Below are 288,358 nucleotides of genomic sequence, written 5' to 3'. Positions count from 1 at the left end.
TGTCGTGACCCAGTACTGGGTTGCAGCATGTCAGGCACTGGGTCGCTCTGGTCAGCACTGCCGACCAGGACATTAAAAGTCCTCTCGATGGTGCTTCCCAGCTTAGGCAGGCTAGTCCCTACCTGTTCTAACACTGGGCTGCGCCCCAGAAGTGGCCTGGCTTCTAGGAAGGGGGGCCACGGGGCTTCATGTGCTGCCCCCACCCCAGAGCACCTGCTCTGCACTCCCATTGGCCGGAAATCAGCCAATGGGAGCTGAGGGAGTGGTGCCTGTGGTTGAGAGCCAGGTGGAGCCACTTGTGCGCCTCTGCTTAGGAGCTGGACCTGCTACTGGTGTCTTCAGGTGCAGTGTGGTCTGTGGTGCCAGGATAGGCAGGAAGCCTGTCTCTGCCCCCGGGCTGTGCCACTCACCGGGAACCGCCAGAGGCAATCCCCTGCCCCAAACTCAGAACCCCTTTCTGCACCCCAACCCCCTCATCCTTGGCCCCACCCCAGAGCCCTGACCCTCCTGTATCCCAACCCCCTACCCCAGCCCAGAGCCCCCCCACACCCTGAACCCCTCATTCCTGGCCCCACCCCGCAGCCCTCGCTCTCACCCCCACCCTCTACCCCAGCCCTGAGACCCTCACACTCCCCAAACCCCACATCCCCAGCTCCATTGGGTCATGCGCATCAACAATCTTCTTCAACTGGGTCTCCAAAAAAAAAAGTTTGAAAACGACTGGTGTCGAGCAAGTCATAACTGTATGCCTTCTAAAGGCCCTAGGTGAGGAACAACTACAGTGTAACATTGTTACCTTATGGGAAGTCTGCAAAAGACTAGGCTACAGAGAAACATTATCTGAGGGATGCAAATGTACTTATGAATATTATAATTCATGCTCTTTGTGTTTGATTGCTGGGAACAGATTAAAATACAGCTTTTGCCCAGCTGAACACAAAGTGGCACTCTTCCACGCTGCTGTGTATGAGACCGGGCATGCATCCCTGGTCTCTTTCTCTCTATGTCTGAGGCACTGCACGTTCATCCTGGTGGTGAAGGGGAAAGGAGTCCCTCACACTGCTCAAATACAACCCCCCTAGCTAACTAAGAAATGGTGCTACCTGAATTTAAAGGTAGTCCCAATCCCACCCACTCCTCTTTAAGGTAGAAGAACAATAGCCACACTGCAAGGACTCACTGCAAACATTCAACAAAGCAGCTGGAAAATATTTAGTACTTCTTTCACTTGGAAACTGAGACAACTGGAGAGTAAAATCCCACACTGAAAGATTCAGTATAGAAACACAGTGATTAAAAATGGAGGCTTTCCTCATCAGTCTGACAATGTTCTTACCTGACCTACTTTAGGAATAGTGTTTACAAGGATGATTAATGCTTGCTGTGGAAAAAAAGTTGGCAGTTAGGTGTTAGTATTTGTGATGCTTCCAGCTCAGCAATTAATACAGTGAGTCATTTTACCTACAGTATACAGTGCTGGGGCTGGTGTTGAATTGCAATCAACCACGGCATTCGGGCAAAATCTGACATCTTCACAAGAACTCTGTGGGCCTAATTTTCATCTCAGCTGTGCCACTGCCCTTCCCAGAAAGTGGATCATCTTTCAATGAGTCATTTCTACACTGACTAGGAGCTGAGTTAGCAGCGTTCACTAGCTCACCCTCCAGAGGAAAAACTCCTCTTTTTCTTTAGTTTGGTTCTGATAAGACTGAGAGAAGCTGCTGGTATTTGTTATAGGCCTAATGACCAAGTCAGGCGTGGCAAATGAAAGAGGAAGAGTCTTGTATTTGGGGTTTTATTAATTCATAGTTAAAGCTCTATAAAATTGAAAGTGCTCCAGAATGATTTCTATCCACTATAGCTTGCTTACTGGTACATGGGAAATTGATAGTCCTCTGAAATGACTCTTTTCAGCCTGAGTACAGCTAGAAATATTTTTCATTCATTGCTAATCTTTATTATGACTACAGTGCCAATGGTGTGCTAGGTGTTTCATAGACAAGGTTGCAGCCTCTTCAAGGTAGGGATCTAAGGATCAGAATTGGGTCTTGGTGACTGTAAGGTTCCTTGAGTCTCTTCTGGGGCATCCCCTTTGGCAGTCCAGAAATTGGTGCTCATGCTGAGTGGAGAGATCAGTCGTCCTGGTTTGCAGCTGAGCTGCAGGGCAAGTGGCAGCTCAGGCCCTCCTGGATCTGGGCTAGACCAGTAAGGAGTCTGTAGCTCGGGGTCCTGCCTGTGGGCTAAACTATAAACAGTCAAGGGCTCAGGCCCCTCAGGTGTGGGCTGAGCTAACAAATAGGCAATAGCTGAGGCCCCTCAGCCAAGGGGTTAGTGTTCGTCCAGCCCCTTGGGGAACTCAGGTACACCCTGATCAATGGGGTCCCAGCCCAGGGTCCTTGAAGCGATGGGTGGTCCCATCGCTGGGCTGGCAGGGAAATATGAGGTTGCTGCCTCACCTCTAGGGAATGCCACAGGACCAATGTCTTGTTTCTCTGGGCTGCTTCTTACTGGCATCTTATTGGGTTGTTCCTTGGCTGCTGTGGCCTGGTTCTCCATCTCCACACTGAATCGCTCCCTTGGCACTTCCTCTATCTCCTGGGGCTGTGACTGGCGGTTTCTCCAGGCTGGCTTTGGAGCATCATCACCCCCTCTATGCTGGAATGAGGCTACTCCACCACATTACAGTACCCTTAAGCACAGTGGAGGTGAGTCCCAGGAAGAGTTTTTGTTGAGTCAGTGAGAATTCCAACTTAGGGCTTTCTGGGAGTGGGTGCTGGAACTGGAATTTCACCGACCTTGGAGAGAGTGCACTTGCTGCCCACCCTATGCCAGCCTAATTCTATGGGTTAGGGAGTGGATGGGTAGAGCCCGGGTTCTGCCCTGAACCCATTCCCTCCTGCTCCCTTCTGCGGTCAGATAGTACTAATGGTTTTGCTAGGAGGGACCAGTGACAGTGCTTTCCAAGAAGATTCTGGCCAGTCCCTGCACAGGGACACAAGAGGGGGAAACTTCTTTCTCCTTGTGAACCATCTCAGGAGCATGTCAGACTCTGTCCCTATACAGACAACGTACACACAAGGAAAAGCACTGTTTGAGCCCATGTCCCTCTAGTTCCATGATCTGTGCATCAGTTTGAGAACAACTCATCATTTTCAGTGAGTTAGGTGGGGCAGGGGTATGGGTGAGCATGAGAGGGCTAACCCTTTTGGCCCTCTTTAAAGAAGCGTGTTTTCAAGAGGAGCTTGAAGGAGAAGGTGGAGGTGCATCAGACTGAGTCAGAAAGGGGAAGGAGAGTGTTCCTACTGCATAGAACAGTACAGAAGAAACTCTGGAGATGGGAGTGGAAGAGAAAAAAAAATCACAAAGGATGTGGTTAGTCATCCTTTGGGGATGAGGCCAAGGAGATCACCAGAAAGAGCTGAGAGGCCGCAACAAAGAGTTAAAGTAAAAGTTTAAGGCCAAAAGGGACCACCAGATCTTCAAGTCTGACCTCCAGTATATCACAGACCACCAACGCCACTCAGCACCTGCACACTAAACCCAACAACCACAATTAGACCAAAGTATAACAGCCCACAAGAGGCAGAGCACAGGAGGAACCAAGGTGCACCAGTGCCTGAGGGTCCCACAAAGGCAGGGAAATGGTAAGTGAGATATACCCAGATAATCCTGGCAAGCAACCCACACCCATATGATTCAAAGGAAGGGGAAAAAACCCCCAAGGTCACCGCCAATCTGACCGGGGGAGAATTCCTTCCCAGCTCCATCTGTGGTGCTCACTTAGACCCTGAGCATGTGAGCCAGAACCTGCCAGCCAAGCAGTTGATGGAGAGAATGTGCACAACTATCTCAGAGCCCTGGCACTTCCCATCCAATACCCCATCTCCAGCAGTGGCCATCCCTGATGCTTCAGAAGAAGGAGATTAAAAGAAAGCTTCCCAGAATACATGGTGGGTGGAGGAAGATCCCTTCCTGACCCCTGGAGATGGCCAGCTGAAACCCAGAAAGCATGAGCTTTTACTAAGACAAAGACAAACTGGAAGTGAGCCCCAGAGCTGTTGAGCCCTGCCTTCCACCATCACAAGCAACCCAGTCATGCAATTGGTTTCTGCTACTGGTATCCTTTTAAGTTAACCTTTTCCCACCATGCCCTTGTGCACACTTAGCGCTTCATTTACAGCATTTCCCTTGACTTTAAGGGAATACTGTACAGCAGTGGCTCTCAACCTTTCCAGACTACTGTGCCTCTTTCAGGAGTCCGATTTGTCTGGCATACCCCCAAGTTTCACCTCAATTAAAAACCACTTGCTTACAAAATCAGACATAAAAATACAAGAGTGTCACAGCCCACTGTTACTGAAAAATTGCTGACTTTCTTATTTTTACCATAAAATTATAAAATAAATCAATTGGCATATAAATATTGTACTTACATTTCACTTCATTGCACCGTGACCCCCATCTGACCCCTCTTCTGAACACCTGCAGTTGTTTTCAATTAATGCCTTTTGGCCAAATTTATATTTGTGCAATGCCAGTGACTGTACTGGAATTGCATAGGCAGATATGAAAGGGCCAAACCCTGGCCTCAGTTATAAATGTGCATAACTAAGATTTTTCAGGTTTCAGAGTAACAGCCGTGTTAGTCTGTATTCGCAAAAAGAAAAGGAGTACTTGTGGCACCTTAGAGACTAACCAATTTATTTGAGCATGAGCTTTCGTGAGCTACAGCTCACTTCATCGGATGCATACCGTGGAAACTGCAGCAGACTTTATATACACACAGAGAATATGAAACAATACCTCCTCCCACCCCACTGTCCTGCTGGTAATAGCTTATCTAAAGTGATCATCAGGTTGGGCCATTTCCAGCACAAATCCAGGTTTTCTCACCCTCCACCCCCCCCCCCCCCCACAAATTCACTCTCCTGCTGGTGATAGCCCATCCAAAGTGACAACTCTTTCCACAATGTGCATGATAATCAAGTTGGGCCATTTCCTGCACAAATCCAGGTTCTCTCACCCCCTCACCCCCCCTCCCAAAAACCACACACACAAACTCACTATCCTGCTGGTAATAGCTCATCCAAAGTGACCACTCTCCCTACAATGTGCATGATAATAAAGGTGGGCCATTTCCAGCACAAATCCAGGTTTTCTCACACCCCCCCCACCCCCATACACACGCAAACTCACTCTCCTGCTGGTAATAGCTCATCCAAACTGACCACTCTCCAAGTTTAAATCCAAGTTAAACCAGAACATCTGGGGGGGGGGGTATGAAAAAACAAGGGGAAATAGGCTACCTTGCATAATGACCCTCCTCAGGCCCTACGCTACCAGCACTCCCAGCTACCTTCGAGACACCACTGACTTCCTTAGGAAACTTCAATCCATCGGTGATCTTCCTGATAACACCATCCTGGCCACTATGGATGTAGAAGCCCTCTACACCAACATTCCACACGAAGATGGACTACAAGCCGTCAGGAACACTATCCCCGATAATGTCACGGCTAACCTGGTGGCTGAACTTTGTGACTTTGTCCTTACCCATAACTATTTCACATTTGGGGACAATGTATACCTTCAGATCAGCGGCACTGCTATGGGTACCCGCATGGCCCCACAGTATGCCAACATTTTTATGGCTGATTTAGAACAACGCTTCCTCAGCTCTCGTCCCCTAAAGCCCCTACTCTACTTGCGCTATATTGATGACATCTTCATCATCTGGACCCATGGAAAAGAAGCCCTTGAGGAATTCCACCATGATTTCAACAATTTCCATCCCACCACCAACCTCAGCCTGGTCCAGTCCACACAAGAGATCCACTTCCTGGACACTACAGTGCTAATAAACAATGGTCACATAAACACCACCCTATACCGGAAACCTACTGACCGCTATTCCTACCTGCATGCCTCCAGCTTTCACCCTGACCACACCACACGATCCATCATCTACAGCCAAGCTCTGTGATACAACCGCATTTGCTCCAACCCCTCAGACAGAGACAAACACCTACAAGATCTCTGTCAAGCTTTCTTACAACTACAATACCCACCTGCGGAAGTAAAGAAACAGATTGATAGAGCCAGAAGAGTTCCCAGAAGTTACCTACTACAGGACAGGCCTAACAAAGAAAATAACAGAACGCCACTAGCCGTCACCTTCAGCCCCCAACTAAAACCCCTCCAACGCATTATTAAGGATCTACAACCTATCCTAAAGGATGACCCAACACTCTCACAAATCTTGGGAGACAGGCCAGTCCTTGCCTACAGACAGCCCCGCAACCTGAAGCAAATACTCACCAACAACCACATACCACACAACAGAACCACTAACCCAAGAACTTATCCTTGCAACAAAGCCCGTTGCCAATTGTGCCCACATATCTATTCGGGGACACCATCACAGGGCCTAATAACATCAGCCACACTATCAGAGGCTTGTTCACCTGCACATCCACCAATGTGATATATGCCATCATGTGCCAGCAATGCCCCTCTGCCATGTACATTGGTCAAACTGGACAGTCTCTACGTAAAAGAATAAATGGACACAAATCAGATGTCAAGAATTATAACATTCATAAACCAGTCGGAGAACACTTCAATCTCTCTGGTCACGCAATCACAGACATGAAGGTCGCTATCTTAAAACAAAAAAACTTCAAATCCAGACTCCAGCGAGAAACTGCTGAATTGGAATTCATTTTCAAATTGGATACTATTAATTTAGGCTTAAATAGAGACTGGGAGTGGCTAAGTCATTATGCAAGGTAGCCTATTTCCCCTTGTTTTTTCGTACCCCCCCCCCCCCCCAGATGTTCTGGTTTAACTTGGATTTAAACTTGGAGAGTGGTCAGTTTGGATGAGCTATTACCAGCAGGAGAGTGAGTTTGTGTGTGTATGGGGGTGGGGGGTGTGTGAGAAAACCTGGATTTGTGCTGGAAATGGCCCACCTTTATTATCATGCACATTGTAGGGAGAGTGGTCACTTTGGATGAGCTATTACCAGCAGGATAGTGAGTTTGTGTGTGTGGTTTTTGGGAGGGGGGTGAGGGGGTGAGAGAACCTGGATTTGTGCAGGAAATGGCCCAACTTGATTATCATGCACATTGTGTAAAGAGTTGTCACTTTGGATGGGCTATCACCAGCAGGAGAGTGAATTTGTGTGGGGGGGTGGAGAGTGAGAAAACCTGGATTTGTGCTGGAAATGGCCCAACCTGATGATCACTTTAGATAAGCTATTACCAGCAGGACAGTGGGGTGGGAGGAGGTATTGTTTCATATTCTCTGTGTGTATATAAAGTCTGCTGCAGTTTCCACGGTATGCATCCGATGAAGTGAGCTGTAGCTCACGAAAGCTCATGCTCAAATAAATTGGTTAGTCTCTAAGGTGCCACAAGTACTCCTTTTCTTTTTAAGATTTTTCAATAGACCAGAAACTTAGATACACACTTCATTGGTTTGAAGTCAGTCATGGAATCAAATCGTTTAAGAAATTCTATGATGGAATGCTCAGTGGTGCAACAGATTAGCACCAAGCTATAAAACAATTACCGTTAATTTGCCCTGGACCACCGGGCTAGTTAAAATCCAGCCTAGGTTGGCAGAAACTAAGAGTAATCACCAGGTGATAGGTGTTTAGTGGCCCATAGCAGGACTTACCCAGTCTAGGGTTGGGCCCTGCCACTGCCTCAGTTTTTCTTCCATCTCATATCAAACAAACCCCCACATCTAATGTTTTCACACTAGTGCCCCCCTTCTGGGTGTGGTTTATTAGCACAGACTAACATTAAAGGCCTTCCAGCCCTCTTCCCCAGGCTCAGTCTGTCTTTCAGTTTATAATTGGCTTCAGTATGCATACAGCTGTCCCTCTAGGTTCCCAAGGCCAGATTTTTAAAGGTATTTAGGCACCTAAGGAAGCAGAAAGGCACCCAAGTCCACCATTTAGGCATGTTGGTATTTTTAGAACTGCTACTCCAACTGCCATCTAACCCCCAGTTCCTCATGGCACCTGCTTTCCCACCAATTGGTGCACAAGTGCAAACATCCTAAGCATTGCCATTACCCTATGGCAAACGGCTGTAGCCTTGAGAACTGGGCTCACACCTAGGAACAGTCACAGACTCACCGAGCAGTACATCTGCTCAGCTGCACCTGCCACTCCCCAGTCCCCTGGCTGACATGGAGTTCCCTGAGTGCTTAAGTGGGTGTTTTTAACTAAGCAGAGGCATGCCTGTCTTGCTCCCAGGGGTTGATCACCGAGGTGCACTTGAATCAAGCTTAACAATGGGGGCAGCATTGCAATTGCTCAAAAGGCAGCAGTGGAAAGGGAAATGCAGAATGAGTGTGAGATAGCTATTTAGCGTAAGCTAGAGAGAGAGCGGGACAGACATATGTTGTGTGACAGTTTTCAGTTAGAGATTGCTGGTCAGGGACTGGGATTGGGTTAGTTAGTGGGGCACTTTGAGGGGACAAGAGAAGCACACAGGGACAGTTTGGTTAGTTAGATTGGGTAGGGAATCGTGGTAGGTCAGGCTGCGAGGGTTTCCTCAGGGAGGGAGAGCTGAGTCAGAGCTAGGGAGTGGGGAGGGTCACCTTGGGGTGGGGTGAGGGGAGGACACTGTGCTGCTGCATAGGGACCAGGATGCTGGAGAATAGAGCATCAAGTGGAACAGCTGCAAGGCCCTGTACCTGATAGAGAGGGAGGAGACAGCAAAGGGAAGAGCCCCAGCCTGGGGCTGATCCTTAGCCCAGGTCTGATTCTGAGGGAGAGGGGTGAAGCTCATATTCACACCCTTGTACCTACTTGCCTTGCCTAGAAAGCTGTTGCTACCTAAGCAGGTCTGCATACAGACATACAGGTAAACCCAGGCCTTCATGTAAACCTCCACAAACTGCTCAATAACGACCTCAAGTCTGTCACACAATGGTGCCATGTACTTACTGTCTCTCTGGGTGACCTGCATATCTTGGCTATGGGATTGTTCCAGAGATTCATAGGCCCCCCTAGGAATATCCCAGTCCCCTGTCTCCTACATACTGCTCCAATTCATGAGGGCCCTGCTGTGACATCCTTTCAACTACATCCATTTCCCAGTGGATAGACACAAGCAGAAAAGGTACATGCAGAAGTTTTATAGGGTAGCACATTTCCCATCTAGGGGAACTAGATGGCAATAGGGGCAGCGGAAGGAATTTATGTCGACCTACAGAAGCAAAGAATCGATGTGAATGCTCACCTTAACAGACGCAGGACAGATGCTACGAACATTATGGCCATCTGCAATGGATATACCCCCCCAGCCTTAAAACCACAGACCATGCACAGCTACTGCACATGCCCTGCTTCTTCCTCCCTGCTGGGCGATTAGCTGCCACAGCCATCCAATCTCACTGTCAGTCCCCACAGTGCAAAACATGCACACTGTAATGTGTCAATTCCCCTTGCTTCACGTGCGCCCCCACACAGGAGATAGAATACCCACTCAGGCCATGGCTCATGATGCCCAGCGTCAACCCCCAAATAGCAGCTGAAACATGGCATAATGGTGCCCACAGAGCCAGTTGGTCAGTAATAGAGAAAACCTTCAGCATCCTAAGGATGTGGTGGAGGTGTCTCCAGCCCTCTGGTGGCATGCTGCAGTATAGCCCCAGCTAGGTCAATAGGCTATTCCTGGCATGCTGCATATTACACACTATTACAGTGCAACTTGTATTACTCTTCCTGTGGGGGGAGACATGCCTCTCCCCAGGCAACCAACACCAGGAGGTGGTCCTTCTGGAAATCTCCCTGGAGCTGTGCAGGGCTGCAGGGTACAGGACAGGCTGATGCAGGAGGCTTTCTAGGAAACAAAGGTTAATGAGCAAATCATGAAAACACTAAAAAAACTCAAGGTGGAATTATGCTCAAAGTAGTGTACTGTAACAGAATGAATAAATGGTACTCCAGGTACAGAAAATGATTCGGGCCCTCAATACAAAAAGTGGAGTGTGTATGAAATGTGTGTGTGTGTGGAGGGGTTAAGTGCACACCACCACCACTCATTTTTATCTGTTTTTGACTGGTTGCTCTGAGCCCTGTGATGGCTGTCCCAGCTCGTTCCAGGCTCTGCATCATGTTGTGCAGCCTGCTGGTGGAGATGTGCTGGTATTGGGGGTCATCCATCACTGCTTTGCCTTTTCTTTTACGTGTGTGGACATTGTGGAGGGGGGATGTGAAACAGCGGACACAGATGAAGATCCAGGTATGTTATTGTTGTCAGATAAATTCTCTCCAGCAGTTGCATCCTTAACCTCTTTGAAATTATGATGTTCCAAGCACATTGTCATGGTATGAAATAGTTCTAGCTGCTGAAACAGAAACTGATGGTCCAGGAAGTGATGGCAGGGGCAGGGGCGCACGCACGCGAGCGTGTGTATGTGTGAGAGAGTGAGTGAGTGAGACAGAGGGGAAGGAATGGCCTAGCAGGATGAGGTGAAAGGACAGAGGGGATCAGTTGACCCAGGGTTGTGAGTTCAATCCATTTAGGGATCTGGGGCAAAAAAATTGGGGATTGTGCCTGCTTTGAGCAGAGGGTTGGACTAGATGATCTCCTGAGGTCCCTTCCAACTCTGATAGTCTATGAGTTGCCAGAGAAGGGACTGACACACATAGGGGGGAAGGATTAAGGGATTTTGGGGAGGCTGAGTGGGTAGTGGTGGAGGGATGTACAAATTGTTAGCTGTTGTCTGAATCATTTCAGTGACTACAGTGGGACAATGATAGGGAGGATGGACAAAAGAAGGCTCATGTGCTTGGGGTTGTGGCCACATGGGATGGATGGTGCCCCTTTGGGAAGAATACTAGATGACTGGCTCCAGATGACTATTAGCATGATCTTCTCTGTTATTGTATTCACAGCTAAAGGCCAGCTGTCCTGTTTGTCATGCATTGCAGAAGCCTCCTTTACCCCACACAGCTTGTCACAACTCATGAAATTTACATTGTAGGATTTATCCTCATGATGTCCCAGCACACCCAGGCCCTTGTGCATGCACCCACATTAGTCTCCACATTTCCTGCACCACTGCATCATTCTGGTTGACCATGACTCCCATAAATTCTCTTGCTCTTGATGTGTGTGTGTGTGTGTGTTTGTATGTGTGCAGGGGGATTAGGTACACCTTCCTCAGGCAGTGGTGTCTCTCACTGGGTCTCTCTGGTGTATAGTGTGGGACACATGTGCTAGTGGGTCTATTTATGGGGATCAACAGGGGGCCAGATCTTTGGTGGGAAGATGCTAGAATGAAAATAGTGATCTCTTGGTCCCCATCTGTGGCCACAGGAAATACAGGATTATGGCAGCTGCTTTCGAAGGGGGTATCCTGACAGTTGAGGTGGTGCTGGACCCAGGTCACACGGTGCCATTACTGGTAGTGGTTTGTGCTGCCTTACTCTGCTCTAAAAGGGGTGCCCCTGAGGTGGTGGTCTTTGCAGGGATTCAGGCTTACTGTCTTAGGGCCCTCCACAGGCTGAAGAGAGTTGCTGCCTTCTGAGCATGTCCCTGATGGTATTTCAGTCTCCTCCCCATCCATCAGCTCCTCCTCTGGGTAGTAGGTCTGATCTGAGGTCTCCTCGCTCGTCAGAAGGGTATGGGGACTGGGAGGTTCTGCGCTAGATGTGGAGAAGGAATACACTAATGTATCTGTGCATTCTCCATTGCAGTGCTACTGAACCTGCCCTATCACACCCAGGGTGCTGAAACCACTGACCCCAGTCTGACTGACAGGGCGAACAGCAGGGGCTAATTCCAAACTGCTCTCCTGGGATGAGGAAAAGCGTGGTTGGGACATCTGTGGGATTTTGGGGAAGTACAGCCTACAACCTGACACCTTACCAATAAATGTGGTGAATGGAAACAGATTACAAAAGCACATCAGAGTAAAATGCCTATTAGAGGAACTTACACAGCGGGTTCCTCTGCAGATTTGAGTGGTCCAGACCCCCTGCTCCCATCCACAGCTGCCTCTGGAATTGGTGCTATAACTACCCACAGGTTCTGCAGGCTATCCAGGCTTAGTCCCCCCTCTTTGGCAGTGATCTTCTAGAAAGCCCTCTTAGCCTTCTCATGCAGCAGCTGCCACTTCTCGTTGATGTCCTCAAGTCCTCTGCTGTGGGCGGCCATTGTGTTTACTGAGCCCCTTAGCTTTTTCCAGTTGCTTGTTCTAGGAAGCCAAGAGGTTGCTATCTTTCAGGCACCCATCAGGGTTGGGGCATGCACAGCCGTGAATTTGTTTATCGCCTCTATCTACTCCTCTGAAAAATGTGTCTCCAATTTCCAAACCTGCCACTCTCTGACTCAGATGTTACCATCATGCTGGGATTCGAGGGGTGTGTATCTGGCATGATGGGCTTATAATAAAACTTTGCACCATATGCTAATGAACTTATCAGCCAATCCCTGCCTGATGTTAGGCCTGCAGGTACCCAATTCACTCCATAAAAACTGGTTTGAAAATCTCGCTATGTGGGTGGCACCTAACTTACACAATCCACAGCATGTGTGAGCACCACCTTGCTGACAGAGTCAGGTGCCTGTACTCCTCTCCCTCCTCACCATAAGGCACGATTTATCACTTCTTTTAAAGGATAAACAAACTTGGCAGTATGCCCAGATTTGTAGCTGGTCTCTCTAAAACATAGGAAAAAAAGCAGCTTGAACATTGGAGATGGAGACTGTTTTATTTGTACCATTGGACAATGCAAGAACGCAGGCATAGGGGCTGGGGAGAGAGAAGGAAAAGCTTCTTTTCAGCCTATGTGTCCCTCAGTGATCAGCAAACTGGGACACCAGGGAAGCGTATGGCTCTTGAATGTGCAGCTCTGTCTAGTGACCCAGTAACTGCAGTCTGGAGCAGGGGCGGGAGTTGATGGCAGTTCATGTCACATGGCTTTCCACTGTGGAGCTAGCCACGTGCTGGGGGTGAGGCATGGAGGAGGTTCTGCTAAGATCACTAGCATGGATGGGGTGAGGGCACCAGGAACCCTCTGGGTCACTTTAGGAACTTCTGGTGGCTTTAAAGGATTCTCCTGTATTTTTCTCCATCAGCATGTCTTCTAATGGTAAGACTAGCCCAGAGGTGGGCAAACTACGGCCCATGGGACCCTCCTGCCCGGCCGGCTAGCCCCCAGCCCCTCCCCTGCTGTTCCCCCTCCCCTGCAGCCTCAGCTCACTGTATCACCAGCACAATGCTGTGGGCAGGGAGCTGCGAGCTCCTGGGGCAGTGCAGCTGCAGAGCCTGGCCTGATTGCCACCATCACTCCAGGCAGCGCGGTAAGGGGGCAGGCAGCGGGGGGGGGGAAAGGGTTAGATAGAGGGCAGGGGAGTGCGGGGGGGTGGTCAGGGGCAGGGATAGGGGTCAGGGCAGTCAGAGGGCAGGGAACAGGGGTTTGAATGGGGGCAGGGGTCCCGGGAGGGCAGTCAGGAAGGGGGGGGTTGGATGGGGCAGCAGGGGACAGTCAGGGACAGGAGTCCCAGGGGGGCAGTCAGGAAGGAGGAGGGGGTTGGATGGGGCAGCAGGGGGCAGTCAGGGGCGGGAGTTCCAGGGGTGTGTGTGTGGATAGGATAGGGGTCCTGGGGGGGCTGTCAGGAAGGAGGGGGGCTGTCAGGGGTGGGAGTTCTGGGGCTGGTCAGGGGTGGGCGGGTGTGTGGATAGGGTAGGGGTCCCGGGTGGGGGCTGTTAGGGAGCAGAGGGGGTTGGATGGGGCAGGAATCCCAGGGGGGGCTGTCAGGGGGCAAGAAGTGGGGCTGGGCAGATGCGGGGGACAGGCTATGCTCCCCCTCCCCTAACCGGCCCTCCATACAATTTCCGAAACCTGCTATGGTTTTCAGTCCAAAAAGTTTGCCTGCCCCTGAACTATCCTGAGGGGGGAGACCTCATCTGTTTTTTCCACTCTCGCAGGAGATCACTCCTTCCATTTCTGTAGCAACCCAGGCGCCACTAAGTACTCAGGTATATCCAGAGCATAAATCCAGGGTTCCCACCCCCCAGCCTAGTTGGTGTAAGCTATCCTTTATGCGCTTGGGATGTTGTTAAGACTGACTTCCTCCAGACGTGCCTTTGCAGGATTTTGGGAAGCCTTTGAGTCTTGGGATGGCGGGGCTGGGATTAGTGTGTGCCTGCTCTCCATGGAGGCACGCTTCTCCCCACTTGTGCTCCTGCCTCAGCCCTTCCAGAGCAATGACCTGTGCAAGTATCACAGCACGGTGGGAGATTTGACTCATGCTTCTCTGTCCAGTACCTATTCTATGGCGGTGTCCAGGAGCAGGGTAGCAAAGTGCATCCCGTAGAACAGCCCAGGGTCTCCTGAATACTGAGGGAGAGGGGAAACTGCAGACAGGAGAGCACAACTTTCTCTTATCTAGCATTGCACTAGATAGTGGAAACGTCCTTGTAAAAATGTAAGGGCTACTACAATTGAAGACAGCAATGAAATATACAGTGATTGTTTCAGGGAGACAGCCCAGTGTAGAAGCTAGTTACTCTTTCTTCATTTTTCAAGGGGACCTGGTTTGGGTAAAATCTCTAGTCAAGCAAGGCAGACCTCATCCCAGTTTTCTAAGACTCCCCTCTACAGGCACTCACATAATCCCCACAGGGTAATTGGGGAGGTAAATGCCTACTAGCCCCTGCCTCTGTTCTGAAAATCCTACTAGGCTGTAGGCCACTCAGGGAGTTCAGCTATACAGCACTCAGCAGGACAGCACCTTTAAAAATCAGACCCATACTCCTTTACAGCCACTGAACTAGAGCTTCTTACTCAGTAGGCTCTTGTTCCCTGTATGTCCCTCAGCTAAGACTCACCCCGCAACAGGCTCCTGCTTCTTACAGGAGCATCTCCCAGGCCTTCCAGCTAGGAACTCTGAAAAGCTATCACCTGCTCTTTTCCAGCTAGCACCACCTCCCTGCTAGCTTATCAAACCCTCTGCCTGAGAGCTAAGGAAAATTTCTCTCTGACTGAACTCAAGTTGCCCTTATATTTCCCAGCAAGCCTGGTTCTAAGTCACATGCTCCCATCACGTGACTACTAGTCTTAGTCCCTTCACCTGGGGAGGTGAGCTACACCTGGCACAGGTGATGCTGAGCCCCAATCCCCTTAAAGAGCTAGCTCACATTGTGACATGGTCTACGTGAAATGTATTTTATGGTCTCAGTCCCAGTTTTCCACATCGTCGAATCACAACCAGAACTGGCACCTTTAAAAAACAAAAAACAGTTTCACCAGTAAGCGGCTAAGGCATGAATGGGCTATTTTGAAGAAACTTCCAGGGTTACGAGACTGCATAAAAAGGCCTACACCACTGCTGTCTGTGCTCTTACTACTCTGACCGAGCTAGGAGGTTTTAATTCAGATCTCTCCCAAAGTTCATGTGTGTGTTCAGACACTGGGATCCATTTCAGGCCTATTAAGAAATGGTCAGAAGCTGTGAGGTTTGGATCTGACTTTTAGGTTCTCTGGCTTTCAATACAGAAACTTTCGTTAGAGCTAAATTCACACGAAAAATAGGTTTTACAAGTCTATGTTCTATGACTACTGCTTCTTTGGGTGCAGAGTGAACAGACACTCAAAAAAGGCAGTTTAGTATGACGACTTCAATCAGCCTCAGACCAGCTTTGAAAGCGCTCCAGAAATTGCTGTAATTTCTCTCGTGTGAATGTGACAGAAATGGAGTGTGTGTGACAACCAAACACCAGGTAACCAGGATCCACTGAAAGAACAGTGAGATTGGGGTATTCTCGGAATGGAAGATATAGGCTTAATAAAATCATAAACATCAGAAACACAAATATCTCTTACATCCCCAAATGTTTATTTAATAAATTGACAGGGCACACATTTTAAAAGGGGCACCAATTCAGCCTTCATATTGTGATGGTTCAGATAATTACAGGCCCAGATGGTAGCATTTAAATACTTACTGTTACCTATCTGAAATGCTAAGTGTCCAAAGGCTCTAGCCATTGTTATCATGAAATTGGAAGCTGGATTTACAAATCAAGCCCTAGAACAGACAGAGAAATCTGAACCTAAAACTTTAGCACCTTTAAAATTGTATACACACACATTTGTAAAGCAGACAAGAGAGGCCAACCAATCTGATCAATTGGCTAGGATACTCAGCACGGTATGTATTTTTATTATAACTGCACAGGTCGGAAGTGATTAGCAATATTACCCTCCTTCAAAACAATATATCCATAAAAAGGGAGGAAACAGCAGAAAAGCAAAAGTTTAAAAATGTGCTGTTCTAAATGGCAAGTTTTCAAAGCATGGCGTGAAGTTTTGGGAACAGGATCATCATCAGTATTATTGATGGTCAGAGATTATTTTTGGGCAGTATCCAAGCATTGGTAAATCAGATCCAGGCACTCTTGGATGTGACAGTCTTTAGATTAACAAGTGTTTCCTTGGAAGAAAGCTGTTGAGAAGATGTAGCTGTCTTTGGTTTCAGTGACTTGAGGCTGAAGGTGTATTTTGTAGCAAAGGCAGTTTATTACTATGATGATAATAATATCTTTAATTACATGATCACATGCTATTTGTTCTACAGGAGCCCTGCCTCACTCAGTGCACAGCAAGAACAGTGAGCGAGGCAGAGGGCTGCAGAAAGAGAAAGGACACTCTTGCATTGAAGGCACTGGGCTGGGAGCCAGGAGAGCCAGGTTCTAACTTCTGAGGGCTTGACTTTGCAACCTTAACTATCTTGGTTTTTTTTAATATGTAATTTTATCTGTATGATGCAGCAGGGCATAGAGGCCTCAAGCAGGATTAGGCCCTATTGCCAGATGCACTGTATAAACACAAACAAAGACGTGATCCCTGCCTCCAGGAGTGACATACAAAAAGCAGATGAAAGAGCAAAACCATCTAAAATGTGTATTTTTAGTTACATTTTGTATCATAGATAAAATGTCAGCTCTCTTCAACTCCCCCTTAATATTAATTATTACGTAGTTTATGTCTCTGTGTTTTACTGTAGAGAGCTCCCTAGCAACCTGGGTCATACCATTAGGTCTTACAGGCACTAGTGTGGGTCATTCAGTATGTGGCACTCTTTCCTCATTGAGTCAGTACTGAATCCAATACACCAACATGGCAGTAGGTGGGATTGTGCTACTGGAGGTGCTGCCTTTTGTAAGTGATGTAAAATGGCTGTTCAAGGTACCTGAAGATTCCATGGCACTTGTCACAAGAGAGACAGGTCAGCCCTCGGTAAGTTCCAGTTGCATATGTACATTCCTATAATGTTAGGGGTCTTCCTGGAAATCTCCTTGTTACAGTAATGGGGAATAAAATCTCTGTTACAATACACTTGTGGGCTATATACATTGCATCACAGACAATTACCTTTAAACAGTTTGTTGGGAAGTTTTACAGTTCTTACATGGTCCCTATTTAGGGTGGCCAGGCAGCAAGTGTGAAAAATCTGGACAGGGGGTGGTGGTAATAATAGGACCCTATATAAGAAAGACCCAAAAAATCAGGACTGTCCCTATAAAATCGGGACATCTAGTCACCCTATCCCTCTTACCCGTAGATCTGAGGGCCTCACACTGGTTAATATTAAGACCCAGGACAGGCAGGACCTTCCTATCACCCATGTTTTACAGATGGGGAACTAAAGGACAGAAAGACTATAAATATGTCTACACTGCAAAAAGGCATTAGGTGACTCAGGTTAAAGTAGCAACTCTGCTTTTAACTTGGGTTAATAGCTTAAGCTCAGGCTCCCCTGGAGGCTTTAACTCCAGCTGCTAACGTGAGTTAAGAGCCAAGATGCTGCATCTTCATTGCTGTGTTTCAACCTGAATTAGCCAATGTGGGTTAGCTAACCTGCATTAAGAACACACCTTTTCTTGCAGTGTAGTCATAGCTTAAGTGACTTGCCAAGGTCACAAAGGAAGTCTGTGGCACAGTAGAGAATTCAGGGCTCCTGTGTCCCAGGCAAGCACCTTGACTTCTGTACCATCCTTCCTGTCAGTACTGATCCACCCTGAGCTAGCAAAGCGTCTAATCCTTGTTAGTTGAATTTAAGATACTGGCTTTAATAATATGACTAATAGTGAACTGCATTGCTCACAGCTAGAATAATCTTGTTTTGCTTTGCAAACTGAGCAAATTTGACATGCAAATTAATGCAGGAGAATGAATATGGGACATCAAGATGTTGTTTTTACAGAATCACTTTTCTGGTTCTAATGGTACTTAGACCTTAAGTAACATTGATGATCATTATAGCTAAATAATTAAATTAGGTGTTTTCAGGGTGCCCATGGAGTTTTCTAAAACATATTTATGAACATGTCATTTCGTAGACTTCCCCCCCCCCATGGAATGAGAGCAAAATGAGGCTTTATCATTTCCATCACACTGTACATATTTTGAGTTTTATGGACATATCTGTGGACATATTAGTTTAGCATATATAACCTAGAAGGTGCAGAAAGTAGGTTTCTGCACAAATTTGAAGCCAGAAGAGAACACATCCCTTTTGGTGACTAGCATATCAAATCAAGTGCTGCCTTCATGTGCTGCAGTGAAGAATTTACAGCACTGCTGCCTGAATAATCACCATCAGACCCTGACCTAGCATTGAGAATAATAGGTCTGGCAGGGAAGATGGAGGGGGTTCCCTTCTTGTGACATAAAAATGGAAGCTTCACTGCTGCTCTGTGGGTGTTTAAATCCGGAATGTGTACCTGATGCAATTATTGCTAATGTGCCAAACTCCAGAGAAGCTGCTGAATCAGGTTCTTTCCCATTAGGTAGTTACCTTACTTCCTTTCTAAGATTTGAAACAAAACTCTTTCTTCTTGAATGTGAGGATGTGTACCCACCTATAATGAGATCCCAACTCTGAGGGGGCAGCTATACACTGCAAACTGGTACTGTACTTATAGATGGCTGATAAAACCTAAAGCTAGCCATAAAAATCTCTTGGTTTGTTCTTTTGTCAGGAAAACTCAGAGGGATATTGAGAGGTCAGGAGAACTAATTGGGATAAGATCCAGGGTTGAGACTGGGAGCTGCAATTTTTCCTCTCCCTTGATCTATAATCCTGTGGCGTAGTCTCAGTTATTCTGCTGGTCAGTATCCTGAAGCCACCAACAATCTTCCCTTCAGAAAGTAAGAGCTTGATTCTCTCTCTCACATCTGTTGGTGTAATGATTAGTAATTCTATTGAGTTACACTAGTGGAAAACAAGTGTGAATTGGAGCACAATAACCTAAGGGTGCAAAACAAAACTGAAAGGGCTGCATTTATTTTTAAAGTAAATAAATGGATAAAAAACACAGTCACCCAGCAGCAGTCAAGAAGTTCCTTCCACAAGCCCTACAACTGAGCTGGTAATTAAACCTTGAGGATTAATTTTATTTATCTATCTCCAAACAAAATTTCTCCATCATGCTGTGCACTAGCCTTGCTGAGGTCCTACATAATCTCATGTTGTCCCTGTCCAGCTTCCCTTGCCCCTTGCTACTGCTTTGTTACTTCCCTCATTGTCATGCCGGAAATTAGTTTAATTGCCTTAGGGCAGGGATCTGGCCTTTTAGCTGTTTTGGGAGGTTACTCGTACACTTTTTGGTGCTTTGAAAGTTAAAAATAAGTTATTGTGGCATATTTTAAATCAACTGCAAAAATAAAAACATTAAGAATAGTATGAAGATGAAGGGTTGAGACAGACCATAGCAGGTCAAATTCTGTCCTGAGTTCCACCAGTGACAAAGAGTTTTCACAGATGTAAAGTAGGAGAGGACTTGGCTCAATGTGAGGAAAGTTAGGTGACCCAATATTATTAATGGTAGCTGGGAAGCTACTGTAATTCACAGAATCAGTAATTAGAGACAGAGTTAGAGCACCAAAGCACATGCTGTTGCATGGACAGGATCTAGTCCCACAACAAGTAGGGCCCTACCAAATTCATGGTCATGAAAAACACATCACAGACTGTGAAATCTGGTGTATGTGTGCGCGCTTTTACCCTATACTATACACATTTCACAGGGAGATCAGTATTTCTCAAATTGGGGGGTCCTGACCCAAAAGGGAATTGTGGGGGGGGGGGCCACAAGGTTATTTTAGGGAGTTTGCAGTATTGCCACCTTTACTTCTGTGCTGACTTTAGAGCTGGGTGGCTGGAGAGCAGTGGCTGTCAGCTGGGCACCCAGCTCTGAAGGCAGTGCCCTGCCAGCAGCAGTAAGGGTGGCAATACCATACCATGCCACCCTTACTTCTACGCTGCTGCCTTCAGAACTGGGTGGCCAGAGAGCGGTGGCTGCTGACTGAGGGCCCAGCTCTGCAAGCAGCAGTGCAGAAGTAAGGGTGGCAAACCATACCATGCCATCCTTATTTCTGGGCTGCTGCTGGCAGCAGCTCTGCCTTCAGAGCTGGGCTCCCAGACAGCAGCTGCTGCTCTATAGATGGCCAGCTCTGAAGGCAACACCGCTGCCTGCAACAGTGCAGAACTAAGGATATCGGTACCACAACCCCTCCCCCCACAATAGCCTTGCAACACCCCCGCACCCCCCCCCCCACTCCTTTTTGGATCAGAACCCTAACAATTACAACACCATGAAATTTCACATTTAAATCCTGAAATTTAGGATTTTAATTATTCTGTGCTTGTGAAATTGACCAAAATGAGCCGTGAATTTGGTAGGGCCCTAATAATAAGGGGTTGTAAACTGACTGGTGGACTGAGCAGAAAAAGGAAAAAAATAAAAATAAATCTTTCCCTGCCTGGCGATCAAACCTCAGAGCCAAGGGAGGAAGGTTTGGCTTTTCCCAGGAATTCTCCTTCTAGCTTTCCAAGAACCATCCATGAACACCTGTGCAAGAAGAAGGAAATCTGGAATTGATCCCTTATGCAGTAGAGACCATGCAGTGATTCTGAATCCTGTTGCAGAGCTGTATTAGATATTAATAAAAGAGAAAGTACTTACCTTAGAGTGACCATGTGAAATTTTAGTTTGCGAATGAAGTGATTGAGATGGTGGAGATAGTGGATGGGTCTCCAATCATCCTTCTTTTTAGGTACTAGGAAGTACGTTGAGTAAAAACCCCTTCCTTGGTGGTTGAAGTTGCCGATGGTTGCCCTTTGTTGGTGCCATTGGATCCCGGTGTTTAGGCTTAATTAGTACCAGAGCATGGTCTGGTACCAAGGGAGCCCAGGATTTGTGGGCTCTCTTGTCATGACCTTGAGACTTACATGTTTTGAGTCCTCTTGGGCTGAGTGGGCTCCACTTAGGCAGGGTTTTTTGAAGTGGATGTAGAGGAGAATTTGTTCTTGTGTTTGTGAGAATGCTCCCTGACTTTCCTACAAGACCCTGATGCGGAGGAATCTGTGGGAGAAGATTCCCTCACCATTAAGTCAGACCTTGTGGCAGGAGGCACACTGCTTGCTGAGTCAGGCCAATGTGTGCGGGGGGAGGGGTTTGCTGGCCTGGGTCCAACTGCAGCCTCATGGCTTTTTCTCTTAAGTGGTTCTAAAGAAGAAGTTGTCACCCCTTATGGGTATAGCTGCAGGAAGAGCAGCAGATTCCACCCCTTGTTGGGAGGAAAAGGCATATAGACAAGAAACACAGATTTTGAAGCCTGGAGCCCTGGGCATAGTCTAGTACCTGTAACAGGGGACAGGGACAGGGGCAAGGGCAGGAAATTCTCCATGACATGGAATCTAACTTAGCTTAAGCTATCGTGTAAATTTAAAAAAAAAACTGATTACACACACAATATATGTATTAACAGATCAAAGAATGAGAGGAGGACACAGCTTTGGAAGCTGGGAGTTCTGACCCAAGGCCATGTGGCGGTAAGAGTGAACTGGAGAGGCAGTTGTACTGCTCCACCTTCCGTCTTCTTGGCTGTAGACATGAGGACAGCAGGGGCACATGTATGGATCAACGGACTCGGTTTTCAAAATTTTCTGACTCCAGGTAGGGGCTGGTCTGCTGTTGCAGTAATTGACATGCAGAGGATATGGATTCTGATTCTGTGTTCATAGGGTGATCATATTTTCCCAAAATAAAAAACGGGACACCCCCAGCTGCTCACCTGAGGGGATCCCCTCCCCATGCAGTTGCCATTTGCTGGAACCCTGGCCCCACCATTCCCCATGCCAGACTGCCTGGTTGCTGGAACCATGGGGGGGCCCTGAATGCTGGACCTCTGTCTCTCCCCCAGCCCTTCCTCTCCCTGTGGGGGGCAGACATCTCCGCTCACCCCCTCTGCGCCACACTTTAACAAAAAGTGGGCATTTGTCCCATTTGCTCTTGCCAACTGATCAAGTCAGCAAGAGCAAACAGGACAACTGCCTCCTTTTGGGAAAAAAAGTTGGGACAAGGCTTAAAAAAGGGACGGTCCCAGCCAGAAAGTACATATGGTCACCCTATATGTTCAGTCCTTTGCTTCATGAGGGGACTAGGTCTGGGAGCACTGAGATGCTCTGAGGAGTGCCTCTGGTTTGTTTGTTTTTCTTTAATTAATCTCCCTCCTCCCATTTTAAGTGAAGAATTTAGTACTTAAAAGGTGGCAGAATCATTTTCCTGAAAACTGAAGTTGTCTGTCTTACCCACAGAATATATGCAGCAGAAGTAGTGAAAATAGAAGTGCCCCTGACTATATGTCTCTATCCCAATCTGGAAGGGCCACCACCAGCAGTGAGAGAACAGCTCCTTCTCTATGTCCCAGGCATAGGTGCCAACTCTGTGGGTGCGCCTGGGCTCAAGCACCCATGGGGCGGAGGGGGAGAAGGGAGGTGCTCAGCACCCATGGACTGTGGCCCCGCCTGCGCTCTGCCCTAAGGCCTTGCCCCCGCTCGGCCTCTTTCCATCCCTGCTCCGCCTCTTCCCCTGAGGCCCCTGCTGCTCACTCCTCTCCACCCCCTCTTAAGGCAGGAGGGGGCAGAGAGGAGCAAGCGGCAGATGAGTGGATGGGTCTTAGGGGAGGGAGTGGCAAGGAGCGAGTGGCAGGTGGGGAGGCAGTGGAGAGAGGTTGCGGGGGAGGGTGGTGGGCAGGGGTGACTAGCGGGGGAAGAGATGGAATGGGGGCGGAGCATTGGCACCCCACCAGCAAAAAAAAAAATTAAAAAAAAAAATCAGCACCTATGGTCCCATGTGTCCTTGGTTTGTCTGCTGAGACTAACAAGGATTCCAGTTATGGTGGTAACTTTAAAATGATGTAACCTGGTATCACCATTCCCACGGCTAGTGTGATCTGGACAGAGTTGTGTCCCACCTTCTTCAGAATGGGGGGAAGAGCCTCACTGCAGCACACTGCAATGAAGAGGTAGAAATAGGGGGATCCTAGAGGAATTCTAAACTAAAAATCTAATGAAGGGGCCCAATCCAAAGCCCACTGAAACCAATGGGAGTCTTTCCATTGACATCAATAGACTTTGGATCAGCCTTTAAGAAAACTAAACACCTTACAGAATGTTACCTATTTTGAATTGAGAAATGCTTCTCAACACATTAAAAGCCTGTTTTTAGTAGAACCCAAATGAAGTGAGTACTTCCTGCCACCTTCTGATTACGTTTAAATATACAATAAGCAATTTCAATCAAGAGCAATACACCACTGGAAATAAAAGTCACTTCCATTTACTTTCCATCTTGGGAAGCCAGGCTACAATCTCTCTTTTAAACAGGAGTGGGGAAAAAAAGGAAGCTGGAGTCTCTCAGGTAATCAGGATATAAAATAAATTCCTATTTCTGAGTTGATTTAGCCTCAGATATTTTGTTTTTAAACAAAAGCTTCAAACTGAAAATCAGAAATTTAGTGTATCAGATCAAGCAATACTGAACCAGTTTAAAAGCATGTTAGTTTGATCAACTGGAAATAAAACCAGAAGCTTCCTATAAGAATATGACAGGTTTCAGAGTAGCAGCCGTGTTAGTCTGTATTCGCAAAAAGAAAAGAAAAGGAGTACTTGTGGCACCTTAGAGACTAACCAATTTATTTGAGCATAAGCTTTCATGAGCTACAGCTCACTTCATTGGATGCATTCGAATGCATCCAATGAAGTGAGCTATAGCTCACAAAAGCTTATGCTCAAATAAATTGGTTAGTCTCTAAGGTGCCACAAGTACTCCTTTTCTATAAGAATATGTCTGTTTCTCATAACGATATCACGCCTTTAAAAACCAACCAGGAGGCCTGTCAGTTGGTGGCAATCTAGATGAAGAAATGTAAAGAGGAGAAAAAGCAGGTGAAGGGGGGCAAGGGCAGAGTGTTGCAATCCACCATGGTCAGGCCTCATCCATTAGCAACTAGATTGAACGGTTGTTAAGGTTGTGATCCAAGCCAGTGAAAGGAAGGAAATGTGTAACACTATTTTTTCCCCACAACTGAGCACAGAAGGCTCTTTAAGACAGAGTGGAATCCTATTAAAGATTAGATGGCTTTGAGAATCCAAGACCAGTGAAAGTCATGGGAGTTAGAAACGGGAAGGGCTGATGTTAGGTTATCTAGACCTTCCCCTGCTGCCAGAGCAGGATTATTCCCTCTGGTCTGTTCTCTAGTGCTTTGTTCTATCTAATTCTGATTATTTGAAGTGATGGATTTCCACCATTCCCAGGAGAGACTACTGCACACTTTAAGGCAGGGGTGAGTAAACTACAGCTTGTGGGCTGTGTCTGGCCCGCCAGCCATTTTAATCTGGCCTTTGAGCTCTTGCTGGGGAGTGGGGTCTGGGGCTTGCCCTGCTCTGTGCTCCAGCTGGGGAGTGGAGTCTGGGGCTGTGCCGTGCGGCTCCTGGAAGCAGCGGTATGTCCCCCCTCTGGCTCCTACATGTAGGGGCAGCCAGAAGGCAGGCTAAATGCTGACCCTGCCCCAAGCACTGCCCCCACAGCTCCCATTGGCTGGGAACCATGGCCAATGGGAGCTGTAGGGGTGGCACCTGCAGACCACCTGGCTGTGCCTCTGTGTAGGAGCTGGAGAGGAGGCATGCCGCTGCTTCTGGGGGCTGCTTGAGGTAAGTGCTGCCTGGAGCCTGCACCCCTCCCCACCCTTCTGTGCCCAGTCCCCTTGCTCCAGCCCAATCCCCCTTCCACCGTCCGAACCCCTTGGTCCCAGCCTGGAGCACCCTCCTGCACCCCCAAGCCCCTTATACCCAGCCCTGGCCCTCTGGCCAAAGAGTTTGCCCACCCCTGTTCTAAGGGCTTGTTTACACTAGAAAGTTTTGCTGCTTTAACTATAGCGGTATAGTTAAAGCAACAAAAAATCCTAGTGTGGATGCAGTTATAGCATATAAAAGTGCTTATTTTAGTATAGATTATGGATTGGGAAATAAAATAAGATACACTGGTATAAAGCAACTTTATACCAGTAACCACACACACACACACGTACCGGTTTAACTATGTTGAGAAAAAAAAATTCCTATTCCTAACCAACATAGTTATATTGGAAAAAGTTAATACAATTTCACCATTAAGGAGCTTTTTCTGTTATTCAGAATAACTTTTCCTTTCCCCAGTATTTCCAGTTATAACTAAACAATGCTTTTTTCCTTGGTGTGCTATACTTTTGAGGTGGGATTTTCCAAAGCATTCTGCCTTGGCTTATCCTTCTCTACCAAGGTCCATGACAAAAGCATTCACTGATGGCTCATTTCTTCTACTGAAATAGAGAGCATTCCCATTTACTTTAATGGGAGCAGAGATCAAGACAATGCTGAGTCCTTTAGAAAGCCCTTCCCTTTATTTTTGTAATTTGATTTAGGATCCAAGACTACATGGACATTTATACTTACCTGCAGTGCCAGGGTAGGAGCAGTGAGAGAGTTTGTTGGAAGTTCACATCTGAACACAACCTGTCTCCGGTTATTTCCGGGGTTCTGATTTAACCAGCAGGACACAAACTTGGCAAAAAGGCACCAGCTACATTCCTTTCATGCCAGTAAACACTCACCTTTCCCCCCTCATTTCTCTCTCCTCTCCCGCAAACCAAGTCCCCTGCAAATATACAAGTTAAACAGGGTAACATTTCTCTTTCACCAGGTGGTTCCAAAAGACTGTATACCCCATCACAATGTCATTGGTTCTGATGTACGGAAAGTGTAATTAGCATCTGAATGTTTTTTTTAAATCAAGGATCCAATCCCTTCACACATAACCATATGCTTAACTTTACTCACATGGAAGAGTCTCACTGGAATCAATGGACTACTCACATGAGTAAAGTTATGCACATGCTTCAGTGTTTACAAGATCAGGGCCTCAATGTGTTGTTAAGGAAATTATAGATAGGTGGGATTTGTGATAAAGGAAGGGAAATTTTGACCATTTACTTTTTGAGACTGCATGTTATCTAAGTTATCGCCAAATGATTTTGGATTTTATTTAACTGACACTTTCAATGGATTTTTACCTGCAGGGTGGAACTTCTGATAATGACTGAGATGCTGCAGGACAAAGCCTGGTAAGAAACTGTGAATTGGGTTCTATCCTGCTTAACCTCAGGAGGGAAACTATGCGGTGTAAATATTAAGTATGTTTAAATATTAAAAAAAAAAAAAAAATCGGTTTCTCTTCAACATACAACCACATATGAAAGCTCCCTGGAAAGTGGTTTACCCTCCCTTGTTTTGGGCTCCAGCACTTCTGGACATGTGTGACAAGTGACTGGAGCAGCAGTTAAGTCAAACACCAATTTTAAAATTTAAATATTGTTTTGAAATATATTGACTAGTTTATAATTGAGAGACTGGTTTTTCCAACTTAGAGTAGCTGTTCTGAGCTAACCAGGCACAGATTTTTCTTAATTTCTTTGGGTATGCGCTGCGTAGAATGGGGGAAAATGAAGACGGAGCTATGATATTTTCCACACATGTCAAACATCCCAGTTTAGCGAAACTCAGTCTAGACCTAGTAGCTTCATGGAAAGTTGTGCTTAGGCAGAGTGCCTAGGCCTCAGCGGTGGACACGTACAGCAGGGGGTGGTTTGGTTTTTCAAAAAGTCTCTGGCAAAACTCCTGCAGCTTTGATGGGACCAGGCGTTGGCTCTAAGCATTGTTATTTTCCTTCACTGTGGCCTATATTAGCATGACCTAGGACTTCATCTTGCAAGGTGCTCTTCACATTAGCCTTAGTCTGACAAAGCACCTGAGCATATGCTTAACCTTAAAATGCGTGTCATCTCCGTAATGCCAATGGGACAAACGTAAAGCATGTGCTCAAGTGCCTTTGCTGATTGGAGCCAGAGTGCTCAGACTGATTCATTCTTCTAGGTGTTATGAAATGTGCAAATAAATCTACAATTTGTTTAAAGTGCCTTACTGCTATAAAAAATTTTAAACCCAAGTTAGCATTTAACTAGGCATATTAAGAATAATGTCCTCTTCCTCAGCAGCTGTCATTTATCACTTTGTCATTTGTCACTACTTCCCTAATATTTCATCATGCGTCATACCATGTGACACGTTTCATGTTCATGTAATTCCATGCTGATCATTAGAAATAAAGTCCTATTGTAATGAAGAAATTGTTCACACATCATTTTCAGTTTCCTCAACTCATTTCTGGAGGGCATTTTGTCCCCTTTGTCAATTACGCTAAATTTGGTCTCTCATAATTGGCTGCTGGTTTACATCCTCTGGCTTCCAAACATTGGCAAGGAAATATAAATCTGTGCTTTTGACATTGATTTTTCAAACTGATTTCCTCCCCCCCACCCCGATTTCTTAGAAATAGGGGGAAAGAAAAATATTAAAAATGACTGGATAAATGTAAGAGACACTTATTGTTAATTAAATGCTGAGTGAGGTTCTTTCTTCCTGTGACCTGATTTAAGTATCATCAGTTATCTTGGGGAAATTACTAGTTTTTTAGTCTAACCGCTTTGCTTTGATACAGTAGCAATTTTTTGTGCTGTTATCAGTGGCCTAGAAATGTTTTATAACAGCCATAAGCCCTTTGAAGTTTGCCATCATAGTTGTTAATGTGTTATTAGCACTTGGATTCTTTTCCTCAGGCCATTAGATAGCAATCTTGTCAGTACCTAAGGAAAGTCTGACTAGTCTCATTTATGACTAGTACCAATTTAGAAAAGAACTAAGTCAAGCATGTAGCTGGGAAATGGTTACAAACATCTGTGATCTGTCTGGTCACATAGACATCAACCTCCACCTCTCTCAGTAGCAACTCATACTATCTTGTTCTTTACATTGTTTTTATGACATATGTCCCCTGCTCCCTTAATTGAGCAGTTCGGATTTCAGGCCTCTCTCATGCTCCATCCCAATACAATATCACAAGAAGTCCTCCAGCAAAAAGAGGTAAGTCAGGAACTGATATTTCTAACATAGCAAAACAAGCAGAAGTAAAAATATTTTTGGGGAAAAATATCTGATCGGGTGTTTTTTTGTATGTTATAATACTACAGGTCACAAACTTTTATTTTGCTTTTCAGTACCTCTTTAAAGTGTAAGCATTTTTTCACCCATTTGAAGAGACAGTAAACATGCCATTATTAAAGAAAAAACTGTAACCCATCTGAAGTGAAAGGCAAGCTACACAACTGGGGTTTTTTTAACCTGTGCCCTGTCAGTTTGGTATAGTGTATTAACATACTTCTGACATTGCTCATATACATACATAGTACATCCCACAGAATGCTGCTCCCTTCATTTAGGAATGCAGCTACTTGGCAATACTAAAAATGACTTGACAGAGGATCCAGCACCACTACTGCATCATGACTAGCATTTCGAAAACTGTCACACAGCAAAGAAAACACTGGAAAATCCTTTGCAGAAGCATTTTTCAGATTATAGTTTTGTCTTTGGTTTTTCAGCACAAACAAATGAGATTTAGGTAAAGTTAATATCTTCCTAAATGGAACTCTGTGTAAACAAAAGTTGGAGAATATTGAGCAGGCATTATTGGTGAGTTGTTTGGCAACCAACACACTTAAATCTAGCTCCACATTTTGGGGCTGGCTATTAGCTAAACACAAACCATGGGTCAGATCTGGCCACCTTGCTCACACTGAACTCTGCAAGCAGTCTCATTGATTTTCAGTGAGTAGGGTCATAGAATTTGGCTCCATATAAATTTCAGAGGTGAGACCCTGGAAGCCCTTCCTACAAGCAGAGCTGGATTGCAATACCTGATCTGCAGTGCATCCAGAAAGAGTTCAGACTGAGCAGCTCAACGGGAACACACTCAGATTTCAAAAATAAGAATTACTAAATGAGCAAAATTCATCTGTGTGTGGAGGCATTTAGCAGGACTTTAGTGATGCATGGATGCTAGCCCTTTGCTAGCATGTTCACCCCATGTCTGTAAAATATAGAATTAGGCCCTAAATAATTACATCTGCAGTATTAGGGTAAAAAAATGGAAGTAATCTGGTTGAAAACTCTTTATAGAAGCAGCTAATCCCCCTCCCCCCAAACCAAAACAACTCCCCTGCAATAATTTAAACTAAGACTAATCAGCACAGATCTAAGATTACTTTTTTTGGTTGGCATTTATGTAGGCCAGATCTATTCATAGAATATCAGGGTTGGAAGGGACCTCAGGAGGTCATCTAGTCCAACCCCCTGCTCAAAGCAGGACCAATCCCCAATTTTTGCTCCAGATCCCAGGTGGCCCCCTCAAGGATTGAGCTCACAACCCTTGGTTTAGCAGGCCAATGCTCAAACCACTGAGCTATCCCTCCCCCCTATAGGATAGAACTCAAAATGAGCAAAGAACAGGAAAAATGCTTAAAATAGAAAGTCACAATTAGTAGTTTCCAAACATACATTGGAACATTAATGTAATTTTGAATGGGCTGGAGCAAGACTAACACAAATTAAAATCTCCCAGGTAATAAGCATTAGAAAGTAAAAGAAATGAATGGCACCATGGACACAACTGGTGGATACAATATTAGTGACATTTGGAGGACTGTTTGAAGGAGATAATGATTTTGCTACACTGCGCACTATATTTCAAAACCAGTAGCTGATGAAACAGGTGCTTTGCTTGCAACTTTTTCCTACATTTTCAGGTGGAATCTATTGAATCAGTGGCATAGAGATAATTATGTAAGTGCAAAAGCTCTGGAGTTAGTTAAGTGGACACCCAGTAGAAGGGGTGGGTGTTTGAAGTCCCTTAAGGGAAAATCCATCTAAGTGCTCATTACTACATGGGACAGGAGGACCCTGTGAATTTAAAGAGTTCAACTAGAAAAATCCTGTTGGGGCACTTGCTCTGCAGGCAGATTTGCTTTGCTGATCTGCACCATTAAAGTACATTTGCTTTCCTTTAGAGAGAACAGTATGTTCCAGTTAGTTATTAGTAAAGGCTCCAATTTGAGCACAGGGCCCCATCATATTAAAGAATCATTATCAAGTGTGAATTTCCAGCAAGGTCTGCAGAGATTGGTTCTTGGCTCTATGCTATTTAACATGTTTAATCAGTGACCTAGAAGAAAATAAAATCACTGATGAAGTTTGCAGATGATACAAGAACTGGGGGAGGAGTGGTAAATAATGAGAAGGAGAGGTCACTGATTAAGAGCAATCTAGCTTGCTTGGTACACTGGGTGCAAACAAACAATATACACTTTAATATGGCTAAATGGAAATGTGTACATCTAGGAAGAACATAGACCATACTTAGAGGATGGGGGACTCTATCCTGGGAAGCAGTGACTCTGAAAAAGATTTGGGGGTCATGGTGGATAGTCAGCTGACAATGAGCTCCCAATGGAGCCAATGTAGCCAAAAGAGCCACGGTGATCTAGAGATGTGTAAAGAGGAGATTCTTGAGTAGGAGTAGAGAGGTTATAATACTTCTGTAGTTGGCACTGATGTGACAGCTGCTGGAATACTGTGTCCAGTTCTGGTGCCCACAATTGAGGAAGGATGTTGATAAATTGGAGAGTATTTAGAGAAGAGCCACGAGAATGGTTAAAGGATTAGAAAACATGCCTTAGAGTGATAGACTCAAGGAGCTCAATCTATTGAGCTTAAAGAAAAGATTAAGGGGTGACTTGATTACAGTCCACAAATATCTACAGGGGTATAACTATTTAAGTGTAGCAGAGAAAGTTATAACATGATCTAATGGCTGGAAGTTGAAGCTAGACAAATTGAAACTGGAAACAAGATGTAAATTTGACAGAGAGGGTAGTTAACCATTGGAACAATTTACCAAGGGTCATGGTGGAGACTCCACCACTGACCATTTTTAAATCAAGAGTGGATGTTCTTCTAAAAGATCTGCTCTAGGAATTGTTTTGGGAGAAGTTCTATGGCCTGTGCTATATGGGAAGTCAGACCAGATGACCGAAATGGTCCCTTCTGGTCTTGGAATCTATGAAGATTCTGCACAAACATATAGTAAGAGGCAGCCCCTGCCCTGAAATAATTTACAAGCTAGTGATCCTAGTTTGGGACTAAGAGCCAAGAACTGTTACATTCTAATCCTAGCATTGATACCCCCTTCCTGTGTAGTTTTGAGCGATTAACCACTTTACCTCAGTTTTACCATCTGTAGAATGCAGATAGTATTACAGGACTTGCAAAACTCCAAATGACTTCAGGAGCAAGTCCAGAATACACAAATCTCAAATTTGTACTGTGATGATGTAGTTATTGTTTGTATAGTGCTGTGAAGATTAGAAGTGATAAATGTATTTATTCTGCTGGTATCCCACAAGTAGTTAGACACATTGGCACTCTAGATTTCCTTTCCTTATTAGTGTAAATTTTTCACTCCCATTATCCCAAATGAGTTGGGGACAGAGCCAAGACTGGAACCGATCTTTGTTGAAGAGTCCCAGGCTAGCACCTCAGCCACAAGATATATCTTTCAATCTCTCTTCCCAAAGGGCCAGAGTAGATAGGGAGTGACTCCATCGAGGACATGACTGGATTACTCCCAATTTACACTGGTGTAAGAAAGAGCCAAATAGTCAGTTTTGAGCCAGCAATATGGGCTCATTCATGATATGCAGAAAAGAATGCACATGAGATATCCTGCAGTTGCCCTGGTAACATTTACATAGCATTTCTCTCAGTTCGATTATATTAAATCAAATGCAAATGATTCCCATAAAAGGATATTCTTTAAAAAAATAAATTACATATATATTCAATTTAGTTTTTGAAAACAAAAAACCTGAAGGAAACAAAGTTGTACAGGCTATCTTCCAAGTACATGGAGCAATCAGAGAGCTAACTGACCAAGGATATGCAATTTGCATGGGTTTAGCGTTCAAGTTCCATGCCAAAAACTCTTATTGACTTGAGCAAACTTTGACATTTTCCTCCCTGGAAAACAAGCAGAAGTTATTTAACCAAGGGGGAGGGGGGTTTAAAAAGTATAATCTGCTATATCTTGCACTGTGGGAGTTGTCAAATGACCTACAGGTTAGAAGCTCTTTTTCCCCCCCTCCACCTACAGTCGTTCTCACCAGCTCTTTGCTGTCACTGCTTTAGAACAAGACAGAAGCCTTCCTTCTTCATGCCTATGGTCCTGTATGTAGGCAGTGGCAGATTGGGGGACCCCTGGAAAATGGGTACCCCTACACCCCACTCAGCGCTCCTGCCAGAGTTGGGGCATGGGGGCTTGCCCTGCTCCGCCCACGCAGTCCTCCTGCCGGGCAGCAGGGGAAGCCCCGTGCCCTGACCCTGCTCCCTGGCAGGAGCACGGGGGGTACTGCAGGCTGAAGGGTGGGGAGGGGTCCCCACTTGCTCTGGCCCAGGTCCCCACAACCTCCTAATCCACCTCTGTATGTAGGCAGAGCCACCTTCACACTCCCCTCACTTCCAATGCTCAGTTTTTTCCTTAGTGCTTCCACCAGACATTGTGCCAGATAAATTAGGTTCAGTTTAATGTCAACACAGTGGGTCAATTTCAGAGGAAATGTATAAAATGGTGTAAGTTACAAGTTAGTGGGTCTCAGTTGATGCGACACAGAGGGACTAAAAGAAGGCATACAGAAGTTATCATAGTGGTGAGCCACACTTTCTTACACCCTCTTATTAGCTGCTTTCCCTGCTCCTCCACTCTTCTGGCCCATTGGCATGTAAATTACACCATTTTCACCTCTTCCATTCCACCCCTTTCCAGAAGCATAACTCACTGTACCATAGGCATCACCCAATTTGGTTCAGTGTGTGGAAATAACTTGAGATATAGTACAACTATGAAGGAATTAAGTGAATAGTGAAAGCTACTAACAAGAAATCATATGATTTTCTAAATACAATACTTTGTGCTTCTAAAACGCCTTCTATGCAAGGATCTCAAAATGCTATCTCCATCTATAAAAAGATGGGCTATTAAAGCACAGAAGTTACATGATTTGCCATAGATCTCAACACATTAGCGGCAAGCGGGAACAGAACCCAAGTCACTGGTCTCCCAGTAATCACTTTTTCAAGTACACTGGAAAGCAATTCCAGGTTACATTTAAGCTAAATAAAACTAGGGTTTTATTTGGAGTACAATAGTGGGATTTACCGGAGGAGATTTTTGTCTTTGGGTAAAGATTTATTTTTGCCTTTTACACTGAGAGTGAAAAATGGACACAGCATGAAAATGAAGTGGATAACTCACGATGTGAGTGTAATGCCATAGAGACCCTGGATCAGACCAAGTCTTGTGTCACTGATATATTTGGCTTTCTCCTATGACAGAGAATGCTGTCTGAAAATATCCTGCCAATGCGAAACCAAAAAACTTTTTAGGGCAAGAAACCTTCCCCCACCCCACCCTGCCCCCCAACCTTTCATTCTCTGGTACTTCCAAGTGAAACCTGAAGATATCCATACTTTAGGGGCAAGAGATAGAGAAAAACATACCCTTGTGATCACATAATATTTCCCTGTAAATATGAAGTTAAGTTTTAAGAACATAACTATATCTTTGTAATATATGGACCAACAAGTGGTAATTATTACAGATGAGTCAAACTAGGGGCAACCGGAACTCTCACTTTTCATATGTTTTCACTCATGCTGAAATAGATCAATTTATGGAGTCTAGGCAGGGGATAATTTGAATAATAAATTCCAGACTTTTGAGATTTCAGCATAGATAGATTAATTTAGTGATTTCATATTTTAAAACCCCAAATGCACTCCAGATTTGTAAGATATGCATAAGACTGGTTTAATTATGATTGATAATTATACAGCATATTTACTTACAGCAGAATTTCAAAGTTATGAATACCTCGGGAATGGAGGCTGTTTGTAAACTTGTGAAAGAACAATTTTGTTCAGAGTTACAAACATTTCAGAGTTACAACTGAACATTGACTTACTACAGCTTTGAAACTTTACTATGTAGAAGAAAACTGCTGCTTTTAACCATCTTAATTTAAACTAAACAAGTTCAGAAAGGTTCCTTACCTTGTCAAGTTTTTTTTAAACTTTCCCTTATTTCTTAGTAGTTTACATTTAACACAATACAGTACTGCATTTGCTTTTTTGTCTCTGCTGCTGCCTAATTGCATACTTCCAGTTCCTAATGAGGATGTGTTTGTAACTCTTAGGTTCTACTGTATTTTTAATAAAAAAAACTTAAGTTGGTGGAGATAATTTTTGTGATATATTTGTTCCACTGTTCCCTGTTATGGAGCTGCAACATGAGAGTTTGCACAGAAAGGCTGCTCAATTCTCTACATCGTGATGGTTAATTAAAATGGGCAATTTGCTTTTCTCTCCTTGATTTTCTCCACATATATTTCTTATGAAGGCTTTCCCAGAGACTAAATTTGGCTGGTAGCCAAAAAAAAGTAACAAGACTCACCAGATGGTGCTTTTACAGATATTGTTACAAGTTCTGTTTTAAACTACAGTATAGTCAGTTCCATTTTGGAGAAATGCTTATTGTTGACAGGGCTGTGGTTCTTTTTGGCAGCTCCAAACATCAGCAGTAAAGTTTGTTTACTACTATAAGCCCAAATCCAGGAAAAATCTTGTGACAGATTCCCCACGGGGTGCCACTTGGAACTGGGATACCACTGAGCCTGCTGTCCCACCAGCCTGGGTTCCCCTTACTGTGTGTTGCTGTGATAGGCTCTCAAGCCCCCTTCCAGCACACACACACACAGCTGCAGCTATATTCACACAGATGCTGAGATCAGCTCTGCATGGGATAGGTCAGCTAAGGAATTGATTGCCCAGCACACAAGTGCACCCCTCCTCTGGGGTGGAAACCCAAAATTGTAGTCTTGCACTGCACAGAGAATTATATAGCATAAGCTCATAAAATCTCCCCTCTCTCTCAATGTGGAGAGAGATCTGCAACAGCTTTCTGCCCCAAGTATGAGTTCCACACTAGTTTTAGAGACAAATTTATTTACTGCAAAAGATAGATTAAGTGATTATTAGTGATAGCAAACAAATCAGAGCAGATTACCTTAGTAAATAAACAAAACCTGCAAACTGATCTTAACACACTAGATAGGTAGGATATAAATTAGCAAGTCTCACCCTGATAAACAAGTTGCCGTAGCTTTCCCAGGTTTTCATACACAGGCTAAAAACTCTTCTAGTCTGGGACCACCACTTCCCACAGTTCAGTCTTTGTTTCTTTGGTGTTTTGAGGTGTCTTGTTGTGGGGAGCGTGAGGTCCCCCCACATGATGTAATTTTCCCTCTTTATATCTTCTCCACAGTTGCTGGAAAGTTCTTTTGCTGTGACCTGGGTCAAACAGTTCTCATTGTTTAGCGTGATCTCTGAGAGATTTTTATTGTACATAGTTCCTGGGGTAATCCTTGTGCTTGTGTGCATTTCCTCAATAAGCCATTAACATGGTTTGGCCTTTTTACTGTAATACCTGAAACACTGTGTGGGTTTTTTCAACCTCACAACATGTTTCAGTAACACATACATAGCAAACTTCATATATGACAATAGCACATACAGTCCAATGAGCTATTACGGTCTAGCGGATCAAGACTTTTAGAATGACACCTCACAAGGCATACTTTGTATAAGACATATCCTAATTATATGACAGTGGTGACTATTGGGGTGTCAGGGTTTCACAAATCCCTATTCAGAACAGCACTTAAACACTCAAGTACTTAAACGCTGAAGTGCTGTTAGGAATAGGGATGACTTCAGCAGGTCCTTAAGTACTTTCAGTCTGAGGGAGACATAGGCCCCGATTCAGGAATCTTTTTTTTTTTCTTTGTAAGATGCAGAGCCATATATGCTACAGGATATATTCATGCAAACAATTTACAGGATGTCAAAACATTACAAAGTAACTGTTCGAGAGGATTCTGAAGTTAAATTCTGTGTTCCCCCAACTCCGGCTATGTACCAATATCGGCACACAATTTGCAGAATGCATATATAAAAGCTAAAGAGATTCCCTAGATATGCATGTTTTTCCTGTATATTCCAATAAGTATTTTTTTTAAAAAGTTATTAATCCTAGTTAAATATGTTTGTCGCATATGAGGTTTTTGGTCAAATCCTTCAGACTTTACTCAGATAAGACCGACTGGCCTAGACAAGAAAATTAAATCAATCATTTATCATCCAGGACTTCAGGATTTATCTCTAATATTCAACAGCTGTTTTAGCTTCACTAGCACAGAGATTGAATATTAATTATATTGAAGTCCAGCACCCACAGAAAACATTTCCTTTCATTGCTGTTACAGAGGCAGTGCTATCCCATTGCGGGCCCTAAGCAGGAATATTTTTGTCATTTCCCTTCCCCCCTACCCCGCCAACACCACACAGTGAAAAGCAAATAGGGGGCCCCCCTTGAGCTGCTCAGGGCCCTGGAATTGCTTCATCTGCTTATGTCTCATGCCAGCTCTGCTTTAGCTATCAATTAATATGCTACTATCAAATAGGGTGTTTCTCTGCCAGTTGCTATTTTATTAAATCTAAAGGAAATGTATATTTGATACAATCTTCTGTTTTTCTGATTCCTTCAACAGAAGAATTGTACAGCCACTCCCACTTTATCTACTGATGGATGCAGTGATAAGTGTTAGGGATCTGAAGGAATACCAGTGTACAGAACTGAGACACTGTAGAAAAATAGAAGTAAGAGAAAGTGGGAATGCTTTTTAGTGTGTTCCTTACACTTTATATACTGCTTCAAAAGCTCCGTACTCTTAGTTATGGTGAAGAGAAATGGTATGTATTTATCAAGGGCACAGTGACCTTGGCACAGACTGAAAGTATTCACCAAAGACAGGAGATGTTTTAAAACAAGTTTACATGGCTTTTTGCCAGCTGGCAAGAAATAGCTTCTGGAGGAGTTAATTCATCTGGATTAATACAGAATCTTAAAGACTGCTTACTTGACTACAGCAGGTCAGTATTTAATCCCTTTGATTAAAGAGCAGTAATAAGGGTGGGATAACATAAATGAGGAAGTCTCCACCCTATTTTGCTGATTCCCACAGCAAGTACCCACCAACACAGGGAAAATGGTTTCTGTTGCTTGATTTGGACCAATTCTTGTGGAATTACTTGCATGGGTGTGGGACTCTCTTTACTTCTGCATTGTGTCTCAGTTCCACTAAGCAGATTGATAAAAACATTTTTAAAAAATGGATGGCTCAGTCCTGCAAACCCTTATTCCCACAGGTAGTCCTGATTTATGTGAGTATTCACACCACAGGGATATTTGGACAAGGGCCCTGCTAAGGCTGCTTTATGATTGTCTGATGGAAGAATACAGACTTAAAACAACATTTTAACCAGTTACCTGGGGGATTTTCTTGCGGGGGGGGGAGGGAGGAAGGCTCTCCAGATGGTGTAGAACTGGTATAGGCAGCCCAATAGCATCTTCCTCCTAGCCCCAGGAACCTATTCAGGGAAGGGATATGTCCAGAATGCTGCTGCCCTGGCAGCCACTGTAGCAGCGTGCAATTTACAGCAGCTCTGACCCTGCCCTAAACTATACCAGGGCCCAGCTGGTCCCAATAATCTCACAGACTGAAGGAATTTAAAACAATTCAGTGGAGTGCTGGTGCAGCCAAGTATCTGGCCCCATCTGCGTGAGGAAGGGGATTTTAGGAGTGAGTCTTTATTTAGATAATTTAATCTGTTGCGGTTACATAGAAGTGTCATATGTACTCTGTAAAGTGATTGCTAGAGCTGGAAAGAGCCAAAATTATTAAGGTTTATATTGTGGTGTAAGTCCAAAGATCAGAAGACAGTTAACTCTTTGCAGATAAAGACATCTGTTCAGCACTAGAAAACTTGCTCGAAGACTGAGACAGTTAAATCACTCCTAGCTCACATGAAGGCCCTTAAAAAATTGATTTTTGAGGAGTTCTTACATGCATCAGAGCTGCTTAAACCCTTTCCATTCCAGAAATGCACAGAGGAAAAAGAAGAAAAATATAAATTATATAGGAAAATATAAATTATAAAATGTCTTGGACCTGTGACTGGGTCTTTTCTTCTTTGGACAACCTATCAGCAGACTAGGTGAAGCTTCCAGCAACTATTTATGACCTGGGTCACTATATTTCAATGAATAGGATTTAAAAAAAAAAAAGCCTCAGGGGAAAAAAAAATTAAAGATATTGCTTCAGGGAAACTTGTGATGTGGAGTAAAAAATAAAATGTGACAGTGAGGCTTTTATGCTGTCCGGTTGTAGCCGTGTTGGTCCCAGGATATTAAAGACAAGGTGGGTGAGGGAATATTTTATTGGACCAATTTCTGTGGGTGAAAGAGAGACCAGCTTTCAAGTCACACAGTGCTCTTCTTCAGAAAGCTTGTCTTTTTCACCAACAGAAGTTCTCCAGTAAAAGATATTTCCTCATACACCTTGTCTCTCTAGCTGGGCTTTCAGGCTCTCTTACTATTATTTTTAATTGGGTGCTTTGCACAAATGTCTGGTAATTTTGTCCAGGACTGTATTGCACAGTCTAAACTCAGAGTTATAGTGGATATTATCTAGGCTACACCTACATGCAGGATGCCATTTCATCTCTATATTTTTGGACTTTTTTTTTCTTGTCAGCTACAAACTCTGCTCTTTCTACAGCTCCCATCCCCTAAACAAAAAAAGTTTAAATGGCAGATTCCAGTTCCTCACTTCCCCATGACAAAACCCAACAACCTTCTTTTAAAAGAAATCTTCTAGCTGCCTTTCATTCTCTTGCTCTGTCTAATCTACCTATCTTGTGCCTGATCATAAACCAAACAGAGTGCCAGGTGAAGTGCTCACACTGTCCCACAGGTATAAAATGTCACTAATGCTAACATGTCACTGTAAGAAAGTGGCATTAATCGGTCTCTGCTTCACAACACCGTTGTATGCCTCAGAAGCATGGCAGATGGTGGAAATATGCAACAGGAAGCGGATTGCCTTTCACCAGTGTTGTTTAAGAAGAATCTTGCCAACTCGTTGGTGAGATCATGTGACCGGTGTGGAAGTGTTGCACAGGTCAGCAGGCTATGGACTCTAATGACGTGAAGGGGACTTAGTGAGACAAGCCGTGCATAGGCCAAGACAATGTATTGTGCACACCATTTCTTTTGTTTTAATCTGATTTCTTCTTTCTATTCTTAAATTAATCTTGTTTTGCTACTGCCCTGTGGTTTAAGGCTTTTTTTGGGTGGGGAAGTGGAATTACACTCCAACTAAAACAACCTCAATTTTCAAGAGAAGAGGAGGAGAAGGAATCTTGTCTGGAGCCTACTATAAATTGCATACTTGGATAGAAGAGCACATACTAAAGCATGAAATCTTTTCCCTTAAAGTATGTCACTTGAAGGGATATGGTGCTCCAGATGCATGGAAAATGCCAAATAAGCAAGAAATCTCCATTCGTCTGTCTAGTTACTTATACTAGATAGATGGGCTGTCAGTGGATTGTCAACAAGGCACTACACTCTGAGCACACTGTGGACTGGTTGTAATAGCATTTCTGTTTGTACACCATGTCCTTCATGGAAATCTGTGCAACACACATCCATCAATTATGATACAATAAGCTTCTGATTAGAATCAGTTTGTGGGCCTATTTTTTCAATTCAGAAACATTTCACACATCACTGATCTGTCTAAGCTAAAAAGACAACAGAATGAACAGGATCATTTATAAGTTCATGCAGGAGCATAAAATATACAGCATTAAAAAACCCCACTATTACTAGAACTGTGAACAAGACCATGTTATATCTGCCAACACTTGAATACTATAAATAGGGACATAAGGAGAAAAATATCTTTGGACTCCAGGTAGAAACACTGGACTAGGAGAGCTTTTGGAGCCAGAGTGGAAAACCATAAATATGTTGCTATAAAGGAACACCCCCTATGCAGGAGGAGCTGGATGGCGTAGAGCTTTACAGCACCCAGCACTTCTGTCCTCTTTTGGGCTGCCGGAGCAGTGCAAAGATGATGGTACTATGGGCTAGGATCTGGCCCAGTGTGCTGACACTCCCCATTCAGTACACTAACTCTTAAGTGTATTATGGAGTGCTTGTAGTTAAAGCTGCAGGTGTAAGCCTGATCTTCCTACCGACAATAGTACTACTGTTTTGATTTGGTAGCTCTTCACACCCATTTGGCATATACATGAAGACACAAGGTGCTTGGCAAGGGAGAATAGGCCCCCCGAGTTTCCTTTTCAAGCCTGATTTTTGTCCCCTGCTTTAAAAAAATCTACAAGCAAAACAAATGTAAGCCTCAACTTTAGTAGGTCAGGTCTTGTCACGGCCACCAAACGCTATGTGGACTGGACAAGACAAAAGACATAACATCTAAGGCAAAACCTTCAAAAGTAGAATAACCATACCAGACCTATGTAGATGGTAGTGAGATCAAGCAAGTGCCAATTGAATCCAGAAGAATTGGCGTTTGAACACATTCAGTCTCCTTCAGTGAGTGCCTTCGCCAGCCACAGTCATGAAGGAACTGACTGGAACTTTCCAAGGGCAGCATTTACATTTGACAGGGTGTGGTCTGCAACAGCCCACAGTGGGCCTGGCTTGCTTGCTACTCATTACAGCTGTGTGCATCCAAAAAACAGTAAGACGTGAGATAGTTGCCAGTCTCACATGAAGGAACTAAAACCCTGCAAGATATTTACAATATTTTCAGGGAAGCAGATTTGATTGCAGGTAAGTAATTACTCTATTTTTCCTGCTGAACTGCCAGTTTAGATTTCCAAGTGCCTTAAAAAAAAAAACATCAGGAGACGATGCTCGGAGGAAAGTGAAAATGCTCCTGAGCATGAGAACCCCCAACTAGCTAGGGGCATGATTTAACAACAAGTTCATGAATATAGCAGGTTTTTCTCTAAGAATGTTTCAAAGGGTATGCAGGAACACTAAAAGCAGAGCAGTCAGCTTCTTGCTTTTTGGTGATATATAAACTTGGGACTTCCAAATAACAAATAGCAACAGTATAAAAGGCTTCAGTGGACTGTAAACCTCACAAACTAATCAAATTCTTCATCTGCCTGAAAAATCAGAGTCAACTATTGTCAACTGACTGCAAGGCTAAATAGTTCAGTCACTTGCTTTATACCACTTAAAATGCAGTACAAATCTACAGCTGACCTCTATGATCTTTGCTTCAGGTTATAGATTTATTGTAAAGCAGTTCCTTACGCATTTCTTCTGTGCATCACCAATATGTGTTAGGATACATTTCATTTCCATTATATTGCTTTTACACTTTTATTGTTTGACATTGACTTTAGAGGCAACAAAATGTTCCGTTGAGTTATTATGGAAGTCCCCCCTCTCCTCCACATACACATGGATTAAAAACGTATGTTGGAGCTGAAGCATTGTTTGGGCAAACTGGCCACAATGGAGCATGAAATGGGAGAGTGAAAAAAAAACCCCAACCCAATCAATTATATAAATCTGGTGATGGAGCTAAGACAAAACTACTACCCCTCTGTAGTTCTCCAGGCAGCACAATGCCGTGCATTTCCAGGGGGTTTTATCTGCACTGAGCCAACTGAGGAAATAAATGCTTCTGTGTTAAATACAAGATTGTAAAAGTAGTTTAGGATTATGCATGAATGGTGACCCTTCCCCTTCCTGACATCTCCCCTTTCTGCCACAACTCAGTCCTGTGGGGTTGATCCCTTCTTTTATACCTCAGCCCTCTGACAGGGTCCTGTGTTCCAGTCCACCCTTCTCAGGTGGATAAAGAGGGAAGTCCAATAACAGATGAGTCTTTTGGCGACCACAAGGGTTTCCCCCTTAGCTTTGGGATTTAGAGTCTGGGCTCTGGACACTTGTGTGTCCAGGGCCTTCCCCCTCTAGATTCTCCACCGAGGGGTAGGCGCCTATTGTTGGCCCATGTTTTGGAGTTGGTAGGTGAGCCTGGGCTCACCCCTTCCCCCGGTTCCAATCCGGGGCCAAATGGTGGGCAGCTAAATCCTGCACCTGGGGGGTGCTAAATAGATATCTGCCTGGGTCACTTTCTACCTCAGTTCCCCCTTTCTCCACACATGGGGAATTTAAAGAACTGAACAGAAAATAAAGTTTCTAACCTTCCCAAACAGGTTACGTCAGGACTCTGTGCTGCCAGGTCTCAGGCAACCAGGGCTTCTGGGCTACAGCTTCCACAGAGCTCAAAGCAAAGGCCTGCTTCATTCTATTGCTTGCTCCCTGCTAAGCAGCTCTGCCTCCCCTTTTAAGCTCTGCCTCCAGCTTGTGCAGACTTTGCAGGTGTGTCTGGGTGGGGCTGTCTGGGCCCAGAGCTGCTCCTTACTCTTTTGCTCTCCAGGGTGGAGTTGGTATACCCTGTCACATGTCATCAATAGCCTCAATAAAAGGTGTCGGAGCTCCTCCCCTCACTGATGAGCTCGGGGCCTGTTTCACCCACTCCTTTTGTGTAGCTTCACACAATTGGCCTCTTTCTCCCAACTCCCCTACAACTTCCACGTGAAGCCACTAGAACAGCAGGGACAAAACATCAGCAACAGCCACAGCTCTACCTTGCCCTTCCCATCAGACTGGAGCAGGACCCTCTCACAGCTATTCAAAGGCCTGGTCAAGGTCAGCTGCAGAATGACAAACAGCTAATAGTGATGCCAGGAAAAACTGAGGAAGTTGGTGGAGAGAGGGAAGAACTTCGTTAAAGTTGCTACTTCCATAACATCACGCTCCATATTAGAGAATAAGGAAGGCGATAAACAAAAATAATCAGAAGCTTAAACTAAACCTTGATCTCTTCTTAAGTTTGACCTATTGCTCATCTTTTTCATCTCTTTGCTTTTGAGAGGGGTATATTTATTTTCTTGTATCTCTTGGTTCATTTTCTCCCCACAGTGTCTTTTTTCTCTCTCATTGGATTTTATTAGTTCAAACATTTTCATTTTATTTCTTGACCTATTTATTTTTTTCATTCTTCTTATGCTGCTTCTCTGCTAGCCCAGTTCCTGCATGCTCACTCTCTGCATCACACTGAAGAAAGTGGGGCCAATTCTTCACTGCCTTGCACCTTGTCTAGTTTTTTTATACCCATGCAAAATAAAGTGCAAATGGGATGTAAAACACAGCCAAATCACAACAGCTGTGTGCGTTATACTCACTTCAAAACAGAAGAAAACAACTCTGTGAGGTGCAAAGCAGTGGGAAACAGGCCCAAAGAGTTCCCAACCGAATCCCTTAAAACTGGTTCAGATAAATTGGATTTAAGAGCTCAGGGTGCACAGGGCATGGAATAGGCAGAAGAGTTGCAAACTCCATATAGAAAAGCTTTCTATACACCTGTTCCATAGAGCCTGTGCTTGTACATCTATCCAATCTAAGTTTAGAAACTTCACCCATCACCTAAATACCTTCAAATTTATTAAAATGAACACAAGAAAATCTGTCCCCTCATTTCCTTACTCCATTCGGTAAGGGTGTTTTGTTACTGTTTTTTTTTTTTTAAACAACCAAGGTCAGTGTTTTTTTTCCCCTTAGCACGGACAATGAAAACCAGTGATGGCCAAGTCCAAATTCAATAGGACGGGTGCAGTAGAAAAAGGATGTATTTTGCAGATATGGCCATTTGGACATTCAGATGAGTCCTGAGGTTTTACACAGTCTGTATGATCTGAGGACAGACAACCCGAATGGCGAGTGATATTATGGAAATAGCAAGTTTAATGTTCTTCCCTTTCTCTGCCAACTTCACCTCAGTTTTTCCTGGATTCACCTTCCCCAGCTGTTTGTCATCCCGCTGCTACATTTGGCCAGGCCTTTGGCTAGCTGGGAGAGGGTGCTATTTGAGTCTGATGGAAAGGCAAGGTAGAGCTGGGTGTCATTGGTGTATGGTACTGACATTTTAGTGCTTGCTGTTTCACAAACTCCTTTAGTGGGTTCACATGGATGTTGTGGAGGAGGTGGGGTGGGAGCAGCGGCTGGATTCCTTGTGTTAATCCACAGGTGAGGGCTCAGGAGGGTCAGAAGCAGGTATCCCTCAGAAATTCTTGGGTGTGGTCTAAGAGGGATGACTAATGCTATCTCAACAACATCTGGCTAATTTTTGCTACATCTCTGATGTGGGATAGAAGCATGCCCTGGTAGACTTACCAAATGCTTCTGAGAGTTCTAGCAATGCAATTATGGACAGCAGAGCTGACCTTTGTCCATAGTCAAGAGACGATTATCCGTCAGTGTCAAAAGAGCTTTCTCTGTCCCATATCCCAACCTGAAGCCTGACTCAGAGAGAGTTGCAAAGCGTGGGCAGTGTCTAGGTAGAACTAGAGGTGACTTGGTGAGTTCGCAATTTGCTTGCTTACGCATGGGAAGTTAGATACTAGGGGGCAGTTGGCGAGATCAGTGTGTTGAAGAAATGATTTCTTAAGTATTGGCTTTACTACCTTGTGTTTCGCATAGGTGGTAGATTGTCAGCACCTTCTTTTGAGGAAGAAAATCTCAATCAATAGAGTTCCCGGACACGTTTGATTATATGGGCTTGGAAAATTTTTGCCTAGTCCGTGCCCCACCCACACTGAGCTCTTAAAGCGGGTTTAGTCAACAACAGTTTTAAGGAGTTCTGTTAAAACTCTGTCTCCAGTGTGAGTGCAGTGGTTGTCCTCCTTGCTCCTTACCCCTTCTGCTCTGCCCCAAGAGCTCTCTCTCTCTTCCCTCCCCAATTCTTCTCCACCTCCACCGTCAGCATGCCCCCCACAACTATGCACCTGAGATTTAGCTCCTTTTAGATTTCCCCAACCTTGCCCCCTCCTCCAGATTCCACATACACAAGTTTAGTCCCCTCCAGATCGTCCCAAGTCAGTTCCTATTAAAAAGAAAAGAACGTTTTGCTTTAAAGAGACCTGACCTGCTTTTGCATCCTGTAATGTCATAAGCTGCATCGGCACTAGATGGTGCTATAGCATCCTAAACATTAATGCTGGGCGTCCGTGACCATTTGATTTAAAAATCTTACTGGAAGGGCCTACATGGTATCTTAAGCGTTCAGTTGTAGGTATGGCGATACCAGTGCCTTTTGCTGACAGTTTATGTTTCAGTTTATACCACCTGCATTTTAACCTTGCCCAGATGAGTCTGTGCAGCTTTTACAGATGGATGTTTCGTGCTTGAAATGTATATATTTCCTATTATTGGGACCCATAATTCCATGAAGCAAGCCCTATATTCTGTACAAACAGGGAATGACAGTTTATAATATACATTCTCATCTCCCTCGTAAAACCTGTGATGATACAGTTTGGCCTGGACAAAGTTTTCCATGCCTTAAAGGGAACATTGTAGCATAAAGCTTCCTCTAGCGTTTAGGGAAGTGTGCAAAGGGACTGAGCTACCAATTGCAATGGGAACTATATTTTCAAATTTCCTTCCATATGTTTATGACCTGAGCTATAATATTAAATGTAGATTTTGTGCTTAATACACAGTAGGAGAGCTATATATATGCAAACCTGCCCATTTGGCTGAGATGGTCCTGGGATTTGAACATGCATCTTAAACAGCTGGCGTCTTGGCCAATGCTTTCCCCCCTCAAAATACCTCCCCCTCCAGGAAAAAAAGGCCAGTGACTCAGGCCCAGCAGAAGAACCACTAGCTCTTCTCCCCAAAGGGAAGGCAAGTGAAGGAGCCGAGTTCTTGTCAGAGAGACCAAGTCAGGCAGTGAAAGAGATGGGGTCAAGGAAAGGTGGCTCTGCTTCTCCTTCCTCTAGAGTGGAACAGCTAGAGACTCACTGGACCACACAGCTGTCAGCTGTTTTACTGGAGGGAGGAGCCGCTGGGTGTGCACAGGATTGTTATGAGTGGGAGTAGAGTAAGGTGTCAGAGTAAGGGGTGGGGGGGGGGGTGGCAGTTTTGTGGCTGAGTGGGAGGGAGGGCATTTTAAAACATAAGGATGTAGGCAAGACATTTGGGTAAGTGTAGGGTGACCAGATGTCCCGATTTTATAGGGACAGTCCCGATTTTGGGGGCTTTTTCTTATATAGGCACCTATTACCCCGCATCCCCATACCGAATTTTTACACTTGCTATCTGGTCACCCTAGGTAAGTGTGACTGTGAATGGGTGTGTTTCTGAGTGCACATATGTGAGTGAAGGAGGCTGGGATACTGGCAACGGGTAGTGTGCATGTGGGTAACATCGGTGCACTTAGTCAGGTGGGCAGCTGTACCCCTGCTCTCAGCTTCTCAGCAGCCACATGCTGGTTGCCCCATCTGTGTCTTTCAGACAGACAGCTCTTCACCCCACCACATGCAGCTGGCTCATGTGGAGGTTGAGAAGCAGTCAGCATTGGGGGCGTGGTTCGGGAGCATGCAGTTATTACAGACAAAGAGAAAAAGGTCACGAATAGGGGAGCATTTTTCTAAGGGGCATGTTTACATAGAAGCCTGGATTTGGGGGCTGGAGTTCAGTGAACTTGATGTTATTTTCTTGTATCTTTCCCTCTCACCCATCTGAGAATTCACAGCCTAAAATTCACCAAAATGGGAGGTGCAAAGGTGGGATAAAGCCACCTTTGTCTTTCCCTTCAGTCTAGTGCCTAGGAACAGAGCAACAAAGAATCAGGGTCACAATCTCTGGTAATATTAATTCAGTCCACAGGCCCCCTGCAACATGCTTTTACTTCAGAAATTACAGGATATACATAATGACCATTCCTCTCACTCTGAGCTGAAGGTAAAACCAGTCTTCCATGACCAGGGTCAAGCATCAGTTGCCTTCAGTCAGAGTTGTCTTTTTGCAATTTAAAGTTTATTGAATTGTAAGTACAGAAGAAAAGAAAAATTATGCCCAGACAATGCAAAGTAATGCATAGACACAGAGAAATAGCAGCAGGCAGAAACCAATTAAAGAACAAAGCAAACCAAACAGCCAGCCATGTAATCAGCACACAATACTAGAATGTAACTGTAATTATGAGATTATGACCATACAATGAGTATTTACAGGCAGGTAAAGTAGACGCTCTGGTCTACACTACAGATTTATGTCGGTATACCTACATTGCTCAGTGGTGTGGAAAATCCGCACCCTCCTAAGTGACGTAGTTACTGTATATCCATCTAACCGCTGGTGTAAAGAGTGCTGTGTTGATGGGAGGGTCTTCTCCCATTGCCATAGCTGCTGCCTAGCGGGGAGGGGGAGTACCTACATGGATGGGAGAAGCTCTCCCATTGGCATAGGTAGTGTCTTCACTGAGCGCGCCACTGCAGCACTGTCAGTGTAGATACTTACAAAGAAGGAGAGCAGGCCAGGAGTGAGAGCAAATTTCTGCATCGCATCCACAGCGAGGCACCTCATACTGTATGACACAATGCATGGGTGAGGGGCAGAGGGAGGGAGCCCAGTAGTAAAGAGGGATGGGAACAACCGAAAACGACTGATCAGAATGACAGGTGGGATGGCCCTCTTCAGGCTCTACGGTGTTGGGGAGTGAGAGAATAGGTTCTAGGTTGAACTGCTTGCTCGTGACGTGCCAGCACCGGCCCACTATGGATGGGAGCTGCCATTTCACCCGTGTGAAAATGGGAGAGAAAAGCCTCATAGCATTTGCTTTCAGAACATTACCAAAAGCAGAGTGAAAGCACTGCCACATGGAGAAAGCGACAGTCAACATTTTTTGAAGGAAATTTCATAGGTACGTGTCTGAAAGACTGTTCACCCTGATAACAAATCACAAAACCCTGGTCCCGATGCTTGGTCCAAGGCAGGTATTGCCTTGTTGTCAGCACAATTTTGTGTTCTGTTTTCCCAACAGAGAACATGCACTTTCCAACCTGAATGTCTTTATGGAAGCCAACAAAAAGAACAAACGCATGTAAAGGCTCTGTAAGAGAGCACGGCATGGGGCTCGCTCGGCAACCACCGCGATCTTGAACTGAAACGGCTTTCCAAAATGGAGGGCTTGATAGTAGACTCTATAGAAACAAAGGTACAGTACACAGCACACAGTAAGGACTGTTACATAGCTACATATGCCATACAGCAGGGACCAGAAACAGGCATGGAAAGAAGTGGCTAATACTCTTTTGGAAGGAACAATAAATAATAAACAAGACTGTTGCTAGATATCAAATGACTTAGATCGTTCAGTAGCTAATAGAGAACAGTGACAGTTCCCTGCAAATAAATATAGAAGAAAGGCAACCATGACAAACCTTTTTCATAAGCGTATGTGTTTTTCATAAAAAATAAGACAAAAAAGTAAAAACTCAAAAAACATGGTCACCTCTGTGTGACCATGCAAGAGGAAAATCTGAAAGTGGCAGTTGTCCCAGTGAAAAATCTATGTGCATCACAAAATGGGTCTGTAAGGAATAAGAGTGACAGAGCTAAAGCATAAATCTGATATAAAAAGCATACATCTGTTACGAGGAATACGAGGAAGCATCCCTGGCATAATCCTGCTTGAATCACTGAAGATATGTTAGGGATGGATTTGGCCAAAAGTGTTTATTAGGATGCATAGATTAATGTTATTTTCTTTCTCTTTACATTAATGTGATACTAGATTGTGAGCACTAACTCACAGGTCACTCAATAATCAGTAGCAATAAACAGCAGGAAAGAGAGGTGGGAAATATATTCATTGACTCAGTGTAAGGGTCCCACATTTGGAGCCCTCTCACGTCACCAGCCACCACATGCAGTATGGTGGCACAAATTACCAAAATATAAAATGCAACTAAAGAGATTCCTTTAGGAAAACCTTAAATAATTGCAGAAGTAATTCCATGACTTCTTAAGATAGAGAAAGAAAGAGAGCTAGCTTGTCAGGTAGAATGTAGCCCCCACCTGGAGCACCGCAGTCCCTAAGTGTGCTAGAATCCACTTGCTCCCTTTTCCTCCTAAAAGAGTCTGTGTCCTAACTTCAGACCAATTCACCGTGGGTTCCCTGTGCTCCTTGGGCTGATGGCAGGTATCACCCCTTAACTTGCTGGAAATAAACAGGATTCTAAGTGCATGGTGCCTCCCCTTAGTTGCTAGATGAATAAATTAATCTGCAGTCCGTATGACTTCCATGCCATGAAGAATTAAAAGCAATCAAGGACCAATCACGTTTAAAAAGGAACAAATATTTTATTAGGGGAAAGGACAGGGTTAACTTAAAAAGGGGTAAGGATAGAAACTGACTAAAGGGAAAAGGCAGTAGAACCAAGAGATAGATAAATGAAGACGTTAAGCCGCACAACAATAATCAGACCTTCCCCCAAATAAAAATTATTAATATAGTCTAAAGGATTTTGACTATAAAAGCAGGTGGGTGCAACCCCATTCTGCCCATAGGTCAGCCAGGTAGTCTGGGTGCACACTGGTCTTTGTGTTGGAGCTCTACGGAGCGTACTGAATATAGGTATGTTTCTAAAATAAAATAATCAGGCCCGATTGTTGCTAGTGTGTGGTGCCACATACCCCTTTAACTCAAAGGGAGTTTTCACCTTGTTGTATTCTCACCAACCAGGACTTTCCTCACCCCAGACCCCTTTCCTATCTAGCTTAGTGATGTATTCCCAGTATACACTATTAAAGCTGCAAGACAGATCCCTCACTGGATGGAGCAGGTCCCAGATGACTCAAACTCTGGCTTTCCCTTGCTTCCAGAACAAGGGAGGCCTAATAGGTGAGAGTGGCACATTGTTCTCTTCCACAGGATATGGAGGCTCCATCTTTCCCCTGGATCCAGTTTGTGGTTGGCGATCATTTGCGTGGAGGGACTGGTTTCTCTTTTCAATAGCCAAACTGTTTCAGAAACAGTTAGCTGAGGAGGACACCCCCTAGGAAGCCAAGTGATTCTGATCAGCAGGGCCCTTCTGGCTGAGAGGCAAAATATGGTTCTTTTCCCTACTGCACACAGAGCAGCTCTGCCTCATTTTGCTGCTGGACGTTGACACCTGGAAACTGATGCCCTTTCCCCAAATAGTATCTGTCCATGCTCAGCGCACGTGTCTGGGTGGTCTAAGACATGTGCAATACATCAAGGCCTGATGTTGGTTGGCCCGGCATAGCAGTCAGGCCTGTGGCCTGCTAACTCCCCCTCTGTCCCAGCCCCCACTGCTGGTTGGGATGTCAAGCACAGGCAATTGCAGCCTCTGCACTGCTACCTGTGAGAGCTGCTGGGAGCTGAGTCCCCCGCCCCCCGCCAATATGGCATAGCTGTAACATTGAAATGAATGACGCTATGCTGATTTACACTGGCTGAGGATCTACTATCACAAAATACTGTGTCTATCTTCATAACCTGTCCCTTGTGACTGATATATATTACAAGCGTGAGGGAGAATACAAAATCCAGCTTGTATACAATATGTTGATGGAAATGTGAAACTGTGGGCCATACACACCACTGGTGTGACTTCTATTTAGGTATGTACTTAGCTCCCATCATCGTCATGCTAGAGCACCTGTCAAACATTTGTGTATTTATCCTCCCAACACCCCAGTGAGGAAGAGAAGTGCTGTTATCTTCATTTTACAAACATGGAATTTAGGAACAGAGGTTGAGTGACTAGCTCAAAGTCCCACATGTCTCCCAAGTTCCAGTCTAGTGCCTTAACCTCACGCTCATCCTCTCCCCCAGATTTAGATGACTTCAATAGAGGAACATCCGGGTTGAATTTGGTTCCATCTCCTTAGTCTATTCAGGCACTTAGCCACCTGTGTTACTACGTTTTGGCCAAAAGCCAGAACAAACTAAATATATTATCTTCACTCACTGGGGAGCAAGCTGAGAGAAATGGATATACAGACCTCAGGGACAGGTATGCTGTTGTAAAGAGAATGAAGAAAAACAAATAAAGACTCTTCCCAAAGGTTATTGATTGATGAAAATGATGGGCAAGAGGAGACTGTTGGAACAACATCAAATTCCACATATTCTTCAGCAGGGAGATGGATCACCTACAGCCACATATCTTGAAGCAATATGTGAGTGGGTAACTCTGTCACAGTACAAGGAAGCAGTAGGGGTGTCTGAGAACCTCATCATGTGCCTTCCTGTACTAACAACACACTGTAGAAGCTTTTGGACTTTGGTGATTCTTGGCATGTGATACAAAGATTTAGAAATCCTGCTGTCTCATAATCTGCTGTTTTACAGTATTCTCCCTCTGCACCCACTAGATCTATTGGTGGAGATGAACATTTCTTTCTGTTAATAATTTTATCTTAACATTGGATGCTGGAGTAGGATAAGAGCAGGAGGAAGAGGGAGATGAAGATGACATAACTGTGGTTGTAAAAAGATACCGTCAGAGCTATGTAAGTACCTATAAGCATATGGTACTATCAGATACCAAATTAGAAAGTAGTTGTGACCACCACACAAGTTTGAAACTCCCTAACATCTGTCAGCAATACCAGGGAAAGAACCTGGTATAGTTGCTGAATTTTCTAGGGCTTATCTCTCAGGAGTCAAAGGCCTCAACGGTGAGGTTACGGGTAAGCAAAAATAATTCATTAATCAGAAAAAAATCTCTGAGACAGCCAGTCACTCAGGAATGTAAGGTCATACTTGCACGTAGTGTGAGTCCATATACATTTCAAAAACACGTAAGAAGGAAAGAAATTTCTCAAGAATAGGCTGTGAGCCAGGGACTAAGAAAATGTGGTTGGTTGGTTGCTCTCTTTTTTTAAAAAAAGACTAGCTAGAGCCCTCTTTCCCACTCCAGTGATTGACCACCCAGTTGATATGGACATGCTTCATTAAAACATGCCCCCCCCATCCCACAGGTCAGTCCCCAAGCTTTCTGGCAATAAAAATCAATGAAGAAAAGAAAACTCTGCACTTCACCACCCAAGAGGACTCAGATGACAGATTTAACTTCGGGCATGTGGCTAAGGTCCATTGACTTCCATGGGATTAAAGTATATGCTTACCTGTTTTGCTGAATAGGGATGAATTTAAGTATTCTTTACTGAACTGGACACCTAAAAAAATAAATACAATGCTGTTTTAAGTTAAGATCCTCAGATATTGAGATCTGACTGTCAATATGGTTTAATAAAGTAGATTGTTTTAAAAATATTTGTGGTTTTAAAACAGAGAGGTACATGCCTATCACATAGTTAGTTGTCAGTGTGAATTTAATGCTTGTGAGAGGTATCAGATTGATTGAAGCCCTCTGTTCAGAAGGCAGGAACAGCATGGCCACTGGCGTCTCCATGCCTGATTTTGACCAAATTTCCTAAAAATGTTCAGAAAAAAAATTCAATTTTTAATTTTTCTTCACCGGTTTTTATATTATTTCATGATCTTAGTAGTAGCCAGTAATATATGTCATGTCATGTCAGCAATAGTAGTTCATGACATGACAAGTCATAGCAGGACACAACATGTCATAATATAATAAAACAGTTGAAATATTCTGTTTTCCCTTTATATTTTTAAATTCATTAAGGCAGCTGCTACTTAGTACAGATTGAAACATTTTATCTTATTTTCTAGCTCAGTGTCTCCTGTTTGTGTTGTACTGGAACTGTGACGTTTTATTTAGACACTTTTATTAATACATTAAGAGATTATTTTCTAGAACAAAGGAGCAGCGGTTTTCAATATCCTAGAAAAATGATTCCAGGCTAACACAAGGATGTTGAGAACAGCTGATTGAATCGCCCAATTTTTGTTTCAGGGGAAAATTTGAAATGTTGAAGTTTTCCTGCAAAACGGAAATTCCAAGTTTTGACCATCTCTAATTAGGACTACAATTAATGATCTGGAAGAGGAAGCGAATAGCGAGGAAGCTAATTCTGCACATGAAACAGTATCATTAGTTTAATTGTGTATAGAGACGTTTCTGAGGAAGTTCAGAATAGCCTAGAAGTCACTTTTACCAAAACGGCACAAAATTTAATGTAGGCAAGTGTTATAGAAATAACCAGTTAAATAAAAAATGGTAGGTAATGAACAGTGAAAGTAGCAAGTACTCAAATGCATTGATGGGTTCTAAATTAATTGCAACAAAAGGAAAAAGATGGAGAAGTCATTATAGTCATTTCAGTGCAAACATCTGGTCAGATTACAGCTGTGGTCATCAAAATAACAGTATTCTGTTTCCATGCTTATTCAAGTCCTTGGCTTCACTACCTCAGACTTCCAACGAATTGCCAGTTGTGGTGGTGGTTTCTCCAAAATGGTACCTTGTCCCTTGGGAATTAGAGGGAGACCATCAATTTAATTTCATGTTGGCCACTGAACTACTATCAGATGGCAACAAATTTTGCTCTGGAGCTAAGTAGGAGCATGTGATCTAATGGTAACATCTCTTAACTATTACTGGCCTCCTGAGCCAGTCTTCCCATAAACATGTTGAATAGTTACGTAGATTTATCATGCAATAACTGTTCTTATGAATACTCCCAAAAACTCAGATTAGAGTTGAAAATGGTAAATACATCTTGAAGAACAAAAGTGTAGTTTGAAAAAAAAGTGCAGTGTTTGAAATGTAGAGTTAAGATTGCACAAGTGAGCTCTGCCTCTGAAGGCCCACCACACTGAGCCATCCAGATAACAGATATGGGACGATAACTATTTTAACCCTTCAAATGAAAAAATAATACCTTGTACGTACATCTCAACTCATCCCTGTGGTGATGAGACAACATCATAGCGTCTTTCAAAAGAACAAAGTATTCCAGTTCTGTACTCCTGAGCCAGTCTAAACACAAAGCTTCCTACTGCCCTGAGTGGACTGTATTTGGTGATCTCTTGGTTTTATGCTACATGTACAACTGGATCAATTTCTTCACCACACAAAATCATGAACAGGTAGCTTGGTAGTGCCTACTTCTGGTCATGGAATTGGATTATTAAAATTTCTCCAAGGTTCTATATCACTGGCCAGGATACAGAAATAGGCTTTATTAGTATGTAGCGTACAATAAGTAGCAATCAATATTTCTATGTCTCATCTCAGTTTAACTGTGCAGACCATTTCAGGATAGAGGTTCTCCTAAATCCCAGCATAGAATTTAAGGCCATACAGATTTATTCTGAATATTTTAAAATAAAGAGGGATTATTTTAAACATGTGGCTGTCCTGTAAACACATAGCAAAAGTTGCTGTATTTCCTACTGCCAATAATAGTATGCCTAGGCCCTGTACAGCAAAAGCATAGAGAGCTCAGATCTGAGAAGCAATCTCAACTTCCAGAAAGTAAATGCTAGTTTAAGACAGTTAATTAGTCAAAAATTACTTGGTGAGTATCACGATCATTTAAAACCCGAAAGAACAAAAAGCCTTGACAGGGATCGGAGTCCTTGCTTACAGGAACAGTTATGAAGAGCAAGTTCTAGTGTCTTCAAATAAGCATGCCCTTCCATGGATCTCAGAAAGCTGAATTCTGGGCACTAGTAACCAAGATCCCCCCACGGTACCTCAACTGTGACAAGCTGCAAAGAGGCAATTTTCCTAAATATCTGGTTCCCAGACCACACAGGGTTTTAAAGATTGTCTAGTGACATGTTGAATAATATTCAGAATGCAGCTGGTAAGTGAGCATGGTGTATGGAGCATACATGTTAGGGCTAGAAAAGGGCTACTGTGTTCTGCCCCAGATAAAGCTTCCAGCGGCTCCTAAAAAGTCTGGTGATATTTAATCATGATCATAACCATGATGATATTTACATCTGAGAGGAATGATTGCCATCTCCAGGCTCGCTGCAGATGGAAAAAGCACTACTAGCCACCACTGCCTTCTCCATGTCTGAAAACAGTGAAGAATCTAACAAGATTCCTAGTCTGTAAACCACAGCAAAAACACACCCCAACAGTATTCCATTGAAGGTACTGGCAAATCTCCTAATCTCTTGATATGTCAGGGAATGCATCAAGAACAGTTCCATCTTATTTAGATTCAGTCTCAGTTCATTCACTTCCAGCTCCAGATCTCATCTGACCACTGAGAAAACAGTCTGTGTTCAATGTAAAGGAGACACAGAATGTAAAGGAACTCACCTTCCTATTGTCTATACTGCAGCCCAAAATGCTACACATGCTCCCCAGCTCACTGCATACAAACCCTTTAACCCTCTAACAGTCTCCATTTCATAGCCTTCTGGCTGAAGCAGTGCTTATTACATCCTCTGGAATCTCAGCCAATAAAGAGCAGAACCCTTGAAGGACTGTCCCATCCACTCCAGCAATGCGCGTCAAGCAAGCCAGCAACATTGCCAAAGCAACACAGGCTTTGTATGCAGTATGTGGTGTGACAAAGTTCCTCCTCTACCTTAGTGGATCTTGCACTTATTGGCAGATTTGCTCACCTTGGAGATTCACATCAGCCCTCAGTTTGGCTGTTTTCGTGAACCCACAGTCCAGGTCAATTTCTCTTGTGTCTGACCAGGAGTTGGGAGGTTTTGGGGGAACCCGGGCCCGCCCTCTACTCCGGGTTCCAGCCCAGAGCCCTGTGGAATGCCGCTGTCTAGAGTGCCTCCTGGAACAGCTGTGCAACAGCTACAACTCCCTGGGCTACTTCCCCATGGCCTCCTCCCAACACCTTCTTTATCCTCACCATAGGACCTTCCTCCTGGTGTCTGATAATGCTTGTACACCTCAGTCCTCCAACAGTCCACGTTCTCACTCTCGGCTTCTAGTGCCTCTTGCTCCCAGCTCCTCACATGCACACCACAAACTGAAGTGAGCTCCTTTTTAAAACCCAGGTGCCCTGATTATCCTGCCTTAATTGATTCTAGCAGCTTCTTGATTGGCTGAAGGTGCTTTAATCAGCCTGTCTGTCTTAATTGTTTCCAGAAGGTTCCTGATTGTTCTGGAACCTTCCCTGTTACCTTACCCAGGGAAAAGGGACCTACTTAACCTGGGGCTAATATATCTGCCTTCTATCACTCTCCTGTAGCCATCTGGCCCAACCCTGTCACAGTGGTCTGCGATTCAGTGTGAATACACACCATGGGTAACACAAACAAGAGGGAGCTTTTGTTATGTGGTGTGATATAAAGGAACCTGTTAAGTACAGTTAGTTCAGGTATTATGTTCTCTTGTCCCTTTCTGTGTCAAAGCTACTGATAAGGGGACTACTGGGTTGTATTTGTCTTGAGGGGAGTAGAGAGACGCCGTTATTGCACCTTTGAGACTGCTTGCTGTTTGTAAATCTCCAGATAAACTATGTTTACACTTTCTGGAACTCAATCTTGATAATCTGTCATACAGTCAGAGTTTGAGGCCAGAAGGGACTACTAAATAATCTAATCTGACCTTCTGTGTAGCACAACCAGCCCCCGCTCACTAATCCAACAACTGAAATGACACCAAAAATATTACAACCCACAGGAGACGAGACTACTATGTGCCACAGGCAAAACAGTTGCAGATCGGGCAATGGAGTGGTGCAGATGTGCCTACAGTCCTGCAGAGAGTGGGTCCACTAGTCCTGAGCGTTATGCGGGTAGATGAGCAGTGGGCTACACCTGCTACCCCTTCTTGTGTGGTCTCTGTTTTCAGGAGTGGATCCTTTGCAGAACTCACTGTCAATCCTTTATCCAAGAAAGTGGCACTGAGTGATTGGGCATGTGAAAATACCTTGGCCCTGCATCCGAGGCTCTTTTTAGGTGATGCTTTATGTCTGAGTTCTTAAATGTTATCTTCATCATGGTACCCCAATAATGCCACCCACAAAACAATAAAAGTCAGTGTGGCTGGAAAGACAATGCCAAATTATTCACCATGTATGTCCAATTTTGGTTAAAGTGACCATCTTTCATCTAAGCATACTCTCATTATTTACCACTGAGAAAGGTCATCCGATACATCTATTCCAACTCCAATATTTTAAAAACTCCTTTCATGTTTAAAGAACAGGAACTCACTAGTTTCTTTTGCAGTACTTATGGAATGTTACATTATATGATGGACTGTGTTCTGGTTTGTATCAATTTTATACCTCTGTAAGCCCCAGTAAAGGCCACATGCCAAATAGCTGGGAATTCATTCTTTAAAGTAAAAGAGACCCAGTAAAATGAAAGAAAAAATAATTATGCCAATAGTAGTTTCACAGAAAAAAATAGGGGTGCAATCCAAGGAGTTCTTAATCTATAATACTGGTTTACTGTGTTTGAGTGACTTTCTTTTGGGAAGAGCAGAAAATTGTTTCTACTTGCCCAATATGACGGCAGTTCTTCAGTGCTGTCCTTTGTTAAATTTCATACCCAGTGTACAGACTTCTCTTTGCTTGTTAGGGTGTGCTTGCATTTGTTCTTGCCAGGAAAATTCCCTCTTGCAAGACAATCATATAACAGATAAAGAAGGGAAACAATTTTATTTTATGTGTTTAAGCATTAGATAAGGCATTATTGGTACTAGTCTTATTCATGTCAGTAATGCCTTATCTAATGGTAAAAGGCAAGAATTTTCAGAGCTTCAACTTATGAAGTTAAAAAACAGACAAATCATATTACCCTTAAGTGTCCTGTTCTTTTACTTATTCTATGTTACTGTAAGCCACTAACTCAAGTAGTTTCAGCTTCACAAGACAAAGTTGTACTTGTGGCACCTTAGAGACTAACAAATTTATTTGAGCATAAGCTTTCGTGAGCTACAGCTCACATCATCGGATGCAACCGATGAAGTGAGCTGTAGCTCATGAAAGCTTATGCTCAGATAAATTTGTTAGTCTCTAAGGTGCCACAAGACCTCCTTTTCTTTTTGCGAATACAGACTAACACAGCTGCTACTCTGAAACAAGACAAAGTTATGATTTATAATGAAGTAGCATCCAAAGGCCAACTCAGGATCAGGGCACCAGTGTACTAGGAGCTATACTAACATATAGGAAGGCATGGTCCCTGCTCCAAAGAGGTTACGATGTAATTTAAAATAAGAGGCAACATGTGAATATAACCAAAAATAGGATGGGAGAGTGGGAGGGGTAACAGGAATAAGAATATGTTTTTACATAGGCTAGCCTGTTTGCAATCACTTTGATGGTACCAAATCATTTAAAAGTTAAAAAATCCCAACCATTACTCACAATCCCCACTGGCTCTCCACTTAAAAGTTATGAATTGGGCACTTTCATCTAGTCATCACATGAGATGGATCCTGGAAAGGACTCGGAAAACCCTAGCTGTACAGATTAATTCAGGGATAGTGTTCCAGGTGCAAGGGACAGTGTGGAAGACAAGAGAAATGTTACGAGGAGAAGTTGACAAGTGAATGGTCAAGACTAGCAGTGGTGGCATGAAGGAAGCCAGAAGAGTGACTCAGTAAAATACAAATGCGTTTAAGTTGGGAAGAGCAGAATTGTGAGGCCTTAATGGTGACATCAAGAAGCTTGACTTTGATGCAGTGGAGCCTGTGGAGAGGTTGGGGTGGGGGAATGAAATGGGCAAAACAACAGGCATGGAAGGTGTTAGCAGCTGAGTTTTGAATGGACTGGAGGCGGCAGGTGTCAGAGAGGAAGAGACAGCCAACAGTCAAGATGGGAGCTGAAACTCTCATCCAGGCTCACACTAGCTGCATAGGCTCCAAAGATGTTCTGAGAAAGAAGTAGTAAGATCTGGATAATGCCTGAATGTCTGGGCCAAGAGACAGGGTGGAATTAAAGATGTCTCTTAGGTTGTGAGTCTGGCTAGCTGGGAGAGTGGTGGTGCTGTTAAGAACAACAGGTTACCAGGTAATTAAAAACACCATATATGGTTGGGCTGCTATACATTTTAAAGTGTGTGTATGTGGTGATTACTTGTGGGTAAGGAGCCATGTTCCTGCAAGTTACCACACTGCATGCCTTCATAAACTCAAACACAGAGAAACATCAGTTGAAAACTGGCAGTAAAATACTAAATGAGGAGGAGGGAGTTTGAAAGGACACTTCATGTGTTGGAACCAGGCAGGCTACACCAAGCAGGCTAAGCCTTTTATAAAGATGCTTTTGTTCACCATGTCCCAAGCTTTTTATGTAAACTCACCATAAATACAAAACATTTTGGTGGTAGGTGGTTGATAGAGTCAGCTATGATAACTAAAACATTATGTCAATTTCTTTTGAAAAGTAGAAAATAGTGTGGGAGTTGCATCAATCTGATAAACCTACCAGGAAATTGTCATTGTGCAATGGTAATCAGCTCAAAATGGGTTCTACCATATACATTCACTGTAAGTGTACTGTATCTCTTCAGGATTTAGCTGACTCTGTTGTACTAATCAGAGCTTGTTGACACACAACTCCATTGAAGTCAGTGGCGTTGGATGGGTGAAACTGAAGACAGAATTTGGCCCTATGTGTTTGAGATTCCTGAACTGGCCGCAGACTTTCTCCACCAGTGCTTTAGTCCAGAATAGGTTTCCTCCAGCCTTCTCTCAGAGGCCCCAGCAATCCTCTTCCTCGGGGGCGCTCGGTGTTCAGATTAGAATTTAGGAGCTCATTTAAACCATTCAGAAAGAGTTCTCTTCAGTTCTGTTGGCATTAGGGACCCTGTGTTTTGTGATCCCTTGGGATCTCACGAAGACTCGACAGTTAAAAATCTTCTTGCAGCCATCTGTACCCCAGCAGTCCTGTCAATTCTCCTGAAGTCGGCTGGCTCCTGGTATACCTGCTACGCATATGGCAAATGATCCCCTTTCATTACTGCCAGCACATCAGGAAACACTCACATATAAGAGCTGGGCCTTATGAATACATCCCTTCTTTTTCATGCCCCCCCACAGAGGAGGATTACAGTTTGTGTACACTGACATTTTACAGAAAGAGAACCATATTTCAGCTTCCAGAAGCCTATATTTTAAAATCCTCAACCTGTTCTTTGTGAATATACAGTGTTTTCCTTAATGATTTCTTTATAAGCAAAGCAATACACAGTAGGTGTTATTATAGCATTTATTTCCATGGTGTTTACCAGTCTAACGAAATGACATATCTCAGAAAAAGTTGCTTAGGAACAATTTACGTAATTTAAGGCCTGATTCTGCAAGCCATTACTCACACGTAGTCCTTCTTACGCAGATATCATTGATACCTATTGGACTGCTCACACAAGTGAGGGATAGCAGGACTGGGTCCTTAATCTTTAGATGACTGCTTAATGTACCAAAGGCCAGCTGACTGAATAAACTAATGGTGAGCGCCACATACTTATAAGGAGAAGGGAGACAAACCTTTTCCAGCTTACAATGTGATTCTGTATAATTCAGCAGAAGATCTTCAGTTTAGAGAGAACAAAGCACATCTTATTTTCCAAGTCTAGGATCTGTTGTAAAGGGAAATGTTTGTAATAAGCATCTGTACTGTACCAAGAACTACTCTTCTAAATACAAGGGAATGTATGACAGGGGATGTATGAGACTGGATCTTCAAAAGTGAATATTTATACTCTGCCATGGAACAGTACAGAAATGCTTTCTGCTGCAACGCATTTCATCAGAAGACTTGAAGTAAGAATTTCTGATGCACACCTTTTGGGCCCTGAATGAGATACTATAGATATGATTATAAAATGAGCTTTGGGAAGCTAAGGTACAAGAGAAAAGTTTGAGGTGGATGCTTAATTCATGTTAGTTTTTGATGTATTATTCATCTTTCCACATTACATGGTTAGACATGAGCAGGTTCTTCCTGAATGATGCTGGTAATATACAAATAAAAGAACAGAAGATATTTTGCGAAGGAGAATGCATCACTCGCACAAGGGACTGAGACATCGCTAGGTAGAATGTCAGGGAATTTGTAAGTTTTTTATATACATCATCTAGTATTTTAACAGTGTGTTTATTTATATACCACTAAAGATTAAGGGCCTGATTCTCATATACATCAAGGTCACTTTGACTTAGTCTACACTCCAGTTTGCATCGGCTTAACTAATGGTGTGTTTTTAAAAGTCAATTTAATGCAAAATCCTGTGGGATATGCTTAATTCAGTTTAAACCTGTGTTACATTGATTTCGTTGATCTATTACCAGTCTGAGCTAAACCAATTTTTAAACAAATATACGTGTATCTACACAGGACTTTGCAGTGATTGAACTATATCCATTTGTTAAATGATTTAGTTAAGCTGGTACAACTTCTGTGTTTAGACAGGCAGGGAAATCCTGGTGCCATTGAAGTCAATGGGAGTTGTGCCATTGATTTATATGGGGCCAGGATTACACACAGGGACTTCATGCTGCTCTAGCAGTCAAAAGAATCCTTAAAGGGAGAGTAAGTTACATTTACCTATGGTGTAAGGTAGCCTTTGTCTGCATGAGAAGCAGGTTCTGAATGTATGTTATCGAGTCACAAATCTTTCGAGTAATATTATAATAAAACTAAATATATTTGAGACTTCATACAGTAATACTGTATAAACCAAACCACCCCATCTACTGCCTGTGTAAGAGTATCTTTACCGCCCCCCCAACAAGCCCCAAAGGCAAAAAACAAACAGAAATCCTCATGTAAACACACTAATGTAGGCAAACTTTTTGAAGAGACAAAACCAATACATCTGCCAATAAATCATTGCTCTGGACATGGATAAACCACAGGGCAGGAATAAAATAATTCCCAGTAATCGTTGGCAGTGCCAAACCAGAAACCGCATCTTCGCCCTTGCTGTTGTTATGGCGATGCTTCCTCCAGACATTCTCTCCTCCCTCCCAAAGACATTCTATGGTTTCCCATCTGGCTCTTGCTTTCTTGTTTAACCCAGTGAAATTAGCTCGACTGCTCATTTGTCACTTTGGAAGTGCAGTAGCTGAAAACATGTGCTGTGTGGAGAGGGCAGGGCAAGCAGATGGTACTTGAGAATAGACAGACAGATGCATTGAAGAAACAACAAAACTGTTGGTATGAAATAGTGTCTGGAAGATGATGAATTAGATTTGTGTTTGATGATGCGTGGCCAACTTCATTATGCAAAGGAGGGTTGTTTCTCCACACCCAGGCTGGCATTCTTTCCATATTGTTCAAACACGTTTGTTCTTAAAAAAATAAACAAATAATCAGTGACCTCAAGTTTCAGATGGTGAGCTGAAAATTGCAAGGATTTGTAGGTCTCTGAAACCTGGAATAAATAGAGTTTTGTTAAGGTTTCCCCTTAAAAATATAAATAAATAAAAAAAACAAACAGCACAACTACTGAGGTCATGTTTGGTTACAAGATCTGCCAATTGTTTGAAAATAGCTCAACTCGTTTGCTCTTCGCAATTTTTGTATCTTCAAAAGTTGGGAAACTTACATGTGCAACACAAACGCTGAAAATCCAGCTTAGTTTCCAAAACCCACAATGATATTTTTAAAAAGTTTTATACTAATTAAACAATGCATTCCATTTAAAGGATTTAAAATATTTTATTTATGCTTCTACATTTTATGTCTACAGGGCAGAGTTTGACCAGTTATGCCAGATATACCAATCTTTAATTTCACTGAAGTAAACAGATTCATTTATACTTGTGTAACTGGGATCAAAATCTGGCTCACAGTCTCCAGAGATGAACAAAGAGAGACACCTCTTACAGACACCTCTAAACTATGCAGAGCCAGCTCTGTAGATAGCAAATTGAGGCAAAAAAGAAGCATTGTGAAAAATTCCAGAGGAATCAAAGGCACTAGTGAAGTAGTTATATAGGTCTATGCAAGAGCAGGCATGTTGGAAGAAACACCAGATGTGTAAAAATGTGCTTTGTTCTCCACAAGCAATCTTTTGAGTCTAGTCAGATTAAGGCCGGTTATGAAAAGGAGAATGATAGTGACTAGTGAGGAGTATAGTGGAATACATGCATGAAATATTTTATTTTAAATGTTTAGCAACTACGTTATTTATGTCAGATTATATTAACTGGAGAACAATTAATGTTGATCTGAAACACTGAAGTCCTAGCAGCTAATCCTAGAGAAAATGACTCAATGGAGAACTGGATAGAACCACTCTACACCCTCCTTGTAGCACATATTACCCCAATGTAGTTAAGAGGAAGATATGCAATAGCTTGACTGCTTGTCCACATCTCAGCGACGACTTGTATGACTATTCCCTCTGCTCATCTGAGATCATGGCTTGCTTTGATTAATAAGTGATGATAAAGAGAAAGCACCTCAATGGTGGAGAGTAATTTTTTGCTTGTGAGAAATAGCGTGGCTAAGCTTCAGATGCTGGTAAAACATGTGGAAATCAATATTGTCTCCCGTGAACATGGCTACAGATCAAGCGCAAGCATTTCTGCAGCTTTCCAGCCTATAACCAGTGTTGTGAGATGACCTCAGGAATATTTCAAGGGAGTTTTTTGGCAATGGAAATTTTATCCCTCTTTCAGGAGGTGGTATTGTCAATGCCAATTTGTCCGGTATTGCAGGGTAGCATTCTCCCATGAAAGTGGCACATCCTTGTTGATAGATCTATCAGTCTTTGTCCTTAGACTAAGCATGTCAGTGTCATTTCCCCCCTCATCCACAATACTGCCACAGTACTGGTTCTGAGACCTGCCAAAGATTCTAGTGCCTCACAGCATCGGCTGAAAAAACAGAGCACTCACTGCACATACGGAAGAAATTACCTCTAGCTTGCACCGTCTGTTTCAAAGATCAAGAAAGTGGGGAGAATTAGTTCCTTTTTGAGCCATACTGGTTCCCTTATCCCTAGTTTTCTTCTGCTGCTGCATACTGCAGAAACCCTCAGATGTGGCCAAGGTATTTTCTCTATCGCGACATTAATCCTTGCTGGTTTTGTCCAGCATAGACTAAGGCCTCGTGGGTGTATGAACTGCAGTCGTAACAAGAATGAGTTATCACTCCCTTCTCTCTAGCAAAATTTCTCTCTACATTATACAACAAAATCATTTGAAGTTTACAGGGAGTTAGAGGGCTTTATTTGTGTCTAACCTATAGGTTTAAAGGCAAAGTCTTGGTAGTCTATTATACATTGAGGTCATGCTAACTTCTTTCTGAACATGCACCAGTTTTACTCTGCTGCGGCTCCACTGGGCCTTGTTCTCTACTGCATTTTTTGTTTTACATCTGTGCAATTCCATTCAATTGAGTTATAAAGGTATAAAATTGGAGTACCTTGGAGGTGAGCTAATCCCACTGCCTTTAGTGGAATAACTCCCGATTTACACCATTGCAAGTGAAACCCGAATCAGACCTCCATCACATTTTGCAGGGAAAATTGTGAACGAGCAGTCCCCATGCTGACTCTATTCTTGGAACATTTGGTAGAACAGCTTCCCTCCCCCCCCCCTTACCTCAGCACTCCTTTTTAGACTCAAGTTTTACTCCTCTTCCTCACAAACCGGTGTTTTCATGGTTAATTATTCCTGTGAACAATTGACACAGAAATGCTGAAACAAGAAACTGAAATTAAAGAAAACCCATGCACTGTTTGTTAAAGGAAGGAATCCCACCTCTTTGCAAGGCTTCCTCTTCTGTTAGTTTTTGTGGTCACAGAATTAGCGCTGGGAGCACGGAATACAAAATTGTGATAGAGGAGCTATCTGCTCCCTGTTTCTGTTTTGGTTTTCTGGCATGCATTAGCAGAACCTGCCTCTTCATAATGGAGGAGATAGGTTTAAAATGCATGGCCTACAGCTGGATTACTTGGAGACATATAGTTGTAATTGAATGACAGGCTGCCAGCATGATTTAGACATCAGATGCACAGAAGAACTGGGAAAGTAAGTGATTAATTCAGAAGTTTGTTTTAAAATGCAAATGTTGTCAAGTTCTCTTGAAGGTCCAGTTTGCCCCTTTGTATAAGAAGAGCCGTATACATGAGGGGCTTCCATACACGACATCACACATTTTCTTTGTAAACCTGGGGATTTTTGGGGAAAAAAGTATTGCATACCAGAGGGATTTGCATATATCATAGCTGCATAAGTGGGCTTAACAGGATCAGGCATGGCAAACAAGATCTAGGAGCACTCACACAACGGGAAGCACTGTAAGATGAAACTGTAGTAATGCAATTATGCTAATGCACTTGATCTTTAGCAGTGAAACGATGGGCTCTTGGGTTCAGGGTCATTTTCTGTAAGCCCAGCAAGAGCCTTACTTTTCAGGGACAGGTTAGACAGGATGGTACAGAAGGGATCAAGTTTTGGGGGAACATGCAGAAGAGTTCTGTGCCCACTAAAGCACTCACATCTCCAGAGCATGGAATAGAACCCAAGATTCCTGAGTCTCCATTTCTCTGCTGTTAGCAAATACCTGTGAAACCCACTAGCAAAGAGTCCCACCCCTCTCTAGTGCTAGCCCACATACAGGATGACAACCTAATACTGCTATTAGTTACTCCATTAGGTCAAGTGGCAGAGGTCTATGTGGAGGCTCTAAAAGTTCCCACTCCTGCTGATGAACCACTTGAGTGTCAACATAATGCAACATGATGGAATTTCTGATTTTTTTCCAGTGATACCATCTTTAATTACATGATCACATGCTATTTTTCCACAGGACTCTTGCCTTATTCAGTACACAAGATGGCCATGCTCTAAGGATGAATCCAGGTTATGTAATGAAGGAGACCTGTCTGGAGGAACCCTGACTTATTTGTTTCTGAAGCTGGAAGGTGTGTAGGGAGTAAGGCGGGGATGGCAGGAACAGAAATGATTGTCTCACAGTTAAGGCAGTTGGGTGCCACCCGAGAGAACGGGACTCTGTCCCTGCTCTGACACGGAGTTCCTGTGTGATGCTAGGCAAGTCACACCAAACTGTTCACAAGCGATCATTAGTTGTGTGTTTCTCATTTGCCGAGTGCCTGACTTGATACCCTGGGGCCTAATTAGCAGAAGGGCTGAGCACTCACAGCTGCAACTGAAGTCAATTAGAACTGTACATTGAAAGTGCTAAGTATGCTGGAAAATAAATCCATATCTTCAGTCTCTTAAATTGGAAACCCAAAATAGGTGGATACATTTGATGTTTTCTCTCTGTGCCTCAGTTGCCCAACAGAGAAAATACACCCTCATTTCACTGAGGTGTTATGAAAATAAATTAATGCCTCTAAAGCACTGGGATACTATAGTGATGAGCACCATAGAAAGACACGAGGAAATGAATAATTTGTCATGAGCGAAGAGTCTGAGTAGTGTGTGGTAAGTAAGGCTTGGTGCCATCCATTGAACAGTGAGGAGAAAAAAATATCGAATAATTGCTCATTAAGTAAGCAACTTCCACCTGTGCACTGAAGGAGGCGGGGTCTGTGAAAAAACTAGTATGTGATCATGTAATTAACGACTATCATAATACATGTGTATAATACATACAAGGGGGGCAAAATAAGATTGCACAGGTAACCTGAATGCTGGCATTTCTTAACTACTGAGTACTTGTCTTTGCAAACTTACTAATGCTCTAACCTTTTTGTATGTGAAATATAGTAAGAGTGGCATCAAATATGTTTATAGAAATTGGATATGCTAATATCTTTTCAATCCTTTTTGTAGAACAGCGCATGGAGCCTATTTCTCTTTTCTAGTTATATATTCCATACAGAAATCAGGAACCATGGCCACCATCAACTGAAGCACATATAGGAAATGGAGCATGAATTCAGGACCTTTAGCTCCAGAAAAGAACAGCTCTGACCCCTTCACCAGAAGGAGAATTTCCATTAGCTGTCAGTGGTTATAGGTGTAAGATTTTAAAGAAGGGACATGATAGAGAGATGCAAAATAATGGAGTAGTACAGAGTAGATAAGGCAGGTGCTTCTATTCACCATGGCTAGGATTTTCAACTGCACCTAATACCCTTAGGCATCTTTGAAAAATCTCAGCCCTTTTTGTCATAAGGCAAGACAAGAAGAACATTCAATGAAATGAAAAGCATCAAATTTAAAACTGATAACATTATTAAACACACAATGCATAATAAACTCCTGGAATTCACTGCCACAAGATATCATTGAGGTCAAGTGCTTAGTAGAAGCCAAAAAAAGATAAGACATTGATATGGATAGTGCACAGACACATTACACAGGACAAAATAGAAGACAAATTTCCATCCTTCCCACCATAAGCCATTCTCTATCTGAAAGGGATTAGGGGGGAAAAAATCTACTATTCCACAATTGTCCTCTGTGGGGAAATTCAACTATCTGTTCAACTGAAAGAACTCCAAGAAACTCAGGCCCATTTTCTCAATTGTTTTGCATCATTTACACCTATGTAAAGTGGACATAAGGAGGGTATCAGGATCCCAGCAAGGGCAGTCAGGGCCAAGGGTCAAAGCAGGGGCAAACCTGAGGCAGGGAGTAGCTGAGGAGTACATAGCTGGGTTCCAGGCCAGGCCTCCGAATCAGGAGGTAAAGTCCAGACCAAGTTGAGGAGGAACGAGGAATTCAGGAGTAGGAACAGTCATAGCAGCTACAGAAGATGAACACTTTCTGGTACGCCCCTTAGCTTTAAATAGGGCTGGGAGCCAATCAGAAGCCATGAGGCTGCTGTCTGTCAGACCCTTGAGGCAGAATTTCCCCTGATCTGTGACCACGGTGGGTCTTGGGAAGCGGGGTGCAAGCTAGTTACAGCTGCTGCTGGGTGGCAGCCTGGAGAGATCAGCCGCCTGGTAGCTGTACAACCCTCAGGTCTAGCCCGGTGGGGCCTTACAGGGGGTTGAGATGTAAATGACTGCCCAGGTTACAAGTGAAGCATCAGGCACTCAGAATTTAAGAAGAGTTTCCTGTCTCCTACAAGGTTTTTTCTGCGAATGAGGAGGATGTGTTCCTCTGCTACCAACCCACCTGTACCAACAATAAGGGCTACATCTGACCCTTGCTCAACTCCCACTGATGTCAAAGGGAATCTTGCCATAAATTGAGGGCATCTTCAGGGCTCTAAACCTGAAAAAAATCCATCTGGTTAAAATCACATGCCTTCCAGTTACAGCCTTACCCTTCTATTATATCTTTACATTACACGTTACATTGAATTTGCGTTGCAAGCATGAAGGCTAGGATCACACAATACCTGCCGAGAACACCCTAGCTGGGAAGGCAAAGGCACTGGTATCAGCCTAATATTAACTGTGAGGTCTAAGGAGGACAGTCACATCTTCTTACCATTTACCAGCTTAAATGGCTCACTAGCCTTTTCTTTTTAAAACAATAAAATAATAGTGTTTGATAACTGGTGGATATCACTTGGGAATATAGGCTTTGTCTTACCACATAGGCCATTCATCCATTCAGGACCAATGATCTTATCTGAAGCTAAGCATTCTGCCTCTCTTAGTTGCCTAGGAATCATGTTTCAGAGGTTGAAAACCCTCCACAACACACTGGTCTCCACCATGTTTGGGCTAGTTTGTGAAGTCCTCACTCACTGACATTGCTGAGCAATGATTCACATGAGTCATCCCAGTGATTTCAGCTAGACTGTTTGGTGAGTAACTACTCATCATTAGGAGTAAGGGCTTCAATCTAATCCTTACAAGTAGCTGCACATTTCAGTGTAGCACATTAAACATTGAATGGGAATAAGTTATAAATTGGTACATGGGCTCTCTCTTGAATTAACTATGAAAAGCAAAAGGAGGAGGAGGAGGAGCAGGTTTTCTAGGGTATTTGGGCCAAGTTTATAAAAGGCTGTTTCCATACAGACCTGCTGAGTCATTAAAAAGAAGGGAATAAGCAACAAATTAAAAGATCATAGAAATCATAGACTTTAAGGTCAGAAGGAACCATTATGATCATGTAGTCTGACCTCCTGCACAACACAGGCCACAGAATCTCACTCACCCACTCCTGTAACAAACCCCTAACCTATGTCTGAGCTATTGAAGTCCTCAAATTGTGGTTTAAAGACTTCAAGGTGCAGAGAATCCTCCAGCAAGTGACCCGTACCCCACGCTGCACAGAAGGGCGAAAAACCCCCAGGGCCTTTTCCAATCTGCCCTGGAGGAAAATTCCTTCCCGACCCCAAATATGGCAATCAGCTAAACCCTGAGCATATGGGCAAGACTCACAAGCCAGACACCCAGGAGAGAATTCTCTGTAGTAACTCAGATCCCACCCCATCTAACATCCCATCACAGGCCATCGGGCATATCTACCGCTAATAGTTGAAGATCAATTAATTGCCAGAATTAGGCTATCCCATCATATCATCCCTTCCATAAATTTTTCAAGCTTAGTCTTGAAGCCAGATGTGTCTTTTTTGCCCCCACTGCTCCCCTTGGAAGGCTGTTCCAGAACTTCAGATGGTTAGAAACCTTTGTCTAATTTCAAGTCTAAACTTCCTGTTGGCCAGTTTATATCAATTTGTTCTTGTGTCCACATTGGTACTGAGCTTAAATAATTCTTCTCCCTCCGTGGTATTTATCCCTCTGTTATATTTATAGAGAGCAATCATATCTCCCCTCAGCCTTCTTTTGGTTCGGCTAAACAAGCCAAGCTCTTTGAGTCTCCTTTCATAAGACAGGTTTTCCATTCCTCAGATCATCCTAGTAGCTCTTCTCTGTACCTGTTCCAGTTTGAATTTATCGTTCTTAAACATGGGAGACCAGAACTGCACACAATATTCCAGATGAGGTCTCATGAGTGCCTTGTATAATGGTACTAACACCTCCTTATCTCTACTGGAAATACCTCGCCTGATGCATCCCAAGACAGCATTTGCTTTTTTCACGGCCATGTCACATTGGCGGCTCATAGTCATCCTGTGATCAACCAATACTCTGAGGTCCATCTCCTCCTCTGTTACTTCCAAGTGATGCGTCCCCATCTTATAAAAAAATTCTTGTTATTAATCCCTAAATGCATGACGTTGCATGTTTCTTAGTCATAGTCCTTAAAGCTGCAGAAAATAATTTGAAGGTGATGTCTCCTTTAACGGGTAGATTGGAGCCTCAAGGTTCAGCAAGACTTTAAAAACATATTAATGGGTCCAAGAGGAGATAAATAACTCAATGGGAGTAATACAAAGTGAGGGATTTTTACTTGTACCCCAAGGGAGTCTTTCCTCTCTGTGTAGACCCAGAAAACAGAACTGGACAATTGTCCATCTGCTCCAAGGTCTTTTCCATGGGGCGTGCCCCAGCCTTCTATCTTCTCACTGTTTCTCTTCAATTTGTAAATGAAACTTGTGGGGGAGATAATGAGGTGATGGGAGCAATATGGAAATAGTATTAAGTTTTGCATTACCATTTCATCAGTCCAGAATTGCATGGTTGGGTGACTTCCCTCATGTCCAGCTGAGACTGGGGTTGGAATGAGAGTGAAGTTCATCTATCAGTGAAGGTTGGTGAGTTGGGGGAAGGAAGTAGAGGGAATAGTGGAAATTATATCATGATTGAGCAAAGTTGTCCACCTTTGTCAAGCATGTTTGCCGTTTAAGGGTCTTGTTGGATCTCTGCCCTTACTGGATGCTCAGGTAGCAGTAGTGGCCAAGAATATTTTTTCCTTCCCCTCCTCACCAATCTGTGCTTGACCAGTAGGCTGCAACCTTTCCTCTTTGGACACAGGCCTCTTTACAGTTATCCATGCTTTTGTCCATCTCCAAAGTGGATTACTATAATGCAGTTTTACTTGAACATATCCCTAAAGACCACTCAAAAACCTCAGCTGTTGCAGAACATGGGTTCCCGCTAACTTAGCAGAACATTTTTTCCAAGGAGAGAATTACCTATAAATATATAGATTTGATGGGAGGGCAGACATCATAATAATTTATTCTGATCTTCTACGTAACTCGGGCCTCAGAATTTCACCCAGTCTGTGGGTCATTCCCAAAAAGTTCATTGTGACTTCTCAGAAACTGAAGATATGCACCATTTGTGAGTTGTATAGTCATGGGCTAGCGTTGCTGTTCCTTCACTGGTGTATAGATACATGTTTTGAATGCATGAATTTAATTGGTGTGACAGAGTGCTGGGAATCAGCAACTAACCAGCACTCTGATCACCAATTAGGTCCCCCAGGGAGGGCCTGATTAAGGAGAGGAGTTCCTGATTATCAGATCAGATTGGGGCAGAGAAGTTAATGAGCTAATTAGCCATTAAAAAGGAGCTGGATTCAAGAGTACAGGAAGGAAGTGTGGGGGAGAAGCTGGAGAGCTAGCAAGCAGGGCCTGACAAAAGGGAGTTCTCAGGAAAGAGACACCTTTTCTAAACTCACACACACATCTACCTTTGGTGAATGGGTAATAAAGCGAGATAATGTCAATACCGTTACTGCACTAGGACGTAAAAAGTGGTAGAATGAAACACTGTAAATCAGCGGTTCTCAAACTGTGAGTCAGGAACCCAAAGTGGGTCACGACCCCATTTTAATGGGGGTCACTGGGGCTGGCATTAGACTTGCTGGAGTTCAGGGCTGAAGCTTGAGCCCCACCGCCCAGGGCTGAAGCTGAACCCAAACCCCACCACCTGAGGCTGAAGCCCAAGGGCTTCAGGCCAGAGTGATGGGGTTCAGGTTACAGGCCCTCCTGTCCAGGGCTGAATCCCTTGGGCTTTTGCTTTGGCCCTGGCCCTCCACTAAGGGGGATGGGGCTCGGGTGGTCTCAGGCTTCAGTCGCCCGTCCTGGGGTCATATAGTAATTTCTGTTGTTGCAATGAAGTTTGAGAACCCCTGCTGTAAATAAATAGCATGGTATCTATAACAGGAGAGGTCTCCGAGCAGTCTGTGTGAAGCAAAGAAAGGACAGGAGAAGGGGGTCCTGTCACAATTGGACGCACTTCATAATTCACTGTTCTAAATCTGTTCTGCTTTTGGTTGTTTATAAAATATGAAATTCACTTTCAGCAAATATTCAAGCTTAGAACGCACTGCGTGTGAGTATTTGTGCCAAGACCCTTAATTGTTCAAGATAGAAGTGGAAAATGTACACAAAATACACAGGTTTCAGAGTAGTAGCCATGTTAGTCTGTATTCACAAAAAGAACAAGAGTACTTGTGCCACCTTAGAGACTAACAAATTTATTTGAGCATAAGCTTTCGTGAGCTACAGCTCACGTCACTGGATGCATTCAGTGGAAAAATACACAGAGCAAATTCCTTTAAGGGTTTTTTGACAGTATTTATTCAGCACAACTAATGAGGAGAAAAGACAAGTGATGCCATCAAAAAAAGCTGGAGAAATCCAACATTTTGGAGAGGAGAGCAACTGAGAGCTGCAGCCTAACAGAATTGAGAATTTGTGATAGGAGCAATCTGAGAATTTACCAAAGATTCCCCCCTGGAAATCAAGCAGAGCTTTGCAGAATAGTAATGGACAAATTAGCAAAGAACGTTTGCTTGTCCCTTTAAAAGAGGGAAGATGAACTTAATTACCATATCTCTTCCATCAGCTGAATGCGCCTTTGCCAGAAGCAAGTAATTAAGAGCTCAAGACAGAGTGATAGAGCTCCTGGGAGCTTTAAGGGAAAGTAGCCATTAGTTTAGTATAGCTTGTTTCTAAATATTAAATAAGCAAAGCCAGATTGTATTGCAGCCTGGCCCAGTATGTTGTAAGCCCTAGGCCTGAGATGTAGAGAGGGAACAGGGCAACTTGGCATGAGTCATCTGTGCTGCAAACCCAGGTAGTGAAGGGGAAAGAGGAAAAAAATCTCTTCTCCTGCTTCTCCCAAAGGACAAAATATTGAAGATAGGAGTGAGGTTTTAATAATCATTTAAAGAACTGTAGAAACGAGGTAGGAAAACACAAACAGGGTTCTAAGTTCAACCATGATATGAGTCCTGTGACTACAACAGCCAGGTAGAGAGTGAGCCGAGACCTTTGATTAGCAAAGGACAACTTGCCTGCTTTACTGTTACCTCATCTGTCTGTTGCATCTTGTCAGAACCTAGTGTTCTTGAGGGACCTAGGGCAGGGAGACTCTTTTTCCAAGAAGGCAGCACAGCACTTAGCACACCAGAACCCTGGTCCTTGACTGGCAAAAACCGCAGCAACCAGTAATACAACAGCGGGGATGAGTTTGTCTCTATGATTCTGTACGTCTGCAATGGGGATGATTTTAGCATAATGTTATCCTCAGGTAAAATAATCGTGGAGTATGGCATGAGTTTATCCAGTAGACTGGGGGTCATTCATATGATGTTCGCAGGAGCAAGCTGTGCATAAGGGTGTGTGAGGCCATGTTTACCCATAGGACCTACATTATTACCTGAATAAAAACCCCAAAACAGAAATAAAAGGCTTTCTGTAGTAATCGGAGTGTGTGCATTAGAGTTGGGATCTAATGGGCACACTTCCCTGCCAGCAAGATACACTCTGCATTATTTATTACTAATGAACAAATTGCAAGAACAACCCCTATTAATCCTTTTCTGCATATACAGTACCACTTCTGGAACACAGTGGCATCTTTGAACTTAATGCTCGTCTCAAAGACTATTTCAGGGAGTGAGATTTCACATGTGGTCAGTCCAGAATGTAGAATAATTGTTTTGATTCATGAAAGAAGAAAAAATTTGAAGCCAAAATGCAATTTCATTAAAAACAGAAATCACTGTGCACAAAGAGCACTTTTCCATCCCTGTGACATAATCACCTTCATAGCTGGGGCTCCTGCCTCAGTTTCCCTTTTTTCAGATTCAGATGTGTTACTCTTCCACTCTTGGATGAGCTGATTCCAGTGCTTCTAAACAATTTAGCCCTCTAGCCAAATCATAGCAGCTGCCTCAACCCCCTTCCAGGGCGAAAAAAGTAGTTCAATAAAATAGAGAGTATTTTCAACTCATCACCAGTGAGCAGCTCCAGCAGCAAAATTGGGGCCTTGGTTGCCTTTGTGCTACTGGTTAGGAGAGCTGGATGTTACAGGGAGCTGAAAAGTTATATCTGGACTTTCTTACAATGCAAGGAACACATGGAGCTGCCTTTTGCAATGAAAGTTTTTTTATATAAATCAGCACATTTGCTGCTTGGAGTGTTTTCCAACAATCGAGTTCTTTGAAAGCCCCAAGCTCTCGCTTTAAGAAGTTAGCATCTTGGCACAAATACTCACACGCATTGAGTTCTAAGCTTGAATATTTGCTGAAAGTGAATTTCAAATTTTATAAAAAAAACCAAAGCAGAACAGATTTAGAACGGTGAATTACAAAGTGTATCCAATTGTGACAGGACCCCTTTCTCCTGTCCTTTTCCCCATGGGTGCTCCAGCCCCAGAGCACCTATGGAGTCGGCATCTATGCTTGGAGTCAGGTCAGTACAACAGGTGCAGAATCACATAAGCAGAGATTTTCTTTCTCTGAACGCAATCTCTTGCTTTTCAGATCAACCACTTGAAAGCAAAGTTGGCCGAGAGGCTCAGTGCAATCCTGTCATAGGGCTAGATCCTCACTTAGCCAGGGGAGGGAACTAACCCTCTGCCAGATTATCAGGGGTTCCTAACTATGGAACTATTTCAGTAGGAGGGTGGTGAAGCACTGGAATGCGTTACCTAGGGAGGTGGTGGAATCTCCATCTGTCATAAATATAAAAGGAAGGGTAAACACCTTTAAATCCCTCCTGGCCAGAGGAAAAACCCTTTCACCTGTAAAGGGTTAAGAAGCTAAGATAACCTCGCTGGCACCTGACCAAAATGACCAATGAGGAGACAAGATACTTTCAAAGCTGGAGGGGGGGAGGGAACAAAGGGTTCTCTCGGTCTGTGTTGCTTTTGCCGGGACCAGAGCAGGAATGCAGGTCAGAACTCCTGTAAAGAGTTAATAAGCAATCTAGTTAGATATGCGTTAGATTCTGTTTTGTTTAAATGGCTGATAAAATAAGTTGTGCTGAATGGAATGTATATTCCTGTTTTTGTGTCTTTTTGTAACTTAAGGTTTTGCCTAGAGGGATTCTCTATGTTTTGAATCTGATTACCCTGTAAGGTATTTACCATCCTGATTTTACAGAGGTGATTCTTTTACTTTTTCGTTAATTAAAATTATTCTTTTAAGAACCTGATTGTTTTTCCATTGTTCTTAAGATCCAAGGGTTTGGGTCTGTGTTCACCTATGCAAATTGGTGAGGATTTTTATCAAGGCTTCCCCAGGAAAGGGGGTGTAGGGCTTGGGGGATTTTGGTGGAAAAGACGTTTCCAAGTGGGCTCTTTCCCTGTTATATTTGTTAGACGCTTTGTGGTGGCAGTAATAAGGTCCAGGGACAAAAGGTAAAATAGTTTGTACCTTGGGGAAGTTTTAACCTAAGCTGGTAAAAATAAGCTTAGGGGGTTTTTCATGCAGGTCCCCACATCTGTACCCTAGAGTTCAGAGTGAGGAAGGAACCCTGATACCATCCTTAGAGGTTTTTAAGGCCTGGCTTGACAAAGCCCTGGCTGGGATGATTTAGTTGGTGTTGGTCCTGCTTTGAGCAGGGGGTTGGACTAGATGACCTCCTGAGGTCTCTTCCAACCCTAATCTTCTATGATTCTATGAAATGGAGGCACTGAAAGGCAGTAGGGCTGAAGGCTGTATTATCTCTTCTGAGGAATTTGCCTAGATTAGGTGGTGTTTGAGGGAGGGTGGGTGATAATGTGCAGGACCTCCAGACACTGGCCTACCCCTGTTTTATCCTTAGCAAATCCAAAAACCTGCAGCCAAGCCCCTTTTGCATGCAGAGGGCCCCCTCTATGCACTGATTTTGGATGTATGGTCATGTTCATAGTTTGGAGTCAAAGAGCCAAATTAGACAGTAAGTTACAACTCGTGTAAATCAAAAGCCACTCCAGCTAATCAGTTGAGAGTGATGAGAACAGATTTTGGATGCATATAGCTTTGAGTGTAAGCTCTCCAGAGTAAAGACCATGTCACCATATGTATTTGTACAGTGTTTAGCACAGGGCGACGCCGATCTTGACCACAGCCTCTCTGTATGGCTAAAGAAGAAAAAGTATTAATAATTTCACTGACAACTGAAATACAACCTCCTCTGCGGTGGAACCTAGCATCTTTACAGTACACAGCAGCACTATTCAGCAGTTGAGGATGGGAAGTGATGAAATGAAATTGACATTGCTGGGAAAATTTAGGAAGAATGTAATTACACACGTCGGAATAATCAACATACAAATAAACATTCAAGTCATAGAAGCTCCTCAGCTAAAAGTTTAGATTAACTTAATTTACAGTGCATATTATATTATATATTATTCAAAGTGTCTGCAGATCACACACTGTATCCTAAGGACGGCAAGTGAAATCTAAAGAAGCCACTTAAACAACAAATGCACTCACTATAAAACTGGGGCTGGCACTTACTTTTATGAGAGCACAGGGAGAACATTTTGGAGGCAAATCAATGTGATATGAAAGAATAACTATCTCCAATTTAAATATTTTCCAGCATGTGGTTTAGGAGCTAACCAGAATAATTTATCTTCATGAAATCTGCCACAGCTCCTAGCTATTGATTCAAGACATCAAATTTAACATGAAATGCCAGTTACTTGTGGATTTCGCAAGCTGAAGACTTTCCCAGATGTTAACTTCCATGGTGCTAAGCCCTCTTCTCTCTTTGGTCCTGTACACATAGGGAAAAGCTTCTGTGATAGCTGCATGTACTATTTTTAATGTTGCATTAATTTAGGTTGTAGATATTCTTAGCACCCAGTGCCTCTGTGACAGCTCCACATTTAAGAAATCCCTTCTGTACACAGCAGGAAACTGATAGCAAACTGGCTCATTAAAGAAAACAAACTGTATTTGTTTTGAACTGCCACTGCATTTTATCCGGCTAATTTCTTACCATTGCCTCTCACTTTTAGGCTCTATTGCTGCAATTGGATCAGGGCAGGACGATCCTTGCCCCTGTGCACAACCCCATTAACATCACCACTGAGCAGCTCCAACTGCAAAATCAGGGCCTTGGTTGCCTTTGTGCTACTGGTTAGAAGAGCTGGATGCCACAGGGAGCTGAAAAGTTATAGCTGGACTTTCTTATAATGCAAGGAACACATGGAGCTGCCTTTTGCAATGAAAGTTGAATTTAGCTCCTCCATTGCTTTGAACTAAAGAATTGGGAAGTTTGTCTTCCAAATGATAGCCCATGAGCTTGCACTGCAGTTTCTAGAGCCAAGGCACCCCACGGCATTACACAGTAAGCAAACACGCTTATTGTGCTAATGGACCATTCCCTGGTAAAGAGATGGCTGTAATAGCACATTATCATTTATTCTGTTTATTATGGTAATGCTTGGGGACCAGCCGAGAACAGTGCCAGGATACTAGGCAATGTAAAGAATCATAGAACAGTCCCTGCTGCAATGAGCTTAGAATCGAAATGAAGTTTGTCTCCAGGATTAAAACAGTTCTCATCAAAAATCTGAAGTTTAAGCATGATGTAAGGGGTGGGGGAGGGGCCTTTACCAAGGGCTAAAGTCTGAAATCTGATGAAAGGGTGCAGTCACTTGAACAATTCCTACTCCCTGCTTTTGGTGGACTTGCTGCAGATCTGGCTGTCTATGGAACCTCTGGGCCTGATTCTCCACTGCCTGGTAGATTCATTTACTCCCAGTGCAAAGGGGGCATAAAATGCTAGCACACCAGAATGACTGGACCAATTTTTCAGCCAGTGTCACTTTAATGGAGTTATGACAGCAAGGAATTTAGTCCACCATTTTCTTTCTTTCTTTTTTTTTTTTTTCGCACAGCTGTAAATGACTGCACATGTTGTAAATTAGTGGAGACTCAGCCCCTCTAACTGTAGTATGACCAAAGCCCTAAACCTATGAAAACATAGCTATAGACTGAGCAAGAGTCCAAACCTGAATCTGAACCAGAATTTTAAGTCCAACCATAAAACCATACCCAGTGCTAACTTGATATTACTCCAGCTCAGGAGCTAAGGGAGAGCCCCAGTCCTAACGCACCAGTAGGGTTCTGGCTGGAATTATGACTCTTCTGGGGGATTAACTGTTCTGGCCTGGTGTAAGGTTATACTGGAGTTTAGGGTCTGGTTTGGCCTGAATGTAGGGATAGGATTTTGGCTTGGGCTAGGGCTAAAACTGAGTTGATAGCGTTGGCTCACTATAGGGTTAGGTTTCAGATTAAGGCTCAATTTACATTTAGTCTTCAAGTTAAATCTGTGGTTGGGGGTGGTGGTCCAGTTACTTAGGGCTTAGACTCAGTTCAGAGCTTGGTAGTGCTTGTGTAATGAGGTTACAGTTAGAGCTTGGGATGTATATGCTATGGGGGATCTGGCCTTGCTCTGGCTTTGCTGTTAGGGTTAGGACACTGGATTAGTCTGGTGGCTCACTGTATGGTTGGATTTAGAGCTTTGGTGCAATTTAACCCGGATTTAATACTATGGTTAAAGATTTGGCTTAGAGTTAGGAATGTGGTTTGCCCTAGGACAAAGGTTCTGCCTGCGTGTAAACTGTCCTGAGTCCGCAGGAGAGAAGACGGACAGACCAGAGAATCATCATGTAGGGAGAGAAATCAGAGGAACTGGTGATGGTGAAGGCAACTGTTAGACTCTTAGTTTAGTGAGTTGTCTACATGAGGTTCAGGGTCAGAGCTAAGCCAGCCACTCATCTCCATCAGCCAATGCTGATTAAGTGGGAGGCCTCAGGCGTGTGCACAGCAGAGGACACGAAAGCTAATTTTCAGCTGAGCACTTAGCCTGGCTCTTGTTTCCTTTACTCACTTAAAATGTAATTTGGGGATTTATATGTGAGCCTTGCTATTGACCCTGAACTTTAAAATGGAACATGACATCTGTAATGAGTAGGTTAGATGAAGAACACAGGATGCACGTCGTTAAGGCACTTTGGCTATGGAATTGTTGCTCTTTGGCAGCTTAGTATCATGTTGCTATTTTTGGAGCATTTAATGCATTCTGGTTCTTGGACCCCTTCAAATGATTGATTTTCTAAGAGCTCCAGGGACCCAGCATACAAACTGGCAGTCTGTGGTCTGGTCAGAGTAGATTGATTTATCAACTACAAACTCCAAAGGCCTAATCTTGTATTCCTTTAAGCCCCGCCCCTATTTCACTAAAACCCTTGAGAGCATTAGGTGCACATGGATTACAGGGTCAGGGCACAGGTGTATGCCAGAGGGTAACCGGATTCTTCTGGTTAAATGACCCTTTTATGACTGATGTGATCTCCTGTCCCTTTAGATATTTGAGCACTCCCTCCTCTCCAATGCAAAGCTTCACTTTTGTATTAATTTCTTTTTTTTCTGATGGAACAATAAAGCAAACACAGCAGACAGCTGTATTTCTATCTGCTCTCTTTGTGTCTGTCTGTATCTCCTTTTCCACTAGGTCCAAATAGAACATTTGCTGATGCAGGATTTCTATCCTATGAGTGTCCACTGCTGCCTCTGCCTGAAAAAAGACACAGTAAACAAATAAGACTATATAAAATGGGGGGAAAGCTCACCTGGAGACACAAGGTGATAGACTGTCGCTTTTGCTGTTGGGACTGTGTGAGCCAGATAGCTAGAGAGGGGGAAGTAGGCAAATGAAGATAGAATAAAAGAATAGGTTGCTTCCCAGGAGGTTAATTTGCACACAAACCAGGGTGGGGAATGCAGGCAGCCCCATTAACTGACCATGTGCAAGAAGGCAGAGAGAGAAACATCTTAGCCTGCGCTGAGGATCTACAGCCAGCATAGGGATCCCAAGTACAGCCAAAAGGAAGAATTCTGCAGTGTTGGCACCTGGACAGAAGAGGCAGAACAAGTGCAGACTGTGCAGTAACAACAAAGTTTCCCAGTGGAACAAAAGGCATTCAGGAGGGTGAAGCCCAATAGGAGGAGAGCAAAGAAATGGTAACTTCTGTGGGCAATGTTGGTGAATTCCACAACAATTGTGAATCGTGGCTGGTGTACCTGGAACGTTTTGAGCAATTTGTAACCTGCAACACCATTCCAGATAGTTTCAATCTTGCTGACAGCGATGGCTCCTAAAGCATATGGATTGCTGCGTGATCTCATCTCCAGCTGTGCCTGGAATTGCCACATACTCCACAATCACTGCAACAATGCAGGAACATTTTCCTCCTACCCCAACTATAATAGCAGAATGATAATCATTTTCATCAGCAACATCAGGGAAGTGGAGAGTCAGTAGCACAGTTTGTTGCTGCTCTGAGGAAGTTCTCAGAGCACTCTTAGTTCTGACAAACATGAAGTGATGCCCTGCCTTTAAACTGGGATGTTTATTCCAATGGATGTTTATTCCCAAATTCCAATGGAGCCATCCTTCTTGATCACTGGTATGATGGGTATAGCCCCTCACTGTGTGAAACCAATGACAAGACTCCAGTGTTCACTAAATGGTCCAAATCAGCTTCCACCAAAGGTTTCAGAGCATAAGGCACAACTCTGGCTTTGCAATATTTTGGCTGGCTGTCAGACTTAATAGTGAGCTTCACCGACACGCTGCTCATCTGCCCAAGTTTTTTTCAAAAACAAAGTGACAGATGAAATTCAATGTTAAATGCAAAGAAATGCACATGGCAAAATATAATCCATTCCCAACTATACATACAAAATGATGGTGCCTAAATTAGCAGTTACTCATCTGGAAAGAGATCTTGGACTCATTTTCAGTACTCTGGAAGTACTATGTTTCCAGAAAGAAAAGGAATACTTGTGGCACCTTAGAGACTAACAAATTTATTGGAGCATAAGCTTTCGTGAGCTACAGCTCACTTCATCGGATGCACCTTAGTCTCTAAGGTGCCACAAGTACTCCTTTTCTTTTTGCTAATACAGACTAACATGGCTGCTATTCTGAAACCTATGTTTCCAGAGTATTGCAAATGTATAAGAATCCTTCTCACTGTGCCTGTATCATTCTGAACTCATTCTTCAGTTTCAGAAGACTTAAAAATTATCTCCAGTCATCAATGGGACTGATGCAACTGAATATGTATCTGTCCTTAATGTGCATCGAGACAATACCAGGGAATTAGATGTGAATAAGTTTGCTGACAATTTCATCCAGAAAGCTACAGTGAGAAATAATGTCTTTAAACTGGGATGTTAGTGAAGACAGCTTGTAGGTGAGTGCAATGATTTTAATACACTGTAATTCATGATAATGTAATTATGTAGTTCATAACAATGTAATCATTATTAAAATAGTAAAGATACCAATGATAGACGCATTCAGTAACTTGAATATGAAAGAAGTGTATAAATATGCTGAAAATAGCCTCCTGCCAAAACTGGCAGGGTGCCCTCTCCTCCCCCTTCAAACACACACCTCTTCAAAAGCACCCACCGGCAAAAACAAAAGTCAGCACCTACGACTGGCACCTTTACATGAACTCTTACAAGCAAAGAAAAAATGGCAATGGACTAAAGAGTGTGAGTGTGCATTTAAGGAAGCAAAGAAACTGTTGACATCAGCTGATGTTCATATGCACTTTCATGCTTCACTAACATTGCAATTGGCTTGTGATGCACCACGGTGTGGAATGGGTGCAGTTCTTTCCCACGAACACTCGCTCAAAGAACTATGCTCAAAACCACAAATGGTGGTCATTTTCATTTATTGAACCACATGGGGAGGATGAGAAGAGGGCTGTAATACTTTGTACCTCGCAATTTGTGTGTTTCAAGCCTCTCTGATGAATCATGAAGAAACAGGAGGGTGACATTTTGGGAACATGTGGGGAGAGAAATAAATTATTAATAAACTGAGAAAAACTTGATGTAATACTTAGGTCACATTCTTTTGAAAATGCTATTTTCTAACCTGTTCTTTCTTTCTTTCATGGAGAATGTAGCAGCCTGCGGCTGATGCCTGTGTACACGGTGAATAACAACTGCAATAACACTGATAAACGACTTTTTAATTCGAAAGATTTGCCTTTGTCTTCTAGAACTAAGGCAGCACCCTACTTTAGAAGCCTGCTCTCATTGGGAGTGTATGATGGAGTCATTTTCACCAAAGCTCAGCCTTGTATCACTGATGTGGCAAATTTATTTCATATCCTATTTTAGCACTAGGCTTTCCAGCAATGATGTTGCTGTCATTTTTCCAGACTAATCCACCACACAGACAATTTACTATAGAACACTTTTGCAGTGACTTGGTTTATCTTGTAATAGACAGTGCGTGAAAACCCGTTAGAAGCAAGCCCAAGTGAACAGAGATGACACAGCACGGAGACGACAACATGCCCTGCAAGGGGCAAAATCTTTGCCCTCAAAGCCACAGTGATACCACTCCCCAGCTATTACTGGAGCTGCAGGAGCCTTTGTGGCAGCTGCATTGCCCCATATGCCACATAGGGATGAGGCGTGGATCCCAGGGCCACACTCTGCCTGACACCAGAACAGGTGGTAATTGCAGAGTGTGGTTCCCTTATGTGACCTTGATTATAACTTAATCAACGCTTACAACAGGATCATGTGAGACAACATAAATACAACCAGTTCAACAAATGTTACTGGACTTATTTAGCTATTGGTATAAATAGCTTCTTGGGGGGTTGTACTGACTGTCTCATGTCATCGCATCTTACACCTCCATGAGCTGATGTGACAGAGGTCTGCACAAGACTGTGAAGAGGGATAGCTCAGTGATTTGAGCATTGGCCTGCTAAACCCAGGATTGTGAGTTCAATCCCTGAGGGGGCCATTTAGGTATCTGGGGCAAAAATTGGGGATTGGTCCTGCTTTGAGTGGGGGGTTAGACTAGATGACCTCCTGAAGTCCCTTCCAACCCTGATATTCTATGATTCTAACTCCATTTTGTATTGTAACCTCCATTTTGTGATCTGTGCTGAACACATGTATAACCTCACCCTTGGAAACGTGCATTTCAGGCAGCCACCCTGTCCATGAAAGAGGATTTGTTACCTCATTGAAGGCTTGTCACTGAGAAACCATCACGGAACAGTCTAGGGCCATCAACTTTGATTGTCTCTCAACTACTGCCCCAACTCCATGCAACAAAGGATTAAGAACATAAGAACATAAGCATGGCCCTACTGGGTCAGACCAAAGGTCCATCTAGCCCAGTATCCTGTCTTCCGACAATGGCCAGTGCCAGGTGCCCCAGAGGGAATGAACAGAACAGGTAAGCATCAAGTGATCCATCCCCGTTGCCCATTCCCAGCTTCCGGCAAACAGAGGCTAGGGACACCATTCCTGCACCATTTTCTACAACAGGATGGCTGGTTGATCTGCAGCTGCTCAGCCTAGGCACCTGGCAAAGGGAGAGAGACTTAAGGGTGGTGGCAGTAGTGCAGTTCTCCTAGCAGGGGTCCTTGCCTTGTACATGCAAGAACTGGCTGGAGAGAGAGAAGATAGGAGGGACTGTGCCTAGTCTGACATACTGACAAGACCTTGGAGCGGAAGGGGTGAGATCAGATTAGGGAGGGAGTGTCTCAGGAGTTTTGTTATTTTTCAAAGGGCTGTAACTCTAGTACAGGGATAGACAAAGGCACGAGAGCGGCCAGTGGCTCTTAAATGGGTCTCCTGCATCTCTTTGCAGCACCTGATATTAAAACACTGTGTGATTTAATTACTAACCAATCAGGCTGCTTTTACTATGTTATTAACCAATTAAGTTACCAATTTGCACTAAGTTATTAGCTTATTTGCTGTGAGAATAACACACATATACACACACACACAGTAGTACTATAGTAAATGAAACAATGAATTCACACTACTGTGGCTCTTTTACGTCATGTTGATTGTCAATTTAGCTCCTGAACCATTGAGGCATGAGTATCACTGACAGAGTGCTTTAGAGTAAAGAAGCCAGCGTTAAGACATTTCTTTGTTAAACCTGTGTTTGTCGCTTTCCTCCCAGCGTGTTCCCAAAGGGGATAAACTAGAAGCCAGAGTGACCGCAGCCTAGGCGGCACTCTGACGGAGCATGTGTAAAGAGACTAGGGGGTTAGGAGATCTGAGGCATGGGTTCCGGGATCTGGGGCGCTGGACTGTGGCATGCTACATCCCAGGGAAGTGTTCAGACAAGGGGTCTGGGTCTGGGAGCGTGTCTCACAAACCCAGAGCTAGGAACAGTGACCAAACTCAGGGACCCAGTTGGCTTAGAAGTACACAGTTGGGTCCCCTTACAACAGACCGGTGACCATAAAAAGGACAATGGGCCAAGTTATGAGACTCTTATAATCAAGTCTGAATTCCTCCATAGAGCTATCTGAGAATTCAAAGATGTGTGTGCGTGTGTGTGAGTGTGTCCCCGTCCATGAAAGCACCTCAATGTTTTATGAAAGATAAAGATAACGTGCAATCTGAGGGTTGCTGTGCTGTTGTGGAACTCCCACCTCAGGAGATTTGATCCAGGAATATGTGCTTTACTGCTAGATAATGACAAACTGGTGAAGTACGAATCTTGGTACCATATACAGTAATATATGCAAAATATGGCACAACTTTGGTTTTTTTGAACTCCGAAGCAATTGCAGTGTCTGCACAATGTAAACGTAAGGAAAGGATCCAGGCAATGCTAGCTATCAGTTCGTAGATCGGCAGTACCATATTTGCTGTGTAAACAAACACCTACTATAGACTTGCTGCCTGCAATGTCTGTTTTTGCTTGTGTTGTGAGATGGCAGGAAGCCACTCCTGGCTCTGAGGCAAATCTCAATGCCAGTCTGACATGCCTACAGACAGTGTGTTTCTATCAGGTATTTGGGCTCCTCATTCACCTTCCAGAACAATGGTATGTATATTCAAATGTATCTACATGTTATAGTAACCTGGGACTCCCAGTAGAGTTTTTAGCATACTGATTTCAGTAACAATGTTTTTATAGGATCCGCTGCCTGGGAATTTCACGTTTGGGTAGGAATTTTATTGAAACGTTGCATTTTATGCTCTTGGTTTCTGATGTAACTCTTGAAAAATAACAGGAAATGTAAATATGGGCAGATCTGTGAATGCCACCAGCTGACCTGACTGCAGGGATATCACTCAGCTCAGCATCCCCTTTCACACTGAACCCACAGCACAGAAAGCCAGTGGGAGTGAAGTTGAGTCAGGATACTGTTGAACCACTGATTACGGGGCAACAGCTGAAAGCATGGGGAGTGGCGCTTCCCAGCCTGAGCTGTTCTGTTTAGAGTGGGTGACAAGCAATCGCTCCCCATTCCACAAAAAGCCAGCGTAACTGGCCTTTGTGCAGAGAACTCCACAACGTTTGGGAAGATGGAATCCAAGCAAACACCGCAGACAGGCCACATGGCTCCAGGGTAGTCCCTTTGTGGCTGCTGTTCTAGTCTATGGGCTGGAATAGTGGCCAAAGCTCCTCAGCCTCCCCTGTGCTGAGATTTTGAAAAACAGAGTATAAGCTCCAATAGCCTCTCTGCAGGAATAGAGATGGCACAGGGCTGAGGAGAAAACTTACTACCCTGTTCTGTAACTCTTGTTCTTCAAGATGTAATGCACACGTTCACTCCACTGCACTGCACTAGCAATGGAGAATTTCAGGGCTTTGGAGCGGAGCCCAGAGCTGGAGCGTGGAGCAGCTCCGGAGTAGTGGAGCTGCAGGTTTTTGCCTGGAGCTGGAGTGGAGCCAGAGCACAGCTCCAAAGCCCTGGAGAATTTTCCCTGAGTGGTAACCATTGGGGTAGCACATGCAACCCATAGTATAAGGGACAGAGCTGTGCCTCCCTCTACCCCCCCTCAGTTCCTTCTTACCTGACAGACTCCAGTAAAGAGGGGAAGGTGGACAGGATGTGGAACAGACACGTGTAACACATCTCAAAGAACAAAAGTTACAGAACAGGTTAGTAACCTTTTTTTCTTCTTTGAGTGATAGCACATGCCCATTCCACTTCTGGTGACTCACACGCAGTTCAATCCAGAGGTGGGATCAGTGTCTGCCCAAATAATGATTGAAGGACTACATGTCCAAATCTGGCATCATCTCTAGACTACTGAGAGATGGCATAATGAGAAGCAAAAGTATGAACAGAAGACTAAGTTGGAGCTCTACAAATGTTCAGAGTAGGCTCTTGAGCTAGAAAGGTTGCAGAGGCAGTGTGTGATCTGGTTGAATGTGTTGGCACCCTGATTGGCGGAGTTATATTGGTCAAATTGTTGCACAAACCTATACAGGAGTAACTCCATGATGACATTCTCTGAGACGAGACTGGAAGACCCTTCATCCTGTCCAGGACTGCTATGAAATGATCTAAATGATTTAGTCCTGTCAAAGTAGAACACTAATACTCTCCTAACATCCAATGTGCGAAGTCCCTCCTCATCCTTATGAGCATCAGACTTAGGGAAGAAAGTTGGTAAATGTATTGTTTGATAGATGTGGGAGTGTGAAACCATGGTGGAGAGAAACTTTGGATGAGGGCATAGGCATACTTTATCCCTCTAGAAGATTGTATATAGTGGGTCAGATACCTGATTCACCTATTCTCTTCACCGAGGTAAGTAAAGGCTGAATCCCCACTCTGTCACTTTGAGTACAGAAAGTGGGGGCCTGCAAGGATTCTAAAAATTAATACTTGCCACTCCAGGCTTGTATTAAACTCCCAAGATTACAGCTTTTCTCTGACCTCGGCTTGGTAAACGCTGCAACCACCCAAATGCAAAAACAAAAACAAAAAACCCCTTGGACCCAGGAAGGAACACTTGGGAATTCCTCCCTGTAGGGTACCCTCAAGCCCTTTCACCGCCACCTCCCCTCAGGGAAGAGCTGAGAAAGGAAATTAGCTGTGCTACCAGCTAATCAAACAACATGCACAAACCTCTTAGGACACCAAAAATCCAATCCTGTTCTTCAAAAAGGGAAATTTTATTAAAAACAAAAAGGAAAAACAATACATCTGGAACTTAGGCTTTTGCTAGATTTTAAAAGAGCAATTCCAAAAATTAAGCACCCAAACTCACTTTCTTGGGGATTCAGCTTAAAGGTTGCAAGCAAACAAAAGCATCAGGGGTTAGCACAGAGGAGATCCAACAGCCAAAATAAGAAATAAACCTGATTGTGTCTAACTAAACATTCCCTATCCAAATAATTTCTTCTCGATATGGAAGATACTTTTTCATACCTGGTTCAAACCTTACACAGCATTTCTGCTTATACCAGTGTTGCTCCATGTCCCTCCAGCCCAGAGAACAACAGACAAAGGGAAAGTTTCTTTCCCAATTTTAAAAAGTTCTAGCCTTCCCATTGGCTCTTTTGGTCAGGGGCTCACTTTTTTTTTTTTTAAAACCTGGGGGACTTTTTAACCCTTTACAGGTAAAGCAAGTAGAGAACAGCTACCAAGAGGGATTTTACAGCTAACTGGCTGGCTGGGTGTCCATCAAAGGAGGCTACCCCCCACTTCATTTATCACAGCCACCAATAAGGCCACCTTCACTGAGAGATGGAGCAATGAACGGGTAACCAGTGGTTCAAAGGGAGGACCTATTAGTTTTTACAACACTAGTTTTATGACCCAAATTGAAATAGGATCCTGTACTTGGGGGTATAACCAGTTCAGACCCTTCAAAAAACAAAAAACAAAAAAACAAAACCACCTGGAATGACATGGGATTAGAGAAATGAGCAATTATTGGTCAAAGAGTGGAAAGCAAAGACAAATGCTAGGTGAACCCTGATGGAACTAATGGCAAGATCTTGTTGTTTCAGGTTAGGTAAAACAAATAGTCCAGCACATGTTGTATTGGAGCCTGGACCGGGGAAACCCCTTTTTGCTGAGGCCAGACAAAGAGTCTCTTCCATTTTGACTTAGAGAACTTAGTAGGTGGCTTTCTACAATTCAAGAGGACATTTCATAGCTCCTTTGAACAGACCTCCTCCTGCGACGTTAACCATGGTTCATCCAGCCTGTAATGTGAAGGGCCTCTTGTTTGGGTTGGAGGAGGTGACCATAGTCCTGTGACATCATGTCTGGGTCTGGTGCTAGTGTCAATGGAACCCTGGTTGAAAGACTCTGCAGTGTGGAAAACCAATGCTGGTGAGGCCACGCTGGTGCTATTAGTATCACCTGAGCATAGTCCTGCCTGATTTTTAACAACACTCTGAGTAGGAGTGGAACCGGAGGATATGCATACATGAGCTTGTCTGTCCAGCGCAACAGGAGTCTTTCAGTATCCTGTCCGTGAACAAAATTGACAACACTTCCTGCTGATGTGGATTGCTAACATGTCTATATGAGAATGCCCCAGCCTTGGAAAATGTATCTGACTGGATCTGTGCGGACAGACCACTCTGCAGTGACTGGTGAAATACCTGCTCAGTCAATCTACCAGACTGTTCTGGATACCTGAAAGATGAGAGGCTTAAGGTGGAGATAAGAAGTTCCAAAGCAGCCTCTTGGCAAAGAAATGTTGTTCAGGCCCCTCCCTGTCTGTTCACATAGAACAAAGCCAATGTATTATCCATAAGTACTATTAAATTCCTTCCTTTGGTGTGGGGAAGGAATGTGTGGCAAGCTAGACGAATGGCTCTGAACTCTCTTACCTTTAAATGAAGAGCTAAATTCTGGCCAAACCATAGCCCTTGAGTTTGCAGAGTTCCCAGGTGAGCTCCACAACTGAGGGAAGAAGCCTCCGTAATCAAAGTCAGTTGAGGGGGAGCAAATAGAACTTCTCCACGTTTTGCGGGATTGTCTGCCCTGATTCCTGCTTTCTGCCCTGAGTGTGGCATTCTCAGTGTGGTCCATCCCAGGCACACTCCCTATTAGTTCTGACATGAAATATATCTGTTTAGACTAGTAATTTTCAAAATGACATTCTCCTATTCAAGTAAACAAAGAATTCTTCAAAACAGAAGAAATGTTCAGTAAAAATCCCCTCAGTTACAGGACCTAACTAGTTAAAAGGCATCAAAGAGGTGTTATTAAAATGCCGGTAAGTGGTTCTATCTTGTATAGTTCTGCTGCTATGTTAAGATATTCCCTGAGGCTCTATAAGTACTGCACCCTGAACTCAGAGAATCCATGTTCCCAGAACAGCTTTGAAGATCTGTTCGTTCCTGACCTGCCCAAATGTAATAGACACCATAAAAATCTTTTAATACAAAATCTCTCTTTGTATAAAGCTTATTTGAGATCAGCCACGATTCTATCAGAAATACAAACCCAAGTGCCTAGATACAGTGCTATTACATATACCAAAATAAGGGGAAACCATTAAAAATGTTCTGATAATATCCAAAACAAGATATTCATTACTATTGATAAAGCAAAAAGTCCATTTTCCTCTCAGCTTCACGTTACCAATTGACTTGTTTAATATCTAGATGTAAGTCACACTGAATAGAACCTGACATTTCCATAACCACTTTGCCACACTATAAAGGCGAGGAATGTCAGGCCTTTTTTACTGCTACGGACATGTCATGCAGGCACCACAGCAAGATTATTGTATTATCAGGATAATGAAAAGACAGGTGTGGCGTGAACACAAGAGTGGGCCCTACAAACTCACGATATGTGGTTATTGGGCATAGCAATGTAGTGCCTGAGCACCTTGAGTTCTGTCCCCGACTCCTGCAAAGGCCGTAAACAGATCACTTTTACACCAGTTGGCTAGGAGACACTGTTCCATCCCCCGCAACAATGATCTGGCCTCAGTTATTCACACCTTCATCTCCTGGACTACAGCAGTGCAATATACCTTGGCATGAAGTCTTCCGTGCTTAGGAAGCTCCAGCTAGTACGGAACACGGCAGCGAGTCTCCTCAGCAACACGGGCTACTGCAATCACACCAAACTTGTCCTCTGCTCCATACACTGGCTTCCCCCTAGACTATTCAATCAAGTTTAAGGTCTTGATCCTTATCTTATAGCACTCCATGGGCTGGAGCCAGGGCAGTTATATATTGTTAAAAAATTCCACTGCACACATTTCTCCTCCCCTCCCCTGTGAGAGGATGAGAGAACAAACATGCGACAGGTGTTAGTCATGTTGTTCAAGGCACTACTGGAAGGCGCTCAGATACTACAGGGAGGAGTGTGGTATAAGAACTTGAGTAGAGTGGGGTAGAATATAACCAAATTTTGGGTGCCCAACTATAGACACCTGAAGATGAGGTCCTACAGGTGCTGAGTACCCACAACTCCCTTTGATTTCATTTGGGACTTAACACCTCTCTTCATTTTTCCCTTTTTAAAATACTGGGTGTCCATCACTGAGGGCCTCCCTAACTGAAGCAGTGGTTACTCTAGTACTCTAACAAGTGCTCCCATCCTGATTGCCTTCCAGATACCTGCACATCCCCACTAAGTGAACATTAGTGCCCTCCGTCTGAGGCTGCCCTGGCCCCTATTGCCAAAACCCAGACTTCCCAGAAAATCCAATCAACCAAGTACAGTCCAAGTAATTTGGCTGGTTTTACATTTAGATTCGTGCATATTTCCCCATTGGTCATAACTTGGGGTAAAGAGTTCAAGGGACTAATTTCTCAGTTATTCACTATAACCTTTCAAAATAGCGATGAGGGACCATGTAATGTTTAGCAGCATAAGCAAAACATATGCTCATATGTGTGGATATTTTTAACATTCATTCTAAAGCAGTCCATAGCCATGCCACATCGGACAGATGTTCTATATTTACACACCCTAGCAGCACCTTATAAAACAATTCTTGAATGGAGAAGGCTTTGTGTGCAATTTGATGTGTGTGCCAGTGTGCAGTATGTTGCTTCCCTAAAGCTAGAGCTTGTTTTACATTCATGATAGCACTCTGAGCTGCTTGCTGGGAAGCCAAACGCTCTGTGAGGAAGCTAGGAAGAGAATGTACACATCATTTGGTAATGTCAGTATGTTTCCTCTATTCAGGGAGGGAGCCAAATGCAAAAAAACCTAATATGAAAAAGAACTGAAATTTACCAGCAAAAATGAGTACAAAAGGAAAGAAAATGACCTATAACATATTCCCTAGAGATTTTTTTTGTCACTGTAATTCCTAGTCTTTCATGCGCATAGAAAATCCCAGCCTTTAATCCCAAAGAAATACTAAGATAACTAAAACATGGTTTTGACTGACCATTTAGCCCACCTTTAAAGGTATATATTATAGTTGTACTTTATCTTATTTTAGGTTGAGCTTCCCTGAACAAATACATTTAAAAACACAAGCGAACGGATTTAAATTGAAGAAGAACAATAAATGTTGTTGCTCTTCTTTTTTCAAGACCTGGCTGTTGGCTGTCCTTTGTTGCTCTGCCATTTCCCAGGGAGTAGTCGGAGCATGGCTAGAAGCAAGAATGACTAGAAAAAAAAAATAATCCAGGTAGCTCATTCCAGTGATGTACAAAAAATAAATAAATAAAAATCTCCCCTTTCCCCCATTTTATTTTCCTTATGAAATAAATGTTGAAAACTGAACATTTTATCTACAATGTAAAGCAAAAATTGGGAGAGGTTTGTTTGTGGCCCCAGCCATTGTGCAGTATACTCTGGGGCTCTATACTCCTGCATGCATTTGATTCAGTTGCCTTCTGTTTCTGGGTTAATTGTTTAAAAGTGGTCACTTTTCAGCTATATATTTCTTTAAAAAGTTTGTTAACAGGGAATATGTTGCTACATGTGCTTTGCCTCTGAACAGTAACCTTTGGGTTACTGTCTCCAGACAGCTAACAACGAATTTTCTGTACATGATACACTACTCGGTGTTTAAACCATTGCTTCGAGGCTGTAATTACTGTGTCTGCATTGCCATAATGCACAAGGTTAATAAGCTTCTCTGTCAGCATTGTGTGTCACCCTGACAGAGACTAAAATCACTGGAAGCCTGGCCTAATGGACCAAGGTTAAAGATATCACATTGTGTCTTCAATTTGGCTTGTCCCTGCCCGATGAGCTCTACGGGCTTCAATTATGTATGTATGAATTTATCCCAGATGGTACTGAGTTCCCTGACTACTGTGACAAGAAAATAGAGGCAGAAACCTGGATGTTTCTGGTATGTGGGCCACTGTAAATTTAGGGAACACACTAATGATATCAAATGGCAATTTAATTTTGGGTGGTTTTCTTTTTCAGATCAAGAGTGGCCTCAGATACAATGGGCTTGCTCCTTTTTTCAGGCTGGTGCCTGTTGCCATTTCTGCTTCTGAATTCCCTCTATCTAATCTGAAGGACCTTTTATCTCATCAGCTTGATAGGATGCACCACAAAGATCCTCTGAGTTCGCTTTCAGAATTGGAGGTTGGTGCCTCTGGACTTGGAAAGACCAGCATCCCTAGTTGTGGGCTGATCATAGGACTTACTAACTCAATGGGACTTCTAAACAAAGCACACACTATCCTTAGCACTAAGGGGTTGTAGGATTGGGTCCACAATAGAGTTTTTCACAGTTCTTTAAGAAGGATTACTGTAAGGAAGACTACTAAACACTGTCCCTGCAGTCCTTCTAACCAAGAGCATAGTCAAAGTCTTCTGACTCTACAGTTTCTTCTAAATTATTTAGGTCAGTCCTAGAAAAATGTACTAATTATTTGCTGAGTAAAAGGTAACCCACATAAAGGGGGAGATGATTAATGCTGACATGTCATACTGCAATGCTGCAGTTTATAAATAAATAATATAAGTTTGCTTCCTCTCTTGATGTAAAGAGGTTTTATAATTCAGGGAATAATGCCACATTATCTTTCTACTGCTGGATAATCACTTTGCCCTTTAAGAAGGCATCAGCTACCATGTCAGTCCCTTCAGGAGTTTGAATTCTCTTCTCCTGCAACAGGGGCTCATCCATCAAACACAGTTATAGAACTGATGCTTGTTGTCTATTACATATTGCATTACTTTGAGAAATAAAATAAGAGAGGCAGTGGGCCCAACTCTGATGTCAAGTACCCTGGCACAAATCAGGAGTAACTTCATCAGAGTCACACTGGCATAAAACAGGTTTAAGTGAGATTCTAATCAGCCCCATTATTTTAAGGTACATTCCTTAGGATGCAGGGTTAAGGGTCTTACTTCTGCCTTTCCTGACTCTTGGGTGCTTGTTTTCTCAACATTACCATTGTGTTGATGCTGGCTTTTTCACATATACGTTTATAAAGCATATAAGAGGGACATACAGAACCACACTCCTTTTTGTTGCATTGCAAATTTAATGATTCCCATGACAAAACATGTAAACTTGTATTAAGAAAATACCCCTCTCAAATGTCATGAATTTTGTCATGGAATTAGTGGATAAAATGACTGCCTTAACATACGTAAATGTGTGGACAGTAATTAAGTGTTTTTCTATTTTGCTAATGTAGCAAGAAGAAAGTCAGATAAAGGAATGCATACAGCTTCTCTATGCCTACAACAACCTCACTGGGGGGACTAAATGAAGATTAGAGGTGAATTTCAATTCTAGTCTGTGAACCTCAAAGAAACAAGACAGATTGGAGCTCATGCTACCGTGCTAAAAATAGCTGTGTAGACATTGTGGCTGGGGCTGGAGCTCGGGTACTAAAGCCTAGGGAAGAGAGGGAAGTGGACAAATACAGCTTGAGAGGATGATTATTATTATTTTTATAATTATTTTAAATTGCTCAAAAGTGTGCTAGTCAAAACATACTGCAGATAAGAAGACAAGGTGGAAAGACCAAGGTTGCAACTTATAGCAAGACATTGGAAGCTAAAATGGTTCATTTTTGCAGGTTTGGGCGTTTCAGAAGCAGTCAGTCCAATAATAAAAGTATCAGTCTGAAATATGTCTTTGATATGGTACATTTTCTCTTGACTTTTACTTCCAGATCCTAATGCATGGGGATTTGAAGTGATGAAGAGTGAAGAAGCATGTAGAGTGAGATTTGAAGAAAATGTCTGTGTTCAGGACATCCTACTGGAGGGATTAAAATCTCATTAAGTTGTAAAAATCTAGCATTTAATAACACAAAACAAAATGTACCTTTGTTAGCATTTAATAGGATTCACATTGTATGTTCCAGCAGCAGTCTCTTACCTGGTGATACTCAGCACATGTAAAGACGATGCTGTAAGGCTGATCTCAGTCAAAAGAGCAGTTTAAAGTTCAATTTGCAAAATAATGTTCTCTTTCCATTCAGGTATAAATATTTTTGGTGCAGCTGGGCCACGCGACCTTGCTAGAAAGAAAAGGGGAAGTTGTCTCTCTTTTTACCACAGTCCTCTCTTCTCTCATCTTACCTTATAGACATAGGGCTAAAATCACACAGCCTTGTGCAAACTGGGTCCCTTCTGCCCATTAGGGAGAGCCGGAGGTACTCCCACCATGTACCCTTTCAGGAGGGTTCCTGCTAGGGGAGGACAAATTTAAGTTACAACCGGGGACCCCAATGGCAGACGCTGCCTAGGAGATGCACTGAATCAGTGCAGCCCCAGCTGCCCTAGCCACAGCCTCTCTTTGACTAGAGTTGCTCACTTTTTGGGTATCACTGGACTTCTCAAACCAACTGGTGGAAGAAAGGCTGCAGTCACCTTGCACTGTTGCTACCTCATGCCTGGCTGATATTGCACTGTTGGAGACCTCCAATGGTGAAAGCTAGCATGGACTCTAGGCTGAAATTGAATCAGTAAAGACAGTCTTATGGAAATTGGTTTGCAAAGCTTGTTGAGGAAGCACAAGTCCAGGAGAAACTAAATGAATTCTTTGCTTCAGTCTTCACGGCTGAGGATGTTAGGGAGATTCCCAAACCCGAGCCGTCTTTTGTAGGTGACAAATCTGAGGAATTGTCACAGATTGAAGTGATACTAGAGGATGTTTTGGAATTGAGAAACTTAACAGTAACAAGTCACAGGGACCAGATGGCATTCACTCAAGAGTTCTGAAAGAACTCAAATGTGAAATTGCGGAACTATTGATGATGGTTTGTAACCTGTCCTTTAAATCAGCTACTGTACCCAATGACTGGAAGACAGCTAATGTAACGCCAATATTTAAGAAGGGCTCTAGAGGTGATCCTGGCAATTACAGACCAGTAAATCTAACGTCAGTACTGGGAAAATTAGTTGAAACAATAGTAAAGGATAAAATTGTCAGACACATAGAAGAACATAAATTGTTACGCAAACGTCAACATGGTTTCTGTAAAGGGGGATCATGTCATACTAATCTATTAGAGTTCTTTGAGGGGGTCAACAAACATATGGACAAGGGGGATCTAGTGGACATAGTGTTCTTAGATTTCCAGAAAGCCTTTGACAAGGTCCCTCACCAAAGGCTTTTACGTAAATTAAGTTGCCATGGGATAAGAGGGAAGATCCTTTCATGGATTGAGAACAGGTTAAAAGACAGGGAATCTTTAGGGTAGGAAAAGGGTAAGAATAAATGGTAAATTTTCAGAATGGAGAGGGGTAACTAGTGGTGTTCCCCAAGGGTCAGTCCCAGGACCAGTCCTATTCAATGTATTCATAAATGATCTGGAGAAAGGGGTAAACAGTGAGGTGGCAAAGTTTGCAGACGATACTAAATTTCTCAAGATAGTTAAGACCAAAGCAGACTGTGAAGAACTTCAAAAAGATCTCACAAAACTAAGTGATTGGGCAACAAAATGGCAAATGAAATTTAATGTGGATAAATGTAAAGTAATGCACATTGGAAAAAATAACCCCAATTATACATACAATATGATGGGGGCTAATTTAGCTACAACTAATCAGGAGAAAGATCTTGGAGTCTTCGTGGATAGTTCTCTGAAGACGTCCACACAGTGTGCAGCAGCAGTCAAAAAAGCAAACGGGATGTTAGGAATAATTAAAAAAGGATAGAGAATAAGATGGAGAATATCTTATTGCCCTTGTATAAATCCATGGTACGCCCACATCTTGAATACTGCATACAGATGTGGTCCCTTCATCTCAAAAAAGATATACTGGCATTAGAAAAGGTTCAGAAAAGGGCAACTAAAATGATTAGGGGTTTGGAACGGGTCCTATCTGAGGAGAGATTAAAGAGGCTAGGACTTTTCAGCCTGGAAAAGAGGAGACTAATGGGGGATATGAGGGTCAGAGGGGATATGAGGGTCAGAGGGTGGAGATGGATGGCAGGAGAGAGATCACTAGACGATTACCCGTTAGGTTCACTCCCTCTGGGGCACCTGGCATTAGCCACTGTCAGTAGACATAATACTGGGCTGGATGGATCTTTGGTCTGACCCTGTATGGCCATTCTTATGTGCTTATGTTATGTCTTGGATCTCTGTTCATAGGGAATAGGGCCATGAATTGGAGGGCTATCCAGAAGCCTGATGGGAAGTAGCTGAGAAGTATGGCCTCTCTTCTGAAAGTGGCCCGTGCCCTTGTAAAGGTTTAGAGGTATCACCAGCTGGAAAATGGATGCAGAACCTGGCTGAAGTCAGTAAGCCTGTCTAGAAAGCAGATTGGACTGTGTGGCGAACGAGGGAGATACCGGTATTATTTTGTATGAAAATTGTATGTACCTCAGTTTACCTCCTTGATTTGTTCTGGCTGGCTGAATGGAGTTAAATCAAAGGAGGAACAAACAGGAAACAAAACAATGACAGAGATAAAGTATCTCCAATGAGAATAATACCAGGGTCCTTAGGAAAACAATGGGTGAGCTAGTTATTGGGAATAGCTGCCTGCCTGTTGCTAGCCAGGTTAACAGGCCTATTTTTTCAAGGCCAGAGCCTAAGATCAAAAGAACAATAAGCTATTAAAAACTGATGCCTATAGAGAAAAAGGTGGGTGAGCAGGCAGCAGCTGCTCAGAGATAGACTCTGCTGGACGGACATGGAGAGAGAGAGAGAGAGAGAGAGACTACAGGAGGAAAGACTGTCTCCTGCCCAGATAAAGACAAAGCCTGCAGCAGGACCATGGAACTAAGGCAGGGGCTCTGTGGGATGTCTGGGACAGCTAGGCTCACCTAAGTTTTGGGAGAGGTGATGAGCTATCGGCAAGACCCAGGTGTGCAGGCCTGTTGTGGGTTTAATCCTTTCTCCCTGCTTGCAGAGTATGTTTAGCAAATGGGCAACATGGCTGTTTGAAAGGCTCTGTTCTGAGTCACTTTAACCAACCACCCCCTGGAGAGGAGTGTCTTCCAGGTGCCAATTGCAGTGGGGCTTGCAGTGGTAACACAGTTGGAAAATGGTGGGCTGCCACCATGGCATCCAGCCTAAGAGGGGCAGAATCACAGGGTTCCAAGGGCACAGCAGTAAAGGTAGCAAAACCTGTTACTTGAGGGGTGCAGTTATGAGGGAATGCAAGGAAGTATAAAGCATCACTCACCCTGTGACTGTGGCAGGTCAGTAGGAATAGGAGGTGTTGTAGTCTGGTGAGCTAGTCTAATGTAGGCTGGACCATGGGGTTCTACTCCGGGAAGTGTGCAGATAGAGGCCTGTCACTTGGAAAGAGTACCTATGGTAGAGACTGGGAGAGAGATTACAGGTGCCGCTTGTCCCTGAACCCTCACATGATGGTTGGAGGAATAATGGAATTGCGAGAGTCCTGCTGGTAAGACACAATGCAAGAACACATCCCTACTGAATAGATCACAGAGAACTGCATTTAAGTCAGAACACTAGGCAAATCCCAAGGCCAATGGGTCAGGTGCCAACAAGGCTCAATGAAACCCAGCTATATATTTCAGTCTCATCAGGAGCAGCCAGGACAGCCGCATTAACACTCTTTTAAGTGTGAATTTGTGTGGCAGTCTACTAGGATTCTCTTGCCTGCATTTTTTGGCGAGATAATATTCAACAACCTAACAGATACTGAATTACCCACAAGCTTTCTGACATCTGGGCTTTTACTTTATCTCAGACTTCACTTAAAATAACCTTAGCTGGATTACAGGCCTATAATTCTTGTAAAGATTTATTTAAATATTTATAGAATGTGCCAGGATAAAAAGAAACCCCTTCCTCCCTACATCACCTGCAGCAGTATTGGAAGATAAAAGCCTTGATGATTCCAAAGAGCCTGTGGAAATGTGTAACATTTTGGATGCTGCTGTTGTATTCACTAATTAGACTAGAAAGGATTTTATGTTTTTTAATGGTATTTTAAAATCATTTGAAGAATTTCTATGTGCTGACCTTCTCTTTCTGTGCTCCATCCTTCTCTCTGGTTTCAGCGATTCCTGCTGTTATGTAAGCAGTTGACTTGGCAAAGTGCAGCAAGCTGTTTATCCTCAGACATACTATTTCAGGATGGCTGGGTCCTAATCCCTTGGGTTGGCTGTAGTCGCTGATTCCAGAAGCAAATACCACTTCATGGTAGCAAGCCATTAACCAGTTATATGCAGTTTTGCTCTGCATTGTTCAAAATAAAAAAAAATTACCATGAATATCATAAGAAACAAATTAGCACTTTTGATCTCTGTGATCTTCAGTATTGTTCACTCACCTGTACAATAACATATTTGATCTAGGAGACAACACTTTGCTAACCTAAGAAACAATGTCCACCAACTCTGTCTTCTCTAACATGGCTGTTCTAGCATTTGTAAGATTTGAAGGCACTCAAGGACCTTTTCTGCCTCTGAGAGATAATACCTCTTTTGGAACCACTCTTTGACCTTTTAAATGGAGATAGAGAGAGTGTGTGTGTGCAATTCATTGAAAATTTGCTCACATAAACAAAAGTAAGAAAATATTTGCTGCCCCAACAGAATAGCAGTGATGCATTATACAATGGTTGACTTCAGAAACTCAACACTTACCCACAATTAGAGCATCTCTTTCTCTCTGTGACCCTCCTTTGTCAGCTGTGATCTCTGGGACAGTGCTGATAAGGTCTAGGATGAAGCTTGTGAAAGCCAGAGAGAAAGCCTTCTAAGGCAAAGGTACTCACTTTTGGAACAAATTCTAGGAGGAAGTATAGGCTTGCCCTCTTTAAAACACTAAGGTTCGCTCATTTGCCAAAGCCTTCTTGTCTTAACAGAAAACAAGGAAATACTAACATGGCAAGAAAAAACAATCCTAGAAGAGATTTGGATCCAAGGAGAGAAGAACTGAGTTCACTCTAATGCCACCATGAACATTGCTTTAAAGACACCAATTCCGTTTAGCACTTTGGGAATGGGCACTGCAGTAAAACCATAAATGGACAGTTACCACCAGAGTGGTATTGGACGCTGTGAAGTCATTTCCTATAAACAGTCTAGCAATTTCTCAAAATACCTCTGCGTGCGACCTGGATAAATGTTGGCATACTGGTGGTGACCAAAGTAAGTTAAAAAATCAAGATGATGTCGTTATAGTTAACATTCACAACAAACAAAACATTTTGTTTTCACACAAACAAATGATTGGAAACCACAACCCAAAAATAATTTATCAAAGGAGTTGGGGAAAAAAAGGTCTTGTCATCTGTTATTCTGCAGAATACAGTAAAGAAAACTAGAAATCCTCTAAATTGGTTTTATCATATTTGCATGCAGGCCTGATCCAATGCCCACTGAAGTCTGTGAGGGAGGCCTTTCCATTGGGCATTGAATCAGGCCCAGAGTGTGTATGTATGTCAATATCTCAATTCTTTAAACAAACTTTTGCTGCTTTCCTTTTGTAGAAGAAGGAAGCATTCTCAGCTGAATGCACATAGAGAATCCCAGATCAGAAACAAACATTTGGAAGCACTCTAGCGGTTTGTAAATACTGAGGGTTTTATTTCCACTTCACATGGTCTCAGACAGACTCAAACAAGACCAATTACAATTTAGTATGCCCAGAGTTCTCAATGTTTCTCCAAAACAAAGAAAGTTCTCAGTAAACACTGTACATAGCCAGCTGAACTGTTAACAATAATTTAAAAACTTCTTTTTTGTATTGTCAATTCAAGAATACCAACAATAAAAGTACAGTACAGGTAATTTCACAACAATATTACAGTGAAACGGATTGACTCACATTTATGTGATGGTACAAGTAGAGCAACAGTATGTACATGCACTAAAGTGCTAGGAACCCAAAGGCATGCAAGTCAAGTATTGTATGTGTATTATACAGCTAACTTCACAAGACTTTCTGAGGCGTTCTTTTCTCTCTTAAATGTGGTGTGTTTACCTGTATTCCACTCCAGTTTATTTAATTCAATTCTAGTCAACTACCTTAATGGCTTTCACTACTCAAAATTTACTGCTTCTGACAATATGAAGCATCCCTAAGAACCTTCCTCTTTTAAAATTGGTGACACTGACATTAAAATAGAATAAAATTAACTTTAAAAATACCCTAGTTTTACATGGGGAAAACAAAACAAAAAAACCCTCAAAAAAACCAATCCCCCCCCCCAAACAAAATAAAAAACACAACAGTGCAAATATAATAAAAAGGCAGTCAGTACTGGGGGAGAGAGAGTGCATTCAGTTTCCCTTAAAAATGTACATTTTATTTTAAATCTTATTCTTTATATTTATATCATTTTACCTTTTTTGTTAATAGACTGTATGTAGAAAAGATGGAGACAAAAATAGTTTTCTGAGCTATGAAAAAATTAAGTTATTACAGGCACATTAACTGTTTCATTCTAGAAACATCGCTGTTTCACAGGTTGGACATTCAGCAGTTGAGCTTGAAAACATTCTTTGACCTCAACAACTAGATCTCTCTTTGTTGAGAAAGACGGGCCATGGTGATGGTGCTAAAATGCAAATTACAGTGAATTCTTCCCTTAATAATTCATGCAGGCTTGCATCACTGGTTTGGGTTCTCTATCTGCAGTTCCTTGCTTCCATATTCCTCAGAGGAAGTCAAATCTCCAGTTGACTGAGATTGTGAGGCAGTAGGGGAATGTGAAGCCCATCTTGAAGGTGGGCGCCGATTTGCTGGTCTCTCTGGCCGGGAGAAGCAGGATTCTAGGGACGGAGCTAGTGCGGAACAAGGTAGTTCCTTTGCAGCAAACAGATGGAAAAAATATTAGTGACTCGTATACGGCCCATTTACATGTGCAAAAAACCAAAAAACAGATTATAACTAAGCATCTTGTGAGAGGGAACAAAACCAAGGAGCATACTTTTCTACACACAAAAATATCTACATTTACGTCTGTGACTGATGGAACAGAAAAGGAAAAAGAGAAGGTTTTGATGAACTGAAGCAGCTGACAAACTTCCATTTGCTAATATTCCTTGGGCTACAAAGAAGAACCGAAAGGTATATTTGCATGATAATTCAATAAACCCCACTATCCATCACATTGCTTCAAAATGCTAAACTGGAAGCAAAGTGCCAGGTATTGAATTTGCGAGTGAGGTGAAAACAGGCTCATTCCTCTGCTTCAGAGGTCAGACTGAAATGCAGGAAAGACTTGCTTAGCTGGAGAGTACTGAGATGGGACTAGTTACTGCTTCCAACTACATTAAAGAGGAGGCTTGCCTAAGAATTTGAACGAATATCTATAACGTATCAATCCTTGTTGCCAGCTGACTGAGCCTGAGCTACAGGAATTCAGTGGTACTGTAGGTTAAAGGTGGATATCCACCATCAAAAAAAGGATGAAAATTTGCAGGTCTGAAAATTTAATTCGCTACATCATCTTCTCACTGCAGCAGGATCTGTAGGCCTTATGTGTAATTAGAGACAAACAGCACTGGTGATTTTTCACACTGGCACCCTATTTATATTTAAACGTTGACAATTACTTCTAATATTGATAGACTTCTCCCACAGAACGGATAGATTTCATGCACGGTTTGCATGCCCATTATAGCAAGTTGACTGATTACATGAAGCATGGCTGCCTTGTGCTACCAAAGCAAAAATCTTGAATTTCTAAGGCTTATTGAATAGCTTGGAAACTATAAAAGCAAATCAGCTGAGTTTGTCAACATGTAGAAATGTATACACTGAAGAGAGATCACTCTACAGGGTGAAAGAGTTATGTGCAAGTTACAATAATAAAATCTGAAGACAAACTGGCAAAATATGAAGGCAGAACTTATAAATCAAATGATGCTAAGGAACGATGAGCCAAAAAAAACCCCAAACCAGTAGAGCAATACATTAGGAAGTAAAAAATTTAATATCATGCCATGCAATGTATGGAGAGAGAGAGGAAAGTGACTACGAAATATTGAATTAGGTATCATGATATGATACGCAGTGATTGAGCAAGATGATGTAATACAGAAGTATCTCGGACAATAAAATGGGAAGGAAGATGAATGTTGTAGAACAAGAGAGCCAGAGGACATCAAACTGCCTGTGTGTGCGGCATATACATATGTAGGTTGTGGAGTAGAGTATCACCAGAGCTCAGCAAGCCTCTGAGAAGGGCCAACCCCTAGCCTTTACACAATAGGCAGCTAAAAGGGTGATCAGTAACACCACATTACTGTTTAAGATCATGTTCTATTGAGATGCCCTCAGCATTTCTGGAGAGCAGTTCTATACTGTGAATGACATAAGTCCTGGTTAGCAAAGAACCCTACGATCACCTGCAGACATAAACATTTGTACTATAAACTTAAAGACAACACTCTGTTAAAACAACATTAAGATTGAAGTATAAATCAGAACTAGTAAGGATACTGTCTCTGTGTCCCTACTTCACCTTATCCTGTTGTGCCTAAGGAAACACACAGTATGTCGCACTGTACTGACACTTGCTAACAGAAGTCCCTCTGTGCACTAATACCTACAGGAAGCACAACAGGATGAGCTGAGGCTGTGTTTTTCTGGGCTTGTATCTTGATCTCTATTGAAAGAGCAGCTTTTAATTACAGTTTTCTAGCTTTGTTTGCTTTTAGCAAACTGAAAGGGAGTCAAAATTATAGCAATGGTAAACAATTTTGGTTAACTATGTAATATAGCCACAGATGTTGGTCAGCTTTGACAGAAAGGCATGGTTAAGTCCTCCTCATTCTTATCAGTGATATACACACCTACAGCGCAACACACGTTGCACAAGCAAGCCCTGGTGCTTCAGGGCACACAGGTAACTGGCAGCACAGTCTTTTAATGTGTTGGCTGCAAAATGAATCTTTTCTAGGAGTCATGATTACATGCACATTAATCCTAATGATAGGTCTATGCTCTTAGAATGCAGGAAGGAAATTAAAGAATTAAAAGGACACTGCCAAAATATTACTTTTAACAATCAAAATGTCATGCAACTACCATAGATCATTAAAATGCAGCTATAAAAATGACATTTCCTCTTGGTTATTTATTGTGATCATTGATTGTTCATGTTTCTAAGCTTAGATCATAAAAATGGGCTATATAATTTCAAATTTTTGTTTCTAGTCAGTTTCACTTTTAGATTGTTGAAAACACTGCAGGATTGTGAGTATTTGTTAGAAAATTGTTTCCACTGGAAATCAGGGCGGAGGGGGATGGGGGAAGGGAGGGAATTATGGATACATTTATATTGGTCCTAGGTTTTGTAAAAACTTAAATTTTCACAGAATTTAAATTTTGGGCTAAATTTGACCTGACAGTGTCCCTTTAAATCTCAAGGAAGCTAATGGGAGCTATCAATGTTCATGTCCAACATAATGATGGCAGAAGGCAGAATAGGCCAATCTTTAAAGTGTTCTATTCCAAGTCAGAAAGAAACATTTCAAGGGAAGAACTGTATAGGAATCAGCTGTTATTGGATGTTCTTGGCTACCTCAAGTATTGTTGTTTTTATTGCTACTTACCTATCTCCACTAGCTCAAAGTTTCAAAACTAAAGCTTTCAGACAGCTGTGGAAACAAGGTAGAAAGAACTTACAGCAGTGAGGCAGGCAGGGTTAGAGTCCCCAGGGGGCAGTTAGTAAGACAGTTTGGTTCTGGACAGGATAGAAAAAAAGAAAAAAGAAAAAGAAAAAAAGAAAGCAAATAGGTTGGACAGGGTTTTTTTTTTAAGTGAAGATTTATACTCAGCAAGGAAGAGCTCATCAGACGTCCAGGGCCGGCTCTAGGTTTTTTGCCGCCCCAAGTGCAAAAAAAGAAAAGGGCCAGAGTGCCGCCACTTGAAAAGTGCCACTGGTGCCTAGAGTCGGCCCTGCAGACGTCACTACCTGTTCATATCATGTTACCATGTTATCAGATTTCATGGGAGGGCTAAGAGAAAAGACACTAACAATCAAATTTAGAGCACAAACCAACCAACCTTGCACTGTGTTAGAAATGGACATAGCATTAAAGAATCCAAGGATTTCCTTCTACGTAGAGAAAGATATATGCTATCCTTTGCCAATTCATATTTAGGTCAGAGAAAACAATGTTACCATGAAGGAGGAATACTGCAGGGTTGTTTTTAGCTTTGTTTGGTTTTAAGTGAAAGAATATCTGTAAATTCATAACAAAGAAAAACCCACTGATGTTTTATGTTACTCTGAAGCCATATAAGCCTTTGATAGATATTTGCTTCACCCTTCCTTCTTAGTGCATTTAACAATGACAATAAAAGGGAGGCTCAGCTGAAGATAAAGCACTTTACTCTGACACCATCTTCCCTCCTCCCAATTCCTGAGTGATTCAGCTGAGTATGTTCAGCAATTATTCAGCCATTAAGAACAGAGTGGAAAGACTAAGTTTCTTGCTGGATATGCCTTCCACGAATATTTTCTCTTCTTCAGCCACTTCAGTATGATAGTGTAACTTGTGTAATGCTCTAAGTACCTGCCAGGCTCAGAAAAGGAATCTTCATGTCACTTTTTCGTGTCTAGCCTGCTAAAGTTATCAATGGCAATGTTTATAAACCCCACGATTGCCTACTACCATAGTGGTTTAGTGAATTAGCAGGATAAGGCACTGGTAGGCCAAATCTGGTGGATATGAATTTGCTTGTAAGCAGCTCTGAGCAAGTTAGAATGCAAACAGAGCTATTACCATTGTGTGTATCTAGATACTGAAAATAAATTCCATAGTTTCAGCAGAAATGTAAAAGGAAATAACTGGAACATCCAGAAGTTCAAAGAAAAAAAAGCTGCCAACTGGTGCTCCATGCAGGTTTTAAAGTCATTAATTACTCCTGGGGAAATTCTGCACCACTGTGCAATGCCGAATTTTGCAGAAATGAACATTGTGCGTGCAGAATTTCCTTTCTCCCACAGAAATGGGCTGCAGTGCTGCTGGCCGCCACTAGGGACCGCTGGACCCAGCAGAGCCCAGATTACATATAGAAGACACTGCTGGGATGGGCTGGGGGGAGATAGAGGGTGTTCCTGGCAGCGGCAATTCCCAGCACACCCTGAGGGAAGCAGACAGCGGCGCGCAGGAAACTCCATGCAAGCCTGGGACCAAGCATCAGGCAGAGAAACAGGGACTGGGCTGTCATAGGGGTTTCTTTAACTCTCTAATCTTGGGGGAATTTTTGTGTGTGTCTGTATTGTTACAGACATACTTGCTGACAGGTATTTTGAAATAAATTACCAAAATAATTGAAACTGGTGTGATCATGTAGTGTTATTTTGACTAATACAATTTGCATAATTTTGCATAATTTTAAGATATTGTGCACAGAATTTTTATTTTTTTGGCACAGAATGTCCCCAGGAGTAATTAATGTATCATGCCCTGACTACAAAGAAGGGGCTGTTCTCTTTGGTGTGATGGTCACTGCTACTGGCTGGAAAGAGGTAAGTACAGAAGAGACTCCGCAAAAATCCTGCACAGTGAGGTGCTGGCAGCAGCAGCACTGACAGGGCATTTCACTCAGCATAGCCTGCCTTCTAGGTGAGGCTCCGACATATGTGGACAGTGTAATCCATAAGTGACCCAAGGCATATTCAGATCCTAAACATATTTACAGCTTCATTTCCAACAACAAATCAACATTCCACAAACACGTCTCTTTAAAACCGCACCCCATTTTGGAAAATTAACACATCTGAGTGAAGCTCACAAGGTCACCCCTTCAGGGGAACAGCACATGTTCCTGGGAGAGGATGGGACACTATAGCGGTAACCTGTGCAGCTATCACCTAATCACCTGTCAAAACCAAACATTTACTCAGTGCCGGACCATGAGTGGGCCTTCTCTGTCTGTGGCTGTGCGAGAGCCTCCCATGCACTCCCCCAGGCCCTGCATTCTGGGAAGCCCAGGGGCTGCTTCCTTCTAACACTTCCCTGGAGAAAAAGATGCTCAACAGAGGGTATAGAAGGGTGGGAAAGAGGCAGTCTCACAGCCTCACCTCCTCATCAGGCCGGTGCACTGAGGGAGCAGATGGAATACATTGTGCAACCCCTGCATGTGGGGAAGCCCTGGAAGAAATTGTACCTGCCTGAGGCAGTGTCTCTCTGGTACCCCCCTTCCCCTGGGGTGATGTAATTCTGCACCACTCCCTGCACAGCGCTCTGCTGTAAATGACACAATCTAGCTCTTAAAAGGGGCATAGCCCCTGGAATGGCTCTGAGGCCTGACATCCTACAAGTCAGTCAATGGGCATAATTTTGGCGTTGAAAATTTTCAAAGAGCTGCAGTCGTCTGCCATGAGCATTGTGACTATCTGATAAATCGCATCAGGTATGGCTGTCACCATGGCTATCACCACAGACCATGTCCATGTTTTGAAGTTAGTTACTTTTGCCAACAGCAATTTGTGGTGACATGGCACAACTTCAGCTTTTATATACTGGAAATTTGTTGTGACATTTCAAAGGTACACATGGAATTCCAGAGTTTTCAATGATAACTTGAAGGCAAAGCTGAGATGAAGCTGTGAGAGTACAACGCATATTTTTACAAATGAAATAATATGGGAACAGTAATCCATCAACTATACTTCTGGTTTTCAAATAAACTAGAAAATATATAAGCAGCCAAGATAGTCCAAGACAGCAAAGCTGCTTTCTCCACTTTCGTTTATTCTGAGGTATGTGCACAAACCACACTTCCATCAATTTTTACAGATAATTCAAAAATTGTATGTGGGTCTCTCTCCACACACACACACACACACACACACTCTCTCTCTCTCGCACTTATTTCAATTTAAACATAAAGGGCACCGACATGAAAGATCTAGGTGCTCTGCTATCAATTGAAAATATGTGCAATAACTATTAAAAACAAAACAAGAGCAAAACTTCACTCATTTAAAACAACCAGTCACAGAAAGAAAAATTGCAGGACAAAATCTCCCACCACTAAGATCCCCAGCACCTCCCCCATCCCACTCTAAATGCCTGTTTAAAAGAATGGGCATTATGGCATGCCCTGAAAGTCAACAAATTGGTGCTATTTGGGGCCATGGCGAGGAGTGAATTCCAAAATAGAGGGGCCCTGATGATGAGTACCCTGATAGCTGCTCCCTCTTTTATATACCCAGGGGACCTCTAGCTTGAGCACCTTCAATGATCTGAGAGAGGCCACAGGAGATAGGACACTCTGTCTCAGGTAGGTAAGACCCAGGCTATTAGGATTTTAACAGGTCAACATCAGCACTTTAAACTTCACCCAGAAACCAAGAAACAGTCAGTGCAGGTCCCAGAACACTGGTGTCACATGCTCAGAGGCGAGACTCCACCTAACAATGGAGCCACTGCACCAGTTTCCACTTCCAAATGGATGTGGCTCTTGTAGATCACATTCCAGCAGTCCTAGCTTTAAAGGTGATAATCATGGAAGCAAAGTCCAAGTCTGGGGGGAAAGGTCACAACCCCTGACCACAGCTATTTGCCTGCTGCTATTTGATGGTAGCCAGGAATCTAACCTAATCTAACAGAATTCTGTCGACAAAGGAAGACAAACAGCCATAATAAGGCAGGAGTAGGAGGACAACGAAATTTCAGTTGAATTCTCTGGTTGATTCCCTTAACCCACCATACTCATCTCATTTTATCTAGACCGAGTCTTGGCCAGCTAGTTCTCATGCATACCTCAGACTCAGACAGACACTGAGGAAGTCACTCAACCACACACACCTCAGGCTGGACAAGATAAAGGTATAGAACTGGATGTCATCTGCAAACTGAAAACACTTCCGCCAGTATCTCCTCACTAATTCTGCTAATGGTCTCACATACACGTTGAACTAGAGTGACGACAGCACGGACACCTGATCTAAACCAAAAGAGAAACCTTCGGGACAGAAGACCAAATATGCAATACTACCTTGTTGGTACTCTCTAACAGAAAGGAATGAGGCCACCTAAGGGCAGGACTCACCAGGCACTACAAGAATGTCAACACCGTCTCACGATCCATGGCGTAGAAGGCAGCTGAGAAATCTAGTAGTAGCAGCATGGAGACCTGGGAACAGATCCTCCAGTCCACCAGAGCATCATACCACATTTGCAACTCCCTAATCCCTGGGGCTGGCAAGGGGCCAGTTCAGCTACTGGTTCAGCCCTCTGCACCACTTAGACCAGACACAGAGCGTCTCTAAATTGCACCCAGATGCCTATGATCCCAAGAAGGCATTCCAGGACCTGGGAATGCAGAGGAGCGCTGGCTATTGGAATGACATAAAGGGGCCAGAGTGAGGCAGAGAATCTTGACCACTGGTTTTTATCCATCACCAGGAGAAGATCACTGACCAACATGACAGTGCTGTACCCAGGTTAGAACCCAAAGTGGCAAGGGATGTTAGATAACAGTTAATAATTGAGCTTTAGTCTGTCTTTGCACGCTACCCTGATCTGTGTTGTACACTCCCCTTGGCTGTAGCTGGAGATCTGACCCATGATGTTTATGCATATCTGCTGGGATACATTATGAATGGTACATTTTTTAGACAGCTGAGTAAAATAGCAATAGGTATTTCTTCACTGTCATGGTAGGTTTATGCTTTGACCAATCAATTTTCACGATAATTTTGCAAGGCTGCAGTAGTAGATTTCCAAGCTTTGTGTAATTTAATGACTTACATATACACACAGAATCTACACAGCAGAGCCAAGTTTATTCAGAGTTATCCACAAAAGTTACAGTAAAGACACTCCTGTGGGAAGGAGAGGGAGGGAAATCAAATTTATGTACTATTCTCTTCATCTGACTTGTTAAAACCAATTACCCATTCTTGAACAAAAATTTTATTACCCTTTCTTCCAAGATAATATTAACATTCCCTCAAAATCTGCTGGGCCTAGCACATCTGTATTTTCCAGTGTGATAGGCAACTCTTACTCCTGGTATTCTGGGGAGACCCACTAGCATATGTCAGCTTTATTCTTTAAAGCATACGTTTACTTAAGTAATATTTTAAAACATAATCTACTTAGACTGTAAACTTTTTGGGGTAGGGACCACATTTTTATTATGTGTTTGTACAATGCCTAGCACAACAGGTCCGCAACTGAGGCTTACAGGAGATACCACAATACAAATAAAATAATAATAAATTAATTATAATAACAATTACTAATAAAAGAACTCATAAGATATTTCCTGAAAGAAAAGAATAATTAATTATAGAAGGGGAAAAAAAAACTCATTACCTCAATGGACCCTGGTTCTACTTTGACTATTTCTCCTGTGCTGTTGTCATTGCTAAGACTCGGTGGGCTGCGTGAAGCTAACCTTTTCTCTTCCTTTAAGGCATGCTCCAAAAGTTTCTTATTCAAGATCCTGGCAGCATTTTCTGTAAGCGTATACCCTGGAGGAGCAGATAAATCCTGTTTGATACTTGTCGCCTCAGACTCTTCTTCCTTTTCCATCTCTGTGCCCAAACGGAGAGGACTGGGTGACCGGCCACGGACACTTGTACACATTTCCTGCATGGGCCCCAGTTCTGATCTGGGTTCTGCTGACCTAGATCGGCTGCTAGACCTGCTGCATTTTTGGAGGGTCTCTTGAACAACAGGGGTATGGTCAATAATATTGAATAAACTGGAGAGGCCATCATTGATGGTGGTATGAACTGGGCTCTCCCTTGTAGTAGTTGATCTAGCCCAAGCAGACTCACTGAATCCTTTCTGAGGCGTTCCTGGTAAAGTCCGGTTATTTGGCTGATCTGTTTTTGGAAGGATTTTTCTTTGTAATTTTGGAGATCCATATTTGGGAGAACAGCACGTGCGTTCAAACTTGGCCTGGACCTTTTCGATGGCAGGGGCTACCTGCCTGCTCCTTAAACTTCTGGATGGTGATGAGATTGGTGTGGAGCCCCCCTTTGGTGTCAGACACTTGTGTGGACTGCTGGTGATGCTGCGCAAGGTTTCTGTCTGCAAGCCAACACTGATTGTCTGGGTGGTCTGTGTCCCTGTAGTTCTTATACCATTGGTTTGACAAGCTATGTCCTTAAACTGAGGCTCTGCCGAATTAGAGTTAGAACGTATTGCATTTCTGACAGAGTAAGCTACTTCCTTCATATCGTCACTCATGTTCTTGGACAGCTCCAGGGTCTGCAAGGACGAGGCAAAACCCACAGCAGTGCAAATAGGATGCTCAATAGGATGAAGACCACTTTCCAAAAAATCTTTATGGTGTTTGGTGAGATCACAGGGCCATCTCCCAAACACATCTGAGGAAGCACCTTTTGTCTCCCCCACATTCCCTTTAGCTTTGGTCACAGAAAACAAAAAGTCAGGCTCAACCGTTTTTTTCCCTCCATTCCCAGCTATCGCTGAGTTATCGAGCCTACGGAGAACTGGCGGACTGTGAAAGACCTTGACCCCCATTTTTTCTGTTACAACGTGACTCCTCAGTGGCTGCTTCTGGCAGGGCTCTGGGCTGGTCATGGTATTGGTTGTCATAGTAACACTGGTGGTAAGGTACCATGACGATGCTTGGAATGGATCTGAAGTTGAATCACTTCTTACTTTCCTAATCTCTGTCCTTTCTGCCCAGGCTTCTGCAGGCTTTTCTGTAACCCCACTATGGATCCTGGTGTTACTATAATCCCAGTTTTTGTTGAACTCTTCAATGTATTTCAGATCATCAGGGGACAGAGGAGGTGTTATATCCTCCTTACTACTCGATGAAGGCAAGGTCTTTTCAGGAAGGAATGGAGAAATATCCATCAAACGCTGGAATTCTGACATGGAGGAAACAGACACTGCCCTAGGGAAAAAAATAAAACATAAATTAAATAATTGAAAACCCTTATAGAAATATTTCTGCTTTAAAACAGAGGGAAAATTAATCCATATCACCAGCTCACATTCAAAATCTGTTTTTTAAAAGTTCCCTTTATTGCTTTTTGAATTGCTGCATAATGCAAACATTTTCTCAAGTACTATTGCTTGGTAGAGGTTTAAAATATGCAGCTTTAGAACAGGTTTTCAATATATATTATCCATGAAAAATGTATCTTTACAACACTATGGCACACATTTTTAAGGCTGCAAATAGCAGAAAAATACAAAGAGAAGTGCTGAGTATCCTTAACTTTAAGTGAAGCCAGTGAGCCCTCACAGGCAGCTGAGGTTGCAAACACTTCACAGGTAGTGCGTGGCACCTTGTGGGATCAGGCCTAGAGGTGGTTACATTTAACTAGTTTGGTGAGTTCAGCTTATGCTGCAACTTAACGAAAGTGAAACTGAGTGGCTAGAGAAACTATGAGAAATTTCAAAGAATTCTTGGGTTTCCATAAAGTTTGTTAGTTTATACAATTAAAAGCATCTAATTGAATCTTCCTATTGCTTGACTGTAAGGAATATTGTAAAACACTGGAATCTTTCTAGATCAGTGGTTTTCAACCTGTGGTCCACGGGCCCCTGTGGGTCTGCAGACTATGTATAGGATTTCCAAAGGGGTCTGGCACCTCCATTTGAAATTTTTTAGGAGTCCACAAATGAAAAAAGGTTGAAAACGACTGTTCTAGATAAAAGGGACTATATAAAAATGTAAATCACCATAATTATCTATGCAAGCCCAATGAGCAAACTCAAACTAGATGAGCCACCCAGGATTTTAAAAAGTGATGAGATTTATAGAGCAATGTTACAGTGGTTAAAAAAAATCTGTTGTGAATTTTTAATCAAGATTAGGGCCAGATTCAATTTGGCGTATGCTGCAGCTCCACTAACTTCAGAGATAAATCTACCTACACCAGGGCTTAATTTGGACCAATTTATTCAGTTAGGAAAGAGTAGGACCATACTGAGACAAATTAATTTCTGAGTAAATACATTAATCTGGTTCCAAGGCAGCAAAGCTATATACTACCCTTGCTCAGGGCTTGCGGCAAAGCCCAAAATGTCATCAGCTAGATGTTTGGTGCTTTTTCTGTCAGCTTTACTCACCTTTGAAGATTTCCCTTGTGCGTTTCTTCTTCCTGGAAAACAAAACAACCACCAGTTATTTCCAAACCTTTACAGAGCACATAATAGCAGTATTTTGCACCTGTGGGGCATTCTGTCATTTGTCTCTGGGTTGTTCCATAAGTTCTTGAAAATCCTTTTTCAAAATGACATACTTCTTCCTGGATAGGGTATTTGTATGGCTATTCTCTGCTTAATATACATGTATGAATGCTGTCATTCCCAGTAGAATCAATAGGATCACTCATATCAGAGATTATACCCCAAACCTAAAGCATTCTTGAATTTTTATAGTCCAAGTTATCACAAAGAACAATGAGCTTTCAATGAGCTTTCTTCACAATTAAAAATTCAAGTTCTGGATCACATCTGCATGAGTGACTTTGCTCTTCGGATCTTATCTGTTTTATATCAGAGACCTAGCTGTGCTGAGATAAGAGACAAAAATGTAGTCCTTTGACATAAGATTTCATTATAAATTCTCTAGGCACTAACAAATGGTACCAGTTAAAACTCATTAAATTAGTTATATTAAATACGTGGGAAGACTATTGCTCGTTTCATAAGGAGATACCTACAGATAGCTCACAGGATTAAGATGCTGTTACAACAATTATTCCCTAGTGACAATTCCCATAATCAGCTTTTTTAGACTCATACTTTCCTGATGCAGTTGGTCTAGAGCTATTGTTTTAACGATTTAGATTTCTAATCAATTATACAAAATACAAGCTAGGTAACAAAAATGTACAAGTTCAATAACAAAAAACTTTTAGTATTAACGGCTTTAATTTGACCCCATGAAAACAAGGACTTTTCCAAGAACAATACTACTCCTAAAAGTGGCTAGTCAAAAAACTGCACCCTTTGATTCAACAAATCTGATTCCTGTATGCATCCTCAGTTGTATCTGAGGACTAGGTGCCTGATTCTCCATTCACTTACAGTGCGGTCAAGGAATGGAGAATCAGGCACTAAGTTTTTACTGACTTTTATTGCTGTTAGTACTGCAAAGCAAATGCAACTGAGAGAGAGAGAGAGAGAGTCATATGGATTCCTTTTTTGTGTGTGCATGATAAACAGAGCTGTTTATTAAGCTCCAATCAGCTACACCTGAGGAAACCTGCTGAAGAAAATGAGTTTGTATAAGTTTCACTAAAGCATAATTTGAAGACAAGGAGGCTGCACAAAAGTCACTGAGGGCCTAATTTCACATGGAGAACTTTTATTAATGGCAGCGATGTGCGAAAATGGGGACCAGGATCCAAAACCACTTGACTCGCAGAACTGAGTGCTGAGGTTACAGAACTGGAAATAGGAAAAAATATTCTTGTGCTTGTAATCTGAGCACATATGAAATGAGCCACTTGGAGAAAATAAACAGGGAACCCCACCACAACAGCTATATAGTTACATTTTTCCCCACCAAGGAAAATTAAATACTGTATGTGTGTACATGTGCACCTTCCACACACACACACACACACACACACACACACACACACACACACACACACACACACACACACACACACACACACGCATTTAAAATTTCAGAAAAATATTCTTATATTTCCTAAATCATTTATCCTTCTTCCTGTTCCTTCCAACCAGCCTGATTCTCCTACGGTCTGTTAAGCAACAATTTAATTGCTGGCATGAGATCACATCTTGAATATCTTTACATTTTTTAACAAATGGTTTGGCACAATTTTTCACAAGCTTAAAAAACCCAACTGAAGTTACATAATGAGGAGGCCTAACAAACATGGCTTGCCTAACAAACATGTTTCCTGAATGACCAAATTGCAAAAGCAGTCTCTATATATGTGCCTGCATTTTTGGATGTGAAAGTTTCTGTTCACTGTTAGCTATGATTTGTATACACAAACAGCATTTACATGCTGAAAACAGTATTCAGATATCTACCTGCCTGACCTATGTACACAAATCTGAGTTTTCAGGAATGCAGAAAGTTGTCTGTCACAAAACCTGCAATTTGAAAACGGCAAACAATACAGAAGCTGTTGTTGATGATGCACCTGTCTTTTCAAGATCTGTTGCATATTTGTTTTGTAATATAAATTTAACATGCAAAAAGAGACTAAAAAGGAAGACTTTAATTCTTTGATGCTTTGGTGTATTTGTAATTTCAAATGAGATAGTAAACTGCACAGTTGTGGCACCTGACAGTTTCCTAGCTATCACCAATGTAATATGTAGTTTTGCATGCAGGTTTGTATCAGCCTAAAGTAACTAGAACCCATTGTTTCTGATGGAAACTATGGAGGCTAATGGGATGTTATCCTGGCCTGCTATAAGGTAATCTCACTGGGTCAAATCCTGGGTCTATTGAAGTCAACTGGAGTTTTGCTACCATCTTCAGTGGGGCCTGGATTTCATCCATTGTGTCCTGATCATTTCCGTCCTCATTGCCCTTTGTTATGAGATTCTGGATCTCCCTGGATGTTATGCTGAGGTATCAGAGCAAGTGACTTTGAAAGATCAGAATTACTTAGGACTCCTTCATATCCTTTCTAAACAATCAGCGTTACCTCTCTATAGCACTTACTGTTTTACTGATGTTTAGTGGCACTTTAGGATGATTTTTGAAAATGAAATTGTTTGACGTGAGCATCTGTCAAAATAGAGCTCCTGCCCCTTTTAAAACAGGAAGAGCTTTAAATCCTTGTAATTCCTTGCATAATCAAAAGTAAACAATGATCCATTTCTAACTCTTCAACTCATTCCCCTGGCCCAAAGAACAGGACATTCTTACGGGCCTTCTGGTTTCTTTAGACTGGCCAGACTAACCTCCAATTATATCCAGTGACCTTCACCAATCCAGTCAGCTCATAACAAGGGGCAACATTAAAATTCAATCAAACTCACCACCAAATTACTGCAAGCAGTGTCTAATAAAGCCTCCCCCTTCACATAGCACGACAGCTATATTGATAATTGTAAACATGATAGGAAAAAACAAACATACTTCAGTTAAGCAAGTCAAGAACTTCTCCCGTTCCAATCTCTGAGGCCGAGACTCATCAGATTCATCAGGAGAATCAAGGGACAGTGAATCGAGAAAGAGGTTTTCTGTGGCAGTGCACCTATCACTTTCCTTCAGCTTCGACAGCGACTGATCGTCAAACTGTATGGCATCTGAATCAGAATAGGACCTTGCCCCCATTGGATGAGGCACATGAAGGTTTCCCTGGGTTGAAAATGGACGAAGGTTACTCTCCTTCTGGTCACAAAGAATGCTGTCTCCTTTTCGTGTGCTCACTTCTTTTTGAAGCTGAAAAAAGAGCAAATTAAAACTGAAGTTAGCATGGATTATTTCCAGTAGCTCAACACCTGAGTCTTTTCTGTAGAACTTGGCCTTCTAAGACTTTGGCCCTTCGTTGTGGGCTTTGTAGCTCAGACTTGACAACTTCCAAAATATTCAAGAGACGTGAACAGGTTTATACTATTTACTCAGTGTACAATGCAGAGAATGAGGGATTCTACAATAGGGAAAATGCAGCGTGTTACCAAGAGAGGACACTTCAATGCAAGGGACCAGAAAAAAAGTGGAGGAAAATCCACATCAGGCACCAAACCCACGTACATTTTCAACAGTATTTGATTTTGCATTCCAGCTTGCAGTTAGCTCTCCACAAACTACACATTTAGAATTTACTAATTTTAATTGGTTAATTGTGAAAATTATGTTATTTGCCAACATTCAGAAATTATTGAAGTGATCAAACCAAAAGAATTTTTTTTTTAATGTTATGTATTTGGAACAGAACAAATAGCACAAGAGACAGAATAAAGGTTTTCAGCAAGCAAAGACTGACATGGAGCCAAGAAACTCAGGAATTTCCTTGGAAGCAATCCACACATGGCACTCAGAGGAAAGTAGTCTTAGGGTACATTGACGCTTCAAGCTGGACAGGTAATTTCCAGCTCCAGTAGACATACCTGCACTAGCTCTGATTGGGCTAATGTGCTAAAAATAGCAGGGTAGCCGTGGAGGCGCAAGGGGTTAGCTGTCCTGACTGTGATCCCACCTGAGTCGCTAGGAACATATTTGAGGCGGCTAGCCTCTCCTGCTGCCCACATCACCATGGCTACATGCCATTTTTAAGGTACATCTGCTCAAGCTGGAAATTATACCTCCAGCTTGAAGTGTGGATGTACCTTCAGTTCGGACCTCGGCATAGCACTGCTTGGCTCTGACGAAACTAGCACTACAGTATGTGTTCATCTCCCAACAGGGAGCTGTTCCCAAGATTCTGAAATCTTGTCCTTCGTGTTTTTAAATGCCCCCTTTAAAAAAAAACCAAACAAATCGTTATTTGAAATCTGAACTAAAAAAAAAAAAAAGCAAAGCAAAGCAAAGGGCTTGTCTACACTGACAGCGCTGCAGTTGTAGCTGCACCACTGTAACGCTTAGTGAAGACGCTGCCTACGCTGAGGGAAGAGCTTCATCATCATATGTATTTCACCTCTCCGTGAGGCAGTAGCTGTGTGGATGGGAGAAGATCTCCCATCGACTTAGCGCTGGCTACACCAGCATTTCCACACCCCTGAGTGACGCAGTTATACCAACATAAGGTCGTAGTGTAGCCCAGGGCAAAGTCTGGAGTTAATATCATAAGTACATAGAGTGTAAGGCAAGAAGGGATTGGTAGAACATCTAATCTGACCTCCTGCATAACACAGGTCCTTAAATGTCACACAGTCACCCCTGAAATTAAATTGCTCTCACAACCGTATCCCAAAGAAATGTAATTATAAGCTCCAGGAGTGTTTTGGAGTTCCACCAAAATAATCATGATTGTCTTCTGACTCAATAATGTAATGGCTGCCCCCTTTTAGCAATCTCCAGTCCAAACTCTAGATTTAGACGTTGAAAATTCCTTTTAACAAAGGATTAGAGCTAGATTTTCAAAACTATGTGGAACTACAGCATGGCAAAAAACCACAAGGTGAGCACACTACAGCATTGTCAAACAGCTAGTTAAGGAATTAGGCTTGCAAGGCATGTCCAGAGAAGGTGCATATTTACATGAGAACCATCAAAGTGACTAGTTCCATACTTCTAAAAAATGGAAGGGGAATGAGTGGAGCCACAAATATGGATGAACTAACAACATTTTCCGAAGTTAATAGCATAGGCAACTTTCATTGCAGTTGTAACTATCACACAATTAAAAATGATATTTCCAAAAACAAGGAATGCCAGCAGGAATGTCCTAGTAACTCATATTTGCTGCTAAAACTGCCTGAAAAGGTTTGGATAAGAAGGCTCCTTAGGAAGTTCATGAGGCAGTAAGCTACAGGTGGAATTAATCAGGTAGGAACAATATGGTTTACTGGATTAGCCTATAAATATTAAACAATTGAAATGAAGATAAATGACAAGATGACAATCAGTAAAGACAAGTGCAAAGTAAGGAAGGAAAAATCAAATGCACAACTTTAAAATGGGGAATGACTGGCTAGGCAGTAGTACTGTGAAAAAGGATAGAGTGGGGCGTATAGTGGAGTACAAATTCAATATGGGTCAACAACATAGTGAGGCTGAAAAAAAACAAATGCCATTCTGAGGTGTATTAACAGGCATCATATGTAAAATACAGAGTAATTGTTGGGCTCTACTCAGCACAGCTGGAGTACTGTATCCAATTTTGGGCACCATAGTTTAAGCAAGATATGAACAAACTGGAGTGAGTCCAGAAGGGAGCAACAAAAATGATAAGAGATTTGGAAAACATGGCCTATGAGGAGAGGCTGAACGCACTGGGCATGTGTCGTCTTGAGAAGAGAAGGCGGAAGGAGGACATAAGAGTCTTCAAATATATAAAAGATTTTCATAAAGAGGATCGTGATCAATTGTTCTCCATGTCTGCTGAGGATAGGGAGAAGTAACCAGCTTAGTTTGCAGCAAGGGAGATTCAAGTTAGATATTAGAAAAAACTTTCAGACTGTAAGGTACAGTTAAGCACTGGAGAAGGCTTCCAATGGAGGCTGTAGAATCCCCATCACTGGAGGTTTTTGAAGAACAGATTGGACAAAAGTCAGGGGTGGTCTAGGTACACTTAATACTGACTCAGCATGGGGGGATGGACTAGATCAGTGTTTCTCAACCTTTTTGATACCAGGCACTGGCTTGCTGCTTTCCTAAACTGTGGCAGGGAGATTTCAGGGACTGGTGCCAGTCCACGGACTGGTCATTGAGGAACACTGGACTAGGTGACCTCTTGAACTTCCTTCCAGTCCTATATTTCTATGGTTCTGTGGAAATTAGAAATATTAGTCTAAATTTTTCAAAAGTGACTAATGATTTTGGGTGTCCAACCTGAGATACTTTAAAGGGGCCTGATTTTCAAAAAGTGCTAAATCCTCAACATCTAAAAATCATTCTACTTTAAGGTGGCTCAGGTTGGTAATCCAAAACTTTTGGCACCAAAACAATCATTAGTCACTTTGTTGAAATGTTGGCAACAGTTGAAATGTTGGTATGTATACACACATGCATGCTGGGAGAAGAGGGATGAAATGCTCTTGTTCATACCTACAAAGAAAAACAGCTTTGAACATAATTAATTTAAGAATTTTAAGTGCTAGGTGGTGTGTTCATGGAAAAATTAAGCTTGATATTATAATACAGGATGATGTCCCAAGGGGTAATACAGTGACAATGACGTTGAAGAGAGAATATTTAAAAGCTGTGAAAATAATTAGGTCACCAAGTTTTTATCTCTGAGTACTATTCCCATAAACTATCCAAAATAAAATATTTCATAATTTGTATGTATCTCTCTCTCTCGTGTATTATGTAGGAACTATGAAGGCAGATAAGCAGAAAGCATGAGTCTGAAACTTGGCAAATATGATTTTGTTATCTTCTAGATTCTGTTTTCAAACATACATTCTGTTGTATTTTCCCCATACACTGAGTGTACAGAGCAAAACACTGTAAAGAAAGGGTTTAGAGATATGCTAATTGCTTCCATATAAAGCAGAGCATGACTAAGAGCTGAAAGGATATTGAACTAAAAGCCTGCAAATCTCTGGTAGTTTCCTGTCAGACAGGGAAATGCTTGCTCATAAACATAGATGGCTTTGTGAATTTATATGGGCAGAGAGCCATATTTTCAAAATGCCCCCTCCCCCCCCCACAGCAAGCAAGAGGCTCAGGGAGTAGCTCCTAGGCAGAGGGCAGGAGCAGCACATGGCAGTGGGGGGAGGGACAGCTGAACTGCCGGCAATTGGTAGCCTGCTGGGCGGCTGCTGCACAGGGAACTTAGGGGAACGGGGAGCTTACGGAGGGGCTGCTGGGCCACCCTGGTTCCAAGCCCCCACCAGCTAGCTCCAATGGGCTGCTCTTCCTGCAAGCAGTGGACAAAGCAGGCAGCTGCCAAAGGACGTTATAAGGGAGCATTGCACAACTTTAAACGAGCATGTTCCCTAATTGATCAGCAATGTAACAACGAAACAATGTTAACCGGGACGACTTTAAGTGAGGAGTTACTGTATTACTGATCCTCTGTAGTGATTTGAGACTGGAACTGGAATCTATCAGTGATACTGCAAACAAACACTTTATTGCACAACATATACAACTAATTCTCACTCTGTTTCTGAACAATAACAAAAAGAAACAGTTCCAGGGTGAGTTGAGAGCTAGTAAGTAGTCTACTAAAGATGATACAGATAGGTTCCATCTGGTTTAAAGAAAATTAAAGGCTAGGAAACATTAAAAATTATTTCTCCACTAATTTTCAGCTTCTAATCATGTTAAATTCCCCCGGAGTACTGAACAGACACAAGGGCGATCTTGCTTACAAAACAAAACAAACTTCACAGGGACAGCAACCAAAACACCCAAACAAGTACTGAAGCATCTGTCAACGAATGTTTGCACCTGTGTCCCTTTAACACACAGGGAAACTTTCTTACAGCTATGAACTTCCTGTTTTGGGAACCAAACACACTCTTGGGAGGAGATCAGAGGTTTTTGCATTAGAACACCATTCTAGACACCATGGGAGAACATCAGTATAGTCATGCCATAGAAAGATTAAGCTGCTAAAACACCCCACAAAACTGAGAGTTAAGTGGTTTCTATTAGCAATTCTGCCACAGGACTAGTAGGTCCCATGCCTTAGTTGCTACATCTGAAAAACAGACATCATAATATTTACCTAAATTACAGGGTGTTGTACAGCCTAATTCATTAATGCTTGCAAAGCACCTTCAAAGATCCTAGGTTACCAGATGATAAAGAAATGCAGAATGTTATTTTTTATTATTATAAATGAAGAGAGAGAGGTTGAATCAATTTCAAACTTTTTCCTCTGTCTGCACAGCTCTCTCTATCTGCCCTCCTTTCTTCTTGCCCAGATAGCCCATTTTAGAAGCCCTGTCTTCTCCCACATGTAGTGATGGTTTAAAGAATTATCAATAGTGTAGGATTTTTCCTGAATTCTCTGTGTTCAAACATCATGGAATAAATTAGGAGTACTCTTTAACCCACAATATGTGTTGCCTAGTGGGTCTTCGTTAGCTCCTCACTGAAGCACTTAAGGTGGGAGAGTGCAATAAAGAAAGTGTACCCTTTTCATAAATTGGTTATGAAGAATACCAGACTTTCATCAATTTAACATGAAAAGCTAATTTGTATATCACCCAAGAGTAACTGCTGCCTAAAGAGCACACACTAATCTGGTGCAGTGCAGCTTTCGATGTCCCGTGGATAGAAAGTAACCAGTAAAATGCAAACTCAGAATTTCAATTGTTTTCTGTTCTTCTGATACATAATTTTGATCATAACAACTGTCAGCCAAAAACTGTGTTTTAACTTTTTCCTATTCAACTTTGAGGTGTGAGTCTGTCTGTGTGTCTTTTCCAGACAAATAATAATGCCATTGTGTCTACTTGATGTCAAACGTTCAAATCAGTGAGTCTCCTGAGCATTTGGGCATGAAAACTGAGTAGTTAGATGTACAATTGCCAAATGTGCAACAGAAATGAGATGGGCAAAAACTGTGTATAAGCAGTATCAGAAGCAGCATTTGAATATTTGGCCTTACTGTAGCTACTTAGCTGTTATCAGACTGGCTTCTTCAGCATCATCATGTGCGTTACTTTACTAGAGAGAATAATTCAAATAGAGACTGAACTGTCATAGCTGCTTCATCTTTGGTGGTGAATTTATGGATGGTCAGATTTTCTGGGCAGGGAACGATCTGCCAAACCTTGACTAATGTAGGGTGGCCACCTTTATAATGGCTGGTAACTGGACCCCCCAGACCACACACCTGCTCTGCCTCTTTCCCAGGCCCCGCCCCCTTCTCTGCCTCTTCCTCCCCAGATCACAAAAGCCAGACATCAGGGCTTGTCAAGTGGCACGTGGACACACAAGCTGAAAACCGGACGTGTGGCAACCCCCTAGACTAATCCTAACTGTCGGATTTAGATTTTCAACAAGAAAAAAAGATGCATAAAAGGTTTCAGATGGAGACAATCAATGTGATTGTGCATGTGTTGGGTAAATGGAACGAGGCAGGAAATGACCATTAACCTGAAACTGCTTTCTCAGATGCTAATAATCCATGCAACATACTGTGTTTCCCTCCCCTGCACACCGTATTTTTATCATTGCATATTATGAGAAACACTAATGTGGCAAAGAACCCAACTTATTCCTCTGCAGTTTTTTAATAAAGTTTCTTGGCCGTGATCTGAATTTAGATAATATGTATCAATTAGCATATATAGCTAGTCACCTGATCAGCCAATGACCTCTTACCTGTTCTATCCTCCTCAGCAATTCCTTCTTTTGTCGCTCCCACTCTCGCCGGTCTCTGTCCAATCTATCCTGAAGCTCCATCTTTTCCCTGTTCCAATTCTTCTCACTGTGCTGGAGTTGCCATCGTAGGTCCATCACCAAGCTTTGACTGTCAGCCAGCAATTTCTTGTGCTCCTCTCTCTCCCTCTTAAAAGCTCCTTTTGAATCAGTGGCCAAGACAGTTTCCCCCTGGGCTTTTTCATTCTTCCCTTCCAGCTGCCAGTAAAATGAGAAGCTGTTAGTTATTCTCATTTCCCAGGTAAAGCTTGTGCTAGACAAAGAAAGCCATTTTAAAGTGATACTGTTAATGTTTTCACACCCAAAGTATCACTAATCTTAAAATGCAGTTTTGCTCAAGAAAGGTAATGAAACTAATGGCACTCTGAGGACTCCTTGTTTTTTATGTTAACAGTTTCCAGATCCAGTCTGTTCAGTTTACCAAAAAAAGGTAATTTTCCTAAATGCCAGTTCTGCAAACCCATCCTGGGATCGGAGAGTCACACTGGCTCTTTCTGGCTTGTGCATATCACGGGCAGTAAAGATAATACAGGGCCTAATTCTGACTTCATCACAATATCTGTGTAAGCACAATGGGCTGGTCCTCAGCTATGCTTGGGCTGCTTTGCATGGCTCCATCAGCGCAAAGCAGCCCTAAAGCCAGTGGATTTGTCCCCTGGGAGTCCTTCTGTACGGAGTAATCTTCAGGTAGCACGCAGAGGCTCTTATCCCACCCTTACTCATGGCTCCTGGTGAAGGGGAAAGCAACAGGACAAATGGCTGTAGCTGGGGCATCCCCAGGCCTCAGTAATCTCTGGCATTTGGAGTGGTCCCTTGAGCAGCCTTTAAACTAGGACTGGGGTCTTTTTTCATTCTGCCCCAGGATCATGGGAACGTAAATGTTACCTAACACTACCTCCCCCTGCTCTCCTTCAGTTTGTGCTGAAGACAGCTTAGCTGGACCAGAGGATCTGGCCCACTGTGTTCTGTTGGGTTTGTATAAATGTAAGGAAGGGAAGAATTTGGCCCTGAAACTGGAACCTCATTAGCAACTCTCTCAATGATGTGTGAACCAGAATCGATTCAGCCGTTTCTCCCTTAGATCTGCGGGCAAACAGGAGTAAAAAGTAGTGAAAACTCATTTTTGTCTCTAAAGCAAGAAGCAGTTACTCTGAATACACACAGGAGGCCTATCTGTTGGGAAAAAGCGCACCTTCTGTGAAAGAAGATGACAACACTTTAAAACGCTTATTCCTGGGAAATATGTCCAGTTCGAAATACCTCTCTGATCAACAGAAAATTCATGCTGAATCTCAGGGCAAGTTATCCAACAGTGATGCCTAAAGACTATGAAACAGTTTCCCAAAGGGAATGGTGGAAACCCCATCCCTTGAGTAACTTAACACTGTATTACCGTGAGCTCTAGGGAACAATCCTGCATTGGGTACTGGGAGTGACAAATAGACTTAATAGATCTCTTCTACCTCTCACTTCTATGATCCTCTTATTTAAAAAACAGACACACTGTTACCTATCAAATTATAAAAACAAATAGCTAATCTTAGTAATGTCCACAATAAACAATGCGTCCCACTGCCTAGGCTGTCTCTGCAGCAGTTAGCTAACAAGTACTGTATTATTTCTAGCCCTGTGCTGACAACATCTGATGACACTGTGCCCAGACAATGGGTCTTTTCTTACACCCATTTACACCTGTGAAAGCCTACTGAAGTGAGGTCTGACTACAAAGGGATCGCACTGGCAGAATTTGGTTCAATAAGCTGAAGTTGTTGATGAACAACCAGAAACACAGGTGCCAACAGTAGCTCTCTTCAACACATGAGAAAAAGTAATATGAAAAAATTAAAACAGAAAGAGTAGAAATGTCAAACTTCTAAGAGGGGGTTCCTAAAAACAGAGACTAAAACAATAAGGCTAGAATTTCAAAAGCCCTCAACATTTGTCTAACTCTGTTCTCATTGGTCAGTGATAAAATTTCCATTGACTTCAATGGGACCAGAGTTAGACAGAGTTAGGGTACGTTTACGCCGGAGCTGAAAGGTGTAATTCTCAGTTCAAAGAGACATACCTGTGCTTTCTCTGATTGAGTTATTATGCTAAATATAGACTCATAGCGGTGACAGTGCAAGTGGTGGAATGGGCTAGCTGCCCCGAGTATGATCCCATCTGAGACCACAGGTATATGTCTATTTTTAGCATGCTAGCTCAATTGGAGATAGTGCAGCTATGTCTCCTCGAGCTGGAAATTTCACCTTCTAGCTCCAGCATAGACACACCCTGAAAGTTAGGATGATCTAGCTGGTAGATAGGGTGCTGAAATTGGACTCAGGAGATCTGGGATGAATATGCAACTCTGTCACAGAATTCCTAGGTGACCTTAGGCAAGTCAACATCATAAACCCGGTGCCTCAATTTCCTGTCTGTAAAATGAGGATAGCATCTACCTAACACAGAAGTGTTGGAAGGATAAAATCCATTAATGATTCTGAGCTGCTCAGATACCACTGCAACAAGAACTGTATAAGTTACTAGATAGGAAATATGGGGAGCTGCCCTTTTTAAAATACCACCCTAAATAAATAAGAACTACAGAAAACTTCTAAAGGCGAAAACGTGCTATGCATTAATTTCATTTTAGCACAAGCGTGTCAGCCTCAAAAGCTTCTGATTCTTTCACATCAACAAGATAACAGAGCAACAGGCCCATTAGAAATACAGCATCTACATAGAGTAGATTAAATCCAGCTAACCCTCTCCCTATAATCGTTCTGATGGCAATGATGTTCCATTCATCTTTACACCTGAAACCAACATTTACAAGCATGGTCTTGTGCCCCTCACTTGACTGTTTTTATTTCTCTCTCTCTCCAAGTTTTTGTCTTCCTTGAATAAGTTCCTCGCTCACCCCTGATATCTAGTGATGGCTAAAGGTGAGCTGCAAACATAGTACTCAGTCATGCATATCAGGCATTGTCCAGTCTTGGGTGGTGCAGAGCTACGCTGCTCCTGGGGGAGTACTGGATGGCATTATATCTTAGACAGGCATCACTGGCCATATTCTCCAGTGCAGTTTAGCCACTCAGGTGAACATAAAGCTTCAAGAGTAGCCAAGTTTGCTCTCTTCCTCCCCCCGGCCATATCCTGGTGCACACCCGGAAAGGCTTCCCGAAATTTAGCTCAAAAATGTACTCACTTCATTTACTGAGAAAGATGTAGCAAATGCTGCCAATTTCCAAGCTCATAATGTAAATAACAAACAAAGAAAAAGCTTCTTTTTTTTGTTACAGCTCTCAAATGTGTGTCCAAATGGCTCCTGTTCCACTTGATGCTGCAGCAGACAGCAGATTGAAGAGTCACAGCTACCACTGCAGCCAGCCCATTGAGGGTCAGCCAAGTCATTTTAGTGCTGGATATGACATTGTGTGTAATGGGATTTTTCCAGGTGCAGAGGTAGAGTGGGGCTGGGGTGGAGGATTGTTTTTACTATTGTTTGATCTCTCTTTGGAAGACTATGGACTAGCTGTTAGCTCCTGCTGGGTTTACTTGGTAGCTGTCACACCACAGAATTATGCATGTTCGGGCTTTACTGCAAAGCCTGGGTCAGCCAACACAGCCAGGGAACCTAAATAGTCAGGTGAAGTAACTTTCTTGTGGTTTCCTTACCTCTTAGCCTAACAAGGGGTCATTTAGGACACAGTTTTGAAATATTTACAGGTCCCCTTCAAGGGACATTAACACATCTTCAGATTTCCCATCCTACAACAGAAGCCCTAGGTGCTGGCTGCTAGAGCGCAATCTCAACCCTACAACTTCGTTAGAATGTGGGGGAACAATGTCACAACATGCAATAGCTGTAGCTAGCGTGTTATGTTGTGGAGACTTGCCAGAGACCAGGATTAAGTCTCAAGATGTCCTGCAGCAGTGAAACATCAAATGCAGGCTGAAAAGCAAGCCCCCTGTTTTTGCAATCTTCTTGTAATGTGTGGAGATTGCATCATCATCCTTTGTAAGTAAATTTATTCTTATGTTTAGGAAATTACAGGACAAAAAGCAAACCTTGGCAAGATGCATTATCTTTCTCATTCTCCCTGTAACACTTGTTGCCTAAATATCTTAGAGCAAAATCTTCACCTTGGATGAACAAAAGAAAGCATGGTGGATTGGCCTGGTGCTGAACAAATGGTAGGTCCCTAAGCCATCTTGCATGTGAAAGGCAGGATAGCTCAGCGGGAGAGAGGGATGTGCACTAAAAAGGGAGTGTCATGCAACTCTTCTACAATAGACCTCAGATTATGAGCAGGGAAGCTGGTGACCAGACACCACCTCCAAAGCTACCAGACCACAATTCCTTGGCTGTGGAACATCGAAAGAGCACACTAGACAGGTCGTCTTCCCCACACTCCAGAAATGAACCTGAAGGAGGAAGAGTCGTCCTGCAGCTTCTCTGCCCCAAGTGCACCTGTGCAACACAAAGCACGGTTTGGCTGTTACACTGATATCTCCCATACTCCAAGCTCTTCTAAATGCCCAGAAAAGCAAGATCTTTTGTTGGTCCATCTTAAGGCCCATCATTCTCTTTCATTATCTTAAAATCAAAGCCCAAGGGCCTTCCTGAAAAGTAAGACACACTCACAATCCTGCAGGTCAAGGCTTTCATTTTTAATGATGTGCACCCTATTAAATCTTCCTGTTGTACTCAAAAGCAGCAGGTATATTATCATGGCTGGCATGTAGTGCTTTTCTACCAGGAGAGTTTTCTTCCCTGACCCCTACACAGGGATCACCAGCCATCAAAATGTCAAACTTGCTTCAGTAACCATAAATTAACAGGTGACCATCTCAAGGAAAATACTCTTTCTAATCTGACTTATTGCTTCACAGGTAAACTAGAGTAGTCAGGAGAGCAAGAGAAACCAGGAAGGCACTGATTCTTTTATTCATTGTTGGGTGCCTTCATAGTTCTCGCACCCAGTGGCTAAAGAAGATTGCCACAGGAGGGAGAGATCTCACTACATCTGCCCAGGAGGAGAGGGAGCACTTCCTAGGGTATGTCTATGCTGGAGCTATAATTCTCAGCTTGGGACACATACCTGCACTAGCTCTGATGGAGCTAGTGAGCTAAAAGTAACAGTGGCTGCACAGACAGTGGGATGAGCTAGCTGTCCTGAGCCTCTACCTAGGGTTTCAGACGGGATTGTCCATGGGGTGGGTGGGCTAGCATGTCCCTGCAACTCATGATACTGCAGCTACACTGTTATTTTTAGGGCGCTAGCTTGATCAGAACTAGCACAGGTTTATCTGCCTGAACTGGGAATTACGCCTCTAGCGCCAGTGTGGAAGTACCCTTAGTGTGAACCCTAGCCAGGAAGAGAAGGGGAAGCTCTTCCTCTGCTTTTAGCAGAGCAGGGGGAGCTGCACTCCTCATTCCCCCTTATGGTAACCCCTACTCTTTATAACAGGTAAGATGGTGCCTCCCATCACCATGACATGGTAGGTTGCACCATGATTGACGTGACTGACCTGGTTGATTGATTCAAGTTTTTATTATTCCACGTTTTCACAGAATATGAAATGATATTACCGCAACTACTCAAAGCTGATACTTGGCATAAGTCATTCACCAGTTCCTCTTCCACTGATTTTGAGAATGAACCTACAGAGAATGTTTTGGTTTTTGAACTGCTAGTGTTATGTTTTGTTATTTCTGTCTTCCTTGTGGTTGAGAGTACATGTGTTATATCGCAATGGGATGATCATTGGGACTATCATAATTGACATTCTGATGATTTATGTGGTATCTTTATTGATATTTCATTAGTGGGCTTGTCTTTATCATGATGTGCAGATATCACTCAGATATTGGTAAGAGATGATCTCCGTGTGTTACATGCTGATCCGTTTTATTCTTTGCATTGATTTTGGGAAGTGCGGGGGGGGGGGGGGAGGGGAGGGAGACAAGAGAACCAATCACCACCCAACAACTGCCATGTGACAGGAAATATTACCGGTAGGATCACACAATGATAAAGATAGCAAGAGGGATCTTACTGAGCCAGATATAACCACTACTTTGAAGGGTGCTAAAGACTGAAATCTATTTTTTCCTGTGTCAGTGTGTAGTGAGCAACACTCCTCCACCCACTTATGCCAATCATGGTGCTGACTACTTTTCTATCTGAATGACAAATGCACACATCCACAAAAACACGAATGCACACAAACTCCATGCTAACAACTGCAGTTTGCCTCTTTTCTTATGTTTTGTTCTTTACTCCCATTTAAAGGTTAATTTAAGAAAAACCTGCCATCAAGGGTGGTTTTTTTTTAAATAAACAATCAATTATCAGAACATTTGTGTACACTTATAAGCATTTGATCAGAAAACGGATTTCAATTCCACTACATATAAATAAAAGCTACTCCTGTACTCTGAGAGAAAACCCTCTAGCATACAAACTGGGAAAGGAGCGTTCAGGTCTGAATGCTGTGAGTCAGACTGAGTCTCTTGACAGTGCTCTGATGTACAGTAAATCCTCTAAAATGTGTCACCTGTGTAGTGAATATTTTTATTATATCTGCTTTCCACAGATGATTTAAAGCTACACAACTTTTTATAGATAATACAAAGCTACAAATCTTTCTTACAGGACCTAAACACTCAATTTTGCCCCTTCAATGCCATACACTAATACTTTAGTCCATCAGAATCAGAAATGGATCCTAGTGGTTTTCTGCTGGCTTGTTTTTATACCACCACAGAAAACAGAGCACCTCCTGTGATCAGCAATACATAGCACTGCAGCACCAGGCATATGAATTGATATATATGATTCTAATAATAGCCTACAACAACAGGCAGATAAAGCTTCCCTTTCAACTGGACACAACACAGCATCATCCAGCGACTCTGACTTGCTGGTTTAAACATTAACCTACTGATCTGATGGCTTAATATTATTAATGGGCTGTTTTCTTTTCAGAAAGCATCTAGTGCAGCAGTTATTGATGTACCATTCTGAGGCACCGAACTAGCATCATGGCCTAGTTACTTGAGTGAATGAGAAATTATTAGGGAAACACCAGAATATCAAGAAACGTTTTCTTATCCATACACCGATCAGATACAGACACCCACACATTTCGTGCCCTTTGCTGAGCAATTACCAGCCCACTCTTATAATAAAATAAAGGGCCAGATTCCTCTACCCTTGATCACTCTGAATAGTAGCTTACTCCATTAATAGTCACCCTGATGTAACTGAAGTCAATGGGGCTACTCATGGAGTAAGGCACTACTCAGGTGAGGTAGGCTGCAGGAACCTGGCATAAAATAAATAAATATGATCCCTTATGTGACTCTCATGGATTTCTTATTCCAGTAAGTGATTAAAACCAATTCTCGTCAATTACTTTCACTTAGCTCCAAACCAGGTTGGGAATCAGGCCTTTAAATGAAAAATCACGTGTCTTTTGGCACAGAGCTTGCGTACGGTACCTGTTCCAGACGACACTTCAGCTCAGTCCATTCCACCTCCCAAGCTGCCTTGTCTGTGGCATACTGCTGCTGGAGCCCATGTCGCTCTCGTTCATCATCCCGGAGCTCAGAACGGAAGTCGTCTAACAAGGTTTTCAGAGCATTTAAGAGCCTCCGGTTTTCACTTGCCTGCAGGAACAAAAACCAAAATCATTATTAATTCTCCCTCTTCTTCAGAGGGAAAATGCTTACATTCTTGTCAACAGCATGAAGGAGAAAAGGATCAGACATATAGGGTAAGAAGTGACATAAGCATCTTACAAAAAAACCAAAAGAGGAATGTTTGTACAGAGTCGCTATGAAGTGTCAGTGTTCAAAGGATCTGATCCTGCAAGGTGCTCAGCATCTTTCATGGGATTTGAGGGCACGCACAGCATCTTGAAGGAGGTACTCAGCACCTCTCAGGATAGAGGCCATAAATTATAACTTCTGTGGCTCTTAAGTTTCTAATTTTAAGCCAAGAAATCATTTCTGATCTTACATGTGCAACTGTGTGTCTTATACAGTCTTCTGCTGAGCACCAAAACTCAAGTTATGTGTAAATTACAGAAGATGATAAAGGATCCATTTCTGATGCTTTGGCATTACAGACAATGTTTGAAAGTCTCCATTTTGAGCAGAGCAGCATTGTTTAGATGCAGAGTGATTAATTATTCTGCTCTTCAGAGGTACCCTCAACCCTGTGCACTTCTGTATAGGATGGCGTTGCGTATGGGCGCAGTCTGTTTTGGAAGCAAGTATGCTATGGGGTCTACTTTTCCTCTTTCCGTATATGATCAGAGAGCCAATCCCTGTCCAAACAGTGGGAATATTTTTGCTGCATTTAAAATGTTCTATGACAGATACAGTGTTAGGCAGAAACCAGGCAAAGTAAAAGTTTAGTTCAGGGTTAACCTGAGAGCTGGGCACACACGTTTTGTCAACACTGATGAGCCTTTTGCTGTTTGCTTTCTGCAACTATTCCAGTGAACAGCGCATGCAGTGAATTTTAAGCAAAATATTGTAGAATATTTGTGAAAAGCTCATATTCAGTCAGTCAATAAATCAAAAGTAATCCCTCGAAACCTATTTCTAATAGTTGCACTCTTCCAATTAAGGAACAGAAATGTATAATGTGATTTATGTGACGAATCAAAGCTCCAATCAAATTTTTAAAATAAACGTCTCACAAATGAGCTATAGACCAAGAATTATGCACAGAATCTACTCAACAAATTATTCTGAATAACAATGACCTTTAAGAAAATTACAATCTGTTAGCAGACAATTTATGAACAGAAAAAGTTGGAAAACTCGTTGAATAAATTCATTACAAATTATTCAGTGGGATTTCGTTAATGTGTAAGTTAACACTGCTACCTTGAGAAGAGTTAAATTAGCTGATTTGATGGACAGATGCTTGACTAATTCCTTCTGTTTTCTCACTAACTTTGTCACTTTTTGGCTTCTACCTAGTCTTCTGATCTGGTCCCCGATGAAGTCCAAATATGGGGTTTATTTTCAGATGGGGGCAATTGATGCTTGCAGCAATTTAAACAAGAGACAGAAAGAATTCACACTGCAAAATTCAGATCTACATTTGTAACACCCCAAAGTCTAGGTCCGATTGTATCTGAGGAACTGGTCTGTCCCATTATAAAGATAGTGGCCATCTGAAAATTCCAGATCTGGGCTTGGATTTTAAACAACCCCCGAAGTTCAAGGTTGTTCAGCCACTGTTGTTTGGTTGGGACCCATGAAAGCCAATATAAATAATTTTTTTCCATAATCATTTGCAATTATTGATCTAAAATTAAATGCTCATTGCAAAAAGTAGCTCGGAAAACCAGAAGTGCCATACCATGTAAATCTCATTTAGCTCTCTTTAGGAACTGGCTAAAATCTTGCTAGTGATCCCTTGGTGCATAGACAGTACAATAGAGATTCACACCAGATTTTGCAGACTTCAGTTCTATGGTTCTGTAGCATGGGCTTATAAGAATCAGAAATTAGAGAGCTAAAAGTCCCATTGGATCAGCTAGTCCATCCCCCACCAGTGCAGGTTTACTCTCAATATAAAATTTTCTAGTACTTTGTCCAGTGTAGTTTGAAATACAGAATTTTGCATGGAAAACCAAACTGTAATAACTAATCAAACATGCCAAGTAGCCTTAGAAATATTATAGTTTACAGTATTCCAAACCATATTACTCCTGGGGGCATTCTGTGCCAAAAAAATAAAAATTCTGTGCAGAATATTTTAAAATTATGTACATTTTATTTGTCAAAATAACACTACATAATCACACCAGTTTCAAATATTTTGATAATTTATTTCAGAATACCTGTCAGCAAGTGTGTCTGTAACAATACAGACACATGCAAAAATTCTCCCAAGATTAGGGAGTTAAAGAAACCCCTATGACAACCCAGTTCCTGTTTCTCTGTCCCCTTCCCCCGACCCAGAGCCCAGCTGGGGGGAGGGGGGGCAGACACCCACAACCCCTCCCCTCCCAGAGCCCAGCCATGGTGCCCCCCCAAGCCTAGCTGTGGCTCCCCTGGCCCAGATACCCACACCCCCTACCCCTTAGAGGCCAGACACCTGCCCCTTCTTCCTCCCACAGCCCAGCTGTAGCCCCCTCAACCCAGACACTCCCTCCCGCCTGAGCCCATGAATCCAGAGGGAGAAACAGCCTGATGCATGGTCCCAGGCTTGCATGGAGTTTCCTGCGTGCTGCTCTCTCCTTCCTCCAGGGCATGCTGGGAATTGCAGCTACCAGGAACCCTGTAGGTCCCTCCCCTTTCCCCCAGCAGGGTCTTCTATGTGCAAGCTGGGCTCTACTGGGTCCATTGGTCTCTAGTGGTGGCCAGCAGTACTGCAGCCCATTTCTGTGGGAGAAAGGAAATTCCGCATGCATGTTAATTTCTGCAAAATTCTGCATTGTGCAGTGGTGCAGAATTCCTCCAGGAGTTCCATGTGGTTTATTAGAAAATAAAATGTTATACACATGGGGAAATGACTGCAGGTGACTCATTGACATAACAGTAATCTGTTTGGACTGAAGGAAGAAATGAAATGTTGCTACATGCAATACTGTATAGCACTGGGTTTAAAACAGACACACCCAAAGAAACAGAATTAAGACCATTGCTACTTAATGCAGGTTAGAACATTACATGATTTAACTGGGAATTGGTCCTGCTTTGAGCAGGGGGTTGGACTAGATGACCTTCTGGGGTCCCTTCCAACCCTGATATTCTATGATTCTATGATTACATACTGTCACATGCTGAATCGGCATATAACATCACCTATTTATCAACATGTCTATGTGATGTTACAGTTACCACTATGAGTTTTATTCTGCTGTCCAATGAGGGCCAGATTTTCAGAAGAGCTCAGCTCTTGTTTAGATGCCAAAAATAAGTGGGTCTTTTGAAAATCTGGCCACAGTATCACAATGGAAAGTATTAGGTTCTGAGCACTTGAAAATCTGGCCCCACAAGAGTCTATGAGGCACTCTTACACAAGGATTTTTTTCTCTGCTGTGGCCTGACAAGGTGTTTTCTCTATAAATTTAACTGAAAGATTACTTACCTTACCCCAGGTGTGAAAACGGGAAGAATTAAGAACAGTAGGAAAATATGAGCAATTTGCACTAAAAGAACTTAGTACATTCTCCTGGAGTTTCTCCTCTGCACCAAATATTCCCCTCTGCACCAAATATGCACCAAATAGTCCACAAAACTATTCAGCACAAGTTCAAAGCCACAGGCCAAACTTTATTAGGCTCTCTACTCCCTTGTATTACATGACACACCAATCCTCTTGCCATAGGGTAAACACACACACTGTGAAAGCAACTAAAAGAATCTCAAATATACACAATTCATGATGAAACAATTTAACCTCTAGAGGACTTCTCCTCCCCAGCAGAAGCTCTCCCCCTTCCCTCTTATTTCTCAGAAGGAAATAAGACACCTCCCAGCTCAATTGTCCTCCTTCATCCTGGTTAAGAACTGGAAGAGCCTCCATGCCTACCTCCTCATGGCTATCTGAGTCGCCTCCCCACATTGATGGGTCGAGGATTTGGCCCTGTACAATGGAGCCAAGTTATAGAGACAGCATCAACAGGAATAGAGGGGGAGATTTTCAAAGGCACAAATGGCAATTAGGCACCTAACTCCAACTGAAAGTCAATGGGATATAGATGCCTAACTGCCATTTGGACTACGGGCCTAGCTGCCATTTGAGCCTTGAACAGCTCCCTTCTAGTCAATTAACACAAAGTTAAAAGTAGTTTGGGGCATTACACCTGCCTCTCTGCAAGTCCCACTGCACATTTTCCTGATTTTACCATCGTATTTTCCTACATTTAAAAAATATTTCCCTCCCGCGTCAGTGTAAAGACTCACACAAACTGAGTGACTGCACAGGGAAAACAGTGAAAATAACCATTCACAAAGTGCTGTTAAACGCACTGCATAAACCAACTGGGGGAAAATATTACTTTTCTAATCTCTTTTAGTTTTAGTGATCTCAGATGTAAACTATAACTGTGATAGGTAACAAATTTCAGACAGAAATGTTATTTTTAAATTGATTGTGTTTGCCATGGGAATCATAGCTTTGAATTGCCTGATGTCTGTGCATGTAAAACTTCAACCATAAAATCATGTAAAAACTAGGTTTATTTAACAAACAAAAAGTAATTAGCTGTTCTAGAGAAGAGCCTATGGAGCCACAATATAGGTTAACAGGGGGCTAATGCCTATCTCTACAGGAGTGGTATGAAAGTCACTATTATGGACTAGATATAGCCATTCTCTATGGTAGCTAGAGTTCTAATTAGCTTGCTATATAAACCCAATTTTGATCACATCCCTCTAATTTCCTCAACATCCGTTCTGCTTGAAATTCCTCATCTGTGGTCTGTAGTCAGAGAGGGATTATTTTGGGGTGGAGCAAATTTGAAGGGATTTAGATAAGATGTTTGTGAGACCAAGGTCTTTAAAAAAATTAGGAGAATTGGAATTCATTTGCAAATTTGATACAATTAACTTAGGCTTGAATAGAGACTGAGAGTGGCTAAGTCATTATGCAAGGTAACCTATTTTCCCTTGTTTTTTCCTATCCCCCCCCCCCCCCCCCAGATGTTCTTGTTAAACAAGATGTTCTTGGATTTGTGCTGGAAATAGCCCACCTTGATTATCATACCCATTGTAAGGAGAGTGGTCACTTTAGATAAGCTATTACCAGCAGAAGAGTGGGTTTGTGTGTGGGGGGGTGGGGGGGTGAGAAAACCTGGATTTGTGCTGGAAATGGCCCAACTTGATTATCATACACATTGTAAGGAGAGTGATCACTTTAGATAAGCTATTACCAGCAGGAGAGTGGGGTGGGAGGAGGTATTTTTTCATGCTTTGTGTGTATATAAAAAGATCTTCTACACTTTCTACAGTTTGCATCCGATGAAGCTAGCTGTAGCTCACGAAAGCTTATGCTCAAATAAATTGGTTAGTCTCTAAGGTGCCACAAGTACTCCTTTTCTTTTTGCGAATACAGACTAACACGGCTGTTACTCTGAAACCAGAAAATTCTTTGACTGTTGCTGGTAAAGCCACAATTACAATGGCTTTGTCTAGAAACTTCATATTTATTTTATTTAAGACTCTTTGAGGAGATCTAGGGCTCAGTCCTGCATGTTTCTATCTGCTCTGGACTTGAGCAGCAAAGCACATAAACACATACTAAATTTTAAACAGATGAATAATCCCACTGATATCAAATAATAGCTCTTATGTCCTTCCTGCTCCTCCCATGGGCCAGTGTAGTGGATGAAGTCAGAGGAAATGGGGCATGACTGGGCTTCCCTGCATGCTGGTGATCCCTGGTTACCATAACAGGCTGTCCCCTGGGGACATTGGCAGCCACTGTAAGAAGAACAGAGGAGTCCCAACTGGTGCATAGTTGACCTAAGATCAGAGAAGCACAAAGGTAGCTTAAAGCTACTGTGTGTGCCTGTCTGCTACAGCCAAGGATTGGTCTGTGTGAGAAGGAAATAAGAGTTCACAGCAAGTTTTCACCATCAATGATTTTATCTGCATTCTGAAAATACCTCACCCCCCAAGGAAGTTCCCAGGAAAAAACAGTAATATTAATTAAGTATAAAGACTATTTGAATGTGTAGTTATAAACCCATGATCTGACCACTCCCCCTCCCCCCCCCCCCCGCGGATTTCATTTAACATTTTAGCAGCGGTCAGGGAAGTGCCAGCAGCTTGGTCTAGCAGGGAGTCACAGACAAAAGGTCAGGAGCAGCCACAACAGAGGAGATCTGAAGAAACATGCTTCCTCTCTGTGGTCCTCGAGCCAGGCAAGAGTGGAGCTGGATCTTGGTGCAAATAATTCTAGTACTTTAAATACTAATTACTATTCCTTAAGGCTTTTTTTAAAACCAAGCTTTGAAAGAAAGACAAATATTGTATAAGCCAAAAATATAACTGGGGATTTTGCTTGAACCTCCAGAGCACAAAATATGAATATATTTGTTTTTACTGCACTTTACTGAGGGAGCAGAGATAAGTAAGCTCTCTTCTTTCCTCTCCCCTGTTCTCACACTACCCAGGAGGCATTTCACCCCTTCCACTCAACCAACATGACCCCTTCCCTAAGCAACACCCACCAAACCACCCACTCACACTCCCCTTCAAGCAATATTAAAAGTAACCCTCTACTGGGTTGCCAGCCTCACTCTCCCTGCTTGCCTCCCTGCTGCCTTTCTTCTCTGCTCTTGTACCATGTTCCATGTCAGTTCTTCCTTGCCTGAACTTTTGATATAACCCAGGCTGGTTCCCGGACTGAGGGAGTAAGTCAGCATCATGGAGAGTTGGATTATGTCAGGAAGGACAAGCTGAAGTAAGAGTCAAATGGGGTGTGAAGAGAGAAATAATAGAGAGGATTGCTCCTTTCAAGAGTCTCTGTCTACCTGGTCTCCCAGGAGCAAGAACCAATCCCTCCCTCCTCTCCAGTGATCCTCTCCCACAACGTTAGGAAAATGGCCAATCCCTAAGACAGGGGTGGGCAAACTTTTTGGCCTGCGGGCCACATCAGTGTTGCAAAACTATATGGATGGCCGGGTAGGGGGGGCTGTGCCTCCCCAAACAGCCTGGCCCCCGCCTCCTATCTGCCCCCTCCCACTTCCTGCCCCCTGACTGCCCCCCTCAGAAGCCCCAACCCATCCAACCCCCCCTGCTTCTTGTCCCCTAACTGCCCCCTCTTGGGACCCCCACCACTAGCTGCCCCCCAGGACCCCACCCCTTATCCAATGCCCCCTGCTCCCTGTCTGCCCCCTCCCCATCTACACCCCTGCCCCCAGACAGGCCCCCTGGGACTCCCATGCCTATCCAACCCCCCGCCCCCGTCCCCTGACCCTCCTCAGAACCTCCACCCCATCCAACCTCCCCCTGCTCCCTGTCCCCTGACTGCCCCGACCCCTATCCACACCCCTGCCCCTAATCACCTTCCAGGACCCCACCCCCTATGCAGTCCCCCTGTCCCCTGACTGCCCCAACCTCTATCCTCACCCCCGCCCCCTGACAGTCCCCCCCAGCACTCCCACACCTATCCAACCTCCCCCGCTCCCTGTCCCCGGACTGCCCCAGGATTCCCTGCCCCTTATCCAACCCCCCCCCCCACTCCCTGCCCTCTTACCATACCGCTCAGAGCGGCAGGAGCCCACAGCCCCGCTGCCTGGCTGGAGCCAGCCACGCCGCCATGCTGCTCGGCAAGAGCGGCGGGCCAGAGAGCTGGTGGCGCAGTGCACTGAGGCTGCGGGGTAGGGGGAACAGCAGGGGAGGGACTGGAGCTCAAGGGCCGGGCAGGATGGTCCCGCGGGCCGGATGAGGCCCGCAGGGCTGTAGTTTGCCCACCTCTGCCCTAAGGTGATTTTCACTTGGAGACTAACCAGCATTTTAATGGTTAAGGTCATCATTCTTAAAAGAAGCTGTTGATTTGGGGTGCCTCCATTTTTGAGTGTCTAACATCCCACATGTCTCAAGGTAGGCATCAAAAACAGAGCACCTACAACTAGAGGCCACTCTTCAAAATTATGACCTCGGTGTTAAGAATTTTCCTCCATGCAATTCCTCTTTTGAGAGAGGGGTGGGAGAGTCTGCAGCAGCAGGAGATGCTGAAAATGCCAGCCAGCCCATAAACCATTAAACATGAACACGGGTTACTCAGAGTTATAGTAAATCCCTTTCCAGACCTGCTTCTCTCAGTCACACACATTATTACAGGAACTCCCTCTTAAAAGGAAGTGTGAAACCTGCCTGGCCCAAATCCAGACCCCCATCATCTCTGCACTGTCCAGCCTGAAACTCCAACCACAGCGAGGAAATGCAGTTTTGAGAGAAGACCCCCCTCCTACCCACAGCACTTGCTATGAGCTCTGCTCCCTCCAGAGGAGCTGGAGCTCTGGCTCTAATCCCACCAGCCACACATATATACACTGCCATATATCCAGAGCTGGAAGTCTCTCAAGAAAGCAATATTAAAGGACAACTACAAACTATACCAATGCAAAGGAAAAATAGGAAGAATAGTAAGAGGCCAATATGACTCCCTCAGGAGTGCTTTAATGACCTAAAATTCAAAAAGGAATCCTACAAAAAGGAGAAGTATGGACAAATTGCTAAGGAGGAGTAAAAAGAACAACACAAGCATGTAGGAACAAAATCAGAAAGGCTAAGGCACAAAATGAGTTATACCTAGCAAGGGACATAAAATGCGATTAGAAGAGGTTCTATAAATGCATTGGAAGCAAGAGAAAGATGAGGGAAAGTGTAGGTCCTATACTTAATGGGGAAGGAGAGCTAATAACTTATGACATCAAGAAGTTGATATGTTTAAAGTCAGTTTTGCTTCAGTCTTCACTAAAATTATTAACAAGGAGGAAGGAACATAAGCCAAAGCTGGGAAAAAACAGGTTAAAGAATAGTTAAACAAGTTATATGTATTCAAGTCAGCAGGACCTGATGAAATTCATCGTAGATTACTTAAGGAAATCTTGGAACCATTCTAAATTATCTTTGAGAACTCCTGGAAGATAGGCGAGCTCCCAGAAAACTGGAGAAAGGGAAATAAAGAGGACCTAGGGAATTATAGACCAGTCAGCCTAACTTTAATATCTGGAAAGATACGTGGAACAAATTATTGAACAATCTACATCAATTCATCAGCATCTGGAGGATAACAGGTTACAAGGAATAGTCAGCATGAATTTGTCAAGAACAAATCATGCCAAACCAACCTCATTTCCTTCTTTGACAGGGTTACTGGTCTAGTGGATAGGGGGCAAGCAGCAGATGTGATATATCTTAATGTCAGTAGGACTTTTGACACGGTCCCACATGATATTCTCATAAGCACACTAGGGCAATGTGGTCTAAATGAAAATACTATAAGGTTGGTGCACAACTGGTTAAAAGACAGTACTCAAAGAGTAGTTACCAGTGGTTCACTGTCAAAAGGGAAGGGCATATCTAGTCTCAGAGAGGTCATTCCTGAGTCCAGTATTATTAAATATTTTTATTAATGATTTGGATAAAAGAGTGGAGAGTACACTTATAAAATCTGAAGATGACACTAAATTGGGAGGGTTGCAAGGACTGGGAGAATTGGTCAGTATTGAAGAAGAAATTTAATAAAGGTAAGTGCAAAGTTCACTTTGGAAGTAAAAATCAAATACAAAGCTACAAAATGGGGAATAACGGGCTAGGAGGTAGTACTGCTGAAAGTGATCTGGGAGTTATAGTGACCACAAATTGAATATGAGTCAACAATGTGATACAGCTGTGAAAAAGGCGAATATAATTCTGAGGCGCATTAATTGGAGTATCATGTGAAAGGCACGAAAGGTAATTATCCTGCTCTGCTTGGCATTGGTGAGGCCTCAGCTGGAATCCTGTGTCCAATTATGGGCACCACACTTTAGGAAAGATGGGAACAAATTGGAAAGAGTCCAGAGGGGAGCAACAAAAATGATAAAAAGGTTTGGAAAACCTGACTGATGAGGAAAGATTTAAAAAACTGGGCATGTATAATCTTGAAAAAATAAGACTGAGGGGGAACCAGAGAACAGTCTTCAAATATATTAAGGGCTGGTATAAAGAGGACAGTGCTCAATTGTTCTCCATGTCCACTGAAGGTAGGGCAAGTAGTAATGGGCTTATTATGTAGCAAGAGAGATATAGGTTAGATATTAGGAAAAACTGTCTAGCTATAAAAATAGTTAAGATCTGGAATATGTTTCCTAGGAAGGCTGTGGAATCCCCATCACTAGAGGTTTTTAAGAACAAGCTGAACAAACACTAGTCAGGAATGGTTTAGGTTACCTGGTCCTGCCACAGAACAAGGGGCTAGACATGGTAACTTCTCAAGGTCCCTTCCAGCCCAACATTTCTACGATTCTATAGTATAGAATAGTGAGTGTGTCTTTGGAAAGGAAGTACTTCCCTCTAGGGTCCCAGAATGGGGGATGTCTGTTCCCAGGGCAGACTCTATGGAACAGGCATCCTACAGCAGCGTGGCTGACAGCTCTAAAACAGGATCTTTAGGGTCAAGTGTTGGCTTCTTGAGGCCTGACTGGATAACTGCATGTTCAGGGAGGTTTGCAGGCTAACCTCTTTGAGGGAGATGTTGACAAAATGAACCACAAATGAGCTACGTGTTCCTCAGTGGCTTTTAGCAGCTATGAGTGGCCAAGATCTATCTCACATGTTGCATCCAGACATCTCTCAGAGCTTCCACGGAACTCACTTTTGGTACTGAGATTCCATGAGGGAAAGTGGGGTGACACCTTCTTTGCTCCAATTTTATCACTAATAAGTATGTATCGTGACAAAGTTCCTGCTCTACCTTGGTGGGTCTTGGGCTTATTGGCGGATTTGCTCGCCTTGGAGCTCCACGGCAGCCCTCAGCTTGGCCGTTTTTCTGAACCCACAGTCCAGGTCGACTCCTCCTGTGTCTGACTAGGAGTTGGGAGGATTTGGGGGGAACCTGGGCCCGCCCTCTATTCCGGGTTCCAGCCCAGGGCCCTGTGGAATGCCGCTGTCTAGAGTGCCTCCTGGAACAGCTGTGCAACAGCTACAACTTCCTGGGCTACTTCCCCATGGCCTCCTCCCAACACCTTCTTTATCCTCACCATAGGACCTTCCTCCTGGTGTCTGATAATGCTTGTACTCCTCAGTCCTCCAACAGTCCGCGTTCTCACTCTCGGCTCCTAGTGCCTCTTGCTCCCAGCTTCTCACACACACACCACAAACTGAAGTGAGTTCCTTTTTAAAACCCAGGTGCCCTGATTAGCCTGCCTTAATTGATTCTAGCAGCTTCTTGATTGGCTGAAGGTGTTCTAATCAGCCTGTCTGTCTTAATTGTTTCCAGAAGGTTCCTGATTGTTCTGGAACCTTCCCTGTTACCTTACCCAGGGAAAAGGGACCTACTTAGTCTGGGGCTAATATATCTGCCTTCTATTACTCTCCTATAGCCATCTGGCCCAAACCTGTCACAGTATTAATGAAGGATTTTTAAAATCTGGAATAATTTATAAACTGAAGTTAATATTGGAAATTCTGTAGTGTGTATAGAGTCAGGGCCAGATCCTGCAAGCTCATGGAATTTAGTGGGAGTTCCAAGTATAGAGGGCATGCAGTGTTGTGCCCTACTTTTGCAGCAAAATTGACATTTTGAGCCAAACATATAATAGTGTATCTGAGAGCAGAATATGGCTCTTACAGAGATCTAAATTGGCTACAGGATCAGAATTAACCTGCAACAAAGTTTCTCTTTTTTGTATTAGAGAGTGATATGACCCTTTCTTGCCGCTTAGCTGGAAGCCCAATAGCAGTAGACCATTTTAACTCTTAATGTATCTGTCAAATACAGAGTGCTTGGAAACTGAGGAGTGTGGTATATGCAGTGCAGTATAACAGACAATGAAATGCAGGATAGCTCTTGAAATAAGTAATATTTAGCAAACTTACTATTCTTGCAGTAGTCACACAATATATATTTCCTGGTTAGAAGGTAGAAGACTTGTTTGCCCTCACAAATCCACCGGAGCCCCATGCAGTATTCATTAAAAATATCTGCTTCTATCAGCAGGGGTACTGAGACATGATTTGTTACTATGAGTCATTTCCTTAAGTGAGATTGCTGGAAATGCTGAATTAGAAGAGCACGTAACACTTACAAAAATGAATTATATGCATGCTACTTACCACTGTTGCCAATTTAATTGACATTAATCTCAGAGCAATGATTCTTTCAGAGAGGACATATTTTATTCATATATTCTTGATTGCTGAGATTGCTGTCTAAGGTTGTACTTGAAAAGCTAATATATGGCTGAGGCTTATTGAGATGGTACTGGTTTATATTTATTTTACTCATTTGTAGACTAATTTAGTCTACAAGATGAATGCAGTTATATGATATGTTTATAAGCATCTTTTCAGTGCCCTGTCTCAGCCTCATTCTCGGGAGGAGACCATGGTGATACATAAGGGACTGGTGAGCTACATTCCCAGAAAGGGCAGCTTCTGACCTCCAACAGGATGATTAATACTAAACCCTTCCCAAGTCAGACATGCGAGTGCTAGACTAACCAAATGAAAAAAATCTTGGTAGCGCATTTTACATGAAAACATCTACTGGACAAAGGCTCTGGGTATCTTTCACTACATTGTAGCTAGAGAATGGAGTTTTCAGTTACTGAAGGTCAAAAAGCAAAGGCAAAATGCACCCCAGTTGTTCATAGATTGCAAGAACAGTATGCAGCTCTCTATAGACCATACTTTTGTGGTTTCGTGTGTGTTGTGCGCGCGCGCACACACACACATACACACACAAAAACAGTCTAAGCCTTGAACCTAAGAAGTAGGTGCAAGAGTCCTGTATACCTCCTAGAAACAATCCTAGTCTTACTACAGGATGGAAACAAACTGTTTCCTATAGTGGATCTATTAGATCACACAGCCATTACAAATACTGTACTAATAGTGTAGGACCAGATCATGCCCTGTAGATCCTCACATAGCGGGGGCCTCTCTGAGAGTCGATGCCCTTCAACGTGAATGGAAAGCATGCCCCCACAGCACCATGGCCCTTCCTCTCCAGACTCCATGGAGAACTTGGATAGTCTGCGGACCTGGGGAGGGTAGAGGAAGTTAGAGGGAGAAGAGTAGGGAATGCAGACACACCTACCCATTCCCAAACCCTGTGGAGATTCCAGTGCAAAGTTAATACAGCCTGAGACAGTATTCATTTTCTTGCAGACTCCCTCTATGCCGTGGTTTCCCCCAGTCCTCATTCTGTAGTGTAGTGGGGCACCTGCCCCACTCTGGCACGGAAGGGGTTAAAGCAAGCCAGAGAGGCTGTACAGAGCCCCAGCCAATCCTGGAAGGGCTTATTGGGAGCCAATCAAGTGGAGGCTTGAAAGCAGCCTATCAGGGCCAGGCTTGGCCCTCTAAGAAGGCTGCAGGCCAGAGAGGAGCAGAGTCTCTCCCTGGAGGGTAAAGGGAGAAGAACCGGCTCTTAGAGAGAGAAGCACCTAAGACAGAGCAGAGCAGAGCAAGGCTGGGGGAGACTGGGGCCCTGACACAAAGGGGCAGAGAAGGTGCTGGGGATAGGGGGAAGTGGCCCAGGGAAGCTGGCAGTAGAGGAGAGTTGGAGGAGGGCAGTAAGTGGCTGCTCCTAGAGCAGGGGTGGGCAAACTATGGCCCAGGGGCTGCATCCGGCCCATCAGACATTTTAATCCAGCCCTTGAGCTCCCGCTGGGGAGTAGGCTCGGGGGTTTGCCCCGCTCCATGTGTGCCGTGGCACCGTCTGGCTCCCGGAAGCAGCAGCATGACCCCATATGGCTCCTACACATAAGGGCAGGCAGGGGGCTCTGCACACTGCTCCTACCCAAAGCGCCGCCCCTGCAGCTCCCATTGGCCGGGGACTACAGCCAATGGGAGCTGCAGGAGCAGCGCCTACAGATGGGGCAGTGTGCAGAGCTGCCTGGCCGCGCCTCCAAGTAGGAGCCGGAGAGGGACATGCTGCTGCTTGCAGGAGCTGCTTGAGGTAAGCACTGACCAGAGCCTGCAGCCCTGACCCCCTCCTGTGCCTCAACCTCATGCCCTAGCCCTGATCCCCTTCCTGCCCTCTGAACCCCTCGGTCTCAGCCCAGAGCACCCTCCTACACCCCCAGCCCCTCATCCCTAGCCCCACCCCAGAGTCTGCAACCCCTGCCAGAGCCCTAATCCCCTGCCTCACACCCCAATCCCCTCCCCAGCTCAGAGCCCCCTCCTGCACCCTGAACTCCTCATTTCTGTCCCCAACTCAGAGTCCGCACCCCCAGCTGGAGCGCTGACCCCCCTCTCGTACCCCAACCTCCAATTTTATGAGCATTCACAGCCCGCCATACAATTTTCATACAGATGTGGCCCTCGGGCCAAAAAGTTTGCCCACCCCTGTGCTAGAAGGTCCCTGGTTCGGGGCCCAGAGTAGTGGGCGGGCAGGCCTGGGCCCCTCCCCCACTTCCCAGTGATGAGGGTGGCTAAGCTAGACTGCAGTTTGCCCTTGGAGGAAGGGGCTAGACTGAGGACTCCAGTGAGCCATTGAGGCGAGTGATAGAACCAGAAGCTGCTGGTCCCCTGGAAGTGGGGGAGAGCCAGTGGAGCAGGCACAGCCAGAGGGCAGTGTCCAGAAGCGGACGGCATGGTCTGGGAGTGATGAGGGTCCGACTGTGAGGATGGTGGAGACCAGAGAGTAACGGTGGACGAGACACCACTAGCGAATGTGAAAGAGCTAATTCCCAAACGAACCACCATGAGGCGCTGCTGTGGTGAGTCTGTTACGCCAGCCATAGGCTGAAAAGCACACAGCAGCGTGGTTACAGTAGCATTTAGCTCACTGAATATGCATCTTCTGCTAGACACAACATTCTACTGTGGTTCCACATAATGGAAGGTCTCTGTTTTAGCCTCTTCCTTTTTAAAATTCCTAGGAAATTTCTCACAAAGAATTATGTTAAAAGCCTTAACTCTACCCCCATACCCCCATTATCCATATCCAGTACACAGGTTAACAAGGTGCACAATGCACAAGGCAGGGCTATCTGGTAAATTAGATGAGGTCCTGCACATTTGGTCCTTATCTTCAAAGTTCTCCATGGCCTGGACCCAGAGTATCTAAAAGATAGTCTAAAACTCTCACTCTGATAAGAGTAAAGCTTGAACTTTCTCCAAGAGTGGTCCAAAACTGTGGAATCAACTTTCCCAAGAATCAAGGACCATCACAAATCTCCCCACCTTCTACTCCAAGGGCAAGGCTCATTTCTTTGACCTTGCCTTCTCTAACAAATACATAGCAACGGATCATATAAACAAAACACCACATCGTACCAAAGCAAGACACTCCATTCCACACCACTTCTTTCTTTGGGGAGAGGATGAGGGAACAAACTACATGTGACAGTTGTGTAGTCACATGGCTTAGTACACTACTGGAAGATGCTCAGATAGTTTGCCGATGACCACAGTATAAAAGCCTGTACAGAATAGAATTTAATATTTAATCCAATAATGTAACAGAACTTTGGCATTACTTTTCTTTCATTTTTAAGGAAGACATTAAATACATGTGCCAGATTCTTAAAATATTTAAATGAAATAAAAAGCACCCCTCCTTTCTAATGGCTAGATGATAAAATGCTCAGGAAAGATGAGTCTGTAAATTCTGCAAGCCATCAGATATTGATATATTTTTCTGGGCAAGCAGCCACAAGAGGAAATGGGATTTTTCACTCCTAGCATCTGTCAAGAGGACAGTAGTAATCACATGACTCCCTATTAAATATAGATATAATGGATGAAACCCATTAAAGTTGCTGTGTAGCTAGGATTGAAGTTGTGTACAATTCTAGGTACTTAGATAAAATAGAACATCAGCAAAACAAAATGAATGCCACTAAAAAAATCTACAGCATTAATTCCCAAGGCATGATGTGTAACTCCCTTCTGGTGTGATACCTGCTTTTGATGCTGCAATAGTTCTGCAGTCTGCAGCTGTGGTCCATGGTCAGTGCTCTCCGCTGTGGAATGTTGGGAATAATCCGTCAGTGCAAACACAACGTCATCCTCCTCCTCATCTCGTTCTGGGTCATCTCCCTTTCGTTCAGACTGAATGCCAAATTCTGGTAGGGCATCGAGGTGCTCAATCTAAAATGGCAAGAGAATGAACTCCACAGACACTGTTCCTGTATTAACTGTGCAGTGACCAAAAAAAAAAAAAAATCTACTGAAGGCTGGAGAAAAGGGATCTCCTTGTGGGTTGCAATTTATTAAGTCACATTCTGTATGCCAGTGAGAATGTTATTACACAACATAACATGAACACAACCCGACACACTGAAATCACTGAAGCCATAGAAAAGATGTTTTGCTATTAGGTGTGGATTTAGTTTACACAGAAGCAGAAGAGCATTGCAGCATCTATAAATGGTCACTCCTGTCTTGAAGATTATTCATTCGGCCTAATTTGGTAGCACAAACACCTGCAGCAACTGTAGGCCAGGAATCAGTTGGTGAGGGATAGCTCAGTGGTTTGAGCGTTGGCATGCTAAACCCAGAGTTGTGAGTTCAATCCTTGAGAGGGCCATTTAGGTATCTGGGGCAAAAGTTGGGGATTGGTCCTGCTTGGAGCAGGGGGGCTGGATTAGACGACCTCCTGAGGTCCCTTCCAACCCTGATACTCTATGATTCAAATGCTGAAAGAAAAGGCACCACGGACAGGAGGTACACAAATATTAGCAATACATGAAACAATTACTTAGAAGGTGGTTTCGGAATATTATGAACTTGAAGGATACTTCTCCCCTCCCCAGGAATTTTACTTAGAGCAGCAGACTACGAAAATGCCTTTCTCCCAGTCATTTTATTTAATAAGGCCAAGATTTCCCAATGTGTATAGGTGGTTCTGGGTGCCTTCTTTCAGAGTGGTGCTTACTGATGGATGAATCACTGCTGAATTCACACAAGAAGCTGTGTGACTCTACTGCCAGTATGAAAACAGAGCACCTCTTCATCTGTATTCCTGAGGGCTTTTTGAGGAGTACACTGTACATAAACGTGAAAAAAGCAACATCACTCAAACCATCCAAACAGATTTTAATCCATTAGCCCACTAATACACTTATTGCTCCATATAATTGTGCTAGCTGGGGGGTTTGTTTTAAAGATGAGAGAGCAGTAATTCAGAGATGTCAGATGTTATCCCTCTTTACAAAATGATTTTTAAAAGGCCAGTAACTTTAACTTCAAATTCCATTTCAGTCCGTTTTAAACTCATGATTATGGAGGGCTGGTGCGGCTCCATAATTGGTTGAGTTGAGGTTTGCATGCAAAACAGGGATATCTGTTTTTTTGCTCATGACAGAACTAGAAACTCCACTCATCTTTGCAGTTTCACTCCACTGAATAAGACGGGCCTGTTACCTCCAGTATGTCCTCCCCTTCCTCTTCTATTTGCTTGCCTTGCTGCCAGTGTTTCAGCAGCCACTTCAGTTTCACATACAGCAGGAAGGTATTCTGCTTGAAATGCCTGAGTTCTTGCTGCATCAAACTTTTCTCCTGACTCCAGGTCTTCTCCTCCAATTTATTCTGCAAAGTCAAGCTCTGCACCTCCAAATCTTTCCTCCGCAAGGTCTGCAGATGCTCCTCCTCCAGCTTTAATGGAACAATACACACAATATCAATCGGGTGCTGCTGATGGGTGAGACAACCTGAAACCTCTAATTTCAATCAATATTAGCTACTTTATTTGGCAAGAGCCCTGACTTTTGAAGAATCAAAAGACCACAGCTTACAGCCCTCAGTTAATTAACCATATGCAAATAACCTGCTGAGGGAATGTACACAGTTAATTCACTTTAAAGATGCACAACAACAATGCTGCTACATAAAACACGTTTATGTCCAACATACTTTCCTTCCACTCTTCATCTTCATTGCATCTTTTCAGTATGTTCCCTGCGTGGACCTGACCCTAAAACTGCTTCATTCAAAACTCATTTGATGACTGAATTTCTACCTACTCCTATAAAATGAGAGTATAATAATCCCTACAACACACAAGAATTTCAATTTTCCTCCCCTCCCTGCACAATCACTCCTTTTGTTAAGAATGTATCTTCATCTCACTCTCAAGAAACAGAGCTCCCTTGTCTTTTATATTAGCTATCAAACACAAGTCTTGGCCTTTTTACATTAGCACTGAGGATTCATACTTGAAGGGCTGTTTGAGCTGCTTCATGGTGAACTCCTACAGTTTCTGCACAAGGCTGAAGCATAGATGCACACTGTGCTTGAAGATACAAGCATACTGAGACTCAGAATAGTCTGAGTTCCAACCCCATAAGCACCAAGAATAGCTCACAGTCTCACAGTTTGCAATTTAAACCCTATTATAATTTATTTGACACCAAACATCGGCCAGAAAAGTCATTCTTGAATGCAACGTCTTACTGTATAAGTGAAAAACAGGCAATGGATTGATCTGGCAACCATAAGAGTTACATAAATTACCTTTCAGCAGTCACATACTCCTATATGAATGCCAATATATTTCTGTTTTAACTGAATGCGGATGCTTACTAATGAGGGAAAGGCATTTAGAAAAGGAATGCAGAGCCATTGTTTATAGATGCCATTTCATATTATTTTGTTTCCTGTCATATCATGAGTCTATTAAATAACTGCCTCTCTTGTTGGTTACCAATCCAGTACAAATGAAAGCCATAGTAAACTAGCCACTACAATTCCTTAAACCATACAGAATATATCCTGCAACAAACACCTCATAGCTATAGAGAACACTTGGAAGGTTCATCTTCAGGAAAGGGGACAGAAAACCAGACCAATAATTCCTATTACAAGTAAAATAAAATAAAATATGCATCTAATTACCCCTAAAACATTCAGAATCCTATTTGCGACCTCCCATTCCATGACAAGCACTTTACTAAGTAATGAACCCTTTTAAAAGTTTTGGACCTGTCATAATGCAAAGACACAGCACCTATGCAGATAAGCTAACAAAATCAGTTATCCAAAATGCACATACAATCCGTCACCTCTTCTGTTAGAGGGATTTTGGAGTAAAACTGGCTTATTAATAAATACTCTCAGTAACAGTAAACCCTTGTAAATAAATTACTGATTAAATCAGGAATATTTACTCACCAATATGCAATTTACAGGTTTATAATCGACCTTAAAAGTAGTTTAAAACAAAAATGGATATTATGGGCCAAAAGTTGTGTGTACAACTCCCAGTCGTGCACATGGAGTTGCATACGGAAGGCAGACTTTAGTCCATTGCCACTTAATGTTGCCAGAAACAATATACTAAAAAGGAAACTATTGTAAGCTTAGTTTTTGAATGTGTAAATGAATATAACTTGGGTTAACAGAGCCTTGTTCCATTGAACTGAAATGGAGATTTGGTTAAAAACAGCCAAGATCTATGAATCCAAGTCTTCAAAAAGGTGGGGGAAATATAGCCAATTTCATGATATGTACACTGAACATGAGCAATAAAAGACGGGGAAGGAAAGCATTGAGAAATAAAGAGGTCCTGATTTTCATCTCCTGTACACTGCTGTAACGCCACTGAATTCAGGGAGCGTCTGATTTACACTAAGTGAGACAAGAATCAGGCCTACAACATCCAACTGTGCTCCTGGAGTTCAAGCACGTGCTGTTCCACTGTCTCATGAACAGCTGAAGGGGTAAAGAAGCAGCAGCCACTTCTTATGTGATCACAAATGTAGCAGCTCATGCAGGTTCTTTTGGCTGATTTCGCTAACAAGAAGATACCCAGGGGCACAAAGATACAGAAATTAGGTCAATTTACTTTCAACCAGCTTCTAGATTCTTCATTTCCTCAGATGAGTGAAAATAAATAACTAAAGTTGACGCTTTTGGAAGTGAATAGTAGTAACATGTAGACATAATTCCCTTGTTTTTGACAAAAAATGTTTCATTGTGCAGGCTCTGGCCAAATGTCTGTACTAGTGGATGGGTTTTGCATTTACCTGAATGATCCTCTCTGTAAACTTTTCTTGCTCCTCTTGGTGAAGTCTCGTCTCCTGCTCAAGTTGAGCCTGTATCGATACATTATGTACAGGTAAAACATGGGAATCCCTGAGCTGATCAGTAGGACAAAGGGACATGTTTAGTGGAAAGCGTGTGTTAATGGTGTAAAAAAATCTGTCGGACAGACATCTTCATGATTTACAGTTATATATACAGTTATAAGCAAAGCAGGATGTGCACATATGTAGCAATGCCTTAAATATATGTGAGGATTTCTTATGTGGCTTCCTAATAAAATATAAAAATAGGATCTTAATGTTGCATGTTGTATTTTCCTTTCAGGCCTGATCCTGCTGCCCTTATATAAGCAGTGTCATTGAAGTAATTGGAACTACTACAAGGTTACAGAATCAGAGCCTGTTTATAAGCTACTTATAGTATCTGGTAGTGTATCCAATCCACTGTGATGAAAGGTATTCACTTTTAGCATCCTTGCAGAGAGATCAGCCATACTGTACCTTTTAAAAAAAAATAAATCAGATAATGTGATCTCATTTATTACATGTAACACATAATGTTCCAGGTCAAAACGGTCCCTTTCGTCAGCTATGGGACAGGCTTTTACACAAGTTACAGCTGTACCTTACTAACATTTCTATTTTGAAAAGTGACTCTAAACCAGTCAAGTAGTGGAATCCCTGTTTATTGTATTTCATCTTTATTCTAAATGTTAGTCTTGCAAACTCACTCTGGGACCTGACCAGACCTCTCAAATATCTCTCATTTTTAATGACATTACTCACTCAGTCTCAAAATTACTTATGTTCCATACCAATTGGGTGTCCCCTTCAATTTTATTAACAATAATTATTTCAATCATGAAGCTAAGGTCACAGACTTAGTTATTTACACCAAAGAAATTAATCTCACAGCACTTACTTTCCTGCACTAATCACTTTTTGTCTCTCTCATTTTGGGTCTTTGCCACACATTTAGGTCTTGGCTAATTCCCAGTTATGGATCTGACAGTCAAACTCACTTCTTTCCTTCTCACATGTAACTGTAACTTGATATGGAAAACTTTGCAACACAAAAAGTTACTTGTCAGAGCAGAAACAGGACTATTTGAGGCCTGAAAGGGTGCATTCTAACCTTTTATCAGCCAATTAAAGCTACCATACACTCTCTCTGGGCCAAGTGATTCCTTCTTTAATTGGTACTCTGCTGTATAATTGACTTGTGCACGTCTGTTCTATGCCTGAAAAGAGAGATTTTTTTATAGAGCTGGGGGAATAAACTGATTTTTTCAGTTTTCTGGCAGTTGTGAAAAATAATAGAAATAAAAATTTCAGTTTGGGTCTAACTGAATCCAAAAATTGCGAACAATTTTGGTGAATTGAAAAAATCTATTTAGGGTCAAATGGAACATGTTTTGTTTGACCCCAAACAGACTTTTTCAATCATTTTTAAAGGGTTAGATTCACAAAATGGGAAGGGGGAGGAGTAGGTAGTGGTACACTCCTTGTAACTTTAGCCCAGTGGTCAAAGCACTCATCTGGGATGAAGGAAACCCAGCTTCAAATCTCTTCTTCAGGACGATTGATCCTGGGTCTCTCACATTCCAAGTAGTTCCCCGACCACAGGGCTAAAAGTTATAAAAAGGGCACTATCACCATCACTACCACCTCCTCCTCCAGCCATTTTGTGAATGGCATGTAAGTTTTGAAACTATTAGGTGAATTCATGTCAAATTTGCAAAGTATTTGGGGTTGACCAAACCTGCATTTTTCAGCGAGTAAAGTGTTGGTCTGATAAGTTTAGCCCTGCTCTAATTTTTAACCCCTTATCCTGTATACAGAAACTGACCAATGCAAAGTTATCATATTATCTACCATGTCTACTTTTTCTTGTGTATTAATACATCGACAAACATTTTCACTACATAAGCCCAAATTTTGGTGTTGGAAGTGAGTGGAAAACCATTGATTTCAATTGGAGCTGCATACATATCCAAAGGCAGATTTTCTTTTCTTTTCTTCTTTAAACTCAGGAGCTTTAAAATTCTTTGAAGACTAATCTCTTCTTGATGTGCAGGAGTTATATTGAGTCAGTTTCCCCATGTAGCAAGAGAAAGATGTTTTTCTTTAGTGATCTTTGTGTTCTTGCTCTGTTATTCTAATTAGGATTCTTTTAGAATACGATTTACGAGAATCAATGCATCAGGCCAGTTCATGTGCAATTTCAGAAAAGCATGTTGCCTGCTTCATTAATTTGAGATTATCCAGAGCCGTGTGAAGTCTAGCAGCAATTTTATCTGTTGAAAACAACTATTCCACTGGTAACTCTTTATTGCCAATAATAATCATTAAAAAACCCCTCCGATATGGTTAGGAAATGGCAATAGCAGAATTTATCTACAAATGTGCAAGTAATTATTTCAAAATACATTTGATTTTTAGATCACTCTCTCTACAGTAATGTCATATTTAGGGAATTAGAAAGATATTGTTTGTCTTGCGGTTCATGAAATTGGAAGCTGAAAATCCTTACATTTATATTTTGTTTGTCTTTTTCCCAACATGCCTTTACTTATTTGATATATCAATAAAAATGGTAACTTGCTAGAAGGAGTCGATACTCTGTTCTTCACTAGTGTTAATGAGTTACATAGCTACGTGCACATCAAGAGTAGACCATGCCCGCAAAATGGGACAAGAAAAAAAACCCCAATCTCTTATGCTATTTATCGATAAGATGGCAGCATGAGTGGGAACCTTGAAAGTATGAAATATGTAATAATAGTTGGAACTACTGGTGAAAGACTGAATGCACTTTCAGAGGTGATATAGTTTTATAAGCACTTTAAAAAGGTTTAAATCTTTTTTCCCCACAATTAGCCTGTTTCTGCCTTATTATGGAGGATGATTTTTTTAAAGCAATAAATTGCATGTGCTATAATGTAATTTAGTAGACACATGAAGAATTGCACAGCTTTTCATCACTCTGAAACTCAAAGTTTCTTCATATCTTTTATTTATGTTATAAACATTGGGCTTAGTTCTGATAAGTGGCAAGAACTCAGAGTAACTTCAGTGGGGAATGGGGCTGCTCAGCACCACGTCAGATCATGCCCGGTGATTGTACCTTGATTAACGAATATGAAAATATTTATCTTTTCTAACTATGTCTGTTTGTGTATGCAATTTTAGACACATGGTACAGTGTCTGCAATTCTGCATGCTCATCTTTGCAAATCAGGCCCCTGACAGAACTGCAGTATTGTGGTATTTATAGATGTCATCTGCATAACTGTTGTAGATTTGTTTTTGGAAGCAGCATTGCTACAGCACTGGGAGACAATTATAGACATAAGATTTTCTGTTAAATTCCAGCATCTCTTCCTCTTATTAATGCATTTGCTACAACTGGGACAGAAACCACAAGGCACAAATTCCATTTACCATGGTGTCCCAGATAAGACATCCACTGAATAACACTCTAACATTATCTATATCAGGACACAAACTCACTAAAATAAAAACACACAAACACAACACAACATGAACTACTATCTAGCGTTACTCCACCACCGCACCACTGAACAGCACGCTACATTTGCACCTTGACAATGATTTAAAATTTTCAGTGAACCCAGATTACATTTTCCAAAGTGCTTCAGTTCTTGTTGCCTTTGCAGGCCAGTTCCAAAGCTCTGCTGCCGAGACACTGAACACCCCCTCTCACCTCTTTTCTCTCCAGAAGACGCTAATCCATGCTGATTCCCTTGCCTCAAGAGGACATTTAAACAAATATCATCCACACGGCCAGGGTTTTGTCTAAATATTACTCATTCCACTCAAATCTCTCTGCTCCCCCCTCAAAAGCCTGCCTCTTGTCAGCTCCAGTCTATTATTCTTCTGATAGAGCCTTATGGTTCTGGGAGGACTTGCTTTACACATTTATCACACTCCGCCAGAGCAAGAAGTTTGCAGAAATTAGCATCTGATGATAAGCCACCCCAAGACCAGCCACCTCATCGCTTTTTGCTGGACCACAATCAATACCAACCTGACTAAAATAAAACATCTGATTGTTTTCCCCCCCCCCGTGTTGAATCTGTTTTTGAAGGCTTTTTAAATATATCCAGTTTGATTCTTATGAATTAGAAACCAGCCTACATGCAAGAATTATGAGTATCACATTTCATAGACTACTTGTTTCAGTCATTTTTCAATTCAGAGGCAGCAAAATGAGGATTGAGGACGTGGACGGCTTTTTCCCCCCTTCCTCTGAGGAAGCTGAAAAATAAACATTTCATACATGTATTATGTCCCTTTAGTATTTTGGACCCCACAATAAATACATTCCAAAATGGCCAAATTTACATTTGAAATCTGAATGTTGCAAGTACACAATAAGCTAAATGTCACAGCAATTTCTCATGCATTACACATTGCTTTTGCATATGATACACAAATTCTCAAAGGTTGTGCCTAAATTGCACCCCAAAAATTAGTGCGTATACCTCACTGACAGTGCAAAAAAAATCAGTTACTTACTTTCTCGTAACTGTTGTTCTTCAAGATGTGTTGTTCACATCCATTCCACATGAGGTATATGCGTGCCACGTGCACGAGTGTCGGAAACTTTTCCCCTTAGCGGCTCCCATCGGGCTGGCAGGCCCCCCGAGTGGTGCCACTGCGCCCCGCATATATACCCCCGCTGGCCCGACTCCCTCCAGTTCCTTCTTGCCGGCGACTCCGACAGAGGGGTAGGACGCTGGGTGGTGGAATGGATGTGAACACCACATCTCAAAGAACAGTTATGAGAAAGTAAGTAACTGTTTTTTCTTCTTTGAGTGCTTGTTCACGTCCATTCCACATTAGGTGAATTACAAGCTTACCTCTGGAGGAGGGTAGGAGTCACGGAAGAACTGCTCAGAGGACTGCTCTGCCAACCGCTGCGTCCTCTCTGGCCTGCTGGTTGACCGTGTAGTCGGACGTGAAGGTGTGCACTGAAGACCAGGTGACTGCTCTGCAGATCTCCTGGATCGGGGCCTGTGCCAGGAACACCGTGGAAGTCGCCTGCACCCTGGTCGAGTGGGCCATGACCACCGGGGCCGGAACACCTGTGAGCTTATAGCACGCCCGGATGCAGGTTGTAATCCAAGACGAAATCCACTGCGCCGACACAGGGAGGCCTTTTACCCTCTTGGCTACAGCCACAAACAGCTGCGCCAATTTGCGAAAGGGCTTTGTGTGCTCCAAATAGAATGCCAGCGCTCAACGCACATCCAAGGTGTGCAAGCTGCGGTGACTCGAGTCCATATGGAGTTTTGGGAAGAACACCGATAGACAAATGTCCCGGCCCAGATGGAATTGGGAGACCACCTTAGGGAGGAACTTGGGGTGTGGCCGGAGCTGCACCTTGTCCTTGTGAAATACTGTGTATGGCGGCTCAGAGATGAGGGCCCTCAGTTCGGACGCCTTCCAGCCGAAGTAATGGCAACCAGAAATGCCACCTTCCAGGAAAGGTGGAGGAGAGAACAGGTAGTGAGGGGCTCGAATGGGGGTCCCATGAGTTTAGAGAGGACCAGGTTAAGGTTCCATGGTGGGACTGGGGGGTGGGAGTACGGGAACACCCTCTCCAACCCTTCAAGGAACTGCCCCACCATTGGGTGGGAAAACACCGCGCCCCCCCGAGAACCCCGGATGGAAGGCGGAGATGGCCGCCAGGTGTACTCTGAGTGAGGATGGGGCTAGCCCTTGCTGCTTGAGGTGCAGGAGGTACTCCAGGATGGCCTGCACCAGGGCCTGGCACGGCCGCACCTGTGGGGTTCACACCAACACGAGAACCTTTTCCACTTGGCCATATAGGTCGCCCTGGTAGAGGGCTTTCTACTGCCAAGCAGAATCTGCTGCCTGGGAAGGGAGCACTGGCTCTCCAGGGCATTTAGCCACAGAGCCTCCACGCTGTCAGGTGCAGTGACTGCAGGTCGGTGTGGAGAAGCCACCTGCCGTCCTGTGTAATGAGGTCCCGGTGTAGAGGCAGGACTACTGGGGCATCCATCGACAGCTCTAGGAGCGATGTGTACCAGTGTTGGTGGGCCCAGGCTGGGGCAATGAGGATCACCGCTGCCCTGTCCCTGCACACCTTGAGCAGGACCTTGTGCACCAAGGGGAGCGGGGGGGAAGGCATACATCAAGCCCCCTCTCCACGGGATCCCAAACGTGTCCGCGAGTGAGCCCGGGCTGCTGCCCTGGAACGAGCAGAACCGCAGGCACTGAGCTTTGGCCCTGGTGGCAAACATGTCTACCCAGGGAAACCCCCACCTGCAGAAGAGCGAAAGCACGACGTCCACCCTGAGTGTCCACTCACGCATGCGGTACGACCTGCTGAGGGAATCTGCCAGCTCGTTCCACATGCCCGGGAGATAGGACACCTCAAGGTGAACCGCATGGGCTATGCAAAGGTCCCAGAGGAGGAGAGCCTCGCGACAGAGTGGCGAGGAACGAGCCCCGCCCTGCTTGTTTATATAAAACATGGCAGTAGTGTTGTCTGTCAGAACTGTCATGAAAGGTCTGGCAGGCGAGATGAACCGCCCTGAGCTCCTTCACGTTGATATGGAGCGACCGCTCTGCTCCGGACCACAACCCCTGCATCATGAGGTCCCCCAGGTGAGCCCCCCATCCGTGGTCTGATGCATCCGTCACCAGCGTCAGGTCTGTAAGTGGGGTAGCAAAGGGGATGCCTTCGCAAACCACAGGCTGGGACTGCCACCACAGCAGGGGGTCCAGCACGTCCCTTGGGGCTATCACTACCAAGTCCAGGGGGTCCCTGCCTGGGCGGTACACCCGAGCGAGCCACGCCTGCAGAGTCCTGAGTCTCAGTCTGGCATGCCTGACCACATGCTTGCATGCTGCCATGTGGCCCAGCAGCCGCAGGCAGCACCTGGCCGTTGTTGTTGGAAACCGGCGCAGGGAGGCCACCGCTTGCTGGATAGCCCGGAATCGGGATACCGGAAGGCTTGTCCTGGCCTGCACCGCGTCCCTATGAATTCCACTCTCTGCATGAATACGAGTGTGGACTTGGGAACATTGACCAGGAGCCCCAGTTCATGGAACAATCTCAGGGCCACCTCCACATGACCCCGCACCTCCGCCTTGGATCGGCCTGCCAGGAGCCAGTCGTCGAGGTACGGGTACACCTGATTCTCTGCCTCTGTAAAAAGGCCACCACCACCACCATGCACTTCGTGAACACCCTTGCGGCTGCGGCTAGACTGAACAGGAGAACCGCAAACCGGTAATGTTCTCGGCCTTTTGTGAAGCGTAAGAACCTCCGATGTGCTGGGAAAATGGCGATATGAAAGTATGTGTCCTTCATGTCGAGGGTGGCGTACAAGTGCCCTGGATCCAGGGAAGGGATGATGGTGCCCAGAGAGACCATGTGGAACTGGGCCTTGACCAGAAATTTGTTGAGCCCGTGCAGGTCTAGGATTGGGTGAAGGCCCCCTTTGGCCTTGGGGATGAGGAAGTACCGGGAGTAGAACCCTTTTCCCCTTAGGCCGTGAGGCACTGCCTCCACCGCCCCCGCCTGTAGCAGCGAGCGGACTTCCTCTTCTAGGAGATGCTTGTGAGAGGGGTCCCTGAAGAGGGACGGGGAAGGGAGGTGAGAGGGGGGGAGGGAGGCAAACTGCAGCGAGTACCCATTCTGCACCGTGCGTAAGACCCAACAGTCTGATGCAATGGTGGACCACGCATGAGAGAAATGGGACAGGCGGTTCAGGAAACAAAGGAATGGATCCAGTGACTGGTCTGGTACGCTGACCTTGAGCACACCTTCAAAAGCCTGGCTTAGTGCCTGGCTGGGATTTGTGCTGGCCTTGGTTCTGGCCCGGCGCGTTATTATTGTTGTTGCGCCGTCGCCTGTTATCCCTGCCTTGCCTACGGTAAGGCTCATGCCTATGGCGAGGCTGGTACGGGCATTGAGGGGGAGGCTGCAGCTTAAAGGGCTTCCTCTGGGTCGCCGGGGTGTGCGTACCCAGCGACTTGAGCACAGCTCGTGAGTCCTTGAGGCTATGCAGCCTTGCTTCTGTCTGGTCTGAGAAGAGCCCTGACCCAGGGCCGGTGCAACCACTAGGCCTAGGGCGCCAAGTGGTTGGGAGCGGCCAAAAGCGCGCTCCGGGGAGGCGGTGGAGCAGAGGTGAGCTGGGGCAGAGGCGTGCGGGGAGGGACGCCTGCAGCACGTAACGCTCCCTTTCGTTCACCGCTGAAACCACTAGGGAGCATGGACTCGGGAGGCAGAATAGGAACTCATAGCCCTTAGATGGGGCAAAGTATTTACGCTCCACTCCTTTGGCCGCTGGAGCGCTGGAGGCTGGGGTGTGCCATATAGTCTTATAGTTAGACTGGATGGTCTTCATGAGCGGGAGCGCTATTCTGGATGGACCTTTGGGGTTCAAAATATCCACCATAGGGTCCTCCTGCTCAACCGTCTCCTCGGCCTGCAACCCAAAATTTTGGGCAACTCTGCACAGCAGTTGCTGGTGGGCTCTATGGTCTATTGGTGGAGAGCTGGACACCTCCGTACCCACCACTGCCTCATTCGGGGAAGACGAGGAGGTTAGCTGCTGCTCGACCCCCTCTGGTTGGTCCTCCTGCTCCGCATCTCCCATGGTAAGGGCTCCCAGCTCAGGCCGGGGTGGGAGTCCATGGGATGGCACTGGGCTCGGTGCCAGACTCTCCGGTCTATGCTGGGGGGATGCTGGAGGCCTGGATACTGTTGCCTCCGGCACCGTTTGGCGTCAATGGGGGACCGGGACCGCTGCACCGAGTAACTTGCCCTGGACGGGGCCCCTTGGCGCTCCTGATAGGCCCAGGGGGTACAGAAAGGCCAATGGCCTGGCGGCCCCTTTGGGGTTGCCAGCTCCCTTGAGGGTCTCTGCTGTCCGGGCCCTGGTGCGGGTAGCTATAGCGGCTGGAGCCGGTGCTGGTGCTGGACTGCGGCGACGCCGAACGCAAAGGCCATGGCGATGCCAACAATCTGCGCCGGTGGGAGAACGAGTGGCTCCTGGCTGACCGGGACCGGGACTGGGATCTGGACCGGTGCTGGCGTTCTCTGGACCGGGACCATCTGTGGGAGACCTCTGGCAAGGTCTCGACTCCTCCCGGTGCCAGTCTCTGGGTCGTGCCGGAGAGCAGCGTGCCCTTTCTGGTGCTTCTTCGCGTTGACCCGCTGCTGGTGCCACAACCTCCTTCTGGGCCGCTGGAAAGTGCAAGTCTGCAGAGTCGGAGCTCAACAGGGACCAACTCCGGGAGTGGTGCTAGGACGGAGTCTTCAAGCAGCACACCATTGCCAGCTTACCCCTCAATGGCACCCGAGGCATGAGTGCCGGAGGGTTCTCCCCATACGGGAGGGGGCTTGCCGCCGACAGCTCGATGAAGTCCTTTGCAGCCTCAAAGGTGCCAGGCATAGACGGCTGATATGTTATGCCCTCGAGCCCATCGTCCGCACTGAGCTCACTTAGGTCTGGGCTTGGTGGGGCTTGTGCTGCCGGGACCGCCTGTGTCAGCACCGGTACCGTGGCCTTCCTGCTCTTGTCGGCACTCAGGGCCTTGGGAGGCGCTGGCCTCCTGTGTGGGGAACGACCAGGCCTTCCTTTAGGCTGCGCCGGGGAGGACAATTGGTGCCAGGGCCTAGCCTGGCACTCCGGGGCCAACAGTTTACTGTGCTTTGCCGGTGCCAGGTCTCCCGACGGCTCTGGGGCACTATGCACCGAGGAAGGCTGATCCGGTGTCAGGCGCTCCAGGCCCGGCGGCTGCAATACAGCCTCCATCAACAGTTGTTTTAGGCAAAAGATTCTTTCCTTGTCCTTGGCTTGAAAGCCTTGCAAATCCTCCACCTTTCAGTTTGATGTCTGTCCCCCAGGCAATGCAGACACGAGTCGTGGGGGTCACTAACTGGTATAGGTTTGCGGCACGTAGCGCAAGCCTTGAAGCCGTGGGCCTGCGGCATGCCTCCAAGCACCTAATCACTTAAGTGTTCACAATCTATATGTAAAATGAACTGATAACAGCTACTCTAAAGGCTAAGGGACTGCTCTTCTACGGGGGGAGGGGTGTTCCAACGCCACCACGGACAGTAAGAAGGAACTGGAGGGGGTCGGGCCGGTGGGGGTATATATGCAGAGCGCAGTGGTACCATTTGGGGGGACCGCTGGAAGCTGCTAAGGGAAAGTTTCCGACGCTCGTGCATGCGTTGCGTGCACACCTAATGTGGAATGGACGTGAACAAGCACTCGAAGAAGAATAGGTAATTGTGCAGTTATCCATTTGTGTATTTGCTGCCCCAAAGAACGCCAGATTTTATTAAAACATTTAAGCCGAAGCCTTTGAAAATCTGGACCATTATTTGGAAAGTACATGAAGTCCTAATGAGTTCACTTAGACGTTGGATATTAAGATTTACATCATAATGGGTCTTTCAGGGCATTATACTGTCAATCTGTAGTGATATCTTACATAGAACAAAAGAATACTATGTATCAAAGTGCACCATTCTTACTACCCCTAACCTAGTGAGAAGGAATATTGTCAGTAAACTCGTATCAATTTGTCATTCTGCTTCCCACAATTTTGAAAAGTGATGGGTATGTTTTCTATTTTATGGCTTTTTGTTCAGTGCAAATAATATGCAATTCATGAAGACAGAATACTATATCAGTGTAAAAAGGGAACGATGTGCAAAATTTCAGCACATGGTTAGGATACATTGTAAATGTCATATTACTGAAAAGCCCTCAAATGGATTTACAAAAATTGCCTTAAAGGAATGCAGAAACTGTCTGAAACAAACAAAAGCAGGACAGTCAGCATAAAGGCTGAAATTCTGTCCTGATGTGGCCAGATACCATAGCTCTCTGATCATACAGAAGATCCCATGTAGATACAAAGTAGGAATTAAGGATGAAGTGACACATTTCATTTGCAAATACCTACTATTGGTTGATTTAATTTCTACCCATAAATTAGTTTAATATAGCTGCTTACATTTAATATGAGGACACTAAATAGCAAAACTAGATAAAGCAATTTTCACTCGTCCATTCTAAAATCTAAGCGTAAAACATCTTTCATTGTTACCCTTTACTACTAGAACTTGGTGAAAACATTTCTCATGAAAAGTTACCCAAAATGATTTTTTAAAGGATTTTGCCTTGGTTACGCTTTAGTGTTCACTTCCTGCAAACATGTGAGTGGCAAAAATTTCCTGCCATGTTTGTTCACAGAAAGTACGTGCAAAGTATATGAAAGTTGTATATGTGAGTAATCACAAAATCCAAATTTAAAATTTATGCTTGACTATTTGTGCCAGATGTGCTTATGCACTCATTCAGCTGAGAAACAGAAGCAATACCATGTGGTTTATCTGCCTAACCTCAGTTAAGCAATACAACTTGACTTTTAGAACATTGAGTATCAAATATTTACAGCAAACTGTTTGTGACCAATCCAAAGATTAAAAAAAAAGGAGGAAAAATTGTCTACTACATTTGAAAAAATATGAGGAAATTGCACTCTGTTTATAGATATTCCACTAACAGAAAAAGATATTAAATTTATCAGATGAAATATTTGTCAGTTTTCACTGATCTGATAGGTTGCCATAGCAATCTTTGATCTGTTCTATGCATTTGCTTCTTAAAGTATTGTGCTACTTTCTCTAATCCCTCTGCCTCTTTTACGGATAACAATTCTTTTTTATTCACTTGCTTTCCCTATGGATTTTACAGAACCAGTTCTCCCACCCACCATAACAGAGCTCAAACCATGAGTAATGTATTGACTATTCACCTCAGTGGGCACCGGCCTCCTCCCCTCTGCCAAAGCAATTCAATTACTTGTTTTCAGCAAGAAAACAAAGTCCCATTCTTAAGACAATTTCAAGAAATAATTTCCCTTGGACTGTGAATCTAACCCAAGTCTTTAATATGCAAAGACATTCTAATAATACTGTTACACTAACAGCAGTTCAACGACCAAACAAAGGCAGATGTTTATAGTTAAGCTACAGGGTGATTCAGGCATAAGGCAGTCTTCATCTATTGAATTTAATCAAACAATTAGGCTCCCACAATGCTTAATTTTTCAAATAGTTTATACAGGAGAAATGGGTAAATGGAAGCTGCTCAGCACTTCATGGGAAACGTTCCCTTTAAAATTAGGCTTGGAAAAAAATGGACTTGCTTGCTTACAAAAGAATTGTTTGCATAACTGAAACATGTCCATCTCTTTGAAAGGCCACACAATAAGAAAAAAGCCAATCATTATCACCTACTGGAGCTGTGTGAAAATTTTCATTCCTGAAAGAAAAGTAGGTAGAAGTTTACTTTTTGACATTTCTGCTTTTGGGCATGAATTTACTGGCTTTTCATCTCAATGTTTTACAATGACAAAAATAACTTTTTGCATTTGAAAACTATGTTTTCTGCTCACTCACCTGGCAAAAAAATGTGTGACTTAGTGCTTCCAGATTTTGCAAACTCAGGCTCAAAGAAAATAAATTTAAGAAAGGAAAAGCAAAATCAATTAAAAAAAATAATTTGGGGAACTTTATGCTTCATTTGGCTCCCATTTTATGTTTTCATAGACCTCAAGGCCAGAAGGGAACATCAGATTATCTAGGCTGACTTCCTGCATAACACAGGCCATAGAATTTCATCCAGTTTTTCTCTATTGAACCAATAACTATGTAAAAAGAAAAGGAGGACTTGTGGCACCTTAGAGACTAACAAATTTATCTGAGCATAAGCTTTCGTGAGCTACAGCATCCGATGAAGTGAGCTGTAGCTCACGAAAGCTTATGCTCAAATAAACTTGTTAGTCTATAAGGTGTCACAAGTCCTCCTTTTCTTTTTGCCAATACAGACCTAACATGGCTGCTACTCTGAAACTAATAACTATGTAGATGCCCAGCTCCAAGGTGGAATCCTGGATGATCTTCATGGCATTTCAAACCACCGGTATACCCAATCATTTCAACATATGACAGTGTGATGTAATGTTCCCTGTAGCTTCAATAAACTGTATTTAAACAAGTGTGCTTGTCACTAATGCCTTCTTACCTCGATCCCTTTTATGAGTATCCCATCCATACTCGCCTCTCCAGCACAGTTGGACTTTGAGTGGATATTCTTGTACCTTCAGTTATAGCTACCTGCTTTTGTGTGCCAGGCTAAGGTCTCCTTGATGTGAAAACTACTCTCACCATCTGCTCAGCTTTTGACAGTTTACTTTAGGTAACATCTCATTTTGGTAGATGGCAAACCATTTGTGCCAAAATTACCCAAGTCATGTAGCTCGATAAATATAGGGTTTATATACAAGATATAATACAAAGAGAAGGTTAAAAATTAGGCAGCAGGGAACTACTAATGGTGAGAGTGTTTAAACAGAAAGATTTTGAACATTAACTTGAGTCATTTTCTGATCCATACTTGCTAAAATTCTCACTAGGGACAATTGTTCCAGATATGTATTGAATCAAAGGACTCAGCTCCCTCATCTTCCAGATTTCCACATCTAAGGAGAAATTCTGACTCCCAACCACTGACTTACTGTTATTTATGTTTTAGCAGATATCTGTTTTGAAGTTTACCTTTGATGGGTAAAGAGGGAGAGGCTGTAAATTAAATACTTCTTATGCTACCACCATCAGCTGCTGGAAAGAAGGTAAAAAAACAAATTACCTGTGCTCAGTGAAGGACAGCCACTCTGCCTTTGAAATTCAGGATGGAATTTAGCTGTTTGGCCACCAGCCAGTGAGGAGCATGCCTCCCCTCTCCCGCTCCGCCTCTGTTCGCTAGTGCCTATTGTCTGTTAATCACAATTACCAGCTCTCACAGGGAGAATCTTCCTTCTTCCAGATTGAATTATCTGCTTCTTGTATATCTTAAGGTCTTTATCTACATGGAGCTTCAGAATTAAAGAACCATGTTTAAACTGAGCTCCCTTTAAAGACTCCTTATTTCCACTTAAACCAGTTCTAGGTTTGGCAGGCCAGTGTGAATGGGGTTAATCTGCAGAACAGTGTTTAAATGCCACTTGCTAGTCTAGGTAAGGACATTGACCAGACAGTACAAAAAAAAGCAGAAACCATGTTGTAGCCCAGTGGCTCTCAACCAGGGGTCCGGAGCTCCCAGAGGGCCACAAGCAGGTTTCAGGGGGTCTGTCAAGCAGGGTCAGCATCAGACCCACTGGGGCCCAGGGCAGAAAGCCAAAGCCCCACTGCATGGCGCTGAAGCCCGAGGCCCTGAGCCCCACCACCTGGGGCTGAAGCCAAAGCCCGAGCAGCTTAGCTTCCTGGGGCTCCCTGTGGCAGGGGCCCCAAGCAATTTCCCTGTTTGCTACCCCCTAATGCCGGCCCTGGCTTTTATATGCAGAAAACCAGTTGTTGCGGCACAGGGGGGCCGTGGAGTTTTTATAGCATGTTGGGGGGGGCCTCAGAAAGAAAAAGGTTGAGAACCCCTGTCGTAGCCAATCTTTGTTTATACCAAATCAGTTTAAACTATATTTTAACCTGGTAGAGCAAAGCATGCCTTGAGCCTCCGCGTGGGGGAGATTTTAAAATAAAAATGTGTTAGCTTTTATATTTGACAAATATAAAAATATGTCAGACCCACAGCATCTGACAATTCTGTTTAATTTTTTTTGAGACTGTATGCTGTCCTGCTGCCTGTTGGGAATTACAGTGCTGTGCACTATACAGCCCCATCCTGGGCACCTCTAGCCTTCACAAATTTTAAAATCCAAGTAAAACCTGGGGGCATGGAAGCACAAGACACACTCATCTCCCACAAGGGCACAAAGTCCCTTCCAGAGAGCATATTGTATTTTATTTTATTCGGGCATTGAGCCAAATGTTATTCTTCCACCAAGCCAGGCTACTGGGAGCAGTGTGATAAGCCCCAAAACAAGAGTGCATTTGCTTTTGTGAAATTTACGAATATTTAAATATTTTTGCTGAAAACGTCACAGCAAAGTTGCAGTGTTTCACGCTCCCCACACTTCTGTGGCTGAAATTTATATCCCCTCCACGGCAGCAGGAGGCAGTTAGTAGAATGGGCTGCTGTGCTGACCTCTAGACTGAAACAGCCCTTGTCGCCTGGCCTGTAGAGTTTAATGTCTCCATCAGCTCTGCGGTGTGGCTCGGTGGTGGCTCGGTGGTGGTGAATCTCTTGCTCCTCTCCACGATCTTGGCTGAGCTGCCACTCCATCTGATCCCTCAGTTTGGACTGTTAGGTGCATGGGCGGTTTATAACAAAAACAAAGGACAGGAGGGAATAAAGAAAACAAAAATGGGTAAGGTAGACAACTGGGAAAAAAAACTACAAGACAAAGAAAAGCGTGAACAGAAAAAACAACTTAAATACAGTGGCATAAGAAAGTGAAGAGAACAAAACTAAAATGAGGATGAGCAAAATGATGGGCTGAAACATCTGAAAAGCAAAAAAGAGAAAGAGAGGAAAAAAGAATGCAAACACTGGTTATGAGGCGCATGCAATGAGGATGCATGAGTCAAACCAACAGCAAGCATACAAGTCATGAAGGATACGGGATACAAGGCTCTTCCTTCCTTACTTGTGCTGTGCAGAAAAGCTATATCCAGTGTGGCAGTTGAGACATGCGCCCATTGGCAACGCTTTACGAAAGGCAGTCCTTCGCTGGCTAGTGCTTCTCACTTGCCCCTCGGTTATGTGAGTGAGCTGTAAGCAGGCTTTTCAAAAAACATCACTTAGAAAGTGTATTTTATTTTGTTTTTTTGGCAAGGCTTTTGAGAACACACCTCATTCTTTTAAAAGAGAGCACAATAAAGAACTCTGACTACATTGGCAAGGCTTCTAATTGCTTTTGACAGGAAAATTTACTTTGGATTTTTTAACTAATCACATCTGCATCAGGAAATGTTGCTGCTAGAGACAACAAAAAACCCAGATACCTATTGCTTTCATCGGATTAGCCTTTCTGCCATGAGGAACCGCCGCTGAACGAAAGTAGTTGAGCATAAAAAGATTAAAAAGGGTTTGTTTTACATTTTAGATTGTAATACACTGCCATTTTGAAATCATAAAGCAGCTGTGTGGGAAATTAGCTCTAGAGTAGCAATGCCAGCAAGAAAGAGAAACAACGAACAGAGGGAAAGCAAAGAAGCAGCCCACTTACCTGGAAGTCTGTAATTAACTCTTTTCCTAGGTTACCAATGGGTGAGTCTCGAGACATGGATGTCATTGTGGACAGAAAACTGGAAGACTCTGTCAGGTGGGGCAAAGGGGAGAGGTCTTCTATTTGTTCTTTGAGGCTTTCCCCGATGTGATCAACCTTCTCCAGGAAGGTCTGTAGTTCTTTACGGAAAGCTTTCATCCTTGAATTGATAGTGTCCAGAAGTTCTGGTTCATTTTTTTCCTCACCTCTCTCTCCATCACTTTTGAAACCCTGCTCAGAGGAAGGACTGCTGGTGATGTGCACCTTGGCATCATAAATTAAACTATCAGTGTCAGTGATGAGACGGAGCACAGTCCTTTCAAGCCGTTCAGCCTCTCGTTTGATGTTAATTAAAGACTCGGTGTCCTCTTTCACTCTCATTAACTCAGTAGAACAGAGGTCGCTAGCTTCTGATGGCTTACCGCTCCCAAAACCTGACGTCTTTTCATAAACTTCTTCCGAGTCACTCTCGCCCCCAATGGGGCCTTCTCTCTTTGGCTGTGTTGGGCGACCCTCTTCACTGTCACTCTCTTTCTTTCCTGCATCACTCTCAGCATCACTGTCCCTGGGACTTGAAGTGCGCAGCCCTAGATGAGAGACAAGATCATAGCGCTGCACATTGGACATCAACACACGATTCTCATACTGGAGTTTCATCACTTTTCCACTCAGTTCATTGATTTGCATCCTCGCTGATTTCAGCTCCTCTTGTAGGGATCCACTGCATTTAGAGGCACCATCATCCAGCCAACTGGACTCCTGACTGGGCTCGAACTTGAATTTGTTCAGTTCATTGGTTAGTTGTTTGTTGTGATCCTCAATCTCAGAGATCGATCTCCTCAACAGCTCCGCCTCTTCTTCAACAAACTGCAAGTGACGGCGCAGCTCTATTGCTGACTCCATGGAGTCACCGTATGGCGAGGTAGGAATACTTGAAATATGGTCCCTGCTAAGACATTCTCTCTCATATTGGCATCTCATGTCCTCCATCTCAGCTTTAATACCTCTGTTCTCCACCTCCAGTTCAACTATCTTCCGGCCCAGTATGTTAGCTTCCTCTTCCACCAGTTTCAGACGAAGTTTCAGCTCAGCCTCTCTGGTGCTGGGTGGCCCTCCTGCCTCCCCAGTAGGGAGGGGACTGTCCACATCTCCATAGATGGATTTGTACTTCTGGAGCTCCTGTTCCAGTTCATCTTTCTCCCTCCCCAGCTTAGCCATTTTCTTACGCATCAGCACTGCTTCTTCTTTGGCAAATTGAAGCTGGCACTTCAAGTCAGCGCTGTCCTCCTGCCAATAAGAAGAGGCCCCCATCAAAAGAATTATTGTATAATAAAGGCATAATCAATTGTTTAAGTACCAAAATCTTCACATTTTTTCCTTTGAAATTTTAAACATACATACAATTGAAAGAGAGACAGCATGCTGTGCAAATCACAGATAAAGCTGATACAGTTTATGGCTTGGGCATGGTGAAATTAACATAGTTCCCAGATGAATAGAAAAATCATAGCATAACTGTGTTAATGTATTTTGCAGACAAGAAGATTGCAAAAACTTTATGAACAACAAAAAATGATTCAAATGAAATGGTGTTGTAGTTTGTTTGAACTTTTTTCCTTTTCATTTTAATTATAAATTAGATAATTTTTAGCATGCATGAAGCAGAGGCTAACTGTACGAATGAGGTTGCTCCTCATTTCTCCACTCAGTCTTCTTCTCAGCAGTGCATCAAACATTCTGAAGTGTGACAAACTGTGTAGTTGTTTTGCCACAATGAAAAGTATGCACTAGACTTTGACTAAAGAATCCTCACAACATTTTGGGACACAGGAAATGTTTGTGAATTGTCTTGAAAATGAGAAGTACGATTGTTGTTGCTATTGTTGGGAAATAGGGTGTGACCATCCTATCACCAGTAACATAAACTATGTGTGAGCCCAGCTCTCCAGAGGTGACAGTGAAAAGGAATACACTAACTAGGGTGACCATAAGTCCTGTTTTAGCTGGGACAGTCCCCTTTTTAAGCTCCGTCCCAGACATCATGACCTTTTGGCCAAACTGGGCATTCGTTCTGTTTGCTCTTACCCTAGGAGCATGCAGAGGAATGTTCGGGCAAGAGCAAATTGGACAAAATGCCCAGTTTGGCCAAAAAAATCGTGACATCTGTGCAGTGCTTAATTTGTAACGAAAGAGGTGCCAGGGCTCAGCCCCAGCATAAATTAAGCACTGGCTGGGGCAGCTGGAGAAAGGCGGCTGCTGGCCAGGTGCCCAGCTCCAAAGGCAGAGCTGCCTCCAGCAGCAGCGCAGACGTAAGGGTGGCATAGTACGGTGCATTGCCACCTTTAGTTCTGTGCTGCTGCTGGCAGCGGTGGGAGGCTGGAGGTGGGAGGCTGGAGAGTGGCGGCTTTTAGCTGGGATCCTAGAGGTGCCAGGGCCACGACCTACCAAGCCTAGAGGTGCCAGGGCTCAGCCGCGGCACAAATTAAGCACTGCTTCTGTGACACTGGCTTGGGCCAACCTGGCACAGTGACTCCAGATGGCTCATATTCTCTCAATGCAGAGAAGTGAGGAGAGAGCAGGGGAGGAGGGAAATAGGAGCAGAGTGGGTCAGAGAGGAGGGGATGGAAAAAAGTAGGAGGGAGAAGGACTGGGGTAGGAAGGATTATATCCACTCCCAATGTCCCATTTTCAGTTTCAGGAAATAGGGTCACTCTAGCACTTTTTAACCCTCTGTAAAATCCAAACTTAGCCCATTAGAAAACCCTCCCTTTAAAGCAAACACAGTCTCTTAAATAGGAGATTTTGTTTTGGGGATATTTTTAAATCCCAACTCCAGTGTGTATTACACAGAAATAAGAGGCAAGACTAAGTAAATTTTAAGATGAACTCTTCTCTTGCATGATTCACTTTTATTATTTGTCATGGAGATGTAGGCATTTGGTCTCAGAAGAGACATTTGTCAGCATCAGTACAATCATGGAAGGCAGTCTTTGAAAGATAATCTCTTGAGGTTGTAGGTTTTGTCAGCGCTGCTGGGAGGGCCACGAGGACACATGTACAATAAGCTATGGACCCTCCATTTCAGTTTTGGCACCACTGTGTTACAATTCACAAGTACAATTTTGTTACAACACACAGTAAGTGAAACAAAAGTCAGAAGAAGAAATGCCAATTTTAATTTTTCACCCAATTTAGATAAAAATTTGGTACAAGACTAATTAAGACTATTCAATCTGCCTGGGTGAGTTTAATTCCTAAAGTACACATCATTACATCATCATCAACATCTGTTAGATTACTTACAATAATCTACCCCTACCTCTGTTCAAATATACACTAGTTATTTAATTTCAATTATAACAGATAGAGTAAATTGGGCAACTATGGCCCAGTTCTGCTCCACTGAAGTCAGTGGGAGTTTTGGCACTGGCTTCCCTGGGAGCAGGATATGTTTTTAAAAAATAGTAAGGAAGTTATTAACTGGCTAAGTAATAACATGAAATAGGTAAACAAACGACTCATACACCTCCAAAAAAATCAAAGCTGCCATTCAGCTCAGCAATGAGCCGGAATACCAGAATCAAACAGATCAAAACAAACACAAATGAGCTGATTGGTTAAGACAGTGGTCATAATTGCTCTGGCACCAATACTTTGATTTTTTATAAATACATTCAAGAAGGTATAAACTACTAAGAATTATAATGCGAGTGATTACAATAGATTCCTTCTCTGTGTTAATATATTTGCATTCTTACACACAAGCACACGCACAAAGAGCTTCGATTGTGAAGTCACATACATTTGCAAGTCGCTTGCATCTTTCACTAGCAATTAGATGTTGGAAATTAAGTACCAAATTCAGCCATGACAAAAGTTCATGCAGCTCCCACAGAAATCCCTGTAAGGTTTTGCTTGATTTGGCTAAATCTGGCTTTAAGAGTAAAACGTCTTTATTCGGTGCTGCTGAATGGGGTTTTGTCCTCTTTGTGTCTAAAGAATGCATTGTTTTTCTTTTTTGTTCAGACAATAAGTTTATCACCACCATTATAGACTTTACTTTTAAGAACAGTTATATCTAGATCAGTGCTGGATTCATCTGTAAGGAAATTAAGAACTGTTATTTGTATTCTTGAGAACATACCAAATAAAAGTGGGACTGGTCTAAATTTTTTTTTTAGAACAGCCATAAATGCTCCCATATGAAATTCCCTTTGTGCTTTCTTTGAAATCCAATAGAATTCATCTTATTTGTCTGCTTTCTTTGGCCGCCAAGCCCAGCAATCTATATGTTTTTCTGGAAATTCCTGTGTAATTACCCGGGTTCTTGTATCTTCCTTTTTGTTGATAACTTCATTCATACACACTGTAAAGCCTCAGACATCACACATATCTTTTTCATTGGTGTTAGCTGTACAGGCTTGATCCTGCTCCCATTAAGGTCAAGGAGAATTTCAGACTTAATTTGCACTGGATTTCAAGCCTATAAACAATAGTCACCTAGCCATTCTTGAGGCAATACAAGATGAATGTGTCTGTTTTAAAAAAAGAAAAAAAGAAAAAGAAAAATTCTCATTGACTTCAATGGATTTTGGGTCAGGCCCTTAATGCTTGTGTCCAACTTCATTGCTCAATGCAAGTTGAATACTTCCACAGTTAAGTGTTGTTTTAACAACAGAAAAGCACGATTGGTTATTATTCTTATAATATTTTTAGTCTTTTGACTAAAGTGTTAAAGTATGATAGATAATAGTAAGTCTAACAAACTTTTTCGCAACTGACAAAGCAGAACGAAAAAAATAAAAGTTGTTTCCATTTAAAATCATGGGGAAAAAAGACAGATATAAGACAACAGAATTGCTGGATGTTAATCCCAACTACCAAATATGGATTCCATTTGGAAAGGTGACATAGCTATTTCCCTAGTTCACATGCATGCTAACAGAAAATCCCAATCCTTCAAGAGCTTTTCCAAGGAGATAGAATGCTCAGCTCAGAACAGATTTGTCAGTAATGTCTATGCATGACAGAAGTATAAGATTCCAACTTTCATGAACATGTCCCTTCAGAAGCTTTGTGCACAAGAAATATCAATGATTTCTTGACCAGCTGAAGTCAATTTTAAAGTAGTAGTATGTAGGACACCCATGCTGATACCACAGGTTTAAAAAATATGGCAAATTAAGGAATTAATAAATCAGGAGGATTAAGCTGAAATTGACATTATTTAAACCATTAAAGAGACAAGAAGGGGAGGAATAGCGTTTGTGACATTCTGGAGGAACAAGAGGTTGAAATCACAGCAGTTAAAATCAGGTCTATGACACAGTCTGGTTATATCTCACATCTGGCATGTAGAAACTTTCCTAAATATTGCATGTACGCCAGACTCAATAGGAAAAGCAGAGCCAGTGATAATACAGAAGTGTCATAATGCTAACAGTGCTAGGCACTGACTTTAAGAGACCATTAAGGATCCTTGTGAACTGATTATTGATCATGAATATTAGTATCCTGTAGCATAACTTTGCAGGGAGCTTCAGAGAGATTTGGAAACAAAGATGGACCCTGCCCCAAAGAGTATGCAATCTAAATTAGGCCAACATAGAACATGAAGATATTCAAAGGGAAAAGGTGGGGATAAAACAAAAATTAGTTATGCAGTGTAAATCAGTGGTGGGCAACCTGTGGCCCGCCTGCAGCCTGTCAGGGTAATCTGCTAGCAGGCCGCGAGACAGTTTGTTCACATTGACCATCCGCAGGCACGGCCGTCCGCAGCTCCCGTTGGCTGGGAACGGCGAATCATGGCCACTGGGAGCTGTGGGCAGCTGTGCTTGCGGACGGTCAATGCAAACAAACTGTCTTGTGGCCCACCAGTGGATTACCCTGATGGGCCGCAGGTTGCCCACCTGAAGGGTTCATGTAGCGTTCATGCACCTGGAAACAGTCAGGGCACACCCTGACTGTTGTGTAGGAGCAATGCACACATTGCTCTGTTCTGTCCAAGGACATGGACCATGAAAACATGGACCATCTGGGAAGTCAAAATAAGGACATCAGCCGTGGGAAGCTTCCTCGGCCGAAGCTCAAGGCCTGAGAATAAAGATTGTAGTAGATAGAGGCTAGTAAATAGGAATATTAATCAAAGTCATATTATTTCCTTTGTTGATGCCTTTTGCAGTCGGTTGGGGTATGTGATGCGCAGGGGGGGGAGAGAAATAAAAGAGGTGGAAAAGCTGACAGGGGCAATCCCATCAGCAGACCAGCCTGCTTGCTTGCCTAAAGCCGTGTCCTGTCTTGTATTGAACTGCCACACCCACCATTGGCGTAAATTCTGTCATGAGATTGAGGATCTGATCAAAAATATGGTATTTCTTTTGCTGGCAGGAAGACACAAAGAGAAACAGAGACAAACTACCATCTCCTCACCACCACCTGCTTAAGGGTATTTCCAGGCAGAAGATAGTTAAGCATTTATTGCATTGGAAATCTGATGACAAGGTACCATTGCTACAGTACCCAAGCAGCTGGCTGAGTGCCAATCCTCCTACCTTGTGCTGTTTCCTTTGTGTTTTGACTGCTGCCTGGCATTTACCAAGTAGCTCCATTCTGTAGCTCTGCTGCATAGAAACTTTTTTTCTTCAATACACTTAATGGTAGAGAAGTACAACTAAAAGACTTCTGTTTTGTTTTCCCTTTATTTCAAGGCAAAAATAATTTTACAGGGTATTTACTGGGTCTGCACTGCGGAGGATGGAACAGTTCTGCATATTTTCCCACTGTGAACACACAGTAAGTGAGAAATTGGTCCTGATGTAGTCTCTGAATATTTAAGTGCACAGATACCATCAATCTATTATTAGAATCTAAATTCGTGGTCACCTTTGCTTGTAAAACCAGTCCAGGAAAGAGTGGATATGAGACACAAAGAGTCACTTTGTGGTCTTGGACAAGTCACTTAGGTCCAGACTCTCAAAAGGTATTTAGGCAACTAACTCCCACTTATTTCAATGAGGATACCTTTGAGGATCTGGGCTTTAGCCTCTCTGTGACGACAATGTGGGGATTATAATATTTTCTTACCTGTCCCACACCAAGGTGGTGTGAGAGTGAGTTAGTAAATATTTGTAAAGCTCTTTATAAAGGCATAGGACCCAATTCTGACTATTCTTGGGGTATTGCGGGGGGAGGGGCTGGGGATGGGAGCAAAGGAATCCTCTGTTTGTGAACCTTCTTGCTTTCCCTGAGCGCATGGAAAAAGAACATTCATGCTCCCAGCAGCACCAGACAACCCAAAGTGGGCATGACCAAGCCCTCGCTTATAATCATTTATATAAACCGAATAGTTTGCCAGGTGCTTTACAGACACGTAGAAAAAACCCCCGGCCCCAAATAGCTGATCATTTAAACAATCATCCTCATCACAGATGATGCTGCAGGGGGGCACACGGGGTCATGTGCTCCCCCTCCTAGATTTCTGCCAGGTTGGGAGTCGGGCTGAGCGCAGCACAGGGGGATGTGCCTGGGAAAGGTACCAGTACCTAGTGCTCCACTAAGAGTCGCCCGGATCAGGGAAGAGAGATGGGGCTGACAGCGCAGCTCTGCCAGAAGGGATGCTGCAAAGCCCTCTGAGTCCCATCCCTTCCTCACCTGCAGCTACCCGCTTGGCAGTAGGTGTGTGGAGCCCGATCCGGTCTGCACCGAGTCTGTAGTGGGGAGGCGATGGGAGAGTAAGTGTGGAAGGAGTTGTGGAGGGAGTGGAGGCAAGGTGCCAGCTTGGAGCAGGTGTGGGAGCTGCAGGGGGAGTGGGAGAGGGGCCACAGGCAACATATGGCGCGATCATGTGCCCCCTGACCTTTAAATTTTGCCTCCACCCCACCATCGAGAGTTACCAGTTGTCTCTGCTCATCAGTTGGCATTTTGGGAGGAGAGTACGTTGCACCCTTTCAAAGGCTGCTTCCGATGAATTCCTACGTTTGCTCCCCAGAGGCGGCATTCTGTCTGCCTGTGTCCTCTGCAGGTTGGGTGCTTCCAGATCCCACTGGTGCAGTAATCTCCCTTCCCCCATCTTACCCATGCAGCAGGGGCTGGTGAGGACATAGAGTGCTAAGTGTATTATTATTATTACAAATCAATGGATGTTAAGATTCCATCAACTTAGAAAAAACCTATAAGGATGAAATCACATCAATATACTCAGTTTGCAGATGGGGGCTAAGGGGAAGTGGAGAGAAAAAACGGAGGTACAATCTCTCTCTCTCCAACGGAGCTGTGATGCTGCTATTGACTCCTCTTCACAGTGATCTGAAACCCTACCCCCATCTCAGCGTTATTAAATAGCTAATGGAATGGAGACTAGAAAAGACTTCAACCACTGCAGTCAGCACAAAAAAAAAAGGAATCCGGGTTGACTGCTTTCCTGCGGAGAATCAACCTATGGAAATTCAATAAAATCAGCATTCTAGTGTGGGGGGCGGATAGCACAGCCTCTTTATGTTAACTGAGCTAGAGGAAGCAAATAGTTTTAAGTTCTCATGCTCTTCACCTCACATGAGAAACCAAACCTTGGGCTCTGACACCAGAACACATTAGGTGTTGTTTCAGTGTGTGAACTCCATCTGGTGCCACAATGCTCATTATCACAAAAACTTTGGCACCATGTATAAATTTAGTTAGTCCCTGAGCTATGATCCAATTACTTTATGAGGCAAGGTGATTTTCTTTTCCTGAAGAAAACCGTTAGCCTGAGTCTAGATACCAGAGATGAGATTAAAACTGAAGAGCTGCATAGTTTAAAAAGCAAATTCACGTCCTAAATTGCTTCTAAATTATCTGAAATGTCTCAGTGGATTTAAGTCTAATCAGGTCTGTTTGACATTTTTGGTGGTTCTGTCAACACCCAGTAAAGAGAGACTTTGAGTTTTCCCCATTTAACTGTCACATGACTATGAAAATCATCACATATTCTTGAAAATGGTACCTGTGTGAATGTCTTCTTTTCTTTGTGCATTTCTCGGCTGCCTCTTCTCTTCAATGAGCTCTGAAACAGATACAAGCAATTCCCGATTATTAACTAGTTGCACCCAAACCCCTGCAGTTTGGCAGAGACCACCACCTTCATAAAACTGACACAGTGAGAACATTCTTCAGTGCAATCAGGGACTTAATTTCCTACTCATTATTTAAAAAAGAAAATCAGACTCTTTTCTAGTAGCTTTTGCTACTCAAAGCCATTTACAGTAAAATGCAATTGCAGTAGTTAAAAGTTCACCAAGGAAGGAAGTCTATTCCCCCTCCTCCTTGTGGCAAAACCTGCTTTCTGCAGAAGTGATTTATATTTGATTGATCTGGGAGAAATCCAAGAATGTTACTCAAAATGGATATGAAACATATTTTGGAAACAGTGCAGAAAAGTAGTGTAGGAAAAGGGATGACTACATATGTGTAAGCAACACAGCATAACGCAACGAGCCTAATCCTTGCCTGTCACATACACAGAAGTGCTTGATTAAAGGCAGGCTAATAGCTGCCTCACTTGTGTACTGAATTTATTTTGCAAGTTTGATAAAAACTTTACAGCTTTATACATTTTTGAATGTCATTTCACAGGCAATTGCTTTTAAACCTAGGACCCAGAAATGAAACAATTACCACTGTTTCAAATTTCAACAGTCTTCAGCCATCCAAAGGAAAAGGAATAGCTTTTTCTTATATGTTTACAGCAGGTGTCAAAGTCATTAGTTCTGTTTCTCTACCTGAATTTTCTATTTTAGGGCTAAACTCAATGGGTGTAAGTGAATGGCATCCACTTACATGAAGCTGGGATTTGGCTTCTGTAGCTTAAAGTTTGGAAGAGAAATGATAATATCCATTATTAGGCAAAGAGGCTGACAGGCTACAAAACTACAGAATAGCCTGGATTCAAAACTGACCATCTTGCTTCATGTATTCCAACCACTTATAACATTCCAAGAAGAAGCACTCTCCTCACCCACCCTTCTCATCAGTCCATGGCTGAGCTTTCAGACTCCTCCCATCTCCCAAATCTAGCTACTTTAGGCTACTTCCTTCTACTACTGCCTTTAATGGCTTGCTCCATGTTTGTGTAAAAAGAAAATCTGTTGCATGTTGACCACTTTAAGGAGGAAAGTGGCAGCATTTCATAGAGACAGTACTTGACAGAAAAAATTTATTTTTTTCAATAAAATTAAGTAGCCTTCAAATGAGGCCTGAAAAGGAGGATGATAGTCCCTAATCATAAATCTAAAAGCACGGCAGCTTCACTACACAGGAGGATTTTATCAGGACAACTTTCAGCAATTTTTGTGCTCTAAGAACAATTTCCAGCTGACACAAGCTCAACATTGTTCCTACTGGCTTGCTCAGAGGCAAGGCTTCCTTTTGGGGCACTTGGCAGAATTGCTGCTTATAGATTATGATTGCCTTGGAGCCCAATCCTGGTGCCATTAAAGTCAATGGCAAAACCTCCATTCAGTCAAATTCTGCTCTGAACTATAGGGGATAAATCCAGTGTTATGCTCTAAGCTTCAATAGAGTTACTCCAGATTTAGAACGGTGTTCAGTTAGTTCAGTAAGAACAGGTCTCTGGGTTTGCTTCTCCACTGCAGTAATGTGCACACACAGCATGAGCTCCCGTCATGGGATAGGAGAGGAGGGAGGAACTCTACTAAACAGGTAAATCCACTCTAGTGTTTAGCTATCAGCTGGTAGACAACACATTCTGAACTCTAACTAAGGACACGCAAAATGTGGGAATCCAAATAAAAGCTATCCATGGCCTCTTGGTCCCTGGCTATTGAACTGGGGTTATTTTAGCTATTAAACTACTTTAGATTATAATTAATGCACTCCTAAACCAAATCCCCTGTGTGCTATAACCAGCAAAACTATTTAAAACCTACTCATACGCTACTGTATGTACAAGATATTTCACAATTTATATTTTTAGATGTTCAGAAAGTTAATCTGCTTTCCAGCTTAATGCAATGATTCCCTATAGCTAACATGAAGTCATGCTAGGATAAAAGGTCCTCTGCAAACAAATATATTTTACAAAAATATTTTAAAATATCAAAATTATTATTTGAAAACTTTTCACATGTCCATCCAGGATAACAATGCCTTTCCCCCCGACCCCCAAACACCATCTTATTCAGGAAACACATCTACGTTTGGATGAAGTCAATAGCTGGAGAGGCAATGTGGTCCAGTGAGTGGAGCTCTCGCCTAGGACTCAGGAGAGGTGACTCAGTAGATTGTGACCACCATCCTGTTGTGTGACCTTATGCCAGTCACTTCACCTCTCCATGCCTCCATTTGTCTCCCCACTCTTAGGCTATTGTCACAGTCTGGGATGCAATCCAGACCAGTAAGAGATTGTGTCACTGCCTGTCCCGCAACCTTGGGCGTCTCACAATGCTTTGCTGTTGTAGCTCCCAACCTGGGCTGCTCACAGACAGCCAACAGCCTACAGGTCACACCCTGAGTGTGTGTGTACAGCTGCAGCTCTGACCCCAGCAGCCTGTCAGCAAGACACCACCCACACTCTGACTTCCACCTGCCTTGCTTACTATTTGCAGGATGACCCGAAAAAACTCCCAGTCCCGAATTTTCCCCCAAACACATGTTCTGCACTGTCCATCCCTTTCCTGGACGGATCAGATATTACAGGTCCATTGCCCCTGTAAAGCGTCTATATTCAGCAGTCTACTGCTTTATCAAACAATTCAAGTTTAAACACAGCAGTGGATTGGTTCAGATTAAAAAATAAAACAAACAAAAGAAGATAGGGTTTTGAGTGCATTCAAGGATCAGGTATTAAAGTCAGAAATGATTACAAGAGAACTAAGGATAAAATTATTTTTAGTAGTGAAAATTTAACAAGCTAGACTTGGTTCAAGGTAAAATCCTTACCACATGTTCCCACCAACATGGCTGATCAAATTCTCAGGTCAGGATCTCTCCCACAAAGTCAAAGGGCTGGTTTTTTCGTCTTAGATAAAAGGGTGAAAGAAGGGGAGAGAGAGAGAATTCCTTGGGGTTTTCTGCCCCTTTCTTTTATAGTCCAGTTAACTTTTCAAGTGGATTCTTTTAAGGGTTAGCTGCCCTCAAAGCAAAGTTTATTCAAACGGTAAAGAAGATGACATGGAGTCTGGTGATAAAGGAGGCTCCATGTTCTTTCCTCTCACCTGTTTTTGCTGAAATGCAAATTTGCTTTGTCTCCTGCCTTCTCTTCTCCTGATTGTCTCAAGAACCCTGTTTACTACTTCTGTGTAAATTGAAGTGAACACACATTTCTTCATTCAGGATATTTCTGCCTGGGCTGGGCTGTGTACTGTGGAACGTGTGCTAAGAACATAATGCAGGGGGATTTCATAGCTTTACATATAATGTTGCTACATATGTTTCACTATGATATTATTGATCAGCGAGTTATTAGCTTTCAAATGATAGCTCACAAGACATATTTTGTACAAAGATTATTACAATAGCGTGTAGGGTGTGAACATATATGTGCTTTTGGTCTCACCTATTTTGTTTATTTAGATTGTAAACTCTTGGAGGCAGGTGGTGTCCTAGCACGATGGGGTCCCAGTCTAAGTTGGGACCTCTATGCACAATCTTAGTACAAACATTAATCACACTTGAAACGCAAATGCACAAGTCAAAATGTGGAAGACCTCTTAGTCCTGCCCATGCACTAAACTGAATACAGAAATGGCTATGATACAACATGAAGATGCTGTGTGATACTACTGTAACTGTTATAACATGCACCTGAAAGTAATACAGCCCTTGTTCATCTGTAAGGAACAGTAGTGGGAAATGCAAGGAAAGGGAGACAAGCTCGAGCTGGCCAAGAGGTAGCACAATACCACGGGGAAGTAGCAAGTAGGGCTGAACATGACTTTGGAAGTGGTCTACTCCACCTAGCACTGCCTGAAGAGATGAAAATCCAAAACCACATGGTAACAAGTTATAGTTTAGAGCAGAAAGATGGACCCTACGTCTTAGGACCAGCTTGTTGTTCCCCTCTGCTTTGCATTAGTGACACTTTCTGATCAGTTCCAGTCTCTCACTTTCTTGAGAGGTTCAGCTCCTGGCTGCTGGGGGGAGGGTGAGGGGAGAGAAAAGAATATCTCACTTACTCTTAGGGTCCCCTCCAACTAATGAAGGAGTTGTGCTGCCGGGCTTCAGTCAGAATCTTGTGCGGTCCTCTTTATAAAACTGGAAAGATCCATGGTGATAGGGTGTATGCAAAATTGAGAATAATCGATACAGATCGGATCACTAGGAGGAGAACCTTGACCTGTAGCACAGGTATTGCATTTAGCTTGAAAAGGGAGTTTGCATATTGTTTTAGTGCAGAAGCACCTCCTCCCTGGCCCAGAAATGGTATGGCAGCAGCCTGCCCTTCCATAGGACCTGTGCCCAAAATTTGAGTGAGCAAGAGAATGTGAGTATGTGGAGAGCAGGGTGGTGAGGAACAGAATGAGACTACATAAAGCTGTGTCTAGGGTAGGAGGGGTGGGCAAAATAGTTGTGCATATAAGCCTGAGCAAGGGAAGAGTGCAAGACCAATGGATCCCCACACCCTTGATGAGTGCACATATGGGAAGAATGCAAGATCCCCGCTCCATCCCTGTGGGCACAGAATGCAAAGGAGTATGGGGCAGAAACCATCAGACCCTCCAACTGGGACTAAGGGTGGTGTGAACTATTTTAAACAGAAGAAGTTGGTAGCATGCTGTCATAAACATACAGCTAAGGGTAGCCTAGTAGCCTAGAATTCCTTCTTACCTGTAAGGGGTTAAGAAGTTCAAAGAGCCTGGTTGGCACCTGACCAACAGGACCAATGGGGAAAGAAGATACTTTCAAATCTTGAGGGGGGGGGCGGGGAAGGTTTTGTGTTGTGCTCTTTGTTTGTGTGGGGGTTCTCTCTTGGGACTGAGAGGGGCCAGACAGAAATCCATCTTCTCCAACCCATCCTAATCCAAGTCTCCAATGTTGCAACCAGTATAGGTAAGCCAGGCAAGGCAGATTAGTTTATCTTTTGTTTTGCTTGTGCTAAGAGGGAGTTTTATTCCTGTTTTCTGTAACTTTAAGGTTTTGCCCAGAGGGGAATCCTCTGTGTTTGAATCTCAATACCCTGTGAAGTATTTTCCATCCTGATTTTACAGAGATGATTTTTACCTTTCTTTTTTTTAATAAAATCCTTCTTTAAGAACCTGACTGATTTTTCCATTGTTCCAAGACCCAGGGGTTTGGGTCTTTGATCATTTTGTAACCAATTGGTGAGGATATTATTCTCAAGCCTCCCCAGGAAAGGGGGTGTAAGGGCTTGGGGGGATTGCTGGGGGAAGAGGAACTCCAAGTGGTCCTTTTCCCTGATTCTTTGTTAAATTGCCTGGTGATGGCAGCATTACTTAAACCCAAGGTACAGTGGAGAATTTGTGCCTGGGGAGTTTTTAACCTAAGCTGTAGAAATAAGCTTAGGGGGTCTTTCATGTGGGTCCCCACGTCTGTACCCTAGAGTTGAGAGTGGGGAGGGAACCCTGACACATGCATTAGGAAGCACTATTTGAGTGAATGAAGTTAAAGGAGTGTAGGAAAGGAGCACTTCTAAATGGTGTGCAGGAAATGGGAGTGGGGAGGTAATTTTAACTAATGCAAGGAGGCCCACTCACATATTGCTATGCTTCCATACCCAGGAAACCAGCCATGTATTTAAAGACCACCTTTAGTAGACAAGGTCAAACAAAAGTTGTCACTGAAGACAGGGGGCTACTTGATAGAAGTGGACATTTCACTAGAACAGGAAGCCTCAGGAGTGCTCTCTGCTAAGAAGAACGGCTGTTAACACGTTCCATGACATTTTTAGAAGCTTATAATAAATGTGCATGGATGCAATGGCTGTAGCCTGTTACCATGAGCAGCCAATAGGAGGTGTTACCTCCCATCAGTCTTTAATTCCTCACCAGAGGATGGGCTGGCAGAACAGCAGCAGGAGTGACAGATAGAACCCTTGCTTTCACTGCATCTCACACCAAGGAGCCTGAGGTTTAGTTGCCTCTGCAGAGTGGAACAGCACAAGCAGGGAGTACCTGGAGAGCAAAGAGGATCCATGCCCTACTCAGCTCCACCAGCCATAGTTAACCCCCATTTAACCCGCCAGTAATCACAGAGTAGAAGGAGGAGTGCTGGAGACATGAGGGCAGCCACAGATAAGGGGAAGCAGAAGGAGCCTGTGAAGAAGAACTGATAGATGCTCTCCCCTATACGTGAATAGAGTGGAAGGGCAGAAGCTGCCAAGCAAGGGATGAAGAGACAAAGACAAGGACACAGAAGATGGGTCCTGTGAAGAAAGGGTGAGAGGGGCAATGGAAGGGAGGTGGAAAAAGGATGTACCCAAAAAGCAGAACACTCAGGGAAAGGTGAGAAACCCCAAATTGGGGAATTGTGACGGGAAACCTAAAGGAGAGTTTGCAGATAACATAAAAATTGGGGGAGTGGTAAATAATGGAGAAGACAGGTCACTGATATAGAACAATCTGGATTGCCTGGTAAACTGGGCACAAGCAAACAAGACACATTTGAATACAGCTAAATGTAAATGTACACACCTAAGAGCAAAGAATCTAGGCCATATTTAAGGGATGGGGAACTCTAGCCTAGGAAGCAGCGACACTGAAAAAGATCTGAGGGTCAGGTTGGATAATCAACTGACCAAGAGCTCCCAGTGAGATGCTGTGGCCAAAAGAGTTAATAAGATCCTGGGATGCATAAACAGGGAAATCTCAAGTAGGAGCAGAAAGGTTATTTTACCTCTGTATTTGGCACTCGTGTGACTGCTGTTGGAATACCGGTGCCCACTACTCAAGAAGGATGTTGATAAATTGGAGAGGGTTCAGAGAAGAACCATAAGAATGATTAAAGGATTAGAAACCCTGCCATATACTGATGACTCAAGGAGCTCAATCTAGTTTAACAAAAAGAAGATTATGGATTACCATCTATAAAAACTTACACGGGGAACTTATATTTGATAATGGGCTCTTTGATCTAGAAGGGAAAGGTATAACATGATCTAATCACTGGAAGTTGAAGCTAGACAAATTGAGACTGGAAATAAAGTGTACACTGTTGACAGGGAGGGTAATTTAAAATCAAGATTGGATATTTTCCTAAGAGATCAGATCCAGGAATTATTTTGGGGAAGTTCTATGTCCTGTGTTATACAGGAGATCAGACTAAACGACCACAGTGGTCCCTTCTGGCCTTGGAATCTATATAACACTCCGTGAGAAAGGGAGGGAGAGAATGATTCAATGACAGACAGGTCCAGAAAGGAGGAGTGGGATGAAAGGACAAGTTGAAAGAGGTATAGAAAGATTTGGAACCCTCCTTCTGAATTTTTTTCCTTCTCCAGTTTCCTACACCCTCTGTTTCTGCTTACATGGCTACAACTCTGAATTGCCTTCGAGCACATCTGTATTTTGCATGTAACTGTGGTAGCTACTTGATGTATACCAATGGTTGCATTTGCAAAAGGAATGCTAGTGTAAGCAGTGTCAGGATGAGCTCCTCCCTGACATCTGGTGGTGAGGTGTGGCAAGTTGTGGAAAAGAACTTCAGGGGCCGATCTCATTTGCATAGGCACACCCACCCCGCCTAGAATGAGACCATAGCTGCCCAAATGGTCACTTTGGCTGCTGTGGGATCCCCAGTGTCTCTGTTATTGGGGCAGGAAGAATAAATTGTTATTACCCTGATTATAGGAACTGTGCTTGGAACTGTACGTGGCCTTTTGTTATGATGGAGGGATTCACCATCAACTAAGTAGCACTCGCTAGGCAAGGGTCATGGGTTCCAAAACTGTGTGAATGGAGAGAGGCTGGGGACAAGTACTAATACTTGGTGGCATGGGCCCCACATGCTAATTGCACTTCCTCCTCTCTCCACTGTGGAATATCAGAGCTAATTTTGATTTCATTAGAAGTCTAGTTATAGGCTGCTGAGCTCATTTTGGGCTGACAGTGTACCAGCACTGGGGCTCCCCTACTACAAGCTGAATTCACCTAAGAGCTGAAATCACTGAGTGTTGTGTTAAGTAGTGGGGGAGCCGGAAGATATATTGTGGAGCAGTTGGCGGGCCGGCTGGAGTGCCTTGCGGACCGGCTGGTGGAGCAGTTTGTGGATGGCAGGAGCTGCTTGTGGGCCGTGGAGCTGAGCGAAGGAGTTCGTGGGGCGGCTGGCGGAGCGGAGCGCAGCCGAGCGAAGGAGTTCGTGGGGCGGCTGGCGGAGCGGAGCGCAGCCGAGCGAAGGAGTTCGTGGGGCGGTCAGCTTCAGATCATGTAAGGTGCCTCTTACCCCCGTCCCATTTCCACCCAGGTTGGGAGGTAAAGCTCCGCAGATAAACTTTCGAACTCTGGGGCGGCCCTGACCAGGGACAGAGACTTTTGGGGCATTGGACTTTTGGGACTTTGAGTGATTTGGGGTTGCTGGACTCAAGAACCAAAGGGAAAAGGGCATGCCCCAATTTGCTTGGGGTGGGTTTTTGCTCATGGGTTTTGTTATGAATCCTGTTGGTGGTGTTTCCCAAACATAATGCCACATTGTTTCTCTCTGTTATTAAAAGGCTTTTGCTACACTCAGACTATGTGCTTGCGAGAGGGGAAGTATTGCCTCTTGGAGGCGCCCAGCGGGGGTGGTATATATTTGTCCCAGGTCACTGGGTGGGGGCTCGAGCCGGTTTGCATTGTGTTATTGGAATGGATCCCCTAGATATTGAACCCGGCCCTTGTTGCTGCCAACTCTGACGGGCAGAAGGGTTACACTAGCTTTTGAAAATCTGGTCCTAAGGGCAATTTTTCCCACTGTGATATGTGGGGAATTATGCACAAGTATCAGTGCTGATTATAAATTGTGTAAATAATGTTCCACATGCCATGATAAACGATTACCAAGACACTAGGCTTTGGAATGGATCATCATAATTTCTGTCTGCGTTATTAGAAAGCAATGTATGCAGAGAGGGATCTTTATGTAAAAAAAAGCACATAAAAAGCATACATCAGGGGCCAAATAATACTTGCTTCATACACACCAGTAGTTGAAATGGCCTCATTGGGATTACTGGTGTGTGTAAAAACACACACAAACCATCAAAAAAACCCATGGCTATTTACTAGCATCTCAAAGGGTAAATTTATTATTATCACTTGTTATCTGTTAAGCACCAGTGTGTTCACCAATGAACAAGACAAAAAAAGACACTATCCTGGATCCATTATACATATTTTTGTTTTCAGAAAAATACAATATTAACATATTGGGCTGATTCTTCTTTCACGACAGTTTTACACTAGGGTAATTCCAAATATTTAAACTGAGTCACTCCTGATTGATACCAGCATAAGACAGAAGAGATCAGGCCCACAGTATGACAGATAGTTACAAGATGTATTTAAGAATAATGTTTTACATCACCATGGGATAATTATAGAACGCTTGTTTCTATAATATTTCTCTTGTTGGTAGATTAATGTTGACAAGCAAATGTGGAGAAACATACTTTATAAAGGGATGTGAACAAAGAGATGGTGAATACCTGAAGACAAGGGAGTTTTAGGGGTAAACAGAAGCATGGACTTCACCAAATGTGGGTATTTATTAAAACAACAACAAACATTCTGCATGCAGAACAGAGACTCCAATGGCTAGCTACTAAATATAATTACCTTCGAAGAGAGGCTAAATGGGTGGATATATCTTTACATGATCAACATGATACAAAAACAAACAGTCTAAGTATTAACATTTTTATGAAGCTTTTCCTGCATTGTGGGGGAAGAGGGGGTTATAAAAGCTTATATGCAGAGATGTAATAGAAGCCTTAGCACAGCAACAGTGAAATCTTTTTCCCCATGAATGAAAACCTTAGTTTCCTCTGTTATCAATACTGATTATGTACCATAGCTTAAGCCACAAACCACACAGTGGGATGTAGAGTGAGGATGCTATTGAGAGTTCCCAGAGGCATTTTTTCCTGACATCTCCCATGATCTCTGGGGAAAGGCAGGCCCCCAGTAGCAGTTCCACCAGAACTTCACTAGGAGGGAGTGGCATGCAGTGTCCCCAGCCATGCCAGCTCATCTCTTGCGGCTGGTGAAGCAGCATCTCTTTTGGAGAGTCTAGCAATGCTAGACTTCCAAAATCCCTGTGTCCAGGAAATGCAAGAAGTGAAGCAGGAGATGGCCTTTGCACAGGATACAGGATAGGAAAATTCGTCCCACTCTTTTCCCTTTCATACCCTTTTAGGGTGAATCACAGTCTGGTCAGTTACTGAGACAGAGAATGGTACAACTAAAATTTTTTTTGTGAAAAGGCCTGTTTCTCCCAATTCAACTTCAAATAAGACATTTCTACACACGCACTACTGGGAAAAAATGAATTGGAAACATTTGTGAAGTGGAGCAATGGAGATGTCGCTTTCAGCTAATGAGTGAAAGCATCCTGATAGTCACTTCCCATATAACCCATACACACAGTAAGGAGTACTGGCTCCATATTTCTAACACAACATATCTATTTCAGGGTACAATATCCTGGCTTTCCAACCCCTTCTTGGGGCCTGTGGTTCCTCATCTGTACTTTAAATAGAGGAGCTAGAAGCCCATCTGAAATTATGGCTTAGAAATATCCTACACTTTATATCCTGTGGCTCCTTGATGAACATTTGAATGTACAGGGCAGTACTGAGATTTTTTCCATGCAGATCCTAATGTATATCTGGAGGATGGCTAATGGAACTGAAATGCTAATTGCCTTCCATTTGCTACAGGCCCCTGCAAAAGACGCCACACTGAGCTTTGATAAAATGAAGCTTGATGTAACTGATATGTATCTACATTTATCCCCATATGATTTCTTTATGAGGAGCCTATAAATGCTATTCCATTAATCATCCACATGGCCAAGCAAAGTAAGCTATGTCTGAAATATCATCAGCATCACAAGCACCACAAGCCAGTGTTCAGGATGAAAGCCATCAATTTCCCTAGAGTAAACAAGCAGCAAAGCACATCAGCAATCAACACAGACTTGAATTCCCCTAGCAATTCATTATGCTATCGTAATATGCTCACAAATGAGGACTTTGGATGGTTGATTTTTTGGTCTCTTGAGATTAGTTCATGGCATCAGTCTTTATTCATTGTTTCCCAAAGCCTTTTGCTGTTGCTGATATTGTTGTGTGATTTCGTGGGCTGGCCATTTACACATGATTCAGGCTGACATATCTGGGAACATGAGCATGGAAGAAAGCAGTAGGGAGCCACCTGCTTTCTGAAGGACTTACTGACAAGAGTGCAGCTTTAAACAACAGTGAAATGGAGCTGGCTGATCTTGCAGAATTATCAGTTACAGAAGAACATTTTATTTAAGATTCGGTCAGCTGAGGCTGACAAGGGTGTCTGAATAAAATACTTTTAAAATTTATTTTATTACAAACACTGGGTATGGATAAGTGCTCAATCCAATCCCGGCCAAGCTGCACCCCAGAGATAGGACCAGTTGAACTGAGTTCTTGCAAAGGACACCCTACATCCTTTGATGTGGATACAGCAGCAAAAGGAAGAAAGACACACGCATGTGCAGCAGGACACAATTTTTATTAAATTTTCACATGGGGGGGCACACTACTCACCTATCCTCTCTTATACCAGGCATTTAATTGGTTCCAGGGCTCCTTACTGTATAACCCATAATGCAGAGTAGGCTCTCCTCAGCCTATCCCCCAGGACTCAGCTCTGTCTGAGTCCCAACACCCTCCCCCCACAAGGGGGACACAGGCTGCAGTAGGATGGGGACATTGGCCCACAAAGGCCACAAGGTCTCATCCTATCGTATGAGCCCAAGGCCCATCACCAAAATCCCAGGTCTTTTACCTCTGGGAATCATTCATTTTATTCCCTTAACTGTGCCAGAAACCAGCGACAAATAAACACCATCACCCCAATTAGGTAGTAAGCCTGTTCCCACTTAACCCACTGTGGCTTGCAGGTGCTGCGAGAAAGGCAAAAAACTCCCTGGTCCTCCATCAATTGGCCCATGGGAGAAAAAATTCCTTTCTGACCCTCTGAACAGGCAATCGGCTAGACCCACAGCATCTTGTCAGGCCGGCTTCCATTCCTAGTTCAGGTGGGCAGGGTGGGGCTGCTGGAACGGAGCCAAAAACGGCTCCACATGGCCCCTACGCTGAGCTAAATCCTGGGAGCTACGGAATGTTGACCTATCAGCACCCTTCTCCCCCAGCTGGCCAACGGGTGCCAAGGACTCCCAGGGGGAGGAGCTACGTATTGTCCACTGATGAGAGTCTTCCTCCCTTGCCACTGGGACTGTCCCCCTTTCACCATGGCTCCATCAATTTCCCCCACCCATTGATGTGGGTGGGTGGCATTTACTCTGGAGTTTATACATCACTCTCTCATGTAATTCTTCTAAATTTTGTATTCCTTCCCTTTTTGTGTGGTGTTCGTCACTGAAAAAAAGCCAAATAAAAAAATCCTCACAGGAGAAATTTTTCATTAAGCCATAAAGTCTTTTTTATATAGTGTATATGTACACACTCCACAATAACCGAAGAAATGAATATGCTGAGACTGGACTCCTCTTTCCTCTAGTTATTCCTTTACAACTGAAGAAATCAGCAGGAATTCAGCTATAGATTCATTTATGCAGTATTTTTCTCTTCCCTCCTGCTAAACCAGTGATCTGATACTGATGTGCAGAAAAGAAATGGGTCATTCTGAGCACTGTCATCTCACAGCTGAAGCAGCTATTAAACATGAATTCCCCATGCTGCATCTATCCTTTAAATTCCAACATCACAAAGACACTCACTACTACTATTCTGTTGTGTAGCTTCACTTCAAGCTCATACACCAAATGAGAAAATCAGATTCAGAAAGAGTCATCAGGGAACTCCAGACAGAGTTGTAAATAGTAATATAGAGTTAATGCATATGCTAGATAATTGGTTGCATTCCTCCACTTCCCCATCTCCCACAATATACCCATAATCTCCCATGATACAGCTGCCATTGCATACAGTATGGTAATTAAAACCCTGATCTTGCACTGACCTCCATGTCGGCACCCATGCAGAACTGGGGTATAACACAGCAATTGCAGCAAAATAGAGATTGATTACATTTCTATTTGCATTATACTAACAGCCCATCAGAATCAGGCTCTATTGTAGTAGGCACAGTACAAACACAGAGATAGACCTGCCCCAAAGAGCTTATATTATTCAAAGTATGGATGACCCACAAAAATCCATGGGATAGCATGAAAATGTTCTTATTAGTAAATTAAGAGCTGTACACCATGGTACGTGACATAACCGCCTTTTATTCATGCTCTGAGAAACATCAAAGTTTGGGGGGCTATTCTATGCATGGTACACATTGACGTAACATTTATAGTCCACACAAGGAATTCTTACATCCCAAGCCAACTAGTTAGTGACTCCAAAACCTCTATTTGTTGTTTAGCTCACTCAAGGCAAAACACAACAAGAGGGTAAACTATGACAATTTCTGAAGAAGCAGAATGTTTATAAACCTTTATATTACAGATATTTGCCTTTGCTATGTGATGATGACAGGTTTTGTGACAGTCTAGACAGCCTGTTCTACAACTATTAGTGAATGTGACCCTCGAAATTTATGACAGCATAGTCACTTGGTAATTACTCAAATTTTCTGTACCATTCATCACTGGAAATGTTGGCTGCTTTAAACTAGCCTGTGAAATAATCCACTCTTCTACCTATTTTCTATGAACAGTGATTTTGTTCTTTAAGGACTGTACCAAGTCTCCCCTAGCCACCTCACAAAATCTTCAGTCTGGTGCTGCCAGAGGTCAACGAGTCAGTAAGGACTATAGGAAAAGGGGTTGAGTGGAGTGGGTGGTGCTGAGGGAGGAGATTCATTTTTTACATGTGTAAAGGAGCATAATACAAGAATATTTGCTGCTGACCAGTGAATTCTCAGCATGCTTTTTCTTGCAGCACAAACAATCTGTTTGTTTAAGAAGAAGAATACAAATAGAAATACAATTATTTCATTTTCTACTGTCATACACAAATTGCTGAAATGTGGTTGTGGCTTTAGGAGTACAAGCTTCAGCACATTAGAAAAGTGTCCGGTACCAGAGCTGTGGGGAGATGAGGTAAAGAGCAGGGGTTAGGCAGACTGACATTTGAAGGAGGGGAGGGGAGATGAATACAACCCCAACAATACACTCTTACTAATCAGTAGATTAATGCAGCACTTTGATCTAGAATATTGAGAAAGGTGAAAATAAACCAGCTCCTCGGTATCTGGAGGAAGGGGCATTTAGGATATAGGAGTAAAGAAATGCAAGTGGCAAAGAATCCAATAAAAGCAATTGAGAGAATTCTCTCAAACGCTTCTACAGAGGAAGATAATCAGAGCCATCCGGTACTCTACGCTTCAACATTCATGAATTAATAAGTAGAAAACTGTTAATTGGTGAAGAAAGAAAGAAAAATTCTCCATGTAGAGAGCAGACAACTATACACACAAGCATATTCCAGCTTCTCAGGACTAGAACAACATGCTGTTTCTATGAAGTATTAAATGCAATTCTAAGGAATAGAAAGATTAAAGGCCAACCAACATGATCCCTCTGCATTGGACATGCCTCAGATAACCTTTATAATCCCCTTTGCCCATCTATCAGTTTACAGCTGTAAGGGCATTGTTCACTGCAAGACAGCTCTCATTCTTGCCGTATATATTATATTAGGCAGAGAGTTAAAACTTACAAGACCTGTGATATTTTTTCTAACAAACTTGAACCTCAAACAAGCTCCATCTTTTTACTTTACACAGACAGACACACCAACCCTCTCTTACAATGTCTGCAACAGTTTTACTGAACAGGGGGGTGGAGATATCATCCCAGAAAAATATATACACAGCAAGTCATGTGGGACAATGAGTTAACATACAGATAAAGCCAGTTCTGGTGGAATGGAGAATGCTCACCACCACATGAGTCTAGCTGGACCGCAACACTGACAATTAAGAAATAGCGGAGTGGAATGAAAACATGAAACCTGGATGCCCTGGGAGTCTAAGCTACTGGGGAGCTGCAAGCATGGGAGTCAGGACTCACAGGCCTTCCAGCTCTCAGCCAGGTGGGCTGTGTAGAAGCCAGGCAGGCTCGCTGGGAGGAAACCAGGGAGGTCTGCAGTTTTCAGTTCCAGTAGAACGGAAGATTATGGGCCTGCAACCAATGGTGGATTAATGGGGCCCCAGCCAATTTGGAGACACCCACAGGACTGCCAGAACCTGTGTAGAAGTGGGGAGTCATTGGTGCTGGAAGTGTGGCCCCAACCCCCTTGCTCCTCCTCTTCCTCCCCCCTCTTTCTGGACACTCCACCCTGGGCTGCAAGAGCAGCCCCCAGCCCGTGTTCCAACACCCCAGGGTGCACCGCCCAGAATGGGTGGAGGGTCCAGGGCTCTCCACAGTGACCTGGACTCCCTGTGGGGCTCTTACCACGGCCAGGCTCCAGATTCTGGCCTGGCCAGGGGGTGGGGCCTCAAGGTGAGAGGAGGCTAAGGCCCACCTCAGCCTGCCGCCACACACACCGGGAAGAGACTAGCACCGCCCCTGAACCTCGGGCAGGCATGCAGTGCTGCCCCAGAGAATCTGGGACAAATACTGTCTCAGAGTCATTCAGCCCAGGATTTCTGCATTACACGACACTCCCGCCAAATTCGGGAAGGATGGTCACCCCAATGTTATTCCCTGTTTCAGTAACTGCTGTTAATGTAGGTTGTGACATTGCACTCCATATGCTTTATGAAAATATGCTTATGTATGTGAATATGATGTAACTGGAATATGCTTTATGCAAAAGGTCTCTTGTAAGGTATCATTACAAGGCTTATAATATACTGAGTGTGTTCATCCAATTTGTATGCATGTATCATTCTTGTATCTGTGGCTAGAAGTATGCAGTATAACTCTGAGGTCTTATTGTAATTATGCAAAGTGCAGGCCATTAATGGTGGTTTAGAATCTTGATGGCTCCCATTGACTAGGACAATTGGTTATAAATGGCTCTGTTTACTTGCAAACCTTCCTGTGTACATGTGGGCCAGTCCAGGAAGAATGGAGGCTAGGGTTTCACAGGACATGTGATCATGTCACCCGATACTGAAATCCATCTTAAACCTGGTACTTTTCCATTTAGAAGGAGGGGTGGGGACTCAGAGACAAAATATTCCTGCCTTTTGCCAAAGCTATAAAAAGGGATGGAGCAAAACAGAATAGGCTGCCAGTCATGAGAAAGCCTCTGCTTAACACCTAAGATGTCTTCTGGAACCAATAAGGACTGTACCGGGGAAAGGATTGGGCCCAGACTAGGAAGGAGTCTAGTCTGTGACAGAAGCTTATTGGAACATCTCTGTAATCAGTTTCTTATGTATTAGGCTTAGACTTGCATGGTTTTGCTTTATTTTGCTTGGTGACTTGCTTTGTTCTGTTTGTTCTTACTTGAAACCACTTAAATCCTACTTTTTATACTTAATAAAATCACTTTTGTTTATTAGTAAACCCAGAGTAACTGATTAATACCTGGGGGAGCAAACAGCTACGCATCTCTCTTTATCAGTGTAATAGGATGGACAATTTATGAGTTTACCCTTTATAACCTTTATACAGAATAAAATGGATTTGTTTGGATCCCACTGGGAGCTGGGTATCTGGGTGCTGGAGCTAAGTGACCTGCTAAGCTTCTTTTCAATTAAGTCTGCAGCTCTGGGGGTGTGGACCAGACCCTGAATCTATGTTGCAGCAGACTAGTATGTCTGGCTCAACAAGGCAGGGTTCTGAAGTCCCAAGATGGCAGGAAAAATGGGTTCAGAGGTAATTCCAGCATGTCAGGTGACAGTCCCAAGGGGGTCTCTGTGACTGAACCTGTCATGTATGTCATTAAAGGAAATGATCACACCTCATTCCTCTTGTACATATGTTCCTGACAGAGTTGTGACACTGTGTGCAACATCTGTGTTTCACTCTGGGTGAAATTCTAGGAACTGAATTCAGCTTGAGTAATGAGCTTCATGGAGGTATCCTGGGCTGTGGAGGGTTTGGAGTTCACCCTCCACCCTCTTCAAGTCTAGTTGGCAGGACTCAGGCCTACAGCACAACCTTTCCATAGCCACTATTCCAGCTTTTGGGTGAGGGCCTTGGTCCTGTGCCAGCATATTTCCTTGCCTGTACGAAGTCCCAGTGAAATCAGTGGGACTCTGTATGGGTGCAGGGTCTGTGCTCTCAGATGCCAGTGCTGGTCTGGGGCCTAAGTGAGCAGTCACTGACCCTCTGTGCTATCCTTGCAAGGGTTCAAGGCCACTGGAACTGCAAAAGCATAAGCACAGATTCTCTTACCCCCAGTTCCAGAGCACAGAGGGAAAAGCTTACGTTACTGGACAGTCTTTCATAAAGGAGAGGGGTATGAATTTGGCAGAGCCATTCAGGCTCCCAGTCTATCTGCCCCCATTCAAACCACACAGCAGCTTCTGTGGGGGAAAGGAATTATGCTGTGGATGTGGCAATTCCTCCTTCTATGGGGGCAAGTGTCACTGAGATCCACAGACACAGGCTCTCTCACCTCCATGTGGCATTCAGGGCTGACAGGGTGTTAAAATGAACCAAGGATGCTGGGATGAAGGCCAGGCCTTCATGTCTTTCAACACAGTAGAGCACTGCTGCAGTCAGAGCCTGAACCTGTGAGGTGCTAAGTGACCTCACAATCCCACCAAGTTCAGCCCTGCTTCATGGCAGAAGTCTCTGGGAACAGAATCAGGCCTACTGGCTTCAATGGGAATTGAAAGTACTCAGAACCTTGCAGGATCAAGCTGTAGGCAAGGAACTTACACACTGCTCCAACACTATTGGCTTTCAGCATTTCTTGAGTGCTGCTGACATGCCTGATACAATCCTCCTCCCCCTCCGAGCTCACCCTATAGCAGTGGTTCTCAGCCAGGGGTATATGTACCCCTGGCGGTACGCAGAGGTCTTCCAGAGGTACATCAACTCATCTAGAGTAGTGTTTCTCAACCTGGGGGTTGCACGCCTCAAGAGGGGTGGGGGGGTCTCGGGGTGGCAAGGAAGGCAACTGCCTGGGGTCCCACACCACAAGGGGCCCCATAAAGCTAAGTTACATGCTTCAGCCTTAGGTGGTAGGGCTCAGGCTTTAGACTCATGAAAGGGATACAGGAGTCTGGAAAGGCCGAGAACCCCTGCCCTTTAGTGAGTCTAAATACAGCACTTTATCTGTGTACAATTCTGCTCATGAATCACAGCAAACTGCAACTTCTGCTGCTCAGCTGCTTTCACTGCTCTGCAAAGTAAAGCCTCATCACTCACATGCACACATTTCTGCTCCACTCATGGCAAAATTTAGCAAACCGGGGGAAGGGGAAGGAGAAAGAGAAAGAGGGGGAGAAGCTACCCGCTTTTTCCTGAACTAAAGAGATAAAATTTGCTACCCCCTACATTTGGAGGAGCAACAGGCCAAACCAGCAATCCTTATGCAGGCAACATGTACACTGAAATCAGCATGTGTGCCTCAGGACTGCAGGATTTGGTGCTATAGGAGTAGTCATAGTGTACACTTACAGTAAGTTTTCATAGAGATCAGAGATGGAAAAGCTCTGGCAACACAGTACTGTTTCCTGCATTATATTTTATTCCTGAGTGCTTTGTTTAGTCCAGCTTTACATGAATCAAACATAACAACAACTTTCACCATGTCCCTTGGGAATCTAGTCCACAGTTTAACTAGACCTAAGAGGTAGGAAATCGCTCTAACCCCTGCAATTTAGTCTACAGTTTTTCCCTTCCTAACTTACGCTCCCAATCCTCTATTTATAGGGTTGCTCAGATACCCATATATTCTACATTTCACTGCTTCTAACAGCTTGAGACAGTTATTTTAAAGTTAAATAATGGAAACAAACTAGATCCCATAGATGTAGTCAGCTCATAGCTTGGGATGAGATGGACTCACTCATTTAGGTCCCAATGCATTACCAGAGCTACTGGTAGATAGAAGAATGCATTTTATATAGAGCTCTAGGATCCAGGGAAATATGGAAACTCCCACTAAAAACCAAATTTCAGTTGATCTCCTCAGGCAGATGGACTGTGCAAGGAGAGATGGGTTTGTTTGGGTTTTTGTTTGTGTGTTTGTTTTTCTAAATGAAATATATAACCAACATTTAAAAGGACAAGCTCACAGTGTATCTAGTGAGGAAAATTCAGAGAAAACTATTTTTTCTGATGAAATATAGAAAACCTATTGATTAAGAAATAAACAGTGTGAAGCAAAATAGTGACTTCTCAAGTTCCTGTTTTAAAACCCTCTATTGCATTTACAAAATCTAGGGGCTAAAAAGCTAAAAAACAAACCAAACATATTGTGTTACTGTACTCCAGGTCTGTCCACAATCCTAAAATCCAACCACAACTGTAGAAAAAAAACTAAAGTAAGTCTGGGGAGATCTGCTGGCCCCAGTCCAGCTTGGGGGATGGGGGGGGGGGCAGTAGAGGCCTGAGGATGAGCTGCCTTTAGCAACATCCCCTTCTGTACAGGAAAACCACCAGCAGCTCAACCCAACTAGCAGTGCTAGTTATTGTTCAGGAACGGTAGTGGAGTCAAGAAGTTGAGCTCATACCTGCCATGGGGAAGTTCCCATACCTGGGACATTGGCTGGGTCATTAGCTTCTTACAATGGTGTTAACAACTTAGGAATATTCCAGCCAAACCATCCTGATGGTTGTCAGGCATGGTTTTGGGTTTATCAAGGCTAAATTAATTCAGATCACACAATTTTACCAAGTATGTTACTAAAGAAACTTAGATTCTCATTCCCACAGCCCCCGCATCTCTCCAACCCGACCTGGGTTTCATCCCCCTTCCTAAAGCCCCTTCAGGGAAGGAAGGTCTAGAAGCATTCCACTCCTTTCCCTGGCATTTTTAGGAGATCAGCAAAGTAAACCTCCTCTCTAAACTCCCAGCAGTCTCTGAATCCTCTTGTCCTGAAACAGTGATACCTGACACACCTGTGCTATCACTGTTCCCTCCTTTTAACTCTGGTACTGACAGATCTAGGCCTAAGGCAATTCCCGTTTTCATCCAAATTTCAACTGATTTGAGGTTTTAGGCCTATCATAATACACCCTCTAATTTACCTGCTGGTATGCTGAACCTCGGTGAACTTCAAGCAAGCTCTGAGATAATAATGAACCCCAAAAGCCGGCAAGCGTTACCGGCTTTTAGGTTTCATTATGAAAGGTTCACACATAGCTTTAGTATTACACTCCCTGAAATATAATGAATACATGACTTAATAATAATAATAATTAATATTTATGAACAAAATTAAGGCTCCTAAACTATGTTCTGAACAACTGCTAAATAGGAACTTACTACAGGCTAGTACTATACTAGCAGAAACCAGTGGTCCATGTAGTTCAATACCCTGACTCCAACAGCAGCCTTCAGGGAAAGGTGTAACCCCAACCCAAATATTGAACCTAGTTTTGTAATACTATACTATGAAATAAAATGAGGGGGGATTTGATAGCTGCTTTCAACTACCTGAAAAGAGGTTCCAAAGAGGATGGATCTAGACTGTTCTCAGTGGTAGCAGATGACAGAACAAGGAGTAATGGTCTCAAGTTGCAGTGGGGGAGGTTTAGGTTGGATATTAGGAAAAACTTTTTCATTAGGAGGGTGGTGAAGCACTGGAATCTGTTACCTAGGGAGGTGGTGGAATCTCCTTCCTTTGAGGTTTTTAAGGGCAGGCTTGGGATGTGTGGGCTGGGATGATTTAGTTGGGGATTGCTCCTGCTTTGAGCAGGGGGTTGGACTAGATGACCTCCTGAGGTCCCTTCCAACCCTGATCTTCTATGATTCTATGAAAAGTAACTGATCTCACCTGGTGATCATCTTCTGCCCTATAAAGCATGAGACTGATAGAACTTTGAAGTTTATTCTAGCTTGGATAAAGAAGAATGAAGATTGAGAATACTGTGTACAAGTTGGAATGGATATAAATAGCTGAGTGAGGGGAGTGTGTAAACCTATACTTTTTTGAGATTAGCAATACTTCTCCAATGATAGAAGCCATTATAAAAAAAAGTAAACATGTTTCTCATTCTTCTAATTTAAAATTCTTGTGAAAATTCTTTTCTTTTAAGTCACCTCTCTCTTCCTATCCTAAACTAACTACAAGGAGTTAGTCCTCAAACACTTATCTGTGGGCTACCTTGTCAACCATCAGAAAAATATAGTCCACACCTAAAGCATGGTAGAATATGAACTCTTAGAGTAAGGAAATGAATTGCTATACAGATGTTTTCATGAGTAAAGACTAAGCAAGTACTGTAGGGCTAGCACATAGTGACTAGAAATACATTATTATTTTTTAAACAGACACATTGTTGCCAAGATCTTCTAAAGTGACTAGTGATTTCAATAACCTCAGGGTTTGTTGTTTTTTTGTTTTTGTTTTTTTTTGGGGGGGGGGATTGGTGACATTTTAAAGGAATCTGATATTTTGAAAATGTTAAGTCCCATTCTTCCTCTGAAAAATATGGCCTCATTAAAGTGTTTTAAGATGGGCACCCCAAAACTGGGGCACCTGATATCCCTAGTCACTTTAGAATATCCTGGTCTGTACTGTCTTTATTCAGTTGTGCAGCTAGAAACAACAATCAGGACTATAGTTTGTGTATATCAGGACACACAAGCTCTTGCAACCACTGCAAAAAAAGCACTGTCCCTGCTGCTTAGAGCATGGTCAGAGAGTATACAGTTACACTCCATAATTACACGAACAATAGATTTGTAGTTTTCTCCTTATATGGTCCTGGAGAAGTTCTCATGAGAAAACTTACTTGGATGCTTATTCTGTCCAGTAAAAGATATACAATGGGACTAAAAATGTTTATACAATACAGTTTCAAAGGCAGTTCTGAATAGTGATAATGCTTTTAAATATTCAGATTTTCCCCAGGGAAAGTCTTTAGCAGATTCACTATTTTAAAAAAATTATTTTTTAAACCTTGATGTGCTTTTTGCTTTAAAAATAGTTTGAAGTCCTGAACATTTGACCACTTCTAACTTTCTTAATAAAGTCCACATTAATTTACAATGTCATCAACTATGGAGCAGTGGAGGGAAGGAGGAGGAATTAAGCCAATAGAAATTTGCCCCTTTAGTACCAGGTCTGGATTTAATCTCCACACTTCCCCTCTTATTTTCTCCCCAGCCCCTCAAATCAATCTCACAGAAGCCCCCAAGGAAGCACATTCTAACTGCAGAATCTGGATGAATTAAAATATAAAGTAGAGAGGATGTAGTTTCATTTCCTAAGAAATCCCTCAATACACATCAGTTCATATTGTGGACCTGATTCTCTACTTCCTTGCGCAGCCATTTATACCTATGCAAAGTCAATGCAAAACGGTTTAAAATGCTACCCTTCTGACTGGGTAGCAGTGTATGCTCACTTGACTTAGGTGTAAGTGACTACACAAGTGCAAGGCTGTGGAGAATCAGGCCTTGTGTCTCTGAAGAGGAAGTGGGAGAAATGAACGGTAGAACTGGTCCCAAATATACACGGTTTACTTTTCCAAAGGAAAACAAAAGACCAGAAAAATGTAAACATTACATGATTTGTACAGTACCCAATTTTTTTCAGCTTATGATGTTTCAATAGGTCAATATTTTCCATGACTGCATGTATTCTACAATTAAAATTCATCACACACATCTACAGAGCTTCAAAAATACAGGTCTCTACCGCTGAGCTAAACGAACAGCTCCGTTGGCTGAACTAAGACCCTTATGCTCTATTTAAGTTGCAAGCAGTCAAAAAGAGGACATGTACTCGCTTGCGCACACATCTGCGGCACATGTACACACATCCTGTTCTCTCCAAAGAGAAGGCCAGAAACCTTCCTTTGACCAGTGTGGAAGCAGGATCAAAACAAAAATCATTACTAATTGCTTAATTACAACTTTGTTTTTTTATAGTTAAGGTATGAATTTCCAATGGAATTTAACTACATGGAAAGCTTGAGAGAGTAATAACAAGCTGTTTTAGAGTTAGGAGGAGACAAAGTAACTTTAGACTGGAGTAAGTATTTATCCTTAAGGGTATTATTTTTAATGACCGGTGACTCAATTTTCTTCTACACATCTTCAAAGCCTTCAAACTAAAACTGGCAATTTCCAGGCTAAATAGATTTTCCAATCAAAAGTTATAGCATAAGCTAAAATGGAAGGTGGTTACAACCTCAAATATTGAAAGAGCTTCCCCCTTTTAAGGGAATAAATCATACTATGGTTCTCACTAATGTGTACAGGGTTATGTGTTGGTTTATAAAGTTACTTTCTGTCACTGGGCATGCATACTGCAGTATCTATACACTATCACTTGTTGCTATGATTTCACCAGTAACTTGGAGAGTCTTACTGTAAACTGAAACAAGTAGTTTCTGCATTCCTTTCAACTGAGTCAGCAGGAATCCTCTTTAAATATAACACTTTTTTTTTTAAGCTAACTGGAGGCTAACTGAGAGATACAGTATAATGAAAGAAAGACCAAAAAAAAAAAAACAGGCTGAAGAAAAAAAAAACCCCAAAAAACAGACCCAATGCCCGTTTTCTGTTCCTGGCATATCTCAGGTAGAAAGAAAGCTATATAGCTTTTACTGCTACCAGAGGAAACTGGAAACCTAGAGCTGATCCTGCAGCATTCACTACTGTGAGTGATCATTAATCGTGCAAGCAGTCAACCACCGACTTCACATCAGTAAGGATTGCAGAATCATGGCCCTATTATGGTCATGACTAAATATTTATGCCAATTACACTCTTGTCAGATTTTACCAAGACTGGCTGAATGAAAAACTTTCCAAAGGGTCCCACTACTGCTGTTTCTGTTCTATTTAAACATCTTTCTTTAGAACAGATTGGTCATTTTTCTGCATCATTTTTAGTAGTGAATGTGCATTGATCCAACTAGCTATTTGGCAAATTCCCAAGTTATCATATACGGATTTTCACAGTGAGACCCTGACATACTAACTAAAATATCTAGTCACACGTGTGACAGTTTATACCATTATGTTCACCACTTTTACAAGACTATGATAAATTTGTACAAAGTATGTCTTGTGAGATATCCTTTGAAAAGTCATGATCTGCTGAATGTCATTATCCTATCACACATTATGAAATATGTGAAGTTATAAGTATGACTGTTACCGAAATATGCTGGAATTCTGGGTAATACCCACAAACCAGTTTTTCAGAGATAAAGACACATTGGCCCCAACCAGGGGTTCAAGGGCTACCACCTGCTTAAGCAGCCATTCTCCATCAGGGGGAAAGGTATAAACATGACATTTACAATTCGTTACAGGGACGGTTCAAACCTCGCCTCCACAAGAGACTGCATGTTGCCTGCACCCCAGCTGAGCTCCTATCAAAGAAAGGAGAGTGGTTTAAGAATGAGAGACAGTGGCTTCCAACTCACCTCTCTCTCTCCCCCCCGGCCCTTTAGTCTTGGCAGCTACAATGCTCAGAGGACAAAGAAAACATAATTGAACTGGGGGAGGGGTGGTCCTAGCTGGAAGGCTTTTCAGCTAGTACAGATTGCTGTTGCATATGGTGAGACAAAACCTATTTCTTTTAAATTTACTTTATTTGTTAAGTTAGGTATGAGCTTGCCTTTTACTGTTTTATTTTCTTTTGTAACCAAACCTGACCTTTATGCATCGTCACTTGTAATCACTTAAAATCTATCTTTCTGGAGTTAATAAACGTATTTTATTGTAAAGTGTATGGGAAACTCCATTTGAAATAAAAAGGCTGGTGCATTATCATTTTCCTTTGATGAAATGATAGACTTTCGATGAGCTTATACTCAGTGATGAGCTACCAAAATCTTAACAACGGGTTCCCTCCTCACCCCACAAGGGGGTTGTTGCCCACCCCCGCCCCCCGGGACTCCTGCCCCATCCAACCCCCGAGTTCCTTGACACCCCTGCTCCATCCACCCCATCCTCTGTCCCCTGACTGCCCCCAGAAGCGGGCAGGAGGGTTTCGTGGGCCACTGTAGTGGGTGCCCACCCCACCCCTAAGAGCCAGAGGGACCTGCCAGGGGGCGAGGTGGGGAGTCCCGATGGTGCTTACCTGGGCAGCTCCCAGAAAGCATCCAGCAGGTCCCTCTGGCTCCTAGGGGCGGGGGGAGTGTAGCGGCCACTCCCCCCACTGATCACATCAAAAGTGGCACCTTAGGCGCCGATTCCATGGGTACTCTGGGGCTGGAGCACCCACGGGGAAAATTTGGTGGGTGCAGACCCCCACCGGTAGCTCCCGCACCCCACGCCCGGCCCCAGCTCACCTCCCCTCCGCCCCTGAATGCACCGCCCCGCTCTGCTTCTCCGCCCCCTCCCCCAGCTTCCCGCAAATCAGCTGTTCGGCAGGAAGCCCGGGGAGGGGGGCTGAGAAGCAGGCGGTGGCTTCACTCTCAGGCTCAGGGAGGTGGAGGTGAGCTGGGGCAAGGAGCAGTTCCCCTGCGTGCCCCCTCCCCGCCCGGGGTTATCTGCTGTGGCGCGGGCAGCCCTCCTTGCGCCCCCCCTGCCCCAGGTCACCTCCGCCTCCCTGGGCCTGAGTGCGAAGCCACCGCCTATTTCTCAGGCTGCCCTGGCTTCCCACACGAACAGCTGATTCACGGGAAACTGGGGGGGGGGGGGGGGGGGCGCAGAGAAGCAGAGCGGGAGGTGCGTTCAGGGGACGAAGTGGAGGCGGAGCGGAAGTGAGCTGGGGCTAGGGGTGGGGGAGTTGCCGGTGGGTGCTCTGCACCCACCAAATTTTCCCCTTTGGTGCTCCAGCCCCAGAGCACCCACGGAGTCGGTGCCTAAGGCACCATTTTTGGCTGGTTAAATTTAGAAGCCCTTTTAGAACCGGTTGTGCCTCTCAGAGCAACCGGTTCTAAAAGGGCTTCTAAATTTAAAAACTGGTTCTAGCGAACTGGTGGGAACCGGCTCCAGCTCACCACTGCTTATATTGTTCAGAAGGGCACTGAGCAGTAAAAGATGCACATTTCTGTGGGCACAAGGCTGGAACTAGGAATTTGCGGGTGTCACCCTATATGTAATTCATGAATGACTGGTCAAAGTGCTCCTGTATTTAGCTTGGAGTGAATCTGCATGCTGAAGGCTGTGTGAACAGGCCAGGAGTGGATATTCTGACAACAAAGCAGTGTAAATGGCACCCTAGGCTAGAGAACTAAGAGGGCACCACTGTTCAATAGTCCATTACCCTGGGTAATGTCACAACATGATAATCCTGTGAATAAGGGCCAAAGCATGGGGCACTGGGGGGGAGAAGTTGGAAGGAGATTAAAGAGACTTTTAGACTTCTGCAATTATGTGCTGTTAAGCAGTAAGTTTAATAATTCTAGGTTAGAGGAGATCACGCTTCCACTAACATTTCAAAAGAAAAGAAACCTTTAAAGCCTTCTTTTGAAGTCAACTGTTATTTCCTCAATTGTTCTTGAATTCATAGATTCCAAGGCCAGGAGAGATCACTGTGATCATCTAGTCTGCCCTCCTGTATAACACAGGCCATAGAATGTCCCCCAAATAATTCTCTTTGAACTATAGCAGAGGTTTTCAAATTTGGGGTGTGCTCCACTAGAGAGGCGCAGAGGAACATTCGGAGTGGGAGAGGGTGCAAGCAGTGACACCAGGCGGCTTGTGCCAACCCTGTGCGGTGGGGCCTGGGCCAGTCCCCACAGAAGGCAGGGAGGGAGCACCATTTCCACCCTCTGACTCATCTCAGTGGAACCACCCAGCCCGTGGGTCAATGTGCTGCACCGATTTCCGCTCCCAGGAGCCTCCCTGCCCAGTGCTGGCTTTGCCCCCAGAGACCACCAGACACACCTTCCTCCACCCTGAAAACCCAAGGGGCAGATATTGGCCCTGCCCTAGTGGTGCAGCTTGGCTGAAAGGTAGAAGCAGCCTGCTGCTGAGGGAGCCTTGGCTGTGCCATGAATAAGTATCTGTGTATTTGAAACTTATCGGTGGGGCTTAATTTGTTCCAGGGCTTGCCAGGGCTAAGGCCCGGCACCCCTGGACTTGGCAGTTCATAGACATTGGTAGTTCATAGCTCTGGGCTTGCTGCATCAGTTATGAAGTAAAAAAACTGCTTGAGCCCCGACACTAGTTTTATTACAAATTAAACACTGCTTACAGGTGTAGGCAAGTTAATTAAAGTTGTGTTAAGGTCTCTGTTAGGTTTATAAGTAGGCTATCAAGCATACTTTTTACACGTGTATTTTTTTATGGGTTGGGAGGGGCACAACCAAAAACTGTAACTCAAATGGGCGGGCGGGTGGGCGCAGCTCAAAAAGTTTGAGAACTGCTGAACCAGAGTCTATCTTTTAGAAAATCATCCAATTTTGATTTAAAAATTGAGCTCCGTACAGGCCAGACAAGGTTGCCAAGCTTAAAAAGCCTTAAATCGAACTGTTGAACACTGGAAACAACAGTTAAAATGGTGAGATAACTTTTTCACACATGCAAAGAGAAGCTGATGTTTCTAGTCCCTATATATAGGCCAGCATTCCAGGCTATTCTTCACTGCAGGAAACAATATAAAGCAACCTAGTAAGGCAATAAACTGCAGAAGCAGTATTTTCTTTTTAACTGGATTTTAACAATAAACCCAAAGGCATTTTGTGTTATATTTCCTTTGTACTGAGCTATTTAAATCTTTCCTTTCAAAGGCAATTTTTTCTCAACCACTGATCACAAAAAGCAGCCAATCCCCCCTTTTTGAAAACATACTTGATCAATTTGTCTGCATTTCTGTCAACAAAATGTTCACTATTTTAAATCTGTTCTAGGCCTTATATTTTTGCTGAATTTGTCTTCATGACAACACAACAATTTTGAGGGGAGAAAAAAAATCCTACAGTTTGGGGTTTTTTAAACACTAATTTGAAAGCATTCTGTTAACTGGCTGCTCCGGACTAAAGACAGATTGACATTTCGGGCACTTTTGGCAGTTTTTAACTATGCAGTTTTGTATCCTTATGACACTGCTGCTGGTTCTCTATCTATCACTATAAACAGATTCACTGAAGCTTGAGAGTCTGCAAAGTTGCTTTGTTCTTTTGACATAACGCAATGCCCATACTTTACATCAGCCCCCAAACAAGAGCGGATAACTTTGGTGACATAGTGGCACAGAGCCCACAAGGCTAATAACAAACCCATTCAAGCCAAGTTTTAAACTCAGCTAAGCCTCTGTGCGTATACGCATGCATGGACCTTTGTGCACGGTTGTCAAGAAGTTGTTAACTGAAGAAGAAAAAGAGAGAGACTATTGGATCTTTTTTCCTAGCTACTTACACTTGGATGTTTATGATGCAAATATTCCCAAAGCACACAGACTTTTCTTAGGAGCCTTCAAGAGATTGCACATTCAGTAGAAGATTCTCAGGTATTCAGTCTTAAAATTCAACTAGAGGGTTCATGCAGCCAAATATCAAATAGAGAAAAGTAAATCCAAAAACTCTCACAGCTTAGGACGAAGGACGAAGGTTTCTTTTCTTTAAAGATTTATATCCTGTACTTTTATAGATCGATGACCAGGGTCTATAGATCCAACCACAAATCCATGAACCAACAAATCCTGAGTTTTAATCCCAGCTTTAATCATGACCGTCTCGATGGTCTAAACTAAACCACTTAATTTCTGGGCCTCAGTTTGCCTATGTGTAAAATGGACAGAATGATACACACATACCTACCTCACAGGAATGCTGCAAGTAGTAAATAGGTGTGCTCTGGTGATGAAAAGCTCTACATAACTTCTAAGTATTGTATCTGGAGCGACAGCTGTAGTTAAGGTTACCCAGTTATTACCTCAGACAATGAGAACTTCAAAGATCAACTCCTAGCTATCATATAACATGAATTAATATTTAGAAAAAAATAAAATATCTTTACTAACCTTGGCTAACTCCTGAGTACAATACTTAAACAACTTAAAAACCAGAAAGTTATTACAAATAAATATACTGAGATAACTTCTTTTTAAAATTGCACAAACACTAGTAATATAAATTTTAAAAGCCACAATTAATTATAGTCATTTCTCTCACTCTACCTAAACACTGAAAAGATATAGGGGACCCAACATGATAGCAATCACACTTTTTCTAACCCTTTGAGGTTGACAGCCAAATTCAGCCTTGGAGTTAGTCAGTGCAACTTGATATAAGGCAGTGTCAGAGCACCTGTTTACACTACAATTGAAACCGTTTCAGTGTATCTCAGAACTTTTCTAGATTAAGGATTTTTGTAGTGTCACTCTGCATTAGGTATGTAGTAAAAAGAGTAACTGACAATTGGCAGTAGCAGGGATCTACAAATAATATATAAACACATCAAAACAGGTTTATAGTTTAAAATAACAAACTGATCAGCAATAAACCAAGCCAGTTCAGTTTCCCCACTTACTGCTGGTAATAATTCCAATGATTTAATTAGTTCTGCTATGGCTGTCTGTGATAATACCAGTGAGAAATGGAATTACACATTCTTTCTCTTTCCATTTCATCATTTGGAATGTGCTTCTCTCTTTCACTATCAATACATCATGTCATGTGTACTCTATGTAGGAAAGCTAGAGAATCACTATTCCATCTTATTTGTAGATATTGGCCTAACATAGGTCCCAGGAAATTCTTACTTAATTCCTAGTGATTCTCTGACGCAGGCACATCAAGTAATCTGCACCACTGAAACTGAAGAGCTCAGAAAGATGCCAGTTCATTTTATGCTTTAAACCCCAAATGCTTCTTCTAAAAAGCCCATACTGGATCCTTTAAACTGAAACTTACGATTCCCAAGTTCCTAATGACCAGCTCATCACATGTCTACAGGCTTCTCATACATTGATCTGCTGAACTGTACGGTGTTCAAATAAATGGAAAGCATAGAAGGGAATTTTGGGAGTCTTCTGTTAATCTTTTCTTATACCTTTGAAAATTAGCCATTTAATACTATGACATTTCCCTTTTCCCCAAACACTTTTTCTGCTGATGATCTTTAAGTTGTTTTTTTTTTTAAAATATTGGTGAATGTAAGAATCTTAAAATATACAAATAAAGATAATTTCAGTTTTAAGCATTAAAAAGGCCAATGCCCACAATATGGAACAAGAAAGGAGCTGGCCAATCTTTGCTCCCTCAACCCCAACCAAACCTAGAACAAACTGATTAGGGTAGTTAAAAGCCACAGTTGTGAAATGAGTGACTACGTCTGAGTTGTTATAGGGGTAATAATTACGGGATCCTGCTTCCACAACAAACAAAAACAGCAATATGACACAACTTAGAAACCCAGCCAAGTGCCTGCAGAAGCATTTCATAAATAAAGTAAAATAGGAAGGAATCTCTCTGGTCTGTGTCAACTAATTTGCCTTTCTCGAATTAACCCATTTGAGAACTACAAACTATTCTTGACTCCTTGTAGATTGGGACATTATATTAGCAGAAAGGTAAAAAGACAGGCTAGGAAATAAGATCAGCCATACTGGAGCAGGTCAGTGGTCCTTGTAGCCTGTTATCCTGATTTCAACAATGGCCAATACCAGCTGCTTCAGACACAGGTGCAAGACATCCCTCAGTAGGAAGTTTGGTAGCCTATGGGGAAAGTTTCTTCCTAACACCCATCTGTCAGAGGTTAACTTCTGTAGCATGAGGGCTAATATCCCTATCAAAACAATTTTTTAAAAATCTCTACCATTATAACCTCAGATGTTATTATCCATAGAAGCTGGACAATGACTGCCAAGTTTGCACAGCCTTGAATATTTCACAACATACAATTAAATATAAAGTGTTTTGAATTATGCAGATTTCTGTGAAATGCCATTTAAGTGGCTATTTTGGATCCACACTCCCTCTGATCGGGAGGCTTAAATCAACCATAAATGGGCCAAATTCTGTATTATGGGATGGGAGAGCAGAATTTGATGCTACATCTTTAACTTTTTGCCTCAAACACAGATATCCAAAGTCAATCTTCTTCTATGTAATATATGGAGTTGCTAGTGTACCTTAACCAAGCCCTTTAACTTAACTCTACCCCTCCACCTAAACCTTTGCTCCACTTTCCTCAAATTTTAATATATATTTTAAAGTTGTATAACAATGAATAAATCACACAATCAATAACTGATAACCCTCCTCCCTCTATATCACTCTTCTTCATCCTTTACCCACTGCCACCCCTGGCTGAGTTATGTTTAAATTTAAAATGGCAAGCTCTTAGGAGCAGGAATCTGTCATTTTAAATTTGCTTTTAAAGTGTCATACACAGTCATAGTCCTGGACAAATTAATAAATTAATAAATGTCCACCAATTGTGAGTTTTAAATGGAGCAAGCTCTGTAGAACGCAGGATAAAAAGTCAAATCCAACATCATCTGCTGAAAGCAACAAAGCAGGGACTTTAATGCAAATTGTCACAATCTTTCGGTCTCGTGTCAAGTAAGGCTGTAGTGACACAGCTGTTTCAGTCTTAAGCAACAGTCTCCCCATGGGTATCGAAAGCGCACCCTCCAAAAAAAAAAAAATTGGCCACCAAAGGCATCAGGAGAAATGAAAAGGAAACCTTAAAAAAACAACATTTTGTAAGTGTTCATGTGGCTTTAATTTGACCCACTGGGATAACTTTACTTACTGCAAACACAACAAGTTATCTTCTTTGTAGATGTAACCCTTCTGCCCATCAGAGTTGGCAGCAACAAGGGCCAGGTTCAATATCTAGGGGATCCATTCCAATAACACAATGCAAACCGGCTTGAGCCCCCACCCAGTTACCTGGGACAAATATATACCACCCCCGCTGGGCGCCTCCAAGAGGCAATACTTCCCCTCTCGCAAGCACCTAGTCTGAGTGTAGCAAAAGCCTTTTAATAACAGAGAGAAACAATGTGGCATTATGACAGGTTTCAGAGGAACAGAGGCATTGGCACCCTGACAGCAGGATTGTCTGGCTATGTAGACTCCCTCCTCAGGCCCTACGCTACCAGCACTCCCAGCTACCTTCGAGACACCACTGACTTCCTGAGGAAACTTCAATCCATCGGTGATCTTCCTGATAACACCATCCTGGCTACTATGGATGTAGAAGCCCTCTACACCAACATTCCACACAAAGATGGACTACAAGCCGTCAAGAACACTATCCCCGATAATGTCACGGCTAACCTGGTGGCTGAACTTTGTGACTTTGTCCTTACCCATAACTATTTCACATTTGGGGATAATGTATACCTTCAGATCAGCGGCACTGCTATGGGTACCCGCATGGCCCCACAGTATGCCAACATTTTTATGGCTGATTTAGAACAACGCTTCCTCAGCTCTCGTCCCCTAAAGCCCCTACTCTACTTGCGCTATATTGATGACATCTTCATCATCTGGACCCATGGAAAAGAAGCCCTTGAGGAATTCCACCATGATTTCAACAATTTCCATCCCACCACCAACCTCAGCCTGGTCCAGTCCACACAAGAGATCCACTTCCTGGACACTACAGTGCTAATAAACAATGGCCACATAAACACCACCCTATACCGGAAACCTACTGACCGCTATTCCTACCTGCATGCCTCCAGCTTTCACCCTGACCACACCACACGATCCATCGTCTACAGCCAAGCTCTGCGATACAACCGCATTTGCTCCAACCCCTCAGACAGAGACAAACACCTACAAGATCTCTGTCAAGCTTTCTTACAACTACAATACCCACCTGCAGAAGTAAAGAAACAGATTGATAGAGCCAGAAGAGTTCCCAGAAGTTACCTACTACAGGACAGGCCTAACAAAGAAAATAACAGAACGCCACTAGCGGTCACCTTCAGCCCCCAACTAAAACCCCTCCAACGCATTATTAAAGATCTACAACCTATCCTAAAGGATGACCCAACACTCTCACAAGTCTTGGGAGACAGGCCAGTCCTTGCCTACAGACAGCCCCGCAACCTGAAGCAAATACTCACCAACAACCACATACCACACAACAGAACCACTAACCCAGGAACTTATCCTTGCAACAAAGCCCGTTGCCAATTGTGCCCACATATCTATTCAGGGGACACCATCACAGGGCCTAATAACATCAGCCACACTATCAGAGGCTCGTTCACCTGCACATCCACCAATGTGATATGTGCCAGCAATGCCCCTCTGCCATGTACATTGGTCAAACTGGACAGTCTCTACGTAAAAGAATAAATGGACACAAATCAGATGTCAAGAATTATAACATTCATAAACCAGTCAGAGAACACTTCAATCTCTCTGGTCACGCAATCACAGACATGAAGGTCGCTATCTTAAAACAAAAAAACTTCAAATCCAGACTCCAGCGAGAAACTGCTGAATTGGAATTCATTTGCAAATTGGATACTATTAATTTAGGCTTAAATAGAGACTGGGAGTGGCTAAGTCATTATGCAAGGTAGCCTGTTTCCTCTTGTTTTTTCCTACACCCCCCCCCAGATGTTCTGGTTCAACTTGGATTTAAACTTGGAGAGTGGTCAGTTTAGATGAGCTATTACCAGCAGGAGAGTGAGTTTGTGTGTGTATGGGGGTGGGGGGGATGTGAGAAAACCTGGATCTATGCAGGAAATAGCCCGACTTGATTATGTAAAGAGTTTCACCATGTCCCTTGGGAATCTAGTCCACAGTTTAACTAGACCTAAGAGGTAGGAAATCGCTCTAACCCCTGCAATTTAGTCTACAGTTTTTCCCTTCCTAACTTACGCTCCCAATCCTCTATTTATAGGGTTGCTCAGATACCCATATATTCTACATTTCACTGCTTCTAACAGCTTGAGACAGTTATTTTAAAGTTAAATAATGGAAACAAACTAGATCCCATAGATGTAGTCAGCTCATAGCTTGGGATGAGATGGACTCACTCATTTAGGTCCCAATGCATTACCAGAGCTACTGGTAGATAGAAGAATGCATTTTATATAGAGCTCTAGGATCCAGGGAAATATGGAAACTCCCACTAAAAACCAAATTTCAGTTGATCTCCTCAGGCAGATGGACTGTGCAAGGAGAGATGGGTTTGTTTGGGTTTTTGTTTGTGTGTTTGTTTTTCTAAATGAAATATATAACCAACATTTAAAAGGACAAGCTCACAGTGTATCTAGTGAGGAAAATTCAGAGAAAACTATTTTTTCTGATGAAATATAGAAAACCTATTGATTAAGAAATAAACAGTGTGAAGCAAAATAGTGACTTCTCAAGTTCCTGTTTTAAAACCCTCTATTGCATTTACAAAATCTAGGGGCTAAAAAGCTAAAAAACAAACCAAACATATTGTGTTACTGTACTCCAGGTCTGTCCACAATCCTAAAATCCAACCACAACTGTAGAAAAAAAACTAAAGTAAGTCTGGGGAGATCTGCTGGCCCCAGTCCAGCTTGGGGGATGGGGGGGGGGCAGTAGAGGCCTGAGGATGAGCTGCCTTTAGCAACATCCCCTTCTGTACAGGAAAACCACCAGCAGCTCAACCCAACTAGCAGTGCTAGTTATTGTTCAGGAACGGTAGTGGAGTCAAGAAGTTGAGCTCATACCTGCCATGGGGAAGTTCCCATACCTGGGACATTGGCTGGGTCATTAGCTTCTTACAATGGTGTTAACAACTTAGGAATATTCCAGCCAAACCATCCTGATGGTTGTCAGGCATGGTTTTGGGTTTATCAAGGCTAAATTAATTCAGATCACACAATTTTACCAAGTATGTTACTAAAGAAACTTAGATTCTCATTCCCACAGCCCCCGCATCTCTCCAACCCGACCTGGGTTTCATCCCCCTTCCTAAAGCCCCTTCAGGGAAGGAAGGTCTAGAAGCATTCCACTCCTTTCCCTGGCATTTTTAGGAGATCAGCAAAGTAAACCTCCTCTCTAAACTCCCAGCAGTCTCTGAATCCTCTTGTCCTGAAACAGTGATACCTGACACACCTGTGCTATCACTGTTCCCTCCTTTTAACTCTGGTACTGACAGATCTAGGCCTAAGGCAATTCCCGTTTTCATCCAAATTTCAACTGATTTGAGGTTTTAGGCCTATCATAATACACCCTCTAATTTACCTGCTGGTATGCTGAACCTCGGTGAACTTCAAGCAAGCTCTGAGATAATAATGAACCCCAAAAGCCGGCAAGCGTTACCGGCTTTTAGGTTTCATTATGAAAGGTTCACACATAGCTTTAGTATTACACTCCCTGAAATATAATGAATACATGACTTAATAATAATAATAATTAATATTTATGAACAAAATTAAGGCTCCTAAACTATGTTCTGAACAACTGCTAAATAGGAACTTACTACAGGCTAGTACTATACTAGCAGAAACCAGTGGTCCATGTAGTTCAATACCCTGACTCCAACAGCAGCCTTCAGGGAAAGGTGTAACCCCAACCCAAATATTGAACCTAGTTTTGTAATACTATACTATGAAATAAAATGAGGGGGGATTTGATAGCTGCTTTCAACTACCTGAAAAGAGGTTCCAAAGAGGATGGATCTAGACTGTTCTCAGTGGTAGCAGATGACAGAACAAGGAGTAATGGTCTCAAGTTGCAGTGGGGGAGGTTTAGGTTGGATATTAGGAAAAACTTTTTCATTAGGAGGGTGGTGAAGCACTGGAATCTGTTACCTAGGGAGGTGGTGGAATCTCCTTCCTTTGAGGTTTTTAAGGGCAGGCTTGGGATGTGTGGGCTGGGATGATTTAGTTGGGGATTGCTCCTGCTTTGAGCAGGGGGTTGGACTAGATGACCTCCTGAGGTCCCTTCCAACCCTGATCTTCTATGATTCTATGAAAAGTAACTGATCTCACCTGGTGATCATCTTCTGCCCTATAAAGCATGAGACTGATAGAACTTTGAAGTTTATTCTAGCTTGGATAAAGAAGAATGAAGATTGAGAATACTGTGTACAAGTTGGAATGGATATAAATAGCTGAGTGAGGGGAGTGTGTAAACCTATACTTTTTTGAGATTAGCAATACTTCTCCAATGATAGAAGCCATTATAAAAAAAAGTAAACATGTTTCTCATTCTTCTAATTTAAAATTCTTGTGAAAATTCTTTTCTTTTAAGTCACCTCTCTCTTCCTATCCTAAACTAACTACAAGGAGTTAGTCCTCAAACACTTATCTGTGGGCTACCTTGTCAACCATCAGAAAAATATAGTCCACACCTAAAGCATGGTAGAATATGAACTCTTAGAGTAAGGAAATGAATTGCTATACAGATGTTTTCATGAGTAAAGACTAAGCAAGTACTGTAGGGCTAGCACATAGTGACTAGAAATACATTATTATTTTTTAAACAGACACATTGTTGCCAAGATCTTCTAAAGTGACTAGTGATTTCAATAACCTCAGGGTTTGTTGTTTTTTTGTTTTTGTTTTTTTTTGGGGGGGGGGATTGGTGACATTTTAAAGGAATCTGATATTTTGAAAATGTTAAGTCCCATTCTTCCTCTGAAAAATATGGCCTCATTAAAGTGTTTTAAGATGGGCACCCCAAAACTGGGGCACCTGATATCCCTAGTCACTTTAGAATATCCTGGTCTGTACTGTCTTTATTCAGTTGTGCAGCTAGAAACAACAATCAGGACTATAGTTTGTGTATATCAGGACACACAAGCTCTTGCAACCACTGCAAAAAAAGCACTGTCCCTGCTGCTTAGAGCATGGTCAGAGAGTATACAGTTACACTCCATAATTACACGAACAATAGATTTGTAGTTTTCTCCTTATATGGTCCTGGAGAAGTTCTCATGAGAAAACTTACTTGGATGCTTATTCTGTCCAGTAAAAGATATACAATGGGACTAAAAATGTTTATACAATACAGTTTCAAAGGCAGTTCTGAATAGTGATAATGCTTTTAAATATTCAGATTTTCCCCAGGGAAAGTCTTTAGCAGATTCACTATTTTAAAAAAATTATTTTTTAAACCTTGATGTGCTTTTTGCTTTAAAAATAGTTTGAAGTCCTGAACATTTGACCACTTCTAACTTTCTTAATAAAGTCCACATTAATTTACAATGTCATCAACTATGGAGCAGTGGAGGGAAGGAGGAGGAATTAAGCCAATAGAAATTTGCCCCTTTAGTACCAGGTCTGGATTTAATCTCCACACTTCCCCTCTTATTTTCTCCCCAGCCCCTCAAATCAATCTCACAGAAGCCCCCAAGGAAGCACATTCTAACTGCAGAATCTGGATGAATTAAAATATAAAGTAGAGAGGATGTAGTTTCATTTCCTAAGAAATCCCTCAATACACATCAGTTCATATTGTGGACCTGATTCTCTACTTCCTTGCGCAGCCATTTATACCTATGCAAAGTCAATGCAAAACGGTTTAAAATGCTACCCTTCTGACTGGGTAGCAGTGTATGCTCACTTGACTTAGGTGTAAGTGACTACACAAGTGCAAGGCTGTGGAGAATCAGGCCTTGTGTCTCTGAAGAGGAAGTGGGAGAAATGAACGGTAGAACTGGTCCCAAATATACACGGTTTACTTTTCCAAAGGAAAACAAAAGACCAGAAAAATGTAAACATTACATGATTTGTACAGTACCCAATTTTTTTCAGCTTATGATGTTTCAATAGGTCAATATTTTCCATGACTGCATGTATTCTACAATTAAAATTCATCACACACATCTACAGAGCTTCAAAAATACAGGTCTCTACCGCTGAGCTAAACGAACAGCTCCGTTGGCTGAACTAAGACCCTTATGCTCTATTTAAGTTGCAAGCAGTCAAAAAGAGGACATGTACTCGCTTGCGCACACATCTGCGGCACATGTACACACATCCTGTTCTCTCCAAAGAGAAGGCCAGAAACCTTCCTTTGACCAGTGTGGAAGCAGGATCAAAACAAAAATCATTACTAATTGCTTAATTACAACTTTGTTTTTTTATAGTTAAGGTATGAATTTCCAATGGAATTTAACTACATGGAAAGCTTGAGAGAGTAATAACAAGCTGTTTTAGAGTTAGGAGGAGACAAAGTAACTTTAGACTGGAGTAAGTATTTATCCTTAAGGGTATTATTTTTAATGACCGGTGACTCAATTTTCTTCTACACATCTTCAAAGCCTTCAAACTAAAACTGGCAATTTCCAGGCTAAATAGATTTTCCAATCAAAAGTTATAGCATAAGCTAAAATGGAAGGTGGTTACAACCTCAAATATTGAAAGAGCTTCCCCCTTTTAAGGGAATAAATCATACTATGGTTCTCACTAATGTGTACAGGGTTATGTGTTGGTTTATAAAGTTACTTTCTGTCACTGGGCATGCATACTGCAGTATCTATACACTATCACTTGTTGCTATGATTTCACCAGTAACTTGGAGAGTCTTACTGTAAACTGAAACAAGTAGTTTCTGCATTCCTTTCAACTGAGTCAGCAGGAATCCTCTTTAAATATAACACTTTTTTTTTTAAGCTAACTGGAGGCTAACTGAGAGATACAGTATAATGAAAGAAAGACCAAAAAAAAAAAAACAGGCTGAAGAAAAAAAAAACCCCAAAAAACAGACCCAATGCCCGTTTTCTGTTCCTGGCATATCTCAGGTAGAAAGAAAGCTATATAGCTTTTACTGCTACCAGAGGAAACTGGAAACCTAGAGCTGATCCTGCAGCATTCACTACTGTGAGTGATCATTAATCGTGCAAGCAGTCAACCACCGACTTCACATCAGTAAGGATTGCAGAATCATGGCCCTATTATGGTCATGACTAAATATTTATGCCAATTACACTCTTGTCAGATTTTACCAAGACTGGCTGAATGAAAAACTTTCCAAAGGGTCCCACTACTGCTGTTTCTGTTCTATTTAAACATCTTTCTTTAGAACAGATTGGTCATTTTTCTGCATCATTTTTAGTAGTGAATGTGCATTGATCCAACTAGCTATTTGGCAAATTCCCAAGTTATCATATACGGATTTTCACAGTGAGACCCTGACATACTAACTAAAATATCTAGTCACACGTGTGACAGTTTATACCATTATGTTCACCACTTTTACAAGACTATGATAAATTTGTACAAAGTATGTCTTGTGAGATATCCTTTGAAAAGTCATGATCTGCTGAATGTCATTATCCTATCACACATTATGAAATATGTGAAGTTATAAGTATGACTGTTACCGAAATATGCTGGAATTCTGGGTAATACCCACAAACCAGTTTTTCAGAGATAAAGACACATTGGCCCCAACCAGGGGTTCAAGGGCTACCACCTGCTTAAGCAGCCATTCTCCATCAGGGGGAAAGGTATAAACATGACATTTACAATTCGTTACAGGGACGGTTCAAACCTCGCCTCCACAAGAGACTGCATGTTGCCTGCACCCCAGCTGAGCTCCTATCAAAGAAAGGAGAGTGGTTTAAGAATGAGAGACAGTGGCTTCCAACTCACCTCTCTCTCTCCCCCCCGGCCCTTTAGTCTTGGCAGCTACAATGCTCAGAGGACAAAGAAAACATAATTGAACTGGGGGAGGGGTGGTCCTAGCTGGAAGGCTTTTCAGCTAGTACAGATTGCTGTTGCATATGGTGAGACAAAACCTATTTCTTTTAAATTTACTTTATTTGTTAAGTTAGGTATGAGCTTGCCTTTTACTGTTTTATTTTCTTTTGTAACCAAACCTGACCTTTATGCATCGTCACTTGTAATCACTTAAAATCTATCTTTCTGGAGTTAATAAACGTATTTTATTGTAAAGTGTATGGGAAACTCCATTTGAAATAAAAAGGCTGGTGCATTATCATTTTCCTTTGATGAAATGATAGACTTTCGATGAGCTTATACTCAGTGATGAGCTACCAAAATCTTAACAACGGGTTCCCTCCTCACCCCACAAGGGGGTTGTTGCCCACCCCCGCCCCCCGGGACTCCTGCCCCATCCAACCCCCGAGTTCCTTGACACCCCTGCTCCATCCACCCCATCCTCTGTCCCCTGACTGCCCCCAGAAGCGGGCAGGAGGGTTTCGTGGGCCACTGTAGTGGGTGCCCACCCCACCCCTAAGAGCCAGAGGGACCTGCCAGGGGGCGAGGTGGGGAGTCCCGATGGTGCTTACCTGGGCAGCTCCCAGAAAGCATCCAGCAGGTCCCTCTGGCTCCTAGGGGCGGGGGGAGTGTAGCGGCCACTCCCCCCACTGATCACATCAAAAGTGGCACCTTAGGCGCCGATTCCATGGGTACTCTGGGGCTGGAGCACCCACGGGGAAAATTTGGTGGGTGCAGACCCCCACCGGTAGCTCCCGCACCCCACGCCCGGCCCCAGCTCACCTCCCCTCCGCCCCTGAATGCACCGCCCCGCTCTGCTTCTCCGCCCCCTCCCCCAGCTTCCCGCAAATCAGCTGTTCGGCAGGAAGCCCGGGGAGGGGGGCTGAGAAGCAGGCGGTGGCTTCACTCTCAGGCTCAGGGAGGTGGAGGTGAGCTGGGGCAAGGAGCAGTTCCCCTGCGTGCCCCCTCCCCGCCCGGGGTTATCTGCTGTGGCGCGGGCAGCCCTCCTTGCGCCCCCCCTGCCCCAGGTCACCTCCGCCTCCCTGGGCCTGAGTGCGAAGCCACCGCCTATTTCTCAGGCTGCCCTGGCTTCCCACACGAACAGCTGATTCACGGGAAACTGGGGGGGGGGCGGGGGGCGCAGAGAAGCAGAGCGGGAGGTGCGTTCAGGGGACGAAGTGGAGGCGGAGCGGAAGTGAGCTGGGGCTAGGGGTGGGGGAGTTGCCGGTGGGTGCTCTGCACCCACCAAATTTTCCCCTTTGGTGCTCCAGCCCCAGAGCACCCACGGAGTCGGTGCCTAAGGCACCATTTTTGGCTGGTTAAATTTAGAAGCCCTTTTAGAACCGGTTGTGCCTCTCAGAGCAACCGGTTCTAAAAGGGCTTCTAAATTTAAAAACTGGTTCTAGCGAACTGGTGGGAACCGGCTCCAGCTCACCACTGCTTATATTGTTCAGAAGGGCACTGAGCAGTAAAAGATGCACATTTCTGTGGGCACAAGGCTGGAACTAGGAATTTGCGGGTGTCACCCTATATGTAATTCATGAATGACTGGTCAAAGTGCTCCTGTATTTAGCTTGGAGTGAATCTGCATGCTGAAGGCTGTGTGAACAGGCCAGGAGTGGATATTCTGACAACAAAGCAGTGTAAATGGCACCCTAGGCTAGAGAACTAAGAGGGCACCACTGTTCAATAGTCCATTACCCTGGGTAATGTCACAACATGATAATCCTGTGAATAAGGGCCAAAGCATGGGGCACTGGGGGGGAGAAGTTGGAAGGAGATTAAAGAGACTTTTAGACTTCTGCAATTATGTGCTGTTAAGCAGTAAGTTTAATAATTCTAGGTTAGAGGAGATCACGCTTCCACTAACATTTCAAAAGAAAAGAAACCTTTAAAGCCTTCTTTTGAAGTCAACTGTTATTTCCTCAATTGTTCTTGAATTCATAGATTCCAAGGCCAGGAGAGATCACTGTGATCATCTAGTCTGCCCTCCTGTATAACACAGGCCATAGAATGTCCCCCAAATAATTCTCTTTGAACTATAGCAGAGGTTTTCAAATTTGGGGTGTGCTCCACTAGAGAGGCGCAGAGGAACATTCGGAGTGGGAGAGGGTGCAAGCAGTGACACCAGGCGGCTTGTGCCAACCCTGTGCGGTGGGGCCTGGGCCAGTCCCCACAGAAGGCAGGGAGGGAGCACCATTTCCACCCTCTGACTCATCTCAGTGGAACCACCCAGCCCGTGGGTCAATGTGCTGCACCGATTTCCGCTCCCAGGAGCCTCCCTGCCCAGTGCTGGCTTTGCCCCCAGAGACCACCAGACACACCTTCCTCCACCCTGAAAACCCAAGGGGCAGATATTGGCCCTGCCCTAGTGGTGCAGCTTGGCTGAAAGGTAGAAGCAGCCTGCTGCTGAGGGAGCCTTGGCTGTGCCATGAATAAGTATCTGTGTATTTGAAACTTATCGGTGGGGCTTAATTTGTTCCAGGGCTTGCCAGGGCTAAGGCCCGGCACCCCTGGACTTGGCAGTTCATAGACATTGGTAGTTCATAGCTCTGGGCTTGCTGCATCAGTTATGAAGTAAAAAAACTGCTTGAGCCCCGACACTAGTTTTATTACAAATTAAACACTGCTTACAGGTGTAGGCAAGTTAATTAAAGTTGTGTTAAGGTCTCTGTTAGGTTTATAAGTAGGCTATCAAGCATACTTTTTACACGTGTATTTTTTTATGGGTTGGGAGGGGCACAACCAAAAACTGTAACTCAAATGGGCGGGCGGGTGGGCGCAGCTCAAAAAGTTTGAGAACTGCTGAACCAGAGTCTATCTTTTAGAAAATCATCCAATTTTGATTTAAAAATTGAGCTCCGTACAGGCCAGACAAGGTTGCCAAGCTTAAAAAGCCTTAAATCGAACTGTTGAACACTGGAAACAACAGTTAAAATGGTGAGATAACTTTTTCACACATGCAAAGAGAAGCTGATGTTTCTAGTCCCTATATATAGGCCAGCATTCCAGGCTATTCTTCACTGCAGGAAACAATATAAAGCAACCTAGTAAGGCAATAAACTGCAGAAGCAGTATTTTCTTTTTAACTGGATTTTAACAATAAACCCAAAGGCATTTTGTGTTATATTTCCTTTGTACTGAGCTATTTAAATCTTTCCTTTCAAAGGCAATTTTTTCTCAACCACTGATCACAAAAAGCAGCCAATCCCCCCTTTTTGAAAACATACTTGATCAATTTGTCTGCATTTCTGTCAACAAAATGTTCACTATTTTAAATCTGTTCTAGGCCTTATATTTTTGCTGAATTTGTCTTCATGACAACACAACAATTTTGAGGGGAGAAAAAAAATCCTACAGTTTGGGGTTTTTTAAACACTAATTTGAAAGCATTCTGTTAACTGGCTGCTCCGGACTAAAGACAGATTGACATTTCGGGCACTTTTGGCAGTTTTTAACTATGCAGTTTTGTATCCTTATGACACTGCTGCTGGTTCTCTATCTATCACTATAAACAGATTCACTGAAGCTTGAGAGTCTGCAAAGTTGCTTTGTTCTTTTGACATAACGCAATGCCCATACTTTACATCAGCCCCCAAACAAGAGCGGATAACTTTGGTGACATAGTGGCACAGAGCCCACAAGGCTAATAACAAACCCATTCAAGCCAAGTTTTAAACTCAGCTAAGCCTCTGTGCGTATACGCATGCATGGACCTTTGTGCACGGTTGTCAAGAAGTTGTTAACTGAAGAAGAAAAAGAGAGAGACTATTGGATCTTTTTTCCTAGCTACTTACACTTGGATGTTTATGATGCAAATATTCCCAAAGCACACAGACTTTTCTTAGGAGCCTTCAAGAGATTGCACATTCAGTAGAAGATTCTCAGGTATTCAGTCTTAAAATTCAACTAGAGGGTTCATGCAGCCAAATATCAAATAGAGAAAAGTAAATCCAAAAACTCTCACAGCTTAGGACGAAGGACGAAGGTTTCTTTTCTTTAAAGATTTATATCCTGTACTTTTATAGATCGATGACCAGGGTCTATAGATCCAACCACAAATCCATGAACCAACAAATCCTGAGTTTTAATCCCAGCTTTAATCATGACCGTCTCGATGGTCTAAACTAAACCACTTAATTTCTGGGCCTCAGTTTGCCTATGTGTAAAATGGACAGAATGATACACACATACCTACCTCACAGGAATGCTGCAAGTAGTAAATAGGTGTGCTCTGGTGATGAAAAGCTCTACATAACTTCTAAGTATTGTATCTGGAGCGACAGCTGTAGTTAAGGTTACCCAGTTATTACCTCAGACAATGAGAACTTCAAAGATCAACTCCTAGCTATCATATAACATGAATTAATATTTAGAAAAAAATAAAATATCTTTACTAACCTTGGCTAACTCCTGAGTACAATACTTAAACAACTTAAAAACCAGAAAGTTATTACAAATAAATATACTGAGATAACTTCTTTTTAAAATTGCACAAACACTAGTAATATAAATTTTAAAAGCCACAATTAATTATAGTCATTTCTCTCACTCTACCTAAACACTGAAAAGATATAGGGGACCCAACATGATAGCAATCACACTTTTTCTAACCCTTTGAGGTTGACAGCCAAATTCAGCCTTGGAGTTAGTCAGTGCAACTTGATATAAGGCAGTGTCAGAGCACCTGTTTACACTACAATTGAAACCGTTTCAGTGTATCTCAGAACTTTTCTAGATTAAGGATTTTTGTAGTGTCACTCTGCATTAGGTATGTAGTAAAAAGAGTAACTGACAATTGGCAGTAGCAGGGATCTACAAATAATATATAAACACATCAAAACAGGTTTATAGTTTAAAATAACAAACTGATCAGCAATAAACCAAGCCAGTTCAGTTTCCCCACTTACTGCTGGTAATAATTCCAATGATTTAATTAGTTCTGCTATGGCTGTCTGTGATAATACCAGTGAGAAATGGAATTACACATTCTTTCTCTTTCCATTTCATCATTTGGAATGTGCTTCTCTCTTTCACTATCAATACATCATGTCATGTGTACTCTATGTAGGAAAGCTAGAGAATCACTATTCCATCTTATTTGTAGATATTGGCCTAACATAGGTCCCAGGAAATTCTTACTTAATTCCTAGTGATTCTCTGACGCAGGCACATCAAGTAATCTGCACCACTGAAACTGAAGAGCTCAGAAAGATGCCAGTTCATTTTATGCTTTAAACCCCAAATGCTTCTTCTAAAAAGCCCATACTGGATCCTTTAAACTGAAACTTACGATTCCCAAGTTCCTAATGACCAGCTCATCACATGTCTACAGGCTTCTCATACATTGATCTGCTGAACTGTACGGTGTTCAAATAAATGGAAAGCATAGAAGGGAATTTTGGGAGTCTTCTGTTAATCTTTTCTTATACCTTTGAAAATTAGCCATTTAATACTATGACATTTCCCTTTTCCCCAAACACTTTTTCTGCTGATGATCTTTAAGTTGTTTTTTTTTTTAAAATATTGGTGAATGTAAGAATCTTAAAATATACAAATAAAGATAATTTCAGTTTTAAGCATTAAAAAGGCCAATGCCCACAATATGGAACAAGAAAGGAGCTGGCCAATCTTTGCTCCCTCAACCCCAACCAAACCTAGAACAAACTGATTAGGGTAGTTAAAAGCCACAGTTGTGAAATGAGTGACTACGTCTGAGTTGTTATAGGGGTAATAATTACGGGATCCTGCTTCCACAACAAACAAAAACAGCAATATGACACAACTTAGAAACCCAGCCAAGTGCCTGCAGAAGCATTTCATAAATAAAGTAAAATAGGAAGGAATCTCTCTGGTCTGTGTCAACTAATTTGCCTTTCTCGAATTAACCCATTTGAGAACTACAAACTATTCTTGACTCCTTGTAGATTGGGACATTATATTAGCAGAAAGGTAAAAAGACAGGCTAGGAAATAAGATCAGCCATACTGGAGCAGGTCAGTGGTCCTTGTAGCCTGTTATCCTGATTTCAACAATGGCCAATACCAGCTGCTTCAGACACAGGTGCAAGACATCCCTCAGTAGGAAGTTTGGTAGCCTATGGGGAAAGTTTCTTCCTAACACCCATCTGTCAGAGGTTAACTTCTGTAGCATGAGGGCTAATATCCCTATCAAAACAATTTTTTAAAAATCTCTACCATTATAACCTCAGATGTTATTATCCATAGAAGCTGGACAATGACTGCCAAGTTTGCACAGCCTTGAATATTTCACAACATACAATTAAATATAAAGTGTTTTGAATTATGCAGATTTCTGTGAAATGCCATTTAAGTGGCTATTTTGGATCCACACTCCCTCTGATCGGGAGGCTTAAATCAACCATAAATGGGCCAAATTCTGTATTATGGGATGGGAGAGCAGAATTTGATGCTACATCTTTAACTTTTTGCCTCAAACACAGATATCCAAAGTCAATCTTCTTCTATGTAATATATGGAGTTGCTAGTGTACCTTAACCAAGCCCTTTAACTTAACTCTACCCCTCCACCTAAACCTTTGCTCCACTTTCCTCAAATTTTAATATATATTTTAAAGTTGTATAACAATGAATAAATCACACAATCAATAACTGATAACCCTCCTCCCTCTATATCACTCTTCTTCATCCTTTACCCACTGCCACCCCTGGCTGAGTTATGTTTAAATTTAAAATGGCAAGCTCTTAGGAGCAGGAATCTGTCATTTTAAATTTGCTTTTAAAGTGTCATACACAGTCATAGTCCTGGACAAATTAATAAATTAATAAATGTCCACCAATTGTGAGTTTTAAATGGAGCAAGCTCTGTAGAACGCAGGATAAAAAGTCAAATCCAACATCATCTGCTGAAAGCAACAAAGCAGGGACTTTAATGCAAATTGTCACAATCTTTCGGTCTCGTGTCAAGTAAGGCTGTAGTGACACAGCTGTTTCAGTCTTAAGCAACAGTCTCCCCATGGGTATCGAAAGCGCACCCTCCAAAAAAAAAAAAATTGGCCACCAAAGGCATCAGGAGAAATGAAAAGGAAACCTTAAAAAAACAACATTTTGTAAGTGTTCATGTGGCTTTAATTTGACCCACTGGGATAACTTTACTTACTGCAAACACAACAAGTTATCTTCTTTGTAGATGTAACCCTTCTGCCCATCAGAGTTGGCAGCAACAAGGGCCAGGTTCAATATCTAGGGGATCCATTCCAATAACACAATGCAAACCGGCTTGAGCCCCCACCCAGTTACCTGGGACAAATATATACCACCCCCGCTGGGCGCCTCCAAGAGGCAATACTTCCCCTCTCGCAAGCACCTAGTCTGAGTGTAGCAAAAGCCTTTTAATAACAGAGAGAAACAATGTGGCATTATGACAGGTTTCAGAGGAACAGAGGCATTGGCACCCTGACAGCAGGATTGTCTGGCTATGTAGACTCCCTCCTCAGGCCCTACGCTACCAGCACTCCCAGCTACCTTCGAGACACCACTGACTTCCTGAGGAAACTTCAATCCATCGGTGATCTTCCTGATAACACCATCCTGGCTACTATGGATGTAGAAGCCCTCTACACCAACATTCCACACAAAGATGGACTACAAGCCGTCAAGAACACTATCCCCGATAATGTCACGGCTAACCTGGTGGCTGAACTTTGTGACTTTGTCCTTACCCATAACTATTTCACATTTGGGGATAATGTATACCTTCAGATCAGCGGCACTGCTATGGGTACCCGCATGGCCCCACAGTATGCCAACATTTTTATGGCTGATTTAGAACAACGCTTCCTCAGCTCTCGTCCCCTAAAGCCCCTACTCTACTTGCGCTATATTGATGACATCTTCATCATCTGGACCCATGGAAAAGAAGCCCTTGAGGAATTCCACCATGATTTCAACAATTTCCATCCCACCACCAACCTCAGCCTGGTCCAGTCCACACAAGAGATCCACTTCCTGGACACTACAGTGCTAATAAACAATGGCCACATAAACACCACCCTATACCGGAAACCTACTGACCGCTATTCCTACCTGCATGCCTCCAGCTTTCACCCTGACCACACCACACGATCCATCGTCTACAGCCAAGCTCTGCGATACAACCGCATTTGCTCCAACCCCTCAGACAGAGACAAACACCTACAAGATCTCTGTCAAGCTTTCTTACAACTACAATACCCACCTGCAGAAGTAAAGAAACAGATTGATAGAGCCAGAAGAGTTCCCAGAAGTTACCTACTACAGGACAGGCCTAACAAAGAAAATAACAGAACGCCACTAGCGGTCACCTTCAGCCCCCAACTAAAACCCCTCCAACGCATTATTAAAGATCTACAACCTATCCTAAAGGATGACCCAACACTCTCACAAGTCTTGGGAGACAGGCCAGTCCTTGCCTACAGACAGCCCCGCAACCTGAAGCAAATACTCACCAACAACCACATACCACACAACAGAACCACTAACCCAGGAACTTATCCTTGCAACAAAGCCCGTTGCCAATTGTGCCCACATATCTATTCAGGGGACACCATCACAGGGCCTAATAACATCAGCCACACTATCAGAGGCTCGTTCACCTGCACATCCACCAATGTGATATGTGCCAGCAATGCCCCTCTGCCATGTACATTGGTCAAACTGGACAGTCTCTACGTAAAAGAATAAATGGACACAAATCAGATGTCAAGAATTATAACATTCATAAACCAGTCAGAGAACACTTCAATCTCTCTGGTCACGCAATCACAGACATGAAGGTCGCTATCTTAAAACAAAAAAACTTCAAATCCAGACTCCAGCGAGAAACTGCTGAATTGGAATTCATTTGCAAATTGGATACTATTAATTTAGGCTTAAATAGAGACTGGGAGTGGCTAAGTCATTATGCAAGGTAGCCTGTTTCCTCTTGTTTTTTCCTACACCCCCCCCCAGATGTTCTGGTTCAACTTGGATTTAAACTTGGAGAGTGGTCAGTTTAGATGAGCTATTACCAGCAGGAGAGTGAGTTTGTGTGTGTATGGGGGTGGGGGGGATGTGAGAAAACCTGGATCTATGCAGGAAATAGCCCGACTTGATTATGTAAAGAGTTGTCACTTTGGATGGGCTAGCACCAGCAGGAGAGTGAATTTGTGTGGGGGGGTGGAGGGTGAGAAAACCTGGATTTGTGCTGGAAATGGCCCACCTGTTGATCACTTTAGATAAGCTATTACCAGCAGGACAGTGGGGTGGGAGGAGGTATTGTTTCATATTCTCTGTGTGTATATAAAGTCTGCTGCAGTTTCCACGGTATACATCTGATGAAGTGAGCTGTAGCTCACGAAAGCTCATGCTCAAATAAATTGGTTAGTCTCTAAGGTGCCACAAGTACTCCTTTTCTTTTAATGTGGCATTATGTTGGGGAAACACCACCAACAGGATTCATAACACAACCCATGAGCAAAAAAAAACCCACCCCAAGCAAATTGGGGCATGCCCTTTTCCCTTTGGTTCTTGAGTCCAGCAACCCCAAATCACCCAAAGTCCCAAAAGTCCAATGACCCAAAAGTCTCTGTCCCTGGTCAGGGCAGGCCCAGAGTTCGAAAGTTTATCTGCGGAGCTTTACCTCCCAACCTGGGTGGAGATGGGACGGGGGTAAGAGGCACCTTACATGATCTGAAGCTGACCACCCCACAGCTCCATAGCTGCGCTCCGCTCCGCCAGCCGCCCCACAAACTCCTTCGCTCAGCTGCGCTCCGCTCCGCCAGCCGCCCCACAAACTCCTTCGCTCAGCTGCGCTCCGCTCCGCCAGCCGCCCCACAAACTCCTTCGCTCAGCTGCGCTCCGCTCCGCCAGCCGCCCCACAAACTCCTTCGCTCAGCTCCGCTCCACTCCGCGGCCCACAAGCAGCTCCTGCCATCCACGAACTGCTCCGCGTCAAACTGCTTCACCAGCCTGTCCACAAGGCACTCCAGCCGTCCCGCAAACTGCTCCACAATATATCTTCCGGCTCCCCCACTACTTAACACAACACTCAGTGATTTCAGCTCTTAGGTGAATTCAGCTTGTAGTAGGGAGCCCCAGTGCTGGTGCACTGTTAGCCCAAAGTGAGCTCAGCAGCCTTTAACTAGACTTCTAATGAAATCAAAATTAGCTCTGATATTCCACAGTGGAGAGAGGAGGAAGGGCAATTAGCATGTAAGGCCCTCACCAAGGGGCCAATGCCACCAAGTATTAATACTTGTCCCCAGCCTCTCTCCCTTCACAGAGTTTTGGAACCCATGACCCTTGTCTAGCGAGTGCTACTTAGTTGATGGTGAATCCCTCCATCATAACAAAAGGCCACGTACAGTTCCAAGCACAGTTCCTATAATCAGGGTAATAACAATTTATTCTTCCTGCCCCAATAACAGAGACACTGGGGATCCCACAGCAGCCAAAGTGACCATTTGGGCAGCTATGGCCTCATTCTAAGCGGGGTGGGTGTGCCTATGCAAATGAGCTCGGCCCCTGAAGTTCTTTTCCACAACTTGCCACACCTCACCACCAGATGTCAGGGTGGAGCTCATCCTTACACTGCTTACATAGACATTGCAAATGCAGTCTGGGACCTGGACAATTGTGTTAATCGAAGCTACAAATTCCATAATACAGTATTTGTGTTTGAATTATATGATTCATATTGCTAATCTTTTTCCAAAATGAAGAGTTTTGAGGAGCTCTTCAGCAGAGAAATGATACAGCAGAATACCCCCCTCCCTATACACACTTATATTAGAAGAGTACTGCATATGGCTCAATTATGGAATATAGATTTTTAATGTTTAATTTGTCAAAAGGGGGATAAAAGATCCAAATATATAAATATACATACATATACAATATGTTTAGATAGCTCTATTTAAAATATTTCTTCTGGGGAAATTAAATAGCATGCCAATTTAAATAATACATTAAATAATATGTCAAAATTACAGGAATAGTAGTGTGAACTTTGAGGAAAAAATTAAACACAGTATAGTTTCTCTTAGCCAGCCACTGCAAGATTTGCTTCTCTTATCGGGTCTAAAATTGATTAACACATTGATTAATTTCATTCCTTATGAAGTCCACCCCTCATAAAACTTGCAAAATGGAGATACTACAGAAAATGTTTTAAAAGATGTCATTAAAAATGGGCTAACAAAATTTGAAATATGAATAGCCCCAAATGTTTCAGCAGTTCAGATCCTGTTCAGGATCCAGACTTTGTGGATGGCTTCCTTCTTGTAATGGGTCAAACAACTCATGCTCCATCCAAACACCTCAAAATTTAAGAAGTCTGATCCAAACTGCAGCTTTTACACCTTAAAAAGATTGAGATCCAAACTTTACAGGTCAAACCAATATCTATTTAAAATGTACAAGAAAAATTAGTGGCATTTTTTTTATTTCATGTCTAAAATTTAGATGTAAAGTCTTCAAGGCAGGGGCCAGGTCCTTCTAAGTCAGTGGTGGGTAACCACTGGCGGGCTGCGAGACAGTTTGTTTACATTGACCGTCCGCAGGCACGACCGCCCGCAGCTTCCAGCGGCGAACCGCGGCCACCGGGAGCTGCAGGCAGCCATGCAAATGTAAATAAACTGTCTGGCGACCCACCAGCGGATTACCCTGACAGGCTGCAGTTTGCCCACCGCTGCTTTAGATCCACGTCAAAAACCCCCGACAGATTAGATTATTATTCTGGCAACTGGCAAATCCATAAAAGTCAGCCCGGTGATTACAGCTGCAGAGTATAGCTAGAGTTATCAAGAAGTTCTAGCATTAGTATGCAACCAGTAATACTACATACATGACTTTAGCAAAGCTTTTGATATGGTCTCCCACAGTATTCTTGCCAGCAAGTTAAACAAGTATGAGCTGGATGAATGGACTATAAGGTGGACAGAAAGCTGGCTATATCGTTGGGCTCAGCGGGTAGTGATCAATGGCTCCATGTCTAGTTGGCAGCCGTATCAAGCAGAGTGTCCCAAGGGTTGGTCCTGGGGCCGGTTTTGTTCGATATCTTCATTAATGATCTATCTATATATATAGGCTTGACAAAGCTCTGACTAGAATGATTTAGTTGGGGATTAGGTCCTGCTTTGAGCAGGGGGTTGGAGTAGATGACCTCCTGAGGTCCCTTCCAACTCTGATATTCTATGAGTTTTGTATTTTGAGAAAGAAGAGGAAAAAGCAGAGGAAGTTCAGCCTGCATGTGTTTTTGTCTCTCAGCCACTATGACTGTCTTATTATTAGAGCTAATTGGAAATCTGAGTTTCTGTAAAATGGAAAATTTCCATATTTTGACATTTGTTTTCATACCAAATTAGAGAAAAAAAATCCAAATTTTTTGAACAGAAGGTTAGAAAAATTTAGATTGAGAAATGTTGAAATGTTCCATCTGGACATTATTGATCAAAATAAAATGTTTTGACATTCCCAAATAAAATAGTTGCATTTTGGTTTTGTTGAGCTGAATTTAAACATTTCGTTTTGGCTCGGTTTGACACTGAACTGTGTCCACCTGAGTTGCTGTGGTCCCGCATGGCCCCATTCTCCTCTAAGCACCAGGCTTCCAGTTGGACGACTGTGATGCACTGTGGTCAGCTGACTGCCATGAGGGACGCTGGCAACTCAGGCAGACAGTTAAATGCCAAAATGAGCTAAAAATCAGTACTTCACTTTGGTTCAACAAACCAAATTATTTCAATTCAGGTCAACCCAAAATGAAATATTTAGTTTCAATTTTCTTTTGGGGAAACTGAAAAATTTCAGCAAAATCAAAATTTTCCTGCAGAAAATTCTGATTTTGGGGGAACAATATTTTCAGTTGAAGAGAGACATTTTGAAGGAAAATTCCCAACCAGCTCTACTTATGATTAATTCATTGCCTTGTTTGTACTGTTTCATATTGTAAAGTTCTGTGATGCTGTGTGTGAAGAGTGTTGCATTAATCAAATGATTCATGGTTCTGTCACATACCCACTACTGTATACTATGCAGGTAAATTGAAAAGTCTGTTAGAAGGTCATCAGAAGCAAGTATGGGGCTCTTCATTTACAGCAGTACTAAAAATGGAAATTGTATGTGACAGGTTGACTGCAGCACCACAAGCTAACAGCATTCACAGACACCTCGTAGTGAACTTCATATACCTAGTGAACTAAAAACTGCATTAAAATACCACACCCTAGAGCAAAAGTCATGATTCAGGAAGAGGTTCTATTTTCACTTGCTGACGTCTGTGCTAATAGCGGAAGACACCAAGATGACTTTTCCCATATTTTCAGAGGGTCCAGCATGTATCATGGAAATCATATAGGCAAAGTATATTCAAAGGCTCTGTACTGACTACTGGAAAATATCGGACTACTCTCTCAAAAAAAGAGAGAGAGAGATTTGGTCTATTTGGGCTCTGGGTGTTCCAATAGAAGAAATATACTGCAAGTGTTTCTTAAGTATATAGTGCTTTACTTAGAAGAACTTACCAATAATTTAATACCATTCCACTCTTGCTATCTTCTAATTTTATTTCTTTTTACTTTAAAGCATTGCCATTTTACATTCATTTTCAAAAATATGGTTTCTCTCTCCCCCTTTTCTCCTTTTAGTCTTCCTTTTGTAAACATACATTGAGGAATCCATGGAAAAATTCTCTTCTCTGCCACAGTTCAATATTATCAATCTCAATGAATTCACTTTTCATGAAAGCATTCCTCTTAGTCCACTATACATATTAAAATTTATGGTGGAAAGCGTTAAGGTTTTCCAACTCCAGCAACGTAAGAAATTCTTAACATGAATTGAATACTACAGTAAATTTGCCAGAAAATACAATAATCTGCTTTCTGGTTTGGGAATGAATCACAGGTGTTCGTAAAGGTCAAGGGGCTGGGCACTTTAGTAACCGAACGGCATATTTAACAGCATGCCAGCTTCCACAAAGACAGCCTCAGCTTGAGTTTCTCTGCATTGCCTTAATATGGATTTATCTAGAGTCGTCCACTTACCCTCTCACCTCAGAAAAGCTAGACAATTTCTTATACTAAATTCTCTTCCAAGCAAGAACTGCCAGTGACTCTGAATGATCATATATCTGGTGCTTGTGTGGTACCTGCCACGCTCCACAAAGGATTGATTTGTGTTCAACAATGCCACTTCATCCAAGATCTGATACTGTAATCAAATCATAGTCTAGGAGATACAAAGGCAAGTGACTTACCTAAGGAGTCACAGGTCTCATCATATTAAAAGCCCTTCTAAGGGTCCCAATCCTGCATTACTGACACTAATAGGAGATTTGGCATTGATTTCAATAGGAGCAAAAAGCACAGCCTATGATTCATTGCCATTCAACAACCTAAGTGAAACACCACATGGCAATGACGGGTCAGTCCCCAGCACTCCATCACACCACCTCAGAATATTTAAACCTCCGTTCAGCCCTTTTTAAATTTTAGGTAAGGCACTCTACAAACAATTTAGCATTTCAGGTTTAGCTGAATACAGACTACAAAAGTCTGGATCAAACATTAGACACACTGAATTCCTGAGGAAGGACAAAAGACACGGCACTAATATTTTGAAGAGCAAAGCTGCATGGAAGTGAAGATTAATCCCCATCATCTGACTGTCTAAAAAGAGAGTATGAAAGGAAGTAAAAACTTCCTTCTCAAATGGCCTCTAATTCCCAGCTCTCTAAACTTTGGCATGCAGAATGCTGCTGCCCACCTTCTCACATGTGCAAACAAGCAAAATTAAAATCACTCCTACCCTCAAATAATGCCAGTGGCCAACCCATTCATTTCACAAGTGCACTCATTTTTAAAAGCCTCTATGATCTTGTTCTTGCCTCTGCACTCCTAGTTGCCCCATTACCTGGCCTGAGACTCCTCTCCGTATAGCCTTGCCACTATTGGTATGCTTACACAGCAACTGGGAGGTGTAGTTCCCAGCTCTGCTTAAGCTAGTGTGCAAAAAATAGCAATGTGGCTGTGATGGCACGGGCAGTAGCTCAGGCTAGCCACCTAAGTACAATCCCATCTGACCTCCTGCATATGTACTTGGGGAGGCTAGTCCGGGCCATTGGTTGTGCTACCGTGGCCACGTTGCTTATTTCAGCATGCTAGCTCAAGCAGAGCCGACACGTGTATGTCTACCCACACAGGGAATTACACCTCCCAGCTGCTATGCAGACATACCCTGTGAGTGTGTGAGAGCCACTTTCTTTGCAACACTTACTGTTTCGAATAGTCTTCTTGTATCTCTCTACATCACAGACTTTCCTTCACATTTCAAACCTTTGTTAAAAATACATTTTCTTCTTCGCCTATTCTCTCTCTCTGACACTCCCAGGGGGCACCCAGGGTTGTGAGGCACCTTGCTGCCACCTGATATTTGCATGAGGAAGCCTCGTCTGTGCCTACCAGGAGTCACCTCTCCAACTCCACTGGCTACTGGCAACACAAGCACTCCCCTCTAGGCCTTGCTCACCCCACATAACTCTACAGGTCAGCAACCCCAACCCTTGAGCATCTCCGCGGAGTGTCCAGACCCTGACCCACTGGATTCTCAGATCTGCTGCTTCCAAAGAAATAGTACACCCCAACTTATCAGTCATACCTCAGATCACCTCTCTACTTAACACACTTAGATAGGTTTATGTAACAAAGCACAGAGATTCAAGTAATAGCATGAAGTAATACTGGAAACAAATAAATACAAATAAAATAAAACGATCACATGCATTCTAGAGCTTAGACTTAATTAATAATATACTCTCATGTCTAATAAAGTATTGCTCACGAGTGCTTTCTGCCAGGCTGACTGTGACCCTCTTCTCATGAGACAATCATGCTGTCAGCTTGCCTCCTTGGTGAAGGATCCACAAAGCTGTGTAAATTTGAAAGCTTCTCTCTCTCTCTCACCAACAGAATTTGGTCCAATAAAAGATATTATCTCACTCATCTTTTCTCACTAATACCCTGGGACCAACACAGCTACAACAATGATGTACACAACCCTTTTCAAATGCAGTTATAGACTGTTGTTTCTTACCCCAGGAGGTTCCTTCTACAGACACTTAGCTTACCTTTGCAAATCCTCAGGCCCATATCTGACACAGACAGTAAACACAGCCTGTCTGCACAAATGTCCATTGTTCTGTATGCTGACTGAGTTGGCCACCAAAGCTCATCTCAACTCAGGCGACAAGTTTTACTTCAACAGTTTTGGAACCTGAATATTTTACATCTCTCAAACTATTTCCTGTACAAAAATCTTGCAATGATGACGATGGCCAATGGGCTACTGGCTCTTGGTAGAGACCTCACATGCCACTGTTTGGTGAAGCATTATGCCTGTGGATCTCTGTGAAACCCTATGCAACTCCGGGGCCATCTGCCCATTGTCACCAATGGGTCCCTGGGTCACACCGTCTTGCTGTGATTTTACTCAAAGTTGTATTCATGTCTGGAGTGGCAGCAGAGGCACAGATGACCTGTGCCGAATACAAATCCTCCTGAAACCAGTGGGTATGCATTTGGAGCGGCTCGACTTTGCCTCTATTACCAGGGCTATGCTGCTATTTATACTCTCGCACTCGCTTGATGAGAGCTAGTGTGAGTATGTGTCCATGAGCAGGGGAAATCACACCCTTAGCTTGTAGTGTTGATGTAGCCCCATATGATATTTGGTATTTTTCTTAAAGCCCCAGCTCCTAGGACCAGGTGATTACATGAGAATCTCAGCTAAACAGTATAGGTGTCTAGGGCAGAGACATTTTCTACTCGCAGAGAAAAGCGTTTGGCCTCTAAAGACTCAAAACCCAGGAGACAAACCCTCACTTCAAAAAACCCCAAAACATCAATTTTGTTATTTTTAATAGCTCATTATTTTTAAAGCAATTTAATGGATTTTGGGGGGCCTGACTCATAATTTTTGGATGTCTGAGGATGCCAATACTAGTTGAGTTCTGCAAATCCTCTCTCACAAGGTGTAGTCCCATTGGCTTCAATGGGGTTACAGTAAGCCTTGTTCATGCGAGTATGGGTTTGCAGATTTAGGCTCTAAAATCATTCTCTTGAATTGATCATCATTTTATTAAGTTGTGGCAGTATGTGATAAAATAAATATTTTCACTGATATTTTTAAATTACAGATAAAATCACAAATACTCAGACCAAATAAACAATATACACAGCCCAAATAAATAAAATAATCAAAAATTTGAATTTACAACTAACTGACATACTTCAGAATCATATTTCAATACAAATTATGGTGTTAGTTTCATATCCAATATATTTTTTACCAGTTTGGTGCCCAGCCTTGCTCCACTGCACATGCTTGCATTGTATGTGTCTAAGAGACTGTGTGTCTTTGTGTATGGAGGTGTGTGTACTGCTGTATGTGTGTGTACCTGTGTGAATAAAATTTGCAGCCTACCTCTGACTTTTATTCCTTTTGCTGGCTTGCGCACAAAAGAACTGATGACATAAAATGTGTGTATTCATTTCACAACAAGTTTTTAAAAAAGAAGGAAACTCTAAAGGAAATGAATTATGTCTTAAAAAGGGAATATTGTTGACTAGTAATTGCAGAAGAGCCAATGTTATCATACATTTCTCCCAACCTTTGTCTAGCTACATTACAAACTCTTTGGTGTAGACTCTCTCTTTTTACGTGTATGGACCCATTGCAGCTGTGATAATGTGGTCCTAATTCCACACATAAAATTACAATAACTTTAGTGAACATAAAACATGGAGCTGGTGACAAAAAACGGGAAGAGGGGAGGGAAAGAATCATCAAAACCTTTGTGAAATTTAATTTTTTTTAAAATTACTCTTTTTGACTATTTTGTTGTCAGCTCTAGCATCCTGTAACAAATAAAACCTGAACGTAGCATAATACAGCTGTCAAAATAATAACTATGCCTGTTTGGGCCTTACAGTGAAAATGAGCATGAGCGAGGGTCGGGGAGAGCAAGCGACAGAGGGAGCGGGGGAGAGAGTGAGCAGGGGCGGGGCCTCAGGAAGGGGCAGGTCCTATGGGAAGGGGCAGGGCAGAAGGTGGGCCAACAGGCGGGGCAAGGGTGTTTGGTACGGCGTATAGGGTTGCCAACTTTCTAATGCCAGAAAACCGGACAAACACAGGAGGAGGAAAGGGCGGCCTCACGCTGGCAGCTCCTCCGACGCGGCTGTACCAACCACCCCTAGGCCTTCCACGCAGCTATGTTTAGTGGCTCCTGTCTGGGGTCTGTAGGCAGCCCTGCTGGAGGACAGGGCTGGGCGCGGTACAGCTGCCAGCGTGGGGCTGCCCAGGAACCGCAGCGGTGAAAGGAGCAGAACCCCACGCCGGCAGCTCCTGTGGTGCAGCTGTGCCGCCCCGAGCCTTGCCCTCCAGCCCTGTCCTCCAGCGGGGCTGTAGTACAGACCCCGGACAGGACTCAGGAGACGCAGCTGCATGGAAGGGCTGGGGGCGAGGTTGGGGGCAGTACAGCTGTGCTGGAGGAGCCGCCAGCGTGGGGCTGCTGCTCCTTTTGCCACTGCGGGTTCCAGAGAGTCCTGCAGTTCAGAAGTCTCCGGCGCAGCGGGAGGAGGACAGAGGCTCCCCCACCCATGGGATGGATCATGGGGAGGGGAGAGTGGGAGAGCACAGAGAGGCTGGGGGCAGGGTCACGTGGGGAGGTCAGGTGCCCCATCCCCTTTAGCTGGTGCAGCGTACCGTTGAGAAATGATTCTACTTGCACCACTGAAAAGGATAGTGGTGAAGCATATGTAACTGAGTTAATGGGTCCATGAAATTCAAAATTGACATTGGGGTACAAGTAAACTGCAGCCCTGAGACAGAAGAAAGGAAAAGTCTAGCCCTCACCATGACAACATCATCATCTGCCTCAGCAAGAGTAGGAGGATACGGAGGGCATCCATTCCTCATACTGGGGAAATGTAATGTTAAATGTAGGTACAAGAAATCTAGATTTTGCTGTATGTCCTACGTAATAAACACGCCAGCAAAATAAGCATTGGGGGTGACAGTTATAAAATCATTACACTTGATGGAAAATTCTAATGGCAGTGAAATCAATAAAAGGATATCTCACAGCAGAGGAAATTAAGAAAAGATTTCCTGATGCATTTAAAGGCACGGGATGTCTACTGATATATTGCAAAATCAGAACGGTCTAAAAAACACAGTGCCAGTAGAGCATGTGCCACAGTAACTACTACTAACAATAAGGCCCAAAGTGGAGAAGCAACTCCAGCCTATGGAACGAAAAGAGCTACAGCAGCGCGAATTCATTGTTTCATTTACCATAGAACTGTATATATATTATATAAATATATATTTTTCTCACAGCAAATAATTGGTGAATAGCACAGTAAAAGCAGCCTGATCGGTTAATAACTTAGATGGGTTAGTAATTAAATCACACAGTGTTTTCATATGTGCTGCAAAGAGCCGCAGCAGACACATTAAAGAGCCACTTGTGGCTCACAAGCCTCAGTTGAAGTATTACTGTTCTAGAGAGCATTCTTAACAAGCCTGTGAGCTTCTGCACTGCCAAGGCTTCAGCCCAGGATCTTAAAATTACAAAGGTACACCCTTAATGTGAAATACATGTCTAGAAAAGAAATTCCTATAGCAGATTTTGTCCCACACAATTTTGAAGAAAGAAGATGAGGAGGACTTGGAAAATAGATAAACATGATACTACAGCACTTACCAGTGCCTACAAATAAGCTATCAAAAATAGTGAGAGAAACAGAGTGACGATGCAATGAACCTTTTGAAAGAAACAATAAGGTCAGGATGACCTGCACAAAAAACCCCCAAGAAAACAAAAAATCCACCACAACTAATTCATTGACTCTTAGAGACTTTGGGGATGGAAAAAAACCAGAGTTCACTGTGGAGAATGGATTAGTGCTGAAATAGTAATTCCAAAGAAAATGCATCTGGAGATTCGGAAAAAGATTAATGAAGAACACCTCTATATGGTACTATGCAAAAGCTGTACAAGAGGCATGCTTTGGCCACAGGTCTGGGGCTACAGACCCATGCTTCAGAAGTGGTAGAACCTCCTTTCCTCATGACAAGATATGATTCATGCTCATCCACCCAGGGATCATGTTGAAATAATTGGGCCCACAATTCTGCAAAGCAAGAATATCTCCAGATGACATAAGTTATTTAGAGAAAGCCATGAAGACCCAAGAAATAGAAGAAAACAGGGATCCAAACAACCAACCACCCCCCTAAGAAAACCAGAAAACCCTTCGCAACCAGAACCGAAAAGAGTAAACAAACAAAATCATTAAAAAACTTTGGTTGCCCTTCCCCAACCCACCATTCAATACCTAAAAATAATAAAAATGATCAGTGTCACATCCCTCTAAGTGCTGTTGAAAATATTAACAAGTTAACCAAGTCTTCAAATTCTCTTTGCATGTGTCTCTGCTGCTTATTTAATAAAATAAAGACACTCATCCCATGTAGAATTATGATCTACCATTTTTTCATTAACTCTGCGTGAGATCCCAATCTCTAGATCCCAATTCCTGATCACATCATTTTTCCATCTGCTCTATATTGGTTCTTAGCACACAGAAAAGATAATAGATTATACCTTCAAACCCTTATTGGATGTATACGTTAGCACTGAGAAATCATGTAGCATACTTACGTGAAAACAATATGCTTTTATAAAATTAAAAAACTAGGTTAATGGAAGTGAGTAAGTCTGAGGTGAGGCAGAAGGAGACAGATAGGAAGCTTTAGGGCTGGATGATGTCTGGCTTTGTGCGGGTGCACAAGCAGAAGGAGAGGGTGAGGGAGAACGTGCAAGGACTGTGATTTGCCCACCCCAGGGATCAGGCACACCTAGGGGATGAAAGGATACCAGCTATGCTCCTCAAAGGGCCATGTCCCACACCTCCCCCTCTCCTAGCTCACAGTCTAGGGGGCCAGTCTGAGGGGGGAAACATTTGTTGCACCCGTTCCAAGAGAGGAAGAGCTCCTACTGAAATTCATGCTCCCTAAAAGATAGTAGAGGAATTCTGGTTGAGTCACCCAAAATTCTTCTCAGGGCCCTCACTGCAGTGCCAGCTCTTTGGCAGCCACCCCATCCTTAATGCAAACATGGCTTTAGCCCACCATCTGGCTGGCCCTGGTTATTTACTTACCTAAGGCCCTGATCCTGCAAACAATTATGCATGAGTTGTCCCACTAAATCCAGTGGGACTATTCATGTTTATAACTGTAAATGTAAACACACATACCTGTGCTAACAGGTAAACCCACATCCCTTCTGCACTACAGTGAGAAATTATTTCAACACTTAAGAACAAAACAAACACCAGGACACACGTTTCAAGTCAAAACTTCTTTGACAAGGCAGCTGCCCTAAAAGACGTACTGAAGGGAACTCTTGTATACCACAGAAGTTACTTATTTTTTGAGAGTTGGTTTTTATTTTTGTTTTTTGAGTATCTGTTGTGGTAAACTCTGTGTCCAGTTATGCACCACAAGGTATGTCTTTACACATGTGCCGTTTGGGTGGGGTAGTTGAGCATTATTATTTAGACTTACTTTTGTATTATTTATTGAACTCCTTCAAAGTACTTACACAACATTTTAAAAAGTCACTTCTTCCATCTGTTGTAAGATGTTGGCTAGGCCCATGGAAAGCACACAGGGTTACCACTGCTCCCAGCAGCTTGTACAACAGTTTACAAAGGTTGTAATTCAATTCAAAATCACAATAAATAAAAATGTAAAGAAACTCCAAAACCTTTTGGATTCAAATTTCCACTGATCCTGCTACACGTAACTAATTCCTGTCTAATCCTGGTTTCTTTACCAATTCTTCAAATTATTGGTCTTCTCTATAACCAGTATCCTCAGTTGTACCCAATTCTTTCCTTCCAGTCTTCAGTCACTAAAAGGATGCAATAGACAGCATCTCTGACCTATACCCACAACACCCAAGTCTTGCCAAAATTTAAAATAAGGGTTTATTCTTTTCCTGTGTGTGATAGAACTGGCAGATACAAACAGTGACCTGATAAGTTTTAAATGATCCTGTTCAAAGATTTACAAACCTGCAGGATCTCTGCAAGCATTCATATCAGCAAGAAAATAAGTCTCACACACACAGAGTTTATTTCACAGTTCAGTTCCATCTCCTCCAATACCAATGTGGAAAAGAGGCTGTACACCTTACACACTGCAGAGAGTCTACTGCATGGTGTCCCACTGTGAGGAGAGAACAGAGGCTATTGCTGGGATGAACTGGGAGACTGATCAATGGATATGCCACTTTGTGGATCTGCAGCCCTAAATCCTCTGTACGTGGACTCCAGTTACTACTACAACTCACAGACTGTACAAATGATAATGTACCTGCTATGCAGCTGGTCTCCTCAATTCGTCTCAGACACCCTACCCACACAAATCCTGTTTACTCTAACTTCGCATGGGAGGTCCAGCATTTAGCCATATTTTAATAAACCTGGGATTAAACTTGCCTGTTAATTATGTTAATCTAAAGCCTGCTAAAATTGTGTTCCATCAACTAGTCAGAAGCATGTCTTTCCAAGGTATACGATTGACTAAAATACGACTAATATTGGATAACTGAAGTTTAAAAAGAAAATACTCAAACTGAATGCAGAAGGAAAATCCCAAGTGACAGAAGAATAGAAAAATGAGAATGCAATAGACCAGTGGTTCCCAAACTTGTTCCGCCGCTTGTGCAGGGAAAGCCCCTGGCGGGTCGGGCCGGTTTATTTACCTGCCGCATCCGCAGGTTCTGCCGATCTCGGCTCCCAGTGGCTGTGGTTCACTGCTCCAGGCCAATGGGAGCTGCTGGAAGTGGCCTCGAGCAGCGAACCACGGCCCCTGGGAGCCGCGATCAGCCGAACCTGCGGACACGGCAGGTAAATAAACCAGCCCGACCCGCCAGGGGCTTTCCCTGCACAAGTGGCTGAACAAGTTTGGGAACCACTCAATAGATAATTGGAAAACTGGGCAGGAAGTTTGGAATTCAGTGACAGAGAAGATTAAATACAAAAAATAGTTGAATGTTTATATGATAAAAACTGTTACATAAATCTATTGACCTGTCACCATGACTTTTTTATTTGACAACTAATTAATCCTGGGCAAAAATATCTTTTGCTTCTTCCTCCATTAGGAGAGGCTCAAGAAGATAAAGACCTTCATGTGAGTGAAATACTGATTATACTTCCAGCAGGTCTCTTCCATCATGAATCATTCTAATAATAAAATATTTCAGGACACAGACTTTACTCATTTTGCTCGGGAAAATTTATCTTAGTAATTGGTGTGCTAGGATGAATTCCATTCCACCATCAACCTCAGCCTGGACCAGTCCACACAAGAGATCCACTTCCTGGACACTACAGTGCTAATAAGCGATGGTCACATAAACACCACCCTATACCGGAAACCTACTGACCATTATACTTACCTATATGCTTCCAGTTTTCATCCAGACCATGCCGCACAATCCATTGTCTACAGCCAAGCTCTACAATACAACCGCATTAGCTCCAAACCCTCAGACAGAGACAAACACCTACAAGATCTCTATCAAGCGTTCTTACAAATACAATACCCACCTGCTGAAGTGAAGAAACAGATTGACAGAGCCAGAAGAGTACCCAGAAGTCACCTACTACAGGACAGGCCCAACAAAGAAAATAACAGAACGCCACTAGCCATCACCTTCAGCCCCCAACTAAAACCTCTCCAACGCATCATCAAGGATCTACAACCTATCCTGAAGGACGACCCATCACTCTCTCAGATCTTGGGAGACAGGCCAGTCCTTGCTTACAGACAGCCCCCCAACCTGAAGCAAATACGCACCAGCAACCACACACCACACAACAGAACAACTAACCCAGGAATCTATCCTTGCAACAAAGCCCATTGCCAACTGGGTCCATATATCTATTCAGGGGACACCATCATAGGGCCTAATCACATCAGCCACACTATCAGAGGCTTGTTCACCTGCACATCTACCAATGTGATATATGCCATCATGTGCCAGCAATGCCCCTCTGCCATGTACATTGGCCAAACTGGACAGTCTCTATGTAAAAGAATAAATGGACACAAATCAGACGTCAAGAATTACAACATTCAAAAACCGGGCTGAGAACACTTCAATCTCCCTGGTCATTCGATTACAGACCTAAAAGTGGCAATATTACAACAAAAAAACTTCAAAAACAGACTCCAAAGAGAGACTGCTGAATTGGAATTAATTTGCAAACTGGACACCATTACATTAGGCTTGAATAAAGACTGGGAGTGGATGTTTCATTATACAAAGTAAAACTATTTCCCCTTGTTTATTTCCCCCCCTACTGTTCCTCACATGTTCTTGTCAACTGCTGGAAATGGCCCACCTTGATTATCACTACAAAAGGTTGGGGGGTTTTCTACCCCCTCTCTCCTGCTGGTAATAGCTCACCTTACCTGATCACTCTTGTTACCGTCTGTATGGTAACGCCCATTGTTTCATGTTCTCTGTGTATATAAAATCCCCCTACTGTATTTTCCACTGCATACATCCAATGAAGTGAGCTGTAGCTCATGAAAGCTTATGCTCAAATAAATTTGTAAGTCTCTAAGGTGCCACAAGTACTCCTTTTCTTTTTGGGGATGAATAATGTTTTTAAGGGAAAGAGAATCAATACCTGTTCATGTTAGAGAAATGGGCTGATGCCCCAACGGATGGGCATAGTTTTTGGGGGGGAGGTCAGGGAGGCTTTGCCCCCCCCTCCCCCAAACTACAAACCTCAGACAGATGCAGAATTTGTGATCCTCCCCTCCCCACCCCCCGCCACGGCCCAATTGGCTTGACTGGAGCTACCCCCCACAAAATATAGAAGTCAAACTACACCTACGCCCCAACATCTGAATTTGGATTGCTAAAGTCTCAGATGTGAGAGGTGTTTGGATCTGGAGTTTTTTATCCAGCCTATTATAAAATTAAGGGCCATTTGCAAAATTTGGATCCAGCCCCCAGTTCAGATTTTTTTAATACACCTTAAATTTTGCAGTTAGACGCAGGATCATCTCTGGCACATCGCAGTTTTTGAAAATAATCTAATTTAATGGGGTTATGTAGCTTCATCTTTTAAGGACATCCCCCTCTTTCCCTCCGTGAACTAATTTTGGGGTGTTCCACAATGCTTGGAAGCAGAGACAGCTGCTTACTCTAACCTGCATTGTAAAATGCGATCTCAGCATCCATAATTTATTTGAAAAGTATATTCAGAATATTGCACATTCAAATAAAAGCCTTTTTTGTTGACATTAACAAACAACAAAACTGAGGTGAACCTATAAAACAGCAGCAGCAAGAATAATCATTCATATCCCTGTCAGTGGAATTCATTGACTATGAACAATGCAGTCCCATTTCCTGGCATCAGCCAAATACAATTAAAAGGTTAGACACTGTCAAGGGCACCATGCTGGTAAAGTCTGATTTGGTGTCCCACAGCCACTGAAGTGGGAAAAAAATCCAGACAGATACCCAGTAATATGATGTACCAGCCCTTGAAGGCTGGTGAAAGTGCCATCCTGGGGTAGCACTTCCTTGTTCCATGCCTCTTAAAACTTACCTCTGGGCTGGAGCAAGGTATCCTGGGAGATAAGGGAGTATTGTAAAAGCTGTTTTATCTGGCATGCTAGAGGAATGGGGGGTGCCGGTAAGTGAAAAATGCCGGTTAATTAAGAGGGAGTGAATTTGGGTGCAGGAAGGGGTGCGGGGCTGGGAGTTGGGGGCATGGGAGGGGGTGCGGGATGCGGGCTCTGGGAGGGAGTGGCCCATAAACCTTTTAGGATCTGTCTACACTACAATTAAAAGTGTGCGGCTGGCCCATGCCAACTGACTCCGACTAAGGGGCTATTTAATTGCAGTGGAGATGTTTGGGCTCGGCTGGAGCCTGGATTCTAGGACTCTGCGAGGTAGGAGGGTCCCAGAGTTTGGGCTACAGCACAAGCCAAAACGTCTACACTAGAATCATAGGACTGGAAGGGACCTCGAGAGGTCCTATAGTGCAGTCCCCTGCACTCATGGCAGGACTAAGTAGTATCTAGATCATTCCGGACAAGTGTTTGCCTAACCCTGTTCTTAAAAATCTCCAATAATGAAGATTCCACAACCTCCCGAGGCAGTTTATTCCAGTGCTTAACCACTCTGATAGTTAGGAAGGTTTTCCTAATGTCCAACCTAAACCTCCGTTGCTATAATTTTAAGCGCATTACTTCTTATCCTATCCTCAGAGGTTAAGAAGAACAATTTTTCTCCCTCCTCCTTGTAACAATCTTTTATGTACTTGAAAACTGTTATGTGCCTTCTCAGTCCTCTCTTCTTCAGACTAAACAAACCCTTCCCCCCTCCCCCCATCTTCCCTCATAGGTCATGTTTTCTAGATCTTTAATCATTTTTTTCTCTTCTCTGGACTTTCTCCAATTTGTCCACATCTTTCCTGAAATGTGGCACCCAGAACTGGACACAATACTCCAGTTGAGTCCTAATCAGCGCAGAGTAGAGCAGAAGAATTACTTCTCGTGTGTTGCTTACAACACTCCTACTCATACATCCCAGAACGATATTCACTTTTTTTTGCAGCAGTGTTATACTTTTGACTCATATTTAGCTTATGGTCCACTATGATCCACCCCCAGATTCTTTTCTGCAGAACTCCTTTCTAGGCAGTCATTTCCCATTTTCTATGTGTGCAACTGATTGTTCCTTTCTAAGTGGAGTAGTTTACATTTGTCCTTAGTGAATTTCATCCTATTTACGTCAGACCATTTTTCCAGTTTGTCCAGATCATTTTGAATTTTAATCCTATCTCCAAATCACTTGCAACCCCTCCCAGCTTGGTATCATCTGCAAACTTTAGAAATGTACTATGTATGCCATTATCTAAATCATTGAAGATAATATTGAACAGAACCGGACCCAGAACTGATCCCTGTGGGACCTTTCCAGCATGACTGTGAACCACTGATAACTACTCTTTGGGAACAGTTTTCCAACCAGTTATGAATCTAACATAGTAATTTCATCTAGGTTGCATTTCCCTAGTTTGTTTATGAGAAGGTCATGTGAGACAGTATCAAAAGCTTTACTAAAGTCAAGATATACCACGTCTACCACTTCCCCCCTATCCACAAGGCTTGTTACCCTGTCAAAGAATGCTATCAAGTTGGTTTGACATGATTTATTCTTGACAATTCCACGCTGACTGTTACTTATCACCTTATTATCTTCTAGATGTTTGCAAATTGATTGCTTAATTATTTGCTCCATTATCTTTCCAGGTACAGACGTTTAGGTGACTGGTCTGTAATTGCCTGGGGTTGTCTTTATTTCCCTTTTTATAGATGGGCAAATATACTGCCATTGTCCCATCTTCCGGAATTTCTCCCATCTTCCATGACTTTTCAAAGATAATCGCTAATGGCTAAGATATCTCCTCAGTCAGCTCCTTGAGTATTCTAGGATGCATTTCATCAGGCCCTGGTGACTTCAAGACTTCTAACTTGTCTAAGTAATTTTTAATTTGTTCTTTCCCTATTTTAGCCTCTGATCCTACCTCATTTTCACTGGTATTCACTATGTTAGACGTCCCATCACCACCAACCTTCTTGGTGAAAACCGAAACAAAGAAGTCATTAAGCACCTCTGCCATTTCCACATTTTCTGTTATTGTTTTTCCCCCCTCATTGAGTAACAGGCCTACCCTGTCTCTGGTCTTCCTCTTGCATCTAATGTATTTGTACACTACAATTAAACGGCCCTTTAGACCAAGCTCCACGAGCCCAAGTCAGCAGATATGGACTGGCTGCAGGTGTCTAACTGCAGTGTAGACATACCCTTGGAGACCACCAACTGTAGAACTGAACTGAGCCTTCAGTGATCTGCTTGCTTTGTCAGAAGCCTAGAAGCATAGAAACTGCCATGCATCTCAAACTAGTGACCGGTCTAGTCCAGCACCATGTCACAGAGCTTAAGCTCTGAAACACGTGGTTTTGTATTTCTTCTACAAATCTTGGTGGGTTTTTTATACTTACTATGATAACTTTGGATCCATACACGTCTAGTCCTTTTTTGAATCCTGCTAAGCTATGAGTTCCACAGACTAATTATGTGTCACATACAGTGAAATATCTTCATCTCACAATCAGCTTAGTTTCTCCTCTGTCCCGCATAGTTTAATTTGATGATAACACCTGTGAAGCTATGACTATTAAGTCTTACTGGTTTCTGGCAAACAATCAGTTGACTCAATTAAAGAACAATTTAAAATGCCCCTTAGCTAATTCTTAATGAATGCAGAATATCAAAACCTATGGAAACAAGAGCTCATGAACAGCAAATTCATTATGACTAACAGTAGTGCAATAAGTATTAAATGAATAGATGTATAGGATACTATGCATTAAAAATTCCTATTATTTTTGAGAATTGTGTGACTTTTTTTTAAAATCCATCCTTCTCAATTTTTATTTTGTTTAAATGTGATTGTTTGGGTCTTCAGCCTTTTCCCCCCTATAATTGAGTTGCTGTCCATTTTCCTCTCTTGTCAAGCAGGAAATAAAACTTGTATTATTCTCTCCACATTAAGTAAGCCTAATGAGAACAAACCTAAAAAAGTTAGACAGACTGGAAGCGTGATGATTAAGTGAGATGTACTTGTAATTATAGGCAATTTTTGTGGTAGGTGAAAAAAAAGCAGAAATTATTCTGGGTTTAAAGTTTTCTGCAGAAAGCAATGATTTGGAACATCATGACTGAAAGGAGACTCACAATGGAAGCAGTCTTGTTTACATTAATACATCAATAATCACAGGTATTTTTATATGCATTACAAAAAGTCTTCTAAACATCCTATTTAAAACAAAAAATGCATTCAATTACATCCCTGGATGGGCTATAGTTACACCTTAACAATACACAGTCTTTCCTCCAGTTATTATAAAATTTCTATGGCATCAAACCCAAGCAACTGCCCATACTGCAGAACACAGAAACAAAAAAGATGCAGTACACGGTTAAAGCACAAGATTGGCCCATGTCATGCAGGAAGTCAGTGATACACCTGGGAATAGACACTCCCAGTCCCTTGACACTGGGGACGTCTATACCCAGGTGTATCACTGACTTCCTGCAGGACATGGACCAATCATTTCACTCCTCTGTGCCTCAGCTTCCCCATCAATAAAATCTTTCACTCCCACACAGAATTGCAATCTTTAATTGATCAGTGTTTGTAATTTGCAATGAGCTCCCAGGATAGAAGGTGGCCTGTAAGGGCCAAGTCTATTATTCTTTAGTTGCGGTATACACTTGAACATGTTTTCTTTTCATTTGTGTGAGTATGAGAGAGCCATTCATCCTCAAAGGTCACCCGCAGGGTCCCAGAGCCCGGAAGTCTACACAGCAATGAAACAGCCCAGCAGTCTGACCCCTGTGACTCGAGTCGGCTGGCATGGGCCAGCCATGGGTTTTTTTTTTTGCTGTGTAGACATACCCATGAAGTTCGGCCTCTCTGTGTTATTTTTACCCATGTCTGAATGCTGTCTTCCTGCTGTTAACATTAAACAACACTGTTTGAGAAGTCTGTGTGGTCCCAGTGTATTAACTATTACTGAGAAGGCAACAGTAGGATCCAGACTCCAGTGAGACCTGCTGAAGTACCAAAGGGACTGTAACTCTGGTCCTGGTCTGAGAGTGGGTAAATTCTGGAATTCCCCAGGAGATGTAAAGGCCCTTACACCTCTGGGGTGAACTCAGACACTCTGAGAAGAGACAGCAGTGCAGCCAGACCAGTAACCATAAGTGACACACTATACCTGCAGCTTCAGAAACCTAACTCTGCCATTCAAATAAAAAAGTACTGTAGCACCAGCTGTTCTTAAAAAGCGGGCTGCTGGTAATATTGATCATTCTGACACCTCTTCACTTATGGCCAGATCCTTCATCTTCTGTCAAACTCTAAAGCCAAATTAAAACTGTTCATAGTGTCAATACTATGAGCCCAGCTTCTGATTGATCATATAGCCCCGATTAGAAACAGCAGGGTTATTTTCATGAAACTAAATATATAACCGCTTGCTTTTAGTTTCCAGCAACCCCTCAATGGCAAAGTTAACTTTTAGTATCTTTATAATAGGACAAAATAAAAATCCATTTACTTTTGGAATACATCTTTTCTACCAAGTCTTCTTGTGTGTGGATGGTATTTCAGTAGTGCCAAAAATAATAATTCTATTCCCAAGTGCCCGAATAATTATTTAGTGCCGCCTTTAAAAAAAAACAGTATAAAGAATTTCAAATGTAAACTTAAAATTATTACTTATTTATTTGAATGGCTTGATTGTGACTCGTCAACCCCAGGCAATGGCAACAAAACAAACTGGGGAAGGGAGAGGGAATGGATTTAAAACTAGAAGAGAAATATCAGAAGCTTTTCTATTTTTCAACCCCAGTTAAAAATCTCCTAATGTGTTTATCGCTAATCCAGCTGCCTTCCAGCAAGCACCAGCAATGAGTTAAAATGAGACTTCGGTGGTGGGAGATCCATCTTACTGTTTTAACCCCTTACAACTACTCCAGAATTTCTGGAAATTGTATATTACTTCAATTCTCCTCTTTCATGGACAGTTACAGTTCCTCAAAGCAAGAGACAAAAGACCAGTAAGTAACTAAACAAGGCACAGACTGGTTAAGAGGGTGGCAGAGGGCTCTTCTATTTTTAAAGAACTATTGGAACGTGCTTAAAAAATATAGCATTCTAATTAGTGCTCCTGTCCCCTTTGATTATGTCTGCTGCAATAATGCTGCCACAATCAAATCAATGACTCCTAGATTAGTTAACTGAGTGTTGGGGTTTGGTCAAGAAAGGACACAAACCTTTTAGTGACTGATCGAAATTAATCTTGAAAACACTTGGCATCTTCATGACTACACTAGGACTTAAATGCTAATTACTTTAGGAAAACTAACTAATTAGCAAAAGGACAAAGAAATTACCTTTCTTCCTGACTAGAAAAATATATACAGTTCAAAGAGATCTTTCTGCAACCAGGTTAATTCTCGTAAGAATTAACATAACAATGACTGTCACACTCACAAATTCATAGGGCCGTTACTTTTCAAAGAAAGCTAGTCCATGGAAGCAGTAAAGACAGAATGTGTGCAGCATGTGCCAAATGACCACTCCAGTGCCACCACACTTGGGCACTTGAGAGCCAGCAGTCAATTACATAAAAGGATTTCCTCTTGCATAATGATGTTGTTCTCCCTTTAATGTGATCAAGGAAACATCACCAAATTGTTTCTACCAGTCCCCTTGCAGCCAAGAAACAGCAATACTAAACTTCTACATTGGGGTGGGCAAACTATGGCCCCGGGGCTGCATCCAGCCCTTCATACGTTTTAATCTGGCCCTCGAGCTTCCGCCGGGGACTGGGGGTGAGGGCTTGCTCTGTGTGGCTCTTGGAAGCAGTGGCACTTCCCCCCCTTCAGCTCCTACGTGTGGGGGCAGCCAGGGGGCTCCGCACTCTGCCCCTGGCCCAAGCACTGCCCCCGCAGCTCCCACTGGCCAGCAAAGAGGGCCAACAGGAGCTGCAGGGGTGGCACCTGTGGGATAGGGCAGCATGCAGAGCTGCCTGGCTGTGCCTCCATGTAGGAGCCAGAGGGGGGACATGCCGCTGCTTCCAGGAGCTGCTTGAGGTAAGCGCCACCCAGAGCCTGCACCCCTGACCCCCTCCAGCACCCGAACCCCTTGCCTCAGCCCCGATCCCCCTCCCGCCTTCCAAACCCCTCAGTCCCACTCTCCTGCACCCCAGAGCCGCACTCCCAGCCAGAGCCCTCACCCCCTCACACAGCCCAACCCCAATTTCATGAGCATTCATGGTCCACCATACAATTTCCATACCCAGAAGTGGTCCTCAGTCCAAAAAGTTTGCCCATCCCATTCTATACGATGCATATTGATATCACCCAGTAGGAACATACAGAGAACATACTTTATACTTCATTTTTTCTTCCTCCCCAAAATTACATATAGGAAGTATGTTTAGTGAAAGGCTACTCCAGGCACTGCTATTGTCTAATCTTCATAAAGAGAAATGCAGAAACTCTCCCTGCATTCTAAATCTTTCTAAAGAACATGTGATGAAAGTGTTATACCATGATTATTTTTACAACTGCTGGATCATTATCAGGTGGCAGAGACAAACAGAAGAAATTGTCCTTGGATTTCAACCATGCTGCCCTGCTTGAATCGCTGTCTCTGTTACAGCTTCCAGGAATGATGGACAATCCATTCAGCTAAAATACAAGAACCCAAAAACTTCACCCAAAGCTCAAATCAAACACTTTTGGAGTAAGAAAAAAAAAAGCTAATCAATTTCATTATTTTCTATTTCCTCTTCTCTCTGATCTTTCAGACTCAGGCCAGAGCCAGAAATGGAAGGGCCAAATTACATCAAAGAAGGTTGTTCTCACAATATTTCCAACACCATTTGGAGCAGGTAGCACTGGAAATCTCAAGAAAACATGTTGTAAAATTTCCAGTTTTCCTGGTTGTAGGTGGGGAGACTTTTCTCCAGAATAACAGGCACTGTAAAAATAAAAAAAGGGTTTTTTAGTCTGCACTCAAGTCTGGCCACTGAAGCCTGCTGTCCTTGTGGCAGCAAATCAAGAAGCAGCAGACTCAAATCCAAATCCAATCCGTGGCCTCCACATCCAGACAATGCATAGAAAAAGCCAGAGGTGGAAAGCAAGGGGAACTCCATGAGGGGAAAGGAAGAGGAAGTGAGACCCCCTGAAGAGAAAAGGGAAACTGCAGAGGAAGGAGGTCACAGCAAAGGGCAGAGTGGAGGGGGTAAAAGAAGGGAAAATACCAGAAGGAGAAGCTGCCAGGAGAATCTCAAGTTTAGTTTTCTAAAGAAAAGCTAACTTCCCAGCTATTTTCCTTGTGATCATAGCCTGGAAAATATAAAGCCATTTAAACTGACTGCCAGGCTTCCCCTCTGCAGCAGGAGGTTGGGGAGGGACCTAAAGAGTCACTCCCACATAAACAGTTTGTGTGTGGAATGACTGAATTGCCTTGGCAATGCATCTCAAAAGATCATCTCACTAACCCTCCAAAAATCAATTCTCTGGGCCTTTAAATAGTGGTGTGAGAACTGTATTGCTTATTCTGTATTTGCCAGCATTGAAATAAATAAGACAGAAGAAAGTGTATTCAGCCCAAGTGTCTCATGCCTGTAGCAACAAGCAAACAAAAACAAACCCTGGGGACTCAAAAGAGGCTAGAACTGAAGGCACAGGAAGATTGGCCTCCCCTACAACAGAGACTGTAGCAAGGATCACAAGGCCTTAGAAGACCAAAAAGAATATAGTCAAATGCCTGGGGACTCAGCCGATACAATAATATAAAAAGAAAATACAAGCCCTTAATTTACTAATCTGCTCAATGAAAACAGAAGTCTAAGTTAACAAAAATATTGAAAAAGTTAGTTTTAAAGCTGCAGTGACTTCTTGGATCTAAGCAGATACCAGAGCTGTTTGCTGCATCTTTTTATTACTTTAATCCCTTAGTTTGAAATGTTTGCCTTACTACCATTCAGTTTCTGCTTTGTTTTCTCTGTCCTGCACATAACAGAAAATGATGCTGAAGAGAACTGCATTCCCCAGTATCCAAAGGAGCACAAAAGGCCCAGATTTCTTTCAGGACAACTGAAATCATGCTGAAGAGTTTTCACTGTAAGAGAATACTTTGGGATGGCCATTGAGAATGGGAACTGCAGTGCAATGGAGCAAAATGTACATCAGGCATATCTCAAACTGGGTCTCTCTCCCCTCCACACTCACATAAACGTTTTGCTGAACTCCTGACATACCAACTCAACTACCCCCGAGTTCATGTCCACCATCTGCATGAGCATAAATTTACAATTTCATATTTGGCTATGGGTATCTTTTGATACTTAAATTCACATTAGGGCTATCCTAAGCTGTTTGGCTTTAGACTTCAGACAAAGTTATGAATGAAAGAAAGAAAGAGAAAGAAAGGGAAAACATAACCAAGACATACAGGCTTTTTAGGGTCAACTGTTGGGATTTTTCCAAATTCAATGAGCCAATGTACTCGCAGTTACTGATACTAAAAGAAACCTCAGCCTTCCCCATACATCTGTCCATAGAAAGGGATACATTCATGGAGGATGGATTCATCAATGGCTATTAGCCAGGATGGTGTCCCTAGCCTCTGTTTGCCAGAAGCTGGGAATGAGCAACAGGGAATGGATCACTTGATGATTACCTGTTCTGTTCATTCCCTCTGGGGTACCTGGCATTGGCCACGTCAGAAGACAGGATACTGGGCTAGATGGACCTTTTCTCTGACCCAGTGTGGCCGATCTTATGTTTCATCCAAGATAGAGTGTACTGGGGCTCTGGCCACATCCTTTCCCTGATCTGTACCCCAGGAACATGGGTGAGTATAGAACATGATCAACTCTACACTATCTGGAGAAGCTCCTACACTAGGGATATTTCCCAGTGAGGACAGTTGTGTTTATGGCCCCTTTATTACTACTGGAGCAACATAAAAGGTCTGGAGGACAACAGAAAACTGACCTCATACTGACAGGTTTCAGAGTAGCAGCCGTGTTAGTCTGTATTCGCAAAAAGAAAAAGGGAGTACTTGTGGCACCTTAGAGACTAACCAATTCATTTGAGCATAAGCTTTCGTGAGCTACAGCTCACTTCATGGATGCATAAAAGTGGGAAATGCAGTGAGGATATTTTTATACACACAGACCATGAAAAAATAGTTTACCACTTCAAAAGGTTTTCTCTCCCCCCACCCCACTCTCCTGCTGGTAATAGCTTATCTAAAGTGATCACTCTCCTTACAATGACAGGTTTCAGAGGAACAGCCGTGTTAGTCTGTATTCGCAAAAAGAAAAGGAGTACTTGTGGCACCTTAGAGACTAACCAATTTATTTGAGCATGAGCTTTCGTGAGCTACAGCTCACTGAGCTGTAGCTCACGAAAGCTCATGCTCAAATAAATTGGTTAGTCTCTAAGGTGCCACAAGTACTCCTTTTCTCCTTACAATGTGTATGATAATCAAGGTGGGCCATTTTCAGCATCATCACTACTGAATTTGGAGCTCTGTGCTGAAGTCTGCTGTCATTTACACCAGTTTATATGCAGAGTGACTCCACTGACTTCAAGGAATATTCTAGACTTAAGCTGATGAGACAGAGTGGAATTTGGCCCAGTGTCTCAGTTTTCATATCTAACATATGTAAGTTAGTTCATGTTTGCTTTGAATGTGAAAAGCACTATGTAAATGAGTGGTTTTGATCAATTTATCTCTGACAGCACATAGTATTCTTGAAATGGAACCTCTCAAACAGAAGTAAACTCTTACTCTGCTCATGCTAGTGTAGTCTATGTAGAAGCATTTCTAAGGAACCAATTTCCATTTTTAAGCTCTATTTCTCAAGATATTTTCTACTGGGGTTTGCTTTCTATTATCAGCTGGTCCAATTACTTAGCAAAATTAGGAAAAACATCAGGAATATTTAGGCCAAATGGTGACCCAGTAGACACTGTAAATTCTCCATTACAACATCTTTCAAAAATGCTTGCAAACTGAGAGGATAAACTCTCATGGAAAAATAATGTAATTGGGAAAAATGCCGTTAAAGAAATTGAATTAACAGGTATCTTCTGCAGAGAAAACTCACATCATTTATACAAGTATTGTAGCACAATACAGTAGAACCTCAAAATTATGAGCGCCTCAGGAATAGAGGTTGTTCGTAACTCTGAACAATATGATATGGTTTTTCTGTCAAAAGTTTACAACTGACGATTGACTTAATACAGTTTTGAAACTTTACTATGCAGAACAAAAAAGCTGCTTTTAACCATCTTAATTTAAATGAAACAAGCACAGAAACAGTTTCCTTATCTTGTCAAATCTATTAACTTTCCCTTTATTTTTTTCAAAGTTTACATTTAACAAGTACTGTATGGTATACATTTTTGGGAGTGTGGGGGGAAGGGTCTCTGCTGCTGCCTGATTGTGTACTTCCAGTTCCAAATGAGGTGTGTGGTTGACCAGTCACTTTGTAACTGAGGTTCTACTGTAGTAATGCTAAAACAACAGACAACTCAAGCTATCCAATCTACAAAAAGGAGAATAAGGACAACTCGGGGAATTACAGACCAGTCATCTTAACTTCAGTCCTGGGAAAGTTAACGGAGCAAATAATTAAGCGATCAGTTTGCAAACACATAGAAGATAATAAGTTGATAAGTAACAGTCAGCGTGGATTTGTCAAAAACAAAGCAGTTCAGACAAACCTAATAGCTTTCTTTGACAGGGTAACAGGCCTTGTGGATGGGGGGGAAGCAGTAGATGTGGTATATCTTGACTTTAGTAAGGCTTTTGATACTGTCTTGCATGACCTTCTTATAAACAAACTAGCGAAATAGAACCTAGATGGATGGTGGGTGCATAACTGGTTGAAAAACCATTCCCAGAGAGTAGTCAAGCTGGAAGGGCATACTGAGTGGGGTCCCACAGGGATCAGTTCTGTTCAATATCTTCACCAATGATTTAGATAATGGCATAGAGAGTACACTGATAAAATTCATGGACGATACCAAGTGGGGAGGGGTTGCGAGTGCTTTGGAGGATAGGATTGGATTAAAATTCAAAATGATCTGGACAAACTGGAGAAATGGTCTGAAGTAAACAGAATGAAATTCAATAAGGACAAATGCAAAGTACGCCACTTGGGAAGGAACAATCAGTTGCACAAGTACAAAATGGGAACTGACTGCCTAGGAAGGAGTACTGCAGAAAGGGATCTGGGGATGGATCATAGTGGACCACAAGCTAAATATGAGTCAACAGTATAACACTGTTGCAAGAAAAAAAAAGTGAATATCATTCTGGGATGTATGAGTAGGCGTGTTGTAAGCAACACACAAGTAGTAATTCTTCTGTTCTACTCCGCTTTGATTAGGACTCAGCTGGAGTATTGCGTCCAGTTCTGGGTGCCACATTTCAGGAAAGATGTGGACAAATTGGAGAAAGTCCAGAAAAACAACAAAAATTATTAAAGGTCTAGAAAACATGACCTACGAGGGAAGATTGGAAAAAAAAAAAAAAGGGGTTGTTTAGTCTGGAGAAGAGAAGACTGAGAGGGGACATGATAACAGTTTCAAATACATAACAGGTTGTTACAAGGAGGAGAGAGAAAAATTAGTCTTCTTAACCTCTGATGATAGGACAAAAAGCAATGGGCTTAAATTGCAGCAAGGGCAGTTCAAGTTGGACATTAGGAAAAACTTCCTTGTTGTGGGTGGTTAAGCACTTGAATAAATTGTCTATGGAAGATGTGGAATCTCCCTCACTGGAGATTTTTAGGAGCAGGTTAGACAAACGCCTGTCAGGGATGATGTAGATAATACTTAGTCCTGCCATTAGTGTAGGGGACTGGACTAGATGACCTCTCAAGGTCCCTTCCAGTCCTACGATTCTATCCTCCTTCTCCTCACAGAGTCATTAGCTGTTAGGTACAAGTTTTTATGAACAACAAAAGAAAAACAGTTCCAAGAAATACAAGCCTGTTTAGGCCCTAGTATGAGGACATTTAGAAACTCAGCTCATGGATGTATTCTCAATTACTAGTATTAACAGAAACTTCAGATTTCCACAAACCAAGGGGTAAAAACAGAAAACCTTCAATTTTGTTTCCACTTACCACTCTATCAGTAATGGGGAGGAGGGAAGGATTGATAACTTCCTTTATTGATCAAAGCAACACAAGACATACAGCGGCACTAGATCTTCTGAAAACCACCAAGGGTTTCTACTGAAGGTCTATTTTTCTCGACTGAGAGCTATGTATATTTAAAAGAGTATAGTAATAGTGGAAATCTTGGCAAAACTAGGAGGTTTAACCCCTTCCCCCCGGTATTTTAAAAAGCTGTCTGCTCATTCATTCTGTGATTATTTGAATGCTATGATGTTAATAATTCATTTGACATCGTTACAATCAATTATATCTTCACTTTTTACAGAAACTTCTACAGAAGCTTTTGTAAATAATTAATTTGTAAAGAGATATTGATTAACTCTTTCAAGGAACAACAGAAAAAAAATCAATAACTCACTGACTTTTTTCACATACCTAATAATTTCTTGACAGTTCTGCACTCAGGGTTTCATGTTGTCTGATGTGACACTTGTTTCTATGCCTGGCACCACAACATGAGCTGCACACAATCTGGGAACCTTGGTAAGACAATATGCATCTCAGAAAATTGCCTGTTCTCACTTTGACAGACTGTCTCCTACTCTTTTCCATCTGACTAACCAGAGCTCCAGATGCATGAATGAAATTACTGTAGATGTGATATGAAAACAATTGGCATTTGTTCACTGCTAGCCAGCCAAAGCAAGAGATGAAAGTTGAATGTCACAGAGACTGTGTGCCTGTGTTTGTCTGGGATGCCAGCTAACACAAGCACCAGCTGAACAGTGCTTCATGCTGGCTACACCCATCTTCATTCAGCTAGAGCTCACTAATTTGTACAATTGAGGCCAGGTGCATTTGGGCTCTGTGGTGGCTCCTGTCCACACAGGCTCCTCTGGAGGGCCCCCAGCTATGGCCAAAACCAACCAAATAAAAACCATTCACAGCATCCCTTTGACAGAAAGCCTATAAACATTCAGTGCTGCTCCCAAAGTGAGCAGTAATGGACAGGAAGGGGACAGATGGTGTGGTATCCTGGGGCTGCAATGAATCAGCACCCTTTCCAGTCTCCAACTACTGGGCACCAAGCAGAGATTATAATTACCATCCTCAGAAGGAAAGCCTGAGGGAGAGTAGGCAACGGACTCCCCTCAGGTGAAATGGGCAAATCTGGAAAGAGGTGAAAATTACATCTGCATGCAGCAATGCAATCTCATGTGCTCATCAGCTTTGGCAAGTCCCTTTGCTTCTGTATAAATGTAAGAGAAACCACTGTGTGAGAATTCCTTTACAGGACTACACAAACTAGAAGTTGGACTTGAGTAGTTCACCAGAGAGTGAGAAAGCAAAGGACATTCACAATTATTCTAAAGATATAGTAAATATCTGCCCAGCTAAAGAAGTTCCATATAGAAAAAGATTCTTATGTTGCCAACATAGGAAACCATCATTAAAATTTACTAGGCACAAAGTCTTACCCAGGCCATGATGAGAATGACAATGAAAAAGCAAACGTAAAATATTTCTCCACACATCTCAAGTGAAAGAGCAAGTAAAATTATGCAGTATTGACCATACTGTTCTACAACAGCACATGGGGATTTGTTAGCTCGTGCCCTGGGCTTTAATAGGGATTCTCTAGAGTAAACTTTCATGTAGCACTTTGCAAGTCTAGGGGAAAAGAGTCAGAGTTATGGTGGGCTCAATCACTCTCCCTTGAGCACTCCCTTGCATTGGTGTCGGATGTTACCTCTATCTTCAGCTTCAGCGCCTTCTGCTGTCTGCCTTCCTCTGACTCCAGATCTTTTGTGGCTCAACCCTCTGGCCAAGTCACAGAGTTCAAACCCCTTCTGGGGTATCATGAAAAAGTCCCAGTGAATCTGGATAATTCTTCTGCCCCCTTGGACTACTGAAGTCCTCTCCTTGTCCTTGCAAAACCCTATCTCAAAAGAGCCTGTGCTACCCCATTATCTCTCTGTTACCCTAGCCCTGGGCTTCTCTCAGTCAGACAGACCTGTCTCTTCTGCAGTCTCCCCCGCTACTGAGTTCCTTCAGTCTACTTATAAGGGCTTAGCTCCACCCTCTCTGGCTAGGAGCCAATTAACCATTCAACTGCCCATGTGCACAGCAGAACTGATTGGGTGCATTCACTAGCCTTGCAGATGATGGGTGTTAAACCCCATCTCTCTCTCACACACACGTATGTACACACACTCTCTCTCTCAAGGTAGAACCCCTAAGGTTACTCTCTCCCCTTCACTGTATGGGGCCCTCCTCCTCTTCCTCTACATCGTGTACTCAGATGAACAAACAACTTTTAATCTAGCAAATCTTCATAACATTCCTTCCAATATTCTCTCTCTTGGATGTGTATTTGCAGGGCCTTCTCTGCAGCAGTTAATCTCTCTCGAAGTTCCCGGATCTGCATACTCTCCACGGATGGTGTGTCCTCCTGTTGTCAGCCTGGAGGTGGTGGGTCAGGGTCCACGATCAAGCAGCTTCTCCCATCTCCATGCTTAGGACATCCATTCGGCATGAACTCACCCAATTAACTTCCTCTTGGCAGGGACCTGCTCTTGGCTTCTAGAAGCCAGGGCACCCTTGTCAGATGTTCCCATGCTTCACAGGGCAGCTAGCTCCTGTTCGAGTTGTTGCCGACATTTCTTTTAAACACCAGGTCTAGCATTGTCAGAACCAGGTCTTGCTCTTATTTTGTGGCCTCCTCTATTATCTTCTATCATGAGGCTTACATCTCCTTCAGCTCTTGGTTTGCCTTCTGTGACTGTGTCTCCGTGGCCTGTAGTTGACCTGGCATTTCTTGTTCACCTCTCTTGACTAACTTCTCCCAGTCCACTGAGTCCACGCACTGTGGTCCCACCTCTGGGACACCTGGTCAAACAGTCCGTGTCTTATGGTCAACTCATCCATGCGGTACTTTGTCTTCTAATAAAGATGGGAAATTAAGCCAGCTTCTGCCCACAACTATGGGCCAAGGCTGGTCTTTTACTGCACCAGCCCTCAGTTTGTTCCTCTGACTTGTATATCTCTCTCTACTTCCGCTGTCAGGTAGACTTCTCTATCTCCATGCCCACATGAAACGTGCACCAGACTATTTTCAGTCAGGAGACTAATCTCCCAAACTACCATCTGCTCACATCCGGAGCCAATCAATCCTCTCATTTCAGGGCCAGCCTCTTTAGCACTTATCTGCTACACTGGATTGCACCCCGTACTGCGAGAATAGACTGGGCTGTGGTAGCAATCCAAACAGCAGCACTTCATGTGTGAGTAGTCTTTTATTACTCGGTTGGCCACACCAGAAATGCACAACTGTGTTCTCCTCATCAACCCAGAGGCCTGTCCCACATACCTTGTGATGACTAAGGCACCACAACCTCTTTCGGTTTCTTAAGAACTTCTCCCCCCCATATGTGCTCCATGCCATCCCAGGGTCAGAGTTCTCGGTCACCTTGCTTTCCTCTAACAGTCCCCTTGAACTAACTCCCCCAACCAGGGGGTTCAGTATTATCCCCTTCCATGTAGGCCTCCGCCCTCTCCACCACCTCATCAGTAGAGGTCGGTCAAAACATCCTGACCAAGCTTTGGACTCCAGCAGGCAAAAGCCTTAGGAATTGATCTAAAATTACAAGGTCCTCCACCTTATCTAAGGAGTTTGTGTTGGATAGCACCCAGATCCCATAAATGCTGCACTGCCACTTTAGGGCACACACCACAGGGGACAGGCTCAGTCCCAGCCTATGCAAAATGGCATCTTTTACAATTCTACGGGACTGCGCCTGCTCATCAGACAAAGCTTGGCAGGTCACTTGAGCTTCTCCCAAGAGGAACTGGGCCTCTTGAGCTGCCCAAGAGGATTCAGTCCATCCTGCTGCAGTTGCTACCCCCTCAAAGCTGCGCAAAATGCCTCTGGGTCATCACCTGGGCCCAATTTTGCTAGGCCGGATACTGCTCTGGCAGAATTTTCTTCTCCTGAAACTACCCAGGACCCTGGGGTCCATTTCTCTAGGCATGACAGGAAACGTTCTTGCTGAGCCTGTTGAGCCTCTTGCTCTTTCTGTCCTTGTAATAGATGCAACAAACGGCATGCATCTGCTTGCGCTGGGCTGCCAGCATGCAGATTACAGCCTCCAGGTTCCGCATAGGAAAGGGAAAAAAAGAGAGAGATTTAGTCCATCCGTCTGCACCTCACCTTTAAGGCAGTTGGTATCTCCCTCCTTCTTCAGAGGTGAGTCTCCACAATCCCATGCTCGTACTAAAATGTGGTAGGGCTCACTCATCCTTCAAGTGCCCGTTTGCATCAGTGTGGGATGTTGCCACTATATTCAACTTCAGTGCCTCCTGCTGGCTGCCTGCTGCTGACTCCAAATCTTCTGTGGCTCAGCTCCTCGGGCCAAATCACAAAGTTCAACCTCCCTTCTGGGGTATTACCAACAACTCTAAATAAATCTGGATAATTCTTGGCCCCTTGGACTACTGAAGTTTTCTTCTTGTACTTGCAAAATCCCTATTTTGCAGCTTCTCTCACAGGAGCCTATGCTGCCTCTGTTACACACTGTCCCCATTATTTCTGTCTGTTACCCTAACCCTGGGCTTCTCTCCGCCAGAGAGACATGTCTCCCCTACAGTCTTCCCCCTCAACTGACCTCTTTCAGTCTACTTATAATGGCTTAGCTCTGCCTGCTCTGGCCAGGAGCCAATTAGGTACTCACCTCCCTAGGTGCAGAGCATGATTAATTAGGTGTATTCACTAGTCTTGCAGGTGATGGGGGTTAAGCCTCATCACAGAGTTAACCCCTAAGGAATTTCACAGTAAAAGACTGAATATTCAGGATGATACCTTCACCACGGTGGCCAAGTCCACAGCACATATGATATGGAACATGTTTGAGTTTTTTAGGTGGGGGGGAGGGTGTTTGGCAATGGGATGGAAGAAAGGGAAATGGATGTATGCTGTGAACTTTCGGGCGGGGGGTTAGATCTGCACTAGTTTTCATACCTAAAGGCTTCAAAAATATTTAAAAACAAAAGTGCCTAGAATCTGGCATTTGCCAAATCTCAGCTAATTTATTAGGCAGGTTTCATTGTAACTAACTGGCATTTTGGCAAATCTGCAGCTACGGTAGATCACTTTCCCACTGTGAATGTCATCATTCCAAACAGTAACATTATCTACATGTAAAGGTCAGCTGAGGTCTATAAAAGCCTCAAGGAGTGAGGCTGTGGACAGTCTGATTTATAGGAAGACAGTGTTCTTTGGAGGCTGTGCCCAGTTTGAGTACCATGGGATTAGGTTTGCAGGCATGTTTTAAAAAGCTAGACTATGATCAGCAGAGGCATTGTTAATTAATCATTCCCAGAATATTATACTCAAATGGTGACACTGGGGCTTGTAAACACAATCAAATGGCTGCTGCCAAACGAGGACTGCAGTAAGAAATACCTAGAATGATGTGCATGATAAGAATGTATATACTGGCTGATACTGGAGTCTTCTGGTTCATTATTTTTCCAAGGGAAAAAAAGTCAGACACTACAAAATTGCACTACAGGAGAACATTTTGCTTTTCAATTTCTTCACTAATCATTGCAGAAGACTTCACTACTATAGCTCTCACAGTTAGTAACCCCTAAATAGGATTACCATGTCAACAGGATGACTTTGCCATGCTTTTTAAAAGTTACTTTACTGGTTCTCTCTCCCCTCTTCTTGTACTGGTGCCCAACCAATTCCTACACTTCAAACCTGGTGCTAGCTAACTGAAACAAAAGGTGCATGAAAAAAAATATATTTGCTTTTGATACAAAGAATTAAGAAGCTATGAGAATCCACCCTCTAGCTTCACTAGAGAAGTGACTGAACTTTGTCAAGCACTACCGGAATCATAGAGTCTTAGCTTAATAGATGATAGGATGTGTGTTCTCCAAATGATACATTAGAGGAGTAAATTCTGCGAACTGTGCCAAAGGAATTGAAGCCTGATCTTTACCCGGTACCTTGTATATTTACACCAGAGAGGAGACTGAAACAAGGGCAAATGCAGCTGTGGGCATGGTACACATTGAGGAGCCGCTTATCTGTTGTGGGGGCCAGGCTTATAAGCAGTGCTGCTAAACCAGCAGCCAATCAGGAGCTGTGGCCACTCTGTCAGTTCCAAGGCAGCATAACTGGGCTCATTTGTTGCCTAGCAGCAGTTAGTCGAGGAGCAGCCAGCAGTTGGTCTGGATCCTGAGGATAACTCCCTGTGCACAGCCCTGACAAGTAACCTCCAGCTTGTTTTACCATATCATGTAAATAAAGCTAAATTCTTCTCTCAGACACATCCTTTCTACTTCCACTGCCTTCAAAGGAGTTGTGCATGTGTCTCTCTGGTCAGAATTTGGCTCTAAACAGCATAGGATAAAGCCAGTTCAGTGACCAGTCACTTCTATTTTTATTAGTGTCTTAAGACAGCCTTCCATGTTGTTTAACAGTATTAACAATATTTCAACCACAAAATAAAATTAACTTTTACTTTAAAGTAGCGGTTCTTGAGCTGCGGTTGTTCGAGCCCTATGTGGTATTTTGTAGTAAGAACTTTCCAAGAGCCAAGCAGTGGAGGGGTAGGGTGGGGCTGAGGGCTGGGATGGGTACATGAGAGCATCTCTATTACCAAGTGATCTTCCAAATTGAAGAGCGCTGGGAGACACAATTGTCTTAAAGAGTTTGCAGCTACCCTGCAGAACCTCATTTACAGTATGCTTTAGTTTTGATCTAAATTCATGCACCCTAACGAGAGTACTGCTCGTCCCCAGACCTTCATTTCTCCATCCTCTCAGATGAAAATGAACAGGACCTGTTTCCTCTCACTGTCTCACTTTCTCATTCTACCTGTGCCTTCCTTCCGGAGAATGATAACAAGCCTCAGTTACAATAAAGGCCCTCCAATAACTGTAAGTGATTTCCTGCATAAAGAAATCTGGAGAACACCATTCATGCCTGCTGAGGGAAAAAAGGATTTTAACTCAGCGGGAAGGATTCCAAATGCAATTGATTTTATCTTTGAATTAGCTAAGAGAGCCTGTGCAGGACAGGGGGAACTAGGAGAGGCAGTTATGTCACAGCTCCCAGTGACAGAGAAAGTGCTCCCTCCTCCCCCCCACCAGCCCTTATGCCTTCAATGACAACGGAAGAAGGTTATCAGCTGCTCAATACGGCTTTTCCACAGAAAATAAATCCCCCTTTCTCCCTGGTTACACAATCTCATTCATTTCTTGCTAAACCATTTTATAACATTCATGTCAAATCTTTCTGCAGCTGCTACTTCATTCCTAATCCTCCCCATTCTTTGTCTTTTTCAGCAGGGCTACCCTTTTCAAGCAACTTGAACCCTGCCATGTCACTATCTGTCTTTTTCTCTTTGCTGGCTGAAAACTCCAAGCACAAAGAATACATCAAAATATACATTTAGCAGCTGCAAATAAAAGACACAATCTATTCTCCTCTCAGGGAAAAGAAGCAGGCTCTATGCATTTTCAATACTTTTGTGCAATGTGGAGCAGGAATGGTCCATTGCCATTTCTAGGCAGCTACTGAAGTTTAAAGACTGAACCATATTATATGCAACACAAGTAGTTTCACTTAAAGCTAAAGTTGCCTGATGCTTTCCATTATAAGGACCTATTTTCATTGCTTATAATTTTGCCAAACATAAACCACTCAGGTTAAAATTTTCGATGATAGGTGTCTCAGGCTGAGTTTATGTTGTTTTTCTTAGTTTTGGCTGAAATGGTTCAGTCATGTCCAAGAATGAGGCTGTAAAGATTCTAACACTGATGTGGACTCATGGGGCTTGAGGGGTCATTATGGTACCACACAATGGAATTTGTGTTCTCAATTTGTAAGCTTAAAAAAAATCTTAGAAAATTACACACACACACACACACAAATGTTTAAAGAACATAAAGGTTGCAAAGTCAGGCACTCAAAGGTTAGGAAATGACTGAATTAGAGGTTGCCTGTGCCTCCTTGTGAACACACATTATGATGCTGTCTTTAGTTACATGATGACATACTATTTCTCTCACAGGATCGCTGCCTCATTCAGTCCACAGGATTCATCCACTTTGGGGATGAATCAGGATTGTATAGTGAAGGAGGCTGTTGTCTGTAAGACCCCAGCTTCATTTGCTATAGAAACTGCAAGGTGTGTAGTGAATGAGGCAGGCTACTGCAGGAAGAGAAAGGAGGGTCTCATTAAGGCAGCTGAATGCTGCCCTAGAAAATTGAATTCTATCCCTGCCTCAACCACCTATTTGATGCTGGGCAAATTGTATAAACTAACATTTTCACAGTTGGCCACTGTCTGTTCCTCAATGTTCTGGGTACCCAAACTGAGACAACTGAGGTCTGATTTGCAGAAGTGCTGAGCACTGACAGCTGCAGCTCAATGGGAGCTCTGCTCTGAATATATAAAGTGCTATAAAATGCTAAGAATTCTGAAACAATCAGGTCCTAGGCATCTTAGATGTGGGACCCGAAAGGAGTTGATACTTTTGACAGTTCTGTGCATCAGTTCCCCATCTCTAAACCTGGGATAATATTACTTCATCTCACAAGGGCAAGGGTATTATGAAGATAAATTCATTAATGTTTGTGAAGCACTTAGATACTATGATGAGAGAGCACCATAAGAAAACCCAAGAGGAAATCAATAATTCTCTTCTGTTCAATGTTTGGATGGTGTGTAGTAAATAATGCATGGAGTCACATGCTGAATGATGAGGATAAAGAGAACTTCATAGATTATAAAGCCAGAAGGGACCACTGTGATCATCTAGTCTGACCTTCTATATAACACACGCCATAGGACTTCCCTGAATTAATTCCTGTTTGAAATAGAGTAGATCTTTTTGAAAAACATCCAGTCTTGATTTAACAATTGTCAGTGATGGAGAATCCACCACGACCTTTGGTAAATTGTTCCAACAGTTAATTACCCTCACTGTTACATTTTTTTCACCTTATTTCCAGTCTGAATTTGTCTAGCTTCAGCTTCCAGATATTGGATCTTGTTATATCTTTGTCTGCTAGACTGAAGAGCTGATAATCAAATTTTTGTACATTAACTACCCACTCAGTGAGCACCATCCTACCTATGCCTTGAATAGGGCAGGGGTCCTGTGGAAAAAATAGTTTGTAATCATGTAATCTAAAAGACTGTATCATAATGCACATGCACCAAAAAGGTCAAGTTATGGTTGCACAGGAAGCCTTAATTCTGGCATTTCCTAACTTATGAGAGCTGAACTTCACAACTTCAACATTCTTTTATTGTAGGGTTTTTTTTAATATATATAATTTTATCTACAACATTATCCCAACCTAGGATCAAATTCTAGATCCCAGGACATAGGTACAATGGCCAGGCTACACACTGGAAACCTCTGTCAGAGGCTGGGCTTGGGAGGAAGGAGTAGTCCTACTCCCCATCCTGCATAATAGTCACAAAGGCACATTACAGCCACAACTGCAACCACAGGGCTGTAACAGTCCTCACAGCCAGTGCACATCCATCCTATCCCCGTAACTGTGGATTGATTGCCCCTTCCCTGACACCCCACTTTGCCACTCCTCCTCTCCCTCTGCACTTGGCTGCAGGTTGCTCTTACAATGCAGAGCTCTGCGGAATTCAGTGCAGGGTCTCCAAATCCTATCTCCCTCCCATCTGCACAGCTACTGAGCATCTTTTCTTTGGTTAAGGGCCTGCTATGGCCAGGTGGAGGGGACCAGAGTTTGTCTCTCAGTATGCATTACTGTCCTCATCTTGAGCAAGAAACATATTCTTCTCCCTTCCTTCCAGATTAAAACATTTAAACCTGGCATGGTGGATCACAGCAATCTGAACAGAAGTCTTGTTTATTTATTTATTAAAAGGATGACAGAGATTGTTATACAGCTTCCTGATTCTGAGGCCATCATCACACCTTGCAAAGGCCTCCAAGAACATTACAGTATACAAAAGATGAAGGATTTTCTGAACGGCCTTTAGGATGGCTTTTCTACTGATTACCAATGGACTAACTTTCCTACCAGCATGTCTACACTATATTCCTTTACAGCTTTGTCTCTATCAAATAATGCTGAAGATAAACGGCATTTTCCAGTTATTTGGTTGTAAGCTCTTTAAGGCAGGAACCACTTCTTCTTCATTTTCAGTGCTAAGTGAACCTCCGGCACTCAATACAGACAAATATTTGGTACATTTTTAATAACTGGCTCGGAGCTTATGCCCTACCTATTCCCTAACAGGTCCTCAGCTTGACTGAATCCTATTGTTCTATCCTTTCCGTAGAGAATTTTCCTTTGTTGGACCATTTGGTCTCCCATTGCTCTGATCAGCCATACCTTGGTTCTCAAAATACTTCCTCCTACAGACCACCAGGCAGGAGGCTCTCTGGATTGCAGTTTGATAACCAGTGCATTACAACAATGCACAGCTAGTTATAAAAAACAGCTTGTATAGTGGATGGCAGGGTTTTGTATGGCATGTGCTTGCCATGTCTTTTAGCAAATTATGATGCCCTATAAGCACAGCATCTGCAAATAGCTTAAAGTAAAAAAACAAATAAACAAAACTCTCTATAACTAAGGCATCAGTCAGACTGTGCTTTTGGGGCAAATCCTCAGGTGGTATAAACTGACATAGCTCCACTGAAGTTTACACCAGCTGAGGATCTGCCACTTTATGTATAGTAAGCTCCAAAGTTGTTGCAATGAGCTCATTCTCCTCACAACCCAAATGCACACAGAAATTAAATATGGTTTGTCAACCTTATACAATGAATCAGGTTTTGTGCCAGTTGATTCACAAGCATTGTTTGAAAGATTAAAATAAGCACATAATTACACCAGCTCTCTAAATCTGTCCACAGCTCAGAGGATAAATGGCTTACCTCATTATGTTTAAATGTTCTATCTCAATCTGGTTTAAGAACGGCCAGAGACAGTGGGCTACCAAAATGCTGTACTGTGACAAGAAAAGAGATGCTACCATAGACCAGGGTATGAGCCATGTTTGGTCTTCCATCTTCCTTTATTGTATCCTCCATTCCTCACTTCACTTCCATCCAAGCAGCATCATTGTATCCATTATGAATATGTGTCAAGAAATTATTCCTTTTCCTAACACACAACATTTTTGTTTCTCAGTTCAATGGTTTTTGTGCATTACAAACCAATTCCTACCTGCCTTGCTCCACCAGTAGTCCAACTGATGTCAACTAGTAAGGTAAGCCAAGATTTATTCTGTCAATCTAAATTAACTTTTCAGGAACAAATCTTGTAGGATTTACTCAAACCTAACATAAGCAAAACTCCCAGATCTTACATTATCATATTGAAGTCAATGGGAGCTTTGCCTTTGTAAAAACTGAGGCATGCAGGAAAATGGGGTATACGCACCGTAATGGGCACAGGATAAAAAATAGTTGATGGCTTCTCAATGGATTCTAAATTATGAATGCCACAGGGCAAATAAAAAGATTTTGCAGATGATTATCAGTGCCAATTGTATCAGCAGCTCCAATGGAAGAAGGTATTTTAATATCTTTGTTTCAGAAACATTCTAAAATGCTTTGATAACAAGCTTTCCATTTAAACCAAGAACATGGTTCTGCATAATTTTCCTGGCTAGTGCTTACCTCTTTCAACCTGTCCAGCTCATTTTGTAGTGCCTGTTTGGATATTTCCACCTCAATGATCTGCTGCCGAAGGATTTCGTTCTCATCTTCTGCTTTCACACGTTTCTCCTCCACACTCTCTAGTTCATGGTGCAGTCTGACAGATACATCTTTGGCTACCTGGTTAGAATAGCATAAGCACCACATAAGAAATCTAACTACCTGAACATGCAATATACATACATTATAATCTTGGATAATCAAGGGATCTTCAATTTAAATTATTAGACCCAGTTTTGAATACTCAAACCATAGGAGAATTTACATTCATGTTTCCAATGGAGAAAATGAAGATGGGAACTTCAGAGTTATCAAAGCATTTCCCTTGACATATCAAGCTCAGAAACCCTAGGGATAGCATAATAATAATAATAAAAATGCAGAAGTTATACTGTTAAAATTGACAGATCACAGTTTTGATCAAAACAGCACCTGTGTGGCAGCCTCATCTACCAGGTCTTGCTGCATCAACAGCAGTCAGTACTAGGTAAAAGTGACAAGAAAACCAAAAAATAAAGAAGACTACACAGGTTTGCTAGGTTCAGCTTAACACAGGCAAGGATGAATATTCCTCCCAGACATATTTAGAAAAGTGAAGCTGATTTTGAACTACAATACGATAGCAGTTGCAGGAAGCTTTTTATTTTGCACGTTCTAGTTCCAGCATAACTGAACTCTGTTTTTACAAAGCTTAACGTAAATGGAAACATTTCCACAAAATTATTTCAATATAAACTGTTTATTTTTATAGGAATGGTATTTTTCAACAGTGTCTGCAACCCAAACATTGTACCAAACTGCTAAGGGATGATCACCATGGATTGGAACTGACTAAAAGGAAACATGATTTTAATTAGCGTATTTTCAATTTTCCAAGCTAAGTGAAATGCAAAAAGAGGAAATAAACAGCATAAATGTTGAAAATATATTAGATTTTTAAAATTTAGATACAGTAGTCTAAGATTTTTGGTAATACAGAAAGAAAATCATTTTTACGAGAAATCTATTAACATAACTCCTAAAGAACTATTATGGCTGAGGTGGGTTTGAGGATCAGTTCTCACACCCTAGAAAATGCCTCATGCAGTTGGCGCAATACAAAGCCTCTGACTGCTAAACTCCTACCACTTGCCTTCTCGTGGCAGAGGTGTTCTTAACTGGAAGTGGGAGTGTTAAAAGGTTGGGGTGTCTAGCACTTTAGAGCCAGATTGCTCTGGGCAGGTGGGGCTGGTTAGCTGTGGCAGGCAGTCCATCTAGGAGAAAGAACTTCAGTTTCAAACCAAGAACATCAGGCCCAGCCAGCTGCTTTGTAAAAGTTGTGCCAGTCACACATGCTCTATGATCTTCACCTTCAGGGAATATATCAGTACTATACTAGGGCATCAACCGGAAGCGGCATGCAAGTGCTTCACCTAATGGCAGTAAAAAATGGACAAAGGCTATTGTATTCCAGCCACATGCAGCTGAGGGAGCATTGACAGAGATGGCTGGGTCACTTGAGATGACAAGATATGTTGGCCAGAAAGGACAAGAGCTAGTAGTCATGGGACAAAGACCATGAGGGAGACCCAGTAGTTTGAGACTCTGAAGAACACCACGAAAGAGGCTGGTGTCAGCTTGGAAGATGCTCTTGACAATAACACTTGGAGATGAACAACAACAGCCTCCAACCCTGATTGACAGGATAAGGCAAAGGTGAACAAGATAGAAATGTAACTTGATTGTGTTCCTTTCATTTGAATTTGTGTATAGTTTTCATTTAGTTAAGTTCCTTTTTTCATGAAATTAAGTTGCACATTTGCTTTCTGCCAAGAAATAAGGAAAACTGGGTCTGATATTTTGAGAAATACAAATAATTGTTTTATGTTACTTTTATATCTATTATTTTGACAAGAGACTAAGATTGTGTCCTTTCACTTTTTCCTACGAATATACTCCAAACAAGTACCTTACCCACCTTTAAATCTTGCTCCAAACTTCTAATGAGTTCTCCATCCACTTGGCCTGTCTGCGCAACTTTCAAACTTTTCTGTTCTGCTTTCCTGAGACGATACTGCAGGATGCGACAGTTCTTGTTTGCACGGTCCAGCTCTTTCCGGAGTTCCTGCAGCTGATAAACATCTTCCTCTAAATAACTGTCACGCATCTCCTCCATTTCAGCTCGAAGTTCATCCAATTCATCCTGTGAAAAGCCAAAACACTCTCCATTAGATCTCTAAATTTCATCCAGGAGAATAAAAAAGAAACATGCTTGTCAAGATATAATATCAAAAAGGTGATGCAGATTGCAATATGCAGCTCCAGATGTCATGGGAATATCAATATTATCCCTTACTAGAATAGTTATGTTGAATTACATTAATGAATGTCTGTTTTATTTGTTTTAATTGCCATGGTAATTAAGAATGGACCAGCATTACCAGGATGTGTATCTGTCTCCTGAAACCAATAACACCATAATTCCTTCCTTCTTCAAGTGAATTAAAATGAAATTTACATAATAATTAGCCATTATCTTAGCTGATTGTTATTTCATCAGAATTATAGCAAACCTACTTAAGTGCCTGAATTTCTCTGTGTGATGTCTTTATAATAGAGAGTACTTTGAAGAAATAAAATGTTCTTTCCCCCTTTAATAACTTTAATAAATCTTTGCAACATGAACTTTTCAACTTTCAGCCAAATAATCAACTGTTCCACCTCAGAATGCTTTATGTCCAAGTCTTTTAGTGAATGCACATTGAATTCCTGGTCAGTTGAAAAGCCCCTCCCTCACCTAGGCAGGGTGTGTTCACTACACACTTGCCAATCCCAGAATCACATGGGCAGAAAAGTACCTGTGTCAACACGAATGTAAACAGGTCATGCCTTCCAGCAAATCTTTTAATTGTCCCAATTCTAAATTATACCAGGAGTGGAACATGCTCGCTAAAGTCAGATATAAATGTTTACAGCAGGGTAAACCGCTTCTGAAGGAGGATAAGCTCTATCATTCCCATTCATTTAATCTGTGCGTGATTGATGCTTTTGAGCTAAAACTCTTATATGGGCCTTCCAGCTCAGGGGTATAGGCCATTAAATTACTACATGGTGGCTCAGGGGATCTCTATGGCTCTATTATTAACTAAGTTTAAAATGAGACAGGACTTGTGCCAAGGCAAAAAGCAAGGACAGGAGATGTTCTCCACCATAAAATCCTCCAGAATGACTGATACAGCTGCCGTATATTATTAGCCAAATCAAAAAGGCACAGTTATGTATTTTAATGAGCAACAGAATCAAGCAATATTAGCAATATTCACAGGGGAAAAAATGTTACATAGTAGGTCTGCAGTATTTTCAACGTTATTTGTCTCCTGCCTACTTTCAGCTAATAATTGAATTTCTTGCTTCTAAAACATGCATAAGCTAAGCATATGACATCCTTCTTGTTCCCCTTTCTAAGTTTTCAGTTCCTACTCTTTTTTTTCCACCTCCCCCCACACACATACTTCTTATGTGATTTGTCTTCTTATTCCCCATCCTGCAAACACTGTTGCACAAGCTTAATTGTACACGTGGATTACGGTACTATTCACTTCAATGGAACTATTCACATGTGTAAAGTTGAGCATGTTCATAAGTGTTCGCTGGATCGGGGTCTTAGACTGTAATCTCCCTGGGACAGAGACCTTGTCTATACACATATTTATACAGTGTCAATCACAATGGGTGTTCAACTACAATTAGGACTTCTGGATGCTACAGTAATATAAACATCAGTACCTATCATATTGTTCATTTCTTCTTAAAATTCTGCCAGGGGTTCTGAGGTGGTGCTCACTGGCATGGAATTTATCCAATCCTTGAAAGGGGTGTACATATCCCCCTTTCAAATGCAGACTAGAATGGGAGTAGAAAGGTAGGGTTGTGACCCAAACCTTCCCACAATGTTTCCCTCCCCTCCTTTCTTTCACTTACCTATACCCACAAGACACAAGGAGGAGCAGGGAACATACTCATCAACAGGATCATGATCAGCCCTTGAGCTGGAGAAAAGAGGTGGGAGCTCCTTTTGTCTTCACCTCCGTCACCACACCCAAAATGCCTACACAGGGGCTAGCCACACACTGGCCCAGCGTATGATTTTTAGTTGGCAATGTCCCTTTAAACTCAAACATAACTGAAAGTTATCAAGTTACCCTAACAAATGGAAGACACACCGATGTGGGACTTACAGACTTGTCATGAATCACTCTGGATGCATCATTTTATGCCAGTCCCCCGCAGCATGGCAAGATGAATGTATTTCTAAATCACTTCTAATAGGTGTGTGTTTAAGCTAGCCTTGACCGTATCCAATTATAGTAATTTCACAACTTCCCTTGGCCATTGACCCAACTGTATATGTAGTTTTATTTCTCCCAATATTTAACCTACATTTATCTTGTTCCACCTTAAGCTCATTATCTCCCATCTTATCTTTGCTAACGAATTAGTATTGGATGCTTGTTCTCTTTACAACATCCTGGCCAAAACAAGGAGCATCCATCTTTGCTTAACTTTATTAACAACAAGGGCTTGTATTCACTGCAAAGTTAACTTGAGTTATAAATTGAGCGTTGCCACAAACTCAGCTCTCTTTCACACACAAAAAACCCTTACCTTGAGTGTTTTTCAACTTGAATTAGCTAGCCCATCAAGGGATATAGGCTAAAGCTTGGGTGCACACAACTCATCAGCTGCTAGCACAACAATGTTGCAGTGTGGATGCAGGCTTGACTACCTCCAGTCCTCCACTGCCTTCCCATAATCCTCACTGGGTGCTCAGAAAGGACAGACAAGTTCTCACACAATACACTGTGAAAGAACTCATAGCATGACTTAACATACTGCAGCATTAAGAATCATGGGATGTGCCCTCAGAAGCCTTAGGGAAAAACACAAGCGCAGCACCAGTGTGAACACAGCAATTAAAGTGTTATTTCAGTGTGGTTACTCTCATTCAAGGTAGACTAATTCAGGAGGAGTAACTCGAGTGTAAAAAACATGAGTTAACTCTGCAGTGAAGACATACCATTACGTTTCAAGTCAATTAATTAACCACAAATAACACACTATAACACTGAAGTAAACCCTACACACACCAAATTGAACAGAAATCTTTCAAAATACTATATATAATCCAGCCCTGGGTACTTCATGGCAAGCTGAATCTAAGTACTGTAGCAAGTTCCCTGGTTTCTATAGCATTCTGGTGTAGGAGACTGAACATAAATGAAACTGGCAAGAATATTTGTTTAAAAAGAAGCTTTTTAATGAATGAAATAAGAAATAAAAAATATGATACAGTAGCCCTGTCTTATTTTAATAAATTTTGTTTTGGTTAGGTTTTTTTGTTTGTTTTTTTGCTGTCCCCACATTTTCACTGTGCTGTACATTTCTGCATACATAAGGCATAGCAGCACTTTAAATTTTTTAACGGAGAGGGAAGCTGGACGTTTCGGCAGCAGCTTAGGGGACAGTTGTGTCTTTGGAACATGAGGATGACAGCTTGATAATGTGTTATTTACTAATGTGTTTAAGTGTTGACTTTGAAATTGGCATCTTTAGATTTCAGAATTAACAACACATTGGGATGAAGGGGGGCATTCATACATGTCAAAGTTATTGTTTAAGGCTCTCCACTGACTCAGAATGTCTACTCTGGTTAGGTGCAGAGTCAGTTCACATTTTTAAAATTATCTTCACAACCATAAGGGTTAGAAACATTATTTGATTTTAAATGAAAGATTCCAAAGCACACTATCATGGCAGCGGATGGCATCCGTTGCTGCAGAATTCATGGGGCACTGTTTATAACTCCTTGCCCTTACTCCACATGCCAAAAGCAAAGGCCCATCCTTCAGCCATGAACCCCAAGTAATGCCTACAGAAAACACTTCTAGCACCTGTTACACGTCTTTCTCATCCAATCCAGTACTTGCATCTAGGTAATCTGTCCACTTCCCAGAATCAAATAATCCAACAAAGGGGTTGAAGTAATTATGGCTATAACGATTATGCACATATCAAAAACTACTAATTACAATCCAAATTGGAAAGTTAATCTCTTGTCACCTCACTAACAATCCCAACCACTGACACAACCATCGCAGTCAAACCAAAGTCCCCAATACCCTGAGTGTCAACCCCAGATCAAACTATGCCTGCCCACAAACCTGGACAGATTACCTTGACCTTAATGAGCAGTGAAGCTGAGAAAAATTGAGCCCACTTTGCTGCTTCTTAAGAACCTCCAAATGGTCCACTCTTGACTTCTTTCCTGTCTCAAATTCTCAACCAACTGGTCTCTAGACTCAGACCTAGAACCTCCTGCCAATGGTCGCCCAGGTCTCATCCTGGGGCCACTATTAGCTGGACAATTGACTCCAGTCCCCTCCTTCAATCATTCCATTCTAATGATTCCCAGCAAAATTGCTCAAGCTGGTGTGAATTATATTTCTGTAGACAGTCAACTCTGCCCTTTGTTTTTACTGTAGACTACACATGTTAAATTCACTTAATCTTTCTGCTCATAGCTCTTAGTTTGAAAGCCTGTCATCATTTGTTATACTTGCCTCTGGACTCTTTTATACATTTATAAGATTTCATTTATTTCAAATATAACTTCGGGGATGAACTAGAAATCACCCTCTTAATGTACTAGAACCCACCCTCTTAATCTTTTTGATGGCAAAGGGGCTGTTCTTCAGCACATAGGTGAGTTTCAGAGTTGTACTACAAGGCATTTGAGTGCAGATTTCAAATGACGGCACAAACATTTCTGACCGCATAAGGGAATGAGTAAAGTAGTCTTCACCCTCACTGTGTACTTTATTTAGTGCTGAATATTATATGAACAAATAGATAAAATAAAATATAGCCTCTGCCAATATGTACCCCAAGGAACTTGTTGGTTTCACAGTATGTTGTGGGGAAATAGCCTTAATCTGCACATATTGTTATCCCTGACACTGCTACTTGGGCAGCCTAAGAAATGTTCCACTCATGTTTTCTGGAGCTTGTATCAATGCGCAACTCTCCAGCCAAGCAAAAAGGAATAGACTGAACATCTTCATGTGACAAAATCAGGAAAATCTATTTGAAATACTAAAAAGTGGAACTGCTGGTGCAAAGTCCTATTACTCTGAAATATAAAGTCAGCTCCAAACATCAGATGTGGTTTTCAGAATGTGATTTTGCACAATAGCACTTGGAGATTCTGTGTGAGAGACAGAGAACCTCAACACAATTTATGGAGAAAGGGGTTACCCTTTCATGGTCCAAAATAAGGGTCTGACCTTGCTCCTAACGAAGGAAACAAAAACAGTGGCAAAAAGGCAGGTATGCCTATGCAGAAGAGATGCATGTTTGTCCATTGTAAATGAAAACATTGTTCAGTAACAGTTTATTCTTCTCTGAAGATGCTCAGAAGCACTAACAGTGTTTCAGGTGGCATTAAAGGGCAGAGTCTGTTGCTAAAGAGAGCAGGCGTGTAACCATGGAGTGTCAGCACATTGGCTCCCTTTTTTAAAGCCTGATCATAGTATACTATAAAATAGCATACATCAGAGTCAATGCTCAGTGAAAACCAGTGCTGAAACACATCTAAATAAACACCCACAGCCAAGAATGAGAAAGATGCCTCCTTTTTACACTGCACACTTCAGCCTCGCAGACCTCTCAGGGGGAACTCCCAAAGCATAAAAACAGTATCAGAGTGACTAGCCTGAAGGTTTGGTTATATGGCTTGAAAGAATTCTATCTGGAGCCTCTTAGATGATGTGAATACTAAGAGTGACAATTTGCAATCCTCACAACGGACATGGAGAAAAGACTCAGAGAAGTGGAAATTGCAGTTGAAACTATAATGGCTCAGGTTTTTAAATGTACTAATCAAGCCACAGTGGAGGAAAACATGTCAGTCATCATTGATGTTAAAGCATAAGCACAGGAGAACCTTAATAGCTCTCAAACTTAGAAGCATAAGAAAAAGATTCAGTCTGGTTGAGAGAGAATTGGAAATGATGGATGGATTCAACCCATGTCTTCATTAAGGATTGTTTTCGTTATTATTGTGGGTGAACAAACATTATTAGGATATTGCTTCTTACGTGTGTTCTGAATATGAACTTTCATATAGTATATTTTAATTTTGTAAAATTGCATAGAGAGCTTGGAATGGGGACTTAGTAGAAGTCAAAGCAAATAAATACATAAAAGAAATGTCTGTTCATCGAGTAAAAAGGAACTGATATGATATGGTTTATAAAAGAATATATTACTGAGAGGATGGACCTGTACTTAAACAGGGACCTGATTATTATTTTATGTATATAAAATATATATATACACACATATACATACACTCTGCTCCAATATCCCAAAGTGGCCATTTCAATTGCAAGACAAGGTGGAGAGCATGATGATCTTTACTTCTCTGTATGTCTGAAAGACTCACAGACTCATAGACTTTACGGTTTGAAGGGAGCATCATGATCATCTAGTCTAATGGTTTCCAACCTTTTTACACCCAAGATCACTTTTTGAATTTAAGGGCAACCCAGGATCTACCCCACACTTTCCCCAAGGCCCTGCCCCTTCACCGAGGCCCCACCCTGCTCATTACATTCCCCTCTCCCTCCGTCGCTCACTCTATCCCACCCTCACTCACTTTCATTGGGCTGAGGCAGCGGATTGGGGTGCAGGAGGGGGTGAGGGATGCAGGCTCTGGGAGAGAGTTGGGGTGCAGGAGGGGGCTCCACGCTGGGGCAGTGTTGGGGTGCAGAAGGGTGTACAGGAGTGCATGAGGGGGTTTGGGCTGCTGGCTTCTGGAGGGGCTCAGGGCTGGGACAGGGGGTTGGGGTGTGGGATAGGTGCGGGCTCCCACCGGGTGGTGCTTACTTTGGGGGGCTCCCAGGTGGTGGCGCAGCAGAGCTAAGGCAGGCTCCCTGCCTGCCCCGGCCCCACGCCACTCCCAGAGGTGGTCAGCACGTCCCTGTGGCCTCTGGGGAGGGGGGCACGTGGTTCCGCACACTGCCCCTCCCCGCAGGCACCGCCCCCACAGCTCCCACTGGCTGCAGTTACCCATTCCCGGCCAATGGGAGTGGTGGATGCAGGCAGGAGCAGCACGCAGAGACCCCCTGTCCACCCGTCCCAGAGACCGCAAGGATGTGCTGGCCGCTTCCAGGAGTGGCACGGGGCCAGGGCAGGCAGGGAGCCTGCCTTAGCCCAGCTGTACCAACAGACTTTTAGCAGCTGGAGTTCGTGATCAACTTTCAGAGGCTCCTCGCAACCTACCAATTGGTGACCAATGATCTAGTCTGACCTCCTGCACATTGCAGGCCACAGAACCTCACCCACCCACTCCTATAATAGACCCCTAACCTCTGAGTGAGTTACTGAAATCCTCAAATCATGATTTAAAGACTTCAAGTTACAGAGTATCCACCATTTACACTAGTTTAAACCTGCAAGTGTCCCATGCCTCATGCCGCAGAAGAAGGTGAAAAAAAACCCCAGGATCTCTGCCAATCATACCAGGAGAAAATTCCTTCCCAAACCGCAGATATGGCGATCAGTAAGACACTGAGCATGTGGGCAAGACCGAACAGCCAGACACCTGGGAAAGAATTCTCTGTAGTAACACAGAGCCCTCCCCATCTAGAGTCCCATCTCTGGCTGCTGGAGATATTTGCTGCTAGCAGTTGCAGATCAGCTACATGCAACTGTAGGCAGTCTCATCAGAACATCTCCTCCACAAAGTTATCACGTTCAGTCTTGAATTTTTGCCCCCACGGCTTCCCTTGGAAGGCTGTTCCAGAACTTCACTCCTCTGATGGATAGAAACCTTCATCTAATTTCAAACCTAAGCTTGTTGATAGCCAGTTTATATCCATTTGTTCTTGTGTCCACATTGGTGCTTAACTTAAATAACTGCTCTCCCTCCCTGGTATTTATCCCTGTGGTGTATTTACAGAGAGTAATCATCTCTCCCCTCAGCCTTCTTTTATTTAGGCTAAACAAGCTAAGCTCTTTGAGTCTCCTCTCATTTCATGAGGACAAGAGCCTGATTCTGCTCCCACTGAAGTCCTCGAAGAGAGAGAATACTGCTTAGGGAAAAGTTAAGTAGTTCTTCTTTCTAGATGTCAGTCTAGTTACACAAACAAAGAAATGGAATTAATGGAGATAAAGCAAAGATTTTTAACTAGAAAACATACAAACAACTTTTTTTTAGATCCAGCCAAATGGAATGTCATTTATGCTTACAATGTATGACAATATAGTCTTCTCATTCTCGAACAAATAAAGATAATTTAGTAGCAACAAACTCAGGAAGCCAAAGATTCAGTAATTGAACTTTTCTGAGTGTAGCCACTCAGGCACAACTTTTTAAGCCAAGAACTTCATTTACTCTTTCTTACACTTTGATTATCTACTTACAAGTATCTGATCATTCTCACATTTATTATTCTGTTCCTAGAGGATAAAAATTTATCCAGGCCCAAAGCGCCTCAGTGAAAACTCTGCAAGTTTTCCAGACTTGGTAGTCTTTGGGTATGTCTACCCTGAAAAAAAAATCCATGGCATAGTCTCAGAGTCCGGGTCAATTAACTCAGGCTCATGGGGCTCAAGCTGCAGAGCTAAAAATAGCAATGCAGACATTCCCACTCGGGCTAGAGCCCAGACTCTGAAACTTGGTGAGGGAGGAAGAGTCTCAGAGCACAGGTTTCAGCCTAAGCAGGAAAGTCTACACTGCTATTTTTGGCCCACAGCCCAAACCTCACAAGCCTGAGTCAACTGACCTGGACTCTGAAACTTGGTGCCACATGTTTTTCTTTGAAGTACAGACATACCCCCAGAGGTTACATCTCCTTCTGTGAAACTATGGCCTGTCTAAACAACACAGTTAGGTCAACGTAAGGCAGTTTGTTTACATTTGAAGGAGATAATACTGCCCACTTCTTGTTTGCAATGTCACCTGTCATGCTTCAACCACAGAGAACATGTGTCCATCCTGATAACGGGTACTGCTTGATAACGATTCAAAGCAGTGCGGATTTATGCATGTTCATTTTCATCATCTGAGTCAGATGCCGCCAACAGAAGATTGATTTTCTTTTTGGTAGTTTGGGTTCTGTAGTTTCTGCATTGGACTTTTAAAACTTCTGACAGCATGCTCCACACCTCGTCCCTCTCTGATTTTGGAAGGCACTTCAGATTCTTAAACCTTGGGTTGAGTGCTGTAGCTATCTATAGAAATCTCACATTCGTTCCTTCTTTACATTTTGTCAAATCTGCTGTGAAAGTGTTCTTAAAACGAACAACATGTGCTGGGTCATCATCTGAGATTGCTATAACATGAAATATATGGCAGAATGCAAGTAAAACAGAGCAGGAGACATACAATTCTCTGCCAAGGAGTTCAGTCACAAATTTAATTAATGCATTATTTTTTAACAAGCGTCATCAGCATGGAAGCATGTCCTCTGGAATGGTAACCGAAGAATGAAGGGACATACAAATGTTAGCACAGTGGTCACCAACCGGTAGACAGTCGCAGAGCCTCTGCCAGTCGATCGCAGTCTCTGGCCACTAACAGTTCGGTGGTGCAGCAAGGCTAAGGCAGGCTCCCTGCCTGCCCTGGCCCTGCGCCGCTCCTGGAAGTAGCCAGCATGTCCCTGTGTGGTGGAGGAGGGGGGTCTCCGCACACTGCTCCTGCCTGTAGGCACTGCCCCGGCAGTGCTATTGGCCGGGAACTGGGAACTGCGGCCAATGGGAGCTGCGGGGTCGGTGCCTGCAGGGAGGGGCAGCACGTGGAGCCACGTGCCTAACCCAGGGGCCGCAGGGACATGCCAGTAGCTTTCGGAAGCGGTGTGAGGCCAGGACAGGCAGGAAGCCTGCCTTAGCCCCACTGTGCCGCCACCCAGGATAACTCCCTCTGGCAGAAGTCTGCACTCCAATCCCCTGCCCCAGCACTAAGCCCCCTCCAACACCCAAACTCCCTCCCAGAGGTTGCACCCCACACCCCCTCCTGCACCCCAACCCCCTGCCCCAGGCTCAGGCTTTCAAACTCTGAACCCCTCAGCCCCAGTCCAGAGCCCACACCCCCTCCCGGATTCCAACCCCCTTCCCCAGCCCGGGAAAACTGAGTGAGGGTGTGGGAGAGTGAGCGACGGAGGGAGAGAAGATGGAGTGAGCGGGTTGGGACCTCGAGGAAGGGGGTAGGCCCTTGGGGCAGGGTAGATCCTGGGTTGCACTTAAATTCAAAAAGTGATCTTGTGCTTAAAAAGTTTAGAGACCACTTGTTTAGCATATCTGACATATAAGTACCTTGCAATGCCGGCTACAAAAGGACCATGCGAACGCCTTTTCTCACTTTCAGGTGACATTATAAATAAGAAGCGGGCAGCCTTATCTCCCATAAATGTAAACAAACTAGTTTGTCTTAGTGATTGGCTGAACAAGAAGTAGAACTGAGTAGACTTGTAGGCTCTAAAGTTTTACATTGTTTTGGTTTTGAGTGCAGTTATACAACAAATAAAAATCTACATTTATAACTTGCACTTTCACGATAAAGAAATTGCACTACAGTACTTGTATGAGGTGAATTGAAAAATACTATTTCTTTTGTTTATCATTTTACAGTGCAAATATTTGTTATCTAATACAATAATATAAAGTGAGCACTGTACGCTTTGTATTCTGTGTAGTAACTGAAATCAGTATATTTGAAGATGTAGAAAAATGTCCAAAAATATTTAATAAATTTCAATTGGTATTCTATTGTTTAACAGCGCAGTTAAAACTGCGATTAATCATGATTATTTTTTTAATCGTGATTATCTTTTTGAGTTAATCACGTGAGTTAACTGCGATTAATCATCAGCTCTACTAATTTTGCACATTGAAAAACATACAAGCAACTTTTTAAATATCCAACAAAATGGAACACAATTTACTCTTATAATGTATGACAATATTTGTTCTGGAATTAGGAGGTTATATATTAAATCAGTGAAAAAAGACAGCATTAACTGCACAAGTTCTAGATAGTCCCTGATAAATGCCAAATTTTTTAAAAGATTCATGAGTTTCAATTTTATGTCATGCCCATTTTCATACTTTAAGTATCTCATAATGTCATTATGTAGGTTGAGACAAGGTAGTTGAGTTAAGGCCCAGGGAAGATAGACGGACAAGATGGGAGCGAAGGAGGGCAGAGAGAGGCTGCCACTAGAGGGTCCCTGGGCTGGGACCCAGAGTAGCGGGTGGGCCTGTGTCCCCCCCTTCCCCCTTACACTGCACCTGGCCACAGAGGAGTGTGGCTTAGACAGACTGCAACTTGCCCCTGAGGTGAGGGGCTAGACTTTGGGGTTGTGGTTGGCCATTGAGATGGGTGCAAGTCAAAGGACTTTTACTGGAGCAACTTCTGTTGGTGGAAGGTAAAGCTTTTGAGCTACACAAGTAATCACTACACTCTTGAATGAACTCACACAGGAAAATGATAAAAGACAAAAACACCATATCACCTGGGCAGATACCTTTTCACAAAGCGATCACACTATACAGCATCTGATCTTTCAATACTTGTCCTCAAAGGAAATCTGTACACCTTCAAAAGGCAGGCCTGGGAACTTAAATTCATAACTCGGCTTGACACCTAAAAACCACGGACTTATCAGGGGCATTGGTATTATGGCTCATTACAACAATTTGTAACACATCACATTGCCTGCTACCCTTAACTGCACACTTCAAACCCTTTATGCATAACAATCTAACCCCCAATTCCCAATTTATTTCAGGTGACTGCCTCCAATATGGCTTACCCCTTCTGCTTACAAATCTGTCCCAACTTGCATTTTTTAGCTCAGAAATTCTGCTTCCTTCCGCAGACCTGTGTAGCTCAAAAGCTTGTACCTTCCACCAACAGAAGTTGCTCCAATAAAAGATATTTTTTCTCCCTGAAAAAGCACAAGAACAAATCCGCACAGACACACCCCTGGAACCCTGACCTGGGGTATTCTATCTGCTACCCAAGATCCATAAACCTGGAAATCCTGGATGCCCCATCATCTCAGGCATTGGCACCCTGACAGCAGGATTGTCTGGCTATGTAGACTCCCTCCTCAGGCCCTACGCTACCAGCACTCCCAGCTAAGTTCAAGACACCACTGACTTCCTGAGGAAACTACAATCCATCAGTGATCTTCCTGAAAACACCATCCTGGCCACTATGGATGTAGAAGCTTCTACACCAACATTCCACACAAAGATGGACTACAAGCAGTCAGGAACAGTATCCCCGATAATGTCACAGCAAACCTGGTGGCTGAACGTTGTGACTTTGTCCTCACCCATAACTATTTCACATTTGGGGACAATGTATACCTTCAAATCAGCGGCACTGCTATGGGTACCCGCATGGCCCCACAGTATGCCAACATTTTTATGGCTGACTTAGAACAACGCTTCCTCAGCTCTCGTCCCCTAATGCCCCTACTCTACTTGCGCTATATTGATGACATCTTCATCATCTGGACCAGTGGAAAAGAAGCCACTGAGGAATTCCACCATGATTTCAACAATTTCCATCCCACCATCAACCTCAGCCTGGACCAGTCCACACAAGGGATCCACTTCCTGGACACTACGGTGCTAATAAGTGATGGCCACATAAACACCACCCAATACCGGAAACCTACTGACCGCTATTCCTACCTACATGCCTCCAGCTTTCACCCAGGCCAGGCCACACCACACGATCCATTGTCTACAGCGAACCTCTACGATACAACCACATTTGCTCAGACAGAGACAAACACCTACAAGATCTCTATCAAGCATTCTTACAACTACAATACCCACCTGCTGAAGTGAAGAAACAAATTGACAGAGCCAGAAGAGTACCCAGAAGTCACCTACTACAAGACAGGCCCAACAAAGATAATAACAGAACGCCACTAGCCATTACCTTCAGCCCCCAACTAAAACCTCTCCAACGCATCATCAAGGATCTACAATCTATCCTGAAGGACGACCCATCACTCTTACAAATCTTGGGAGACAGGTCAGTCCTTGCTTACAGACAGCCTCCAACCTGAAGCAAATACTCACCAGCAACCACATACCCCACAACAGAACCACTAACCCAGGAACCTATCCTTGCAACAAAGCCCGTTGCCAACTGTGTCCACATATCTATTCAGGGGACACCATCATAGGCCTAATCACATCAGCCACACTATCAGAGGCTCGTTCACCTGCACATCTACCAATGTGATATATGCCATCATGTGCCAGCAATGCCCCTCTGCCATGTACATTGGTCAAACTGAACAGTCTCTATGTAAAAGAATAAATGGACACAAATCAGATGTCAAGAATTATAACATTCATAAACCAGTCGGAGAACACTTCAATCTCTCTGGTCACTCGATTACAGACCTAGAGATCGCAATATTACAACAAAAAGACTTCAAAAACAGACTCTAACAAGAGACTGCTGAATTGGAATTAATTTGCAAACTGGATACAATTAACTTAGGCTTGAATAGAGACTGGGAGAGTATGTATCATTATACAAAGTAAAACTATTTCCCTATGTTTATTCCCACCCCCCACTATTCCTCAGACGTTCCTGTTAACTGCTGGAAATGACCCACCTTGATTATCACTACAAAAGTTTTTCTCCCCCCACCCCCCGCTCTCTTGCTGGTAATAGCTCATATTAAGTGATCACTCTCCTTACAGTGTGTATGATAACACCCATTTTTTCATGTTCTGTGTGTATATAAAACTCCTCACTGTACTGTCCACTGAATGTATCCGATGAAGTGAGCAATAGCTCACGAAAGCTTATGCTCAAATAAATTGGTTAGTCTCTAAGATGCCACTAGTACTCCTTTTCTTTTTGCGAATACAGACTAACACGGCTGCTACTCTGAAACTAGAGATGAATATGCCGCAAGTAGATTGTTTTTGATTTAATCAAACAATAGTACTTTTGCCTTTTTCAAAATGTGCCAATGACCTGCAAGTTCCCTGCATGCCTCAAATTATTATTCAGCTGTCAAATTGTCAAGCCAGTTTAAAATTCCTAAATTGATCCTCAAATGTTGATATCAGTTGAGAGCAAGCAGTATTACATTATCATCCTGTATGTTGGTTGCACAAAACAATTTTAGAATTCTGACAATTCTAACATGATTAATACCTGTGATTTTAGGGAAGTTTTGCTTTTCCACAGTGGAAAACAGAAAGCAGAATTAAACATTTGTTTATGTTTATGCAGTTTATGTATTTTATTCAAATAATCAGAGCTATTCCTGTTTCAGTACATTTCCTTAGCTGCTACCATTTGAACAGTTGGAGTAGTCATCTGGCTAGTGCAATGTTACTATAATCTACTAAAACCTACAGACAGAAACTATTGTCTATCACATTATACAAATAATCCACTCTTCTGCCCCCTGGACAATTAAATGTTTTCAGCAGAGCCACAGCTGTGGCTAACAAGGCACATGGACCTACTGCCATTGTTTACCAAACTGACATTTCATTCTAACAGCTGACTGACCCTGTGTCTGAAATGATTTACATTATTTTGATGCCTAGGGTTATTACCTCTATTCTTCCACATGACTAATGCATATTAGGTGTGGAAAGGGGCATGTCAAAGAAAGACCACAATAACTTTTTCTTTACTAACCTTTGTAACCCTTGCTAAATGAAAAAATAGTCACATCAGTTCTGATCATTCTTGCCATATAGAAATCCTACGACACACACCAAGTTACTGTAGGTCATTGAATGAAACTACAATATAGTCCATGTGCAGTATATTGATCCAAACACCTTTGTATGTCATTTTCAAACACATGATCCAGAAGCATTGAATTGAGAAGGATTACAATGTAAAAGAAGCTGAAAGTTGTGAAGCATAGCATAACTATGTCATACGTATTGTAATTTTTAACAAAAATTAATATTCCCACCCAGGAATATCCCCTTTTCCAACGAAAGACAGCATGAGTCACTGCTTCACTGCTAAGAAACAGTAAGAAAGACAAAGCAAGACATTCATCTACGAATTTAAGTGCTATTTTAGGGGATATGCTGTTTGTGAGAACAGTTTCTGCTAGCCTACAGTGTAGCAACATTCATGACATTTTCAAGTTATGCTACTGGATACACAGTGAAATTACCCAATACTGTATATGTGAGAAAGCACTAGTTGCACTTTAATGATTGTAGTAAGTGCTCAAGTTTTGCTCAGGACCTTTTTGCATACACTGTTCGTGAAGCATGCAAAGTACTTAAGATGGGAGGATTTGTAAAGCAGCATCTTTTATCAAGATAAATATTAAAAGGTCCACCTTTATTTCTGAATAGCAAAATCTATTATTTAAAGTTATCACTATTTCCAATAAATTTCTTTACTTAAAATAAGCATTTCCTTAATTCATTTGATTTGAATTAATCTGATGTCAAGAGTAAGCACGGAAATTTTGAATTACTAAAATTTGGGCCTTGATACTGGTGCCACTAAGCCAGTGGTAAAACTCTTACTGATGCGAAAGGGAGCAAGAGAAAACCCTTTAAGGTCCAATCTTGCATCACTGATTTCAAAGAGCACCAGATCAAGCCCTTAGTGAGTTTTCTCTCTCTCTCTCTCTCCCCCAGGACTAGTATATCATTTATCCTCTTCCATGGACTGCAGTCTGCAAAGTAAACCTGAAAAGTAGTAATAACTTACATATGTATCACTTTAATATTCTAAACAAGGTTGATTTAAAAACATTTAGGTACATTTGAAGCTCAGCTTCTTCTAGGGCTTATTCATTTATTAAAATTTGTTCTCTTAGCTTTTATTCTCCTTCTGTCTGAATGCTTTGTGGTTTCACTGTCTCAGCAGTCGTGACATTTCACAGCGGATGTGACAACTTTGCCTCAGAAAATAACATGTTACCTTTTGTACGCTATTGGAAGGTTCCATTCTTTCTGTATAGATTAAATAAAACTACCTAGGCAAAGAGGTTTGCTAAAACACATGAAAATGAGTCAATTATGAAATTCCATCACAATATAAGAACCAGATGGTGATGTCCTGGTATACTATGGATTTTAAACCAGGTCCTCTGGCCTGTTGGTAAAATAAACTAGTCTGATTTCAAAGGAATTGATTTGCTTGAGATCTAACTTTATTTAAAATACAAGACAAAAATCCGCCTTTTTTAATCTTACAGTTTACACTTCTTGAGATGCTTATGTGAAGGCTAATACATTGAAGAAATAATGAAATATAAGGTTCCTGGTTTTGTGTGTTTTTACATTGGTAATTTTAAAAACTGGTATTCTAGATAATTTTTCTAATTATTATTATTTACTGGTTTATAATACTCAGAATTCTGACAGATAATTTAGGGCTTGCCTACATGGTGAAGTAAGGTACTCTCCTGAAGGGTGAGGGGGGGTAGTTTCTAATGTGCACTAACATGTTGCGCATTAATTAGTCCATGTAGACCTCACTGGTGCGCACTAAAGGTTCCCTAGTGTGCTTTAATGCAGTGCTGTTTGAAACAGCAGTAAGTTAATGTATACTTAGGGAACTTTTCGTGTGTAACAGCAGGCTCTACATGCACCAATTATTGCACAACACGTTAGTGTGTTTTAGAAATCACGCACTTCTTGAGCACATAACCCCGCCGTGTAGACAAGCTCTAAGAATAGAACAAAGATGACCTGAAGAACTTTTAGACATAGTTCAAAGGATGGGGAAGAGGTAAAAGATGGGCGTTACAGCAGTGAGATTATGCAGCTAGATCTTTGTCCTGCAAAGATTTACACACAGGCTTAGCTTTACATGCTGTAGTAGGGTACTCCTGGGGCCAGATCCTCAGCTGGTGTAAACTGGCATAGCTAAACTGAAGATCTGGCCCACTGTGTGTCCAGTTAAGCACGTGCTTTCCTCTTTGCAGGACCAGCACCTTACTCAGCAAACACTTGTGCACAGCATACTGGAGGGGAAAAAGAGAAGGCATTTTAAAAATATAAATAGAAGTAAATAATTCTGTTTGTTGATTCAATTATTTTTAATTTCCATAAATATTTAGCATTATAATAAAACTGACTGAAACAATACCATGATCCGAAGCTTTTTTGTAAGAATATATACCGCATATCAGATTAGCACCCAAAACGTTCCTTCAAATTATCTGCACCAACTGCCATGTCCCAGCTGGTAGGAGGGAAACGGGTGAGTGGATAGTGATGGCTGGCCTTGCCTTCTGGACTACACACAAGAGAATTCAGCAAATGAACATGTTCAACAAATTAATGGTATCTTTTGGGATTTATCTCATCATTTGTTCATCTATGGCTGACAGTTTACCCATTATTCTTTAAACCACCTTCCATTAAAGCAGAAAAAAAAGCTAGCCTCCGTATCACAAGGGAAAGTAGAATTTTAAGCAAATTATATGTATGTAATGGTAAAAAAAACCAAAACCTAGCTGACCACATGTACAATGCTGTGGTTCTGATTTTTAGAATGGGAAAATGTTTTTATGAATACACGCTAAAAAGTCAACATTCAAGTCAAGCAGAGTACGCAGCTGTTGGACCCCAACTGCTGCAGGTGATAACTCAAAATGAAGCACAGAAGACTAGAACTATAACCCAGAGGAAGTTTGAAATGATGTTGAACTGATTTCTTTAACACAGGAATTGCCTCACTGGACCAGATCGATGGTCTGTCTCATCCAGTCTCCCATCTCTGACAATGGCCAGCACCAGATGCTTCAGAGGAAGGTGCAAAAAACTTCACAATAAGCAGTTGTGTGATAATCTGCCCTCCCACATTAAATCTCCTCCTAATCCTTAATAGTTACAGATTGTTTTAAACTCTGAAGCATGAAGTTTAATATATTTTCCAGAATTTCTTAGTATTAACTTTGGATATCCTTGTTATCCATATAATTGGCCAATTCCCTTTTTTCATATAATTGGATTTTGGTTTCAAAGACATCCCATGACAATGAATTCCAGAGTTAATTACTTGTTACATGAAAAAATATTTCCTTGTATTGGTTCTGAATGTTCCACCTTTCAATTTAATTGAATGTCCCTGCCCTCCATTCTTGTGTTATGAGACAAGGAGACCAAAAATCTGACCAAAAATAAAAAAAAAAAAAATTTATTTGAGCTTTCATGAGCTACAGCTCACGTAGCTCGTGAAAGTTTATGCTCAAATAAATTTGTTAGTCTCTAAGGTGCCACAAGTACTCCTTTTCTAAACAAATTTGTATCAATTGCAAGTTTTCCTACGTCAATGCTCTCTCCCCTTTCCAAATCATGAGCAACACTGGACCTACAGAACCTTGAGGCACCCTGTTGTTAATTCTTTGCTATGATGAACATTGTTTCCGATATCTTAGGTCTGGTCTACACTACAGACCTATATCAGTATAGCCATGTCACTCAGTAGTGCGAAAAATCCATACCTCTGAGCAATGTCATTATATCAACCTAACCACATGTAGACAGTGCTATGTTGGCGGGAGGACTTCTCCCATTGATATAGCTACCGCCATTCAGGGAGGTGGATTAACTATGACAATGGGAGAGAGCTCTCCTGTCGGCATAGAGTGTCTTCATTAAAGCACTACAGCAGCGTAAGTGCATCAGTGCAGTTGCACTAATGCAGTGTTTTAAGTGTAGGTTTGTCCTTAGTCAAATCACTAGAGTTTCATAATCCTTGTCCCTCTTTCTGCCAATGTATCATCCTTCTCGCCTTCAGGGTTACCCAATTCACCTGTTCCTTGGGCCCTGTTCTGGTGCAGTCCTTACTCAGATAAAACGCCTACTGGCTTCAATGGGAGTTTTGTTTGAGTAAAGCCTACAGGATGAGGCTTTTGCAAAACCAGAGAACAAAGATCGTATCCACCAGAAGCAGTGGGTAACCACACATACTGTACAATTAGCTCAGTTTATTTTATTTATAGATCTTTATGAATGTAGTCTCTTTGCCATACCAAAAGATCATACATATGTACATGTCCAGTTAAAGGTTCTAGGGGATCAGTTCAACTGGTAGCATTCCCAAATAGAGGGGGTAGAATTAATACATAAATGAGAGGGGGCAGAATTAACACAGAAAAGTATATTTTTACACTAGGATAATAGTGTAAATATTCCTTTAGTTGTTGATCTTGATCTCAGCCAGAACCTGTTAGTACTTCACAATTAATGACTTGGGTTTGCTGTAATAAAGTAATATAACAATGGACAGTATAACACTAAGTCATTGTTTCCATTTCAAATGAAAGAGAAAAAAGTTTAAGAAAAGCTAAACAGTGGAAGATATTTCCTGTGTATTCAACAGAGAAAGCATAATGCTTTGGATAGAAAGAAAGTTTAGGGATTGTTGAAATATCACACACCAGCTAAGCATACCAGCCTTACAGTGCACACTGCACTAGATTTATATGCATCCAGAGATTCCACAAAACAGGCTTTTATAGAGAAACATAGAATATCAGGATTGGAAGGGACCTCAGGAGGTCATCTAGTCCAACCCCCTGCTCAAAGCAGGACTGATTCCCGACTAAATCATCCCAGTCAGGGCTTTGTCAAGCCTGACCTTAAAAACTTCTAGGGAAGGAGATTCCACCACCTCCCTAGGTAACACATTCCAGTGTTTATTTTCACTACCCTCCTAGTGAAAAAGTTTTTCCTAATATCCAACCCAAATCTCCCCCACTGCAACTTGAGACCATTACTCCTTGTTCTGTCATCTGCTACCACTGAGAACAGTCTAGATCCATCCTCTTTGGAACCCCCTTTCAGGTAGTTGAAAGCAGCTATCAAATCCCCCCTCATTCTTCTCTTCTGAAGAGTAAACATCCCCAGTTCCCTCAGCCTCTCCTCATAAGTCATGTGTTCCAGTCCCCTAATCATTTTTGTTGCCCTCTGCTGGACTCTTTCCAATTTTTCCACATCCTTCTTGAAGTGTGGGGCCCAAAACTGGACACACTACTCCAGATGAGGCCTCACCAATGTTGAATAGAGGGGAACAATCACGTCCCTCGATCTGCTGGCAATGCCCCTACTTATACATCCCAAAATGCCATTGGCCTTCTTGGCAACAAGGGCACACTATTGACTCATATCCAACTTCTCGTCCACTGTAACCCCTACGTCCTTTTCTGCAGAACTGCTGCCGAGCCATTCAGTCCCTAGTCTGTAGCGGTGCATTGGATTCTTCCGTCCTAAGTGCAGGACTCTGCACTTGTCCTTGTTGAACCTCATCAGATTTCTTTTGGCCCAATCCTCCAATTTGTCTAGGTCCCTCTGTATCCTATCCCTCCCCTCCAGCGTATCTACCACTCCTCCTACATTAGTTCCTTATCTGCCCTTTTTAGCTTTGCCATGGCACTACATCTTCACACTGCTGTCAAAAGGTCACATGCTCATGTACTTATACTGTGTGTCCATATTTATTTTACACGGCTTTGGTGAATATAACATGTAAAATTGGAACATTGATTTTGGTGGGTGATTTACTCCCAAGAGATGCTCACTTTAGTTCGGTTTCAGAAAAATAGCTTCTCAATTCAGACTAACACAATTACTGCATTTTAATTAAAGAATCCAACCCTTATTGTTTCTATTGCAGCACACTGGCTTGGAGAAATGTGCTGGATTCCTTTCAGCAGAAATCCCAATACAGCAGACCTTTGATGGAAGACTACATTTTTTGAGAATCAAAACATAGCCTTCAACACCCCACTACTTCCAAAAAGTTTCACCCAGCCCACTACAATGCTTTGCACTGGAGACCAAGGATCGCAGCCGTTAGAGCCACTATGGATAGCCCCTAAGTGCCAGTTTTACTGCACTGTCCAATGGTTGACGGGGAAGTGCCCAGCAAGGGACATCCACACATCCCCCAGTATGACCCCTCTACACCACGAGCACAACCCCCACCCCACTTACCTGGAGCGGGAAAGCACCCAGCAATTGCCATCTACCCCCGATGCACGCACATACCCTCACCCCTCCAGCCCCAGCCCCAGCCCCAGCCAGCCACCCACACCTGCTCAGCCCCAGGTCCCTGGAGGGGGAAGGTGCCCACCGCCTCCCTGGGCTGGGGGGATGCGCCCACCCGCTGGCCCCTCCCCCAGGCACAGGCGCTGTTTACCTTGAGATAGTCATTTTCCGAGCGCAGCTCCTCGATCTCCCGCAGCAGCTCCTCCTCCGCCGCCGGCGGCTGGCAGGGGGCGGACGCTTGGCTGCCCAGCCGCATGTCCCCTCTGCCGGGCGCCTTCTCCGCGGCTCGCCCCCAGCTCGCCTCTTCTCCCTCGGGCGCGCCGCCTTTGCCCGCCGCGGGGGCGGGCGAGGCGGCCCGCGGGCTGCAGGGCGGAGCCGGCTGCGCCGCCCCTTGGCCGGCGGGGCTCTCCGGGGAAGGCTGGGCGCCCAGCGGGTGGCCGGCCCCGGGCAGCGGGGTGCCCGCTCGGTCCGGGGCAGGCAGCTGCTCCCGGTCGCTGGAGCCGGTGCCGGACTCGGCGTCGCTGCTGGCGGCCTGGGCCGGTCGCTGCTCATCGGAGAGCGGCTCGGAGGGGCAGTCGGACAGGTCGGAGCTGCTGTCCGTGTGGCTGAGCCTGGCCGGAGCCGCCCCGGCCGCATGGCCGCTGCCCAGCCCGGGCTCAGCGGCCGGTGCCAGGGACCCCCCCTGCTGCGCGGGGGCGCCTCTCTTCCCCTTCCTGCCTTTGCCGGGCGGGTGGCCCGGCTCCCCCCCGGCCTGCCTGGCCCCGGCCTTGCCGCCCCCCTGCTCCTGGCCTCGGGCCGCCTTCTTGCTCCACAGGGAG

At 43.0% G+C, this 288,358-nt stretch overlaps 1 protein-coding gene across 7 annotated transcripts; it reads right to left on the bottom strand.

The window, feature by feature from the left end:
- Positions 1–99,779: 99,779 nt before the first annotated feature.
- Positions 99,780–287,906, bottom strand: MTCL1 (microtubule crosslinking factor 1). 7 transcript variants are annotated; one of them, XM_048840284.2, is made up of 16 exons: positions 287,692–287,906; positions 266,422–266,646; positions 264,426–264,584; positions 175,028–175,087; positions 166,009–167,334; positions 164,925–165,080; positions 149,785–149,853; positions 147,185–147,415; positions 145,721–145,909; positions 129,626–129,793; positions 122,074–122,328; positions 115,261–115,566; positions 112,251–112,282; positions 109,506–111,066; positions 103,852–103,909; positions 100,886–101,022 (listed from the first exon to the last, which is right to left on the bottom strand). In XM_048840284.2, the coding sequence occupies exons 1-15, from the start codon at positions 287,794–287,796 to the stop codon at positions 103,871–103,873; spliced, it is 4,881 nt and encodes a 1,626-aa protein (XP_048696241.2). In that variant the 5' UTR covers positions 287,797–287,906; the 3' UTR covers positions 100,886–101,022; positions 103,852–103,870. The 7 variants fall into 7 exon arrangements, 6 of the variants coding, with proteins under 6 accessions (XP_048696239.2, XP_048696240.2, XP_048696242.2 ...); XR_007355269.2 differs by having other exon boundaries at positions 100,892–101,022; positions 103,779–103,909; XM_048840282.2 differs by lacking the exon at positions 103,852–103,909 and having other exon boundaries at positions 99,780–101,022.
- Positions 287,907–288,358: the final 452 nt, after the last annotated feature.

The sequence above is a fragment of the Caretta caretta genome, chromosome 2 (genome assembly GCF_965140235.1).
Source record: "Caretta caretta isolate rCarCar2 chromosome 2, rCarCar1.hap1, whole genome shotgun sequence".
Taxonomy (NCBI): domain Eukaryota; kingdom Metazoa; phylum Chordata; order Testudines; family Cheloniidae; genus Caretta; species Caretta caretta.
The sequence above is the reverse complement of the archived record's forward strand: the minus strand, read 5'-3'. Positions and strand labels throughout refer to the sequence as shown.

Bases quoted from the DNA above. Each gene is read 5' to 3' on its own strand.
- MTCL1 (XM_048840282.2), bottom strand. From the start codon at position 287,796: ATGCGGCTGGGCAGCCAAGCGTCCGCCCCCTGCCAGCCGCCGGCGGCG. The intron at 122,329-129,625 runs GTACCGTACGCA...TTTTACTGGCAG, and splicing joins TGAAGTGTCGTCTGGAACAG to CTGGAAGGGAAGAATGAAAA. The intron at 101,023-109,505 runs GTAATGAGTTTT...TTTGCTGCAAAG, and splicing joins TAGAACCAGGGTCCATTGAG to GAACTACCTTGTTCCGCACT.